This window comes from Vipera berus (assembly GCF_964194415.1).
Source record: "Vipera berus genome assembly, chromosome: Z".
NCBI classification, from domain to species: Eukaryota; Metazoa; Chordata; class Lepidosauria; order Squamata; family Viperidae; genus Vipera; species Vipera berus.
This window is the reverse complement of record NC_138205.1, coordinates 73,607,225-73,895,582: the sequence shown is the minus strand read 5'-3', so window position 1 is coordinate 73,895,582 and position 288,358 is coordinate 73,607,225. Positions and strand designations below refer to the sequence as shown.

The following is a 288,358-nucleotide window of genomic DNA, read 5'->3' as shown; positions in this document are numbered from 1 at the left end:
ATTGTCTGCCATTGATCACTGATTGCTTCTCAGTCCTTGTCCAAATGCCTGGGAGAATTTCCTGGTGGCTTCCCCAACTTTTCAACTCCCTCTGATTTTTTTGCTCAAGGAAAATACTTCTAATGCAAAAATAATGGCCATGTATTTAGAGTCTATTGTAGACAAAGTAAGTGTGTGCAAGAGACGTATTCTGACTCAGTGTTGCTATTAAGCCAAGTGTACCCAGTGTTATTGTCATTTTTTACTGTGGGCAGAATGGCACACATTAAAAATGAAATTTAGTAGCTTGCTCTCAAAGTGTACACATACATAACACACATTTAAATGTACTATAAATATATCTAAAATAGTTTTTTTAAAAATATAAATATACTATATATAACATATGTATAGACCTACACCTTATATATGTAACATATAAATATTAATATTAATCACTGTCTCTCTTGAATACATAATGGAAGGAGGAAGCTTTAGTGTTCACAAGGTTAATACTGTATGGAACTGCAACTGAATCGGAATGTTCTGCTTCAGATACCACGAAGGCTCCTCCCAGAAGGTAACAAGGAAAGCAGGTCGTGAAGAGGATGTGTAGTGTCCCAGATAATCTTACAGACCCTGTTCAAACAATGCTTCTGTGCTATGTCCTGGATGGAAGGGAGGGAACTGCCAATAATCTTTTCAGCCATCCTCATGACTCTCTGCACTGCCTTCCTTATCTTCTAAGAGCAGAATGCAAAATGAAAGAAAGGTGGTGGTTATTAAATCTCCCTGATAATATGTTCTAGAGCAGGGGTGTCAAACTCAATTTCACTGAGGGCCGCATCAGCATTGCGGTTGCCCTGAGTGGGCCAGGTGGGTATGGCCAGGGTGGGCATGGCCTACTGGGTGGGCGTGGCTAGAGTGCATATGGCCTACTGGGTGGGCGTGGCCAGCTCTACATCATTTGCATCAAGGGGGCCTAAGGGGGCCTGGGCAGGAGTGGGACAGATCTGAGGGTCTCTGGCAGAAGGAGGGTCTCTGGGCCAGGGCCAAGGCAGCGGGGGCCGTTCCCTCACTGTTTCCAGGATGGCTTCGCGGGCCACATGAAACCACTTCGCGGGCTGGATCTAGCCCCCGGGCCTTGTGTTTGACATGTCTGTTCTAGAGACACATGGCAGGCTTAGGGGTTTCCAGATTCACCTTCCATTACGTGGATAAGGCAAGGGATCTAATACATTGGACAAATATGGCAGGTAAATTCTTTCTGTTGTTTCATAATCTCACAAGTCTTATTTCTAAGGCAGGGAATACTATTTTGAACTGTACCTGGAAACAAACAATATATTATCAGTATTAGACAACTATGGTAAAGTCCCATTATCATACAAGTTTTTGCATCATTTTAAACTTCTAAGTAACCCAAAGCCATCCCCAAGTAATCTAGTTTGAAATAATAAGAACGTGAGTGATTATTGTTAAGGTCTCCTCCTCTAGAAATGGCCAGAAAGGTGAAAAAGCTACTTGATCCCTCCAGTCATAGCTTTTATATATGGCTACTTACTAGAAGAACCACCAATCCAGGAGGATTCTCAAGTCGTGGGTTTATTCCTTCTTGGTTCAAACAAGCTAATCCAAAAATAGAGCATGGGCCACTGAGGTCACAGAAGCATCTGAACAAGGAGCCACTCAATCTTAATGAAGCTTGATTTCTTTCCATGTTAGAATATCCAGAATGTCTACTACGATATTTCCTCTTTTAGGGCAATCCGATCTGGCACTCCTGTCATTATTGATTTTCAGAAATCAATGATCATGCAGAGTTGCTTGCTGTAGTTTTGGGATGCTGAATGAAAATTGAGATGGTCCATTTTAATTGGTCCCCAATCCTTGTGGAAAATGGCAGTAACAACCAGCTATGGGTTGACCTGGAAGTGATATGATTAAGATCAGGGATTAAAGCTTCATCTGCATATGTGTAGGATCTAAGTAGCGCACAAAACCACGTCTCCACCAATCCGTGGAAATTTTTCTCCACAGAATTGTTCCCTGGGGCCCACATGGAGGCATGTGGATATGAGAACATGACATCTGTCTGAAACTTATTAAAATGCATCTTTTCTTGCTACTGCATAATTTGGGAAAATATGTAATTAAGAGTTCTGAAGTTTCTTTTTGGTGTTCAGTCAGAATTTGCACAACTCTGCTGTTTGAAAGAAAGCCGCTACTTCTGCAATATTAATGATCAATATTATGAATGATTTGGTTTCTTCCTCCCAACTGGAAAAACAAAGCAACTTATAAACATTACTGCTACTAACAAGAATGGAGAGCGGAGGTGTGAAATATATGAAATCTAGCCTTCTACTATGTTTTTGTTACTTCCAAAACAGCAATCAGTCTTGTTCATCTTGGAGGCTTTCGCTATGTTAGGCTTTCAGTATGCTTGGTTACTGTAGGTGTTTGACACTTTAATCATTAGATCACGAAATTTGGAAAGCAAGTTAGTGAATTAGTCTTCCCGCTTTCTCTATTTAAGAGCTGAACAGCTTTTTAAAATGTTCTTTAGCCTCCTCAAGGAATATTTGCACTATTGTCTTTCCAGGGAGTGTGTTGCATATCGTTTAGGAATGCAACACTTTTTCTGCAAGGGAAGGGTGTTTATTTTTATATTGCAGGACCTCCCAGGAAATATATACAGTGAAATATCAAACAGAAACATCCAACTTTAGAAACTTCATTTGACTTTCCCAAGCTGCTGTTTTCCAGTTTGTTACATGGGATGTCTTTTCTCTAAGCAGTTCCAAGTTATCTTCTGATATTATGGTCTGTTCTAAACTGGAGTTATAAGATGAATATATGTGAAATTGTAGAAAATATGGAAAGGCTGGTGGCATACTGCAGATATTTGAAAAGCAGGATGATGATGCTGGTGATGATGATGATATTATCTGTTCAACTGAGTCTGACTCTTGGTGATTTTATTGGCCATTTCTCCCCATGTATTCCGATCTTGCACTATTTCTTTTGAGTTTTTCTAAGTTCCAGCTGGTGTCAACTTCAATGGCATTCAGCCATCATGTTCTTTGACAACCTGGTTTCCTTTTCCTTCCAAACATAATTGGAAGTGAATTACTCTGCCAAAATAAGTGAGATGCAATTTTGTGATTTTGCCTTCTAGTGACATAACTCTAAATACCTTAAATTAGGAAAGGGCAAATTACCAAGGCAATAAGTGTGAATCTTTTTTTATTCATAGACAAATAGTATCGTAAGGCTACATGACACAATATTACATATCACTGTTTCAGGAGAATTGACTAATATATTAATTGACTAATTCTGATTTGGCTTTAGAAAAATGATTTTTTATTATATGTTTAGTGAAGCAAGTAATATATCCTGAAGTACTTAATAGGAAAATGAGCTCGAGATGGGTAATTATTATTATTATTATTTTAAAAAGGTACTCAAAGTGCATTTGAAAACAATTGTAATAAAGAAAGGAGAAGGAAAGCAGAAATAAATTGCTTAAGTTTTAATTTCCAAAGGGAGTGACAAAAAATTGTAGATCATCTGGCCAAATTTTTATATAATATGTTGAAAAACAGTTGGAACAGTCAAATTTGATGACATCACAGAATTGGGATTAGTTATTACTCCAGAAGATCAAATCAGAATTCAGAAGGATCATAATGGGTTAAAGAATTGGCTGAATAGCAATAGCACTTAGATATATATATACTGTTCCGTATTACTATTCACCACTCTTTAAATGGTTTACAGAGTCAGCAAATTGCCCCTAACCATCTGAGTTCTCATTTTACCAGCCTCGGAAGGATGGAAGGCTGAATTAACTTTGAGCCCATCAGGATCGAACTCCATGCTGTGGGCCAAAGTTTGCCTGCAATACTGCAGTCTAACCACTGCATCCCCAGGGATCTTCCAAACAATAGAATAAAATTTAAGGAAAATAAATGCAAAGTTCTTACAGAAGTAACATACTGATATACAATATAATTTCTGGGTTGGCAACAGTACTTTTGAAGAAGGTCTTGGAATAATAATTACACCATGAATAATGTAACAAATATGTTGCCCCAGTGAACTACCACACAGAGGGCAAAGAGAAACTTTGCTAATAAATAATATCAAATATACGTTTACTTTTAATCTCTAATGTTAATACAATGTTATTCATTTTCTCTCTCACACAATATAAAGAATAGGCAAAAAAGAGAGGAAAAATATGCATATAAAACTCTATGTTTTCAGGATATATGAATAACCAGTCATGTACATGTTTAAGATTGCATTCCTCAACATACTTACAAGGGAGTAAGACTCAATGAAGATCCTAGTATTTACTTTCAAGAAGACATTTACAGATTTGTGTTGAAGGTTCCCCCCATCCATATATCTTTGTTTCATTTTTGGATGGTCATTTTTATTAGTAGTATTATTTTTGTTTAAAATGCCTTACCCTACTTTGTTTCGAAAGAAATGTAAAATAGCAATTATAAACAAAGCTGAAAGAAACTACCCTTAGTTAACAAAATAAGGTAAACCATACAGAGGTATGGCCAATTTTAAAAAGTGCTTCATGTTTCCATGCAGAAAAGGCTATAGATTCTTTCAGAATTTACATTACAAATCTTTCTGTTGTAAAGCACCCAAAATAGCTTTCTAAAAATTAGTATCAGGTGGAAAAACCAATTAAATTGTGAACTATTTTATTTTTATATTGTATTTTATACTGTGAAATAATTTCAAGTTACAATGGAGAAGATTAATGAAAACAGCATGAAAGAACTATACTGCTTTTTAGATAAACATACACAGCCATAGTGGCAAGCATACAGTTATTCTTAAATAAAAATGTGTAAGTAAAAGTACAGATAATAAATCTCATCGTTTTGTTTTTGCATTTCTGATAGCTACCTTGTAATATCCCTCTGGAAAAACTATTTTAGAAGAATTTTGATTTGTTGAACAGTCTCCTGAATAGATTAATTAAGCGCAGATGTTCCTAAGACATTTCCTGTTGCTTCTTCCATCTTTTCTGTGTTTGTAATTGTTTCTTGAAGTACACATTTTGCACTTTATTTAGTATAATATATCAACATTATTTTATATTATAGTTAAGTGGAGTCTGTATGTCTTTCTCTGTGTATATGAAAAACAATTTGGCTTCTGTGGAAGACTGAAGAATTATTCTCATGGGAAATAGTTTGGAAAAAGCAAGGTTCACATGACTTTAGAATGAATGGAGAAAGTATTTAACTATAAACTGTTGGTTTCAATGGGGCTAAATTATAAAAAAGCACTTCATTCGCTCCCAGTTACACTTCATGACTGGGATGTTATTTTTTTTATTGTGTTAATTTAAAACATGTTTACTTGATTTCCCAACTGAAAATATTCCAGAGCAATTTAGGTAAAATTAAATTTTGTTTTTCCTAGATCATATGTACTTTTTAAAGATTTTATTAAGTTTTATTGTAAGATAAAAAAAGAAAAGTGAAAAAAGTGAAAAAAGTGTAAAGAAAGAAAAAAGTAGTGACTTCCAAATATTCAGTGCAATAAAATACTAAAAAAATACAACCTCAATATTTTGCTTTACAATTCACAGCATTTCAGGCCTTTTCAATAATAACAAAATCATTCTATTTATCTAGTTGTCAAAATTTATCAAAGTTTCATTTTTTCAGTTTTGAACAAAAAGTAGAAACAAAACTAGAGACATTATTTTCTTTAATTAAAACAGTCAATTTCACCATCACTGCTGACTCATCTCTTTACCATCCATTTTTCAATTGTGGGAATTATTGTGTCTGGTCCATTATTTTGTTTCTTAATCACATGTCCATCAGAGATGATAAAAAGTACCTGTCTTGCAGTTGCATTTCCAAGTACAAAACATTTATTTTTTCTACTGTTCAGCTAAAAAGGTTCACAGTATAATTTGCAAAAAAATGTTTTTTTAAAAAAAGTGTCATTTGTCTATAGATTTATAATCTCAAAACATGATAGAAAGTAAAATGAAGAAGTTAAAAAACAAAGGCATAAATTATTAAACGTATATACTAATTCAGAAAGATTCAGGAACCATTGGAAATATTTATATGTGAGGATATGCACAGATACCACATGCTTCCCCCCCCCTCCAATTTTTGTAATTTGAGTTGTTTTCCTTTCATCTCTATTTATCATATAGTCTGCTCAACCTTTTAGTCCTCTAAACTTTGCATGAAATTCTCTCAGTTTAGAGTGAAAACTATTTCTGCTACAGATTGTCAGGTCTGTTTGTCTTTAATATTGAATCCTGGATGACACATAACTGTGTGTCCTGAATATAGATGTGACTCATCATATCTGTTTTCATTTCTATATTTATCAGATATTGAATACATAGAAATTATAACAATGATGACATTTAAAGCACTCTAGGATTTGAGATCTCAGAAGTTGAAGCAGTTGAATTACTTTACCTATGGAATAAGTAATTATTACCTAAGTAATAAGGTATATCATGCTAGAAGGTATAATAATTTGTGGAATTTTGCTTGCTTATTTAGGGCTTCTTTAAAAAAAAGATGCCTTGCTCTTCCCTAATTGTGATATATTCAAAGAGCACAAGTTAGAAATATGTTTAATAAATGAATAAGATAATAAGATAATAAAGAAACAAGACTTCGTTATTTCAGAGTTTACGGTCAAATCATTTAATAAATAGGGAAGTTGATAGGACTGCAACAGACTTGGAGCTTCATTACTGACTAAGCAAAGATGCAAAGACTTTTAGTAAGTTTGTTGATCACCAACATCATAAATGATGTCAGTGGCATTCATTAAAACAAACCAAAGGTTTTATATACTTAGTTATTTTCTTTCATTCACCCATAACATGATAGTAACAAACTGGCAAATTCTCATCTTACACACCAAAGACCTCAAATGTAATAGTTAAATATAGTAAGCATAAAAAGTGTAAAAGCAACAATTCCATAGGAGTGGCAAATTGTTCGGAGCTAAGGAAATTTCACTCTCTGATGTGCAATTTTGCCCTTATCAGTGTTAAATCTCTAGAAGTTATTCAGTGTAGATTTATGAGATTTGTTCTGCATGCTCATTTCCAAATTTATTCCTAATGAGTTAATGAGAGTTGACTTAGGATTCATTCTGTTATTGATTGCCTTCAAACTGGTTATCTGAGAAACATATTATTATTGAATTCCTTTGTCCAATGTAACAAATTCATTTCTACTTATTCAGGAAATCTCTTGTCTCCTCTCAGCACAAGCAGTAATATTAATGCATCTGGAATAAGTCATTTTCAAACTGAATCAACGGGTTTTAGATTTTGATTTACAAATTGACAGATAAAAAGTACAACATTAAGTGTATTGCTAGATAGAGACAGAAGGAAATAGAGCCCCAACTGATTAGATAATAGCATTATTGGGTGCTTGATATCCTGGCTTTCATTGACTGTGAAAATCTTCATGAGGGGAGGTTGAGAAAGGCAGGACTAGCACAATGAGAAACTCACTGGTGCCAGTGATCATTGGGGTTAGAGACTCAGTTTGCTTCTTGAGCTGAAGTCAACCTACATTTTATAATTCCTGGAGGTCCTAAAAATAGTGCACAATAGTATTTCATATTTGAATATTAACAATTTTTTCTCTGTCAGAGAAAGGAAAATGCAAGTGTACATTAAAGCATTTAGCTAAAAATGTTCAACTTTCAAGGCCACTGGAAATATCCATAATTTTTTGTTAGATTTATCACATATCTATATTTATATTTGAGATGAAGTTTAAGATGACTAATAGGTGATTCTCCTTTCATATTATCTTAACAGCTCTGTGAAATGGGTTGGACTGAGTAAAGGATCCAAAGGATCAATAAGTTTCCACAGTAACCTCAACCTGAATTTCCTTCATCTGACTTTGTAACTGCAACACTGCACATGTAAAACACATGAAATGTATTTCAGTCAGAAAAATGTGTCAGTGGAAAAATAGTGCAAAATCTAAAGCTTAGCTATTTAAACACTGGAATGGCATTTATTTTTATTTTACATATTGAGTAGTTGCATATTTTGTATTAAAACTCAGGCTCATTGTTATCATGTAAGCAAGGACAAGTGAGAGTTATTAAAACACCTTTAAAGGAAGACTGAGATGCTAAATAGTTTTTTGGGGGGAGGAGGAGGAGGTGGTATACATATGTGCACGTGTGTATGTATGTACAACCCACATTAATCCACAGTAGGATAAAGATCTCTTCATTGAAAAGTATGGAGTCCTCACCAATTTCTCAGCTGAAATTGGTGAGAAAACTAATGGAAGATTGGTGCTTGCTTCTGCAGAAGTCTTCTTGATCTAGAGCCTCCACCCTCCCCTTTTGGAGGAGGTCTTCAAAAAGGGGTTCTACCTTACAACCTCCCCCTAAGAAGGCAACTTCCCTTTGGTGGTAGCTGGACAGACCCATTATGAAGTAAAGTGTATTCTTGATTCTAGTCTTTTCTATTCTTTTCAAGGGAAAGTTACAGTAGTTAGTGCAGTGGAAAGGATACCCATTATCTGAAGCCACTTGGGTAAAATCTAGTGATGTAAAAGCTGACAGGCTTATTAGTAAATTCTACGATAAGTACCCTAATAAACCGAGAGGCAACCCCTAACCTATGATTTTGTTTGAATTGCAGGATTTATCCTTTTTGTAAAGGTGGGGCGGATGTCAATGCTGTAAATATTGGATGTTCCCACCTGTGGGCAGGCAGGTGTCTTGCTTGGCTGTGGCTTGGGGGGCACTCTTTTCAGTGCCATTGTAGCTTTAAACAGTCACTAAACGAACTGTTGTAAGTCAAGGACTACCTATACTTAATCAATTTTCCTTTTTTTTGGTCATCAAGTTCTTGACAACTTGCTAGGCGACTGGTGGTACTTGGATGTTGCCATATCCTGAAAGTGGTACAATGGGTGAAAAAATTGAAAAGCCCTGATCTAGGTACTTTGGTCCCAACTTCTTACTAGGCAACTTGAGCAATAAATATTTTGTGGATAAGTAAACTTTTTCCCCAACCTGGAAGACCTTTGGGGAGCCCTCTTTTTATCCCCTTGGGTTTTTTTGTATGTATCGGAAGCCTTCTTCAGAGCAAGTTTCGTTTTCCCCCAAACCTCCTCCCACCCCTTCACCCACTGGTGAAGCAGAGGGCCCTTGAGGATATTGGGGTATTGGGTTGAATTCTTTTCCTGTGACAATTTTAAAGGGCATAAACCTGGTGCTGCTGTGAACAGAGTTATTGTAAGCCACTTCTGCGAAAGGGAGGAGGTCAGTCCAGTTCATTTGTTGATAATCCACATAGCATCTAAGGTATTGCTCCACTATTGAGTTTGCTTTTTCAGCCACACCATTTGTAGACGGGTGAAAAGCTGATGACAGTCCCTGCAAAGAGCCAATTAACTTGAGGAAACCCCTCCAAAACCTGGCCATAAATTGCATCCCTCTGTCTGAGATTATCTGTTTTGATGCACTGTGCAATCTGTAAATGTGCTCAAGAAACATCTTAGTCTCTGGGCTGATGGGAGTCTTTTGCAGGCAATGAAATGAGCCTGCTTCAAAAAAAGAACAATCACAGTCCAAATTACAGTATTTCCTCTGCTTTCAGGTAACTCGACTATAAAATCCATAGCAATTTCTTCCCATGGCTGGGAAGGGCCCGCAACTGGTTGTAGCAGTCCAGGGGACTTTCCCAGAATTCTCTTCATGGTGGCACACACAACACAGCTTTTGATGTAGTTCTCTATGTCCCGTTTCAAACCTGGCCACCAAAATTGTTGACGAACCAGATGCATTGTTTTCAAATAGCCAAAGTGTCCAGCTTGTTTCACATCATGACCATGCTGGAGAGCATTGAGGTGGAGGGTTTCAGGCAAATACAACTTTCCCCCTTTGTAAGCCAGTCTGTCCCTGCACATCAAGGGGTTTTTGACAAGGATGAGCAGAGCAACTCTTGAGCGAAAGAGAGCTTGCACAAAAAAGAGGATACTGAGAGTAGTTAAGTTTACACAGCAACCACACAGATACACTGAGGTGTGTACAAATGTTTTACTTGAGGGATAAGACAATAGCACAGTCCAGGAAAAAACAGTCCAGGTCATACATGAGTAATGAAAAAGATAGCAGATAACAACAGTCCAAGGATTATCCAATAGAGAGTCTTCTTACCAGTCCGTAAGTCAAACACAGTTCTACAGGTTTAGCAAAAACACTAGCAAACCCACAAACCACGATAAACAGCAAGTAACAGCAAGCGAGAGTGAACGTAACAGAGAGAGAGAAGCTATGTCTCTAGCTCCCTCTTATGGCCGTAGGAAACAGCGCTGGCCAATCATTAGAAGGTATGATGCAATGCATTACATAGTTAAAGTGATACATTACAGTTCTATAACTGATACAATTGTAGTTCATATATATTGCCAACCCAACCAGTTAGGCCACAGACATATACCTAACAGGTTTGATGGTCCTTGAACCATCGATCGTTGAGGAGTTCCTGTTTTAATTTTCTCATCCCAGGATTGTCAGGGTTTGGGACTCTCGAAGATGGGGCTCTTTGTGGCGTTAGTTGAGACGCAGCTTGTGATGTAGATATGATTGCTTCATTAACCTCTTCACGCTGGCTTTTGTACTGAGGCAATCTGGATAGAGCGTCAGCTAAAAAGTTTTTCCCCTCCAGTATGTATTTCAGGGTGAAGTTAAATCAGTTAAAATACCGTGCCCACCGTACTTGCTTCAGGGACAGCTTGTGAGGAGTTTTCCGTGCCTCTAAGTTCTTGTAATCAGTCCATACTTCAAAAGCCACCTTGCTCCCTAGATAGTGCCGCCAGTTTAACAGAGCCCATTGAATTGCTAAGGTGAACTTTTTTGAGGTATAGGCATAGGGCTGCAGGACCCCCTCATGGTTCTTTTGCAATAGTACAGCTCCAACGGCCATGTCGCTGGCATTGGCTTGAATCACAAAGGGCTTCCCTGGGCAGGGTTGCTTTGGGACTGGCTTGACCACAAACAGTCTTTTCAGATTCTCAAAAGTTTGACAGTTCATAGTCCATGTCACCAGCTGGCCTGGTTGCGGCCTCCTTCCATCTTTGCCAGTTTTTAATAAATCTGTGAGAGGTAAAGCAATTTCAGTAAATGAGTGGATGAATTGTCGGTAAAAGTTGGTGAACCCAAGAAAGCTTTGAAGCTGTTTGCAAATCTTTGGGGGTTGCCATTTGATTACAGCTTTCACTTTGTCCGGATCCAATTCAATGCCCTTACTGGAAATTCTATAGCCTAGAATAATCCAGTCAGGTTTGATGGAACTCACATTTTGACAATTTAACATATAGTTTGGCATTCAACAGTTTCTTTAACACTTCTCGCACCAGCTTCACATGGTCATCCATATTCTTGCTGTATATCAGGATGTCATCAAGATAAACCAAAACTCCCTTGTACAAATGATTGTGTAGCACCTGGTTGATCAGCTTCATGAAGACAGCTGGAGCTCCCTGTAGTCCAAATGGCATAACTTTGAACTGATAGCTCCCCATGCGACAGTTACAAGCGATCTTCCATTCATCTCCTTTTTTTATTCTTAACTCGGTAATATGCCTCTCTTAGGTCCAATTTAGTGAAGATGCTCCCCTTTGCTAGATGGCTTAGTAGGTCCTTCAGGAGGGGGAGGGGGTACTTGTTCTCTATGCTCACAGCATTTAACCCTTTATAGTCCATGCAGAGACGAAGCAACCCATCTTTTTTCTCTTTAAATAACACCAGAGCCCCCACTTGAGATTTGGCCAGCTCAATGAATCCTCTTGCTAGGTTTTTATTCACATATTGCTGCAGTTCATCCATTTCGAGGGAGGTCATGGTGTACATTCTTGGCCTAGGGAGTTTAGCTTCCTGTAACAGTTCTATGGCACAATCGTTAGGCTGATGGGGTGGCAGGATGTCACACTCTTTCTCTGCTAGATCCCAGTATTTGCTGGGGATGAGTGGTTTGCCTGGCTGAGGCATGGTAGCTATCTTTGCTAACTCAGTAGATGGCTTAGGCCCTCCAGTAATGACTGAATCAAGAGGGGGTTTGGGCCCTATAGGTAATCTCACAGTCCTCATTCCCTTTTCCCACCAAATAAAAGGTTTTCATTTGTCTAACCAGGCTAGACCTAAAATCACAGCCTCAGTCATCTTCGGAGGCACCATGAAATGAATGAACTCCCAATGTTCACCTATTTCAAAGCATATAGGCTCTATCAGTTGTGTAACTAAAGTCCCTCCCAAGCCATCTGCTTGTTCAAATCTCATGAGCTTGGAGAGCAATCCTGCCAATAAACCCATCTTAAGGGCAAGTGGCAAGCTGATAACACACCGGGAACATCCCGAGTCCACTAGCACTCTCAAATCCACTTGTACACCCATCTTAGGGACTATGAGTTTGGCAGCGAGAGAAAAAGGTGGAATGGATCGATTCACCATTGGGTCACTCTCCCCTTCATCATTGCTGTCGTAGAAGGGCAGAGCGTTGGTGGGTCCAGCTTGGGCCTCGACACTGTCCTGTGAGAGCGATGTGACCTGGGTAACGGGCTCTTGTGTGATCCAGTTTGATTTTTCTTTCACCGGCTGTTGGGCTAGTTTCTTCCTCACCGGTGGCCCCAATCTGCTTCCCCGTTGGGGATATGGGATTGGTCAATTCGCCGCTTGGTGCCCCTGTTGTCCACATCTGAAGGATTTGATTGGTGGACCAGCAGGTGGTTTGGGGGATTCCATGGCCGCAATGGCTGGGAATCTTCGGGGAGGCAGCCGCCTGGTCTGCTCTGGTTTTGGCTTGGCCTCCAGAAGTGGTGGCTTCTTGTAATGAGGAAGCTCAACATCTAATTTTACTGCCACCTGATACCACTCCTGCAACTGATCAGGGACAGCCCAATAGACGCAGGCCTGGGAAAGGTGATCATCTAGCCCCTCTTTGAAGTGATGCACCAGGAATTGCTCAGGCCACCTTTCTATCTTACCTGCCACCTTGCAAAACTCTCGTATGTATTCCAATGCAGGTCTAACATCTTGCTTTATCTTGTGAATTTGTTTCTCTGCTTTGAGGGCTATGGATGGGTCCTCGAACCTGGCCCTTAATCCAAGGAGGAAGAGGTGGAGATCTCCCAGTTCAGGCGCTTGCTCATTGTACAGATTGTTTAGCCACTCAGATGCTTCCCCTTCCAGATTGGCCATGACAATATTGACCATAACAGCAGCAGTTGGGTAGAAATTGGCATTGTGATTCATGTGGGAACATACTTGATTGAGGAAGATCAGCTTCTCTGGATTGCTCTAAGGGGTGGTATCATCATGGACTGCTGCCCCCCCTTGCAGCTGCACTCCCAATGGCTGTTGGCCTCCCTGCTGTGGCTGCTGCGCTCCCAACGATTGCTGACCTCCTGGTGGCAGCAGCTGTGGCATCCCCAGTTGCTGTAGTCCTCCCATTGGCTGTTCTGCATTTATGGGGTGCTGCCCCCCCATTACTGCTGCATTCTGAATGATTGTGGGCCTCCCGGTGGTGGCTGCAGCATCCACAATTGCTGCAGGCCCTGCAAAGGCTGTGGTGCCCTGACCTGTTGCTGCTTGGCCAACAGGTCACACAGCTGTTGAATTAAATCTCATTGAATGCTCATATTCTCCCTGTGTAGGCCTTGGGCTCGGGTGGTGCAGATAGTGATGCACAAGGCTGTGTGACCAATAGTAGCGATGGTCAGGGCTCTCATGATACCTGTGACGATCCAGACTTCGGCTGTCCTGGTGGTAGCTCAGGCTTTGGTAGTGGGGACGTCCGTCAGCACTGTCATTGTAATTCCTCCACCTGGAACCATCATGCTGGCAGTGCCAGTTGAGGGATCGTGATGATCAATGCCAACCAGGGCTTCTCTGCTGGCTGAGGCTCTTGTGTCATGAGCAGTGCTCTGGAGTCCTGGAGGAGTGTCGTCGTCTCAGACTGCCCTGTTGTGACTGGGACTTTCCTTTCTCACGGGGCTGCAGGTTAATGCTGGTGGGTTTGAAGATGGGGAAGCTGGCTGTGTTCCATTAGTGGGGCTAGGGCTTCTCTTAGGCACAGATTGGCGTCAGCCCCACCAGTCATCGTGTTCACTTGCATACAAAGAGTGAGAAAGTTGCTCTCCGCTCCTCACCTTTAGCCCCTTGAATCTCTCCACCAGCTTCTCCACTGATTGGCTACAGACTGCAGATACATACTTCTATTCTCCAGAGTCCTCAGTGGCCACCAATCTTTTGGCTCCCCAACTGTTCATGGAATGTGATTCTCGAGAGGCTCCTGCTTGCAAGTTGGCTCCCAATGCTTTCGAAGAACTTGCCTTTGGCAAAGTTGCTTCAAGGTGCTTGGAGTCTCCACTGGTCTGGTCCAATGACCAGATCATCTCTTGTGTCTTTGGTCTTGCCCCCAGCTGTAAGGCCTCAAAACTTTCCTTCTCTGCTGGTGTGCTGGCTTGCGCTCCCTCCACTGAGGCAGCAGCCATGGCCAGGGTGCTGGTTACAGGTGCTTCTTCCTTCTCCATTTGAGGTCTTCCCTTTGTCAGCCTACCCCTCAACTTAGCGAAAGTGACTGGAGCTCAGGACCCCAGGGCAGTCAGGATAGAAGGCAGTTTTGGGTTAATGTCATGGTTCCGATAGATGAAACCCATCAAAGCAAGAATTCTTCCTTAAAGAACATTTTATTCAGGAAAAAAGTATTGGCACTACATAGTTGAATCCAAAACTAAATTCCCTTCCCCTGGATACAAAGTAACAAATTGCAGTTCCCACCCCCAGTAAGTAGTAATAAATCACATTCTCCAATTAGCCTGAAACACAGGCTTTCTCTCCAGCTCCTCAGCCCGCCAAACCATTATCAGTTCATCCTTGAGTTCCCACAGAGCAGTGTTATTATTATGGCTAGCTGAGCTCAAGCATTCATCCCAACCCCCTTCTGCACCTAATTTCTAAAAGAAGAAAAAAGCATGTTAAAAGTGAAGTGGAAATGGCTGCAATTTTCATTAGTTGTCAGAGTGGGAACATCCAATATTTACAGTGTTGCCACTGGTGTGTAATGCCCAAGGCTTGGCCTTCTTTCTGCCATCACTTCCTCCTTTATTATATCTCTACAAGAAACTTCTGGGAGAGGAATGAGTTAAGATCAATAGCCTGGTAGTACCGAGTTATATATATATCTACTCAAGGTAAGCAAGAGTGTTAAACTGTTTAGACTGTTATAGTATCAGATTCAGGATAATACTTCCGTTCTTTTTGTGCCTTCATTAATCAGTCAATGATTGCATCATTAACCGAGAATTTGATTTATGATATTTGCTAGTATAGTTCTAAATTTCTATGCTCTTTCATAGTGAGCATAACCAGGTGGAATTCCAAATCATTTGTGCATGGAATATATATAGAGAGATTAAGCCTTGTTTGCCAGAATTTTATACTAAAATCAGTGGAACCACTTCCATGAGCAAAGCTAATATATGTGCAAAGCAGACAATTATTGGTCTGTTTTCTGAGAGACATTAAGGCATGTGCTTTGCATTCTTAACTCCATTCCAAATATTCTTAATGAGTCCCTTCTGGTGTAGACTGGGAGAATTTATTTCTAGCCTTATTTCCAAAGTATGCATGGTATGAATTTGAAAGCCAAGTATAAGCTGCACGAAAGCTCCACTGTCTGCAGATACTGCTTCAGTATTTACAGAAGAACCATAATTTCAAGTTCCTGAAGGAAAACAGTCATGGCAGTTCATGGAACAGTACACAGCTAGGAGTTAATTCAAGACCAGCCCAATGATTCGGCAATGCTTTGATTCATCAAAGCCTAGATGATCAGTGAGGCTGGCTCCTCATCCAGCATCTCATTGACTTTATTCCTGTTTCACACTTTTAAGGATGCTGACGGGCCAACCTCAGATGAATAGTTGGCTGGTTCATATAAGGCTGAAGCAAAATTATCATCTTCCCCACCCCCTATTTCTGGGTGATAAAAGTTTGTGTGAGAGTTATTTCAACTCTTTCAAGACAGAGTTAGAAAAACAAAACATCAAGTCACTCCTCTTGGCCTTCTAAAATTCAGCATAATGTCCTTAGAGTAGTATACCCCTCTAATGTTCCAGGAGGCTTCAGGAAAAGAAGTTATGGCTATTGGGGAAAATTGCTTTTTTCTACTCAGAATGCCTTTCCAACGAATGCTACATTATAATGTTATGTCCTCCCATGGACAAAATGAAGAATTAAACATAATAGCCAACAGATAGTGACAGCGAGTAAGAAAAGAATATCATATCCAACACTGTTTGCTTATACTGCTAAAAGAAAACATTTTTTGTCACTTCAAACCGGTATTGATCCCTAGAAACTATCTAGATAACTCCCTGCAATTTTCCTGGCAACATTTTTCAGACGTGGTTTGCCATTGCCACCTTCTTCCTAGGAGAAGAAAGAAAAAAGAGAGAAAAAAGACTTTTGCTGAGAGTCACTGAGCTGCTTTTACCCTGAGGCAGGAGTAGAACTGATAATCTCCCAGTTGCTAATCTGATGCATTTAAGTCCTATGCCGAGCCAGCTTTCACATGGCAAACTATTACCTTATCGCATAGCCCCTTGAATTTGGATCATGAGTACACAGTATTTTGTGCTCACACCTCCAGACTTTCACTCAAAAATTGTTTCATTAGTGGAAATGAATAACAGGAGAACTTATTCTGAAAACAGGTAGTAATTGCTTTGGGGAAACAGTATTTATCAGAGTTTGATGGTGATATTATTCAAACCAAAGGGAAGGGTGCAGAGAAGCATCTTAGATATGATTAGCTTGAGGTGTAGTAGTTTTCTCTAGGCATCCAGTATCTTCATGAATGTGATTTCTTACACAAGCATATTTATTTCTGTTGGGTTTTGTATGTGTACTAGCAAAAAAGCAAATATTACAAAAAGAGAGCACTCTCCACAACTCTCTCATCCAAAGAATAAAGGTCTAAAGCCTTTACACCACTAGTCTGTGATGGCTATGAATAACACATCGGCCAGATTGTCCTTAACAGTGCAATGTTCACATTTTCCAGGAACCTGCTTTTATTTCTCAGTCTCATTCTGTCTTGCTACCCCTCCCCGCCCAAGAAAAAAATGGTTTTGGAGAAGGTTTCGTCAACATTGAACTGCTGGCACATTTTCTTTTAGCAAACAACTGGATTATAGGGGCAGTTTGCAGGAAGGAGTTTCAAGCAGATGGGAATGCTGGATAGCTAACTTCTGATTACAAGATTTCAAATACTTACTGGGGCCCAGGAGCATAAGCCTGGTTTTCTGCCATGTCAGGATGGATAGATGCTGAGACACAAATATACTGTAATGGCTATTCCACATGACCCTTTTTTATTCTGTCTTTTGGCTCTCTATAGCCTGCGTGGGCAGCTAAAACAGAACTATGTGAACTTTTGTTGCATAATGGTCTTATAGCAGCAAGTTAAATCTAGTACCACAGTATACTTGTATTGGTTAATACAGCTCTGAGATGCTCATTTCATGAAAATGCTGCTGTTAGCTTCTTACACAGAAAATCAATCAATCAATTTATTATTACAGCCAAAGGCCAACACATAAATTAAACATTCAAATAAAACAAAACTAAACAGAACCAACACAAGAAGATATAGCAATATATTACAATTAATGATGTAATCAATGGGTGACCAAGGTCTGCCTAGTTTTACAGACAGTATAACAAAAACTAGCTACCTTCAGAAAAACTGAATTATACTGACCTGACAATAAAAATACATTGTGTATAGTCTAATGCTGGATAAAAAACATGTAATAAAATTAATTATAAAAGATTATTAAAAAGATCTAAAATGTTTATGTTTCTGGTGAATCCCCAATGCTGCTGCACAGAATCTAGCCACCTGTGCTGTGATTACTGCCTGCTCATCCTTAAGCAGCCACTTGAGATAAATACTTTCCGAATGACCAGGATACTGTCAATTATGGGGAGGATATGGTTTTTCCGAATAGCTCTATAGAAGCAACATCGAAAGAGTATGTGTCCAATGGTCTCCACTTCTCCTGAGCCAATGGTGTCTTTTTATACTTGCTGTACAGGATGGCCAATGGAAACACATAGCACTGTGCAAGCAAGAATGCTTTCTGGTGGTTTACTGACTTCAACTGACTAAGATACCTGGCAGGTGTAACCACCTATCTAACAGAGTCTAGAGCCAGAAACAGTGGAGCTGTCCTCCCTTTGTGCAGAAAAATTTAAGAATGGTGTTCACTGATCATTGGCCAGAGGCAGCCGCATATTCTCCATGGCCTTTTTGTGAGCCAATGGCATGGATGACCACCCCTAAGTACTTAAAGGTGGTTACCTGCTCTATTTTGTGGCTATTTAAATACCATGAGTACCATTTTGGCCTTTTTGTAAAATCCTAGCCATCTGTTTCTGTTTTTCACATACAATTGCCCAAAGGTTGTCTCCTGCCATTAGAGGAGTGACCTGTTTATATGGGATGCTGCAAAAATATTATCCTTGCAAAAACTGATGAGCCAAACAATATCACACCCATGATAATATGTGTCTGCTGGACAGTTGCACAGCTTGTAAACCTATACCTTGGGTCTCACACTTGCCAGAAAACAAATGTGGGAGAACTATAATTCTAAATGTAGTAAAAATAAGTAGCAGTATCTGATGGATTAGTGAAGCAAATTGAGGACATTTCCAATAGCAATTGTGTTTCTCTGGCAGTGGGTCAGGCAACCTCCATCCCCAGAAGTCCATGCCATCTTTTGCTAAATTCAAATGACCCATTCTGATACCCTACTGGGCAGGCAGTTATGGTAGTGACTGGCGTGATTGGTTTCAATTTTCTGCACACTTCTGTCGCATATAGTAGATGATGGGAGGTGTAGTTAAATCAGATATCCCAGCAGCAGTCAAGAACTATATCTGCTTTTAATATTTGAAGGCAGCACGAGAGAAGGGAGTGCAGGACTAAATTGGCCTTTCTCATTGGAAAAAAAGTAATATTTTATACTGGGCTATCTGTGGAATTGTTTCTAATTTCTGGCCCTGTGAAGGGCTGAAGAAGATGGAAGGGAACTAGGCCATCAAAAGTTCCACCCAGATATAAATGTTTCCTTTGAGGATTTTTAGGATTTAAGGAGAGATGCTTAGAAGGACCCAATCATTTTTGATTGAATAGGCTCCAATGTAAGAATTCCTACAGTAGAAGTGAATATGAGCTGCCCACAAGGATATTCTCTTGTTCAGGTTTCATCGATCCACAGAGATTTTCCAAGTAGGATGTTGTGTACAAGAGGAATGGAAGAAACAGTGTCTGAACTCTTTGACACTGACTTGCAGTCTTTCAAGAAGTGGGATGGAGTGTAAATACAATTCTCTTAACATGTGTTTTTATAGCATAAGTGAAAAGTGGGGAGTCTACCATTAGTTTCATCAGAAGAGTATTAGGAGGAAAATGGTGAGGAAATGAGTGGGTTTTTTATTGTCTCCAGAACTATGGCTCCAGATTTAAATAGGATAATGAATGAAGCTTTTTGAGGTGGGTATTATGGTCACAAAATCCTGAAAAAATTATTTTATGTGGTTATAGAAAACATACAACTGCTCTGGAGTTTTCTTTTCAGCTTTTACATTTTTAACAAGATACTGTGAAAGATTTTGCAAAAGTAACTTGCAAAAGACAATATTTATTTACAAGTTGGGTAGAAAATTTGGACACTGAAAGTGCAGCTTTTAGTCCAACTCTTATGACAGGATGATCTGCATGTGCATTGAAGATTTGATAATACAAAGGAAAACAAAGTAGGAATACTCACAGCTTTGACCCAATAGCTAGATATTCTTCCTTCTCCAATAGTTTCTTTCCAGGGTGTTTTCTTCAAGTACGACATTTTGTACTTCTCTTGCCTCTGGAATTATCTGTAGACTGCATTTATTTCTTTATTACATTGCAGTTTTAATTACATAAAAAGTAAAACAGATTGCCAAATGTATGATGAGCTTATAATAATGTGGTGCTGTCCACATATATTGGTCTATATTTCCCATAATCACTGCACAACATACTGGGATTTAAAACCAACACTTTAGAGGGCAGGATGCTGAGGAATCATAGGTAAGGTAAAGGTTCCCCCGCACATGCGTGCTAGTCGTTTCCAACTCTAGGGGTCGGTGCTCATCTCCGTTTCACAGCCGAAGAGCCAGCGCTTGTCCGAGGACGTCTCCGTGGTCATGTGGCCGGCATGACTAGATGCCAAAGGCGCACGGAACGCTGTTACCTTCCCACCGCAGTGGTCCCTATTTTTCTACTTGCATTTTTACGTGCTTTCGAACTGCTAGGTTGGCAGAAGCTGGGACAAGTAACAGGTGCTCACTCTGTTACGCGGCACTCGGGATTTGACCCACCAAACTGCCGACCTTCTGATCGACAAGCTCAGCGTCCTAACCCACTGAGCCACTGCGTCCCTTGAAGAATCATAGTAAACTAAATTAAATTAAAATATGATAGTTCTTGTGAATGAACTATTTTGGATTAAAATTCAACACTTCAACACTGGAACATGATTCTCGATAATCTACCTTCCTTCACTGCTGTAATTTATTTTTTAGCCTCCTTGTCTTTTGCTCACATCTTCAGTATCCCCTTTATTTGCCAGTCTGTTCTTTACTTTTCAGTACTTTTCAGTAGAATATACAAGGAACATGCCAACGGATTCATCATACATTCACCAGAATTTTCACAGAGAAGTTAACATAGTTTCTGTTTTTCTTCCAGTGCTCATTCTTTCTTCACTTCTGCATTTTTCTTCATTGGCGAATTTATCAGTTCTCCACAGTGATTCAGTCGTCCGTAACATGAACCACTATCACCAACCTTTGGTAGCAGCGAAGTATTGGAACCCTCTCAATGAAATGATATAAGTGGAACTGTGCAAGGATAATATTTGAAATCTTAATGGATTGTTTTCTTAATGGATTTAGAAACTTATACTTCCTTCCTCTTCTCTTCTGCACAAACCAATGTGGGACTGAGTAGAGGTTCACTTGTTTCCTTATATCAGGTCATGTAGAGTTTAGATAACGATGATGACAATGACTATAGGTGTGCATGACTTTTATGGACCTGAAGGCACATTCAGGCTCCCTGTGACATATCAAGGGTCACACTTAAATGATAGCGGGGCCAGGTTTCAGTTGTTTGGGGTTCATTAAAGTAGTGAAATAGGCTTTTTTAAATTGTCTTAGTTTTGCTACTAATGATCTTAAACTCATCATAAATGCAAAATAGGGTATGCAAATGGGCTGACCTCCCTCTAATGGCTGGGGTTTTCTTGCTACGTGAGAAGAGATGTGAAGAATTATGAAGGGTAATTCTTTAAAGCAGAAGGATACAAACAGTGGTATCCTTCTGCAGAGAGAGGGGAAGAATGTGCTAATATTGCCCTGAGAGGCATAAAATAGTACTAAAACATCCTACACTGTAGCAATGCTTCACTCCAAAGCAATATTGGTACTGGTTAAATTTGTAACACAAAAAACAGCAATTTTTAAAGGAAAATAGTTTTTAGAATCCAATTAAAACCAATCAATGCTGAAGCAAACTTTGGGAGGAAACTCTTCAGAAATCGGGCCATGCAAGTCCAACAGAGAGCAGTTTGTACAAAGCAAGTACAGTTGAAGTTTGACTGCTCCTTAGGAAAGAATCCATCCTAGTCTTATAGCTAAATCAGGTCTGTATTGCAAGAAGAATCCGTTTAGGTGGGTTGTAGTCTCCCTTTCATCTCTACTACCAGTATGCACTATGTTTGAAAGGAAGAACAATGTTCTGGCTCTTGCCTGGCATTGGGTTTCACACACTAACGATCTCAGACCTTAGTCTGGTTAACACTCATTCACATGTAATTATCACAGGAGGATAATTTGCTATTGTGAGCAAAAAAGAGAAAAATAATATGTTTGCAATTCCTTTTAAATAATGTCCTGGTTGGATGTTGTGATATTTTTTATTGATTCTTAGTATAAGAAAAGGAGGTTCCTTTTATGTGAAAATAGAGAGAACTTCAGTTTGAGTTTCAGTATTAAATTATTGTGGCAGAATCACATTGTTTTAATAATAATTTTTATTAATGTTTACAAGATAAAAAAGTAATACAAACTAAGAAAAATATAACAAAATAAAAAGGGCGGAGGAAATAAAAGAAAAAAGAAACAAAACATAATAAAAGAGAAGATATGTATGTATGTATATTTGTTGTTGTTGTTGTTGTTAGCTGTGAACTCGTGTCCGACTCATTGCGACCCTATGGACAACGTTCCTCCAGGCCTTCTTGTCCTCTACCATCTTCTGGAGTCCATTTAAGCTCACGCCTACTGCTTCAGTGACTCCATCCAGCCACCTCATTCTCTATCGTCCCCTTCTTCCCTTGCCCTCAATCTTTCCCAGCATTAGGCTCTTCTCCAGTGAGTCCTTCCTTCTCATTAGGTGGCCAAAGTATTTGAGTTTTAGCTTCAGGATCTGGCCTTCTAAAGAGCAGTCAGGATTGATCTCCTCTAGGACTGACCGGCTTGATCGCCTTGCAGTCCAAGGGACTCGCAGGAGCAGTGGCGTAGTGTGGGTTGTCAGCACCCGGGGCAAGGCAAGTAATTTGCGCCCCCTAACCTGTGGATTTTAGCACTCGAGTCTCTTCCACTAGCTCAGGAATTCTGGGAGTTGAAGTCCATGAGTCATAAAAGAGCCAAGGTTGCCTACCCCTGAGTTAGGTTCAAGGCAAAAAAGGGTCTCTGGAGAAGAGGGAAAATGCTAGTTTAACACTGAAACAAGGCAACTTTAAGGTGCCTCAGCTGTGATTTAGGATGAGACAAAGAGAGGACATGGCGTTGAAAATGGTTAATGGGGCATGTTTGTTCCACTCTTAGTGGACGTCAGGATAAACCCCACGAGAGAGTGACCTTACAACAGATGTGAATAGGCTTGGACTACGTTTGTAGATTGAGTGCATACATCACATGGAGCGATGATGGGCTTCATCAAGATTTATGATCCCACAATTGGCTAGTTTTCTCCATCTTGTCCTAAACCCTGGATACCAACCACGGTTTATGGCTTAGCATGTGGCGTGGGGTTGACCCAACATGTTAGGCGACAAACAATGACTTCCAACTTACAATGCCTCAGCTTCCCAAGGTTATTCCAAAGCCGGAAAAGCCAACCAAACCACCCTGCAGCTTTGCCTGCTTAGGCTGAACCCCAGGAATTCATACTTGCTGCGGCGTCCGACCTATTTTCTGCCCAGACGCTGCTTATCCAAGCCAAGCCGCCTCCTTCTCTTTGGCACCTCACCCCAAAGATTCGCCGGCCTGGCTGGAAACTCTCGCTGCTGGCGACGTGTGTCGGGGGGGCGGTCCCGATCGCCGATGCACGGTTGGATCGGCAACCTGCCGACGCAGCTTTCGTTCCAGAGCAGGGACCCCCGGAGAGACGCTGCAGCGATCCTCCCCCCGCGGGAAATCCACCCTCTTTCAAGCCCCGCCGCGCCCCCCCGCCTTTGGCAACCCCGGGAGCGCCTTGGGAGAGCCTCCGCAGCGGAGCCCCGGGCTTGCAGGAGGGCCGCGCTCTGTGCACGGCAGGAGCCGCCTTCTCCTTTGCGGGGGGGGAGGAGGGAGAGAAGGCTTCCGTCCAGCGCCGGAGCGAAGGCGGAGCGGCCCGAAGGAGGAGTCACGCTGTGTGGTTGTGTGTTTGTGTGTGTGTGTGTGTGTGGCGCGCCGTGGGGCGTCAGGCCCTTCCCGGCTGGGGCTCCGGTGCCTCCGCCCTGCAGGATCCCGGCGCCGTCGAGCGCGCCCCCCCAGATGTTGCGCCCGGTGCGGCCGGCCCCCCCTGCACCCCCCACGCTACGCCACTGCGCAGGAGTCTTCTCCAGCACCATAGTTCAAAGGCCTCAATTCTTTGGCGCTCAGCCTTTCTTATGGTCCAACTTTCACTGCCATACATTGCAACTGGGAAGACCATAGCCTTGACTATACGCACTTTTGTTGACAGGGTGATGTCTCTGCTTTTTAGTGTGCTGTCTAGATTTGCCATGGCTTTCCTCCCCAGGAGCAAGCGTCTTTTAATTTCTTGGCTACAGTCCCCATCTGCGGTGATCTTGGAGCCCAGGAAAATAAACTCTGTCACTACCTCCATTTCTTCCTCATCTATTTGCCAGGAATTGAGAGGGCCAGATGCCATGATCTTGGTTTTCTTAATGTTAAGTTTCAACCCAACTTTTGCACTCTCCTTCTTCACCCACAACAAGAGGCTCTTTAGTTCTTCACTTTCTGCCATTAGAGTGGTATCATCATAGAGTGGTATCATTGTTGATATTTCTTCCAGCAATCTTAATTCCAACTTTTGATTCATCTAGCCCTGCCTTTCTCATGATGTGCTCTGCATATAAGTTAAATAGGCAGGGCAACAGTATACAGCTTTGCCGGACTCCTTTCCCAATTTTGAACCAATCAGTGGTTCCGTGTCCAGTTCTCACTGTTGCTTCTTGGCCCGCATATAGGTTTCTCAAGAGACAAATAAGATGGTCTGGTACGCCCATCTCTTTAAGAACTTGCCACAGTTTATGATCCACACAATCAAAGGCTTTAGCATAGTCAATGAAGCAGAAGTAGATGTTTTTCTGGAACTCTCTAGCTTTCTCCATGATCCAGCATATGTTGGCAATTTGATCTCTAGTTCCTCTGCCTCTTTGAAATCCTGCCTGTACTTCTGGTAGTTCTTGATCCAGATACTGCTGGAGTCTAGCTTGTAGGATTTTAAGCATAACTTTACTAGCATGAGAAATGAGTGCAATGGTGTGATAGTTTGAACATTCTTTGGCACTGCCTTTCTTTGGAATTGGAATGTAAACTGATCTTTTCCAATCCTGTGACCACTGTTGAGTTTTCCAAATTTGCTGGCAAACTGAGTGTAGCACTTTTACTGCATCGTCTTTTAAGATTTTGAATAGCTCAACTGGAATACTGTCACCTCCACTAGCTTTGTTGTTGCTCAGCTTTTCTAAGGCCCACTTCACTTCACATTCTAGGATGTCTGGCTCGAGGTCAGTGACCACCTCATTGTGATTGTCAGGAACGTTAAGCTCATTCTTGTATAGTTCTTCTGTGTAATTTTGCCACCTCTTCTTAATCTCTTCTGTCTCTGTTAGGTCCCTGCCATTTTGGTCCTTTATCATGCCCATTTTTGCATGAAACGTTCCCTTCATCTCTCCAATTTTCTTGAAAAGATCTCTGGTCTTCCCTATTCTATTGTTTTCTTCTATTTCTTTGCACTGTTCATTTAAGAAGGCATTCTTATCTCTTCTAGTTATTCTCTGGAATTCTGCATTCAATTGGGCGTATCTTTCTTTTCTCCCTTGCCTTTTGCTTCCCTCCTTTCCTCAGCTATTTGCAAAGCTTCCTCAGACAGCCATTTTGCTTTCTTGCATTTCTTTTTCTTTGGGATGGTTTTGGTTGCTACCTGTTGTACAGTGTTGCGAACCTCTGTCTATAGTTCTTCAGGCACTCTGTCTATCAGATCTAATTCCTTAAATCTATTTGTCACCTCTACTGTACGTATATTCAACAGGGATATGATTTAATTCATACCTGAGTGGCCTAGTGCTTTTCCCTACTTTCTTTAGTTTAAGCCTAAACTTTGCAATGAGAAGCTCATGGTCTGAGCCACAGTCAGCTCCTGGTCTTGTTTTTACTGACTGTATAGAGCTTCTCCAACTTTGGCTGCAGAGCACATAGTCAATCTGATTTCTGTGTTGACCGTCTGGTGATGTCCATGTGTAGAGCCGTCTCTTGGGTTGTTGGAAAAGAGTGTTTGCTATGACCATCGTATTCTCTTGACAAAATTTTATCTGCCTGTGCCCTGCTTCATTTTGTACTCCAAGGCCAAACTTGCCTATTATTCCGGTTATCTTTTGGCTTCCTAGTTTAGCATTCCAATCCCCCATGATGATAAGGACATCATTTTTTGGTGTTAGTTCTATAAGGTGCTGTAGGGCTTCATAGAACCGGTCAATTTCATCCTCTTCAGCACTGGTGGTTGGGGCATAGACTTGGACTACTGTGATATTGAATGGTTTGCCTTGGATTCGAACTGAGATCATTCTGTCATTTTGAGGATTGTATCCCAGTAATGCTTTTCCTACTCTTTTATTGACTATGAAGGCTACTCCATTTCTTCTGAGGGATTCTTGCCCGCAGTAGTATACCTGATGGTCATCTGAATTAAATTCACCCATTCCTGTCCATTTTAATTCGCTGATACCTAAGATGTCGATGTTCAGTCTTGTCATCTCTTGTTTGACCACGTCCAGCTTTCCTTGATTCATGGATCTTACATTCCAGGTTCCTATGGAGAAAAAATCTTTACAGCATCGGACTTTCCTTTCACCACCAGGCACATCCACAGCTGACCGTCCTTTCGGCTTTGGCCCAGTCACTTCATTCTTTCTGGCGCTACTAGTACTAGCCCTCTGCTCTTCCCCAGTAGCATATTGGATGCCTTCCAACCTGAGGGGCTCATCTTCCAGCGTCATATCGTTTTGCCTTTTGGTACTGTCCATAGGGTTTTCATGGCAAAGATACTGGAGTGGGTTGCCATTTCCTTCTCCAGTGGATCACGTTTTTTCAGAACTCTCTGCTATGACCTTTCCGTCTTGGGTGGCCCTGCACGGCATAGCTCATAGCTTCATTGAATTACACAAGCCCCTTTGCCACGACAAGGCAGTAATCCATGAAGGGGATGTATGTATATATGTATATGTGTATGTATATACATATTCTTTCTTTACACATTCTTTCTCCTAACTGTCTCTTGAGAACTGGACATTTTCTATAGTTTAATGTTAAAAAAGACCTACTGCTAAAGACAGGGCTCATATGCTTTGATGATATAGTAATATAGCATTAAAAGGGGATATGTTTCAAGCAGGAGGAGGCATTATAAATGATATCTCTACCTTCAGTGGGTTCTCCTTGCCAATGATTATGATTATATTTATCAGTTATCTTGACTAACGAAACCGTCTTCACCTGGGACCATAAACATCTAGTGTATCATCAGGTGAGATTCAAATGGCTCTGAAAAGCTACTGAAAAGAAAGAGGCTGCTTAGGAAAGGAGCAGACAGAGGACTGCTTCTCTCTCTTCCTACTATTTTGGATTTCTATATTATTATTTGAAGGCTTAGTTCCAAGTTTTGATCAAACAATCCATCCTACACATTTGATATCACTGCTCTAGCATGAAGTCTTAAGCCAGCAAAATGTTCAACTAAATGGAAGGTTAAGATCTTTTATATCCTCACACACACACACACACCATGCATGTGTGTGTATTAGTGCTTGGGAGACCCACAAAATTAGAGTGAAGATGCATTTTTCTTGATGAATAACCCACAAGTATTTGTCAATTTTTTAAAAAGAGAAACAGCTTGGTGTACCATGTTTCCCTGAAAATAAGACCCAGTCTTTTTTTCTCTCTCCAAATGATGTATTAAGGTTTATTTTTGAGGAAACACGGTATCAGGGTGATTAGCCTAGCTGGGCACCCCACCCCTTAGTGTGCACATAAGAAGTGGCAGCCTGCCAGCCCCTTGGCTGGCACACTCTGGGGCTGTGCAGCCTGGCTCGTGGGAGGCTCATGCAGTGGCACAAGCAGCAGGCGGAGGCAGAGGCATGGGGTGAGGTAGGTGGCCGCCTACTCCAGCATGGTTGCAGGCAAGCCAAGAGATGGTGGGACAGAGTTGGTGGCATGTCTGGATCGTCTTCTTTCCCCCTGTGCCTCTGCCTCCACCTGCTGCCAGTGCTGCCACACAAGCCTCCCACGAGCCAAGTGGCCAGGCAGCACATCCGGATCACCTGCCTCTCCCCTGTGCCTCTGCCTGCTGCTGATGCTGCTGCATGAGGATGACCTCCCATGGCCGGCCGCCCACCCCGTCCCACTGTCTCTCAACTTCCCAGTGGCCGCACCAGGGCAGGCAGCCATGCAGCGAATCAGGATCACCTGCTTCCTCCTCCTCTGCCTCTGCCTGCTGCTGGTGCCACAGCATGTCAGGATTGCCTGTCTCCCCCCTGCACCTCTGCTTGGAGGGCCAGCCTGGTGGTTGCAGCGTGCTTGCTGCTGCCAGACACTGTCTCTTCCCACATGCTCACACCTTCCTGTGTTGACCATGCCCACACACCCTGGGCTCATTTTTGAGGTAGGACTTATATTAGGCGCACACTAAAAATCAGGCTAGGGCTTATTTTCTGGGTGGGTCTTATTTTTGGGAAAACATTGTAATAGTCAGGCTAGAAGCTGGAAGACCAGGAATGTTAAGTTCTGCTTTATGTCAGCTGGGTGACCCTGAGTAGGTCAGTTTCTCTGAGCCCTAGAAAGGGCTTTTGAAAACCCTTATCAAGAAAACTACAGGGACCTTTGTAGTCTCTGAGAATTAAACACAATTGGCAGGAGGAAAAAAACATCTACAGGTAATACTCAACATGCAACCACAATTGGGACTGGAACTTTGGTTGCTCAGTGATATGTTCATTAAGTGAGTCAACGTGTGACTGAAACTGATTTTACTATCATTTTTGCCATGGTTGTTAAGTGGATCCGGGTTGCTCTGTTGACTTTGCTTATCACAAGCAGACTGGGAGCTGACAAATTGTGATTGGATGATCTCAGGATGTTGCAACTGTCATGAATGTGAGCCAGTTGCTGAACATCTCATGATCAATTTTGATCACATGACTGTGAAGGTGGTGTGACAGTCATAACTTTGAAGACTGATTGCAAAACGCTTTTTACAAGGACAGAGACATTTTCTTTCTTGAAATATTCTACTTGGAAATACATTTTGATAGAATCTCCAGTGTCTGTTTCTTGATATTTTGTCTTTTTAACACTAGAGGGAGCCAATGCCCTACATTTTCTTTGTTATAAAATCAGATGCCATTTTACTTTGTAAATGGTTCTTGAAACAATACTAAAAAGTGTTTAGCATGTTCACAAATGCCTAAAATCTATTATGTAACAATATCCTAGAATGCTACTTCTAATTTCAGGCAACATCGTAATGATGTGATCCACCCACTGTATTATCGAATGGAATAATTATTCCACATCAGCATTGTGCCTAGGAAGTTTGCAAAATGCGACGTGACTTTGTCCATTGGACTTTGTTTTACAAAATTCAAATCATTTCAATTTGAATTTGAACTTTGAAACAAACTTATCCTACTTTGCTGCAGGCCTGTGAGTTTAATGAATTCCTTTCTTAACATTGTATCGATCTGATGTAATTTTTCTCAACTGTTTGCTCTCCAGAGAACTTGAATTGCTACTGTTTCTTTCCAAGAAATCATAATTCTTCCCCCAGCTCTGTGCTCTCTCTCCCCTCCCCCCATGTGTTCAGATTTAAAATGATATGTGCACTCAGGAATTTAAAGCTCTTTCTCTGTTTTTTTACAGACTTCAAATGCATATCGTGAAAAGGGATAGGGCTTTTATTAACCAGTTGTACACATTTTCATGCTGTTGAGCTCTTTGTGGGTGTCCATTTTCTTCACCATAATGTTAGAATGGCAATAATACTAATACTAATAATAAATAATAAAAAGTTGGAAGGGACCTTGAAGGTCATCTAGTGCAACCCCCTACCCAGACAGGAAACACTATACCATTTCAGACAAATGGCTGTCCAATCTCTTCTTAAAGATTTCCAGTGTTGAAGCATTCACCGTTTCTGGTGGCAGGTTGTTCCACTGGTTAATTGTTCTAAATGCCAGGAAGTTTCTCCTTAGTTCTAGTTTGCTTCTCTCTTTGGTTAGTTTCCATCCATTGCTTCTTGTTTCCATGTATTGCTTCTTCAGGTGCTTTGGAGAATAGCTTGAGTCCCTCCTCTTTGTGGCAGCCCCTGAGCTATTGGAACACTGCTATCATGCCCCCCCCCCTAGTCCTTCTCTTCATTAAACTAGACATACCCAATTCTAGCAACCGTTCCTTGTATGTTTTAGCCTCCAGTCCCCTAAACATTATAATTATTATGACTGTGTTTCTTTCTTTTTTCCTAAGAAACCTCCCCTTTCAATTAGGTTTCAGGCCAGGTTATGGGAAAGAAACCATATTGGTTGCACTTGTAATAAGAGCAGGATGGAGGTATAGCATCCATTCTTCCTCTTCTTGAACTCTTGGTGGCTTTCAATTCCCCTGACCATGACTTTTGGGCCAACTGTGGGGTTTGGGGCCAGATAGTGCATTTTGTACTGCTTTGGCTCTTTTTTCCAAGGCCGGTCCCAAATGGTGTAGATAGAAAGTGAGAGGTCCAGCCCAGGACCACTCCCTTGTGGGATACCAGAGAGCTCAGTATTCTCTCTGCTCCTTTCTAACTTTTACATGAAACCATTGTGTGAGATCATTTGACATTGCAGGTTGAGGTATCATCCGAATGCAGATGACACACAGCTTTACATCTCTGTTACTAGCAATCCAAGGGATGCTGTGGCTGCCCTTTCTCAGTGCCTGGAGGCTGTAAGGGTCTGGATGGGGGACAACAGGCTTCAGCTGAACTGTAGCAAGATGGAATGGCAGGGGACCTCTGGATCCGGGTAGTCTGTCATCTTTAGTTCTGAATAGGGCTGCACTATCCCAAAAAAGACTCAGTACCGCAACCTGGATACATGACTTGAAGAGCAGGTAGCAATCATGGGTAGAGGCCCTTTGCACAATTTTGTGTTGTGTACCCATTATGTCTTTATCTTGATTGTGAGACCCTACATATGGTCACTCATCATCTCTCAGTTGAATTACTGCAATGTGCTCTGCCTAGGGCTACCCTTGAAGAGTATTGGAAAGTTACAGCTGGTGACACATATAACACCACAGTTGCACAAACTGCATTGGTTATCAGTTTGCTTCCTGGTCCAAGTCAAGGTTTTGGTGTTACCTTTGAAGTCCTTTATGGCACAGGTCCAGGTTATTTAAGGAGCCAGCTCACCCCAACAGAATTAGCCCATTCCAATTGTGCAAACAGAAGAGGCCTGCTATGGATCACATCTGCTAAGGAATTTCAGCAGGTAGGGCTAAAGAGGAGAGCCTTTTCCATTGTGGCCCCATCCATATGAAGCACTCCACCACTGGAGGTGAAAACTGCTTCCACCCTTGTGGCCTTCTGGAAGGGTATTAAAGCTTGGTTTTACTGGTTGGCTTAGGGCCACAAGGGGGGCACTCACTGATGGAGGTGATTGATGGGGTAAGAAGACCTCATATCTGTAACATCAGTCTCTTTGGTTCTGGTTTTTTGAATAATTTTAAAATTTGAAAGTCCATAGTCTTAAATTTTTAAGTGTTTTTCTATTTATCTTTTTATGTTCTGTAAGCCACCCAGTCACCCTTTTGGGGAGATGGGTAGCAAATAAATTTAATAATACATAAAATAAATAAAAAGAAAAATAATTATTCTTTATAGAATGTTTTTCAATTTTTGTTCTGTTCTTTTTTTAAAAAAATTGTTGAACATGCTTGCTACCTTCCTCAAATCTTCAGGCAAATGGACTTAAAGAGTCAATCTAAGGGATATCATATCTGTGGACTTCAAAGGAGTCTGTGGACTCAGGATATCACAAAACTCTTTTGCTGCCACCTAGTGCCAGCATACGTGCCATCACACTCACAACAGATTTAGTAGTCCTATTGAAATGATACTCTAACAAAGTATATTTGTTTTTATCAGAGTCCATTCCAAGTTTAATGCGGTTTGTTCATTGTAAGAGTTTGCAGAGTAATAGTTCTTAATTTCAACTTACATTTACTGCTGTCTTCCCTAGTCTTGGGATTTAGATGTGTTGGAGTATAACATTTAGACTTTGAAATGATTTTAAATTGCTGAAAATTATGGGTATCATTAACCAGCCTTTTGGCAGAATGTCATTGTGAAAAGCTGTTTTACTCACTGCTCTGCAGGCTCTGTCTTCATACCTGAAATCTTGATGGTGGGGCTGGTGGAAGGGGCTGGTGGAATAGGCAAAAATAGGCTTCAGTTCAGCTTTGGCAAAACTGTGCATCTCTAGATTTTAGATCCCCTCCCTCCAGTTCTAAACACTTTCTATCTCTAGCTTTCAAAGGGGTTGCATTACCCCAAACAGAACTGGTGTGTAATTTAGGGGTGAGTGTGTGTGTTTCCTCCAGATCTTTTTGCTCCTGTTTGAGGAACAGGTGGCAGCCATGATTAGGTGTTTGCCTTTGTTTGCCATGATTAGGTGTTTGCCTTTGTTATGCACAATAGGACCTTTTCATGAACCCCTTACAATCCCTCATGCTATTATCATCTCACGGTGACTTGCCTTTCACCAAACATGAAAAACGTGGCTCTGCCATTAAGCCTGGGGCCCTGATGTTTTCACTGAGCCCATTTCTTGATTATATTGATTGTGGGGTACTCTGGTTGTTCTCAACTGCTATTTTATGTTATTTCTGTTTTTTAATTCTTGGTTGTGTTTTTATGTTTTTTTATTTTTATTTTAATTGTTAGACGCTCGGATTCATTTATAGGAGATGGGCGGCCATAGAAATTTATTAAGTAAATAAATGACATTACCATGTACTGTCCATGGGGCTGTCTTTCAAGAACATCCCAAAATTGCATCTGGTTCCAGGTGCAGCAGCACAGGTAGTTATGGGCACCCCTTGGTGCCAGACATTATTACATCTCTGCATTGGTTATCAGTATTCTTCTGGGTGCCATGCAAGATGCTGGCAGTCACCTTCAAGGCATGGGGCTGTGTAATTTACAGAAGCCTGTTCCCTTGATTGTTTGATCTGATCCAGCAGAGGAGATAAGTATGGATCCTATCAATCAAGAAGCATCATCTGGCAGGACCCAGGGAACAAGCTTTTTCTGTCATGACACTTGCCCTTTGGGAACAAATATCCCCTGGAAATTAGAATGACTCTATTCCTGCTGGCCTTTTTGTGTTCCTGGGTATGGAAGTTGGCTTATCAGAGCCTATCAAATTAGTTTGATTAGTTTAATTGTCAGTGGATTGTTTTTTACTTGGCTGCAGGTTGTGTATTTTATTTTATTTTACTATTGTTTGTGTTTTTAACTGCTGTTAGCTGTCCAGAGTCATCCTACTGAGTGGGATGGCTATATCAATTTAATAAAACAAACATAAATATAGTATTCTTTTTATTATGAACAACTGAATGTAAAAGTTAATACCCTTAATTATTTCTGAGATCCCACATACTGTCAGATTATGTATTGGCTGAGTAGTTTAGACAAATAAAACAAGTAAGTGTCGCCACTACCAAGGTTCCAGTAACCATTCTGTTTATAAACCATTTATATAAGCAACATTAATGTCTATGAATGTAGGAATTCACAGGAGGAACTTGTTGTGATGGTTTTTTATACATTTTTAAAAATTGGACTCTGAGGGATGCCATTCACTCCTTTCTCTCTTGCAGGTCCTGTGTTACAGATATGTGTGAGTGCCCAGTTCATAAGAATTGCTATTGTGAGTCATTTCTAGCCTATGCCAGAGCTTGTCAGAGAGAAGGTCTGAAGGTCCATTGGAAACCTGAAGAAAATTGTGCTGGTAAGGAATTCACCATTTCATGCATTGCAGCATGGAGGAGGGTAAAGGAAGCTTGCAAAACCCTGCTTTTGCTCCGTTTCCCCTCTCTTTACTTCATATTGTATGCACACCGAGTCTGCCTAAGTCTGTTGAATGGAGTAGTGGTTAGTGGAAGGATTGCGATGTTGCAGGCTGGAATTATTCTGGCTAATTAATAACATTTCCTGTTCTGCTTCTCGCACATATGGAAATATAACTGTAATAAATCTGTCTTTATTGGAAGGAAAATAGGAAAGAAGAATAAATAAGTAAATCAACATTGCCTAATATAGTGATCCTGCTAATAATTTAGGTTCAAGTGGTTGTAATTATGCTGAGAGGTACAACATTGCTTTTAAAACCCTGGGTGGAGTGCAAAGAGCACTTACTTTATGCTTGCTCAAATGCCAAGGTTAATTGTAGCATATCCAGCATCCACAGAGAGGCTTAACTAACACAGCTATCTGTTCATAGCTCTGCTTCTGCCCTTGAACTTACTAAAATAATTCACATTCATATTTTTTAAAATTGTATTGAAAAAGCTCACCCTTTTAACTTCTGTTCTCAGCTAATATTAAAGCAAAGGAGTGAAAGCAATAAAACAGATGACTATGTAATATTTGAAGTGGGAAGTAAAAGACAGATATGCATATTGGGGGGGAGTGGTTTTGGATAAATTGCTAAATTCATCTTTTTTTATTGGCCACAGTCTTAAGAAACAAAGAATCAAAAGGTGAATTTTAAACAGGAATATAGGATCAGCAAAGTTCAGAAGAATTTCCCAAACATTTATAATCAAAAAGGAAGGTGGATGCAAAGGGCAACAGAGCGCCTGTGTTTATGATATCTAAGAATATTCTCCTTTGGAAGACCTTCTAATTGAGCAAAAGAAATACAAGACGAATGAAAAGAAAGTTCTGTGAGCCTAACATGGAAAGTAAACTTGATTTTTTAAGGGAATAAAAGGATAGCTATGTTATTAATTTGGTACAGCAAAAAGAAATCAGTCTTAAGACTTACAGTACTAGAAACATTTGTGGCCCAGATATAGATGAATACTTCCTGCATTCAGTTAGTAGGAATACTTGAATAGCCCCTAGGGGGAAAACAAATAAATTCAGATTAGATCAAGTATAAATATAACATTTATAATAAATAAGTACAACAGGACCAGTGTTGTAATAGGATAGGTGCTTTCGACATGTGTTCGACAAGTTCCCATCCTTTTCAGGCTGCACAATCAATGTCTGAGCTGCTAGGGATTTGGAAAAATACAGTCTTACATACTATGTTGTACCAAGCATTCCATCATTATTTAAATCAAAATCAGTTTGCATGAAGAAGAAAGACCTTGAGAAAGAGAAAACAAAACAGGTACAAAAAAGAGGAGTGTTTTGTTTGGCTATGTGCTCTTTCAGTCCATGCCAGCCTCTGCCTTCAAACCCTCAAAATGTCACATTGAGAATAAGTGTCACTGGGCTGAAAAAGATTCTCCAAGCAATTGTACTTAATTGGTGTTACATCCATAAAAGATAAATAGCAATTCAGCTGAGGTTCTACTTAGTGTTGAAGCTGTTTGTTTAACTCTAATTGTTACATTTTTAGAGACAGAAAAATATTTAGATAGAAACAAGAAAATAATGAATGATTTAAAGAGTCATGACATAAACAGATGTGGCCAGTGTTGCAACACAGAAGCTGTTATTCTGAATTCAAGAAGTTGATCCACCCAACCCCTGAGATCTCCCAAGTAAATTTGCTTAAGCTCCTTTGCAAGTTACTTTAAACAAACTCTGGTGTGGTTTCCAACAAAGAGGAGTGAGATTCAGACAGCAATTTCCCTCATCTTGTCCTTTGCAAACTCAAATAAAAATATCAGACCTTTTGTGAATGTTTACAATATTACAGACACACAACACTGTGTCATCCTATCATATAAAAATAACTCAACAGTGATAAGTCATTGAATTGGATGGGTATGTTGCTATGGAAGTTTGCTGGGAAATTACCAGTTCACACACACCTCTTTTGCTCACCACTAAATGACTGGATATTCTTCTCGATGCAGTACATTTCAAAGCTACAGTAACTGCTCAAACAATTTAAGTTTTCCCTTAAGCCTCTAATTAAAATGCCAGAAGGAATAGCTGAGCCTGGAAAAGTCTTTTGTGGGAATTTTTCTCACTCTCCATTTCTTCCTGCTCATCTGACCCCTCTTTCAACAACAGATACCTTAATCTCACTCATTCGCTTTCTTTATAAATTGTTATCTCCTGCAATTCAAACTTCTTGTTAGAGTCCCAGATTTTTAGCATCCAGCTATTAAGTTCCTTCCTTCCTTAAGTTTCTTCTGACAACTCTTACCAGTTTTCACTAAACTGGTATTCTAGAACAACCACTTCAATGGCATAGCAAGAATCAGATTTGTTTGATTGTGTGGGTTGGAGGAAATAAAAGAGAAGAATGGAATAATAAATGCTCAAAAATTTCAACAACTCGGTTTCTATGTCAATAGAGAGAGATGCATTTGGTGTGAAGAGATCTTTTCAACAATTGAGGAAAACTTTTTTTTCCATGCCATGGGGGAAAAGCACTATTATTCCCCCACACCACTTGGTTCATTGATTAAGGTACATGTAAATCTTTCTAGAGAAATGCATTGATTCTCTGCAAGTTTTAAAGAAACAACTGGGGATGATTCCACGGGAGCATAATTTAGAAATAGCAGCTTGTTCAATGTTGAGATCTACAGTAAGCGGTCTAGCAATGTTATGATTATATAACCTAAAGTTGTTTGGGTGAGTCAGGGTTTGGTCCCTAGTTGCAGTTTATTCCTTAGTTTCAGAAACTGCTCTTAAAATAAGGGTCATTGGTTCAATGTATCCTTCATGTCCAATTTTCTCTGCATGAAAGTATAATAATCAAACATCTGCATAAAAGTATACTCAACAAAATCTCCTATACATTTTGAACAGTGGGGTTTTTGGCACATGCATAGCTTATTATTCAGGTGTGTTGCATTGAGAATTAATCTGTAACAAGGAAAACATTATTCCCTTTCAGAGATCATGTCTGAGAGGCAAAAAGCAATATCTGTTTTACACACCCTATTAACCCTATTCCAATATAGGTTGTTGTAAAATAAAATAATAAAAAATCACTATTACTTATATGTTACATTATTGTCATTCTTACTGACAGTCTGTTTCTTGGGATTCTAGACTCAAGCTTCCAAAAGCTGCCATCTGGACTTAATATTCTGCAGACCACTCCTATTGGCAGAGCTGTAAAAGAAGCATTTTTATTAATTCTTCCTCCCTGTGTACAATTCCTTCCCCTCTCTGAAATGCAGAGGATTAGGAGATCCTCAAAGACAGCTTGAATGCTATGGATTGTGTGGGCTGTGTGAAGCTTCCGAGACTTCTCTCTTCCTAGGGGAGACAGAACTTGGATTCAACCCAGCATTTTGAGAATGCATTACTTGCTCTCCTTATTTATTCCAATGATAATTTTTAATTCTTTTGTGAAAAATATGCTGTAATGTTTCTAAAGAGAAAGTTGTGAGTTAATAGAAGATGCTGTAATAATATTTACTATGTGTTGTAATATAATCAGCACCGGGAAAATAAAGAAGGCACTTGATACTGAGACACATTGAAAACTAACATTAAGTTATCATCAAGGTAATGAGGTTCTCATATTCCACACAAAAAAATGCTTTCAGCTGGGATATTTTAAAAATGTCACCTCTTCTTTTATTATTCTACTAATAATTGTAATGACTAGCTATAGTATCCTGACTGTGATTTCCATGGATATAGTTTGAGGATGACTTAACTGTAGATCCAACCAAGTAGATACTGTGAAACTCATATCTTTGAAATGTCTTCCAGGAATCCAATGTAAACATGGTGCAGTTTATAACACGTGCGGTCCTGGTTGTGCGAAGACTTGTGCTAACTGGAATGAGATTGGTCCCTGTAATAAGCCCTGTGTTGCAGGATGCCACTGCCCTGCCAACTTAGTCCATCACCAAGGAAGATGCATCAAACCCACTCTCTGTCCACAGCGGTGACATTAGCTTTCACTCCAAGGACACTGAACTTGATATCTTGAGTCCCTTTTGAAGCTCATAGCCAGTAAGGACTGCAGAGTTTGTTGGCAGATCTTATAAAACTCTCTTCCAAAGAGAAAAGGAAATGTCTGTGCCTATGAATGTATATGTCTATCTGGAAATGTACACCGATACAAGCATATATGCAGTTGTATATATATACTGTGTGTATGTGAAAGAGAGAATACATATGTGCATGTGTGTACGTGCGCACATGCGAAAAGAGTACATCTAAAATTGCCATATCCCTTAGCATCAATGAACTAAAGGAAATCCATCCACATTGTGTGAAGGAACTTGTGCTGAAACTCAAAAGTCATTGTTCAATTTAGTTGGCATAGCATGATCTTACTATCTGGCTATTCTATGCCAGTTCAGCAAGAGGCTAGCCCTCATTTCTCTGATTTTTTGCATCATTTATATCAATATAGAAGGACAAATTATTATATGTATATATTTTTCCATTATGTTTTAGTGCTTATCTACTCCTAGGCTGTAGACCATGAGGATCTTTTGTATAACTCAATCAGACATTCAGTGGCAAAGAAAGTACCAGTTGGAGAACCTAATTGTTTTCAAGTCTATTCGTGTTCCAACCTAAGTTTTGGCTAAATTTTAGATTGATCCAGGACTTACTAATTTTTTCTTCTGCAGACGTTTTGGATAATAGTTGAAGTATCTTAATAAAGAAAACTTGACAACGCATACTATGCTTCATCACCTCATTTAAATGTTGCCCCAGGCATGCATGGTGTATGATCAGGATGGTAACATTTAAATTCTACAGTGCTGTCTAAAGCTGTTGGTCTGGTAAGATACTTATATAGGCACAGTGCTGTAAAAGTAAAAAAATGTCTTCCATTTAAGAGAGGTTTAAATTTCTCTAATTCTGTTTAATGAGATTTGGGAAGCTTAAGTGTTGAGATAATTTAAATGAAGATCTAGAATTACATACTTCCTTCTTGAATCCTGCAATTTTAGTTGTAATTTATTTCTGAACCATAGTTTGGCTTATTATTTCATTTAGTTAAAATATGTTCAGCAAGAACCAGGATTACAAATTACATATGAATCATCTCTGTGTTGAGATACAACTAAAGATTCCATGCTTTTATTTTCAGAATTTTGTTGCTGCCAGAATTATCTTGATAACTGATTTTAAGCACTATGAAAGCTCATTTACATGAGCACCAAAAAGTTTCAATAGTGCTTGAGCAGAGTGTCTATCAGCCACATTCATATTGCCTGCTGGAGGGAAAGAAAAAATGTTGGCGGGCCTGTCACCATCCTCCTGTTCCTAGTTATCATAGGTGGGAGACTACCAAAATATTCCAGGAATGTAGGCTAATCTGGGAACATTATGGAAAAGGGAAACGGTAAATCATTCCATTATAGGTGCCAAGAAAGTTACATGGATGTGTCCCTATAGGTATCAGTAGCTGAGCTTGATTTGGAATCATCTTTAACTTCATGTTGGCAGAAAGTAATAAAATCTCAACCTTAATCCCAATCTTCTTTGAAATCAGTTGATCTTTTGAACTTGAGACATTATACAGAGGAAAGCACACACACTGGATGGACTTATGTTGACAATAGTGTTCATGAGTATGTGTGTGTGGGGTGGTGGTGGTGATAATGGATATGCTTCCCTTTCGGCTGTGGAGATTCTCAGTCATCTAGCTCAAGGGGTAGGCAACTTTGGCTCTTTTATGACTTGTGCTAGCTCAGGAATTCTGGGAGTTGAAGTCCACGAGTCATAAAAGAGCCACAATTGGTTATGCTTGTCCCAAAGGTGTTTTTTTCAGGAGGCAACTGGACGTTCTTGCTTTTTTTTTTTTTTGAAGACGCTTCACTTCGCATCCAAGAACCTGGTCAGAGCGGAAGAAGCTTCTTGGATGAGAAGTGAAACGTCTTCAAAGAAAAGCAAGGAAGTCCAGTTGCCTCCTGAAAACGCACCTTTGACATTCTCCCCTTTCCTTTGCCTTTTTTAACTGACTGATTCCCATTTCTGCACACTGTTCTTTCCTGCACTGTGATTCCCATGAATTCATTTACTAGTGAACAGCTATTCATAAAAAAGAATGAATGGAGGATGACAGAGAAATGTGTTATAATTATACCACATCCACTGGAACTTCTGACATCACTGCATTGGCTAAGAAAGTCTGCTAAGGTGACTAAAAGTGGTTATAGGCATCCATGGGTTCAGAAGTAATGATTTTACAGTCATTCTTCATCAGTTAAGGGAGATGATAGATGTTTAGAAGCAGAGCTGGAGTAGTTTCCTTGCCTTTATTAAAAATGCCTGAAGAGATCCTGGCTTTTACACTACATTTTTTTGTGCTGATCTTTTACCAGAGAAGGGAGAATAAGCCTTGCACTTGAATACTTAACTTCCCATTAAAAAAAACAAAAAACAAATTATAGTCTTTTTATTTGCAGATTTAAATACATCTATCTGTATATGTTTAATATCCTTTGAAAATATTAAAAAATAGGAAAAATAATAACTGTTAAGTCAATTGGCTTAATTGTATTATTTTTCAGTGGCTATCTTCAGGTTAGAAAAAATATTATTTTATCCCTTTTGTATATTCGGTCACTGGGGAAAAAAGTGGGGGACATGGAAAACTACCAACTGTGTTACAGTTATAATATAAAAGGTATATACTATGGCTTTTAAAGGGAATGGATTGACTGAAAATTCTGGTATCTTAGCACATCAAGATAACACCAAATTGGGGAATTCAGCCTTTATAGATTAGGCTTGTAGGGTGTGTGTAGGGGGGAGGGAGTAGGAGGGACTAGTGATTTATTCTGAAGTTTCATTTAATAAGCTGTCTCTTATTAACAAGATGCTAATGAATACAATTTACTTTGAACCCTGAAAGGCACATTATTATTCAAACACTGATTCCCTTAGTGAAAGCAAACCCACTGTAAAGACTTTTCTTTCCAAATGTTATTCAGGTAAAAGTGAACTGCTTCCACACGGTATTCACTGGTTATAAAGGAGTCCTGGGTGGGGGGGAATATGGTAAAGGTCTGCTTACCCCTGTGAGCTGATTAATTAAAAAAAAGGTTTTTTTAAAAAAATTATTTAGTAGGAAGTATTATCCAAAGCTTGATGAGAGCTGCTTCTTTTGTTCCGTGAACTTTTCAAAATGGCTTTAATTCAAATATGTTTTCTGCTAAAGTTTTACTTTGCCAATATGACTGTTTTGAATTATTTTTCAAAAACCTAAACATAATCTAAGTGGATTTTTGGAAATGTCGATTACACCAATCAATCAAATAACTGATAACTGATCTACATCATCATTTATTGATTCAAATCTTGATTTCAGATGCTTGAACCACTGTTAAAAAACATTGCCCCCTTTAGATGATGGAATAAAAGTTCATGTCCATGGTCTGAATCCAGTCAAATATACAATATATGAATATATGCTGAGGCACAACTAATGGGACTTATTGATTTCTTTAAATTATTTTTAGTTATGTTATTAATGTATTCTTTATCACAGCTAATAAAATTTCCTTGTTATTCTTATATCCGAATATGTTCAAGGTAGTTAGTTTATAAGGTGGTTTTTATGCATTTGTTGCTGCACAGTGAGTATGACAGCAATATTTACCTTTCAGTTGAAAGATCATTTGGAATTTTATTCTTCTATCTTATTTTTCAGAATGAAAATCATTTATGTAAGAAAAAAACTAAATTTTTCATCCAATACACAACTGCACATAGAGTTTCCTTTCCTTTATTTTCAGTTTTTTGCTCTAATAAGCCAGGCTGTTTTATCTTTATATATTTTGTGGTCAGTCAGCAAAAGAAAATATTCCCCATTGTCTTGAGGGCAGAACAAGAAGCAATGGATACTAATCAAGGAGAGAAGCAATGTAGAACTAAGGAGAAATTTCCTGACTGTTAGAACAATTAATCAGTGGAATGAGTTGCCTTCAGATTTTTTTTTTAAATTCCATTTATATCCCGCCCTTCTCCGAAGACTCAGGGTGGCTTACAAGCTTAGCAATATTGTGAATGCTCCAACACTGAAAGCTTTTGAAAAGACATTGGACAACCATTTGTTTGAAATGGTGTAAGGCAGACATGTCAAACTCAAGGCCTGGGGGCCGGATTCGGCCTGTGAAGTGGTTTCATGTGGCCCACGAACCCACCCTGGAAACAGTGAGGGAACAGTTCCCGCTGCCTTGGCCCTGGCCCAGGCCAGCCGGGAGCCAATGTACAATTTCGTTGTGGCCATCTGTGCTGAAACACATTCAGTCTTAGCTCCACAAGCCCATCTGGAAACAGCGAGGGACCAGCCCCTGCTGCGTCAGCCCCGCCCACTGGGCACACGCTGGGGAGGTATAACCCTTTGTGAGGAATGAAGAAATGCACCATTGCCTGGAAGTGGCTAGCAAATGGCCCTCCCTACTTCAGGCAGGCCAGGGGATGGGCAGCATTGCGCTTCTCTTCAGATTCATGCCACCTGACTCAGCCTCTTGGCACTGTGTGGAGAGCACCCCGCTGCCTGCCAAAACCGGGCAGGCTGGGGGCTGGGCAGCATTGTTTAGGTAACATCAACTCTCATGATGCTCATGGCATTCTCCTCCCCCAGAGCCCACCAAGCTGGATATTAGAAGTAGGCAAAGGCCATGTGCTGGCCACTTCCAGGTGATGGTGCATTTCTTCATTCCTCACGAAGGATGACACTTCCCCAGCTGCGTTTCTTGCCTGTTTTTCTCCCTCCCTCATCTCAAATATTTTCCCACCACTGGAAGGAAGGAAGGAAGGAAGGAAGGAAGGAAGGAAGGAAGGAAGGAAGGAAGGAAGGAAGGAAGGAAGGAAGGAAGGAGAGGGAGGGTCTGAGGGAAGTCCTGCCTTAGTCCTTTCCTGCTGCCCTTTCACCATTCCCTTGCCCCCTCCTCCTGGCCTATCCTGGGGTGTCTCCCATCCTATTGCTAAGGAAACTTTGGATACAAAGCCAGGTCTCCTCACATGGAGAGGGAGTGGGCCTCCCTATTGACTTTGCCCTCATACACATCATGAGCAACCTGGCTAAGGAGAGCAAATACAGCAGCAGCAGCCTTGAGGAGGTAAGTGCAGCTGGGCACCCCCTTGGGAAAGGGGCTGGGCTTAATGCCACAGGTGCTTGAGGGCTGGGCTGGGCATTTGACCTCCATGCCACCATCCAGCCCCCCCCTCACATGGCCTGAGAGGAACAGTGAGGCTCCTCCAGTGGACCATGCCTTGGCACTTGCCCCAGTCCCATCTCCTTCTGCCAAAGACCCTCAGATCTGTCCCACTTCTGCCCAGGCCCCCATAGGTACCCTTGATGCAAATGATATAGAGCTGGCCATGCCCACCCAGTAGGCCACATGCACTCCAGCCACGCCCACCCAGTAGGCCATGTCCTCCCTGGCCACACCCACCCGGCCTTCTGAGGGCAACCGCAATGCTGATGCAGCCCTCAATGAAATTGAGTTTGACACCCCTGATGTAGGGTTTCCTGCCTGAGCAGGGGGTTGGACTGGAAGACTTCCAAGGTCCCTTCCAAACTGTTATTCTATTCTATTCTATTCTATTCTATTCTATTCTATTCTATTCTATTCTATTCTATTCTATTCTATTCTATTCTATTCTATTCTATTCTATTCTATTCTATTCTATTCTATTCTATTCTATTCCAAAAGCCAACCAGCACTTACAAAATAAGTGATGTTATTTTGTAAGAGTAGTGTAAAAGTGCTTGTTTATTTGTGTGCATACACACACACACACACACACACACAGAGAGAGAGAGAGACAAGCATACATACTGATAAATCATGCAGTCTAAATTATGTATATGTAAATAATAATAATTAATGAATGGTGACCAATTATTCAAATACAGGTGATTGCTTTTCAGCTGTACTCTCCTGAAATAAAGTGATTCATTTAGATTCCATCAAAAGTTATATGCTATTGAACAGATATATGGCCCAGCAAAAAAATTATAGCATAGAATTATGGAGATTTTTCCGTGTAGCACTATTGTAAGAAAGTTCTTACAAATGGTGTGCATCCTTCACATAACTGAAAATCTTGTTACTTCCAATTTGTAGCAGCAACATTGTGTTCATTTTTGTCAAAATGTAACTGTTTATTAGTAAACAAAAGAATCAGTATTGAATATAGCATACTGAGAGCATATTGTCTGAAGGAAGGCCAAGAGAGAACAATTTTTGAGCTATAATTTGTTCATCTTTTTGGATATAAAGACATACACAAGATATCACTCATTAATCACTAAGAGGAAGATAAAATACCTTTGAAATATATTTTAGGTACTTGTTAATATAAATTGAGTCCAGATTAAATTAGTCACACTGCCGACTTGAAATCAATAGAAAAACTCATCAACATCATCACTAATTTAGCTGCATTGGTTACAAGAGACTTAAATAATTGCCAAGCAGTTGAAATTAAATTCATAGACTTGGTCTATAAATTATAAATACACCATGTGGAATTTTTTAAAAAATGGGCTGACATATTAATTCATTGCATAAAAGTTCATTTGCTGCATTTCCCTATATTTATTATTTTGAAATTTGCTTTTACCCTTGATTCATTCCTGGTTTAAAGAATGATTGACATAGTTCACATTTCTTTTCCATTTTGTTCATGTAACAATGCTATTTTAAAGTTTAAAACATGCAACATCTTGACAAATTCTGCGTCTCTTACAATGTTTAAACAATTTTTAAAACATTTTATAAAAGCAACTACCTAGATTGAAATGATATATGGGCACCGGGCAGCCTGTGGGAAATCTTTTTTTTTCCCCTTTCACTGAGTGGCAGACAAACCTCAGACTCTGAAGACTATCTCTCAAGGAGAATGGATGAAAATGGTTTCATTTGAACTTCAGTGTTTGTCTGGACTATTTAAAACTTTTTCTATATATAATTGACATCCAGTTCTTTCATTCATGAGACAGATACTGTAAGGGAGGCTGTTCACAATATTTGTTCTTTTGTAATCCTTTCTTCACAAAAAAGAGGAGGAACAATAAGATTGGTTTCTTCTGTCTACAAACAATCTGAGCGTTGATGCTCTTCTGGATTTTTGCAAGATTGATGTTCTTAAGTTAAATGCTTCATTTTGTTCAGTGAAACTGGGTTGAGGAATAAAAAGGATAAGTAGTTATTCCAGGAAATAGATTGATTTCTAAGAAACATAAGTGTTGAAGCAAAGTTGACAATTCCAGGAAATAAGCTGAAGCCCGAGTTGATATTTCTGAAGTAATACGGGATGCAGATAATGGGCATGAGATAACATCTCTTGCAATCAAGAATCCCAGCTTGTCTTAATTACGCTTAGGGCAGTCCTAGCGGGAATGTTGTAAGGCAAAGGCACATTTTTTGTAGGCAGCATAAAGCAAGAGAATGGCACGCAGCATTTGTCGACACATGGCCATAGCCATGTGCACTTGTGGTTCACGGAGGCCATGGGGTCTGCGTTGCTGGGGACTTATCACTTGACAGAAGGCTGAACGCTCTGAAACTCTCAGTGAGCCAGTCCAGTGGGGAGGCTGTGCAGTCACTAGATGCCCAAAGACTGAGTCAAGCCCTATAAGTCTCACTGCCTGTGGTTTGTGCACAGCCCCATTGCATGCCCTAGGTTCTCCTGCCAATCGGGAGGCTACTGGTTGCTTCATCCCACTCTTAGCACTAGACTCCAGCACCAGACTTAGCCCTTGGAAGCAAAGTTGCACTTCCAAATCAGTGGCAGTAGCTGGGCTTTGCCCTCCCCGGAAGGGGTGTTTAGTGCTGCTTGGTCTGGGCACAGCACCCCGCAGCCATTGCAGAGATTCATCCAATGGGGACCAGGGTGCCCACAGCTGGTATCCGCTGGCCATGGTTAGCACTGCCTAGCTGCTGCTGACCTGTTTTGCCCAGGATCCTGTGGCATGTTTCCTTTGCCTTGTGCCCTTGGCAACCTATTATGAGTAAGTGAATACCTTAGAACATACATACTGAATCAGTGTTCCACTAGCTCCTCCTCCCTGTTCTAAAGAGTGGTGTGCTTTATTGAGTGTCTATAACCATTTCTTATGATCCTGATGTTATTTCTTAGAAATAAAGTCTTCATCCTGTAAAAATAGAGAGATCTTGCAGGTGGAATGGGGAAAATGGAACTTTCATTGCTTCTGCCATCCTCTGGCAATCTTCTCTTTGCTAATCTGCCTGGAGGAATTATGGAAGTATCCATAAGATAAAGTGCTAGAACTGCAAATGAAAAGTTAAACTGGTGAAAATGTTTCTGCTTCTGCATTTTGCATCTGCGGGAACATAGTAAAACCTTTTTCAGGGTTAGGAAAAAAAAGTAACATTTTTATAAGATTACCTTAATCTCCAAATAACAGCATATTCCTACTTCTGTGTGCATTTTAAGAAAAATAGAAATCTGCAAATTGAAGGCATTTTCACCATATCTGCTTAAGTCAGATAGTCTGACTTTGTGCATTCAGGCTCATTGCTTACATTCTTAAATTTTAATTATTTATTTGTCTTGTGTAAACTGATTCCTTTGGAAAACACTGTGGCCAGCAATTTCACTTGAGCTAGTTCATCTTAATCTTTACACCAATTCAGATTCAGTAAGGACATCCAGGAAGACCCTTACACCAGTGGAAATCTTCCTATGCCTTATCCTAGTGGAATAGAAAAAAGAAACTAGATTCACATTATATAAAACCATGGTTTGTTTAACCATGCTAAGTGAATAATGAGAACTGGCTTAGTTTATACATTGTTCATTGAACCCATAATATATAAAAAAGCAATTTCTGATAAAGACACAATATTTTTTTATTTAGAAAGAGTAATTGTTTAAATAAAAAACATGGTATTTTAACATATTTTTATAAAAATAAATATAGATGTTTAGTATTTGTGTTGCATGCCAATATTTTTTCTATTTAAACTTTTAAACTTTGAAAAGCTTGGCAACTTCTTAAAAACTTAATTTATTTGAAAAGTGTAAGCTTCCTTTTTTGTCAGATTAAAAGAAAGCAGATTACATAACTTGGGTCCAGATATTTTCTTCTGAAACAAATTAATGCATCTATAGAATTTGTTCTATTAAAAGATGATCTATCTACTGGCAATAATAATTCCTATTAGATTCTCTCATATATAGAACTTGAAAGAGCTTGGAAAAGGTACAAAAAATGAGGGTTAAGATATTAAGATAAACATTAAAGTAAGTAGCTAGTGCTGAATTTTAAAAGAAATACAGAGTGCAAATATTAGCAAATTAATTTCTTCTCCTGACAAGATGGTTTAAAAAAAGAACAATCAAATCAAATGGGAGAAAAGATGGAAAAAGAAATTATATAGTAGCTGGTAAAGGTGAAACTCAAAAAATTAGAATATTGTGCAAAAGTTCATTTATTTCAGTAATGCAACTTAAAAGGGGAAACTAATATATGAGATAAACTCATTACATGCAAAGCAAGATAGTTCAAGCCGTAATTTGTCATAATTGTGATGATTATGGCTTATAGCTCATGAAAACCCCAAATCCACAATCTCAGTAAATTAGAATATTGTGAAAAGGTGCAATATTCTAGGCTCAAAGTGTCCCACTCTAATCAGCTAATTAAGCCATAACACCTGCAAAGGGTTCCTGAGCCTTTAAATGGTCTCTCAGTCTGGTTCAGTAGGAATCACAATCATGGGGAAGACTGCTGACCTGACAGTTGTGCAGAAAACCATCATTGACACCCTCCATAAGGAGGGAAAGCCTCAAAAGGTAATTGCAAAAGAAATTGGATGTTCCCAAAGTGCTGTATCAAAGCACATTAATAGAAAGTTATGTGGAAGGGAAAAGTGTGGAAGAAAAAGGTGCACAAGCAGCAGGGATGACCGCAGCCTGGAGAGGATTGTCAGGAAAAGGTCATTCAAAAGTATTGGGGTCTTTCACAATGAGTGAACTGAGGCTGGAGTCAGTGCATCAAGAGCCACCACACACAGACGGATCCTGGATATGGGCTTCAAATGTCATATTCCTCTTGTCAAGCCGCTCCTGAACAACAAACAACGTCAGAAGTGTCTTACCTGGGCTAAAGAAAAACAGACCTGATCTGTTGCTCATTGGTCCAAAGTCCTCTTTTCTGATGAGAGCAACTTTTGCATCTCATTTGGAAACCAAGGACCCAGAGTTGGAGAGGCACACACTGCAAGATGCTTGAAGTCCAGTTTGAAGTTTCCACAGTCTGTGTTGATTGAGTCAGGTCCATGGCTGTCATGGAAGCCATGAACTCCCGAGCCAACTCAGACGCCTCACTCATGGAAGGCAGATTGAAATCCCCCAGAACTATAAGCCTGGGGAACTCAATCGCCAACCCGGACAAGATGTCGAGGAGCTTGGGCAGGGCCGATGACACGCAGCTGGGAGACAGGTACATAATCAATAGGCCCAACTGAACTCTAGGACCCAACTTCAAAATGGAGAGACTCATACCCGCCTATCTGAGGGACAGTGGCCACTCCCGGACAAAGACTCTCCCTAATAATAACTGCCACCCCCCACCCCTGCCCTGGGCCCACAGCTGGTGAAGCACCCAGAAGCCCGGTGGGCATAGTTCCGAGAGGGGAACACCCCCCTCTTGGCCCAACCAGGTCTCCGTGATGCAGGCCGGGTCCGTGTTCTCCTCCTTGATGAGATCATGTATGACGGGAGCCTTGTTCACCACGGACCTGGCACTGAAATAAACCAACCTGAGCCCAGGGTCCTGCAATCCTATGCCCCCGGGGGAGCAAGAAGAGCCACGAGGGCGGGAACAGGCAACCGTTTGAAGACAGCGGTGGCCCATTCCCCAGTTACAATAAAGTCCTCTGCTCCCACACTCTCTGCCCCTCCCAATCACCATTGGGATGGGAAGACCCTCTTCACTCGGAGCTGAGTCCCCCCAAACACCTACTCCCCCCCGCAACCATCTGATGGTCTGGACTGCTGTCTGGATTGAACTCCCCCAAGTTCATTCCGGATCCTTTGGGCCTCCCTCCTCCCAGATCCCCTTAACATTTTGTTTAAAAATCTCAATAAAAAACCCCTCAAACTCCTCTTTGCAGCATGCCATCTCTCAGGTTCCCATAACCCGTCATCAAGAAAGATCTTCTTTAAAACAGATGGACGCTTCTGCGAAAGGGGGGAATCTTGCAGTGAGTAAAGTTCTCCAGAGGTATACGCTGGCATATAAAGTGAAATGGTAATGGTGACATCGGGCAATGGAGGGTGGCAGTAGATGGAATTGATGAAAAGTTCAGTCGGCCAGTGGCAGGTCCCAAAGCCACAATCATGATGATAATAAAATAATCAATGGCGGTGACAGCAAAAGTCATAATGAAATAAAGATGACAAGTCCAGAAGGGGGGGCAGCCCGATCACAATGCCGATGGACCCAAGCCAACAGATTCAAGCATGATGACAGGGACAGCTGCGACCTCCGCGGTGGCAAGAAGGAACAGCAGCAGTGGCAGACCCCACAGCCACCATAGCACCACCAGGTCCACCACGCTCACAGAGCCAAACTCACCGAGTGGCAGAGGGGGGGAAACACAACATTGAAGCTCCCTTCCCCCCAGCCATAACCCGGGACTCAAAATAGAGCAAACAAGTATGAGCAGAGCCCAAATTCTGGCTCAAATTCACTCGGTCCAGCTCCGCTCCGCTCGGCACAACAAGGAAGCAGTCAGGTCAGTCCTGCCCAGCCACCAGCATCCTCTCACCGAAGTGTTAAATGGTCGGCTTCTCCTCCTCCGTCCATTGTCATTCTAAGCTGTATCCAGACGGGGGAGGGTGCCAATGCTCCACCAGAAATTCAGCCAACCGAAGAGGGCCAAAACGATAGCAGAAAGCCCCATGGCCACCCAGTAGAGCCAAAAACCATACCGTACGAAAAAGCTCAAAACCAGCAGAGATCCATCTTGGACATATTTTTTTATTGGGGCTGTATCCTGTTTCCTGCATTATCTCTCTCCCTAAACTCTATCTTTTAAACTGTCAATTGAGAACAAAGGAAGAGATAGGGATCTAACCTCAGTGCCTGGATTTTGTCTACACTTCCATAGAAAGGTGTGAACAAGCCACCGACTCTCACGTGAGCTTGAGACAGGCCGATATTATCTCCTTGGTTCCTACAATGGACTTAACACTTGGCGATTGGCTATCCCACATGGGGGTGTGTCGATCTATGGGGTGGGGTCCTGCTTGGTGACACTATAACCTACTGGGTTCCATGAGAAATCTCAGATCCTGTCTATTATGCCTGCTATCTCCTATTCTTAATAAAAGTTCCTGCTTGGAAGAAATTGTTTCCAAGAGTTCTACTTTCTTAAGATGTGGTCTTGAAGTAGGTCCGACAGATTGCTTCAGGCTTATGAATTACAAGACCAGCTACAAAGTTGAAAAGATCATGGGCTGTATTCAAACAGTCAAATATGAGCTGTGCCTAAATGATGACTCCTGGTGATAGGGTACATTTACTCATTTCTCTTCTCTCAAGCCTTTAATATTTTTGAAACTAGGTAAAACTTTTAATGTTTTGATATCCCATTGTAATAAAACTCAGATGTCTGGGAAGAAAAGATTACCATCAGGATACTTTTAAACCTTATCATTAAATAAAATGCTGTATCCTTTGGATAAGGACTAAATTATGAGGAATAATGCCTACAGGAGTGCTTATTATTTGTCTATAAAATGGATTTGTAGCTCTTAGGGATTCGCTTCAGTCTGAACAGTGTGATTATCTATGTTGCTTCAGTACATAATTTATGCTTCTATAGTGGTGAATACAAGGAGCTTTTGTGTGATAGTTGTACATCTTTACACAGCTGGAATTCAACAATTTAGCAGATCACTTTTGACCTCTATTCAACACTGTCATAGGGTGCTGAAGTCTGTAGAAATGTTAAGATTTCTTCTAGCGTAGATTCCGATTGCTACTTTTCACCTTGAAACCTATGTCTTTTGTTTAACGTATTTATAGAAAACATCCCCTCTTGTTTTCTTCCACTGCAGTGTGCTTTTCTCACATAGCAAAATAATCTGCAACAGCTTTTGCTCTTATAATTATTTTTCCTATGTGGAGGGAAGTAAAATTTTTCATAGTACTCTATTTTCCACCCTCTGATGGAATACTCAAATTGCAAATTATGTTCATAGCATGACCTTGTCCTGTCCATTCTTTGGATAGGACACATAGGCTTACATTCAACAATGTAAGTTGGCTTACATTCAACAATGTAAGTTGGCTTACATTCAACAATGTAAGTTGGCTTACATTCAACAATGGCTAGTTCAAGTTTCAGCCATCCAGTAGGATGCTCAAACATTTTAAGTTTGCGAGTACATATCTAAGATTAAGTAATGTTATGAACCCTTTGTAATTCTGTTTTTTGAATATCCAGATTGAGAAGATAGCAGTAAATAACAAATGCCATCTCTAGAAAGAAGCTGAAGAAACACTGGACCATCTAGTTAGCTGCTGCAAGAGAACTGCACTGATTTATTACAAGCAATAGTGTGACAAAGTAGCAACAAAGCTGTATTGTAATATCTGCAAGAAATACCACTTGCCTGCAAGCAAGGACTAGTGGGACCATAAAAGAGAGAAAATCATAGAAAATGAAGAAGCTAAAGTACTCTGGGACTTTAGAATTCATACAGACTGTGTTGCCACCACGTGGCTGTTTTTGGGAAATTGCCAATATGCTAATTGGGTCTGCCAGTACATTCCCCCTTTGTGATGTATTTCCTATCCTGCTCATGATGCTGTACTAGGATCCACCCCTTCTGGGTTGGACTTCCTCCTTCTCCTTGCTCCCTTGTGTTCCATCCTCCATTGTAACATCTGAACACAAGCCATGCGGACAGTAATCCTGTTACTGTCTTTTGACCTTAAAGCTCCGACCAGATTCAACTGACCACACCTTCTCTGCTGTAACCACCTTCTACATGCAAATAAAGGTATTTCAGATGAACCAGGTGCTTTATGAGTTCACTGTCTGGAAAGGGCCGTTAAATGTGACTAAATTCGCTTAAACAGACCAATAAGTGTCTCAACAAGGAATTAAATTTGCAATACAACGTGCCTGTACCAGCACAGTCAAAAGACAGTAACAGGATTACTGTCCGCATGGCTTGTGTTCAGATGTTACAATGGAGGATGGAACACAAGGGAGCAAGGAGAAGGAGGAAGTCCAACCCAGAAGGGGTGGATCCTAGTACAGCATCATGAGCAGGATAGGAAATACATCACAAAGGGGGAAGGTACTGGCAGACCCAATTAGCATATTGGTAATTTTCCAAGAACAGCCACGTGGTGGCAGCACACAGACTGTTACATATCACCCCAGACTTAACAATTGTTAGTAAGAAAGACAAAAGGTCTGGATATTGCATATGGCAGTACTTGGCGACAGCAGGAGGTGACAAAATAAAAAAACTAGCAAATAAAAATAGAACAACTGTATCAAAAGAAAACAAAGGTAGTACCAATAGTAACAGATCCCTTGGGTGCAATCCCAAAACAATTTGAGCCACACCTGAACACCATCAGCATTGACAAATTCACCATCAGTCAATTGCAAAAGGCAGCTTTGTTCAGAACACCATACATTCTGTGTGACGATATCTGTAACACCATCAAGCATCAGCATCTCAGGTCCTTGGGAAGGACTCGAAGGCAGACAAAAATGCTAAATCCAGTCTGAACATCTGGCTGACTGTGTGACAGACCAATAATACAATCTTCTCCTTCCCATTTTTGTTTTGGTTCCTATCACTGTTGGCTTCAATGCCACTAAATGTCAGACTGCAACACAAAAATATCATTAATGATTTATGTGTTAGGTGCACATTGGATACATGAGGTTGTAACTCATGCAATAATGATAGCTGGCAAAAGGAGTCTTAAGGCGTTCAGAGGTCTTAAACTGGACTTTTATTACCTCCTTTTGGCTTTTGCTCAGTGATCACATTATTATTTAAGTTTGAGAATAATCACATACTGGGATTGTATTTTTAGGAGAAATATACTTATTTTTAATGGAAAAAATAAAAGAAATAAAGAAATTAATATATGGTCTGCTTTTGCTTAATGCTATTTTATTTATGGAGAAAAAATTCAATTAACAATACTTTTGTATTTTCCATAATTTTCTTACTTATGTTCACCTAAATTATTAGTATGTATATTTATTTTATCTATGTAGCTGTGCCTTTAAAAGTGATGTATAAGAATCAGTGTTATAAGAAATGAAAAATGATTCTTATTGTTTAAATTATCATCTTTCAAAATATTGATCTAATTCCCTCCTCCAATGGCATAGAATCAATTAAATAATCCTGACACAATCACAATAGTGTTGAACCTATTTTTTAGAAGGAGTTCATCTGACAGCAAACTTGATAGAGCCACATAGACCCAGGATATGTATAGGTGGGATTTTTCAATCTCCAAGATATGGAAGATGACACAATACAATAAAAATTATTATTTATTTATTAGAATTAAAAATTCATTGAATAAAATATTTTAAAATTTAATGATGACCCAAAATTCACTGTTTAATTAGTACAATATAGTAAAGTGTATATTACATTTTGTTCATCAGATAGACACCATTGGGTAAACATATGCATGATTTTTTGAATATTGGCCAACTTGTATAACTGTTCTCAGAGCAGAGCATGGTTTTGTCCAATGCACTTCCTTTACACAAAGGTCCCGTGCAACAGGTTGTCTGGGAAAAAATCCCACTGAACCCAATTTTATTATTGAGTGCAATGGACTAAAATATCTTCAGGACTGATGGTAGATATATACTCAGATGGTCTATTAAATTAAAGATGACTTTGGTATTCTCTAGAGTTTCAAAATATTATGTAATTACAGAAACATATAATTTACTTCTTTTCTTACATTCTGCCCATATTAAAAATCAATATCCAAGTTTCCTATATCAGGTTAAAGCAAATGCTCATATAAGCTTTCAGGTTAAATAATAAAACCTTTCCCATTTTTTCATAAAATGGCTGAATAAAGATAGGTGAATTTTAGCTATTAGTAATGTAGACAGTTTTTATTGGCTTATGTCACAGTTACAAAGCCAAATCAGAGTGAGGGGTGGAAGCATTATTTGAAATTTATCTTACCATTATGATATAGCTAAAATTAATTTTATGTGTGGTGGTATCTGACACCAAATCATAGTGTGATGAATAGTTCTGATGTTAGCATTTATCAATAAAATTATAAAAAGTATTATATATCAGCAAGGACCAAATAATGCTTCCAGCCATCAGTCTGATATGGCTTTGTAACTGTGACATAAGTGTTATATACCAGCAAGGGCCAAATGCTGATAAAATTCTATTTTTCAACAAAAATATTTTATATATATTTAGCTGAGATTTCCTTCCTTCCTTCCTTCCTTCCTTCCTTCCTTCCTTCCTTCCTTCCTTCCTTCCTTCCTTCCTTCCTCCCTCCCTCCCTCCCTCCCTCCCTCCCTTCTTTCTTCCCCCTTCCTCCCCCCTCATAAACCTATACTTATTTAGCCTTATTGTAATTTGTGTTGCATCCAAACTTTGAAAACTTTTTTTTAAAAAAATATGTGTGCGGGTTATTTATTGGCTAGCTACTTTTCTCTGGTTGCAAGTGGGAAAATTAAATGATTTTCATGAAATACCATATATATTGAAGCAAGATAATAAACCTAATTCTCCTCCTTATAAAGATAGTTTCTATAACTTTTAGGAACCATCTTTTTGGAGAAACAAATTATCCAATATTTTGAAAGCTTAAATTGATGGAAATGATGGGTTCCGTTCAGGGTAGAAGGAAGAATATACATGAGCTATTGTCAAATGTTTATGCATCTCATTATATAATGATAAAACAAGTTCAGGTATCACCTAAAGTATCACCTTTCATTAAATAAAATGTAATTGCAGAATCACTAGAAATTCCTTTTTTTTTGCCTGTTAGATAATTTTGAATGGATGAATAGCTCCACCTCCTGGCAAGATAAAAAATGGAAGTGCAATTTCAACCCATCCAATGGTCCTCAGACTTGATATTTTGCAGGAAGAAGCATTATTAAAGATAGGTTGCTGAACAAAAAGAAGGAAAAACAAAGCATTTGATTCTATGAGCAGAATGTTCACAAAATAAATTATTGTATTCATAAAACAAACTGAAAAGTATAGGTGTTTGGAAGGAAGAAATAAACAGTATTTCAGTGCCTGAAGTTTACATTCAAGAAAGGGCAATTGAGACACACCCTGATTTGTGATGGTTAAGCTATCTACAGTTCAGAAATGAAATAAAAATTGAGAGCATCCTTAGAAGTAGGATTTTCACAGAGGTGGAGATTCTACTTAAAAGAAGAAATTAAGGAAGAGGCTATAAATCAGAATTGGAGGCCTCAAAAAGGAAGGATATCTTTCTCAAAGACTAGAGAGGCAAGAAATGAAGTATATTCATTATCACTGCTACTATTTGTCTTTGCACTGATCCTCTGTCAACAATACTGAACAAGTCAGGCCATGACTATCAAACATCAAAAACTTCCAAGCTGTCACACCTATTTTACACAGATGATCTGAAGGAGTATGTAGCACACCCTCTGCCTGTTTCTTCTTCAACCATCTAATGTACTTGCAACATTCCACCATCTATATTCCTTGGTAAATAGAGTCTGTCAATGTTGTTGTGAGGTTGAAGTGTCTAATTCATTGTCATTATTTTTCTGGTCTTCCTATCCATGGCTTTTAGTTCTGTTTGAGTCCAGTCCACTATTCCAGCTGTGTATCTAATGACTGGAGTTGCCCAGGAGTTGATTGCCTTAATAATATTTCCCACACTGAGTTGGATCTTTAAGATCTTCTTCACTTTAATGATATATTCCCTTCTAACCTTTTCCTTGACTTCAGTATTCTTGATGCCCAGATACTTGTAGTGATCATCTTCATGCAACCTCTTGGTATTATTTCCATAGTACATCTTGTTTTCATCAGATTTCAGTAGTTTCCCCTTATCATAGTGAGGGTGGCATATTTGTTCAGTTCAAATTCAATTGCAATAACTTATCTTGAATATGAGGCAAAAGAAAGATAGTACCAGTAGTAATAAGTTTCTAGAGTGCAATCCCAAAAGATCTGGACCACCACTTGAATACCATTAACATTGAAAAAATCACATCTGTCAATACCAAAAAGCGAATTTACTTGGATCAGGTTATACACTCAATAATACCTTTAACACCACCAAACATAATATCTGCCTATCTCAAATCATTGAACAGGACTCTATAGGTGGGTAAAAATGCCAAAACCAGTCTAAACATCAGCCTGCCAGTGCAACTAATCATACAGCAATAATATAAATAAGCTATGCAGTTGTGAACACAATAGAAAGTTGTGCCACAATAGGCAGAGAGAAACTTAACCTGATGGCACAGTTAGGAAGGAGAGGAAAATAAAAAGGAACAGACATTATTCCTCATAAGATACTACAAAGACAGTAATAAAAGATAAGCCAAATGAGTAGGATCAAAAATAAATTTATACACATAAGGGATGTGTTATCTCAAAAATTAAATATTCTGGCTAAAATATACTAGGACAGAATCTATCATATATCTGTCTGTCTATCTGTCTGTCTGTCCATCTATCCATCCATCCATCTATCCATCCATCCATCCATCCATCCATCCATCCATCCATCCATCCATCCATCCATCCATCCATCTATCTATCTATCTATCTATCTATCTATCTATCTATCTATCTATCTATCTATCTATCTATCTATCTATCTATCTATCTATCTATCTATCTATCTATCATTATTCTGTCTGTCTATCTATATAATTAGAAAGGAAAGAAAAAAGATCAAAGTTTAAATACTTTAGAATATCAACCCATTATTTATTTTTATAAAACTAACTATAGTTTTATACACCCCCCTCCTCCTCTGAGTCGTCCGACCCAACTGCCGAACCCACAGGCTGACCCTGAATCACAACAATATCAGAGTTAACAGAAAATGTTCACAACTGATGTTTTTCCATAAAGGTAAAGGTAAAGGTTCCCCCACACATGCATGCTAGTCGTTTCCAACTCTAGGGGCTGGTGCTCATCTCCGTTTCAAAGCCGAAGAGCCAGCACTTGTCCGAGGACATCTCCGTGGTCATGACTAGACGCCAAAGGCACTCACTCTGCTACGCGGCACTCGGGATTTGACCCGCCAAACTGCCGACCTTCTGATCGACAAGCTCAGTGTCCTAACCCACTGAGCCACCTCTCCTAAAATATAAATAGAGGTAGTTACTGTTTTAAATATCCTGGTGGAAAGCAAATCTTTAAAATGTCCAGCAGCACCTTTAGACATATTATTTTCTGTTAACGAATGCAATAAATCAGGACTCTGAGGCTTGATGTTTCCTCAAAGTATTGGAAGCTCCAACAAGACAACTATAAAATAAACAAATAAACAGTATATATTTATATCTCCTATATAATAATCTATCTCCTATGTTATACATATATATATGTCCACCATGACAAAACTGGTTTCATGGAAAAGCTGAATTCCATCTACCCTGAAGTCCAGTTCACAGCAGAGGAAGAAGTGAATGACACCCTACCCTTCCTAGACATACTGATCTGTCATGAGCATAACAGCATGCTTACCACCAGCGTTTATCGCAAAGCCACACATACTAACAGAAACTTCCACAATGACAGCAACCACCCCACTGCCCACAAAATCAGCTGCATCAGCACGCTCTTCAACAGAATCAACACACATTGCAGCACCTAGCAATGGAAAAATCTAAGGAGCAGGCATACCTTTACCAGGTGTGCACACAAAATGGATATCCCATTGATTTCATCCCACGCTGCCGGCAACAACGAGCTCCACGGGCTGCGGATGACAGAACAGCTACTATCACCTGGGCCGCACTCCCCTACATCCATAGTGTCTCGGAAACAGCAGCACAAATATTATCAGCACATAACATCAGAGTGGCATATAGACCCAATCAGACCCTTCGCACATGAATAATGCACCCCCAAAAACCCCTATCCATGGGCAAAATGTCATCAGTGGTCTACCAAATTAACTGTAATGATTGTTCATGCAACTATGTTGGGGAGACCACAAAACGCCTCCGGACATGAGCATGAACTGGCTGTCAAATGTAAAGAAAAACGATCTCAGGTATGGGCTCATACTATTTAGCACAACTACATTTTCAATTTCACAGAGGCCAGGGTCATCCCTCACGATGCAACCAAGGGCAGCCACTTGTTAAAAGAGGCTTGGTTATCCAATCAATATTCTGTTAATCGGCACATTGAGTTATTGCCAGATTATCAGATGCTGCACCAGTATGAATCATCAGGCAGGAAGACTGAAAGGATGAACCAACGATCACCCCCCCACACATGAACAGGGGAGTAGAGGATCGTAACCTCTTGCCAACTGACACATTGTTACAGCAAGTGACGATGATGAGGTAGACCAGACCCATGGACATTAGGAGAGGGTATCTGACCAATGCGGACAATGATGAGAGAAGCACAATCAGCAAAGACAACAGCATCACGTATAGAAGTGTCAGACGAGCAGCGAGAAGATTGTGTGTGGCAAGATGAATGCTCCCAGTGGCCAGGGTGAGTAGAGAGAAGCAGAGCGCCAAAATTTAAATAGACTTCAATGAGTCCGATGGAAATAGGAACGATGCAATTGATTACAGGAGGACGGGGGCCGAACAGGCCCATAACACGCTCATAAGCTAAATTGCTGGCTTTACAGAGACTATAAGAACGTCCCTCCCAATTCTGGCTTACACTCTGACGATGTCAGCAGGCGCTGACAAAAGCTCAGTTTTAATAAATTTTTAGCCTTGGTGATCTGTGTTTCTAGTTTTAAATATATATAAATGACTTTATAAAAAGGAGTAACACAAACAATATATTCACAAAAAACATATTTCATATTTGGAAGAAAAGGTATCTTGCTTTGATAGAAGGTATGACTCTTCTATCAATTTTTACTGATTTGCCAGGATTCTATAATCAGGGCAAGTTAACTTAATTGAAGTTTTGAAGAAATTTCAATTGCAATAGAGCAGATTTTTTTCAAACTTGGCAACTCTACGTTGTTGCACTGTCCTGCTCACTCACTCACTCACTCACTCACTCACTCAAACGCACACATGTAACAGTGGTTTAGTGGGTTTCCCCAGCAATTCCCTTCACCAAAAGCCCAGGACTGTCCCAATTAAGTCCAGCCAAAGTAGACCAATGCTCATCCACAGAGCAATAGCCAATGAGTCCACAAGGCACTTGAAAATTTCCCAAACAAGATAAACCCACCAGGCAAAATTAAACCCACAGCACAAGAGGATTCATAAGGCAAGAAAAGTCTAGAGTTTGCAAGGCACGATCCAAGTCAAGACACAGTCTAAGTCAATACACAATCTAAAGCAAGGCAGGAATCATGATGACCAGGAAACACATAGCTATGAAATGAACATGTTGTTTCCAGCATCATCTCCATTCTGTCTGATGTGCTAAAGAGCCAGCTTCTGGTGCAGCCCATCAAGAGGGGTGAGGCTGTCTCCTCTTGAGTAATCAGGCTGGCCTTCACTGCTCCTGCCTTTATTCTGCCCTATGTGTTGTTGAAGCAGGTGCAGAAGACAGTTCCTCTTCTTCATCACTGGCTCATTGCAGCTATGTGCTTTCTCCACTTAAAGCCTCAGGGCTGTCCTGCTGCAGCTGTACTTCAGCCAAATCCCTCTCAGATGGCTGCTTGGAGCCATTGACCAACTCCTCTCCTGACATGCCAGGGACTAGTTCATCCTTCTCCAAGCTGACATCTGGAGAGGTATCTGGGGAAGCATCCATGGGAGTCAACACAGTTGTGTTGATTTCAGCTTGAACCCTTTTTTCATATGTGATAGACTTGTGAAAAATTGTACCTTATTGGAAGAAATATTCAAAAAAGTATATTTGAGAGTGAGGAATGGCAAATAGCATATGTCCAAGTGAAAAAAAATACATGTACACTTATGACTACAGTTGAGCCCAAAGTTTTTGTTGCTAAGTTGTTATTAAGTTCTGTTGCTGAGTTGTTAACAATTGTTGTTGCTTTCCACCAGCATATCGAGTTATTAACAACTCATTGTTGTTAAGTGAGTTTTGCCCATTTTTCAATCTGTCTTGCCATAGTGGTTAAGTGAATCTGGCTTTCTCATTGACTTTGCTTGTCGGAAGGTCACAAAAGGTGATCAACAGAGCAGAATTTTGTGACCCCTATAACTCTAGGACACAGTCAGCAGCTAGCATATATTTATATGCTAGCTGCTAAGCTTTTGAATTTTGATCCTGTGACCCTGGGGATTCTGCAACTATCATAGGTGTGGAAAAACGGTCCTAAGTCACTTTTTTCCAGTGCTGTAGTAACTTCATTCACTAAACAAATGGTTGTAAGTAGAGGACTACCTGTAACAACTGCAGCAAGGTGCAGTGAAAGATTGGCACTTTTCCATGAAACCTCTAGATAAGGAGAGGATGACAGTTCACCCACTTGTGTTTTAAATGGAAGCTTCTTCTGAAGAGACCATTGGACAGCTGTTTCCAACAGGTTTGAGTGCTGGGAGACCAATGAAACCATTATGCTCTTAGTCATGGTGGAGTCTTTTTACCTCACTTTTGCTAACCTCACTTTCTAATCACTTTTGAAAATTATCTATTTAACTATATTAAAGGCAACAGAGATCTTCCAAATAACAAGTTTGAAAAGCTACTTGATGAACACAAGAACAAAATAAAAAGTAACTATAATCTTAATAACTAAGAAATAAAAACAAACAGCAAAAAGCTAAATAAGAATTTAATCTAAGAAAGGGGTCTTAAGGAGCAAAAAAAATTGTGGAACCTTATGACTTTGCATAAAACTTTGGGAGGAAAATGGAATTAATAAATAATACCTTAGTGAGAATACCATTTAATTTAGTATAGCAATTTAACAGCACAGATTAAACCTTTTATGATTTCATAAATTAGACACTAGACAGAACTAAAAACTCCAAGTAAGAAAAGAAAAATGTCTGCCATTTGTTAAGAAAATAAGCATTGGTTTGTACAAAAGGAATAATGCTGTGAAATTTGAGTCATTTCAAGATATGTTTGAAAAAAGGAGACATTGACTTGTAGTTTCAGTGGCAGAAATAATTTCTACTTATATGGATGTATTATTTACAGAAAAAGAAATACAAAATAGGGGCATCAGTGAAAGTGGAAGTACAAACAGTAAGCCAAGCTAGTGGACAACCATTTAAATATGAGCCAGCAGTGTGCAGCAGCTGCCAAAATATCCAATGCAGTCCTAAGCTGCACCAATAGAGGGATAGTATCAAGGTCATATGAAATGTTAGTATTGCTTTATACTGCTTTGGTAAGAGTATACTTGGAATATTGCATCCAGCTTTGATCACCATAATACAAAAAAGATCTTGAGATGTTGAGTACAGAGAAGAGCAACAAAGATGATTGGAGGCTGGAGGTTACAATATACAATGAACAGTTGCAGAAATTGGGTATATCTAGACTAACAAAGAGAAGTATTAGGGGTGACATGGTAGCAGTCTTCCATATTTGAGAACTCATCACAGAGAAGAGAGGATCAACTATTCTCCAAAACATGTGAGGACAGGACAGAAAATAACAGATGACAACATATCAAGGAGAGATTCAATCTAGAATTAGGGAGAAATTTCCTGATAGTGAGAACAATCAGCTTGCCTCCAGAAATTGTGGTGCTCCATTACTGGAAGAGATTGGACAGCCATATGTCTGGAATGGTAAAGGGTATTGAGCAGAGGGTTGGATTAGCAGAGGATTGGATTAGAAAACTTCTAACACCTCTTCCACACTGTTATTCTGTACTCTGTATTCTAATAACTTGGATGAAATGACCTGGATGAAACTTCTTGATGGATTTACAAAAGAGGATTGCTTAATTTTGGAGCAACTTCAGAGATAGGAGAAAGGAAGGAAGAGCAAAGTCTATCAACATTTGAATGGATTAAAGACTGAGATTGTTAGAAGCAAAAGCAAGGAATTTGAAGCTAAATTTGTTTGATCAAGATTAATACATGAAATAATCTGATAAAGTTCTGAAACCCTATTACAGACTTTATGCTGACAACTGAACTGATATGTTAGTCATTTATGGGTTTGCAAATAGATAAAGAATGGGCTATGGGAAGGACAGATCCATGCATGTAACCTTATACAATGGGAAAAATATTAAGCTTACCTGTACTTGTTATGGTGAAGCCGCCCTGAGTCTTCGGAGAAAGGCGGGATATAAATGGAATTTAAAAAAAAATAGAAATCATTTCTTTATTTCTCTTTTCTTTTTTCTTTAACCATTTTCTCTTTTTCTCTTTTCTTTCTTTCCATGCTTGAAACTGGATTTTTTAGGTAACTATCATTGGTGTGCTAAGGAATAGTCAGTTGCTCTTATGGAAAAAGTTACTGAAAAAATGGAATTACATTTTTATCAGTTCTAGAAAAAATATATACATTAAATTAACAATCATAATTTTTAATAACTAGCAATAATAACTCTTCTTTTGATAATTTTAGTAATACGTAAATTTTGATTGAATGTTGAAACATACTGTTCTGGGTTATTATCCTGTATTGTTATTTTTCCCCTTGCAGAATATTAAAACTGAACAATAAAATAAATATAAAAAACAACCAACAACCTCTCCCTCAATTTTTATTAAACCCTGCCAATATGCAGAGAATATTAGAGGGTCCTCTTTAGATAATAAAGGCTGTTGGCAAAACTATCCCCAGTCCTAAAAGATTGTTTTGCTGTGTGTCTATCTCTCTTCTTCTCTAATAGGAGAGTCCCAATTTGATATACTTTAATATGAGCAGATGTTCTAAAATCTGATATATCACTACAGTAATTATTAATTAAATGCCACAATGTGCCAGGGAGTTAAATGAGTGTTCTTGAGGGTACTTGAACACACAATATTACAATTCATTTATTCATTGTTACTTTAAACAAATTAATATTTGTTAAGCAAAGCAGCACTTTGCATTGCTCTTACCTGCTCATATCTTCCCCCTGGGCAAGGAGGGTGCTATTTGGATTACAGAAGGCTTTTCAATCAAATACTGAATTTGTAGTGAAAACTGTAAACTTGAATGCATTTGGGTCAATATAAAAGGGAGAAAAAATGACATTGCCATAGGTGTATACTATAGGCCACCCAACCAAACAGAGGAAATAGATGAACTTTTTGCTATTCACCTAACTAAGGAATGTAGGAAGCACATCACAATAGTAATGGGGGACTTTAATTACCCTGACATCAACTGGGAGACAAACTCTGCACCAAGTGAAAGATCAAACAGATTCCTGACAAACCTAGCAGACAACTTTGTCTCCCAAAAAGTAGAGAAGGGAACTAGGGCATTAGCCATTTTGGATCTAATTCTCACTAACAGAGATGAAATGATAGAAGGTGTTGAAGCCACAGGAACCTTGGGAGATAGTGATCATACAATATTGGAATTCAACATTATGGAAGCACAAGCAATAGAACAGAGTCAAACTAGACTTTTGGACTTCAAGAGAGCTAATTTCAATAAACTTAGATAAGGCTTGGGAAGGATTCCATGGATGAGAATTCTCAAGGGGAAAGCAACTCAAGAAGCTTGGGAAATTTTGAAAAGTGAGATAATAAAAGCCCAGTATAGCACAATACCAACAAAGATGAAAAATAACAGCTCTCAAAAGAAACCAGCATAGCTGCATAAAGAACTCTCTGATAAATTGAAAGATAAAAAGGACAAGTATAGAAAGTGGAAAGAGGGGCACATAACTAAGTCAGAATATCAGCAAATAGCCCGAGCCTGCAAAGATGAAGTGAGGAAAGCTAAGGCTCAAAACGAACTGAGGCTTGCGACCAAAGTCAAAAATAACCAAAAAAGCTTCTTTCAACATGTAAAAAACAAGAAAAAAGTTAAGGAAATGATTGGTCCATTACTGGGGGAAAGTGGCAAGAAGGTGACAAGCAACAGGGAGAAAGCAGAACTATTTAACTCGATTTTTGCATCTGTCTTTACACAAAGGGAAAAAAACCCAGACCAACCTATCAAAAATAGTGCCATAAAAAACAGAATAGAAAAACAAGTTAAGATATGCAAGAAAATGGTAAGTGAGCACCTGTCCAGCCTAGACAAGTTCAAATCACCAGGACCAGATGGATTACACCCCAAGGTTCTCAAGGAACTGGCAGATGTGATTCAGAACCACTGAACTATATTTTTCAAAGATCCTGGAGCCCTGGGGAACTACCAGAAGACTGGAAAAGAGCTGATGTAGTTCCCATCTTAAAAAAAGGAAAAAAATGGATCCAGGAAATTACAGACCTATCAACCTGACCTCAATACCTGGGAAGATTCTGGAAAAGATAACCAAGCAACAAATCAGTGAACACCTTAGAGGCATACAAAGTCATTACTGAAAGCCAACATGGGTTTGTCAAAAACAGATCATGCCAGACAAATCTTATTGCATTCTTTGACCAAGTTCAGTAAGCCATTTGATAAAGTAGATCACAACCTACTACTCAATAAGATAGAAAAATGTGGGTTAGATAGCATCACCACCAGATGGATTCATAGCTGGCTGACAGGCTGTATTCAGTGTGTGGTCCTCAATGGAACTGCATCTACATGAAGGGAAGTGTGAGTGGGGTGTCCCAGGGCTCTGTTCTGGGCCCACTGCTCTTCATCATCTTCATCAACGATTTGGACAAGGGGATAGATGGGGAACTCATCAAATTTGCAGATGACACCAAGCTGGCAGGAATACCCAACACTCCAGAAGATAGGCTTAAGTTACAGAAGGATCTTGACAGACTTGAACATTGGGAGCTATGGTATAGGTATAGGGCTTTCTGCCTGAGCAGGGGATTGGACTAGATGACCTCCAAGGTCCCTCCCAACTTCTTCCTCTTCTTCTTCTTCTTCTTCTTCTTCTTCTTCCTCTTCTTCTTCTTCTTCTTCTTCTTCTTCTTCTTCTTCTTCTTCTTCTTCTTCTTCTTCTTCTTCTTCTTCTTCTTCTTCTTCTTCTTCTTCTTCTTCTTCTTCTTTTTCCTCCTCCTCCTCCTCCTCCTCCTCCTCCTCCTCCTCCTCCTCCTCCTCCTCCTCCTCCTCCTCCTCCTTCCTGCTGCTGCTGTTGCTATTGTTATTGTTATTGTCAGGGCTTTTTTTCTCATAGAACACTCAGAACGGCATTCCGGTACCTTTTTTTGCACGCACACACACACACACACAAAACCTTTTTGCACAAGCTGTGCTACTCATTCTATTGGCTTTCAAAAGCCTATTGGCTTTCGAAAGCCAATAGGAATTGCTGCTTAGCGCGCCAAAAGACAAAGGCAAGTTGTCTGCAGCGAAGGCAAGTTGCAAGGAACTTTGCATCCCTCCCTCCTCCCCAACTTTCACCATCTGAACTAGGTGAGGACCAGGAGGCAGGGGTGTTGGTGCTGCTGCAGGCAGGGGTGTGGGGGGCGTCGGTGGTGGGCTGCCCCCTGGGGTTGGAGCGGCTGGTGCCTTGGGAGCCGTGGGGCCCACTCTACATGGAGCTGTGCGGGGTGAGCAGCATTGCTGGTGGGGCAACTGCAAGCATGGGTATGGGGGGGTGGCAGTGGGCTGCCCCCCAAGGCTAGAGTCAGTGCCGAAGCAGCTAGTGTGGCAGCCCTGGGGCCTGCTTTTCATGGTGGGGCGGGCATTGCTGCTGGGGCAGGTGGCGCTGCTGGGGTGGCTGCGGGCAGATGCATGGGGGGTGGCAGTGGTGGAGAAGCTAGTCTGGCAGCCATGGGGCCCGCTTTGCATGGCAGGGCAGGCAGCACTGGCGGGGCGGCTGCAGGCAGGGGCACAGAGGGGTAGCAGCGGTGGGCTGCCCCCCGAGGCTGGAGTTAATGCTGGAACAGATAGTGTGGAAGTCGTGGGGCCTGCTCTACATGGCAGAGTGGGCGGCACTGCCAGGGCCACTGCGGGTGCTGGGCACGGAGGTGATGCACGTGGGGCACGGCAGGTGGCTGACCTTCCATGGGCCAGGCCAGATGGTGGCCTACCCTGTGCTGGACGTCTGCCGCTTCCTCCGCTGCCCACCCCATGCAGCTGCTCCAATGCTGATATCCAGCCTCAGGGGGCAGCCCACCGCCACCAGCCCCCTGTCGCCAGCCGCCCCACCAGTGATGCCGCCCGCCCTATGCAGCCCCATGTAGAGCAGGCCCCGCAGCTCCCATAGTATCAGCCGCTCTGGCTCCGGCCCCAGGGGACTCCGCCAGCGACGCCCAGCCCAGCTGCATCAGCAGGTTCGTCAGACATCAGAAAGCAAGACAAAAAAGGGTTTCCTTGCAAGCAGAAGGGGAGGATATTCTAAATAATTCCACACATCATATTATTAGGCCATAGTTTCCTGAGTATGCTCCAAACTGACTTATTTAGGACATAAACTGTGTCATAAATGTTGCTTTGTAATGATTGGATCCACTTTAGCATATTTGCCGAATCCAGATTAGATGCATAATTTATGGTATATATAAAATAAGAATAAATATAGTATACCTAGACTGTGAGTCCATATGTATGAATCCTGCCAATGGTGATTTATTACAGCTAAACAATATAGCTCAGCATAATGTGTGAATCCATAAAAAAACAGCGTTATTTCAGACAAGGATTTGCCTGTTTTCAAAAATAATCTATAGTACTCAGTTCCAGAATACAATAATAATACAATAAAACTACCACAATACAAGCTTCCCCCCTTTTTTATTGAAAAGTTTTAGAGTACATTTTATCTTTAACAATCCCCCCCTCCCCCACCCCTACCTAACCCTCCCTATCCCTCCCCCCATTCCCCCTCCCCCCCCCGACTTCCCAGAGCTAAGTACAAGGTATAAAAACAAAAAACAATCATAAACATCCATATGCTAAAAACAATAAACTATTAATTCTATCGCCCTCTAGCTCATATAAAATGACTACAAGCAATACTAACGTTACATATTAAAAAAAAGGGAAAAAGAAAAGAAAACTTATTCAAATGCTAAGTGAAACTTTTTAGTCCCATATTTGTTCTGAATATAATCAATCCACTTTTTCCACTCCATAATATAACGTTCTTGCGAATGATCTTTCAAGTAAGCCGAGATCTTTGCCATTTCCGCCAGGTCAGAAACCTTTAGAGTCCATTCTTCTATAGACGGCAGTTCCTCCTTTTTCCAATATTGACCTATTAAGAGTCTTGCTGCTGTAATTAAATTCAACATCAACTTAATGTCCACAACAGTAGCATCTGTAATTATGCCTAGCAAAAACAATTGCGGACAAAACTTTATCCTTTGCTTAAAGATCTTTTGCATATTCCACCAAATTTTTATCCAAAAAGCCTTAACCCTTTTGCAGGTCCACCATATATGAAAATAGGTTGCATCTTCACCACCACATCTCCAACATTTAGGTTGATAATTTGGATACATACTTGCAAGCTTTTTAGGATCTAAATGCCATCTATAAAACATTTTATAAAAGTTCTCTCTTAGGTTTTGAGCTTGCGTGAATTTTACGTTCCTCACCCAGATCTTTTCCCAAGTGTCCATTGTAATAACTTCTTGAATATTCTGGGGCCATTTTATCATACAGTCTTTAACAAGTTCTGTTTCTGAGTCAATATCTATCAATGCAAGATAAATCCGTTTAATATGTGCTGGACCCTGATTTCTAATTTGCTTTATCAAATTTTCATCAGTCATTGAGAAACCAATTTTCTGGTCTTCTTTCCACCTGGCACGTAATTGAGTATATTGGAACCAAGTTTGAACGATCTTCTCATCTCGCAAGAAATTGTACGGCTTCAAACACCAGACGTTCCTTTCCAAACTTAAGATCTCCTTATACGTAGTCACATCATGTTTGAAGCCTACATTTATGTTTTCTATTGCATGTTTCGGGATTGCCCACAACGGCATCTTGCAATCTAACTTATGTCTATACTTATGTCTATACTTCTTCCAAACTCTCAACAATGCCTGTCTTAAAATATGCACTTTAAATACATTATCTACCTTCTTATCATACAACAAATATGCATGCCAGCTAAATAACAAGTCGTGGCCCTCAAGATTTAATAATCTCCCTTGTGTCAAATTAATCCAATCACTTATTCCTGACAACGCAGCAGCTTCATAATATAATTTAAGATTAGGCATTTTAAGACCACCTCTTTCACGAGTATCCTGCATAATCTTAAGTTTAACTCGTGGCCTTTTCCCTGCCCACACAAATTTATTGATACCCCGTTGCCATTCTTCCAAATTAGAGTCTTTTTTAAGAATCGGTATCATTTGGAATAAAAATAAAAATTTAGGCAGGACATTCATTTTCACTGCTGCAATTCTTCCCAGTAAAGACAATTGCAATTTTTCCCAACTCTCCAATTCTTTTTGAATTTTTCCCCATAACTTTTCATAATTATTTTTATATAATTTTGCATTTGAGGGTGACAAATACACCCCAAAATATTTGACCCTTTTAACAATCTCAAATCCAGTTAATCCTTCTAAAAGGGCCTTTTGCGGTGTTGTCAGAGATGGGGCCTAGAGAGCTGTTGGAGATCCAGCCGATCCGAATCCGACCGATCGCGACTAAGGTCCTTTACGAGGTCTTATCTCGTGGCGCTAAGGAGGGCAAGGTCTAATTACTTTGCTGCCCTTATCGCGTCCGCAGATAATCGCCCGACCGCCCTGTTTAGGGTAACCCGCTCCCTCCTTAATCTAGAGGTGAAGGAGGATCCCTTGCAGGGTTGTGCTGAGGAATTTAGCCAACATCTGCTGGACAAAATTGCTCGGATCCGGACCAGTCTGGATTCCAACTGGGCAGAGTCTGACGATGAGAACATGGACAGTCTTGTTGATGTTATCTGGGAAGAGTTCGATCCTGTGACTCTGGATGAGGTAGAAAGGATCATGAGGAAGCTAAGCTCCACTACATCCTTATTGGACCCGTGCCCCTCCTGGCTGGTTTATTCGGCTCGGGATGGGACACGAGGCTGGATCCATGCAGTGGTAACTGCTTCATTGAAAGAGGGCAGTTTCCCCGCAGCCTTGAAAGAAGCAGTGGTGAGACCCCTCCTCAAAAAGCCTTCCCTGGACCCAGCTGTTTTAAACAACTTTCGCCCGGTCTCCAACCTTCGCTTTCTTGCGAAGGTTGTTGAGAGCGTAGTGGCGCTTCCTCTGTTCCTAGAAGATACTGATTATCTAGACCCATACCAATCGGGTTTCAGGCCCGGACACAGCACGGAGACGGCATTGGTCGCTCTGATGAATGATCTCTGGTGGGCTCGGGACAGGGGTCATTCCTCTGTCCTGGTCCTATTAGACCTCTCTGCAGCTTTTGATACCATCGACCATGGTATCTTACTTCGGCGTCTCAGGAGATTGGGAGTGGGAGGCACTGTTCTTCAGTGGTTCTCCTCCTACCTTCTGGAACGTTCACAGTGGGTGTTGGCGGGTGACCAGAGATCGACCCCGAGGCCTCTCATTTATGGAGTTCCTCAGGGGTCGGTCCTCTCACCTCTCCTGTTTAACATCTATATGAAGCCGCTAGGTGAGATCATCCGTGGTTTTGGAGTGGGTTATCATCAGTATGCTGATGACACCCAGCTTTTCATCTCGACCCCAAACCACATCAGTGATGCCCTTGACGTGATGTCCCGTTGCCTGAAAGCGGTCCGGGAATGGATGGGGAGGAACAGGCTTCAACTCAACCCGGACAAGACTGAATGGCTGTACATACCGGCATGTCAGGATATTCAGAGTATTCCATCCCTTAATATTGGGGGCGAGTTACTGCCCCCCGTAGATAGGGCTCACAACCTGGGTGTCCTCCTAGATTCACAGCTCTCCTTAGAAGATCACATAGGAGCTGTGACTAGGGGGGCTTTCACTCAGGTTTGTCTGGTGCGCCAGCTACGACCCTATCTGGACCTGGATGCCTTACGTACAGTCACCCATGCACTTGTGACCTCTCGTCTTGACTACTGCAACGCTTTTTACATGGGGCTGCCCTTGAGAATCACTCGGAAGCTTCAGCTGGTACAGAGTGCAGCTGCACGGATGCTTTTGGGGGCTCCCCGATACTCCCATATTACACCTCTGCTTCGTGAGCTGCACTGGCTTCCAGTTGCCTTCCGGGTGAAATTCAAGGTGCTAGTGATGACATACAAAGCCCTACATGGCATGGGTCCGGATTACCTACGGGAGCACCTACTGCCAGCGTCAACACCCCTCCGTCCTGTGCGCTCCCACAGAGAGGGCCTCCTCAGGGTGCCACCGGTCAGAGAATGCCAGCTGGTGACCCCCAGGGGGAGAGCATTCTCGGTGGGTGCGCCAATCCTCTGGAACCGCTTACCAGCCGAAATCCGGATGGCCCCCAACCTTCGCACCTTTCGGCGAGATTTAAAAACCTATCTATTCCAGCAAGCCGGCCTGGCCTGATAGATTTGGGGTTTTATTTGTAGATCTGGGGTTTTATTTGTTTTATTGTTGGTTTATTGTATACTTACTTTGCTCTGTACACCGCCCTGAGTCCTCCGGGAGAAGGGCGGTATATAAAACGAATAAATAAATAAATAAATAAATAAATAAAATATTTTTGGCCAAAATTTTTGTTTTTTGTACATTAACCTTAAATCCAGAAACCTTCCCATATTGCATTATTATCTCCATCAGGTCCACAACAGAGTTTTCTGGCTGAGTAACCGTAACAACCAGATGGTCTGCAAACGCCCTCAGTCTATAATCCTGATCTCTAATTTGAATACCCTTAATTTTTTCCGAGTTCCGTATTTTTATCAATAATATCTCCAATGTTAAAACAAATAATAAAGGTGATAACGGACACCCTTGTCTTGTGCCCTTCTCAATATTGCATACTTCAGTCAGACTATTGTTAACTATTATTCGGGCAGTTTGTTTTTGATATAATGCCCTAATTGGTTGTAAAAATTTATCCCCAAAATTCATTTTATCTAAAACTTTCATCAAAAATTGCCAATTCAATTGATCAAAAGCTTTTTCAGCATCTAAAAAAATTAGCGCCGCAGGGATCTGGTTGTTCCTTTCCAAAAACTCCACCACATCAACTATATGCCTCACATTATTTTTCATTTGTCTACCACTAATAAACCTGGTTTGATCCCCATGAATCACCTGTTGTAAAACCCTCATCAGTCTATTAGCTAACACCTTGGCAAATATCTTGTAGTCTATATTTAAAAGTGATATTGGTCTATAGTTTTTTACTTGAGTAGCATCTTGATTTTTTTGTAAATCTCTGTGTTTTATTCTTGCCCTGTACACCGCCCTGAGTCCTCCGGGAGAAGGGCGGTATAGAAATATTAATAAATTAAATTAAATTAAATTGATCTTCCTTCGGAATCAAAGAAATAAAAGCAGTTCTCCAAGATGGAGGCACCTTCCCCCCCCTCTGAATTGTCTGAAACAATTCCCTTAATGGTTTTATCAGCTCCAATTGTAAATGTTTGTAGTAGATCGCTGTCAGACCATCCGTACCTGGCGCTTTATTCAACTTCAATTCCTTAATTGCTATAAAGATTTCTTCTTCTGTTATCAATTGATTAATCTCCTCCTTTTTTTCTTGTGTGAGAACCGGGATGCTAGCATTCTTCAAATATACATCAATATCTGTTTCATTAATCTTCTCCTTAACATATAGTTTAGAATAAAAATCCACAAAGGCTTCCTTAATAAGATCCTGTTGAAACACAACCTTTCCTTTGTATTCAATTTTATCTATATTAGAAGCCCTTTGTTTTTTCCTTAGCCTGTAGGCTAGCCACCTACCTGGTTTATTGGCATTGCAAAAAGTATTATGCCTAGCAAACCGTAAGTTAGTTGCCACCTGATCAGCCATCAACTTATCAAATTGTCCTCTTAGCAGTTTAATGACCTCCTTAATCTTCGCATCCGATGGGTTCAAAATTAGGGCCTTTTCTTTTTCCCTAATTTCATTCTCCAGTTCTTTCCTTCTAACTTCCAAATTACGTCTATATTTATTGTTCATATATATTAACACCCCTCTCATATAAGCTTTGCTAGCATCCCAAACCATGTCCATAGAGGTATCCTTGTTCATATTAATTTCAAAAAAATCCTTCATCTGCTTTTTACATTCTTCCACATTTCTCTGGTTTCTAAACAAATTCTCATTTACGCGCCAGGAGCGCCTATCTCTATTGTCCTTGTTGATCTCCAACCAAACTGGACTATGGTCAGATATAGTTCTTGCACAGATCTTTACCTTCTTAGTCCTAGAAAAGAGGTCATTAGTCAGTAATATAAAATCAATCCTAGAAAAAGATTGATGTCTATCAGAAAAAAAGTATAATCCTTTTCATATACGTGTGTATCTCGCCAGATGTCTCGCAATTCCAGGTCATCCTTCATTTCAAAAAAAGATTTAGGCAGCTTAGCATGACTCGAGGCACGCTTAAAGAAACCAGATTTATCCAGCTGTACATCGAGGACACCATTCCAGTCTCCCATAAAAATAAAAGATTTATAATCCAACTGGGTAATCTTTGTATGTAGTAAACTAAAAAAATCAGTTTGTTGTTGATTAGGAGCATACAGTCCAACTAAAAGCGTTTTTTTGCCTTCTAACAGCAAATCTATCATAACATATCTTCCCTGTTTATCTACTTCAATTAGTTCCGCTGTCAGAGTACTCTTGACATAGATAACCACTCCATTTTTCTTATTAATTACAGAAGCAATAAATTGCGTGCCCAGCCTTGAGTTCAACAAATACTTTTGGTCCATAACCCTAATATGTGTTTCTTGCAAACAGATAACATCAGTCTTAAATTGTTTTAAATATTGAAAAACTTTCTTTCTCTTCTGTGGTGAATTTAATCCATTAACATTCCAGGTTAGGAACTTAGTCGCCATTCTTGGCGTCCCGAAGCTTCTGGAGCACGTCTGCCAGGACCCCTTTAACTTCCTTAGGCCGCGCCCCTCCCACAGCTTCACTGTAAGTACGCTTTGGAGGTTCCATAACTTTCTGCTGATCTTGTTCTTGCTCTTGTCTCACTCGTCTTGAAGCGGCACGCGTCATCCTCTGCTCTCCAGCAGCTGCCGATGAATCTGTAATTTGATCCCCTCCAGCACCATTCTCCTCTGTCTGTGTTCCGTCAACATCTTGAGGCTTTCCCTCACCATATCCCTTTACAACTTCCAAAAGTGATAGAGGGGTTGCTTTTAAAACTTTGCTGTAAAAATCACGTGCCTGAGTCACTGTAACCAGACGGTGTCTTTTACCTTCGTGCATCACCACCATGCCCACTGGGATCTCCCATCTAAACTTGATGTCACATTTCTTAAGTTCCTGTGCTAGGAAGGCAAAATCTTTCCTTCTCCTTAAAATCTTGGGAGGAATCTCTTTTAAGACCAGAACTTCTTGCTCAGCAACCACCAACTTAGTGTCATAAGCAACTTGAATAACTTCATCCCTAATTGCTCTCTTTGTAAAGTAAACCACCATGTCTCTAGGTAGCTTCCTCTGCCTTGCAATCCATGAGTTCACTCGAAAGATTTTATCTATACTTCCCTCAATTTCAGCTGCTGATTGGCCCAGTACCACTTCCAAAGCCTCGGAAATCAGCTGCTTTAAATCTTCTTTAGGGTTCTCTTTTAAGCCCCTGATTCTGATAGCAAACTCCATCTGATGGTACTGGACCAGACTCAGGTCTCCATCTATTTTATCCCTTATATTTTCATTCTCTAATACTTTTACTTCTAATATAGAGTTCTTTTGACTAAGATCCTCCACTTTTTCATCCAAACTTTGCACACATACAGCCACACTTTCAATTGTAGACAAGATGTCTGCCCTCATTGCTCTAAACTTCTCTTCCAACTTCTCTTCCATTTTCTTCTCCAATTTCTCCTCCAGCTTTTCCATCATATCTGACATTAATTGTGTTTGCTTTTCAAAGGCATCCTGTAAATCCTTAAGAGTCAGTGCCGGAGCAGGTGTGGGAGGGAGCAAAGCTTGCAACGAAGTCTGTTGCACCGGGGAAGCCCCCGCACTCCGAAGAACTTTAGAGGCTTTCGTCGCCATCTTCCCCCACTTTCACTTATTGCGCACTTTCACTTTTAATCCATAAAATCCGTTGAGCTAGAGAGTAAAGATAAAAGTCCACTTCACCTTGACCTCCTGTACCGCTCTGCCTGCATCTTAATACTCAAGAGTCCTTCCTTCTGGCAGGAGTGGTTGCTAACGCTTGGCTCTGCTCCATAAATCACGGAGCAGAGACGCTGCGCAGCCCGGAGCAAACCCAGGCTTCGGAGGGGGGCTCAATCCTTCAGCCGCCCAAACTTAAAGCTCAGGCGGCCCCGGAGAGCTCAACCCCTACCTGGGGCCTCACCCCCTCCTCTTCTCCCGGGGAGGGGGCTTCCGAATCACCTAAACAGCTGATCGACGCTGTTTTCAGTGATTCAACAAAGCTGCGGAGCGGACAGCCCGGAGATGGCTGTCTTCAGCGTCGCGTCGCCACTGGAAGTCCAACAAGCTTCCCCCTTTTGTACTGGTGTTGTGATGTAAGGGGTGGAATTTGTGTCATATTTTAATACATCCTGCTTCCCAGTGATTGTGCAGCTAAGGCTGAGTGACAAAAATCCAGATAATCAGTAAATATATAATTTTAATTATATAAATATATAAATAAAATTATATAAATAAAAGATTAACAAGATGAGAGTTCCGGCACCTGTTTTTTTTAGAGAAAAAGCACTGGTTATTGTTATTGTTATTCAGAATGCTGACAGTGACATCCTCTAAACTCTGCTGAAGATGTTACCTAGCCTGCTAATGAGACATTCAGAAACCAGCCCACAAGCTCAGAGAACACCCTCACCTTACACCCAAGATATTTGCAACTATTGCAAAGTTGGCAGTGGTATTAGATAAAAGTGCATCCAAATATCATTTCCTGGTCTGCTGACTCAGAACTTCCTTCCTTCCCTCCGTCCATCTCAATATTCTCTGGTGCTCAGATTTCAAGAATTTGGCAGGAGTTAAGCTTAAGGTGTTTTTTTTTAAGAAAAGGTTTGGAGGTTGGAAAAATGTATTGAAAATAATTTAACTGGTAAAACAAAACTTCACATTCTTTTATGCAAGTACCTACAATGATGGTAGTGATGCCTAATCACCTGAGACCATCTGGAATCTGTCCTCATCTAGCGACCAGCATTCCTTGTAGTGTTCTGTGACAAAGAAATTATCATGGCTATCCAGCAACTATCATGCATAGCTACCAAATCAATCACCTGAGAAGGGAAAAGGAATGGAAACAGGACTTGCGGTTTTGCACTGTAGTGACTGGTCATGGGCTTGCAGATTCTCCACACCCCCATGGCTAATTTCACCCTGCCTGGGGACCCTAAGATGAGACAACGAAGAAAGAATGGTGGTCCAGCGATTCTGGAATGGTGACGGCTGTTCTGTTCGACTTGGGGAAAACCTTCTAACCTGACAGGAGAAAAGCTGGCCATACTGCATCGACCAGCCCAAGCTACTAGCAACTGAAGTCCAAAAGCACTAACCAACACAACTGTGAACAACGTGCTTAAAACTGGGTGAGGAATTCAATCTTCTCTTTTCTATTCTACATTTAATTTCCTGGAAAAGATCCCCCAAAAGCAAAATACCTCAGAAAGGGAAGGAGGGGGATTTCCGTTCCACCCTCATACTAACAGAAGCAGTGAATTAATCTTCTTATGGAGGATCAAAATTTATGGAAGTGAAATAAATATAAAACCTGAAATTTAAAACTTAAATCTGGATATAAATCTAAAATTATTTGAATGGTTAAGACTCTAATTTTAAAAATAATTGTTTATTTTGGAAATTGAAAAACAAATAGTTGCTGACACCTAGTGGTGGATAAAGATTATGACAGCTGTGACTTTAATATAAGACTTGGCAAAATCTGGGAAAAGCTAGTCTATGTTTGTGACCTTCTAGGTTTTAATAACAAAGAACAGCTGTGACAAAAATATAAAGACAATAATCTGGGCTGTAGACAAAGAGAGAATTATAAATTTCAGAAAAAAATCTTTTTTGAACTATTTGGATTGCAAATAACTATTTTATTGGGACTATTAAAGCTATTTGCAGAGAAAAGAAAAGAAGAGAAAAACTCAAATTCTTGGCCATCATGGATCAGAGATATGTGGAAAGAACATATCAAGGAAACATAAATACTTCACAGGAGGAGATATATAGTATTCTGCAACTAATTCATTTTTAAATCACAAAGAAATCCAAACTAACTTTGAAAATATAAATCAATCTATTTCTAATTTAACTCTACAACAAAAAAATTCCCAGAAAACAACAACAGAGAAGGAGCAGATAAAACAGAGAAATGGATATAGAATTGAGAATAGAGACTTAAAGATAGAACTTAACAAAACAAGGAAACGTGATTTAATCCTAGTGGAAAAAAATTCACAAGAATTGGAAAAAAACAACTTATCCCTTAAGACTACAAAATAAATCAAGGACAAGAAAACAGATTGGATAAAATGGACTATAGCAGGGGTGTCAAACTCAATTTCATTGAGGGCCGCATCAGCATTGCGGTTACCCTCAGGGGGCCGGGTGGGTATGGCCAGGGTGGGCGTGGCCTACTGGGTGGGCGTGGCTAGAGTGCATATGGCCTACTGGGTGGGCATGGCCAGCTCTACATCGTTCGCATCAAGGGTGCCTATGGGGGCCTGGACAGGAGTGGGACAGATCTGAGGGTCTCTGGCAGAAGGAGGGTCTCTGGGCCAGGGCCAAGGCAGTGGGGGCCGTTCCCTCACTGTTTCCAGGATGGCTTCGCGAGCCACATGAAACCACTTCGCGGGCCAGATCCAGCCCCCGGGCCTTGTGTTTGACATGTCTGGACTATAGAGATGTCAGGAACATCAGAGAGAAAGGAAATGATAAGAGAAGTCATCATCATTGGCATCCTTCAGTCTCGAGAGACTATGGTATTAAGAGAAGCGAAGAGAAAGAAAAAGAAAAAGATTTTCAACAAATGTGGAAAGGCAAAAGCCCCGTACAAAGACACTTCAATTAATGTACTTTTAATATCTACAGCAACATTTACGAACATTTGAAAAAAGTTTTTGATTCAGCAAAATACATTTATTAAGAAAGATACTGAGCAAAGGAAAAAGACTAAAGTGGAAACCAAGAAAATAGATGATGGGACTTACCAGAGAGAATACTTATTATTATTTATTATTTATTAATTTTATTTATATACCGCCCTTCTCCTGAAGGACTCAGGGCGCTGTACAGGGCAATAAATATATTAAAAATACAAGATACAAAAGTTAAGAAAAATTAAATATTGTGCCCGATACAATAAAATTAATTAAAATCAATATTAAAAACCCCAAACCCATCAGACCAGGCCGGCTTGTTCAAATAAATAAGTTTTTACATCACGGCAGAAGGAGAAAAGGTCGGGAGCCATCCGGAGCTCAACCGGTAAGCGGTTCCAAAGGTCTGGCACACCCACAGAGAACGCCCTCCCCCTGGGGGTCGCCAGTCGACATTCTCTGACCAGCGGCACCCTGAGGAGGCCCTCTCTGTGGGAGCGCACTGGATGAAGGGAAGTTGACGCCATCAGCAGGTGCTCCCGTAAGTAATCCGGACCCATGCCATTTAGGGCTTTATAGGTCATCACCAGCACCTTGAATCTCACCCGGAGGGCAAGTGGAAGCCAATGCAGCTCACGGAGCAGAGGTGTTACATGGGAGTATCGGGAGACCCCCAACACAACTCGCGCGGCTGTCCTCAAGGGCAGCCCCATGTAGAGAGCATTGCAGTAGTCTAAACGAGAGGTCACGAGCGCATGAGTGACTGTATGCAAGGCATCCCGGTCCAGATAGGGCCGCAACTGACCCCCAACACAACTCACGTGGCTGTCCTCAAGGGCAGCCCCATGTAGAGAGCATTGCAGTAGTCTAAACGAGAGGTCACGAGCGCATGAGTGACTGTATGCAAGGCATCCCGGTCCAGATAGGGCCGCAACTGGTGCACCAGGCAAACCTGGGCAAAGGCCCCCCTAGTCACAGCTCCTATATGATCTTCTAAAGAGAGCTGTGAATCTAGGAGGACACCCAAGTTGCGAGCCCTATCTACGGGGGGTAATAATTCACCCCCCATAGTCAGAGGTGGAATAATCTGAATTTCCCGAGATGCCAGCACACACAGCCACTCAGTCTTGGCGGGGTTGAGCCGAAGCCTGTTCCTCCCCATCCAGACCCGGACCGCCTCCAGGCAACGGGACATCACATCGACATCACATCGAGGACATCACTGGGGTGGTTTGGGGTAGAAATGAAAAGCTGGGTATCATCAGCATACTGATGATACCCAACTCCAAAACCACGAATGATCTCACCCAGAGGCTTCATATAGATGTTGAACAGGAGAGGCGAGAGGACCAACCCCTGAGGAACTCCACAAACGAGAGGCCTCGAGGCCGACCTCTGCCCTCCTGCCAACACCGACTGCGAACATCTCAGGAGGTAGGAGGAGAACCACTGAAAAACAGTGCCTCCCACTCCCAACCCCCTGAGACGCCACAGCAAGATACCATGGTCAATGGTATCAAAAGCCGCTGAGAGGTCTAATAGGACTAGGACAGAGGAGCAACCCCTGTCCCGAGCCCGCCAGAGATCATTCACCAGAGCGACCAATGCCGTCTCCGTGCTGTACCCGGGCCTGAAACCCGATTGGTACGGGTCCAGATAATCAGCTTCTTCCAGGAACAAAGGGAGCTGATGCACCACCACGCTCTCAACAACCTTCGCAAGAAAGCGAAGGTTGGAGACCGGATGAAAGTTGTTTAATACAGCTGGGTCCAGGGCAGGCTTCTTAAGGAGGGGTCTCACCACCGCCTCCTTCAAGGTGGTGGGAAAACTACCCTCACTCAAGGAAGCAGTTATCACTGCCTGGAGCCAGCCTCGTGTCCCATCCCGAGCCGCATAAACCAGCCAGGAGGGGCACGGGTCCAATAAACACGTGGTGGAGCTCAGCTTCCCCAAGATCCTATCCACGTCTTCCAGAGTCACAGGATTGAACTCCTCCCAGATAACATCAACAAGTCTGCCCATGTCCTCATCGTCAGACTCTGCCCAGTCGGAGTCCAAACCAGTCTGGATCCAAGCAATTTCATCCGACAGATGTTGGCTAAACTCCTCGGCATGACCCTGCAAGGGCTCCTCCCTCACCTCCTGATTAAGGAGGGAGCGGGTCACCCTGAACAGGGCGGCTGGGCGATTATCTGCGGACGCGATGAGGGTAGCAAAGTAATTAGACCTTGCCGTCCTCATCACCGCGAGATAAGACCTCATAAAGGACCTTAGTCGCAATCGGTCGGATTCAGACCGGCTGGATCCCCAACAGCTCTCTAGGCCCCGTCTCCGACGCTTCATCTCCCGGAGCTCCACAGGAAACCATGGAGCCCACTGGGATCTGCACCGGGTCAGGGGCCGCATGGGTACAACTCGGTTGAGTGCCTCTGTGGCTGCCTTTTCCCAGGTTTCCACTAGGGCATCGGCCAAGCTGTGAGCGAAAAAGGCAGGTGGGGACCCAAGTGCCACCTGGAACTGCTCGGGGTCCATTAAGCGCCTAGGGTGGAACCATCTCGTTGGATCAATGACCCCACGATGGGGAGTGGCAAAACGGAAGACCAACCGCAGGAGATGATGATTGGTCCATGACAGGGGCATAACAGTTGGGAAACCCCCACCCAGATCATCTAACCACTGTCCAGATAGAAAAACCAAATCGAGCGTGTGACCCCCCCATGAGTCGGGCCCTGAATTACTTGCATCAGGTCCATGGCCATCATGGAAGCCATGAACTCCCGAGCTAACTCAGATGATCCCCCCAGAGATGGTAGATTGAAGTCACCCAAGATCATAAATTTGGGGAACTCAATCACCAACCCCGAGAGGATGTCGAGAAGCTCAGGCAGGGCTGCTATTACACGACTAGGCAAAAAGTACACCAGCAGCAAGCTCAACTGAGCCCTAGGGCCACATCTCAGGAGGAGAGACTCACACCCGGCTATTTGGCCTCCCGCGTACATAAGGTCTCCCTCACAACTACCACCACTTCCCCGCCCCTACCCTGGGCCCGAGGCCGGTGCAGCACCCGGAAACCTGGTGGGCAGAGATCGACCAGAGGGACACTGCCCTCTGGGCCCAACCAGGTCTCCGTAATGCAAGCCAGGTCCGTATGCTCCTCCTCAACCAGATAACGGTTGAGAGCAGCCTTATTGACTACAGACCTGGCATTAAGATACACAAGCCTGAGTTCAGGTGGCTGCTCATCCTCGTTCACGGAACCACGGGCCGAAACCAGAGGGTCGGAGCACATCACCGCCTGAATACAGCGGGGACGCACTCCCGGGTGTTGATGCGGCCCTCTGTTCGAACGCCTGCTGCCATTCCCTAACATCATGGGAATAGGTAATCCCACACCCCGCTCCGGGGCCCCGGAGGCAACCAGCCCAAGCTCCATCCTGCCGTGATCAGTCCCAGGCCTGGCCTGAATAGCGGTTGGTGGATATCCCCGTTTCCAACCAAACCTGTAATCCCTCCCCCCTCCCTAACCCCACAAAAAATTTAGATAAAAAACAAACCAGGGCCCTCTTATTAGATTTATACCGGAGGCTCCTATCCCTGCCCAACCATCTCTCAGGGTCCCAACAGTTGGGCCCGTCATCAAGAGGAGAAGTAAAGAAAAAGGCGGGTCGCACCCAGGAAGGGGGGACACCCCTGAGAGCGAATAAGTCTGTGCTAGTGTAACAAAGGCGAGCCATAATTGTCCATGCAGGTCCAGCAAAAGGCAGTCCCATGATTGAAAAGGAGGATCTAAAGTCAGAAGGTAGGTAGATATCCAGTCCGCCAAACCAGCTCCACTGCCACTCAAGCTGGGTAACCCCCGAAACAGGTCAACCACCGTCCTCTCATGACGGTCATAGGCCTGATCCGGGAAGCGGCATGGAATAGGCATACCCCCCATAGATCTCTCACCTCTGGGGGGTAGCAGATGGTACGTCTGAGCCACTCTCTCACAGTGACTCAATACCCGGGTCCTTCTGAGTCCTTAGGGGGCACGGAAGACAGAGGAATTAAGCAGCTATTGGCCAAAGGCATAAAAGCCTGCTGAATAACAAAATAGAAAGATGTCCCGGCTGCAAAAATTCTTCTCCATATCAGGAAAGGGTCAGGCGATAAGCGGGTCCAACATCGGCCGGTGGAATACCAACAACCTCGAGTCCAGCACGCCCCATCATACCAAAGGAGCCATAGAGCCATAGCTCCAAGATGTAGTTTGCAGGCCAAGGTTAGCCTAAACAGACTAGACAGGCTAAACAGGCCAACACTCAGCCCGCCAAACCATGCGTCCATGTTTGTATTAGGGCAGGTAGTGGGAAAAACTAAAATCCCCATAGATCTTCCGCTAGGTCACAAACTTGGTCTAGCTAGCCTCACAGAGCACGGGTGACGTGAAGATGATCTGTGCCGCCTGATGGTCAGTGGCACAAACCGCCAGCACTCCACCACTGGGCTGTGGGTCCCCACGTCGGAACGGCTGCGGCACTCCAGCTCACCTCCCCGCCAGCCGCTCCAGACGTTGCTGCCATTCTTCCGCCATTCCGCCATTCCAAGCGCCGTTCTAAGCCGCGGCTCCATCAGCTCCGAAAACCAGCTGGTCGGAGCCTTACAAGCCGCGGTTCTTCCGGGGTCTTCTGGGGTCTTCCGGGCTCAACCGAGGCCCTTCCAAAGGTCACCAGAACTCACGGAGCCGATTCCAGGTACGGAGGACTATGCCGCTACAAAAAAGCGGCAATGACAGCCATCTGTCCATCTGTCCTGGCCCCAACACAGAGGGCAAAAGCACCTCTGTAGGACTCCCAGGGTCGCCAAATAGCTGGAGCTCCTCCTGGAGCTCAGCCGAGCACGTCCGCCATCTTGGGCATGCGTAGATCAGTTTTTTTCAGTACTTAAAAAAGAAACATTTGTTTGAATATAATTAAAGAAATAGAAAAGTTTTGGAATATATATGTCATTCTAAGAGGAATGAATTCCTTAAATAATATATTATGCTTTTTTTCCTTTTTTGTTCTCTTTCTTAATTTGAGTAATAGAAAAAAATTGAAATGACTTAGATAAAGGAAATGTTTTATTTACTTAAATGTGATTGAATTTAAGAAAATTATAATGGATAAAAATGTTTTGAATAAGAGTCAAAGTACTAGATGACTAGATGTATTAAATGGAATGTTTAAAGATTAAACACATTTTTAATTATGGTTAAAAAGAATAAGAAATTTAGGAAATAAATATATATTTGCTTAGGAGGGATATATATTTTAAGTAGTATGTTATTTTTTATGTTACTTTACTCTTGCTGTCCTTTCTTTTTTTCATTGTTTTATGTAATCCTTAAGAAATATAAAAATGTGAGATGGTTCATATGGAAAAATAGAGTTAATTTTTTAAATGTAATTAATTTTTGAAAAAAATCTTAACTAGTAAGAATACTTAGAATTTGGTGGGAGAAACAAATTAAAATAAGGACTGTAACCGGATCTATGATAAGGCAACCAGAATGATTGGATAGAAAAGAAATATTATATTGATGTGATTATTATTTTTAGGAATATTGGGGAAAAATTATATATTTAATTGTTATCTATCAAAACAGTAAGAATTGTATTAACTCAATGTTTGCAAAAGAGGATATTTTGAAAAAAGAGGAAATCAACTAAAACCATTATGTGGTTTATGGATTATAGAAATCAATTGTTAATAATTGTTTTACAAATGTAACCCAGACAACACACTGTTCACCAATTATTGTGATTTATGTTTAAAAAATAATAATAAAATTTATTACAAAAAAAAGGAATGGAAAAAGGCCATAACTTGTAAAGGGGATGAAACGTTTAATGTTTCAGCAAACTCTTATTCTCTAAGGGGATAAATTGTCATCCCTCACTATTTATTTGCAACCTGAAACTGATTTGTAATCTCAGGGAGAGAAAGCATTATTACGTGAGAATTATGGCATCACTCCATCGGGAAAATGTGAAAGCTACAAGAGTTATCTTTCACTCTAAGCTGTGATATGGTCAATAACCCACAATAGGTAGGATTCACGAAACATTAAACAAAGTATGTAATAGCTTAGTGTGATGGGTGAACACAGAAAAAAAAACAATTCTAAAACCTTTTGTAATGAGAAACACCTAGGCACTTACAATATAGTGGGAATAAGAGGCAACCCATTATATTGATCTGACAGGCGACATTCAATATGACTTTAAAATTCAATAATGTATGAAGCTGATCAGCTTCTGCCATTCATTGGAATGGAATTGTTTACTGAATTTACTGTTTAGATAGTCCTCAACTTACCACCACAATTGATCCCAAAATTTATGTTGCTAAGTGGAATTATTAAATAGGTTTTGCCTCATTTCACAATCTTTCTTGCCACAGTTGTTAAATGAATCACTGCAGTCATTAAATTAATAACATGGTTGTTAAGTGAATCTGGCTTTCCCAATGATTTTGCTTTTCAGAAGTTGCAATAGGTGCCCAGGACAATGCAACCGTCACAAATATGAACCAATTGCCAAGTGTCTGAATTTTGATCATGTGACCATGGGGATGTTGCAATGGTCGTAAGTGTGAAAAATGGTCATAAGTCACTTTTTAAAATACTATTGTAACTTTGAATGGTTACTAAACAAACTTGCTGTAAGTCAAGGACTACCTGTATTACTTTTTTCTTATTTATAAGGACATTTCTATAATATATAAGAGGAAATCCACTTTTGTTAATTTTGATATGGTACTTTAAAGGTATTTTAGTATTTATCTGGTTTTGAAAGACCTTAAAAGGAATGCTTCACAACTTTTCTGGATGTGTGAATTGCAAAGCTATTGAACTAATTGTCTTATAAGTGAAATCTGCAACAAAAAATGACGTTGCCCCTATTATAAGCCATCTAACCAGTGCTTTTTTTGTAGAAAAAAAAGGTGCTGGAACTCACACATGCCACACAACCTGCCTTGCCTACCATACAAGTTTTACCTTTGACTTCCGGGTGGCAAGGCGTCGCCGGAGGCAGCCATTTCCAGGCTGTCAGCCCCACGGCTCCGTAGAACCGCCGAAAACAGCGCCGGTCAGCTGTTTCGGCGGTTCGGAAGCCCCCTCCTTGGGAGAAGAGGAGGGGGCAAGTACCCAGGTAGGGGTAGAGCTCTCCGGGGCTGCCAGAACTTAAAGTTTTGGCGGCTGAAGGATTGAGCCCCCCCGAAGCCTGGGTTTGCTCCGGGCTGTGCGGCGTTTCTGCTCCGGGCTTTTAGGAGCAGAACAGGGCGTTCGCAACCATCCCTGCCAGCAAGAAAGAACTTTGGAGAACGAGGATGCAGGCAGAGCGATACAGGAGATTCAGGTGAAAGTGGACTTTTGATCTTTAACTCAATGGCCTTTGTGGAGTTTGAAAGTGAAAGTGCGTAGCAGGCAATAGTGGGTGAAAATGGCGGCTAAATCTTCTAAAGTTCTTAGAAGCGCGGGGGCTTCCCCGGTGCAGCAGTCTTCATTGCAAGCCTTATTGCCCCCTGCACCTGCACCTACGCCAGCCCTTACAGTTAAAGATTTGCAGAATGTGATGCAAGAAGCTTTGGAAAAGCAATCACAACAATTAGCTGAGATTATAGATGAAAAGCTGGATGAGAAGTTAACAGAAAAACTAGCTGAGGTTATGGATGAAAAGCTGGATGAGAAGCTAACAGAAATAAGGGCAGACATTTTACTTGCATTTCAAGGCATGGCTATATGTATCGAGCGTTTGGATGAAAGAGTGGAAGATCTCAGCCAAAATAATATCAGATTAGATGCAAAAATGTCAGAGACTGAGAATGTGGTGGATAAAATTGACAGTGACTTGATCTTGGTGCAGTATCATGAGATGGAGTTTGCTTTGAGGATCAGAGGCTTAAAAGAAAATCCTAATTTTTTTTGAAGGAAATGGTCTCTGAGGCTCTGGAAGGGGTGCTGGGGCGGCCAGCAGATGTAATTGTGGAAGACGTAGATAAAATTTTCCGTGTCAATTCGTGGATTGCAAGACAAAGGAAACTACCCAGAGATGTGGTGGTTTATTTTACAAAGAGAGCAATTAGAAATGAGGTCATTCAAGCCTCTTACAATACTAAATTTGTAATTGCTGAGCAAGAAGTCCTGGTTTTAAAAGAGATCCCTCCAAGAATCTTGAGGAGAAGAAAGGAGTTTGCTTTTTTAGCACAAGAACTAAGGCGACGTGATATTAAGTTCAAATGGGAGATACCAGTGGGTATGGTGGTGATGCATGAAGGCACAAGACATCGTCTTACTACAGTGATGCAGGCACGTGATTTTTACAGTAATGTTTTAAAAGCAACCCCCATACCACTTTTGGAATCTACAAAGAAGAATGGCGAGGGAGAGCCTCAACTACGTAGTGAGAATCTACAAGGTGCTGAAGGAACAACGCAGACAGATGAGAAAGCTACAGGAGTGGATCAAATTTCAGTATCATCGGAAGAAGCTAGAGACCAGAGGATGACGCATGCTGCTTTGAGACGAATGAGACGAGAGCAAGAACAAGACCAGCAGAAAGTCATGGAACCTCCAAAGCGTACCTATAGCGAAGCTGTGGGAGGGGCGCGACCTAAGAATGTAAAGGGGATCCTGGAAGAAGCGCCCCAAAAGCTTCGGGTCGTGAAGGATGGCGACTAAGCTTCTAACTTGGAATGTTAATGGTTTAAATTCACCACAGAAGAGAAAGAAAATCTTTCAATATTTAAAACAATGTAAGGTTGATGTTATTTGCTTACAAGAAACACATATTAGAGTCACGGACCAAAAGTACTTATTAAACTCAAGACTGGGTACACAATTTATTGCCTCTGCAATGAATAAGAAGAATGGAGTGGTTGTTTATGTTAAGAATACCTTGACAGCGGAGTTAATTGAAGCAGATAAACAAGGAAGATACGTTATAATAGATTTGTTAATAGAAGGCAAAAAAACGCTTTTGGTTGGATTACAGTATATGCTCCTAATCAACAACAAGCAGACTTTTATAGTTTACTACACAGCAAGACTACTCAGTTGGATTATAAATCTTTTATTTTCATGGGAGACTGGAATGGTGTCTTGGATGTACAAATGGACAAGAGTGGTTCTTTTAGAAGTGCTCCAAGTCATGCTAAACTGCCTAAATCCTTTTTTGAGATGAAGGATGATTTGGAGCTGTGAGATATCTGGAGAGAAAGGAATTTGCAAGAAAAGGATTATACTTTTTTTTCTGATAGACATCAATCTTTTTCTAGGATTGACTTTATATTAATTACCAATGATTTCTTTTCTAGGATTAAGAAGATAAAGATCTGTCCAAGAACTATGTCTGATCATAGTCCAGTCTGGCTAGAGATTGATAAGGATAATAGAGATAGGCGCTCCTGGCGTCTAAATGAGAACCTGTTTAGAAATCAGGAAAATGTGGAAGAATGTAAAAAACAGATGAAGGGTTTTTTTGAAATTAATATGAATAAGGGTACTTCTATGGAAATGGTTGGGGATGCTAGTAAAGCTTACATGAGAGGTGTGTTAATATATTTGAATAACAAATATAGACGTAATCTGGAATTTAGGAGGAAAGAATTAGAGAATGAAATTAGGGAAAAAGAAAAGGCCTTAATTTTGAATCCATCGGATGTGAAAATTAAAGAGGTTATTAATTTATTAAGGGGACAGTTTGATAAGTTGATGGCTGATCAAGTGGCAACTAATCTACGGTTTGCTAGACATAATACTTTTTGAAATGCCAATAAACCAGGTAGATGGTTAGCTTATTTGTTAAGGAAGAAGCAAAGGGCTTCTAATATAGATAAAATAGAACACAAGGGTAAGGTAGTGTATCAACAGAATCTTATTAAGGAAACTTTTGTTGATTTTTATTCTAAGTTATATGCTAGAGATAAGATTAGCGAGGCAGATATTGATGTATATTTGAGGAATGCTAGTATTCCGGTTCTTACACAAGAACAAAAGGAAGAGATGAATCAATTGATAACTGAGGAAGAAATTCTTTTAGCAATTAAACAATTGAAAGTGGGCAAAGTGCCAGGGACGGATGGGTTGACTGCTGTGTATTATAAAAATTTACAGTTAGAGATGATAAAGCCATTAAGGGAATTGTTTCAGACAATTCAAATGGGAGGAGGGGTGCCTCCGTCTTGGAAAACTGCTTTTATTTTTTTGATTCCAAAGGAAGATCAGGATGTCACTCAAGCAAAAAATTATAGACCAATATCACTTTTGAATACGGACTACAAGATATTTGCTAAGGTTTTAGCTAACAGATTAATGAGGGTACTGCAACAGGTAATTCATGGTGACCAAACTGGGTTTATAAGTGGTAGACAAATGAAAAATAACGTGAGGCATATAGTTGACTTGTTGGAATTTCTGGAAAGAAACAATCAGATCCCTGCAGCGCTGATTTTTTTGGATGCTGAAAAAGCCTTTGATCAATTGGATTGGCAATTTTTGTTGAAAGTATTAGATAAAATGAATTTTGGGGATAAATTTTTACAACCAATTAGGGCATTATATCAAAAGCAAACAGCCCGTATAATAGTAAATAATAGTCTGACCAAAGTATGTAATATTGAAAAGGGCACAAGGCAGGGGTGTCCGTTGTCACCTCTATTATTTGTTTTAACATTGGAGATATTATTGATTAAAATATGGGATTCGGAAAAAATTAAGGGAATTCAAATAAGAGATCAGGATTATAGATTGAGGGCGTTTGCAGATGATCTGGTTGTTACGGTGACCCAGCCAGAAAATTCTGTTGTAGAATTGATGGAGATAATAATGCAATATGGGAAAGTTTCTGGATTCAAGATTAATATACAAAAAACTAAAATGTTGTCTAAGAATATGACAGTATCACAAAAGGCTGTTTTAGAAGGTTTTAGAACTGGATTTGAAATTGTCAAAAGGGTTAAATATTTGGGGGTATATTTGTCACCCTCAAATGCAAAGTTATATAAAAATAATTATGAAAAGTTATGGGGAAAAATTCAAAAAGAATTGGAGAGTTGGGAAAAATTGCAATTGTCTTTACTGGGAAGAATTGCAGCAGTGAAAATGAATGTCTTGCTGAAATTTCTATTTTTATTTCAAATGATACCTATTCTTAAAAAGGATTCAAACTTGGAGGAATGGCAAAAGGGTATTAATAAATTTGTCTGGGCAGGGAAAAGGCCACAAGTTAAATTTAAGATCATGCAGGATACGCGTGAGAGAGGTGGTCTCAAAATGCCTAACTTTAAATTATACTATGAAGCTGCTGCTTTGTCAGTGATAAGTGATTGGATTAATTTAACACAAGTGAGATTATTAAATCTTGAAGGTCATGATTTGTTATTCGGTTGGCATGCATACCTATTGTATGATAAGAAGGTGGATAATGTGTTCAAGGTGCATGTTATAAGACATGCTCTGTTGCAAGTTTGGAAAAAGTATAGACACAAGCTAAATTATAAGATACCCTTATGGGCAATACCGAAACACGCAATAGAAAATATAAATGTTGGGTTTAAACATGATGTGACTACATATAAGGAAATTTTAAGTTTGGAAAGGAATGTATGGCATTTGAAGCCGTATAATTTTCTACGAGGAGAAAAGATTGTTCAAACTTGGTTTCAGTATGGGCAATTACAGGCCAGGTGGAAAGAAGATCAGAAAATTGGTTTTTCAATGACTGATGAAAATTTGGTAAAGCAAATTAGAAATCAGGGTCAAGCACATATTAAACGGATATATCTTGCACTGATAGAAATTGATTCAGAGACAGAACTTGTTAAAGATTGTATGATAAAGTGGGCTCAGAATTTTCAAGAAGTTATTACAATGGATACTTGGGAAAAGATTTGGGTGAGAAATGTAAAATTTACACAAGCTCAAAATTTAAGAGAGAACTTTTATAAAATGTTTTATAGATGGCGTTTAGATCCTAAAAAATTAGCAAGTATGTATCCGAACTACCAGCCTAAATGTTGGAGGTGTGGTGGTGAAGATGCAACGTACTTTCATATATGGTGGACCTGTAACAAGGTTAAAGCATTTTGGATTAAAATTTGGTGGAATATGCAGAAGATATTTAAGAAAAGGATAAAGTTTTGTCCGCAATTGTTTTTACTGGGCATTATTATTGATACTACTGTTGTGGACACTAAGTTGATGTTGAATTTAATTACGGCAGCAAGACTTTTAGTAGGGCAATACTGGAAGAAGGAAGAACTGCCGACTATAGAAGAATGGACTTTAAAAGTTTCTAACCTGGCGGAAATGGCAAAGATCTCGGCGTATTTGAAAGACCATTCGCAACAGAGATATATTGTGGAGTGGAAAAAATGGATTGATTACATCCAGAATAAATATGGGACTAAAAAGTTTCATTTAGCATTTGAATAAGTATTGATGTGATATTTATATTGCTTGTAGTCATTTTATAAGAGTTAAAGTGCGATAGATTTAATAGCTTATTGTTGTTTGCATATGGTAGATTATGATTGTTTTTACTTTTATACCTTGTATTTAGCTCTGGGAAGTTGGGGAGGGGGGAAAGGGAGGGAGGGAGGTGTTGGGGGTGGGTTGGGAAGAGGGGGGGGGGTTGGGAGGGGTTTTGTTTTGTTAAAGATAAAATGTACTGAAAAACTTTTCAATAAAAAAATGTTTTACCTTTGTAGCTGAAAAAAAATATCCTTCAATTTTTAGTGTGTCTAAAAGACTAGGATTTTGTTCAAAATAAGTCAATACTATTAATGTTACCATGCACTATGTGGCTTTAAATTACAAGAAGGCATTTTATTAATCTTTTGGGACATTTACCACTGGCATATCCATTTAGTTTACTGAGTGGAAATATCAGCTTTCTATATGAAATAAAATTGGCCCAATAAAACAAAATTTGGTTGCTTGTAAAAGATGGATTTTTTTTTAAATTCCATTTATATCCCACCCTTCTCCGAAGACTCAGGGCGGCTTACAAGCTTAGCAGTAGCCTTCATTCTATGTATATGCCTGCTTGATAGGGCTTTCACACACACACCCCAAGCGGCATTATTACAAAGTCAGCTTAATTGCCCCCAACAATCTGGGTTCTCATTTTACCTACCTCGGAAGGATGGGAGTCAACCTTGAGCCTGGTGGGATGCGAACCTGCACTAATTGCAGGCAGCTGGTGTTACTTAAGGAGGCATTAGCCCACTGCTCCACCAAGGCTCTTATTTTGTTTAAGAAGTTTAAGAAGTTGTCAAACAAGGTGGAAAAATTTAAATTTGGAGTTTTAACATGGATATTGATTTGAAACAGATTAATAATCCTGTGAAAACTATTAAGTTTCCCTTGGGGAGGCTTAGGGCTGGCCACGCTCCTGCTAATTTTGGGGAAGTTGATTTTACTGCATTGCCAAGAAAACAGGGTTTTAGATACTTGCTAGTTTTTGTGGATGCTTTTTCTGGATGGATTGAGGCCTTTCCCTGCCATACTAACAGGCACATGAGGTGGTCAAGACCCTCATGAAGGAAATTATTCTATGTTTTTCCTTCTCATATCGTGGCATTGGCTCTGACAATGGACCCCACTTTATCTCTAACATTACCCAGCAGGTGGCTCAGGCCATAGGTATTGATTGGTAGCTTCATTTGGCCTACCAGCCCCAATCTTCAGCCCTTGTGGAGAAGGCCAATAGCATTCTTAAACGTCATCTTGCCAAGTGTGCCCAGGAAATGCACCTCAATTGGTTTCAGGTGCTACCCCTCACTCTTTTGCATATGAGAACCACCCCTAAGCAACCTCTTGGTCTTTGAGATCATGTATACTTGATCCTTTCTTTACCATTCTTCCTTATCCACTTCCCTCCATGTTTTTGGAGACCAGGCCCTCAGGGAATACATGCACTTTCTTGCTAATAATGTTTCTTCCATTTCACAAGCTGTTCAGGCCTTCCATCATTCGGGATTGGATCATCCATTCCATCCCTTCCTTCCTGGTGATTGGGTACTTGTCAAGTCCTGGACTGATTCTGGTCCTTTGACTGGATGCTGGAAAGGCCCCTTCGTTCTTCTCACTACTCACATTGCGGTCAAAGTTGCTGGGATTCGTACTTGAATTCATCATGCCCGCATTTGCTCTTGTTCCCCACCACCCAATGCTGAGAACCCCCAAATTGCTTGGATTGTAGCCCTTGGTGCTGAGGATGACTTTGGGCTGAAGCTTTTCTTTCAAGGACAACACTGACCTGTATGCTGGGACATTTTGGTCGCTACGATATCTGTGCCCTCCAGGCTTCTTTTCAATCAGTTTTCTCTCACCGACTCCCTACCTACTTTCTTTCTACCTTGGTTGCCATCTTGTTTTTTCTTTGGTTTGTTGATTTCTTCTTACTCTATGTTGTTTTTCTTTTCATACTCCATGTTTTTCTTCTGTGGAGGTTGATCTACTTTTACGGGGTGGGGGAATATGGAAAGGAGGATCAGGTTCTGGCCATTGTCAAGGTATGTGACATGACTCTAAGGACAGCATGTGCTGCTGTGGATTGGAATGGGTTAGTTTGTAATCATACACATAGCTGGGACCCTCCAAACATGAACTCCCCTGTTGCTTTGCCACAACTGGCACCTCCCACTATATCTTGGCAAGGATATAGTGGTCTCCTCTTACCCATGGTCAGGAGAGTCTGCATGCTGGCCAGGAAAACCCAAAAGCCCCTTCTCGAGTATCACAACTTGGAAAGATAGCTCTAGGATTTCAGTCAGGTGTTCCCCAAAACACTGATTCTGGATTTTAAAAGGGTACTTTGAATGATAACGCCAAATGTAATGCAGCATATGACATGCTGACACCAGGTGAAGACAGACAACAAGACGGGGTCATGACATTTTCAGTTAACAATATACAAGCAGAACAGGCGCCTCCTCACTCTGATTCTGGGGAACACAAGTTTGTGCCTGAAAAGCTTGAGGAGGTACAGACATCCTTCCCCATCTTTCCTAGTAAAATTGAAGAGTAAGGTAGTCCCCAATTCCCCAGCCTCTCTTTAGGAATTTGGGGCTCCAATACCCACATTCAGAATATGCAGGCTTGGTTTAAGCTCTTGAATGGACTTTTGTATTTGCACCCACATACCCTCAAATGGCTCAATGGTCATAGAGACCACATCTCTGGGAGCCTCTATGTTCAGCATGATCAATTAACAAGGGACTGGGCACTCCCTGTTTTTGGGGCAGGAAAGCTGTGGATTGCTAAATTAGGGGTGCATACACAGCACCTGGAAGCAGCTTTCCTTAGTTATTTCAATTCCTCTTCCAGATATAAGTTAGGAATCTATGCACCTTACAAAGTCACATGGAAGGTTAATCGTCATGTGGGATGGATGGTATAAATTCATAAGACTTTTGGTCTCAATCACTAAAACAACCCCTCTGCTCTTTGTAGTCTGTTTGCAGCAATGGGATTTAAGGCTTATATGTCTGGTGTCAGAGCTTATATGCCTCAAAGGTTAGAAGTCAAACAAGGCATTTATCTTGATAACTACCCAGACTGGTGGTTCCTTTGTGGCCAGTTTGCCTACAAGCCTTTGCCAGCTTACTAGTCAGGCACATGCACCATAGGAATTATCTTTCCCTCAGTCTGTATAATCCAATATAACAATTGGAACTTCCGCATCTGCAATCAATGGGATGAGGTCCACCTTGAGCATGAAGAACATATTGATCATCATCCTGTACCTCATGGTTTAGAAAATGCCATTGCACGAACAATAATCCTGGCTATGAGGGTGTTTGAATTATAAATCTATTATAGAAGTAGGTGTTTAACCACACCATACAGGCGTAAGGAACAAGCTAAAATAAGGGAAGTAGTTACAGAATCGCCAAGCATTATATATGGTACTGACAGCAAAAGGAGTGTGCTTTAGTCCACTCGCATTGCTACACTTTTATCACTGATTATCATTAATATTAATCACACCATCCATCTCATGGAAGAGGGAATCAGAAATCGCCCTAAGGATCTGGGGATTTCCACTGGAATCTTCAGTTGTATATTTTCATTCCTTGCCAGCTGGCTCCCAGGATGGGAATGGTTTAAGGAACTATTCATTGGTCTTCTCTTTGTGTTCTGTTGTATCATTCACTGCTTGCCCCTAATTATCTCTGCCTGTCCTAAACATTGTGGCCCATACTGCAGCTTATCCTGTGTCTGTCTGGTTTGAGGATCATACTTCTGTGTGCTGCTCTAAGTATGAAGAGGGGGTTATGTTAATCTGGAATCAGGGGAAACCGTAGAAAGCATAAATTGTGAATATGTGCAGATGGCCCCGCTATCTTTGGGTACTTTCAGAGTCATGGAAGGTCAGCAAGGAAAACACCCAATGTCCCAAGTCACCCAAGAACATGCAGTGTCTTTACGGAAACACCCCAAAGGAACATTTTTTTTTACTATTTCTGCTTTCTCCTTTCTTATCTATGGTGTGCCAGCCTTTCTGGGTGGTCTTTATCTTATGTGTGTCAGCTTTGTTGGGTGGATTGCTTATGTAACCAAAAAGTATAAATATAGGGATTTCAAGAAGAAATGTGCCGGGTAGTGCGGGCAGTGGCTTTGAGGCCTGGGGAGGTGTAACTGGAATGGTACAGAAGGGAGAATTGAGACCCTGTATTCCCACAAGAGATGCCCAACCTGAACAATCCGTCAGTTAGTAGGAGAGCAAGCCTAATCATTACTGCATATTAATTCTTTGCCAAAGCAAGTAACTAATTAATACACCTATGCATACAGTGAAGTGCTCATTCCCGTGTCTGTCAATACTTCCATGACATCCCTCCCAGATATCCATTTTCTCTTTCTCGAACCTTGAAGGTCTCCATGCATCTGTTAAAAGAATCTCAAGACTCTTTTTTCTTAATCTATTCCAAATGGATTGTAATGTGTGTGCGTGTGTGCGTGCCTGCGCACATGCATGCACGTATGTATATATGCATGTTTCCAACCTAAACGGTCATGAGATATTTAGCATATGTATTTGTGTGAATGTAGGCCTATGGGTATACATTTTCTTTTGAGAGCAGGCATCAGAATTTAATTTTTAATGTCTGCCAGTGTATTCACAGAGTGACAATAAAGGTTATCTTATTATCATTAGTTAGGTAGAGATAAACTTACTGAAGCATCCAAGTGTTGAACAACTAGTAACTTTACAAAATAATCACAATTTATTATGTCTTGGTCTTTCAGGCCTTCATTTTTAAGCGGAAGGTTCATGTTGACCCTTGATCAAGTAAATCTATCAGAAGATTGTTTTGGGGGGGATGGGGTTATTTATTAATTTGGTAGAGGGAAGATAATTTATAGTACAACACATCAAACAACATTAACTGCTCAGTCCATGATTGAAGCAAAAGAATTGCAGATACAGTTCAGGCTCTTCACTTGAACAGAATCAGCAATGTATGTTTGTGTGCATGTCTAACAATTGGCAAGATGGCAAACAATGTGTAGCAATATATCCTTCCCTATCTAGTAATCATTATCACACACCCATTCAGTGGCAGGTCTTTCTACCACCTCTCCATCTACTATACAGGTAATCCTCAACTTACAACAGTTCATTTAGTGACTGTTCAGTTACAACGGCACTGAAAAAAATTACTTATGACCATTTTTCACACTTACAATTGCAGCATCCCCATGGTCACATGATAAAAATTCAGATGCTTGGCAATTAGTTCGTATTTATGATGGCTGTAGTGTCCGAGGATCAGGTGATCAGTTTTAGTGACATTCTGACAAGCAATTCAATGGGGAATCCAGATTCATTTAACAATCATGTTATTAACTTAAAAAAATGTAATGATTCACTTAACTGTGGCAAGAAAAGTAAACTGGGGCAAAATTCATGTAACAAATGTTTCTCTTAGCAACATAAATTTTGGGCTCAATTATGGTCGTAATTCAAAGACTACCTGTAGTCAATTTTAACATTATGCAGCTTTGCAGACTAAAAGTAGCTTTCATAATTTAAAATTGTGAACATTAGTTTACCTTTGATAATAGGACAAATATTGCTAAAATATCCATCTTAGAACAATTCTATGCCAACTATTAGATGCTATAATATACAATGTAAATATTTGTATTATTAAAACATGCTATTATTTGAGAAAGTGTACACTGCACTATGATATTTCTCAGCAGTATGAAATTAAGTTATTTCTGTTATGACTGCCACATAAAGAAATTATAAGGCCAATCAATTTTACTTCAAAGAACATCTTTTATAGGACATTTTACCTAATGAAACATTTGTCACATTGACAGCAGAAATGAATTGAATTAGTTTAGGTTGCTTCAGTTCTGTGTTCACCTATTCTTTTGTATGCTTAACTGGTGTCATAAGCAGAGTGAGCTAACTCTATTGATAGGAATTTAGAACAGTACACAATCTGTAATATTTTCTTTACTTCCTTAGGTACAATGAGTGCATTTTTGTCTTTTAAAGTCATACTCTAATTAAAACATTCTAAAAGAGCTTTTCAACCTTTTGATTGATAATACCACTTTTAGGATATGGCAATATTCAAGTACCATCAGTTGCCTAGCAAGGTGTCAAAAACGTGACGACCAAAAACAAAAAAAAGAAGAAAAAAAAAGGAAAAGTGACAGTTGTAGTCCTTGACTTAAAACAGTTTGCTTAGTGACTGTTCAGTTACAAAGGGATTGGAAAAAAGTGACTTATGACTATTTTTCACACTGTTGGAGCATTTCCAGGGTCATGTGATTTACACTTGGATGCTTGGCAATTGATTCATATTTATGATGGTCACAGTGTCCCAGGGTCATGTGATCCCCTTTTGCAACTTTTTGACAAGCAGGCATGGCCAGCTCAATGTTGCTCACATAGGGTGGTGCCTGTGGGGAGGCAGGCAGGACTGTGGGGGATATCCAGAGGTCTCTAGTGGAGGGAGGTGGGACTGGGGTAAGTGCCAGGGCATGGCTAACAGAGGAGCCTCACCGTCCCTCTTGGGCTGTGCAGGGGACTCCCAGACGGTGGTGCAGGCTACCTGGAGCCCTGGGCAGTGGAAAGCAAGTCCAGCCCAGCCCTCAAGCTCCCAGGGCACCAAGACCCTGCAGCCCAACCCAGTCCAGCCCCACTTGCCCAAGGGGGTACCGGCTGCACTTACCTCCTCAAGGTTGCTGCTGCTGTGCTCATTCTCCTTGGGAAGGTTGCTCATGGTGGGTGCAGGAGGGCAAAGTGTGCAGATCAGAGGGAGGCCCACTCCCTCTCCATGTGAGGACACCCAGCTCTGTAAACAAAGCATCCTCAGCGATAGGATGGGAGACCACCAGGAGAGGCCAGGAGGGGGCAAGGGAATGGCGAAAGGGCAGCAGGGCTGCTGGTGGCCAAGTGCTAAGGCAGGACTTCCTAGATTCCCTCCCTTTCTACCTCATTCCAATCTCCTTCCCTGCCTCTCTTTCTCATTCCCATCTCCTCCCTGCTTCCTTCCCAACCTCCCTCTCATTCCCATCTCCTTCCTTCCTCTTTCCCTCCTTGCCTCACCTCCAGCTGATGGTGCCTTTCTTCATTCCTTGAGGAGGGTGACCCCTCCCCAGCTGCATTTCTGCCATTTTTCACTGCCACCTGTGTGCGTGCCTGGCATGGATGGTTCCACGAAGTTGTAGATCGGCTCCTGGTTGTCCTGTTTTATCTCTTCTCTCTCCCTCCCTCCTTCTCCTTTTCTTTTCGGTGCAGCTCCAGCTGACTCCTCCTTCCAAGGCTGCAGGTTTTTTCCCCTCCCTATTCCACCAAAACTGCCTCCTTTTATAGCCTCTCCTGTCTCTGCCGTCCTCCTCCTTTCTCTTCTGGGTGAGCCAAAAGTGCCGATCCTGGGTCATTCATCTTGCCGCAGCAGCCCTTCTAGCTCCTGAGGACTCTCTCACGGCAAGTCCTGTGCCGCACCGCTTTAGCTCATTCCCTGCCCCGCTACGCTTGGCTAGGGAGGGCCATGTACCACGTGCCAGGTGCCAATGTACCACTGGTTGAAAAGCCCTGTCCTAGAGTATACATTCATACAGTTAATTTTTTAGCAACGTCTCAAGGTAGAAAATCCATCAAGCCTGTTCAAAATGTTTGTTTTCTATTTACATATTCGCAGTAACTGCTGCCAATGGAGTAATTAAATATGATTCATAAATCAGCAATGTCAACTGTGTGTAGTTACCAGAATTTTCTCCTTTACCCTAATATGTAAGTACAATAAATTTTAGTGAGCAACGTCAGATAAAAATAGATTAAACTTGTTTTTCAATGATTTTCTGGAAAATAATATAATAATAATACCTGGTATTTGTGAAATGCTTTTTACGTAAACACAATTATGAACAAACTTTTATTTGAAAGTAAACATCAACAATTGGCATAAAATCCATAAAAATACAGTATTTTCTATTCAACAATATAATCTTAGTACAAAATAATGACTCCAATTTCCTGCCTTTTGAATGGATCTTAATTGATGATTCAGTCCTCAATAGGAAATAAAATTTCTTTACATTTTAAATTCACCTTTTTGTACTTTGCCAGGAGGAAAAAACAAAATTAACATTCTCAGTTAAACAATTTGTAAAACTTTTTAGCAGTTCTAAACAGAATGTATATAATCATGGTCTATGGTACCAGACAAAAAAGTAAACTGCAACCAGGTTTTGGAGCTGTGCATCATCAGTTAATCAGTAATGAATACAATATTTTTGAAATTTTAAAAAGTTTTATAAAAATAAGCTCGAGAATGCAGTTGTAACTTACCTAACATTTGCTGTACTATTGGAATTTATGTTGCACAAAATAACTCCAAGGTGTATAATGGAATAATACAAAAGCAAAATTGTTTTACACTGCATTCTTCCAAGTGGTCACAATTTATTTCTTAGATAATAAATGTTATTTCCTATCATGTTAAACTTTCTACAAGGATTAATAGCAATCCTTTATTCATTAAGACAAAATAGTACAATTTTCCTGGAAAATTTTTGTTCTTAAAATACATGCAACAACTTTATTTTGTTTATCATAGCATGTCAATAGTAGCAAAAATTCAGATAAATTTACATGAATTTCAGCAGTCCTATTTTAGTAACGTATAAAGAAGCATATATTCTTTCTATATACATTGGGGTGGTTTACTTCTCTACTATTTCTGCTATCAATGAAAGTGTTTAAAAATTTATTCAGAAAAGGATCCCTTGGAACATTGGGTTCCAGACAATAAGCAAGCCAAGAATAAATGTTGGATTCTAAGTTTGGCTTGTTAAAAAACAATAAACCAGGAATTCTGGTTTGGAAATAATATTCTACCCAAAAAAAAGGAATAGTAAAGATTGATCAACAGATACTATAATGCTTTCTCAGCTTTGATAAACAAGAATTTAGAAGCATTCTGTTTTGTTTTGTATCATCTGGGTCAATGTGAACTCTAAGTTACTCAGAATTTTAAACTAGAACAAATAAACAAGTTGTAATTAATTAATTAATAAGTGAACTTTTTCAGTTTTGATGAAGCAAACAGCAATTTATAATTACATAGAATCAATTGAAACCATCCTTCCCCACCCCCACCCCCCAAAAACTATGCTTATTCGGAAAGGAGAAGCATGAAAAGGAAATAGAAAGCAATACAATGATGTCTAGATATGAGAATTTTTTTTAGATTTTGTCAACTCTTATTCGTTCAGGGTTTAAAATTACAACACTTGCTAGAAATCATTGCCTGCAGTATTTCATTTATTTTGGCATTATTTTCTACAACTTTTTTTGCTCACTTTCTTAGGATCAGTATTTATTAAGTGTTGGAATGCAATAAATATTTACATAGCAAAGTTTAAACAATTGTCCCAGAAAAAGACAAATTTGGGCCAAAGTATATTTTTACTCTTTACATTTTAAAGAGTGGTATTCCATTTACTATCTTAAAACAACTGTAGTTCCAAACTAAAATTATTTTCATATTTTTTCAACTGGACATTATTTCTGAGTAAATACAATTGGACTCCTAAGGATCTCATCCAATGACATGGGTACATGGCTTCAATTGCTCCAAATGATAAAAACTTGAGTGTTGAATTCTCTGGAATGCAACTGAAATTTAATGGTTCCTGGAATTAAATCAATTCTTTTTATTTTTTAATGGACTTGGAATTCAAGCAGATTTTTGTTTATAAAAATTGCTGGTTTAAACCATATATGACCAAAAACGATACAGTACTGAAGAATCATTCTCTGGTAACTTCCAATACTTTGAATATATTATTGCTGAACACTGTCCTGAAGTATGGTCTGGAATCTTTACACATGAGATTGCATAAAGGAATTTTACCAGCATTGGCAAGATCTTCTATGTCCCAAATTTCTGGCATACTGCAACCAGGCCTAAAAATATTTATAAATATTATCAGCAAACAAAGACACATATCTTTCAATGAAAGAATTCTGTATCATTTTTATGCAGGTCAAGAGCCATCTCAGGTTTCACATCTCACTTGTTAGAATGGGGCTCAATTCATTCCCTTTTAGCCACTGCCCATACATTGTTTTATATATGTAGGCCCACACACATTTTAGACCTCTATATTACTTGTGTCCTAAATTACAAGGAGTTTATGTATAGAATATTCTTCCCACTTCAGACTTTCTCCTCTCAACATGTTGATACAATAAGAGAGATGCAATGAGAACGTAGAAGCCCGGAATATGGCTTCATTTCTGCCTTTTATCACATGAGTGAAATGAACCAATGGATTTTAACAAAAAGAAAGGAGACTGTAGTGAACATTGTGAATAGAGCACAAAAAATGTATTCAGAAGTGAGCAAGAAACTTTCCTGGGTTAGATCAAAGCCAAATACACTGGTTCCCACAGCAATTTCTCACTATGCCATAGGCTTCAAACAAAACCCTCCTGCATTATTTTCTAGAGGTCACTTTAGGTAGGGAAGGGGATGGATGGGAAGCTTTTCTTTCATACATTAAAATTCAAAAGGGTTAAGCTAATATAGAATTATTTTGCATTCCAGTCTTAAAACTGGAATACAACCAGCGTGACAGTTCTGCTGAATTACAAATAGATAATGATGCATAGAGGAATTGATTTATTATTTATTACTGAACTTCTATGGCGAAGCTTAACAGCAAGTTACAAATTTAAAATTGCTGCCAAGCCATTTCCACAAGGAAACACAGTAAAATTTTCTGAAATTTCATGGAAATTTGGAAATCTCATGATCAAATTTATCTTAATATCTAAAATAAAAGCAATACAGTAAAAGCATAAGATCATGTTTTATTTCCCACGGCTATAAAATTCTTTTAATTTACATCATTGTTTTGAAGAGTATTTTAAACTACTGGAATACGGTAATTTATCTAAATTTTAATGTATAACTAAGATAAAAATACACTATACAAATAGCATTCAAATGGCTGAAGGCACCAGTGTAGAAACAGGAGACCATGACTTAAACATGCCTAATCTTGCCTTAGGCATGAAAGCCCACAGGATGACTTTGAGCAAATTACTCTCATTCAGTCAACTCACCTCAAAGGGTTGTTTGGGGAGGAGGGGAGAAGGGAGGAGAAAAGAATGTTGGGTTTGTTCACCATCTTGAGTTATTTACAACAACAACAACAATAATAACAGGATATAAAATAAATAAACAAGGACCAGAATTTCCATCACTAAAGTGATACAACTGTAAAGAACATCATGCAACCACATCATTTTATGAAATGGGTGATGTTAAAAGGGATCTCAAAACTTTCCTAGTATGTGTTAGAAAGTAGTATTTTTTTCACTGATCATTTGTTGGAAACAATTTATTGTTTTATTACTGAATACTTACTTAGTTCGCCTCAGGCACCAAGCATCTTCTAAAATATAGTAATTTACTCCCATTTTTAAAAGTTCTCTTCTAACTTCTTTTGCAGGTTTTCGGCTATACATGGAATAAACAATTTTCGTTCTTGCCCTTTGCAGAAAAGCAAAAGAATTACAATTGAAGAGTTGATAGTAGATGTACCCTAGGTAATTTATTCTTGCATCCATTTTTACAGAATAAAATGCCTTCTTGTTAATGTAAAAGAAACCAAGCTATCTATTAAATTTATAATAAAGGAGATAAATAAAATTAATAATAGGGAAACTAAGAAATTAGGAAATATATTAATATAAAATCTTTTGCTAGAAAATCAGAAAATGGACACTGAACATAATTTAATAATCTGTAAATGAAATTCTGCAAGTGGTCATATATGAATTAACACATAAGAGTTATGGATCTACCAAAAATCTTGTGAATGGTGAACTATAATCATCACCTGCTGGGAGATATGCCTGAGGTCCCATGGTAAATGGGGCAGTTTCCATGATTTAATGGCAAAACGAAAGGCTTAGGTTGAAGCATTTCTGAAGCAATTAAGGGAATGACAGTAATCCTTGGGCAAAAGATCATACAAAGCTACAACGTGGATGCGAAATCTCCTTGAAGAATTTATTTTCAAGCAAATGTACATAGTTGCCTAATTCACAGTGACTCCAGGAGGATGCTGAAGTAAAACTCCCAATACAAAATCCTTTTCCTCCTGGCAACAATGATCAAACAAATCACAATGTGGGTGACCAGATTTGGTGACAAAACCGTATCTTCGGGCCTTTTGAAAAAGAATGGAGGACGCAATTTTATCTCTTTATGACTGATGTTCTGGGAGGGAGCTACCATAGAGAAGGCCCTTCTTCTTGGTCACACTAGATAGATCTCCTTAAGTGAAGGGATTGTAACATACCTGCCTCCAATTTGGTGGGCAGTGTAGACAAACTATATAATAATGTTTTTAAGATCAATGAAGTTTTGATATTTCCTGCTGAAAGCTGATTGTTACATAGTTGGGTTGTAGCTAGGAATGCAAAATCAGAATAGAATGGAAGGCCAATATATGTAAAGGGCTTCCATAAGGAATATGAGTCAGCTAATTAAGACCTCAGTAAGACTGTTTCCATGAACATCAATGGACAACTGAAGAAAAGCTAAGGACCAACAAAAATTAGAGTGAGATGATATTAAAAAAATAAAGTAGGATTAACTGCAATATGCATACAGTAAGAAACTTTAAGTGCAGAAGAGTGCTCTGAAGAATTAGGTCTCAAAGAAGGTCTGTTGCAAATCTTATGGATTGAATTCCATGTCAAAAAGGACCTGGTGGAAACTGGCCAGGAAAGGAGGAATAAGCAAAATATGGTTGGAAAAAACTTATGTGGCATTAGGGAGTTACTTCTTCATCTTTTTCCCCATTAAAATCAAATACAGCAGGCCCCTTAGAAGTCTTTATTAGGAAATTTCTTCAGTGTTGATGATGGCACATACAAAATTATATCTTATAGAAGGAGTGGATTCAAACAACTGCAGGGGCAAGCAAAAGAGTGCCTAGAAAGATTATGAGGGTGAATAGGAGCATTGGGACAAGATGACCTATAAATCTGTATCTCAAAATGGACTCAGAAAGACTGAGGTCTGGGAGGGGAAGTGGATGGTTTAATGCACAATCTAGATCCTGCACATGCACAAATGAAGCTTTGCTCGCATACCTGCCACTTATGTGGCCTAGTTCCTAATAGGCCACGGACTGATACCAGTCCACAGCCCAGGGATTGGGGATCCCTGTTTTAAAATAATTTACACGATTCTAGGCATCTTACAATAAAACAAATAAAAAACAAAATATACAATATAAAATCAGCTGAGCATGATCTGACAATTTATACAACCAGAATCTAATCCTCTAACTCTCATAGTTAGAAGAATATTTTTTAGAATATTTTATTCTCACTTTGTTGCTACAAACCAATTTTGAAATCTCAAATATGTTACCTTACTAATAATCTATAGGAGAAGATATTTACCCAGATTTGGTAATAAAACTTCTTCTATTCAAAACATAACAAGTTTATAAGAAAGTCTGGCCAATAATTTTTTATAACTTTTTTTAAAAATCAAAACATTTATAGCACACTTGACATTCTTTAGTAATCAAGTGGCACAGTGGTTAGAATGCAATATTGCAGACTAACTCTGCCCATGCCAGTTCGATCCTGACCGGCTCAAGGTTGACTCAGCCTTCCATCCTTCCAAGGCCAGTAAAATGAGGACGTAGATTGTTGGGAACAATATGCAGAGTCTGTAAACTGCTCAGAGAGCACTGTAAAGCAGTACAGAATGTTATATAAGTCTAAGTTATTGCTATTCTTTATAAAATATTGACTGGATGAATTCCTATATAAGATCAGTTGTACACAATCACATTCTTTTGGAATTTTTTTCTACCCAGACAGTAGTACTTATTACATTCAAATGTATCTATCTGCTGAGGTAAGTTAGATTTAGTTTCAAATGGAAGGGAAGCATATCTTTTATGTTAAAATTGGTTGTTTGGAAACAGCAATATAAAGCTGCTGCAGTAGAACCTAGGTAGAGATGAATACAACTTTTACAAAGTTTTCCATTGTCCTTCTTTTCTACCAATTTTCAAGTTAATTAGAGCAAACTTTTGAGCAAGTTGCTAATCATGGCAATCAAGATGAGGTAAAACTGTCTGGTTTAAACTAAGATTATTATCTTTGTGAAGGGCACAATTGCTAAATTTAATTTGAACTGAACTTTACATCTGTTATCTTATTTTTATTAAGATTTTTTAATTAAATACAAATATTTATTTTGCTAATAAGGTCTTAATTGGTTTTACATACGTAGAGTTTAAAGTTGTATGTTTTTTAGAGAAAAAAGAATAGAACTTTTCTTATTTAATTTGTTGCTCATATTGACCAGAAACATCACAATTAACAAGAAAAATAATAAGCAGCAAATAAAAATAAAAACTCAAATCCATGGCAATAAAGACCTGCTTCCTGTAAATCAAAACTGAGATTAAAATTTATTTAAAGGAGAAGAGTAAAGAAAAAAAATACTTTTTAGAAATTAGATTTTATTTGAGTTCCCCTTTAATGATGGATATTCTTTCTTGCAAACTCTGGTTATCCTAAATGAAACAAAATATTTATCAATTCACCCATTGCTTTCCATTATAACGCTTTTTCCTAAATCAGTCATTATTTATTTGTGACACAGGGCAACATTCATTATAAAATATAAAAACAATTAAAAAATTGAAATAATTAAAGCAGCACAAAATAATATATACAGCATCAAGCAAAACTGTTACTATGGATATAAATACATGCTCTTAACACATTTGAAATTCCAAACCTGGGTCCACGACCAAGTCTTCATGATTTCATGGAAGGACAACAGGTTGCGGTCATTCTACTATCTGGAGAATATTCCAGAAGACAGGGTCTACAGCAGAGATGGCATGTCGCCTCGTTCCCAAACCCAACATTGCTTGACTGCTAGAATCCACACAGCATGCCCAACATCCCTGACCAAATTGGACTAATGGAAACAACTGGAAGTAGATGGTCCCTTAGGTATCCTTAATATTTATGTTATGCTAATGTATGTTTATTCATCTATTTGAACAAATGAAAAACAATTCATACAGTATTCCTACTACAATGCTTTAGTAAAGTGATCAAATTTAATTATTTTTAAGTTTTGTATTGTATTGATGTTTTTAAATTCCTTGTAAACTGCCCTGAGTCCTACGGGAAAAGGGCGGTATATAAATTCAATAAACTTAAACTTAACTTAAACTGACTTAACACATTTATTTGAAATTGGCCAACTGAAATTACCCATTAATCTAATTTAATTTAATTATTTCATTTAAAATAATCAAAATTAAAATAAATAGCTAAGGGGAAGGTTGTTCATTCACACAATTGGTCTTATAGTAGTCCGAGTATTACTTCTCACAAAACACCAATTTCTAAAAGATAAAATAATGAAGTTGCTGCTTACAATGAATGTCAACTTCTACTTAGTATATTACCTCCCACCACATTTAAAGGAAAATATTAATTGTACCTGTTTTTTTAAAATTCTGCTGAAAATTAAAATATTAAAAAATATTAAAAACAGAGTGAGACAGGAGGCTGATAAGTAGCAAGACTTATACATGGGCATACTGGGTATCCTACAATTAATAGCAGTACCATTGTTTATTATGAATATTACTTTTCCCTCCTGTTTGTGTCAGATTCTTATACCTTCATATTAATAGTTACAACTAGAAAATTCCTACACACAACAATCACAACAAACCTTAAAGTATGTACTTAAGCCTTACCGTAAACCCGCATCCTCATAATGGGGATGATTCACTACAGGTCGTTGTGCAGATAATTTTACACTTGCCATTGTAGGCATTGCACCGGCAAAAACAGAATCTGAAATAAAAGAATATCTAAAAATCCAGGAATAACTGGAAAAAGAACTAGAAACTACCATACATTTTTAGGCTGTATCACTTTTAAAAATCAACTTCTCCCTACAAACTATAAAAAATTTATACAATTTTACATAATCTTGTAAAAGTTTCCTTTCTATTTAAAACATGCCTTTTCATTCAAAATGCATTTTATAATTCCACCTAATAATATTTATAAAGACAGTTCTTTCTTAAACTCCATCTCTTACACAGTAGTCACAATAAATCAAGACAGCAGGAATAACTGTTCAGTGTTAAACGTGTTAGCCTTCTAGTAGATTTTACGTTCAATATTGAAATAAGAAGAGTTTTCTAATCTTGTTTTACCTGGCTTAGTATTTGCTTTTATCCACAGCAGTAGTTCTTCCTGGGGCAAATTGCTAAATTCTCCCACAATACTCCATTCTTTTTGAAGATTTGCTATTCCTTCAAATGCCATCATTGCCAAAATTGCAAGAACAAGTGTTCCAGGTTTGATTTTGTAAAAAACCCATCCAAACAACTGTGAAAAGAAATGATTAGGCACTTAATCAAGGTGATTATTAATTTCAGTTTTAAAACATTACATCAAGCTATTTTAAAACACAGTTCATGCCGATTTAACCACTAAAGTTAATCACAGTAATTATAAATATTCACATCAGTATGACTACTTATTATATTGATTTAAAAAGATTTGAAAACTGTCTTTAATTCCAATAGAAGAGCATGTCTCAAAACTTTTTCCTTCAAGGAAAAACAAAGAAAGTCCAGTTGCCTTTGGAAAAAGGACTTTTGAGACAACCATGACCTGGATGACTGAGAATCTCCATAGACAAATAGAAGAGATTATAATAGGACTGAACTTTGGTTCTCTCTGAATTTGCATATTTGCTTGAAGACATTTCATTAGCCAATTAAGTAATATCCTGATGATATTATCTAGTCAGGTAATAAAACATCTGCAAGCAAGCAACCAAGCTCAGAGAACACCAAGGATTTCTTTCATTCAAGATGTGATAAATAAAACAACAGTATTAATAATGAAACATGGTAAACTTCAAGTCAAAATAACAAGGGGTAAAATAATAGTTTCAGGTCTATTTTCTTAAAAAGTACTATTTCTTTTCAAAATTCATGACTACCAATTTAAGTAGCTTTTAAAGTAGACTGAACAAAATCACACAGAAAAGGCCTAATTATGTCTATTAATTCTGATAGCTAAATATCCTTGAAAATCAAAAGTAGCATACCTTAAATATCATGGTTAAGGAGCAATAATGAAAAGGAATCATCTTATGGTTCCATTTATGAATTTCTTGATACATCTGGTTATCAGTTGTATGATAAAGTCACTTTCACATTTGATTCCTGGCAACTTAGACAAGTAATTTCTAGCTTGATTAATTGATGAGTTAGCAGGTCCTCATTCTTATTGACTTAAAAGGTATAACACTTTTTGTAAATTGTTAAAGATCTGATTCTTCCCTCAGGCATTGGGTTAAGCAATTCGGTAGGCCTATTTTGGTATTTTTAGTATTTTAACCGTTAGCTGCTTAGAGTCATGCTTGAATGGGCAGCCATACAAATTTAAACAATAAATTTACTGCTTAAAACTCTTAGTCTGTGAGCAGACAGATGTATATGCCACATAGATGGTAATTTCTTTTATTCTGGAAAGGAAAAAAATGTCGCTCCTTCTCTAAATGCTATCTCCCCCTCTCTTCCCCTTCAGCTATTGAAGCAACATACAATTGTTGTTGACCGGGAAAAATGCCTGGTTATAATACTGAAATCTGCCATCCTTTTACAATTTCAAATGGCAATGAATTTTTAAACAAAACAAAATTATAACGTAATGGCTTCAAAGCTATCCTTTAGATCAGGCATGTCAAACTCACGACGTCACGTGACGTTGCGTGATGTATCGCAACTTTTTCCCCATTGCCGGCCATGGGGAGGGCACGGTTTCATTGTGATGCATTCGGCCCGTAGGCCGGCAGTTTGACATGCCTGCTTTAGATCCTTCTGCAAATGTTCAAACAAATGCAGACAATGTATCTAAAAAACTGAGAGTGGGATAGGGAATACCAATTTTATTTTCTATTTTCATACATGAGATCAGGGGAGGGTTTGAAGGTTTTTTTGCTCCAGAAAACAGCTTAAGAAAATCTGATTGAATGAGGTATTTTCCCTGTCCTCCTGGTCCCCTGGAGGTAGGATACTGATTGGCATATGACATTCTCTGCCTGTGCTTTGCATTGTGAAAACTTTTCAAAATAGTTTGAAAAAAAACTGAAGAATGGAAATAGTACTGGATGGAAATTTATTTATTTAATTAATTAGTTTTATATACCGCCCTATTCCCGAAGGACTCAGGGCGGTTTACAGGGCAAAATTTAAAAGACAATATAAAAGTTGAAGTAAAAATAGAATTAAAATTAATTAAATTAATTAATAGCCCAACAAATTAAAACAAAGTTTAAAAACTTAAAACCCCTCAGTCCAGGCCAGATAAATCAAACAACCAGGTTTTCAGGTCCTGGCGAAACGAACGAAGTTCAGGGGCGGTCTGGAGTTCCACAGGCAGATCATTCCATAGGACAGGCGCGCCCATAGAGAATGCCCTCCCTCTGGGGATCACCCGCCGGCACTCCCTGACCGGCGGCACCCTAAGGAGGCCCTCCCTATGGGAGCGCACAGGACGATGGGAAGTTGATGCTGGCAGCAGGTGCTCCCTAAAATAATCTGGGCCCATCCCATTTAGGGCTTTATAGGTCATCACCAGCACCTTGAATCTCACCCGGAGGGCAACTGGAAGCCAATGCAGCTCGCGGAGAAGAGGCATTACATGGGAGTATTGGGAGACTCCCATCACAACTCGTGCGGCTGCATTCTGTACCAGCTGAAGCCTTCGAGTGGTCAAGGGCAGCCCCATGTAGAGAGCGTTGCAGTAGTCTAACCGTGAGGTCACGAGCGCATGAGTGACTGTGCGTAGGGCATCTCGGTCCAGATATGCCATGAGACAATGGACTACATTGCACACAGTGTAAGTTTTGAAGGAACGACTCAATTAGATGGAGATTTGTTGAATCTCCTCTTCCAATCAAATCAAATCAGATCAAGTGATTTCAAAATGCTGGAGAATTTTTGGTTTTTCTGGCAATCTTATTTACAAATTTAAAAGTTTAGCACATTTTTCCTTCCTAATATGGAAAAGGAGAGGAATGATTGCATAGCGTGATGGTTTCTCTGATATTATGTAATATGCTGGCCAATAAGTTTTATCTTATCCTTAATCTTTGGTGGAAAGAGTGATACATTATACATTATGCCCCATTCCTTTATTAGAATCTACTGAAACAGGAGATGAGGAAAGAAAATAAAGATGTATTCTACCGTTTTTTTAAAAAAATAAACTTTCCCTTTTCCAACTGTTCATCTTTTTCAGATTTATATCTATCCTGCAATACATTCACTATTCACTTTTTAATTCAAATTTACCCAAACCCCTTCATCACTTACAATCCTTGCAATCACTTCGTTTCATTCTCTTATTCCCTCCAAAATGACCCTGTTTTCCTTCTATTTCTGTCTTGTAATAAATGAGTTTTCTTTATTGCGTGAGTGAGTCTGAGATGTTTCTTGATAGTGTTTGCATGTGTAGGAGGACATATGCATATTAGATGAAATATATCACAATGTATATTAGATAGTGCCACACAAATAGAGTAAAAGACAGTAGTGTGTAACACTGGCCTGAGGGATACACCAGGCTTTGCATAACATTTAGTTACCCAAGCACTGAACTGGGTGGATTGAAAATAATTTATATGTTTCTTAAAATTGGAAAGAAACTTGTTACTATCATGCACAATGTAGGAAAAGTAGAACTGTAATATTAGTATTTCATATATTTCAAATATAACGTACTGCTATTATTCTGTCCATGATTCTGTACATTCATATACAGCAACTTCTCAAACAGCAGCTACTTCATTTGCAACAATTTACAAATACAGGTAATCCCCGAGTTACGAGCATTCACTTAACATTTCTTCGAAGTTATGTGACCAGTGCCCCCTAGTGCTTACGAGCAAGTCCCAAAATTACTAATATTGCACCATCACGGCAATCGTTCGCTCTTACGAATGACCACAGAGGCTCTGCAACATTCACTCTATTCCCTCCCATTCCCCAAAACTGCTTCCCCCTCCCTTCCTGTAGCACCGGACTCACTTACCTTACAAATCTGTCTCCTCTCTGCCACGGTTTCTTTCCCTTTGAGGGAAAGGAGAGTCCGCTTGAAATACTTTTCGCGCCAACAATGGAAGCTCCTGGGTGCTGTAATATCGCTTGAGTTCAAATACAAATTCTCTGCAGAAGAGACCATGGCGCAGAGCAGGATTGCTCTCAAGAAGATGCGGGTGTGAAAAGAAACGCTCCATTTCTGAAGCACCCCACTGGCATGAAACCAATTTCTCTCCATTTGGGTAAAAAGTGTTTGAATGCCTATGGGGCTGTATTCAAAACACAGGGATTCACTGCGTTTTGAAGCTCTGTGTGACAGTCCATTCAGTTTCTGAAGCGCCTCACTGGCAGGCCTTTTCTCAAGCCCTTTCCTGGCAAAAAGGGGCCCTTGGAGGGAGCGCACCTCGTTCTGTGGATCCTTTTTTACTGGAAAAGCCTTTTCTTAAGCCCGTGAGCTTCAGTTACATGGAGCTTCAAAATGCAGTGAATCCCTGCGTTTTGAATAGCCCCACAGGCGCTCAAACACTTTTTATCCAAACAGAGACCTGAGTCACACGGAGCTTTCCTTTTCGTTTCTGAAGTGCCCCACTGGCAGGTACACAGACCTTCCAATCTGCGTTTAGATAAAAAGTGTTTCCAGGTCTGCGTTTAGATAAAAAGTGTTTGCATGGCAACAGCTTGAGTTTCTCTGCTCCGAGTGGAAAGAAGCGGAGGCGCAAAGCAAGATTGCTCTCAGTAAGGCTGGCACCCGCGAGCGTGCAGCACACCTGCGTCTTCTTGAGAACAATCCTGCTCTGCGGCTCTGCTGTCTTCCTTTTGGACGAAGCAGAGAAACTGAAGCTGCTGCTGCCACTTGAGTTGGAAGGAGGACAAGGAGAAGAGTGGTCAGGATTTGTGTCACCAGCCAGTCAGGCAAGAAGAAGATTGGTCAGGTGGGACCCTGGCTGGGGAGGAAAGATCGTGATCACTCAGGTGGCTTTTGCCACCACTGCCAGCAGCTTGGATGCAGGTGCAAGGGGACTCGCCCCATGATGCCTCCCTGCTCAGTTGAAGGCTTTGTTCCTGCCTGCAAACCAAGGCCGGCACACGCAAGCGAGCAGCGCACCCAGGCCACACATGGCATTGATTCCTGCACCTGGTTGACTCCAATTCCATTCTTGTCCCACAGGCATGCAAACAAAGCAAATACTCCGCCCCTGAATGGAAGCTTCCAGGGGCCATGGTATTTTTTGCAGAGAATTTGTTTTTGAACCTGTGCGATATTACAGGGCCCAGGAGCTTCCATTATCAGCGCGAAAAGCATTTCCAAGCCGACTTTCCTCTCCCTGAAAGGGAAAGAAACCGTGGCAGAGAGGAGACAGATTTTGCAAGGTAAGTGAGTCTGGCGTGGCAGGAAAGGAGGAGGAAGCATGAGGTATCTTAGTGGGTCAGGTAGGCTTTGGGGGGCCTGTTCTATCATTAAGCCTCCCATGGCCTTCCCCACCCTGAGATACCTCATGTGCACTTACCGAGCCACGTGCATCTTAACGAGTAGAGTGATCTCGTTCGAGGTATGAGATTCACTTCCACGAGTTTTTGAGTGATGAATGGAATGTGCAGGCTCCATTATGCTCATAACTCAAAATTTAAAAACATTTTCTGATCAACATGCAAACTTAAAAACAAATTTTATGTGCCTGAAAACAATGTAAATTGGGGTGAAAATAAGGCTGGTATTGCGTCATGAGAGAATTTTCTTAAATGAGATGGTAGCAACCAGCAGTTTTTGCAGTCTTTCTCTCTCTGTGTCAAATTGTTCATTTAGCAAACATTTCACTTCTGATTCAGGGAATAAATTGTGTTTCCAAAGTAAGAGAGGATGTACTCTATTACAAAGACAATTTAAACTATTAAAAAATTGTATACATGTAGTTCATGATTTACATCTACAACTGAGCCCAAACCTAAGTCATGTCAATAGTTAAGTGGGTCACCACATGACCAACCTGGCTTTATGATTATTTTCATTAAATGAGCAAGTGAGAAGTAAACATCCATTTCTGGCAAAAGTGTAAATCATAATTACATGACCATGGATGTTGTAATGGTAATGGTTGTAAATATTTGCTGGTTGCTGAGTTCCTCAAACGCAATCACATTACTGGAAGCCTGCCCCTGGAATTTTAAATCAGTTGAAAAGTGCCATTTTAGGGTCTGTTGTAATGTCAAGGACTACCTGTATTATCACTTACTCCATAAAATATGTTATGTCACTATACTAATAGTATGACAATGAAGCAATAATTTACCTGTTTTGAGCATATCAAGGATGCCATAATGCACATATGTGGAGTCAGAAACAACTTTAGTCTCATTATTAAAATGGCAAGCATAGTAAAAAAAAGTAGTTGTAATGCATGGTATACGATCTGCAAATAAAGGAGAGCGTAAAAAAGCACAATTGTTTTAAAATGTGGTATATGGTACATAAGTATTAAGTAACATCTAATTTTTATTGAATCCTGTTCTGTTGGGCATTTTATAATTCTTAAAATGTAAACTTTTTGTAGTTGAAGTAAAAATTAGGTATTTTAGAAAAAAGCAGCAACAATATTAATGACAAAAATATGTCAAGAATATTAAGTCTTATAGAAACAATACACTCTTAATCCCATGGTATGCATCAAAGTAGCAATTTAGAATTATAAAAACTGCTCTGCAAACAACAGGATTACCTAACCTGTGTTTTCCTATTGTTTTAATTTGACATTAACTTTTTAAAAATGCATAAAATTCCACCTTATTTTAAATAAATATTTTTGAAATAAGACAAAGCTGTGCAGAATAAATCTAAGTGGTATTTTGGAAGAAAAGAGAGAATGAGATCCTTACCTCACCCTGATTAAAATAATACTCCTGTCTGAAATAAAAGAAACAAACTTAGTCAATTTGTCTATAAAATTATAAACAAAGCCCTAAACCATATGTTACCTTAAAAATTTAGTTATATCAGCCTTATAGACATTTATAACCATCAGATGATATTCTATGTTTCAATTATAGTTTGCAGATTGGTAATAAATATAAAAATGAACTTGATCTATAGGTATTGTCCTGTGAGATCTTCTCCTCTGTAGTACATTAGGTTGCAATTTGAAATTTTTAGGGTTTTTTTTTAAACACAGCTTTTTTATATTGGCTTTTCCTAGCATTAACTGTTATAATGTCTTTCTTTTTAAGGATTTTTAAAACTTTAAAAGGTAAAGGTAAAGGTTCCCCCGCACATGCATGCTAGTCGTTTCCAACTCTAGGGGCTGGTGCTCATCTCCGTTTCAAAGCCAAAGAGCCAGCGCTTGTCCAAGGACGTCTCCGTGGTCATGTGGCTGGCATGACTAGACGCCAAAGGCGCACGGAACACTGTTACCTTCCCACTGTAGTGGTCCCTATTTTTCTACTTGCATTTTTTACATGCTTTCGAACTGCTAGGTTGGCAGAAGCTGGGACGAGTAACAGGCGCTCACTCTGTTACGCGGCACTCGGGATTCGACCTGCCAAACTTCTTATTGATTTTAATTTTGGTATGTTTTAATTACACTAATTTTCTGAGCTACTTTAGGTCTGTTAATGAGAAGTTAAATATTTTTAATATATAACTAAATTTTGGAATACATCTCCTTACAAAGAAACAATTACAAAATTATAGATCTTTAAATAACTGAAATTATGAACTTTTTAAAGACGAATTGCATCAACATTGAATCAACATTAGTGGTACTGTGTTTATCAGGAACAGTCTATTCCCAGAAGATGCTGTTATAGAAGATTTGCAACTAAACTTATCTGAGAACAACATAAACATGAATTTGTCATTGAATATAGGTAAAGATTTCTCCTGTCCAGTTGTGTCTGATTCTAGGAAGTGGTGTTAATCTCCATTTCTTAACTAAGGGAGCCAGTGTTGTCCAAAGACATTTCCGTGCTCATGTGATCAGCATGGCTATACAGTAAGCACAGAGAAAGCTGTTACCTTCCCATTGAATTGGTACCTATTTACCTACTTGCATTTGCATGCTTTTGAATTGCTAGGTGGCAGGAGCTGGGCAAGTAATGGGAGCTCCCCCCTTCATGCAGCACTTAGGTCTTGAACCTGGGCTATCAGCTTTCTAGCTGATAAGCTCAGCATCTTTAACCGCTGAGCCATTTTAAGTACATGGAGCAAAAGAGCTGCCTGTTGAAACTCTATGCACAGAATGGAATTCCTGTGGTGGGCCAGAAGTAAGCTCAGACCACAAAGATCCAAGCTCTGTTTCTCCAGCCTTCCCCTCTCATCCATGCACAGAAGGAAAATCCTGCTCTAGGACAGAGAAAGAAGATTGTATTCCAAAGACTCAAGCTTCCTTTTTGTGATACAATGTGGCAGTTATCTTCCTCTTTGTGTACTAGCCTTTATAGCCTTCAGAAACATTGCATTCGCTAGCTTTCTAACAAATACATTTTTTTCTAAACAGTAAAGAGGCCGGAAAAGGCATCCTTTAGCTTTCTGATTGGAGTCTCTCTTCAAATGGTCATTAAGTGACTGGTTGCAAGTCGAAGACTACCTGTACTTAATTTATGTTAGGGTAGATGAATTTGTTCAGTAGATTTTTAACAAAAATACTACGAAGTATGGTACTTATATTTCATTTAATAATTGCCTTTCACAAACCTCTGAATATAGAACTTTTCCCATTGCTCTATAAACAATAAACTTTCAAGACTATGTAATACAGAACATCCACCTTAGTTTTCAGAATTGGAAACTTCATGCCTGCATAATATTTTTGTATTGTGAAGGAGGCTCCTATAAGCCCAGAGCCAAGAAAGGAAGTCCGTTTTACTGTGTGCAAGATATGGAACACTAATGACAAACTGATGTTAAAGGTTGAGAAATCCTTTATACCTTTAATGATACACATTACTAATAGTATTTCCCTAATTGGATCTTCAATAAAATATATTTACCTTTCAGAGGATTTCTTTTTAAGCATAACGTATTGAAAAGCCTATGAAACATTGATTAAAAAGTAAACAAGTTATTTTTTTTCTCCAAGGACATGTATGAATTACAAATGAAGAGATACTTATTGCTAGTCAATTACATGGTCATGCACTACATTACTTTAGACATTAACTTAGTCATTCATATCTGAATAAGCAAGACTTTGCTCTGTCACATTATTGCAAAAAGGCTAAATAAATCTATTAGGTACAACTGAAATGTGAATGGAAGGAAAATGTGTGCAAGTATTTTTTTTCCTTTCCCCTGCTCTCTTGATACATCCCTTTACATCACCTAAAAAACCTATCTACGGCATCACTCAAAAAGTCTAAAATGTGACTTTCTTAATTATAGTAGGAATTGGGATGGGATGGAGGGAAAATCATCTAAAAATTAGTAAAAAGTGTTTTACACATAATAGCTAATTTCAAATAATGCCTCCATTTTGCACATTTCCTAACCCCCTGCACAAGCACTCATTTAGCAACTGCCTTGAATAGTGACCATTTGCAAATGTAACAGTAACTAACAGTAATAAAAATAATTTTCCAACCAGTGTGTGCATTTACTACAACAAATATTTTCAATGTGAAATTGATTAGTTTGTTCAATTTCAGGCAGCAACTGCCAGTTAAGGATTCCAATCAACTGATTAATGCCACAGAGCTCAGCTTGTTAACTTGCACTTTTAGGGAAGTGCTGCACTGCAGAGAAAAACAGTTCAGGAAGAAATAGCTGAGAGGAGGCAAAAACAGGGAAAAAACAGATCAGAAAAAGGACACTGTGTGAGAAAATTTTATCTAAATGTGATGGCAGCAACAACAATCTTCACAGTTTCTCACTTTCTCTGATACATGGTGCACCTAGCGACTATTTCACTGAAATAAATTGCAATCACTAAATGAGACCTAGCAGTACTTCTATAAACCTCTGTATTAATTTTTGGGAGGCTTTTCAGGGCAGGAAAATGTATAAAGAGTCATTCTGATGTTTTGCCTAAGAGTATATGCTATTCAATACATTCAAAACTGTACCGTCCATCTGCATTTATGAATAACAAAAGTTGACAACAGAGGTTACAATCAACCTTTAAACTGCTTTTGTGTGGATGGCAGGATCCTGGGATTGTTCCACCAAAATTGGGTAGCTGAAAATTGGACCCTGTGTTTGATCTCCAAGAACTACTTTGTTTTAACATGTGACGCAATATGCTAAAGGTAAAATTAAAAAAGAGTGATGACATACCTTTACAACAATTACTGAAAAAAGAATAAGAACTACTGGAAGCAGGAGCGTCTTCATATATCTAACTGGAGTCTGAAATTAAATTAAGTTTTATGTAGAGAAATTTGATGATAAAACTGTAAAATAATCATTTTTAGGAAATAGTCACAATTACTCCTAATAAGTCAGTATTTTATTTTGTATTTTGTATCACATCTATGCATTTATTTTTTCTTTTATTCAAGTTTTATTGGTTTTTCAATATTTACATATACATGTATTGGTGTAGCAATATGGTGGTTGGGTAGTGAAAAGTAACAAATAACAAGTTGTTTGTAAATAGTTCAGGTTGCATCAATAAAGATTCCCTCTCTGATTCCCTTAGTTTTCACATAGTCAAAGTGATCAAGTTAATACATTTCTAGATATGACCTAGTCAATTAAGAATGTTTTCAATGTATTTAGACTAATACATATCAAAATCCTGTTTTTAAGTTTTACCTAATTGCAATAAAATACTCTAAAGTGGTCTATAATATACAGAAGAAAGCTTACTTTTTGGGTAACCTACAATTCCCTATTTCAGTAAAGAATAATTTTCTTGTCTACAAAACTTACATTGTTCATTACAAATCATTCTTATGATTTAACAGTAAATTCAAGTTTTCATCTTAACAAATCACCAATTGTTAGAAAAGATTTTTTGTCTTAACCATTCAACACTTATTAAAATACTATCTTATAAGATTCTAAATTCTATAGTATAATTCAAAGTTTTATTCTAAAAGCTTAATTTTGTTTTCCTTTAAAAATCTAAAACCTAAATATGAAATCAGTTTATTTTTTTTAAGATTCCCCTTGGTCCATCAAAAAAGATTTTTTAAGTTCTGTCCTCACAAATCCCCAAAAAAAGACAAGTCTAAATCTTTAAATCTAACTCTCGCCTTCCTTTTGTGTCAATCAGGCTTCCACCTTAGTGTCTTTAAATTCTCAAATGTGTCTCCCTTTCTTCCTCCACCTCTTATTTGCATCCATGGAGACCATCCAAATGACAGTTTTGCCAAGCTGGTGTCCCCTTTATAATCATTGAAATATTGCTTTAATAGCTCAGTTTTTGATGTTTGAGGTCATTCTTGTTCCATTTTCATCTGGGTTAGGTAGAACGTAGTAGCTAATGTTATTGTCATTTGATTAGCTGAATCCTCAACATACTGTATTTGAAGGCCTTTGATATCTTCGCTCTTAATGTTGCTTTCTTTGGGTGGTGGTGTTTTTTGAACTGTAGGTTTTGTAGTTAAAGTTGGAGTTTGGACTTCAAAGTTCTCTGTAGGCTGCGTTTCTTGCTCTTTGAAGTCTCCTATTTCAGTGTTAATTTACAGTTCTTCTATTTGTTTTTGGGTTGTCATTTAAGGTAAAAGTTTGATCTGGTGGCTTTGAGTTGTCAGGTTTATCATGCAATTTGGCTTTAATTTGTTCAGATTGTGTCCAATATCAATTTGTAGTTAAGTGGTGGGATATAGTCATCCATTTCATTAGTGTTTACAGCTAAGTCTTCCATGGAGGCTATCTTAATAAAGTAAAAGGTAAAGGTTCCCCCGCACATGCATGCTAGTCGTTTCCGACTCTAGGGGCCGGTGCTCATCTCCGTTTCAAAGCCAAAGAGCCAGTGCTTGTCCGAGGACATCTCCGTGGTCATGTGGCCGGCATGATTAGACGCCAAAGGTGCACGGAACACTGTAATTTTCCACCTCCAATGCTCCTAAAAGTTGTTTTCAGTGCCAGGTGTTCCCACACTAGTCTTTGAAGATAATATCAAGGACAACTCTGTTATTCAGTCAGCTGTCAGAATAAGCAAAAGGTTTACTTGCAATTCCATGTTTAGCCACAGGATGTCATCAGTAGCATATAGAATAAGTTGTAAAATTCTTTTTTTTTCAAATTAATGTAAAGCTTTTATATAATTAGTCCATTCTTTTTTTCTTAGTTAAACAGAAAATAGGGTAGTAGATCCCCACAAAAAATGAGCTTTTTAATAGGTAGGAATGAGATTACTTAGTTTCTTTGCTTAATCAGATGGTGTTTTTTCTCTTTCTTCGCTTTAATGTTATTCCCCCAAGTATACAAAAGCTGTTTTTTCACAAAAAAAAAGGGGGGGGGGGAGAAAATTTTCAGAAAAGCCCCACAGGCAAGCAGTTAGGGGGTAAGAAAGGAAAGGTCTCACCCAAGACCTCCAGATTGCTTTGTTGTGCTAGATGGTGCTTTTGGCTTTTGGCAGGGAACGGCTTAATGATCGGCCATGTTGATGGCTGGTCTCTTCTTCGGGCCAAAATGAGCTGCTCCGGATTCAAGCGGAGGGCTACTGCTCTTCCACAATCACAGGAGGGCCTCCTTGTGGTGGTCGCCCCTTCAGGGTGACTTTCGACCCTTTTCAGTGTCCTCCAATAAAGAAAGATCGCACAGCAGGGAGCCCTCTCTGTGCATCAGAAAGCGCCGCACACACAAACCGGAAGTCACATCTATGCATTTCTGACCCCCTTCTTTCTACTTAAAAAGTTCTGCCTCAACTAAGCTCATTTGCAAGTTTATTTTATAAAATCTCTTCATTTAAAATGAAACTTTTTAATTTATATTTTTTGCATTAGGAAAATCATTCTTGAAAGACATCATATAAACATATCATAAGATTTAGTATCCTCTATCTGCATAGAATCTTCTTGTCAGAACCCACCTCAACCCACTTCTTAAGAAAGTAGCACTCTTGGAGACAGGGTTTTCCAAGCAGGATCTTTTGCTAAGAAATAGGAGATAGCAGGCATAATAGACAGGATCTGATGGATTCCCTTACATCTCAATAATTTTAAAGTGCCCCCAAGCAAACTCCACCCCACAATTCATTCGGTCAGTTCCAGATCAGCCAATCTCCAGGTGATAAGTCCATTGTGGGAAAAGAAAGATAACGATCTGTTTGCAGCAGGATCATTTCCACAGCTCCTCACACTTCCTTCAGAGAAACAAACCAGATCCCAGAGGGTTGCATTTCTTCCCCCCACCCCCTTTTCTAGTTGCCTGGTAAGTTCAGAGAGAATGCCTATTATAGAAAGCAATTGGTTACATTGTAATGGATAGCAGACAGGCGGAATAAACAAAAGGTTACATTTAATGGAGGAAGTGAAAGCAATAAAGCCCCACTCCCGTTCCCTCTCCCCCTTGGGAATGGCAGAATCCAGGGGAAAATGAGATTTGGTTTTTGCACAGAGGAGATAGTTAGAAATGAAATATAAATGGATTCTGACACTTCTATTGGGTTCATGTGGATTATTTTGTATAGTTAAATGATTAGAAATAATTCTTATTTATGCCTATCACTTTAGCAATTACACATTTGGTTTGGACTGGGAAATCTTTGGACCGTAATAAATAAATACGTATTTGTTCTGAATTCATTTCAGTGATTATTTCTACTATGTTTGATGGGGCTTGTTTTGAAATAGAATTTAATTCACTGTTAAATAAGTGATCTTACTTAATATTCCTGCAAGTTTACATATTTTTGCAGTAAAAAAGTAAACCATTATGCTACTGAATAAAAAGTTTATGAATTATATGACCAATCATTTTGGTTCATTCTAGCTACAAAAAAATGATGCAGAAACCTAAACTAATATCATTAAAGTAGTAAGCACAGATAAACTGAAAAGATTTTTAACTTCAGCCTTAATCTATATCATATATAAATTTCCCATGTGTGAGAAATAAGCACTTCATCATTCATATGCAAATTATTCAGAATAGAGCTTAGACAGAGTATTTGAAGTGTCTCTGCTTTTGCATAAACACAAACACATATATATATATACACTCAATCTACCCAAAATGTCATTTTGGATGGAGATGAGTTGGCAAAGTAGAAAAAAGACAGATAAAATTTGTAAGTTTTAAAAAGATTTTTGGAATTAGTCCCTGATTTAGGACCAGTAACTTAGTAACCAGTAATCATTTGAAGTTATAACAGACCTATCTTGGGAATAGTTACAACCCATATTTGAAGTTCCAAAAGTTGTCCCTCCAGTCAAATGACTGAACTTTGTGACCTCAGCAACACGGCTACACTTCTAGCCATTTGCAGTGCCCTGTGATCATGCGGCTGCATGTTTTACTGAAAACCAGCACCTACTTCCAGCTTTTGCCCAAACCACACCCATAGTGACTCACTGATTTGTTTAACCACCAAAAAATAAGTCATAAAATTTGGTCTGACATATGGCCAATTTGTTTTACAACTATCACAACTTAGTACCGTGATGGCCCAAATAGTCATAAGTCAAATGCTACCTATATCAATAAATTTGTTAATCTTATTAATTGCAAAAGGATTGAAATGCATTAAATCAATGAATCAATGATACTTACCTCTTTTTCCATGAAATCAAACTCCACAGCACAAGTATACATTGATGTATCAAAATCTCTATAACCGGTAAGTTTTGCTTTTAACAGATTACTTATATGGACCTAATTGAAAAAAATGACAGTGAAATGTTTGTTAGACAAATTAGCTCATCTTTTTTTTTAAATTAAATTAATGTATTATGTATGTTTGTATGTGAGCTGTAATGTAAAATGGGTAAATAACCATTATTGGCTCATAACTATATTCAGGGTTTTTTTTAATCCCATTTATATCCCGCCCTTCTCTGAAGACTCAGGGCGGTTTACAATCTAAAGCACAAATCAATGTGCTTAGCAATAGCCTTTTGTTTTGTTCATGGTATCAGAATACACTGCAAGAAATGGACAGAATCCGAATTTTAAAAAGACCAGGAAATTGGTAGTTGCATATGCTTCATTGTATTTATTTCCATATTATTTACTTCTCCTTTCCATGCAACAGCAATTTGTGTCTAGATCACTCTGTAACTGGCTCTGGGGCAGCCACTGGAGATGATCTGAAAACTACAGCTAACACAATGTAACAAGATTGGTAGTGGAATGACTCTGCTGATTTAAAATAACATCTATTTTAAAGCTGGTGCATTGAGTACCAGTAGGCTTCCATGCATATTTAGAGTGCTATTACCTTTAAAGTCCTACACAATATTGTACTGGATTATGTGAAACAATACATTACTGAATAGAATCTGCCCATCTGATCTGGTTTCCCAGAGATGGCCTGCTAAGAACCTCTACTGTCTGTGAGATACATGGATGTTAACAAGCTAGCAGGTTTTCTTAATAATAATCTCTAGTTGAGACACTCTTCTCCCCTTGGAAGTCTTTTCCAACAAGTCTTGGCTTAAACTGATTGGAGGGCAACCAGACACTTCTGCAATTCACTGAGAGCAACAAAATGTGCAACCCACATAATTTCTAGCATCTCACCAGGATAAAAGAGTGAAGGAAGGACAGAAGAATACCCCTTCAAAAGTTTCAGTAGTATCTGGGTTTCAATGACAAAGGAAGGCTTAGTTTTTCATTCCAAAAATCAGGACATGTATTATTTGATATTTGCTTCAATCTCAAAGGAAGAGCGCTGTGAAACTCAACTGCACCAGAGAGTACACCTGATACAGCCATAGTGTAAGACATTTATAAACTGTCAAATTACTTACTACTGCACAATGACTGCTGTGTTCCATAATATTTTTCAGGTAGCACATCCAGTGGAAGATAAAGAGGTTCAAGGAGGGTAATTAATTAATAGATCTAAACTTAGTATCTATTTACTTTTAAAACTACACTACAATTCATGGGCATAATTCTCAAGTAATTTTTTACAACTTCGGGTAAAACTACGGCATCTAATATGAAAATGTCATATTATACATATTACCAGAAGAGAATACAAAATATACAAAGCTAACAAACATTATTTGGATAGCAAACATAAAAACTAACTTTTGACTTACATCATCAGATATTCCAAATATTAGACACATCAAGAATTTCAAGATAATTGTCCCAAACAGGCAAGAAAATCCTTCCAAAGCCTATAGAAATGATAAGAATATGTTGTTAGCATATGGATGTTTATGATTGTTCTTTGTTTTTATACCTTGTACTTAGCTCTGGGAAGTCGGGGGGGGGGAGGGGAGAATGGGGGGAGGGATAGGGAGGGTTAGGTAGGGTGGGTGGAGGGAGGGGGGGATTGTTAAAGATAAAATGTACTGTAAAACTTTTCAATAAAAAAAAAGAAATGATAATAGATAGAACAGGGACAATGTCCTCCAGATCAGATCAACTACATTTGATTGCAATTTCCCTAAACTGTGCTTACATTTATTCTGCTCCCAAACTACTAGAAAACCCAGTTTTAAAAATGGGAGAGGCAAAATCTGATTCATATACAGTTGCAAGAAAAAGTATGTGAACCCTTTGGGATTACGTGGAGTTTTGCATGAATTGGCCATAAAATGCGCTCTAAACGTCATGTAAGTCACAACAATAGAAAAACACAGTCTGCTTAAAATAATACTACACAAACATTAGCTGTTGTCATGTTTTAATTGAACATAAGATGGAAACATTCACAGTGCAGGGTGGAAAAAGTATGTGAACCCCTAGCCTAATGACTTCTCCAAGAGCTAATTGGAGCCAGGAGTGAGCCAACCTTGACTCCAACCAGTGTGATGATATTGGATGTGTTGCTGACAGCTGTCCTGCCCTTTAAAAACACACACCTGTTTTGGGTTTACTGGTCTCAAGAAGCACTGTCTGATGTGAACCATGCCTCGCAGAAACCTACGATCAAGAATTGTTGACTTGCATGAAGCTGGAAAGGGTTACAAAAGTATGTCCAAAAGCCTTGATGTTCATGGTCCACGGTAAGACAGACTGTCTACAAATGGAGAAAGTTTAGCACTGTTGCTACTCTCCCTAGGCGTGGTCGTCCTGTAAAAATGACTGCAAGAGCACAGCGCATAATGCTTGATGAGGTAAAGAAGAATCCTAGAGTGTCAGCTAAAGACCTACAGAAATCTCTGGCACATGCTAACATTTTTGTTGACACATCTACAATAAGGAAAACATTAAACAAGAATGGAGTACATGGGAGGACACCATGGAGGAAGCCATTGCTGTCCAAAAAAAAATATTGCAGCACATTTGAAGTTTGCAAGAGCACCTGGATGTTCCACAGCACTACTGGCAAAATATACTGTGGACAGATGAAACCAAAATTGAGTTGTTTGGGAAAAACACAGAACACTATGTGTGAAGAAAAAAAGGCACAGCACACCAACATCAAAACCTCATCCCCACTGTAAAACATGGCGGAGGGAGCATCGTGGTTTGGGGCTGCTTTGCTGCCTCAGGGCCTGGACGGATTGTTGTCATTGATGGGAAAATGAATTCCAGAGTTTATCAGGACATTTTGCAGGAAAACGTACGACCATCTGTCCGCCAACTGAAGCTCCGCAGAGGATGGGTGATGCAACAGGACAATGACCCAAAGCATACAAGTAATTGTTGTGACTCAGGGCCAGCCTGTGGGGCCGACAGCCGGCTCCGATGTATCGGATGACTCAGATGAGGGGGAGGAGGGAGACGAACCGGCTGATGATGGTTTGGAGGCTTTGCAGAGCCCTCAGCCGGGGCCCTCTTCTCAGCTGCGTGAGCCCGATAGTGCGGAGGATGATGACCCACAGCTGGCCCTGTTCAAGGACGCCCGACGCAGGAGGCAGTCGAGCAGGAACAAACAAAGAAAGGCTGTGGGACTCCTCGGGAGGAGGCACAGGGAGACCACGCCCTGAGCTCTCAATAAAGGGAGTGTTTGGGGAGGGGCTGGTTGCTGAAAGCAACTCTTCCGCTTGAGGAGTCAAGCTCTAGTGTTTTTGTTTCTTGTTATGTTAATTGTGTATTAAATCTTGGCAGACGCCTTTTAGCCTTGGACGCTCTCCAGTCTCTTCTATCTGAATAGGGGTTTGCCTTACTACAAGGCCAGAAGAGGGCTGGTTCAGAACAGTAATTCAACAAGTAATTCCTTAAGTAACAGCAGCTGCCTGCAATTAGTGCAGGTTCACATCCCACCAGGCTCAAGGTTGACTCAGCCTTCCATCCTTCCGAGGTAGGTAAAATGAGGACCCAGATTGTTGGGGGCAATAAGCTGACTTTGTAATAATGCTGCTTGGGGGGGGGCGAAAGCCCTAATAAGCAGGCATATACATAGAATGAAGGCTATTACTAAGCACATTGGTTAGTGCTTAAATTGTAAGCCGCCCTGAGTCTTCAGAAAGGGCGGGATATAAATGGGATTAAAAAACAACAACAATGGCTTTGACAGAACAGAATACACCTTCTGGAGTGGCCCAGTCAGAGTCCTGACCTCAACCCGATTGAAATGCTGTGGCATGACCTTAAGAGAACGATTCACAACAGACATCCCAAGAATATTGCTACACTGAAACAGTTTTGTGCAGAGGAGTGGTCCAAAATTACTCCAGATCGTTGTGCAGGTCTGATCTGCAACTACAGGAAACGTTTGGTTGAGGTTATTGCTGCCAAAGGAGGGTCAACCAGTTATTAAGTCCAAAGGTTCACATACTTTTTCCACCCTGCACTGTGAATGTTTCCATCTTATGTTCAATTAAAACATGACAACAGCTAATGTTTGTGTAGTATTATTTTAAGCAGTGTTTTTCTATTGTTGTGACTTACATGACGTTTAGAGCGCATTTTATGGCCAATTCATGCAAAACTCCACGTAATCCCAAAGGGTTCACATACTTTTTCGTGCAACTGTACATCTTGATTTTTCTTCAAATCCAACAATTTTTCTCATATTTTTACAGAAAATATTCAGTCATCACTGCTTAAAATATGGAGGAAATAATTGACCAGTACTAGTGAAAGTATATATTGGAAAGATTTCCATATAAGTACAACTATAATTATTGTAAGAAATAGCTACTTTAATTTTACATAATTGTTTGTTCTGAACCATATTCTAGGTTTAAATAAATCAAGAAGCTTTCATTCAAGATGTGCTACAAAGAACTGAATAAAGATTTTTGCTTATGTTTCTCTGATTGGTCCAATTTACTTTCTCAGCCATTCTTTTATTATTAAATCTAATTGTAAGCCATGATTTTACCAATTTAAAAACTAATAATAACTTGAGTCCTTTGCTGCAATAGCAACCTGTAGTTTACCCACAAATAGGGAGTAAGTTGAGAAAATATTTAGATAGAGGAAAAGGCAGCATGCAAGCAAAGTATTTTGCTCTGCCTGTGCTTGCAATACTGTGTTTATAGCATCAGGATTTCTTTATTTACAACACTGATCAGTAGCTGAAATAGAATATGTGAATGACCTTGGAGGATGAGGGAGAGATTCAAACCAGGAAAAGAAACAGACAAGAAAAGGAGCTGTTCCCAAGAGCTTAGTTGTAAAAGAAAGAAAATCAGGAAGAAACCACTCTAATAGATAAAATGTTAAAAATGGCAACTGAAGTTTGTACCTTCAGACTTGTAAGAGTCTATTAATATAGCTTTTACAGTAAAGTAGATATAGTTAATATAGTCATATTTCCTGTCTGATTTATCCAGGAGGCTGACAGTAGCTTACCGAACTCATAAAATATACCCTCTCCTTCTTTAATGACTGTATTGTGTTCCCACAATTTGGTTATTAAGTGAAATAGTTACTAAGTGAACATATGACAGAAAGGGAGTGAGGAGGAGAGGGAGAGCATGTAAAAATCATTGGTTGCTGCAGTCCTTATTCAAATAAAGTTCTTCATACTATGTCCTGTGCCTGATTTCCCTTCTTTTTTTATCCTCTCACATTGAGGAGATATTCCTTAAATAAGTTATCTTTTCCTGAATTGCTTTTCTTTGCAACACAGCACATCCCTAAAAAATCCTAACCATAAGTTAACTTGCTCACCTTGACTTTAATTAGTTTGGCTGGTTCCACTGCTGCCTGAAACTGACCAGACCAAAAGATGGCTTTTGTTGTCAGGGTACAAAACTTGGTCATAAATAAACACTTTGATCAGAAAATAATTTTTATTATTATGACAGAAATTTTATTACTGTCAAATTTGCAAAGGGTTATTAATCAAAGCAAATGCTAAACCAGGAGTGATCACACTAAAATAATTTTACAAATATCACAATGATGTAAATCAGAATTTAAACAATAAAAATGGGGATAATAAATAAATGTTGGACAAGTAGCAAACAAAAATAGAATCAAATTTACTATTAAACAGATAGAATAAAAATAACAAATTAAATAATAAAATTTACTTGAAAAGACCAATATAACATTAATATTTACATAATTTAAAAATCATGTTATTGATCAAACATCTGATAATATTCATGCCATAAAATATTAAACCTTACCCACGAAGGAATATTTTTGGCATACAATTTCAGATACTTGGGGCCCAGTTCCAGAATACTCTAAAATAAGAAAATTGTTGTATTAACACTTGCAGCTTAAGCATTAGTTCCAGAATATTTCTGCTAATGTGATTCAGAAGATGAAATAATAAGTAAAAACGGTATCAGATATACCTGAAGAAGTATTGTAAAACTATAAACATAACCTTGTTGTGAAACTGATTATTGCATAAACTGATAAGTATCACCACTGCTAATTCAACTTGTAGAGACTGAGTCACTCAACAAGGCTGGCATAATTCTATGGAATTTTAGTATAAATAATTTGCCTATCATGTAATCTGACAGTCAATATAAATCCCATTTTGTAATATATTAAAGCAATTAACTACAATTAAAATATTTTTAAAAAGCTGGTCTAAGAATATATTTTTTCAAGCATATGTAAAGCACATCCATATTCATTCATAGTGAAAAATGAGAACTTCAGGAAGCCCATAATATTTTGCTGTCATCTTAATTTAATTTGAAATACAACTTATAGTTTTCCCTAAGCCTATCAATGCCTTTCTTAATTAAACAAAAATTAAACATCTTTAATCTACTAAATATTAGCATTAGGCTAATGACTTTATCACTATTTTACAATACTATCAACATTTTCTGCAAAGGGTAGCTTTGCAGAGTGAGATGAACAGCATATCAATTTAACAAATAAATAAATAATTTTCTGCAACTGCATGACATTCAGAAGATATTAGAGTTGAAACTAAAAATAATTTTGTAGAGGCTGAAACATTTAAATATGTTTTATTAAATTAAATTTCAATGAGCTAATAAAGAAAAAAGGATCTAGGCATTATAATACAGATAAAGGGTATCTGGTAAAAGACTCGTTATACTTCACAAAGACTAGGGAGAATGTATTTGAAAGAAGACTGACAAACAATGTGAACCTCCCTAAATAAAATCCTCAGGGGGAAGAGATAGTGTGACATCAAGCGCAGGGAATAGTATTGCATAAAATATAGAGGATATAGAGGAATCAAAAAATGGACATATAAATAAAAGAGGGTGTAATTCAAGTTATATGATCCCCAAGATTCCAGTCTTGCTATACAAATTTACAGATTGTAGGGAACCAACAACCTGAAAAAACTAGCAGTTTTAATTAAAAATAGTCAATTTAACAGACTTTACTAAAACCTATTGGAGCAAAATTTAAAGGGCATAGGCCAGACAATAGTGTCAGGTTTGGAGAAGGGTCACTGGTGCCTTTATATGTGAAGAAAGATCCAGGAATCTGAACAGAGGGACCAGTCAAGAATCTTTCAGTATGAATGCAAGAAAAGGTAAGAACAAAAAATGTACACTCATATTAAGAAAGGAACAAGCATTATTCAATTTGCTGGAAATGAGATTATGGCAAAGAGCCACAAAGCTTATTATAGAAATAAAATGAGGGTTGAACAAAAATAGATAAGATATGCAGATATATCAGAACACTCTACAGTTGATATCAAATTAAAATCCAGAGAACATCTGGTACTAGAAGATTTACATTGCCAATGGCTTTGCAACTCACAGAAAGATTCCAAGAATAGGAAACTATACAATTCGAATATGATAAAACTATCTTGAAATGGAACTGTGTATAATCAATAAAAACCTTATCACTAAAATATAGGCTGTTAAAATTGGAAATGAAAGATGAATTAGTTGAATGATCTGGCAAAAAAAAATTCAATATAACATACCAATTGATCAATGGGAAAATAGGATAAAGGGACTGAAATTTATGTTATTTTTTTGTATTTGTATACTATCTTTATTATTTTTATAAATAATTCAAGAGGGTGAACATATCAAATACATGTTCCTTGCGTATTTTCTTCACAACAATCCTATGAGGTAGGTTGGGATGATTGAGAGTGACTGGACCCAAATCACCCACTGGCTTTCATGGCTAAAGTTGGATTTGAACTCAGCCTCCTACTTTCTAGCCTGAAAATTACTGAAGAAATTCATCTATAATTGAAAGTTGTTTATGGATGTTTTGCAGAAAATTGAGAAAAATCAAATTTTGCAATACAGATTTGATAAATGTTAAAATTTATAAAGGAAAAAATATAATTTTTTCTTTATCCTTTCTTTTACTGGGGAAAATGTACATTTTATTATAGTCTTAATTTAAGAATCCAATGAAAGTGTTCCTTATATCCTTGGAGGAAGAAGTTGGAAGGCATTCTTAGTATATATTTGTTTTCGTTTCTTTTTCTTTATAGCTTTTCACATTTCTATTCCTATTCTTTTTTTGCTCTTTATCTTTTTTGTTAGCTTATGCCATTTTTATGTGTATACTTTGCAAAACATTATGAAATTATCTGACAACATCCTGGGATGGCTGTAAAGACAGGAGTTATAGTTAAAGAATTTGCTGGACTCTGATTAAATATGGATTACAAATACATAACTTGGAATATAGATGGAAATAATGCTCACAAAAAAGAAATATTTTTCATGATTTGAGAACATTAGTTCACAAGGGGAGTTAAAATAAATAAAATGTCCAATTACATCAGTAGTAAAAGGACATATGGTAGGATAGTAACAAATAATTACTTTGCTTCTTTACAAATAGAAACTGTTTAAATACGCCCAAGCAGAGTAACCAATAATGGAGGAAGTATCAATCCAAGGTATGTAAAGAGATGGCTATAGATTGGCTTCCATTAAGCCGTAAATCTCAAGCACTACATATACATCTAAGATTCTTGAGAGAGTTTTCAGATATCAACTTGGGGTTATCTTCTGCAATCTGAAAAACCATAGAGAATAGGCATAATGCAAGAGGAATGGGACAAGATCGATTTTCTTATCTTCAAAGAGGGAAAAAAAGAGGATCCAGGTTACTGCATACTAATAGTCTGATATTGATACTGGGTGAAATTCTGGAACAGAATTTGTGAGCATTTAGGGAAAAAATGCTGTTTGAGAGCAGTCTGCATAAGTTTATCAAGAGTAGCCAGTTTGGTCCACTATATATAAAATTATATATAATAATAGCTATATCTTCTTAAATGACTTAGATGAGGGAACAGAAGAGGAACTCATCAAATTTGCAGATGACATTAAGCTAGCAGGAGTAGCCAACACCCCAGAAGACAAGTTCAGGATCCCAAAAAATCTTGACAGACTTGAACAATGAGCCTTATCCAACAACAAGAAATTCAATGTGGAGAAAAGCAAGGTTTTACATTTAGGCAGGAAAACCTGAAGATACAAGTACAGATTAGGTGAAATCTGCTCAAAAACAATAACTGTGAGAAGAACCTTGGAATCCTAGTGGATGATCACTTAAACATTAGTCAGCACTGTACAGCAGCAGCCAAAAAAGGTAATACAATCCTTGGTTGTATAAACACAGGCATAGAATCAAAATCACGTATTAATCAAAATCAAAATCAGTATCAGTGCTGCTTTATAAAGCCTTAGTAAGGCCACACTTGGAATATTGCATTCAATTTTGGTCACATTACAAAAAAGATGTTGAGACTTTGCAAAAAGTGCAAAGAAGAGCAACTAAGATGATTAAAGGCCTGGAAACTAAAACATATGAAGAATGCAGGATTTGGGTATGGCCAGCCTAGAGATAAGAAGGACTAGGGGGGACATAATACCAGTATTCCAGTATTTGAGAGGCTGGCCAAGAGGAAGCGGGCCAATTTATTTTCCAAGGACCAAAAGGCAAGACAAAGAAACAATGGATGGAAACTAATCAAGGAGAGAAGCAACGTGGAATTAAGGAGAAACTTCCTAACAGTGAGGACAACTAATCAGTGAAATAGCTTGCCTTCAGACATTGTGGGTGCTTCATCAGTCAAGGTTTTTAAGAAGTGACTGGACAAGCACTTGTCTGATTTGGTGTAGGGTCTCCTACTTGGGCAGAGGGCTGGACTAGAAGATCTCCAAGGTCCCTTCCAGTTCTATTCTGATTATTATAGTAGCTCCAGAATGGAATTTAACTGCTTTAATATTATTTAGAATAGAAATCTATTAGCAGAATGCACGTGTACAGTATTCCTCATGTGGCTGATCTGATTTAGAACAGTACACTATTTGATTAGGTATTGTTAATTATATAAATTATATAATATAATGAATATACAAATTCTTGATTCCCATGTGGCAAGAACGGAGCAACTTCCTCTGCTTCCTTAATGTGAATTCCAGACTGCTGCAGATCACAGCAGAGCTATCCAGAGGTTACATTAGGAAAGCAGACTGTAATGAGTAAGCTTCATTATGGTCGTGAGTCAAGGATTACTTGAAATTATATAGTAATTATTATATAATTAATCATATATTGCATTAACAAAGTCAGTTTGGAATAGTGGCTGTGGTATAGAAACTAGGAGTGTGAGTTCTAGTCCTAATTTAGGCATGAAAACTGGCTGGATAATCTTGTGCCAGTCACTCTCTCTAAACCCAGCTTATCTCATAGGGTTGTTGTTGTGGGGAAAATAGGAGGCAGAAGTCTTATATACTCCATCTTGTGTTACTTATACAAAGTAACAAAGGAAGGCTAAAAAAATAACTCAAATAGATTAACAAACAAACAAGCTATTATTTAATTATTATTACCGTTCCTTTAGATTTTTTTATCTTGTAATGTTTTGTCTTTGTTTATAACGAATAGCAATTTTCCTGCAACGCGCATAGATCTCAATCTAGATAAGATTTTTTTCAAAACTTACATTCTACTATTCTATGAGGTTCATGAGATGATAATCGGCTGTAACAGCATGGCAGATGAATTCACAGAATATTAAGCACTTTGTTCATGAACAGGAATGTTCATAAAAATAAGCTAAGTTTGTTAGGCAATGCTCCATATTTCTTAAGAAAGCTTATTTCTAAAATGGAAGCCATTTTTTTTTACAGTACAGGTAGTCCTTGACCTACAACAGTTCGTTTAGTGACCATTCGAAGTTAGAATGGCTTTGAAAAAAGTAATTTATGACCATTTTTCACACTTACAACTGTTGCAACATCTCTATGGTCATGTGATCAAATTTCAAATGCATAGCAACTGACTCATATTTCATGAATGAAGGCAAATATACATTGTCCCAGGATAAGGTTGCAGAAGCCAATCTGAGTCAGCTACCAGGACCTGAGGTTTGTTCTTCCAGTTTTCGGACTTGTGCTGGAGCTTATCCTCAGGGAACTTCTCAGTCTCCAGAATGTGTGCACTGGGCTGTTCTATGCATAATATTTACCTGATGCCTGGTTGTGTGTGGTTTTAGTTGTTGATTGGAGTATTGATGGCCAGCTATTAAGCCATTGATAGCTGTTTCCTCTTGCTGCTGCATCCTCAGCTCCTAAGTACCTGGTAAGCTAGTGATAAATTGGCACTTCTTTTGACTGACAAGGGGCCATTTCTCAGACTTCAATCATTTATCTGGCCATTTTTGTCCCTGCCTGGCCAACAATCTTAGTAACTGCGAAATTGAATGCATGACCTTGTTTACTGCAATGTGAGGCTACCAATGAGTTCAGGTCTCCTTATCTAACTGCTCGTGTTCTTGTACCCCAGTGATTCGCTTCCTTCCCATTTGTCCTGGTCACAGGGGTAATCTATGGAAGGAATCTGGTAAATTACATTAGAAATTTCTCCCACCTTCAAATGGTCTTTCTACTGCATGACCTGACCTTGTATGGTTAGAATTTGGGAGATGGGCAATGCTCACCTGCAGACCTCAGAAGCTATGTTCTATTGCTTCCGAAATGTTTTTGATATATGGCATGGTATGCCTTCTTTCTTCCTTTCCCTCCCCAGCATGTTGCTCAGGCATCTTGTGATAAATGCTTATGAGTACCCTTCTGCTTGAATAGTTCACATAGGTACCTGCTCTCCAGTTGTTTTGCTAATTGGGTACTACAATGGATTCTCAACCTGCCATATAGTGTTCTGATGCAACTCTTTTTATGTGACAGTCGATGGTTATTGTTGAAACACAGAATGCATGGGGTTTGGTAGCCTTGCAATATACTATGGCTTCTCGGCTTCCATCTTCCAGTATGACGACAAGCACATCTAAAAAATGGCAATAGTTTAGCCATTTTTTTTCCTCCACTGTGAATTGTTTATCCAAGAAAATGGAGTTCAGTAGGGTATGAAATTCTTTGAGAACATTTCTTTTGATAATGACAAAGGTATCATCCATGCCAAAGTTTAAGTGTGTAATTATGAAATGCACAGTGTTCTAGTTCTGATAAAACTGATTCTTCAATGACTTCTGATATTGGGGATCAATATTTGCTCATACATTTCTCCTTTAAATATTAAAAAGGTATTTTGGCAGTGCTGGTAATAGGCTACCATATGAAAATAAATCATGCAGAACAAAGACTATTTGGAGGTGGGAGAAACTTCTAATGTAATTTATGAGATTCCCCGCATGGATTGCCTGTGACTGACTATGTAGGACAGACAGGGAAGAAGCTAACCACCAGATTATAAGAACACAAGTGATTAGACAAGAAGACCCAAACTCATTGGTAGCCTCACACTGGATTAAATAAGGGCATGCATTCCAATTTGGAAGAACAAATCTCTGGTCCTGGTGACTGACTTAGACTCATATCCATGACAGTTGCAGTGCCCCCATGTCATGTGATCACCTTTTGTGGCCTTCTGATAACAAAGTCAATAGGGAAGCCAGATTCACTTAACAATTATGTTTTTAACTTAACGACTGCAGTGATTCACTTAAACAAATGTGGCAAGAAAGGTCATAAAATGGGGCAAAATTCACTTTAAAATGTCTCACTTTGAAATAGAATTTTTTGGCTCAATTGTGGTCTACCTGTATAAGCTACAGAAATATTCAGCTTAGATGATAAGACTACTGTAATTGTACACTAAGTAAATCATTATTAGCTATTTGTTTAAGACTTACCCAGCTGACTATCAAAAAGGCAGCATAATAGGATGTCATCAACATAGAATTTCCAAACATAAAGACAAAGCATACAGCAAGAGATACCTGATGTGACATAAATATGTTAATTAAGATTGCAGAGGCATGACAAATATGTAGAGTATCTACTTACAAGATTTTTTAAAAACAAATAGTGTATAAGATACTATCTTATACATTATTTAAATTATTTAAAATAATGTATTATTTGACAAAAGATACACAAATATAAACTACTCTTGTAAAAAATAGAATATTTGGTCTATATATCATGGTGACATTTCAAGTTTCAATTTATATACAAATTAACAATGTTTGTTCATTTAAAAAACAACAGCTGAACATGTTTTCAAATTGGATTGTAAGCACTTAAAAGAGGGTGATTGGGGAGAGAAAAAAATGGGCATTAATCCTCATTGAATCATTAATCCCTATTGAATCATTGAATCAACAGTAAGTCATTCAATGACTGTTCAAATTTTCAATGGCGTTTGAATGAGGGGGATCTAGGAGGGGTCCTCACAGTTGGTACCATTGCAACATTCAGTGATCATTAATTACAATTTGGGTGCTTGCAATCAGCATGCAATTACAATGTTGCAGTCTCCTGTGATCACCTGATCACCATTGGTGACCGTCACTGCTGCTTCTTACAAGTAAAGTCAAGAAGTTACATTCAGTGATCATGTGACTATGGAATATTGCAATCATGTGACAGCAACTAGGATGAACAATGGATTTACTTAATGGCTAATGCATTTACTTATTGTTGTTGCAAAAGATGTTGTAAATCTGGGCATGGTCACATGATGAACCGCTTCACAACTGTCATGACTTATTACTGGAATTGCAGGCTCAATTGTGATCATAGGTTAGGGATTACCTATACCACAGGTAGGCAACCTTGGCTCTTTTATGACTCATGGACTTCAATTCCCAGAATTCCTGAGTCTGCTGACTCAGGAATTCTGGGAGTTGAAGTCCATGAGTCATAAAAGAGCTGAGGTTGCCAACCCCTTACCTATACTAATAAAATGTTGCAAGTCTGAGTGACATTTATCTTCCCTTCCAGTTTTATTCCAATGAGTACGGGAGGAGCTTTCCTCTTTTGAATGCTATTTTTATAGGAATTAAAGAATCCTTTAGCCCTCTTTGATTATGTAACAATTCTTGTATATTTCTGTCAAGATCACCTCTCTTACACATTACACTGTTTGATTAAGAAGTGAGCTAAGATTTTATTATTAATAAAAAAACATTTAACATTCTTTACAGAATAATCATAAGTAGAAATATTCAGAAATTGGTTTTATCAAAGAATATTGTTGAAAATGTAAAGGAAATATTACCATATGTGCATAAAGTATCTTCTGTAGTTTAGCTGAATCAATAAATCCCAATATGTATATACCAAAAACAGATGCTACCTGCAATTGAAAAAAATGTAGTACATTTTACCTAAAATATTTTAAAGAAGTTTATCAAAGCTCCAAATTATTCATCTTGTGAAAATGAACTGAAAAAATGGAAAGAGAAAAGGAATTTTATAATATAAACTACAATGAACAGGTTAAATTTATAACTAGAGTATAACCGCTACAATTTAATTACCTAATTCCATAATTTACAATACAGTGTCAAATTTTTGAAATTTTCCAACAAGTGTACTCCTATTCCCAGAATTCCCAGCATATGTTGGGAAATTTTAGGATCTGAAGTGTCTGCTTCAGAGCAATATTTATAGATCTATATTCCATGTTAGACAACTCATAGTTTCATTCTGTATATTTATCTGTCATTAGGACATGATTATTGACATTTGATCATGCAAAGCAGAAAACTCTGAAATGTTTGGCTTTCTGCTCCATACTCTCTATAAATTTCCCAAAAGTAGTGAAATGAAAGACCATTTCTACAGAGCAACAAGGAATTTATTCTTTTCCTATATGATGTCAAGGCCACTGTATCTTTATTATGGGAGCAAGACCTCTTAACTACTAAAGATATTTAAGGAAGAGATATATCATCTGCATCCAAGAGAATTATAATGGTTCTATTAGGTGACAAGAGTGGGTGAAATTCCAGCCTTGACAGGGTTTACCCCCATACATTTAAAAAGTAGTTGAAAAAAATGGGGGCCAATATATACGCTTCAATTCATTCTATGTGGTTATAGCTACAATATTGGAAGAATGAAAACAAGGGATTCTAAAACTATATCAAAATTATGTAAATTTATTCTTACACTACTTCATGATAGTATACATTTTTAATAATATATTTTCATAGATTGAAGTATACCATTTATAAATGCTAGAGGATTCCACCTTGTTCCACTACTAAGATACTGTTTTGCATCAAGCAGTCAGCCAGTTTTAGACTTAAGTTTCACAGTGACTTTGTTTAAATGAGCAAATGAGCAAAAATTAGTATTATTTTGTTTTTTGGAGTCACCTTTTTTAAAGACTGGGAACACTAATGGTTTTAAACCAAACAGGTAGTATTTGAATTATGCCATTGATTTGTCTGTTAGTCTGCAAAATTTGATCTTTCACAGCAGCTTCTCTATTTTTAGTCGAGATATAAGTTTGCTGTTCTCAGATAAAATCACAAAATCCCATTTCTCTGTATCTTTGGGAGGTAGTAATACAATTGATGCCACCAAAATGGGCTTGAAAATGTTCAGGTCATGCTTTGAGAGAGATGTATCCTGAAAAAGCTGTTGATCCAGAGGAAATTCTTAGGAAAGGCAGATGAGACAAAGCACTAAATTACTAAGGAATCTGTGGTAATCTGGGCAAATTTTTCCAATTTCTCATTTATAGAGTTTTTTTCTTTTCAGAAGGACTCTATGTAATTTTTTCCTTTCAATAGCGATTCTACATGAATGGTGACCTTGTAGGCTTCTGATAACTTCAACCTGGCTATGGCTCATTCGTGGTCAAATCAGAAATTATTATTGTTCTTAGGTGTTAAATGTATAATTGTATTCTATTCTTCTTTCATCGATTATTTGAGACAACAAATATGCATAAAGGTAAAGGTGGTGCTCATCTCTGTTTCTTAGTCTAGGGAGCCAGCATTCTCTGAAGACATTTCCATGGTCATGTAGCCAACATGACTATATGCCAAGGCGCATGGAATGCTGTTACCTTACCACCAAAGTGGTACCCATTTTCAGGCTTTTGATCTGCTAGATGGGCAAGAGCTGGGGCAGATAACGGGAGCTCACCCTGTTGTGCAGTACTCAGGTCTCGAACCTGGGCTATCAATTTTCCAGCTGAAAGCTCTGTGGCTTTAACTGCTGAACCACTGCACCACTGATAAAGGAATATGTAAAATTCTAATAATGCTTATTGATATTATCTTACCTGTGTTAAAAGAACAAACTGAGCAAACTGCCATGGAAGCATGAAAAGAACATTAGAAACAGATAGTGCAATCAAGCTTCTTCTATTAACATTCTGCGTCCTTGGGGAAAAGAATAAGAGACCGATTAAGATGAACAATAATGGCTCTGTTTATGTCTCCAAATAACAATAGTGAAACAATTTTTTTCAACAGAATTGACCTCTGGTTAAGCTTCAAAATAATGTATAGAAAAATTCATAAAATAGATATCTAATACCATAAAATTAAACAGAAAAAAAGAACCTTCCATATACATAATTACATAATAATTGGATAAAAATGCCAAATCCAGTCTAAACATCTGGCTGACTTTGCAACAAACTATAATTATTATAAAAACTTTGGGTCAACACAAATTTGTTTTAAAATCCTGTAACTTTTCAAAACATGATTCTTTTAATGTTAGTTAGTTCTTTTTAGATTTAGATGTACAAAGATCATCCTAATCATTCCTCATTAAAGAGAAATGATAATACCGGTAGTTTTTAAGAAAAACATATAGGAAACTTGGTATTTAGCTACATGTAAACTTCCTTTTTCTCCCAGTAAAAAGAATAAGTTTTCTATGGACAAATTATAAATTGAGGTTTCTAGTCTTTCCCAATCTGGCAGTCCTCCAAAATTTTGAATTATGTCTTTCATCCTATCATCTTTGTTTGAGGATGATGGAAGAATACTATATTGGAGAGACTAGAAAAGACAACACATAATAATGAAGGTGCAGCTAAATATGAATTCAGAGCATCTTCCTGCTTTTGTATCAATAATTACATCTATGTACCATGAATTAAAACAAATTCTTTATATAGCAGTAATACCATTTTATAACTTATGAATACATACATCAATATCTTGTTTGATATTTAAGAATGGAAAAGAATGGAAATTACCTGAGAATGTATGTTAATAATAGCATCTGAACCACAAGGAAAGGATAAGAAAAGCTTTCACGGAGAGGAGGAGTCCACATCACACGAGTACTCTGGAAATAAGAATGCAGATAATTGGTTACATATTCTAAGGTTGTTTGTTTTCTTTCATTAATAATCTCTGGAAAATATATTTATCTGGGTTTTGAACTGTAGTGATAGAATTTTTTCTTTAAAAAAGGCTCCAAAAATAGTTCATAATGTAAGAAAATTTATCCATATTATAAGAAAAATCTACTGCAATTTTACTTTACAGGTAAATATTGTAGCTATTTTTCTTCCTGGAATTTTTATTCCATTTTCCCAATAAACTGAACTAGTCCCTATTCTGAACTGAGAACATGACTTCAAAAAGAAAAATAAGATTAATTATAGGTAATAATGGCCATGGCAATTAACATTATAAGTGTACTGATATTAAACAGATCAGCTTTGAAATAAACAATAGTATAAATTAGAACCGCAGATTCAGTGCTGTACATAATTTGATGTAAGTAATCAGATTTGCAGATTTCTTTACCAGTAAATGGTATTTTAAAAGTTTTTCAGTTTAATTCCTAATTATGTGGCCAATTTAATCTATTGACACTTACCAAACAAATATTTCTACAAATATTACCAATTACTGTTGAGTAGATTCAGGAATAATGTTAAATATTGGCATGACCAATAAGCAACACACTAAATAAAAATATAAATCTATTTTAAATAGTGATAGCTCCATTTAAGCTTCACTGACTAATGATAATGGAAGAATCAGATATGATTTTTTGGAATAATTCAGCAACATTCTTTGGGGGAAAATATTCTTTTATGTGACATAATTGGAAGGGGAAAAACAAAAGAATACAAAGTGACTGGGCCACTCAAGCATGCTTTGGCTTATTCAAAGCATGAGCAAGATTGGTGTCAATCCTGCGAGTATCTGTTTTGGAAAAAGCCTGTTTGTTTCAAATAACTAATATATGCAAGTCACTCATGAATACTTCTGGGAAAAGAATGCATGCAAATCTAAAACAATAATTGAATTGATTGTTTAAAATGAAAACAAAGAAAATTAGTAAAGATTTAAAGATGAAAAGAGTCTTGAATATGGGCAGACTATTGTTAAAATGTCAACAGTGAATCTTGCGGAAAGAATAAAGGTAATCCTCTACTTATAATCACAACTGAGCCCAAAATTTCTGTTGCTAAGCAAGATAGTTGTTAAACAAGTTTTGCCGAATTTATGACCTTTCTTGCCATAGTTAAGTGAATCACTGTAGGTGTTAAATTAGGAACATGGTTGTTAGATGAATCACGCTTCCCATTGACTTTGCTTGTCAGTGTCCCATAATGTGATCACAGTGCATAAATACATGCCAGTTGCCAAGCATCCAAATTTTGATCACATGACCATGGGGATGCCACAGTGGTCATTAATGTGAAAATTACTTTTTTCAGTACTGCTGTTACTTGGAACAGTCATTAAATGGATGGTTGTAAGTCGAGGACTACCTGTCGATATGAAAGTAAAGGAAAGAAGCGAAAAAAACTAGAGTGTAAGTGGAACTCGTTTTTCCAGACAAGCTAGAATAGAATAAACAAGCACATAATGATACAAAAAAACCTCTCATGAATTTTAGAAAAATTTAAGGGGTTATCATGAAAGTATTTCAACAACTAATCTATGTGTATGTGAATGTCTATACCTTATCTTATCTTGTCTTGTCTTATCCATCCATCCATCCATCCATCCATCCATCCATCCATCCAAGTAAGAGTTTTATTTGCACAGCAATCAATATTCAGATTCTTGGTTCTTCGCAGCCTATCTAATCTATATAAATTTAGGATTAGAAACATTTTCTTTTTGTGAGGGCTGAGGGATATTTCTTTTTCTTTGTTTTGATAAAAGGCCAAATCTAGCATTTGGCTATCTACTTTTGAACATGAGAGAATTAACTTCAGCAACTTGCAAGAAGAAAAACTATGTATACTATGCCATTAATGTTAGAAAATATTTAACTCTCATAACACAACTAATGGAAATATGATGGCAAGTGAAGCTGCTCTTACAGAGTAAGAAGTTACGTTACTGAGTATCTCCAAACTGTATATGATTAAACTAAATATATTTATGAAAAAAGATGCTTGGTAGAATGATGAAGTGAATGAGGCTGTAGAAGAAAAAAGTGTTACTACAAAAATAGGCTGATGAAAATGAGAATAGAGAAAGAAGAAATAATTTAAAACACAGTTACAGAGGCAGAGAAATGTAGTCATTTTGTTGAAAATAAAATATTTTAGAAATTAGTGAAAAGGTCTAAATCAGGGGTGTCAAGCTCACAACGTCACATGATGTTGTGACGTATGGCGACTTTTTTCCCATTGCCGGCAATGGGGTGGGCGTGGTTTCGCCATGACGCATCCAGCCCAGGGGCCGGCATTTTGATACCCCTGGTCTAAATAAAGAGCCATGAGGGTGAATGGAATTAAAGATAAGAGTGATGAAATACAGGTAGTCCATGGTGAATGACTGGTCACTTAGTGATTGTTCAGTTATAAGAGCCCCCCCCCCAAAACAACAACAAAAAAGCACTATTTACAATTTACAACTCCATTTCAAAGTTATGACACTGCAGCATGCCCATGGTTAATTGCAAGTATGCTGCAGCGGCTCCGCTTCTTTCTCATCCATTCCACTCTGCCAGATTGCTGCAGGCCTTGGGCCTACTCCTGAGGCACTGATCATCTACTACACACTTACTCTGTGAAGAATTCCAGAGCTCATGTTGCAGAAGAATAGAATAGAATAGAATAGAATAGAATAGAATAGAATAGAATAGAATAGAATAGAATAGAATAGAATAGAATAGAATAGAATAGAATAGATAACTTTATTGTCACTTTGAATGTACACTAATTGCCTGGGCCATGTGGCTGCCTCCTTGAAGAAGCCATCAATTTCATCTTGCACACGATGCCTTGTGCACACAATGATGCAGTGGCTATTTCAGAGAGGTATTCATAAAGTTCAGAGATTAACCACTCCATTTTGCCTCCCTAATGCAGTCTGGATAGTGCTGCAAAAAACTCCAGAGTTTTCTGTAGCACAACGCAGAGCACAATAGGGAAGCAGAGTGGTTTTCCCTGGGTCATTCAATGGCTTCCTGAAACTGGCTGCCATTTTCTGCATGCCCGTAATTCCATATACTTCTGCTAAAATAGTGTCCTCTTCCACAAGGCTGCAGAACTCCTGCTCAAGGAGCAGATGGCAGTTATGGCCAGGAAAGTCTCTGAGTGACTATGGGTAATTACTGTGAGTAATAAATCTGGGTTTTGGAAAGATATTAAGAGTGATAAATTCATGATTTAAAAACTGGATACTAAAGGGGATTAAAGATTTTACATAGAAGAAAAAAGGAAAGATTATAAAATGCAAAATGTTGTAATAATGAAAATACTGAACATGACTTCGAAGAAAGGTATAAAAATTAGTAGCTACAATATCAATAATGTCAGTAATGTTGTCTAGTTCTATGGATATATTAAGTCAAAAAGATATTACTGAAGAAATGACAGGTATACAATAAATTTTATCTTACAGGATAGAGATGGTGTTGGTGTAGAGAACAATTTAAAAAAGGATGTTTCACTGGATCAATAAAAGCAATTGACTGATTTTTTTAAAAATTCAGAAAGAATATGCAGATGATAAACCAAAAGAATGACTTGGACAATATTTTTTATTAGATTTACAAAAGCAGCTTCTTAAAGACTTAAAGAGCTCTGTGTGATGGCACAAAGAAGAAATCAAGAAAATCAAATCCATATTTGAATGAACTAAAGCTTAAGATTGTTAGGAGTAAAAACAAAGAATGTAAAGTTTGTTTGATCAATGTTAAAACAAGGTACAGTGTTACCTCGGTACCCAACTGTTTTAAAAGACATTGAATTTGGTATTTAATGCATTTTGATGAGAAAATTTTGTCCCAGTACTCATTGTTTGTAGGTACTTGATACACAAACCAGAACTTGTCAGTGTCAGGGCTTTTTCCCCCCTCATCGGTATGGGTAAACTGGGCTAAATACAAAATAGACTAACCAGTTATTAGAATGATATTGAGATTGTTTTGGTTATACAAGCAATGAATGAAACTCAAACTGCAAAACAAACACAAATAACAGCTGACTCTTCACTTAGCCAGCATTTGAAGTTAAAACCTACCTGAAAAAGTGTACATGATCTGGATCCATAGTTATGATAGTCACAACCCAAGCCTATGGTCAGTATCATTTGCAGCATCCTGTGGTTATGTGACCTCATTTTATGATAGCTTTGTCAAAAACCCGTTATTTCCAGTTTTAATCAAAATTGCACCCAGAGCAAACTAATTTCCAAATAAATATGAATAAAATTAGTTTTACAGATAAGAAGCATAGCAAGCAGAGCTCTGCAGGGCTTCAGATTTTATTTGTCTTTTTGGAAATGCAGGAACATGATTGCATGATTTAAAGCACATTGTTTAAAGCAGCAAAATGTACATCTGATTTAGAGTTCCAGCCAAATGCTACATTAGTGTTCTGCATACTCCAAAGCATCTTTCTGGAATAGATTCAAATTCATTTGATCAAATCAGAAAATATGAATATCTTAATTTATTTCCAATACCACATCCTTTAAAAATTAGTTTAACTATAAGGAATTTAGATCTTAAATGTTAATTCAATTTTTAAAATAACTAGTAATTTGCAGACATACCTCCCCATGGTTGAAAAAGAAGCATGCCACTGTAAGTAACCCTCCAAACCTGTTCCCACTGTGAAGGAAGAGAAGGGGGGGGAGAGAAATGTAATAAAAATTTCTTTTTCAGACAAGCTTCAGTGACAAAGTAAAAATACTTTCATTTTATGAATAGTAATATGCTCTAAAATGTCAGATAAGTGAATGAATTAAGCAGTGTCGTGACCCTCTCACAATGCTCACCTTTAGTTTTGGATGGGGTGACACTATCTCAAAGAGATCCAGTGCATAATCTGGGGATTCTCCTGGATTCACAATTCCTGCTCAAGGACCAGGTTTCCTGGACCAACAATCCTTGCTCGGTCATTCACGCCCTAGTCATCTCCTATCTTGACTATTGCAACACACTGCCTACATAGGACTGCCCTTGAAAAGCATCCGTAAGGTCCTATTGGTTTGAAATGCAGCAGTCCAATGGTTTTATGCAGATCCAGGAATTGCTTCCAATGCAATTCAAGGTGCTGGTTGTCACCTTTCAAGCATTTCATGGCTTGGGATCAGGTTCTCGTCTTTTCCCAGTTACAGCCACCCAATGTACTAGATGTGGAGACACGGAATGTTGTGATTCCTGTCTCCTAAAGAGGTATATCTGGCAGGACCCGGAAAAATGGCCTTTTTCGTGGTGACTCTCTATCTTTGGAACATTATCCCTGCAGAGATTAGACTGGCCCTCACTTGTGACACTTTTTCGCAAGTGCCTGAAGATCTGGTTCTGCCAACCAGCTCGGGAAACCCAGAGCAGGATGGAGCCCATCAAGTGGCTGATTGCCTGCTACTACCAGTGGGGTAGGAGGTTATTGGTTTTATTCTTTTTATATTGCGTTTTTATTGTTTTTAAGTTGCCCAGAGTGACTGAAAGTTAGTGGATGGCCATATAAACAGTGGTGGGATTCAGATGGTTCACATCAGTTCAGCAGAACCAATACCTAATTTTTTGTTAAGTTCAGCAAAGAAGTTATGATAAATTTGTGTTTTCTGGAATATGTCTGGTTTTTGTTACACTTCCTTCCTGGCTGCGGGCAGGGGGAAACCTCCCCAAAAGTCCAAGAGAGGAGTGACGAAAACCAAATGGAGATGCAGCGCCTTTGATCACGTCAACTGCCTGCTCGCCTCTTCCCTTTCACTCCCCTCCAGAGCCGGATTGCCATGCTACGGAGGATGGGCCTTACTCAGTCCCCCTCCACGGTTTCAGAGCCAGGAGGGAGTGACGGTGAAAGGCTCTGCCACTGCTACGCAACAGCTGTGTCTGCCACTGGAGAGGCTTTCTTTAGTCCCCGCCTCCTCCTCCACCAACTCTCCCATGGCTTGGCCGTGACTGGGGGGCACAGGTCTCGCCTGCCGCTTCCCTCTGCCATCCCTGGTAACCTTCCACCAGCCCTCCATCACCACCACCAATTTCTTGTCGCCCTACATCAGCCCGCATCTCCCTTCTCTGTTCTGGAAATGGCAGCCCCGTTTTCTGCCACTTTCCTCCCAGGAGAGGGGAAGAAAGGAAGCATGCTTCATACGGAAGGATACTATGGTAAGCTCTGGGAAAATTACAGCAACTGGAGGTGGGCGATGAACACTGGAGTCTGAGAAAGGCTCTGAGAAGCACCAAGACTCACAGTCAGATGAGGAGCCTGGCCCCCTCTACTCATGCTTGGTCAGAGACACAGCAGTTTTGGGAGCCTGAGTTGGGTGAAAAGGAACAGCTGGGGCCAATCCCAGATGCATGGATGTGCAGACAGGAGAGGCGAGCAAGACAGAGGAAGGCAGTGGGGCGGCTCCAGAGGCAAAAGAAAAGTAATTAAGAAGCCACACCCTGGCTGGACTATAAAAGGGGGAAGTGTGGGAGGTGCTGGTTGCCAAAGGCAACCATTCATGCTGCAGCTTTGTGTTTTGTTGATTGGGTTGTTTGTCTCCAAAGTCTTGGACACTGAGTCAGGTGTGTAAAAATAAAAAGTGGTTTGTTTTTCTTGTGGGTCCTGCCTGGTTCCATGAAGAGGGATTAGTAAAGCAGTTGAGCAAGTACTTGCATAGGCTGGGACAGAGCAATGGCCTAATCGCCACTGAGGGGCTGTGACTGCACAGATATAAATGGTGCCAGGTAAGTAGCACAGGTAACACCATTATTGTGTAAGCTACACTGATTACTGTTATGTCTCCAGCTTCAATTCAAGGTATCTGTCAAAAGTAAAAATCTGCCAACCATATGTCTTTTTGTTTTCATCTTGTCATTAGAGCAGACATGTCAAACTCACGACGTCATGTGACGTCGTGCAACATATCTGGACAGTTTTGCCACTGTCAGCAATCAGGTGGGCACAGCTTCCATGTAATGTGTCTGGCTCCCGGGCTGGCAGTTTGACACCCCTGGATTAGAGTAAGGGTGTGTGTGAGATGATGCTTCAAATAGGTTAGTTAGAGAAACAAAACATCTCCAGTTCTGCAGAGATTTGCTAAGAGAGGCTGTCTGGAAACTTTTCAAGGACATTCTAGCCACTGTGGAGAAGACAGCAGACAGTTCTCGTAACAACAATAATTTGTTTACCTGAGCTACGTGGGAATGTCACTGTTATATGCTATGGTTAGATGCCTTGGGATTTTAGTTTAGTTTAGTTTCCCTTCGCCTATATACCATACCAGGTATTCAATAAACCAGTAAGATTTTTCAGAAATGAAAGAAATCCCGAACTTTATTTGGATATTTAAGCTGGAGGTTGACATTATCACTTTTAAAGCCCTATATGGTTTGGGACCAGATTATCTGCCTTTTTCCAAGAATCTCAACCTATCCACTTGGGCATGCTGCAGATCCCAGCAGTCTGTAGTAGCTTCTTCTGTGGAATGTTCTCCCCTTGAAGATTAGAATGGCTCTAATCCTGTTGGCCTTCCATAAAGCTTTAAAAACCTGGCTCTGTGCCCAAGCCCGAAGCAATGAATGCATTAAGGATCCTATTTCCTGACTTTATTCTTAACTGACCAAATATCTCAGCTGCTATGCATATTTATTTTCAATGTTTTGTTGATTTAAAATGTTTTAATTGTAGCATATTTTTGAATTGAAAGCCAACCAGATCGAGATGAGCAGCTATAGAAATTGAATAAAGAAACAAACAAACAGGTAATTTATGAGGCTTATTTCACCATTAAATAAATAAACTGGACATGTAATAAATACATCAAAACTAGGCATACAAATAGCAGTTGAATATTTTGAGATTAAATTTGAATTTTACAAATATGATTATCTGTCACTATCTGTCAACATTGTATAGAAAATACAAATTTAATAATTTTTGTCTGAATGAGAAAGACTATGCTCTTTCTTTTTCAAATAGGAAGCTCTAAAATAGCAAGAAGAGTACAAAATTGTAAAACATTGATATCATTATAATTCTTAACTACAGGTATACATTGAACCATTTGAATATGTTTAGCAATTAAACGGTTCAAGTTTTCAAATATGTGAAAAATTTATAGTCAGTTATAAGCTACCCAAACAGAAGAGGAAAGGAACATGTATTTTAAAACTCTAAATGCACAGATCTGAAATATTTTTAGACATATACTTATAAGGTTGTATTGCCATTTACCACCTCCACCCAGAAAAAAAAATACTTACCGTATTTTCCGGCGTATAAGACAACTGGGCGTATAAGACGACCCCCTACATTTCCTGTTAAATTATAGGGTTTGGGCTATACTCGCTGTATAAGACTACCCCTCTTCCAACGCACACCAAATAAAAATTAAAAAACATCAGATTTGATTTTAATATGGTAATTTTAATTCAAATGCTTATGACATGCAGGTGCTTAGTAGGAAAACTGTCACTTATAAACATAAGGCTGTTTGTCATCAAACATGTAAACATAAAACAGTGCAAGTGGATTAAACTATATTATATTATTATTATTATTATTATTATTATTATTATTATTATTATTATTATTATTATTATTTATTATTATTATTAATAATCATAAGTTGGAGGGGACCTTGGAGGTCATCTAGTCCAACCCCCTGCTAAGGCAGGAAACCCTACACCATTTCAGACAAATGGCTGTCCAGTCTCTTCTTAAAAACGTCCAGTGTTGGAGCATTCACACCTTCTGGAGGCAGGTTGTTCCACTGGTTAATTGTTCTAACTGTCAGGAAGTTTCTCCTTAGTTCTAGGTTGCTTCTCTCCCTGACTAGTTTCCATCCATTGCTTCTTGTCCTGCTTTCAGGTGCTTTGGAGAATAGCTTGGCTCCCTCTGCTTTGTGGCAGCCCCTGAGATATTGGATCACTGCTATCATGTCACCCCTCACCCTTCTCCTTGTTAAACTACACACACCCAATTCCAGCAACCGTTCCCTATTCTCCTAATTCACTTTTTCACTTTTCCTAATTCACTCTAAAGCTTTCCCTGCGCAGAGCCTTAGGTAACACCAGCTGCCTGCAATTAGTGCAGGTTCGCATCCCACCAGGCTCAAAGTTGACTCAGCTTTCCATCCTTCCAAGGTAGGTAAAATGAGGACCCAGATTGTTGGGGGCAATAAGCTGACTTTGTAATAATGCTGCTTGGGGTGGTGGTGAAAGCCCTAATAAACAGGCATATACACAGAATGAAGGCTATTGCTAAGCACATTTATTTGTGCTTTAAATTGTAAACCACCCTGAGTCTTCGGAGAAGGGCAGGATATAAATGGGATTTTAAAAAAAAAAGACCAAATGGGAGATCCGCTCCAGGTTTTCCAGCCAGCCCGCCCAGTTCCTGAGTCAAATGTGTCCTTAGAGCTAAGCCGCTGCTCTGGCTGCTGCCTTCCCCACCTGCATTTCAAGTTGGGATATACTACAGCTGCTCTTCAACTTTAGAAGGAAAGACGCCCAGACCCCAGCCTGTAAAAAATCACAGACTGCAGCTTCTTCTCCAATTGGTCCTGCTTTCCCTGCACAGACTAAATGGGAGATCCGCTCCAGGTTTTCCAGCCAGCCCTGTCCCTAAAGTTTCAGCACCCAGCGTATAAGACGACCCCTGACTTTTGAGAAGATTTTCATAGGTTAAAAAGTAGTCTTATACGCCGGAAAATACGGTATATCAACTGCCTTTTCTGCATTAGAGCACAATGAAAAATGTAATTAGATACTATACAGCGGGCATTTAGAATTAAGAATCATTTTTAAGAAGACTTCCGGTGGCGACGCGGCGCCGAAGACAGCCGTCTCCGGGCTGTCCGCTCCGCAGCTGTGTTTATCCATCGTAAACAGCGCCGATCAGCTGTTTAGATGGATTTGAAGCCCCCTCCTCGGGAGAAGAGGAGGGGGTGAGGCCCCAGGTAGGGGTTGAGCTCTCCGGGGCCGCCTGAGCTGAAAGTTTGGGCGGCTGAAGGATTGAGCCCCCCCCGAAGCCTGGGTTGCTCCGAGCTGCGCAGTGTCTCTGCTCCGTGATTTTTGGAGCAGAGCCAGGCGTTAGCAACCACCCCTGCCAGAAGGAAATACCCTGGAGTATCAAGATGCAGGCAGAGCGGTACAGGAGGTCATGGTGATGTGGACTTTTATTTTTACTCTCTAGCTCAATGGATTTTATAGCTTTAAAGTGAAAGTGCGCAACAAGTGAAAGTGGGGAAAGATGGCGGCCAAAACTTCTAAAGCTCTTCGGAGTGCGGGGTCTTCCCCGGTGCAGCAGACCTTGTTGCAAGCTTTGCTTCTTCCTGCACCTCCTCCGGCATTGACGCTTAAGGATTTACAAGATGCCTTTGAAAAGCATTCACAATTAATGTCTGATATGATGGATGAAAAGTTGAAAAAGCTGGAGGAGAAATTGTAGAAAAAGATGGAAGAGAAGTTTAGAGCAGTGAGGGAAGACATGTTGTCTATAATTGAAAGTGTAGCTGTATGTGTGCAACAGTTGGAGGAAAAAGTGGAGGATCTCAGTCAAAAGAACTCTATATTAGAAGTAAAGGTATTAGAGATTGAAAATATAAGGGACAAAATGGACGGAGAATTGAGCCTTGTTCAGTACCATCAGATGCAGTATGCTATTAGAATTAGGGGCTTAAAAGAGAATCCTAAAGAAGATTTAAAGCAGCTGATCTCTGAGGCTTTGGAAGTGGTATTGGGCCAGCCAGCATCTGAAATTGAGGGAAGCATGGATAAAATTTTTCATGCAAATTCATGGATTGCAAGACAGAGGAAGTTACCCAGAGATGTGGTGGTCTATTTTACAAAGAGAGTAATTAGAGATGAAGTCATTCAAGCTGCTTATGATACTAAATTGGTAGTTGCTGAGCAAGAAGTCTTGGTTTTAAAAGAGATTCCTCCAAAGATTTTAAGGAGAAGGAAAGATTTTGCATTTCTTACACAGGAACTTAAGAAATGTGATATCAAGTTTAGATGGGAGATTCCAGTCGGACTGGTGGTGATGCACGAAGGTAAAAGACATTGTCTGGTTACTGTGGCCCAGGCACGTGATTTTTACAGCAACATGTTAAAAGCAACCCCCCTATCACTTCTGGAAGCTGCAAAGGGATTTGGCGAGGGAAAGCCTCAAGATGTTGCAGATAGACAGACAGAGGAGAATGGTGTTGGAGGGGATCAAGTTACAGTTTCATCGGTTGCTGCTGGAGAGCAGAGGATGTCGCGCGCCTCCCTAAGACGAGCGAGACGAGAGCAAGAGCAAGACCAGCAGAAAGTTATGGAACCTCCAAAGTGTACTTACAGTGAAGCTGTGGGAGGGGCGCGGTCCAAAGAAGTTATAGGGGCCATGTCAGACGTGCTCCAAAAGCTTTGGGGCGTCAAGATTGGTGACTAAATTTCTAATTTAGAATGTCAGTGGATTAAATTCATCATAGAGGAGAAAGAAAGTTTTTCAATATTCAAAACAATTTAAGACTGATGTTATTTGGTTGCAAGAAATGTATATTAGGGTTATGGATCAAAAGTATTTATTGAATTTAAGATTGGGTACGCAAGCTCCTAATTAACAACAAGTTGATTTTTCTTAACTTACTACATATAAAGGGTACTTAATTGGATTATAAAAATTTTTTAAATTTTTTATTTTTTTTCTCATTGGAGATTGGAATGGTGTTTTAGACGTATAGATGGAAAAAGCGGGGTTTTTTTTTTTTTAAGCGTGTCATGAGTCATGCTAGATTGCCTAAATTTCTTTTTTATTTGAACTTAAGGATGATTTGGAATTGTGAGACATTTGGTGTGATATATGCAAGAACTATTTTTGATCATAGTTCAGTTTGGCTGGAGATTAATAAGGTTAATAGAGATAGGCGCTTTTGGCACGTAATTGAGAATTTGTTCAGAAATTAGAGGTAAATACTAGATGAAAGGTTTTTTTTTTCTTTTTGAAATTAATATGAATAAGGATTGGGACTAAGAAATTTCATTTAGCATTTGAGTAAAGCTCCTTTTCTGTTTTTTTCTTTTTTTATCTGTAATATTAATATTGTTTGTAATCATTTTACATGAGCTAGAGGGTGATAGAATTAATAGTTTATTGTAGATAGCATATGGATGCTTATGTTTGTTTTTTGCTTCTATACCCTGTATTTAGCTCTGGGAAGTCGGGGGGGAGGGGGGAATGGGGGAGAGGGATAGGGAGGGTTTGATAGGGGTGGGGGAGGGGGGGATTGACAAAGTTAAAATGTACTGTAAAACTTTTTAAATAAAAATAAAAAAAAGAATCATTTTTAAGAAAACGATAGATATTTGGATTTTCTTTCTATAGTGTTAAATTTTAGTTTCACTTAATGCAACCATTTGAAGGAAAGTCTTTATTATGGCCACATATTAGAATCCTGACCTACAATTCAGAAGCAAAACAATAAATTTATGAATCTAGAAACCTAAACATTTTTCATTGTTGATTCTAATGCTTATCTTTGATAAAAAACATGTCCTCACAGTAATTTTATCCTGACTACCTCTGAGACTTTAGACATATAGACTCTTATCATAATATAAATATCAAATTACTGGTTATTTAGCACATTTCAGAACACATAAAAATACAATTATTTATAAAATATAAGGCATATTCTATTAATTTTTATGCAAATAAAACTAAATATACCCTTGACTTAGAATTGTGAGCCCACAATTACAGTTACGTTGTTGCAATTGTAAGTTGAGGCATCATGTGACCGGACCTAAATTTTTACATTTTTGTAGTGATTGTTAAGCAAACATGATGGTCATTAGGTGAATGCAGTGGTCATTAAATGAATAATTTTTCACACTAAGCATTTTTATTGGAAAACAGAAGTAAAAGCCAGAAACCTGCAAAACAGTGGCAAAATCAGTCATATGCTTTGGAACTTTGCAAATGACCATAAAACTGACCCAGTTGCCGAACATCCATAATGAGATAATGTGACTGCAGAAGGGGGACAGCCATCATAACTTCAAAAATGGATCACAAGTAGCTTTTTGAGGGAGGATCCATCATAATTTCAAACAGTCACTAGGGGACCTGTCACATGCTGAGGACTATCTATATATTGCATTACAATTTAATCTACGGTATATTAAAACATTTTACTGTACTTTCAAGCTTTAAACATTATATTTCAGCTCAAAACAGATTGTTCAGTTAGAATATAATAGAATGGTAGAGTTAGAAGGGACCCTGGAGGTCTAACCCCTGCTTAGGCAGTAAACCATATACCGTTACCTTAATGACGGGTCCTGGGACCCCGAGAGGTGGCATGGCGCCAAAAAGAGGCTCTTGGGTTTTCTTTTAAAATTTTTTGAAGGGTTAGGGAGGGGGGAGGGTCAGGCCCGGCAGAATGAGGGGAAGATCCTACCGGACCTGTCTCAGTTTAGGTTGGCCAATGGCCGCGGCAATATGAGGGCCGGGGAGAGTCTTGTGACCCAGGGGAATGGGATAGGGATACCGATCCCCACAGTAATTGGGAATGGCAGCAGATGGATGAGCAGAGGGCCATATCGTAATCTGAGATCGCGCCCCCGCTATCTTCAAGCTGTGGCGCGCTCTGACCCTCTGGCTCTCACCTGCTGTCCTGGGGAAGAGGGAGGGCAGACTCCTGAGCTCAGGCTGATCTATTTTAATGCCAGGTCTGTTGTGAATAAAGCTCCCCTCATCCATGACTTGATCGAGGAGGAAGACGCAGACCTGGCGTGCATCACGGAAACCTGGTTGGGCCCAGAGGGAGGGGTCCCTCTGACTGATTTATCCCCTCCAGGTTTCCGTGTGCTACATCAACCTCGAGCTCAGGGTAGGGGAGGTGGCGTGGCGGTCATTATCAGAGAAACCCTCCTTCCGCGGGAGGCCACTGCCCCTCAGATAGACGGATGTGAATCCTTCCTCTTAAGATGGGGTCCTGGTGGTCAGTTGGGCCTACTTCTGGTATATCTCTCTCCAAGCTGCACAGCAACGGTTCTACCCAAGCTACCTGACGCCATCTCAGGATTGGCGGTCGAATTTCCAAAACTTATGGTACTGGGAGACTTTAATCTACCGTCCCTGGGCAGTGCATCAGAAGTGGCCCGAGAGTTCATGGCCTCCATGACGGCCATGGACCTGACTCAAATTACTCAGGACCCAACTCACGAGGGAGGAAACATGCCCGATCTTATTTTTGTCTCTGGGCAGTGGCTAAATGGACTGGGTGGGGTTACTCCAACATCACAACCCCTTTCATGGACAGACCATTACCTCCTGCGGTTGGGCCTCCGTCACGTCACCCCCCGCTGTCAGGAGGCGGAACCGACCAGGTGGTTCCGCCCCAGGCGCCTGATGGACCCAGATAAATTCCAGATGGCGCTTGGACCGATTCCCACCTCCCTCTCCCACAACCCGGTCGAGTCCTTAGTTAATGCCTGGCAACAGGCTGCTTCGGAGGCTCTCGACCGCGTTGTCCCTTTGCGGCCTCTGACCCGGCGCAAGTCCCGAGTCGCTCCTTGGTTCTCCAAGGACCTGCGGGAGATGAAACGCCAGAGAAGGGGCCTAGAGAGCATTTGGAGAACCAGTCGGTCTGAGACTGACCGAACACAGTTAAGATCCTTTTCTAGATCTTATCTTGTGGCAATGAGGGTGGCGAAGCGCGCCTACTTCACCACCCTCATTGCGTCCGCAGATAACCGCCCGGCCGCTCTATTTAGAGTGGTCCGCTCCCTTTTAAGTCAAGAGACGGGAGAGGACCCCCTACATGGACGGGCTGAGGAATTTAGTAAATATCTAGTGGACAAAATTGCTCAGATTCGGGCTGGTCTGGACTCTGACTGGGCAGTATCTAACGAGAGGAAAACGATGAAGTTGGCCGAGTACATTTGGGAAGAGTTCGATCCTGTGACTCCGGATGAAGTGGACAAGATCATGGGGAAACTAAGTGCCGCCACATGTTTGTTGGACCCGTGTCCCTCCTGGCTAGTCTATGCATCCCGGGAGGTTACACGAGGCTGGCTCCTAGCAGTTATCAATGCCTCACTGAGTGAGGGGTACTTCCCTGCCGCCTTGAAAGAGGCGGTGGTAAGGCCCCTCCTCAAGAAACCGGCACTGGACCCAGCTGTTTTAAACAACTTCCGTCCTGTCTCCAACCTTCGCTTCCTTGCGGTCGTTGAGAGCGTGGTGGCACGACAGCTCCCTTTGAACCTGGAGGAAGCTGAATATCTAGATCCGTACCAATCGGGTTTCAGACCCGGGCACAGCACGGAGACGGCATTGGTCGCGCTGGTGAATGATCTCTGGCGGGCCCGAGATAGAGGTTATTCCTCTGTCCTGGTCCTATTAGATCTATCAGCGGCTTTTGATACCATCGACCATGGTATCTTACTGCGTCGTCTTGAGGGGCTGGGAGTGGGAGGCACCATTCTGCGGTGGTTCTCCTCCTACCTCTCGGACCGTTCGCAGACGGTGTTGGCAGGAGGGCAGAGGTCAAGCCCTAGGCCTCTTAATTGTGGAGGGTTCGGTGCTCTCGCCCCTCCTGTTCAACATCTATATGAAGCCGCTGGGAGAGATCATCCGTAGCTTCGGGGTGAAATATCATCAATATGCTGATGATACCCAGCTATTCATCTCCACCCCGAACCAACCCAGTGATGCCCTCGATGTGATGTCCCGTTGCCTGGAAGCGGTACAGATTTGGATGGGAGAAAACAGGCTTCGACTCAACCCGGCCAAGACTGAGTGGCTGTACATACCGTCATCTCGTTTAGTCCAAGAGATTCCATCTCTGACTATAGGAGGAGAGATGTTACCTCCCATTGATAGAGCACGCAATCTGGGCGTCCTCCTAGACTCACGACTCAGTTTTGAAGATCATATTGGAGTCGTGGCTAGGGGGGCATTTGCACAGATTCGTCTTATATACCAATTGCGCCCCTTTTTGGACCGAGATGCCCTACGTACAGTCACCCACGCACTCGTCACCTCCCGTATTGATTACTGTAATGCTCTCTACATGGGGCTGCCCTTGAAGACCACCCGGAGGCTTCAGCTGGTGCAGAATGCAGCTGCACGGGTTGTGATGGGAGCACCCCGATACTCCCATATTACACCCCTCCTGCGTGAACTGCATTGGCTACCAGTTGCCCTCCGGGTGAGATTTAAGGTGCTGGTACTTACCTTTAAAGCCCTACATGGCTTAGGTCCGGGATACTTGCAGGACCATCTGCTGCCGGGAACGAATTCCCATCGTCCAGTACGCTCACACAGAGAAGGCCTCCTCATGGTACCGTCAGCTAGGCAATGTCGGCTGGCGACCCCCAGGGGGAGGGCCTTCTCTGTGGGAGCGCCAGCCCTATGGAATCAGCTCCCCGCTGAGCTTCGGATGGCCCAAAACCTCCAATCCTTTCGCCGCGGCCTCAAAACACTCCTGTTCCACCAGGCTGACCTGGACTGACAGGCATTTTAATTAATTTATATTTAGAATTTTTAATTTATTTTTAATTCTTTAATTTTAATTTATTGCACAGATGATTTCAATTTTATTTTTATCTTGATTTCTGTACTTATTATATGTTTTGTTGTTAGCCGCCCTGAGTCCTTCGGGAGATAGGGCGGGATATAAATCCCATCAATAAATAAATAAATAAATTTCAGACAAATGGTTGTCCAATCTCTTCTTAATCTCAGGAAGCCTCAGCAGTATAGTGCAAAGCCTCTGTATTCCAGCCCCAACACAGTGACACAAAACTACAGAGCCCTAGGAAACCTCAGTGATCCCAGTCCAATTTCAGCTGCATTTGCCCTTGTCACCCTGTGGCTCCTGCTGTCCAAAACTCCACCAACCCAACAGTTTTTTCACCATTTTCTTGCTCCCACTGTTGATAAAGTATGCACACCCTTTACAAGGCAGCTGCTAAGCATGTGAGGCCCTATTCCCCAGGTCTCACAAGGAAACCGCCTTGCGCAATATTGGGAAGAAAGCCTCATTAGTCAGCAACTGCCTTACAAAGGACAAGGCTGGGCATGCTTGGTCAGTAGTGGAAGCAAGAAGACAATGAAAATCAGCTAGGGCATCAGAAACAATGGAGAGTAATGGGTCAAAAGGGCCTAGAAATAGAAATAGTTGAGAGTTGCAGTCAAATATGCAGATGGGTCACCAAATGCTTAAATTCTGATCATGTGACTGTGGAGTCACTGCAACCATCATAACTTTGAGACCAACTCTAAGTACCTTCGTTCAGCAACACTGTTAACTCTGATGCTCTAACACTGTAAGTCAAGGGCTGTATTCCTGTATGTAAAATTGCTTTTATATACTTATTAAATACTAAGCAGTAAAAATGCAATTTGGCGTAAAGAAAAACATGCATTTTTAACCTGATTAAAAAAAGGACAGAAATTTGGGTTAAAATCTTAGAGCTTAATTATACTGACATTTAATGGAATAATTATGATGAAAACAGTAGTAATGTGAAACCTCTGAGTCAAACCAAATAATAAAAAGTAAAAAGCTAGTACGAAAATATTATTGTATCATGTTAAAAAGTATAAACATTTTGCTTTTTTACTAATTTTTTAGTTACATGCAGAATTATCATTCTACTATAGAAAGTATCTGCCACTGAATGAAATCTTCCTCTCACTTTCATCTGTATTGTACAACTATACTATGGGAAGTTGGCAACATTCCACAGAAAAAAATTGAAATATATGCCACTTATGTGTGATGAGAAAAAACAAAGGTGTTGCTACATCAGCAGAAGTGCATGCCGATCATTGTACAGCCCTAACCCCACAACCACAGTCTCCTATGTAACAGCCAATTTTAACAAAACAAAGGTATGCCTTTATGGGTGGAAGGTGCAAGGACTGTGGGGATAGGCGTAAAAGCAAATAACTCTGAAGACAGAAAAATACAGCTGAAGGAAGATATTACAATAAGAGTGTGAAGGGCCAGAGTATAAATTCTATGGCCTAGCTTTCTTATTCATTTTTCTGAATGGCTCTAGATCACGTCTCTCACTAGACTGGAATTGATATTATACATTTTCTTCTCATTGTAATCATTGGAAGTAAAAAGACAGATATAAAAATGTTAAAAGCAAGCATTCTGCCTTAGCCTGTCAGCTGGAGATTCCTGGATGAATCAATATGTATGTGAAAACATATTCCCTAGACCAGGGGTCAGCAACCTGAAACAGTGAAAGAGCCACTCAGAACCGGTTCCCTCACAAAAGGAAAAACTGGGAGCCGCAAAAAATGTGTGCACATGTGCGTACATGCGCACATGCGCAGAACAGGGTTTGACTGAAGAGTGGAGCCAAGGCGAGATATGCACCTACCCTGCATATTTGAATTGATTGGTTGAACTTTTTTAGTCCCACTTTTTATTTTTGGACTGCACATGGCAGAGGACTGGGAGCCGCAGGAGATGGCTGAAAGAGCCGCATGCGGCTCTGGAGCCGCAGGTTGCAGACCTGTGCCCTAGACCCACAATTCTCTGACATCAAACTGTCCCACACAAATTAAACTGAAGAATTATGGCATTCTGAAACAATGTATTTACATTTAGTGCATATTTAACAAAATGCAGAATAATTACAATTATCCATTTAGCAAACAAACCTTTTTTATGTTATCTTACCTTAGATACGTGCCATATAGGAAGAAAACTGACATCATCAATCCATTTAGAAGAAATATCATAGCCACATAAAAAGAAGCAGGATCTCCTAATCCTATCAAATAGCAATTCACATGCAGATAAAATACTTTGTTTTGATTTTTAAATTGTTCAACTGTGCAAAAATTCTGCATATATTAATATATTATATAACTAAATTCTGTTTATGCTTAAATTTGCATTATTTAACTTATCTATTTAATAGGTTTCAAGGCAACTTCATGAAACAACTTAACAAAGGTATGAAGTGAAAAATGTGCATTGTTCCATGCACAAAACATGTACAGCTTGTGGGCTCCACCAAATCTGAGTGCATTATTTATTTATTTATTTATTTATTTATTTATTCATTCATTTATTTATTTATTTAAATTCCATTTATATCCCGCCCTTCTTCGAAGACTCAGGGTGGCTTACAAGCTTAGCAGTAGCCTTCATTCTATGTATATGCCTGCTTATTAGGGCTTTCACACACACCCCAGCGGCATTATTACAAAGTCAGCTTAATTGCCCCCAACAATCTGGGTCCTCATTATGATCTCAACACACCAAAATCTTGAGCCTCTTAGTTTTCTAGATTTTGGCCAGATGAATTGTAGACTGAATTCATTGGGTAGAAGACTGTTTTTCATTGTCTCTTTCTTTCCACTTCTATCCTTCCTTTTGTTTTTGTCATTATGTTTAAATTAAAATGTAGCCTACTCATCCTTTATTCCAATTGTGTTAGTGCCTTTCTTCTCTTTCTTTTGCTGCCAATGCATTTTCCCCAGCATTTCTCTATCTTGGAACAGCTTTCTCATGTATGAAAGTATTCATTGTTAATTACAGATAATCCTCAACTTATGACCATAACTGAGACTACAATTTCTGTTGCTAAGCAAGGCAGTTGTTAAGTGGACCCAAGTGCTGCAATTTTCATAAATAAAAGTTGATTGCCAAATTTCCAAATCTGACCAAATTTGGGAGGGTTGTGACACCTATATGTCACAAGGAGAATTGTAAGTCATTTTTTTAAATGCCATTGTAACTTCAGTCACTAAATGAATGGCTGTAAGTCAAGAACTATGAGTAATTCTATATAATGATGACAGAAAATAAGGAAAAACAAATGTCTCTCTTTTTAGAGGAAGATGATGTTCGAAAAGCAAGTAAGGGAGGAAATGTCACTTCAACTAGAACATGAGGGATTAGTTAATTGGTAGGACAGATTCTTCTATAGTAAAATATAAATAAATAAGAACAATGAAAATATATTTGGCTATTTCAGCACCTCATAAAAAACTGTAGAAAATTTGAAGAGATAATTAAGAAAAAAAACCTATGAACTAGGGCTGGGATAAAAGAGATATATCATCCTCTAAAAAGTGTCTAAGTTAAGCATGGAGTTTCCAGGAACCTACAAAAAGACTAAATAACTACTTTTCCTTCAGAAAAAACTTATTTTTATGGGGATAAGTAAAAGTTTAGCTAGGAAACTGCATTAGATTACGGTATTGATTTTGTTTGTGTGTTGTTGTTTTTTAATCAACCTTTTCTAATTCTTGTTCTCATTCTGTAAAATCCTAGACTTTTTTCATTTCAGGCTACATCCACATTTTTTTTCTTTATTAACTTTTTGTGATCTATAAAATAATTTGGAAGCCATCTCAAGTTTATTGTTAGCAGACCAGCACCATCTTGTGGTCTGCCTGGAACATTGTAAGTGCTTTTGTAAGCTTCTAAAGCAGTGGTCTTCAAACTTGGCCCTTTTATGACTTGTGGACTTCAACTCCCAGAATTCTGGGAGTTTAAGTCCACAAGTCCTAAAAGGTCCAAGTTTGAAGACCCCTGTTCTAAAGTAAAATAGATGGGATGTGCTTTATTAGAGGATGGGAGATCATGATCACAGTGGTAACTACCACACCATTAACAAATGTGGTCAAGTTGTGAAGATGCTGACAGTTTTGGGGATAGGACAGACATGTCAAACTCGCAATGTCACATGACATTGCGAGATGTATTGGGACTGTTTTGCCATTGCCGGCAATGGGGTGGGCGTGACTTCCGGATGACACATCCAGCCCGCGGGCCAGCAGTTTGACACCCCTGGGATAGGAGGTTTCATACCTCCAGCTGTACACTTTATGGGTTTCGGCACAATGCTAAACCACTTTCATCTGTAAAGAGGAGGAACATGTTTGAGGATCTTAAATTCTTCATGAATTTAGACTCCACTATTTATGGAAAGGAATAATTGCACTAACCTCCTTCCAGAGCTCCATTTCAAAATGCATTTATAAGGTAATGTTCAGTGACAAGCACATACTCTGCTTCTTAAAGGTGGCTTAGGTCATATTAAAATAACTACAGCCCTGTCCATAATATCAGTATTGCGTTATCTATTTGAGCCCTCTTCCTACCTTCCCAGGTATCTAAAATAGTTACTTTTCCCAATAAAAATATGATGTAGCCTATAAACAAAACAGTTGTGGGTTTATTAGTTTATTTTTTTGCACTGTCACTTCTTAACATAGGTCTCTATATCTATAGGTACTCATTGACTTATGGCCACAATTGGGGTGGAATTTCGGTTGCTAAGTAATCTGGCCAGAAAGCAAGTCATATTTCTGGACAGGATTTAACTACCATTTTTACCATGGTTGTTAAGCAAATCACTATGTCCATTAAGCAAATCACCATGGTTATTAAATGACAAACAAAGTCAATTCCCCAATTCACTTTGCTTGTCAGAAGCTAAGTGGAAAGATGTAAATCACGATTATGTGATCAAAAGGCACTGCAACAATTGTAAGTACTAGAAAGTTGTCAAGCACCTAAATTGCAATTACCGGTACATGAAAGAAGAACTTGGATTACAATGCCGTATCTATCATTTTACCTCCAGGATGCTGCTGGATATAATCTACTGTCAGTTTATAGGCAGCCTTTTTTTGAGCTGAATTTATGCTGATTTAATGGATATGTACATTATTCTTGACAATACGGAAATGGTTTCCCCTTGCTGTTTTCTGATTTTATCGTTAATTTTCTAATCTAGTCCTCAGCTCTGAGTTTTTCTGATTACCTCCCACAGAAGTACTTACATTTTCTAAGATGACTATCCATTATTTCTATTTGCAATGAAAACTTATGTAGAACCAAGACATTCTTATAAACAAAAATAATGTTGAATGACTAGCATTTTGCTTCCATTTGATTTTATTTAAAATTAGAATACTATACTTTTTTTAAAAATGAAAGGTCAAATAGGAAACAGCCTAGCTAGACCTAAGGAGGACTGCCCATTGACCCAAGTATTAGGGTGATGCTGCTTGGAATCAAATATATTTATTTCACTTTTTGGTCACACATGTTGCATTTTTACAATTTCAGGTTTCTAAATTATTTATATACCTACATCTGTCAATTTCTTTATTTTCTTTTAACAAGCTACTATTAAGTATTATCCTTTCTGAAAATAAGATTCCCATATTAAGATTTCTGCAATATGCACAAATTATTCAAATAATTGATTAAATATTTAATTAGACCATGGATAACCACAAATTCTTAGTAACCTTTCAAAAAGGAATTTTAATATTATTTCACACTCCATTTTGTGCAATGTTCATAATGAATAAATAAGGAACACTTGCCTTCACAGCTTTCAACAGGACTCAGACCTTCCCCTCTATTCACAGTCCAACACTTTTGTGTCTGAATGCCGAAAGAATTCATTATCCCTGTATATATGCGGTACCAGCTGGCTAATACAACCTGTGCAGAAAATAGGATTATAATTTCAAAAGAACATTGTTTATCTCAGCAGTTAAAAGAAATTTATCTATGGCTATATCTGACTGTTTTAAGATCCTTTTTCTTTCTCTCTGAAACTTCATTTTAAGTTTTAGTGTATTTTTTATAAAATGGAAACTGACATTATACAAGCATGCTATTAAAAATATAAATACACACTTGCAAACTTTCAAGGTGTTTAACAATAAACTAGATGAAGACAATAAAGTAATTCTACAAGGAAGCATGAATTTATACCAAGACTGAAATTTTATTAATAGATATTTTTCACAGAATTTTTTTTCTTTTCTGCACATTCATCATGTGAAGCTGAGATTTTATATTTATAATATACGTAGTCTTAGACTTGTGACCAAAATAAAATTGATCAAATTAACATTTTTAAGATAAGAATTATGTTGGTAAACAAGGCAATTGTTAGTAAGTTACATGCAATTTTATAACTTTTTTGCCATGTTTGTTAAGTGAACTATGCTGTTGTTAAACAGGTCCAGCTTCTCCCATAGACTCTGGTTGTCTGAACCCATGGGGGAAGATCACAAATGGCACATCACATGACCCTGGGACACTGCAATCATCATAAATACATGCTAGTTGCCGAGTGCCCAAATTTTGATCACATTCTTGTGGGAATGTTGCAATAGTCAGAAGTCTTTTTTTTGCAGTGCCATCATAACTTTGAACAGTCACTAAACAAATGGTTGTACATTGGGGATTATCTGCATATTCACTTCCAATTTAAAAGTCCAAGATACTGACAAAATATACTTTTTAAAAACTACCTGTAATTCTATGTTGAAATTATGGTTGTTTTATTGCTATTATTATTATGGTTAATCTTTAATTCAATTCACAGTCTGGGAGTGCTAAAAACAATTCAAGTCCTAACCAAGGACCCAAGAGCTGTTAAGGTAGCATCTGAGTATATAGGCAGTTCTATGCAGGATGGTTTTTTTTTTGCAAAGTCAGGATATTCAGGTCTAATAAGTTCAAAGTTTCCATGTATCTAGGCAGCCCTTTGGATATTGCTCCAAGGGCTCCTATTACTATTGGTACAACCATTGGTTTCTCCCTTTACAATCACTTAACTTCAATTTGTAAATCACAATATTTTGTTATTTTTTTCTAGCTGTTTCTCTTCAATTCCTGCATCACCTAGTATTACAATATCAATGAACCAGATTTTTTTCTTTTCCACAATAGTGATGTCAGGTGTGTTGTGGGCCAGAGGTCTGGCTGTTTGGATCCAAAAGTCCCACAGGATCTTGACTTGCTCATTTACAAGAACTTTGTCAATTTAGTGTTTGCAGTAATTTTTGCTGCATTTCTGACAAAGCTTCCAATCTATCATTTTGGCAACTCCATCATGACACTGCAAATAATAAGTCTGTGAAATATTGCTATAGCCACTGATAAGGTGATCCTCTGTTTCATCTTTCTCAGTGCATAAGCAACATTTGCTGTTGTTGGTGACATGTTGATATGCTGTTGTTTTTACTTTCATGGAATTGGTCTGCAAGGCTTGTTCTTGGGCAGCCAAATGAAGCCTTCAGTTTCTTTCGTCAGCACCCATATCTCAAACAGCTCCATGTCAGCTTCGTATCTACTTTTCTTTCAATGTCCTTCAGGTATTGACTGTACATAGGCTTCTTTTTCCAGTTAGAAACTCAATGCTCAATTGTTTACTTTCGATATTCTGCTTTCAATTTGTTTTCAAGAGGTTTCCCTTGTTTACCTACTTCAGCAGTGGCTTTTTTGCTTTTTTTATGTAGTCATTTAAGCTGTGTTTTCCTCTTCCACAGTTTGTTTCACCTGTAAGAGTCCTCTGCCACCCTGAGATCTTGGCAAATATAATAGATCAATATAACTTTTTGGGTACAGACATGGTTCACAGTCATTAATTTTCTTGTTTTTTGGTCCAAGTTATCAAGTTCTAGCTAAATCCAATCAATTATTCCAGCTGAGTATTGTACTACAGGCACTGCCCAGGTGTTAACTGCCTTTATGATATTTCCTCTACTCAGCTTTGATCTCAAGATTTTCTGGACTCGCTTTATGTATGTTGTTGAAATGGCTTCCTTGATTTGGTTGTGCAGCAGGTCAGAAGCTTCCAAAAGTTCTAAGTACTTATAACCTTCTTCTAATGTTATTGCTTTTATCAACTCTTCATTATCAAGATAGAATCCATTATCTTCAACATTTTTTCCTGCCTTAACAATTGTTGCATATTTGTCAATGCCAACTTGCATGCCAATGTTTCTGCTAAACTCCTCAGTGCATTTCAGCAGTAAGCACAATTCAGTTGTTGTTGTTATTATTATTATTGATTTAATCTTCAATTCGATTGACAATGTAGAACTGATAAAAACTTAACAGTTCAAGTCCTAATCAAGGGCCTAAGAGCTATTAAGGCAGCATCTGAGTATATAGGCAGTTACAAGTATGGTGGGTTTTTGCAAAGTCAGGATATTCAGGTCTAATAAGTTCAACATTTCCATGCATCTAGGAGCCCTTTGGCTATTGCTCCAAGGGCTCCTGTTACTATTGGTACAACCATTGATTTCTTCCTCCATAATCACTCAACTTCAATTTGTAAATCATAATATCTTATTTTTTTCTAATAACTTGTCTTCAATTTGTGCATCACCTGGTATTGCAATATCAGTGAACCAGACTTTTTTCTTTTCCACAATAGTGATGTCATGCATGTTGTGGGTCAGATGTGTCTGTTTAAATCCAAAAGTCCCACAGGATCCTGACTTGCTCATTGACTTGAAACAAAAATCAAAAATAATAATAAAAAGTTCCTTCCAACATATTAACAACAAGAAAAAAGTCAAGGAAACTGTAGGTCCACTAAAGAGAGAGGATGGCAAGGAAATAACAGGCAACAGGGAAAAAGCAAAGCTGCTTAACGCATTCTTTGCATCATTCTTCACACAAAAAGAAACTACACCCCAACATACCCCCAAAAAAACCACTGCAAAAGACAAACTAGAAACAAAAATTAAAATAAGCAGGAAAATAGTAAGAGAACACCTATCCGACCTTGACAAATATAAATCACCAGGACCAGGAGCACCAGGGAAATACCTGAGGATTGGAAAAGGGCTGATGTGGTTCCCCTCTACAAGAAAGGGGGGGGGAAACGGACCCAGGAAACTACAAATCAATCAATTTAACGTCAATACCTGGAAAGATCCTAGAAAAGATATTTAAAAAACAGATCTGCGAACAACTAGGAGCAAACAAAGTTATAACTAGTAGCCAGCACGGGTTTCTTAAAAATAGATCATGCCAAACCAATCTTAATTCATTCTTTGATAAAGTGACTATAGTAAACCAGCAAAATGCTATGGATGTAGTATACTTAGATTTCAGTAAGCCATTTGATAAAGTAGACCACAATCTATTGCTTGGTAAGCTAGAAAAAGATGGAATAGACAACATCACACCAGATGGATCTCTAGCTGGCTGGCAAACCATACTCAACGAATAGTCCTCAATAGCACCACATCCACATGGAGAGAAGTAAGCAGTGGGGTACCACAAGGTTCTGTCTTAGGCCCAGTACTCTTCAATATCTTCATCAATGACTTAGATGAGGGAATTGAAGGGGAACTCATCAAATTTGCAGATGACACTAAACTGGCAGGAGTATCCAACACCCCAGAAGACAAACTCAGGATTCAAAAAGATCTTAACAAACTTGAACAATGGGTCCTATCCAACAAAATGAGTTTCAATGTGGAGAAAAGCAAAGTTATACATTTAGACAGGAAAAATCAAAACTGAGCCGTGGTGGAGCAGTGGGCTAATGCCTCCTTAAGTAACACCAGCTGCCTGCAATTAGTGCAGGTTCGCATCTGACTCAGCCTTCCATCCTTCCGAGGTAGGTAAAATGAGGACCCAGATTGTTGGGGGCAATTAAGCTGACTTTGTAATAATGCCGCTGGGTGTGTGTGTGAAAGCCCTAATAAGCAGGCATATACATAGAATGAAGGCTACTGCTAAGCTTGTAAGCCACCCTGAGTCTTCGGAGAAGGGCGGGATATAAATGGAATTAAAATAAAATAAATAAAAATAAAATAAAACTACAAGTACAGATTAGGCGAGACCTGGCTTAAAAACAGCAACTGTGAGAGGGACTTTGGAGTCGTAGTGGACGATCACTTGACTATGAACCAGCAGTGTACAGCAGCAGCCAAAAAAAGCTAATACAATCCTGTGTTGTATAAAGAGAGGCATAGAATCAAGATCACACAAAGTATTAGTAGCACTTTATAAAACCCTAGTAAGACCACTGGAATATTGTAGCCAATTTTGGTCACCATATCACAAAAAAGATGTTGAGAGATTGGAAAAAATTCAGAGAAGAGCAATTAAGATGATCAAAGGCCTGGAGACAAAACATACGAAGAATGGCTACAGGACTTGGGTTTGGCTAGTCTAAAGAAAAGAAGAAATAGGGGAGACATGATAGCAGAGTTCCAGTATTTGAGGGGTTGCCACAAAGAAGAGGGGATCATGTTATTTTCCAAAGCGCCAGAGAGCACGACAAGAAACAATGATTGGAAACTGATCAGAGAAACAACCTGGAATTAAGGAGAAACTTCCTGACAGTGAGGACAATTAGCCAGTGGAACAGCTTGCCTCCAGAAATTGTGGGAGCTCCATCACTGGAGATTTTTAAGAAGAGCCTAGACAGTCAATTGTCTGAGATGGTATAGTTTCTCCTGCTTGAGCAGGGGGCTGGACTAGAAGACCTCCAAAGTCCCTTCCAGCTCTATTCTATTCTATTTTCAAGAGCCTTGGTAAAGCAGTGGGCTTCAACTCAACCCGGACAAGACTGAATGGCTGTACATACCGGCATGCCAGGATACTCAGAACGTTCCATCCCTTAACATCGGGGATGAGTTATTACCCCCTGTTGATAGGGCCCACAACCTGGGTGTCCTCCTGGACTCACAGCTATCCTTGGAAGATCACATAGGAGCTGTGGCCAAAGGGGCCTTCACTCGGGTTCGACTGGTGCGCCAACTACAACCGTATCTGGACCTGGATGCCTTACGTACAGTCACCCATGCACTTGTGACTTCCCGCCTTGATTACTGTAACGCTCTCTACATGGGGCTGCCCTTGAGAGTCACTCGGAAGCTTCAACTGGTGCAGAGTGCAGCTGCACGAACACTTTTGGGGGCCTCTCGATACTCCCATATCACACCTCTCCTCTGTGAGCTGCACTGGCTTCCGGTTGCCTTCCGAGTGAAATTCAAGGTGCTAACAATGACATACAAAGCCCTACATAGCATGGGTCCGGATTACCTACGGGAGCACCTTCTGCCAACGTCAACACCCCTCCGTCCTGTGCGCTCCCACAGAGGGCCTCCTCAGGGTGCCACCGCTCAAAGAATGCCGGCTGGTGGCCCCCAGGGGGAGGGCATTCTCAGTGGGTGCGCCAACCCTCTGGAACTGCTTGCCTACCGAAATCCGGATGGCCCCCGACCTGCGCACCTTCCGGCGCGACTTAAAAACTTACCTGTTCCAGCAGTCCGGCCTGGCCTGATAGCTCTTGGGATTTCATTTGTTTTTTACTATTGTCTTTTATTATTGTTTAACTGTATACCTACCTTACTCTGTACACCGCCCCGAGTCCCTCGGGAGAAGGGCGGTATATAAAAACAAATAAATAAATAAAATAAAATAATGCCTCCTTAAGTAACACCAGCTGCCTGCAATTAGTGCAGGTTCAAGTCCCACCAGGCTCAAGGTTGACTCAGCCTTCCATCCTTCCGAGGTAGGTAAAATGAGGACCCAGATTGTTGGGGGCAATAAGCTGACTTTGTAATAATGCCGCTTGGGGGGGGCGAAAGCCCTAATAAGCAGGCATATACATAGGCTATTGCTAAGTACATTGATTTGTGCTTTAGATTGTAAGCCGCCCTGAGTCTTCGGAGAAGGGCGGGATATAAATGGGATTAAAAAAAAAGTTTGTCAATTTGGTGTTCCCACTAATTTTTGCTGCATTTGAACCTAAACCTCTGATTTTGGCAACTCGATCATGATGTTGTAGATAATCAGTCTGAGAAATTTTGCTACAGCCACTGATAAGATGATCCAAAGTTTCATCTTTTTCACTGCATCATCATCATCATCATCATCATCATCATTTGGCTTACCTCTGGATAGAGATTAAATCTTTTCAATGTGTTTATTACAAGAGGATATTCAGTTAGATTATCATTCATAATCATCCAAACTCCACTGTAAAATGATGGTGCTTCAATTATAGTCTTGAAGTAGGAATAGTATAGACCCTAAAGTGAATATATTTAGATAACAATATTTAAATATTTATATTTAATATTTAAATGTATAATTTGCTTCATATTTGTATATTTGAATTTATATAATTTGCTATAGCAATAAATACAGTAATATCAATGAAATTAACTTTCTATTTCTAGATCAAAATTAGAATAAAACAAGATTAAAACAAATATTGCAAGTTATCTGTAACATATCAACACTTGCTTAATTAAGGTGTTGAACTAGGTCTGGCAAAATCCAAGTACAAGTATATACTCAGTCACTGACACCAGTCATCAGGTATTGCTATAGAATATAGCAAAATTTGCTTTAGTGGTTAAGGCAACAGAAGACTGTTTATTCTAGTCCATCCTTAGGTATGAAAGTCAGTTGGGAGACTTTGATGTTATTTTGGATAAAATAGGAGGAAGAAGGAGTATTAGATATTTTCACAACTTACATTATTTATAAACATGGGATATAAATAAGTAAGAAAAAGTGCTACATAAACTACAGATAGTACCCAACTTACAATAATTCATTTGGTGACCATATATGAAGTTACAATGGCTCTGAAAAAAGTGACTTATGACCATTTTTCACACTTACAACCACTACAGCATCCCATTGTCACAGGATCAAAATTAAGAGGCTTGGCAACTGACTCTATTTATGATGGTTGCAGTGTCCCATGGTCATGAGATCAGATTTTGTGACCTTCTGATAAGCAAAATCAATGGGGAAGCTATATTCACTTAACAACCTGTTACTAACTGAACACAACTGTGTCATTTAGCAATAGAAAATTTGGGCTCAATTGTGGTCATAAGTTGAGGACTACCTGTACTTGAAATCATAGAAGAAAGGCAGGATATAAATCTAAAGAATCAATCAATCAATATATTCCTAGCTGGCTTGTACTACTATTATAAGGTTCTAAATTCTTCTTAATCTCCCAAGCAGTCCAAATCATTAACATAGAATAAATTAAAAATAACTGAATCCATATTTATCCATTACTAATTTAAATTCCATACATTTTATTCCAAGCATAACTAAAATTATTTAAAATATATTTTATTGAAAAGATAAATATATCTCATAGTAGGGGTCCCCAACTAGGGCATACAAGCGTGAATGAGCGAACGAAGCTTCATCTGTGCATGCCAGGGTCTAGGTTGCATGTGAAACCATCCCCTATCCCCAGTTCATAGAAAGATTGCATTTCCAAGAAACAGTCCCTGGTGCCAGAAAAACTGGAGATCTCTGTCTTATAGCTATATTTTTCTTCTATCCAATTATGACTAATTCTCAGAGACTGCCTTGATAAATCCCTGCACTTTTCTTGGCAATTTTTTTCAGTAGTGGTTTCATATTGCCTCCTTCTTACGGCAGAGAAAATGACTGGTCTAAGATCACCAAACTGGCTTTGTGCCTAAGACAGTACTAGAATTCACGGGCTCCTGCTTGGTAGCCTGATACCTTAAACAATACATCATATTTACTGAAACAATTTACTTATGTAATTTATAGGCTGCCCAACTCTAATGACTCTAGAGGGCAAATTAGTTTAGTAACGAGATAATCTAAAGAAGCTGCATGTATCTGAAAATTTTCCAACATCAGTAAAATAAATTGTGACAAGTAATTGGTGAAACTGCAAATACCACATAAATATTAAACTATTAAGAACAAAAATATTTCTAAATCATCTAAACAACTACAGTACCTTTTTGATTCAAGAATACATGGTAGTTTGCATTTAAAAATTAAAAAATAATGTATTATTTGATATCCTTATTTTAGAATATGTTTAAAAGTAATATCACTTAAAATTATGTTCTAACCATTTCAGTTCGAAATGCCATTTCCCGTTCCAGAGTTGAAAGATGAGAAAAGTGACGATCATTTTCAAAAAGAGTTGTTAAGTGATACCTGTTAAAATTATACATATTTGCCAATAAATCAGAAGAGTAAATTCATTACAGTATCCTTGTAAATAAACCTGCAAAGTTTACCAGTCTGCAAAAAAAATACTAGCCTGAGTTTTATTCTTGAGAATTGTCACATCTCTCTTCCACATGATCCTAAATTGAGTTGTTGGAAGATGTTCCATCTCTCCTCCAGGAATCACTTGGGTAAAGAGATTCCTGGATAAAACCTAATCACAAAAATGCCGAATCCTGCCATGGAGAGGTAGAGCATTCTACTTCTTTCTAGTGAGTCTACTCACCTTCATTATAATCATTTGCACATATTTTTACAACTTAGGTGTACTATAATGCCTCATACGCTCTACATAAACCAGTCCCTTCTAAGAAAATAAACATGAAATGTACTTGATATTCAAAGCCATATAAGGAATGAATTCATTACTTCTATACTGTTTGTAGATGTACTTCAAATGTTTAACACATGAAAAAAGTTCTAATCAACATGGAGATTGCTGTATTAAATGAAATATATTTGACTTTAGAAAGTATCTCTGAGTAGAGCCTTCTAAATTAAAATATAATTGAGCATTATGTTAGTTATTAAAATAGCAACAACAAAGACATAAGTTAAATTAGAAAGCCTTCATCTCACCATGAAATAGTTTACTTCTTCAAATATAGATATGCAGAAAGTTAACAGCCTTTTGACTAGAGAACCTCATATTCTTAAATTTGCATGTTTAACAATCCATTTGAAAACTAAATGTCTTCCTTCTAATATCTTCCGGAAAATAGCACTAATACAACAATGGATTAATGTTATACTAAGGAGACCAAACCATATTTATTATTGTTTATTATGGCTGAACTACTATTTTTTAAAAAAGAGTATAGAGAAATTATACAGTAAAATGGACTGAAAGTCCTGCTAGTCTTTGTTTAAAAAAGGATTTGTTCCTCATTTCCACAGCAACTAGAATTTTTGGCTAATTAGAAGAACATGTATACTTTATACTTCTAATGAAGCAATGGAGTTCATAAATAATATAAGAGGAAGTATTGAAAAGACATCACAGATAGGATCTGTGATAGATTCCTGCCTATAAATTTATTAGGGAACAGTCTGGCTCCCTGGGCTTCATAAAAAGTGAATCCTAAGAGAGAAAATGTGAATGCAATTTAAAAAATAAGAAGTAAAGACAGGAAGCCTATTATACAAATTAGTTCAAAAATACAGAGAAAAACTAAGAACATACCAACTCTGGCCTAAATCACTCACAGGCTACTTGAAGGCTGAGTACAACCTTTGGTCACATGCAGCATAGAGCCAGTAGTGACCTCCCCAAAAAGTTGGACATAATTGTTCTCTCTGTGGAGTGGCACTAGTTTTTCCCAGTGACAACTCAGTAAGATCTAAATTCATTAGGAAGGATATTTTGCCCTGTCCTTGCACACTATGAGAAAGAGAAAACTAAGTAAATATGATTGGTGAGGGGGAGAATGAACTTATGACCAGTCCTATAAGTTTCTGATGTTGTAGCTCATCATATAACCACTATCTAGATGCTCAGTGCCCAGTTCACAATTATAACATCACAGTGAGCTGGGTTATATGAATGCCACTGGCAGCTTTCCACAAACAAAGTCATTGGGAAAGATGGTAGGGAAGGTTACAAATTGTCCCAGTAAGAAAACTCCTGCTTTTTCTCCCAAGGAGTCCACTATCTCCTATTTCATAGTAGCCCCTTGCCCATCTGCATTCTAACATGTCTGCGGCCTTTGCAGACCAACTCATACTCCCTAGTGCTCACCCATAGCACCCACATGCCCCCCCATGCCCTTATCTGGCACTCCCACCCGTTCCTATTTAATGACCTGCACATCCTGGTGTTGTGATGGCAACTGGGACTGCTGTCACTAAGCAATGTGGTCATGCTTTATGATCGCATCACTTAGAAACAGCAATTCTAATCCCAATTGGCATCTAACCCAAGGACAGGCTGAAGGAAAAGGAGGGGAAGGCACCATCCATCACTGCTTTATAACCTCTGGCCTACCACTGTGTGCCAACCTAAGAGACTTAAGACATAACTTATAGAGATAATGCTACTGTAATTAGACATTGATAAAGCATTTTTGTTTGCAGAACATAAACTTACCAATGAAGGATTCCTGCAACAGCAGCTGTTAAGAAAAATAAAACAAAACATACCACCTTAATTGTTTTTAAATTAATTTTTAAAATGTAACCCCAATCCTTAAGGGCTATATATGTAATACCTCTAAAAGCTTACTCAAAATTTCTCTGCACAAAACATTCTATGTTTTCTGTAGAATATTCAAACAAGCATTCTTACACTGTTTTAATTTCAGATATATAACTTTGCAAGTTAGAATGAAACACATAAAATAAATATCTGCATTATTTCTTTCATATATCATCTGTTTAAAAGTATTACAGATATTTAGGGCATATCTAACAAATTTCTAACTTCTCATGAAGCCAATTTTATATATTTTAAAAAAAGACACACAAGAGTATTCATGCAGTTTCTACTATGTCATAGGAGCAAAAAAAAAAAAAAGAGAAGGCAGGATAGACTCAAATATATATATAAAGTCCATGAGAATACTGCAGACATACTCTTGTAGTTTGGATATATCTTTGTAATACAACTATAGAAAATTTCAAAGATATAATTTCTGGATCTATAACTAAAAAATTTAAAGTTAACACCAATCACCATCACCCTTAAGCTATTGCCTTTAATATAAATGAAAATATATAGTTTATTAATGAAATATGTATTTTATATCACTTGAAAAACTGTTCATTTTGTCGTATATTACACTCCTTAACAAGAATAAAATGTCATAAAACGCATACTTTTCTGCAAGAGTCCGATTCAGCTACCATGTGAAAATATTATTTTACAATTTTTATAAGAAGTATCCTTAATTTTATATATTCAAGTAATCTACTTGCATTACATCTGTGGAACCAACACGATATCAACATCAGAATCTCATCTTGTATCCTTATATTGTCTTACTTGGGAGTAAATTTAGTCATTTGTATTGAATTTTGCAAGACCCTGTAAGAAAATAAGAACTATAAAATTCTCACCCATTATAAGTGTAAGCCATATTTTGCTATCTGTTCTTGCAATAAAGAATCCCGTTTCTCTCAGAGCATCTATATAAAAAGAAAATAAGTATCATTAATGTAATGTCTATAGAATTTATAAAATATATTTTAAAAAATTGTCCTTGCAAAAACAATTATATTTAGAAACTTTTCTAAACTTTTTGCTTCCTTATGCTGAGTCTAGTTCTTTTCTCAGTAATACTAAAACAGAGTTATATGTAGTGTTCAAATTTTGTTAACACTAATAACATTCTTTTTTCAGTAGGATGAAATATACTTACTGCAAAAAGTTAGGGAGATTTAGCTTACATTTAAATAGAATACAAAAGAAGACCTTTTGGAGTTTTCCTCCCATTAAAATTCTTCCAGCTTTCCATTCTTCCTCAGGCAACACTGAAAATTGAGAAGTCTCTCCTAAGTGGGATAGGCTATGTGGTATGGGAGGATATTAGGCAACAATATGCCATTAATGATAACTTTTATTGTCATTTTTTTACTGTGGGCACAACGGCCCATATCAAAAATGAAATTTAGTTGCCCGCTCTCAAAGTGGAACATACATGACAGACACCTAACCATACTATATACACATATGTATAGACCAGGGGTATGCAACCTTGGCTCCTTTATGACTTGTGGACTTCAACTTCCAGAATTCCTGAGCCTACTGCTATAGACCCACACCCTGGTATAGACCCACACCCCTACATATACATAACAAATAAATATTAAATACTATCCATCTTGAATATATAACGGAAGGAGGAAGCTTGAGAGTTCACAAGGTTAATGCTATATGGAATGAAACTATGGCGAATCTGGATGTTCTGCTGCGGATACCACAAAGCCTCCTCCCAGAAGGTAACAAGGAAAACAGGTCGTGAAGAGGATGAGTAGTGTCCCAGACAATCTTACGGACCCTTCTTCTCAAGCAACACTTCTATGCTATGTCCTGGATGGAGGGGAGAAAACTGCCAATGATCTTTTCGGCCATCCTCACCATTCTCTGCACCGCCTTCCTGTCTGAAGCAGTGATGCTTCCAAACCAGACTGTGATGCTGTATGACAGGAAGCTCTCGATCATCCCCCTGTAGAAAGTGGTCAGGTCAGGGGAAGGAAGATGTGCTTTTCTCATGCAACGCAGAAAATGCAGGTGCTGCTGTGCCCACTTCACCAGTTTCTCACTGTTGAGCGACCAAGCCATTCTACTTATTAGCTGCACACCCAAGAATTTGATGCTGGTAACTATCTCCACAGGTGAATCATTTATGCACAGAGAAGTGTGGCTGTGCCTGCCTTTTCTGAAATCAACAATGATCTCTTTGGTTTTTCCGGTATTTAAAACTAGGCTGTTTTCCTTACACCAGTTCACCAACCCCTCAACCTCCATGTGGCAAGCCTCCACCTTGTCATCATGAATAAGGCCCACTACTGTTGTATCATCTGCAAACTTCACAATATGATTGGTGGCAAACCTAGCACAAGTCATGGGTCAACAGGGTGAACAGCAGAAGACTTACGACGCAGCCCTGAGGAGAACCTGTGCTCAGGAAAATGGTATTAGAGGTATTTGTTCCAACTCGCACATATTGGGGCCTATTGGTAAGAAAATCAAGAATCCAGATGCAGAAAAAAGTGTTTAAGCCTAAAAGGCCGTTTGTCTACTAGATGCTGGGGAATGATTGTATTAAACACTGAAGTCGACAAACAACAAATGCATGTATTTCTTTCCTCTAAGTACTTCAAGCTCAGATGGAGAACAGAGCGGGTCAAATGCTGGTGAGAGGCTGGATACGATAATGTCTTTTATCAGCTTCTCAAAGCATTTCTGCTGCCGGCGTCAACTTCCCTCTGTCCAGTGCGCTCCCACAGAAAGGGCCTCCTTAGGGTACCACCGGTCAGAGAATGTCGACTGGTGACCCCCAGGGGGAGGGCATTCTCGGTGGGCGTGCCAGTCCTTTGGAACTGCTTACCGGCTGAACTCCGGATGGCCCCCGACCTTCGCTCCTTCCGGCGTGATCTAAAAATTTATCTATTCGAACAAGCCGGCCTGGTCTGATGGGTTTGGGATTTTAACATTGTTTTTAACTAATTTATTGCATCAGGCACAATCATTTAATTTTAAATCTTGTATCCTGTATTCTTATTTTTATTGCCCTGAACACCGCCCTGAGTCCTTCGGGAGAAGGGCGGTATATAAATCAAATAAATAAATAAATAAATAAAATTTCATAATGGTGGCTATCAGTGCAACCCGACGGTAATCACTGAGGCCTGTAATTGTGGACTTTTTGGCACTGGCAAGATGATGGCCATCTTAAAGTACAATGAGACCACTGCCTGCTACAATGAGAGATTGAAAATATCTGTGAGCACACAAGCCAGCTCATTTGCGCATTCCCTAAGGACACGTCCAGGGATGTTATCTGGGCCTGCTGCTTTCTGAATGTTAACTTTCTGCAGTGTCTTCTGGACAGAGGTGACATCAAAGCGTGCTCGTCAGGATGGGGCACAGCTTTCCTAGCAGGAGTGCTATTTGATACCTCAAATCTTCCAAAAAAATGTATTCAGTTTGTTTAGGAAGTCTGTGTCATCCTTGCATCTTGATGGAATCACCTTGTAATCCGTTATGGCCTGGATCGCTTGCCACATTTGCCTGGTGTTTGTTGGGTCCTGAAAAAAGTTCTGAATTTTCTGGCAATGGGCTTGCTTTGCACCTTTTATGGCACTTTTCAGATTTGCTCTGGCTGTTCTAAGTGCCAGCATGTCACCAGATTTAAAAGCCACATTCCGTGCTTTAAACATCTTGTGGACCTCCTCCTATTTCCCTATCCAATCACAACAAAACTACTCCTGGAATATAAACTGAAGAAAGTAGGGAAAAGCACTAGGCCACTCAGGTATGAATTAAATCATATCCCTGTTGAATATACAGTAGAGGTGACAAATAGATTTAAGGAATTAGATCTGATAGACAGAGTGCCTGAAGAACTATGGACAGAGGTTCGCGACATTGTACAACAGGTAGCAACCAAAACCATCCCAAAGAAAAAGAAATGCAAGAAAGCAAAATGGCTGTCTGAGGAAGCTTTGCAAATAGCTGAGGAAAGGAGGGAAGCGAAAGGCAAGGGAGAAAAAGAAAGATACACCCAATTGAATGCAGAATTCCAGAGAATAGCTAGAAGAGATAAGAATGCCTTCTTAAATGAACAGTGCAAAGAAATAGAAGAAAATAATAGAATAGGGAGGACCAGAGATCTTTTCAAGAAAATTGGAGAAATGAAGGGAACGTTTAATGCAAAAATGGGCATGATAAAGGACCAAAATGGCAGGGACCTAACAGAGGCAGAAGAGATTAAGAAGAGGTGGCAAAATTACACAGAAGAACTATACAAGAATGAGCTTAACGTCCCTGATAATCACAATGAGGTGGTCACTGACCTCGAGCCAGACATCCTAGAATGTGAAGTGAAGTGGGCCTTAGAAAAGCTGAGCAACAACAAAGCTAGTGGAAGTGACAGTATTCCAGCTGAGCTATTCAAAATCTTAAAAGACAATGCAGTAAAAGTGCTACACTCAATTTGCCAGCAAATTTGGAAAACTCAACAATGGCCACAGGATTGGAAAAGATCAGTTTACATTCCAATTCCAAAGAAAGGCAGTGCCAAAGAATGTTCAAACTATCGCACCATTGCACTCATTTCTCATGCTAGTAAAGTCATGCTTAAAATCCTACAAGCTAGACTTCAGCAGTATGTGGATCGAGAACTACCAGAAGTGCAGGCAGGATTTCGAAGAGGCAGAGGAACTAGAGATCAAATTGCCAACATACGCTGGATCATGGAGAAAGCTAGGGAGTTCCAGAAAAACATCTACTTCTGCTTCATTGACTATGCTAAAGCCTTTGATTGTGTGGATCATAACAAACTGTGGCAAGTTCTTAAAGAGATGGGAGTACCAGACCATCTTATTTGTCTCTTGAGAAACCTATATGCGGGTCAAGAAGCAACAGTGAGAACTGGACACGGAACCACTGATTGGTTCAAAATTGGGAAAGGAGTCCGGCAAGGCTGTATACTGTCGCCCTGCCTATTTAACTTATATGCAGAGCACATCATGAGAAAGGCAGGGCTAGATGAATCAAAAGTTGGAATTAAGATTGCCGGAAGAAATATCAACAACCTAAGATACGCAGATGATACCACTCTAATGGCAGAAAGTGAAGAAGAACTAAAGAGCCTCTTGTTGCAGGTGAAGAAGGAGAGTGCAAAACTTGGGTTGAAACTTAACATTAAGAAAACCAAGATCATGGCATCTGGCCCTCTCAATTCCTGGCAAATAGATGGGGAAGAAATGGAGGTAGTGACAGATTTTATTTTCCTGGGCTCCAAGATCACTGCAGATGGGGACTGTAGCCAAGAAATTAAAAGACGCTTGCTCCTGGGGAGGAAAGCCATGGCAAATCTAGACAGCACACTAAAAAGCAGAGACATCACCCTGTCAACAAAAGTGCGTATAGTCAAGGCTATGGTCTTCCCAGTTGCAACGTATGGCAGTGAAAGTTGGACCATAAGAAAGGCTGAGCGCCAAAGAATTGAGGCCTTTGAACTGTGGTGCTGGAGAAGACTCCTGCGAGTCCCTTGGACCGCAAGGCGATCAAACCGGTCAGTCCTAGAGGAGATCAATCCTGACTGCTCTTTAGAAGGCCAGATCCTGAAGCTAAAACTCAAATACTTTGGCCACCTAATGAGAAGGAAGGACTCACTGGAGAAGAGCCTAATGCTGGGAAAGATCGAGGGCAATAGAAGAAGGGGACGACAGAGAATGAGGTGGCTGGATGGAGTCACTGAAGCAGTAGGCGTGAGCTTAAATGGACTCCAGAAGATGGTAGAGGACAGGAAGGCCTGGAGGAATGTTGTCCATAGGGTCGCGATGGGTCGGACACGACTTCGCAGCTAACAACAACAAATGCCTGAAGAAATAACTCTTGGTGTTCATTTGGCTTCCTGCCTGGAACTGATTTTTTAAATTTATTTCTTTAAAACAAAATATATTAATTAAAAGAGGGAGAATGTAAAGGAATTAAATATCCTTGGTGAAGGAATGGATATGGTTTTAACGTTTTATTGGTTTTAGTTGGTGCTAGGTATAGTTTAATTTCTTCTTAATATTTGTATCTTATTTGTATTTTATTGTTGTTAGCCGCCCTGAGTCCTTCGGGAGATAGGGCGGCATATAAGTCCCATTAAATAAATAAATAAATAAATAAGCTGTAACAGGAGAACAAATAGAAACTTGGTGCTGAGAAAGTGGAAACTGTAAGAAAGAAATTCAAAATATCCATACCTTGATACTATTTGGTATAAGCTGGAATAGATCTAAATTCTCATACACTTTCAAGATTCAAAATGCTTAAATTGTATTCTACAAAAATAAATCAGTGCTGCTATAATCTTTGCAGTGTCTGGCCTACAGTACCTCAAATGGCTGACACAGAGAGAAGCTGGTATGTTACAAAGTGCCAGCCTCTAATAATCTGTATTATTTATATCCACATGATCTTCAACAGTTTTCCTTGGAAATAAAAATGATAGGCTGCTACAATCCTACGTTTTATTTGAAAATATGTTAAACTACCCAGAAAGAAAAATAAGATAGAGTATGATAATCCTGTAGAAAAGGAATTTAGGGATATAGATAAGTAGTAGTTGTTGTTGCTGATATAATATACAAGTAATATTATTGATTAAATTTAAATATAGTTAAGAAGCTTGTGATGTATTTTAGACATGTATATTTATGGCTATATATCTTTTTTTATTAAAAAGTTTTGAAGTACATTTTTAAACATAAACCCGATCCCTCCCTACCCCTACCCTAACCCACCCAATACCCCTGCCTCCCCCAGCCCCCCCCCCCAACTTCCCAAAGCAGAATACAGGGTATTATTTTCACAATCTTAATCTAAAATATACTAATTAACTATAATTACACTTTAAATCCAGTTGCGCTTTAACTCTCCTTAAACATCATAACATATCTCCATTACAAATATTCTTCACATATTCTAAATTCTACCATTTCTAATTCAAAACTTTCAAAATCCATTCTTCTATAATAAACAAATCAGCCTTCTTCCAATATAACAGTACCAAAAATTCTACTATAGTTATTAATTATAAATTGTTAACTTTTAAAATTGTAACCTTTTTACAATTCAACCATACATAATACATTGCATCATCACAACCACATCTTCAACATTTAGACTAACAATTTAAATACATACATACTAATTTTTAAGATCTACTGTAAATACCATCCCCAAATATCCACCATTATTAGATCTTGATTATCCTACAATCTTTAACAAGTTCCATTTCTAAATCTTATTTCTATCAAAGTCCTCCATTAATCTCTATAATGGAGATTGCACAACTTCCGAAACTATTTCTTGTAACTGTCGCTCTCCTTCTTCCTTTCCTTTTTTGACTTCTGAGGATGACGGTAAGCCTGCTTTCAATACATTAGAATAAAAATCACGTGCCTTCCCTACTGTATTAAGACAGTATCTTTCTCCAGAATAATTCACCACAATCCCCGATGGTATCTCCCACCTGAACCGAAGCTGTTGTTTCTTTAATTCATCTGTCAGAAAGAAAAAAATCTTTCTTTTTCTCAAAATTCTTGGAGGAATCTCTTTCAGAATCAAAACCTCCTGATTGGCCACTTTAAGTCTCTTATTATAAGAGATTTAAATGATCTCATTTCTAATCTTTCTCTTTGTAAAATACACAACCACATCCCTTGGCAGTTTCCTTTGTTTAGCAATCCAAGAATTAACACAAAATACTTTATCTATCTTCCCAAAAAAATCCTCAAGTTGAAACCCCAAAATAGGCGCCAGGGCATCCACCAACGTCTCTTCCAGATTCTCCTGTGGATTTTTTCAAGCCTCTGATCCTCAAGGCGAATTCCATATCTCTATATTGCATCATCATCATTTCATCTTCAAGTTTTTTCCATTTTATTCTCCACTTCACCCATTTTAGCCTCCAGCATCAGATTCTTTTGTTTCATTTCTTCCACACATTCATCCAGATTCTCAATACAGCCTGAAAACACTTGAAGTGCCATCAAAGTATCCTCCCTTATTTTCTTGCTCTTCTTTCCAATAAATTCTGCCACCTTCTCAAATATTTCTTCAGACTGAATTTTTAAGGCATCGCTTAGAGAATATTGTAAATCTTTTAAAGTCAATACAGATGCAGCAGCTTCGGGGGGTAACTTCAAAGACTGCGTTCCAGATTGCTGAACAAACAATGCCTCCGCACTTTTAAAAACGGGTCTATGCGGTTTGGGAGCCATTTTTGCAACTAATGACTTTCAATACACACTTTCACTTTCTAGTACTTTGTAGTTAAACTGTGAAATAACCAAATTTTGAAAATAACTTTTTAGCACCTCCAAATTATAAATAGCTCTTTTAAGTTTTAAAAGTCCATTTACATATTCCTACTCAGTTCAAACAGTCACTTTACTTTGAAGAAAAACACTTTCGTTTTTTGTTAAAAAAAAATCAGCCAGGCGCCATCTTCCCCTTCTTTCAAAATGATCGTTGGAGCAGGAAGAAAGTTTGAGTTTCAGAGTTAAAGCTTTGTACTTGATATTTATACTGCTCCTGCATCAGCTCTGCTGCTACCATCATTCAAGATGTCAATCAGATCTGGCAGGAGTGGATTCAGTGTCTTGTTCTGCTAAAGCAGAAGAATCCTTCGTCCGTAGCATTTCCAGGCTTCGGGGGGGCTCTCACCCTTCATGCCCCAGAACAAATGTTCTGGGGCTCTAGGGGAGCTCTACCCCTACCTGGAAGCTCCCCCTCCCCTCTTTGCCCGAGAAGGGTTTTCGAGCGACGGAACAGCTGATCATCAGCTATTCCGCCGCTTCAACAGGATCGAAGGGCCGGTGGTCGAATCCGACCGTCCTCGCCAATGAAGCGCCACCTGGAAATCCCTTATGGCTATATATCTTATGTATTTCAACTAAATATCTTTGAATCTCAGGAAGTCAAAACCAAGCTTAGATATGATTATATCAGCATTGTAGAGATAAGTTTGAAATAATATAATTAAGCCATGGTGGCACAGTGCTTAGAGAGGACCCAGATTGTTGGCGGTAATATACTGACTCTGTAAATCGCTTAGAGAGGGCTGTAAGGCACTGTGAAGCAGTATATAAGTCTAAGCACTATTGTTATTGCTAAGCTATTGTTTATTTTATTGGGATAAAACTATGGGAAATGCCCTAAGACTTACATTAGTGGATGGTAAACCAACCAATGAAAGATAGCTTTTTATTTAAAATTTTTTAAAAAATGTGCAAATGCTGGAAGATTTTGATTATGTACTAGTAAGTCAGTGATGACCCTTAGCAACCATATAGTATTCCTAACTTGGACCTTATTGTCACTGAGTTCATCCATTCTTCTCTTTTCTTCCACTTTTTCCAGTGCTATACCTACTCTAGGAAGCTAAGTCTTTGCATATGTTGACGGCAAAATAATATGAGCATGATGATTTGTGTCTCCATTGAGAACGCTGGATGGATTTGATGACCATTTGCTCATTTTTTTGGCTGCTCACAATAATCTCAATATTCCCACACCAAAGCCCAAAAACATCAATAATCTTCCTATCCTGCATATTTATCTTTTTTTAGTAATTTTTACTGAAAATTTTAACAGTGATAAGGACTAATACAAACTAAAATAGAGCAGAAAAAACAAAAATGAAACAAAAATGAAATAAAAGAAAAAGCAATAGGGGAATAAGAAAAAAAGTAAAAGAAAGTAGGAAAAATAAAGATATAAAGATACAAAGAAGTGGCTTCCAATATTCTTCACAGCGGTTAAGTAAAATTAATCACCTTGATTCTTTTTTCCTTTTTCTCTTTCCTACCACTTTTACTAGAATTATACCATCTCCAGGGAACTAAGTCTTTGCATACTGTGTCCAAACTAAAATAGAACAGAAATGTTGGATGTGGCTTTCAATATTCTTCACTGCAGTTAAATAAATCAACATTTTAATGTTTATTTTTTTAAAGTTGCATCATGCCTCTTTCTACAACTTATCTTGACTAATAATCAAAACCATAAATGAAAAGTTTTTTCCATTTTCATGAAAAATCCTTAAAGTGTTTCCAGTCACCAATAAAGGTTGATAGTGTCTTCATTAATCAAACAAGTCAGTTTATCCATTTCAGCAAGTTCTGTCAATTTCATCAAGGTCCATCCTTTCCTGCTTCTTCAAAGTTCAAATTTTGCTGCTGCAGAGGATTGCAAGAAACGTATTTCTTATCGTTGTAGGTATAGGCATATCATGGCATCTAAATACCATTTCCAAAGACTTCATGGCTACTCTTCCACATGCTAGTCGATAACAAATTGTTCTTTTGGTATTGATGATTGATTCCCAAAAGGCATAAGCTATCTATCACTTTGATACTTTTACTATTAATTCTTGCTGTACCTGTTGTCATTAGTTTGGTTTTCTTTGTAGTTAACTTAAATCACATTTTTAACATTATTATGTCTAGCAAGTGAATTCCATTTTCAGCTATCAGAATGTCATCAGCATAGATTGTACTTTCTTCCTTTAACTTTAAATCCTCACTCATCTTCCAATCCGTCTTTCCTTAATATATATTAAGCATGTAGGCTGAATAAATAAAGGGTGTACAGCCTGGTCTAAATCATTTGCTAAGCTGGAGCCATTCTGCTTCATCATGTTCTGTTCATACTGTGGCTTCTTGACTTGGGTATAATTTCATATGAGCACAATCAAATATTCTGGGATTCCCATTTATCTAAGTATATCAATAGTATCTAAGGCCTTTCTATAGCAACTTCTTTTTGTATTTGCTGGTGGAAGGAGCAAAGGAAATAATATGGGTTATGTTTGCCAAAAGTGAAAGTGTTTGCATTAATATTAGGGTTCTGTCCACTTTGTTATATGAGAGTGAAACTTCGGTAGGTAAGAACAAGTATGAAAGTACAAGGAATGCAGTGGGAATTGCTTATTAAAGAAGTGAGCATTGTAAACAAAAGGTGAATTAAATATGAATTGAATACAAAATGTGCAAGGTCGTTTACCAAAATAATGACATATAATCAATAGCAAAACAAATATGAAATATATAGGGTTTCCTGCCTGAGCAGGGGGTTGTACTACAAGACCTGCAAGGTCTCTTCCAACTCAATTATTATTATTGTTATTATTAAATATATGAAAGAAGAATGAATGACTGGAACAGAAAACACGAAAAGTATGGCTGGATAGAACTGATGAGATGTTGAAAGAGAGAGAAAAGGCAATATATGAATCAGGGTACAAATGAGGTAGAAACAAAGACAGAAGATAATGGAAAGGTTTCATGAATGCTATTGGTCAAAACCAGACTGTTAGATATAGTAGCCCCTTGTTTTATCTTTTGCCCTTAATCTTTTATTCATTTATCCAAAAGTGAATACTGTGTAATACGTATGCCCTCATATAAAATAAAATTAATCTCATTTTTCCTCTTAAAGTTTATGTACAACAGCATTCTTTCCCCACTATCCTTTCTATTCTTGAAGTTTGATTCCAAGACCAAAGTAAAGTTTGCTAACGGCAATCATTAACTTAGAGCGGCGCAACTTGACCCTCACATCCACACAATGACTCGGATGACTCGGAAGGAAGCGCCACTGGTCCTACAGTATACCCTCATGTGGGAAGAAGTTCCACCAAACTCAACTCCTCTCGCCTATTCCAAGAAGGCAGGCGGGCTGCAGGAAGTACATTTGGCTAAGCCCGCAGCAGTCAGCCCTTCCCTCCGTTCTTGCTTTTCCACTCCAAACCCTTCGATCCCCCACCCGCGGGTCTCTCACCGCGCAGCCAGTCTTGCCATTCGCCGAATTCGTGGGCCAAGAGGTCCCGCTTCGCTTGCTTCTGAGAGTCGCTTTGCGTCCCTTTCCTGCCTGGTCCTCCCCTCTTCATTGCGTGAGGAGAGGCCCCACCGGGAAGCTGCCTCCCCAGCGACTGTTGCAGCCCGCGGAGCAAGAAGACAGGGGCGGTTGGTTCGCTCACGGCGTCTTGGCTGGCGCCGCGGTCGGGCTCAGTGCCTTCGCTCCGGCCCTGATGCTTCTCTTCCTGAGGTAGCAGGCGCGTAGGAGAAGGAGGAGCTCGCCTGCCGCGGCTGTTGCCTCTGCCACTGGCGAGATTGAGAGGCGGCGACTCTTTGCCTCCTCCTCGCCTAGGCCGGCCCGTTCTTCTCATTGCCCCGAAGTAGGAAGACGGGCAGTCAGGCCCCAAAAGGGCAGACGGGCGGAAACGGAGGGGAAATACTCTACCGATGTTGGGCTTCGAACTCGGTTGAATGGGGTGGGTCGCTCCTCCCCCGCCGACAGCGCTAACAATTGTCGTTGACGCGGGAAGGTAACGGCCGAGAAAAGGCACGGCGCGCGCCGGCAACTGTCACCCGGAGCACGCGCCCAAACCTCTCCCGCGCATCTCTTTTGTTCCTTTTCAGCTACAGTCGCGTCCCAAGCTATTGCTTGCTTTGCAAAACGAGAGCCTCGCTATCGATTCTGGTGCACGAAAGCTCTCTTTGCTGTGTGGACTAAAGAGCACCCTTCCCAATTGTGGGGTAAGAGTGTTTTCCTCACAAAGATTTTCCGTCCTTTGGGGTCTCTTGGGGTCATTTAGTATTTTCAGAACAAAATGGCTGCTTGGGCAGGATACCTATTCACAAAACAATTGTTTATAAAAAGCACTCATGTACTAGAAAGCCTCTCCTCTTCAGCCTTCCTAACGTTGACTTCCTCCCTTCTCCTACTTTGGCTGCTCTGAATTCTTTAGTATGTCAGCTTTCCTCTTTTTTATTTTAAAGGAAAAGTAAATGAAAACGGTTGGTTAGTCAGGGAACTTGTTTGGCATCAAGAGATTGCAGATTTCCACTCTGCAGATACCATCTGGACTCCAGATTCTGGAGACACCTATTTTTAAAAAAGGCATTTTGAATACAGTTAGTCTTTGACTTAGTAATAATGATACTGAAAAAAGTGACTCATGAGGATTGCAGTGTCCCAGGGTCATTTTGTCACCTTTTATAACCTGATAAGCAATGGGGAAATCAGATTCACTTAACAACCGTGTTATTAACAACTATAGTGATTCACTTAACTGTGGTAAGAAAGGTTGCAAAATGGGGCAAAACTCTCTTTACAAATATTTCACTTAGTAATAGAAATTTTGGACTTAATTGTATTCATAAGTCAAGGACTACCTGTATTGATCTACTTATCAGTGTGGAAAAGCAAAGTATCTGTGGTATAGCAAAATAAGTGGTTCTTCCTGTAGCTCTCTGGCTAAAATTCAAGGACAGGGGTGTCAAACTGCCGGCCCACAGGCCGGACACATCACGCAGAAGTTGCACCCACCCCATTGCTGGCAATGGCAAAACAGTCCTGATATGTCACGTGACATCACGAGTTTGACATATTCTGGGGAGTCTTTTTCCAGCCAAACTATCTGTAAACAAAACCAATTTAGATTAAGCAATAACTTGATATAATGTGTTTATGATTATATGATTAAATGTGCTAATGTCAAATTACTAGGAAGCAGTAACTGAAACACTTTTTAATTTTATATTATAAACATATTTGGTAGATTTTTTTTTACTGCTCTAGCACAGAGAGGATTCATTCTTAAAACATCTCATTTTGTCCTATTCAGTCTTTGGTGATATAATTAGACATATTGTTTGCTCTTCAGTTCTTTCATCAGTTTCTCAGTTCTTTGAGATGATATTACTTCTGCTTTGTGTATGGAAAGAGTTATTTTCCCTGCTCCGCCTTCTTTGTTTGAAATGGATACATGAGTCAGGGTGGTATTGGAACCTGGCATGTAGATCAGTACTGTTGCAGCTTAGCGATCAACAGACTTATCTAATCAAACAAACTGACAGAGACATAGACAAATTCAGATTAAACACAGACTCGACTTCAGACAGGCAGCTAGCCAATGTTGTAATTGTTATGTATGGGGATAATAAAATATAGCAGCAGTTCATTGTGACCATCAGGTGGCGCTGTACTGTAACTGGATTGGCTGGTAAGCGCTAGGCGGGAAAACCTACCATATTTTCCGGTGTATAAGACGACTTTTTAACCCATGAAAATCTTCTCAAAAGTCAGGGGTCGTCTTATACGCCCAGTTGTCTTATACGCCAAAAAATATGGTAGTCTTATACGGCGAGTATAGCCCAAACCCTATACCCAAAAGTAGGGGGGAAAACAAGGGTGCGTCTTATGGTCTGAAGCTGATCCGTATGGCCAGCCCCAACCTCCACAAGTGGAAAGCAAGGGAGATTGCCAGGAGCACGAATCGGCTCGTGCTGAGAAACGCCGATCTCACACTCCTGCAATCTCCCTCACTCGGTTTCAGCTTCCCTTGCTACAAGAGAAAGCAGGCTGAAACGGAGTGAGGGACATTGCCAGGAATGCGAATCGGCTGATCTCGCACTGCTGCAATCTCCCTCGTTTCAGCCTGCTTTCTCTTGTAACAAGGGAAGCTGAAACCGAGTGAGGGAGATTGCAGGAGCGTGAGATCGGCCGATTCGCGTTCCTGGCAATCTCCCTTGCTCCGTTTCGGCTTGCTTTCTGCAAGAGAAAGCCGGGCCACAGGGCCACCTTCGCAGGTACTGCTCTAACGTGGAGAGGGAAGGACAAAGAGGGAGGGAAGGAAGGAAGGAAGGAAAGAAGGAAGGGACAATGGGAGAGGGAGGGAGAGAAAAAGAGAGAGAGAAAGGGAGAGAGAAGGAGAAAGAAATAGGGAGAGAAGGAGAGAGAGAGAAGGAGAAAGAAAGGGAGAGAAAGAGGGAGAGGGAAAGGGAGAGAGAGAGAAAGAGGGAGAGACAAGGAGAAAAAGAGGGAGGGAAATGGAGAGAGAAGGAGAAATAGAGGGAAAGAAAAATAGAGGGAGAGAAAGGGAGAGAGAAGGAGAAAGAAAGGGAGGGAAATGGAGAGAGAAAGGGAGGGAAAGAGGGAGAGAGACGAGAAAGAAAGAGGGAGGGAAATAGAGGGGGAGAGAGAAAGGGAGAAATAGAGGGAAAGAAAAAGGGAGATAAAGAGGGAGAGAGAGACGAGAAAGAAAGAGGGAGGGAAATAGAGGGAGAGAGAAAGGGAGAAATAGAGGGAAAGAAAACTAGGGAGAGGGGGAGGGAGAGAGGGAGAAAGAGAGGAGAAAGAAACAGGGAGGGGGGAGAGGGAGAGAAAGAAAAGAAGAGAGAGAAATTAAATTAGTAACATGATTGTTAAGTGAATCTGGTTTCCCCACTAACTTTGCTTGTCAGAAGGTTGCAAAAGGAGATCACATGACCCTGGAACAATGTGACCATCATAAATAAGAATCGATTGCCAAGCATCTGAATGTAAATCACATCACTCTGGGGATGCTGCAATGGTCATAAGTGTGAAAAATGGTCATAAGTCACTTTTTCAGTGCCGTTGTAACTTTGAACGGTCACTAAGTGAATCATTGTAAGCCGACGACTACCTGTACTTTATCATTTTTTTCCTTTTTTGGGGGGGTGTCAAGTTTTTGACACCTTGCTGGGCGACTGATGGTGCTCGGACATTGCCTTGTCCTAAAAGTGGTACAATGGATGAAAAGGTTGAAAAGCCCTGTTTTAGTATACCGGTACTATTTGGTTCAGAATATTTTTTTTCTTGATTTCCTGCTCTTAAAAACTGGGTGCGTCTTATGGTCAGGTGCGTCTTATGGTCCGAAAAATACGGTAATTTAACAGGAAAAGTAGGGGGTCGTCTTATATGCCCAGTCGTCTTATACGCCGGAAAATACGGTAAATAGGGGATTGGCTGCCGGTGCACCCGGCCAAGTATATAAGGGGGTACAGGTAACCCCTTTGTTCACTTCAGTACTACCACCAATAAAGAGCTGCCATGCAATTTTTCTAATTTAGAAGAAAGGTTGCGGGATCGATTGGTGTGCGGGCTCCGAGACAAGCGACTGCAGCATCGCTTATATGCCCGGCCGACGATCACATTACAAGATGCTCAGGATGAGATCTTGGCCAGCGAAGCCACTGGGGGAGCAGTAAACGTGACCCATCAAACTCGACCCAGCAGCCCAGGCGGTTCCATTCATCATGGAGAGGCTGTGGACGGCGGGTTCAGAGAAGCGGCGGAGGAGGCTGAGATTTATGCCGTGCATCAAAAGCAAGGATGACAGCAACCGAGGCACGACAACGATGGAAGCCAGCGGAAGACACCAACAACTAGCAAATGCACAAACTGCAACTGCAAAGAAACCACTCAAAAATGTGCTAGCTGCGGGGAAAACCATCCGAGGGCGACCTGCAAGTTCAGATCTGTTAAGTGCCGGTTCTGCGGTAAGACAGGACACATTGCGGCCGTCTGCAGAAATTGCACGTGGGACAACTCACACGAACTTCAATCAGTGGACGCGTGGCAAGGTACTGAGTCCCCTCATCTCAAATCTCCTCAGCCCTCCCCCACCAAATTCCTCGGGAACAGGGTGACCGTCTCACACACAGACATTCACCGGGTTCTCACACCAAAAATAACACTAGAGGTCCAATTGCAAGGGGTACCTTGCAAGATGGAACTTGACTGGATCCACAGTCTCCATCATTTCTAGTGATACATTTAGAGCAGTTTGCGGCCGGAGTAAACGGTGGGCTTCTTTGAAGCCCACCAACATTCAGTTAGCTGATTTCCAGCATGCACCCATTAAAGTTAAGGGGGTGGCCACCATGTTAGTGGGGTTCAACAACTTCCAGGGTCTGTTGGACGTCCTGGTAGCCGAGGGCCGGAGGACCAGTTTAGTGGGGCTTAATTGGTTTCAGGCTCTGGGAATAGGGATCTCAGGGATCCATAGCACCCAGACCAAAAGCCTTGAATCCGTCTGCAAAACATTTGCAGACGTATTCGATGGCAAGTTGGGTAAATACACAGGGCCCCCAATTAAGTTTAAATTGAACCCCAATATTCTCCCTGTAAGAATAAAGCCCCGTAGAGTCCCCTTCAGCCTCCAGCACAAGATTGAGAGCGAATTGGATAAATTAGTAAGTCAAAGGGTGTTAGAACCTGTGGACGGGGGAGAGTGGGAGACCCCGATAGTCACCCCACTCAAAGCCAACGGGGAAGTAAGAATTTGCACGGATTATAAGGCCACAGTGAATCGGGCCCTAAATCCGCACGCTTACCCGGTCCCGACGGTGAGACACGTCCTCTCTGCATTCCAGGGTGGTGCCATCTTTGCCAAGCTCGACTTGGCACAAGCGTATCAGCAGCTCCCCGTTACCAGGGAGACAGCTGATGCTCAGACTATTGTAACTCACAGAGGAGCCTTCAGAGTCAACCGATTGCAATTCGGAGTCTCTGTGGCTCCTGGCATCTTTCAGGAGGTGATGGAGAAGGCTCTGAAGGGCATACCCGGAGCATGCCCATACTTTGATGATGTCCTCATTGCTGGAGATTCTGAGGAGGTCCTGGCTGATAGGTTGCAGGCTGTGTTAAACAGATTCCGTTCTGCAGGGCTGAAACTTAAGAAGGAAAAATGCAGTATTGGAGTGGCATCAACTGAATTCCTGGGGTTCAGAATTGATGCCAAAGGAATTCACCCTACTGATTCAAAGGTAAGGGCAATTAAAATGGCTCCTACTCCAAAGAACAAAGCTGAATTGCAAGCTTTCTTGGGGTTGCTTAATTTCTATCATGCATTCTTACCCCACAAAGCAGCAATTGCTGAGCCATTACACAGGCTCTTAGATAAGAAAACACCTTGGAATTGGACCAAGGTCCACGAACACAGTTTTAGGAATTTAAAAGACCTATTGTCATGCAACTCAATGGTCACACATTTTATTGAAACCAAACCCATCTGCATTGCATGCGATGCATCCCCCTATGGAGTGGGTGCTGTTCTAAGTCACATAGAAGACAATGGGGAGCAGAGACCTATCGCTTATTACTCCCGGACACTGTCAAGGGCAGAAAGGAATTACGCCCAAATAGATAAAGAGGCCCTGGCAATAGTGTCAGGGGTCAAGAAATTTCATGATTATATGGTAGGGAATTCACTATTTTCACGGACCATAAGCCTCTGTTGGGGTTGTTCACAACGGACAGACAAACCCCGCAAAAGGATGATGAGGTGGTCCATATTCCTTTCTCCATACACGTGCAAACTGGTTCATAAACCAGGAAAGGACATGGGTCGTGCTGATGCATTAAGCGGATTACCAGTAGCAATTACAGAACCGGACCCAGCACCTGCTGAACAGATTATGGCAATCCAGGACCTGCCAGAATGCCCACTCCACGCTAAGGACATTGCTGCAGGTACCACAGCAGATAGGATCCTCAGCAGAGTACTGGTGTGGGTGGCCTCAGGTTGGCAAAAAAGAGTCCTGGGCCGGAATACCAGGCATTCTTCATGAGGAGACATGAACTGCCTTCTCATAAGGGATGCCTATTGTGGGGTAGCAGGGTCATCATTCCCGAGAAATTTAGAGACAAGATTTTACATGAGGGACACCCGGGCATAGTCAGGATGAAAGCATTGGCCAGGAGTTATTTGTGGTGGCTGGGCCTGGATAAAGCTATTGAGCAGGTAGCGGGATGTTACACATGCCAAAGATCTAGGCCAGATCAGCCACACGCACCTCCCACCACAAGTGGGAGGTGACACACAACCCCTGGTCCAGAATCCACATAGATTATGCTGGTCTGTTTCAAGGCCACACCTTCTTAGTGGTGGTGGACAGCTACTCCAAGTGGCTAGAGGTGGTACCAGTGACCAGTATGACCACAGCCAAAATGGTTAAGGTACTAAGGGCACTCTTTGCTACTCACGGCCTGCCTGATGTGATAGTTTCGGATAATGGCCTGCAATTCACATCTGCTGATTTCCAGGATTTCATGAGGGCCAACTTGATTAGACACGTTACCTTGGCGCCTTTTCACCCGTAGTCTAATGGGCAGGCAGAACATATGGTGAGGACGACTAAGGACGCTCTGAGACACATCACTGGGAACTGGCATCAGAGGTTGGCCCAATTCCTTCTGGCTCAACACACTACCCCGTGCACAACCACAGGTAAGAGCCCAGCTGAACTGCGTTGGGGCAGACGTCTCATCACAAAGTTGGATGGACTCCACCCTGACAGAGTGGCCCCAGAGACTGAACAACCCTTGCCCCCCCAGGGAACTTCACACGGGAAACCTGGTTTGGGCCAGGAACTATGGACCGGGACATGTGTGGGTTCCGGGGAAGGTAATTGACAGAACAGGGCCACTGTCTTACATTGTAGAGGTGGAGGGGGGTCTCCAGGTCAGGAGACACATCGACCAGATCAGGAAACGGGTTCCTGAAGGGTCACAGGGCAACCAATCCTCCCAACCACAAACTTGGGGGTTAGGGGAGGAAGAAGACCTTCCAGACTCTGTACTGTTGCCAGAGGGTTTTGGCAGGCCTGAACAGCAAGGGGTTGCAAGGCCCCAGGGCCAGGACTCAACGCATGATGCTACTGTCCAGAGAGGGGAGCAAACCCTGAGAAGGTCAACCAGGACTCATAGGCCACCAGCTTAAGGGATTGGCTGCCGGTGCACCTGGCCAAGTATATAAGGGGGTACAGGTAACCCCTTTGTTCGCTTCAGTACTACCACCAATAAAGAGCTGCCATGCTGAGTCCTTTGTCTGTTGCTTGACCATGCGGCCAAGAACCCACTACACAATAGTAATGGTGCTCAAAGCTATGCAAATTTATTCCTCAATCTTCATTCTTAATAATAAAGGCTGGTTGAAAAAAGCTGTAAAAATGGGCAGCCATTGCTCTTAAGTAGCCAATCAGTAAGAAAGGTATACTTCAAAATAAGTTTCCTGCCAGTACTTCCTCTTATTCTACATTTCCTAAATAAAAAGAGCAGAGTCCACACAAATGCATAGTCTACACTTTAAAAAAATGCACTTACTGTAATTGACTTCCCAGTCCAAAGCCAGTCTGCACATCCGCCTAGCAGATAACTAACATCATTAAATTGCTGGATTCAACCAAGATCTCACTTGTGTAACTTTGTTTGGTCCAAGCAACCACCAAATCTAAACTACCTAAAATTGCCAGAAAATTCCAGTAGCCTGGTAATGAACATCAGATTACTTTTTGGGCATCTATAGCCTAAGTCAACAAACTGTTCAAGATTCTCAAGGATTGTTTGTACTTCAACAGGAAGTCCAATTTTGGATGTATTGATTCATTAGCTTTGAAAAATAAGAAATTATATCAAATTTGCTCTTATTTGTCTTTTATAAATTTAGCAATTCCATCTACTTCTGGAAGTTTTATCCAGTTTCCTCTGTCCTTTGGTTAACAATGAAATATTCAGTGTCTTTTTTTGAAGCCCAAACTAGTCATTATTATGAATTTGAAGTGCACTCTGCAGCTTTTTTATTTTTATTTTTTAAGAAGTCCATTCTTAACCAGTCGGGCATCTACATAGTCCTACAAAAGTCAGTAAATAATCCTAGTACTTCTAGTTATCATCTGTCTCTAGATTTAACAGTCTCTGAGCTTTGTAATAAAGACATTTTGTAGATGATTTCATGGAGATGAATGGAAGCCTTCTCATTCTACTTCCCCTCTCCCGCCTTCTTTTTTTTTTAACTTATTGCTGCATATGTTCATTTTTTTCTTCAGAGTGAGGACCCTTCTCATTGAGGAAGAGATTGTCTTGTAATTGACTTTGAACAGTAAATTGGCTTTATAATCTGGAGTTTATAAAGTAAAACCTTGTATTTATTTATTATAATAATGATAATGATATAATGATGATGATGAAATAATAACAACAATAATAGAGTTGGAAGGGACCTTGGAGATCTTCTAGTCCAATCCCCTGATCAGGCAGGAAACACAATACTATTTCAGACAAATGGTTGTCCAGTCTCTCCTTAAAAACTTCCAGTATTGGAGCATTCACAGCTTCTGGAGGCAGGTTGTCCCACTGATTAATTGTTCTAACTGTCAGGAAATTTCTCCTTAGTTCTAAGTTGCTTTCTCTCTTTGATTACTTCCCACTCATTGCTTCTTGTCCTGCCTTCAGATGCTTTGGATAATAACTTGACTCTGTCTTGGTGGCAACCCCTGACATACTGAAACTGCTATCATATCACCCTTAGTCCTTCTCTTCATTAAACTAGACAGACCCAATTTTAGCAGCTGTTATTTATATGTTTTAGCCTCCAGATCCCTAATCATCTTTGTTGCTCTTCTCTGTACTCTTTCTAGAGTCTCAACATCTTTTTTACATCGTGGTGACCAAACCTGGATTCCACGTTTGTCCTTACCAAGGCGTTATAAAATGGTATTAACACTTCATGTGATCTTGATTCTATCCCTCTGTTAATGCAGCTTCCGAGATCCCACTCACAGTTACTACTATTGAGCAAGGTACCACCTATACTGTACCTGTGCATTTGGTTTTTCTTGCCTAAATGTAGAACCTTACTTTTTTCACCACTAAATTTTATTTTGTTAGAGAGTGCCCAATGTTCAAGTCTTTCTAGCTCCTTCTGTATCTTAAGCCTATCTTCTGTAGTGTTGACTGTTCCTGCCAGCTTGGTGTCATTCACAAATTTGATGAGTTCCCCATATATACATTCATTCACGAAGATGTTGAAGAGCACTGGGCCCAAAACAGAGCCCCAGTGCACTCCACTACACCCTCCATGTAGATGCAGTTCCATTGAGGACCACATGCTGAGTACGACCAGTCAGCCAGCTACGAATCCAGTGGTGGGATTCAAATAATTTAATAACCAGTTCTCTGCCCAAAGAGCAACTTAAGAACACGTAAAGGCATGGGCTTCCCTGAAAAGTAAAGGGGCAGAGTAAGCCATATGAGGAAGAGGCAGAGGTGGAAAACTGCTGCAGGGACCACCACCCAGGAACAAAACTTCTTAAGTGGCTCTAAGGAGCCTTGGTCACCAGGATCGCACCCACTTGCATGAAGCAGCAGCCTATATGGGCTGTCTCCATCCCAGCCCAGAAAGTGAGAAAAGTGGTGGTGGTGGGACCGGGTAAGGCTCATCCTCCATAGCATGGCAGTCCGGCTCAAGAAGGGAGTGAAAGGGAAGAGGTGGGTGGGCAGCTCACATGTTTGAGGGCGCTGCGTCTCCGTTTGGTTTCTGTCGCTCCTCTCTTGGACTTGGGGAGGGTTTTTTTTCCTCACCTGGAAGGAAGTTGAACAAAAAACAGACATGTTCTGGAAAACACAGATTTATCATAACCGGTTCACTGAACTCAACAAAAAATTAGGTATCGGTTCTGCCAAACTGATGCAAACTAGCTGAATCCCACCATTGTATGAATCCATCTGATGGTGATGCTGTCTAACCCACATTTTTCTATCTTATCAAGTAGTAGGTTATGATCTACTTTATCAAATGCCTTACTAAAGTCCAAGTAAATTATATCCACAGTATTTCTCTGATCGACTAATTTTGTCACTTTGTCAATGCAATAAGATTTGTCTGGCATGATCTGTTTTTGAGAAACGCATGTTGGCTTTTGGTTATGACTTTGTTTACCTCTAGATGTTCGCTGATTCATTGCTTATCTTTTCCAGAATCTTCCCAGGTATTGAGGTCAGGCTGATAGGTCTGTAGTTTCCTGAATCCATTTTTTTTCTTTTTTTTCTTTTTTTCTTAATCAACTGGCTAAAATGTATACTGTAATTACTATGGTAAATTGAAATCCTTACAAAATCCATAATAATACTTTCCAAAAGTAAAAAGAATGTCAATTATATATGAAAATAGTAGCATTAGTAAAATTAACAGTATTAATCATCATGAATATCAACTTATTCTGCTTTTATACTGAATTTGTTCAAAAAACACAAATCTGTAACACCATGAAACTTCTCTAAAACACTTTGCTTAGAAAGTTATTTCTGACTAGATTGATCTCTTGGAATGGCATTGTTGAATCTTTGCATTATTTTCTAAATGTACAGTAGATCGTACTGTACATAGATCTATTAAATTATGTATTTAACAGGGAGCTGATTTTTTTTCAGTGGGATCTTGTGTTTAACAACAAAAAAAGCACAAATATGTCTAATGATTACTGTGGCAAACTTGATTTACAGTATTAAGATTATTTTTTTCTTCAATTTCCTGTGTGATTTTTAGATGATATAAATAAATATAAATTCCAGGAACTGAATATTATCAATTGTAATATAAAATATAATACAATGTTTCATTATGATTTTTAACAAATATTTTTATGGTGTAATCTTTCATAATGTTTCCTAGATTTTAATTGTAATGCATTGCTTTGGGCCTGTCTGTTTTACAGAAAGCTGGTAATAGAAAATAAATGGAGAAATTATAATTAAATGAACAAAAATACCACTTAATTCAATCTTCTTGAGAGAGAACTGAATTATTTATGGAAAAGCTATGCAGATTTGCTTGTGGCATTTAATACTAGAAACCCCACTTATAAAGCAAAAAGTTTTCAATCTTTTATGTGAATGATCAAAAAATGTTGGAGCTATTGTCACAAATAGTAGTACTTAACTAACTGTATAATGTAATTAATTGCCTTCAGTGTGTGTTATTAATTTATTTACTTCAATTTTTTTCAGACAACTTTTCAATAAAACTTCAGAAATCAGTACCAGCCTGTGCTCTAGAGATGCATAAGATGAATTTTATTTTTATCCATAGAACCCAGCTAGGCCCAGTTTATATTCAAATCAAATCTTTCTTTTGATGATGTGATTCCCTATACCAAATTCATCCCAATTCTACTTTGTTTTCAGTTACCCTACTGATGAGCCTTGGTGGAGCAGTGGGCTAATGCCTCCTTAAGTAACACCAGCTGCCTGTAATTAGTGCAGGTTTGCATCCCACCAGGCTCATAAGCAGGCATATACATAGAATGAAGGCTATTGCTAAGCACATTGGTTTGTGCTTAAATTGTAAGCCGCCCTGAGTCTTCGGAGAAGGGCGGGATATAAATGGGATTAAAATAATAAATAAATAAATAAATAAATAAATAAATAAATAAATAAATAAATAAATAAATAAATGTAGGTAGGTAGGTAGGTAGGTAGGCAGAGTCCAAAGCCCCTCTACAATATTCCATTGTATTGGAAAGAACAAAAAGGATCCCAAAAATGAAATATAAAATTTAATAAACAGCCATATGTTCTGAGTCTTTTTTTTCTTTTCCCTCTTTATTGATAGGCAAAGTTACAGCCTGGTGGTGGCTATAGGGTTCTGATCACTCCCATTTTGTGCTCCAGTGAGTGGTGAGAATCAAAATGTAAATACTTATCTGTGTGTGTATGTGGGGGGGCGGGTTTCTGTAAATTTCAATGTTAAGGTTTATATCTTAATGTGCACTGCAGAGTCCAGGAAAACCAGTCTCTTTATTAATATCTTCCGGTGAAGCCAGAATTTAATGTATCTGTCCACAGAAATTTGTTTGGTAAAGGCTTCCATTCCTGTGTTTTAATCTTGACCCAAGTATTATCCACATACCTATACCAGTGAGTGGGTGGAATTCCTATGAAGGAGTTTATGGCTTTGATTTCTACTTCTTCCATGTAGAGATTAGCCAGAATGGGGGACACAGGTGAACCCATGGTGCAATCATGTTTTTGTCTGTCTCCATTGTGTTTTAACCTTCAGAACCTGTGGCTATCCCAACTGGGCTTTCATCAAATTCAGAAAAGTCCCAGCAGGAGCTCCTCCATAAATAAGAAGTGAGCAACAAATGGAGCAATGTTGTCATTCCATACATTGCAGGAATATCTGAAAAGCTCAAGAGGATTTTCAACCAACACAACATACATGCACATTTGAAACCCAAGAATATTAAGGCAGAAGCTTGTCCACTCCAAAGATAAAACACTCAAATTGAGAAATATGACATATGCAGTACAATTCAGTGAGATGTGCAGATCTGTGCATTGAAGAAACAAAACAAGTACTTCACAAATGCATTGCACAACCTAGGAGAATAAATCCATCAGGACAAGGTTCAGCAGTCCATCTCCATTTGAAAGACAAAGATCACTCTTTTGAAGACAGCAAAGTCCACACTTTGTTTGAAACAGGTAAAGGAGGCTATTTATGTTAACATTCAGCAGCCATCTCTCAACAGGGGGAGGGATAAGACACCACCTATCTCCTGTCTACAATGCAGTCCTTTCAGCAGTTCCAAGAGGATTCCACACCCGTTTGCACTCATTTGTATCAGTGACCCTGAGGGCACAGATAAACCCCCAAGTGACCTCAAGAACTTTCAGGGAGAGTGCTAATTTATTTATTTATTTTATTTTATTAGATTTATATACCGCCCTTTCCCGAAGGACTCAGGGCGGCTTACAGGGTACTTAAAACAAGAAATACAAAAGTTAAAAACAATTTAAAAATTACATCAATTCCTGAAAAAAAGTAAAAACCCCAATTAAAATTAAAATTAAAATTCTCAGCCTGGGCCAGAGAGCTCGAAGAGCCAGGTTTTCAGGTCCCGGCGGAATGAACGGAGGTCGGGGGCAGTCCTGAGCTCCACGGGCAGCTGGTTCCAGAGGGCAGGCGCACCCACTGAGAAGGCTCTCCCCCTGGGTGTTATCCGCCGGCAATCTTTTACCGGCGGCACCCTGAGCAGACCCTCCCTGTGGGAGCGCACTGGACGAAGGGAACTTGATGCTGGCAGCAGGTGTTCCCTCAGATATCCCGGACCCAAGCCATTTAGGGCTTTATAGGTCATCACCAGCACCTTGAATCTCACCCGGAGGGCAACCGGGAGCCAATGCAGCTTGCGGAGTAGAGGTGTTATATGGGAGTATCGGGAAAACCCCATCACAACTCGCGCGGCCGCATTCTGCACCAGCAGAAGCCTCCGAGTGGTCCTCAAGGGCAGCCTCATGTAGAGAGCGTTGCAGTAGTCTAAACGGGAGGTCACGAGCGCATGAGTGACTGTGCGTAGGGCATCTTGGTCCAGGTAGGGTCGCAACTGGCGCACCAGGCGAACCTGGGCAAAAGCCCCCCTGGTCACGGCTCCTATATGGTCTTCAAAATTGAGCCAGGAGTCAAGGAGGACACCCAAGTTGCGAGCCCTATCAACGGGGGGTAACACTTCACCCCCCCATCGTTAAAGGTGGAATGGTCTGGTTAACCCGAGATGCCAATATGCACAGCCACTAAGTCTTGGCAGGATTGAGACGAAGCCTGTTTCTCCCCATCCAGACCTGGACCGCCTCCAGGCAACGGGACATCATGGCGAGGGCATCGCTGGGTTGGTTCGGGGTGGAAAGAAAAAGTTGGGTATCATTAGCGTACTGATGATACCCCACCCCGAAATCACGAATGATCTCACCCAGCGGCTTCATGTAGATGTTGAACAGGAGGGGCGAGAGAACCGACCCCTGAGGAACTCCACAAACGAGAGGCCTCGGGGTGGACCTCTGCCCTCCCGTCAACATCGACTGCGAGCGGCCCAGAAGATAGGAGGAGAACTGCCGTAAAACGGTGCCTCCCACTCCCAACCCCCTGAGACGCCGCAGTAGGATACCATGGTCGATGGTATCAAAAGCCGCTGAGAGATCTAATAGGACTAGGACAGAGGAACAACCCCTGTCCCGAGCCCGCCAGAGATCATTCACCAGCGCGACCAATGCCGTCTCCGTGCTGTGCCCAGGCCTGAAACCCGATTGGTATGGGTCCAGATAATCAGTTTCCTCCAGGAACAGAGGAAGCTGATGCGCCACCACACTCTCAACAACCTTTGCCAAAAAGCGAAGGTTGGAGACTGGACGATAATTATTTAAAACAGCCGGGTCCAGGACAGGCTTTTTGAGGAGGGGTCTCACCACTGCCTCCTTCAAGACGGCGGGGAAGACACCCTCCTTCAAAGAAGCAGTTATTACTGCCTGGAACCAGCCTCGTGTCTCCTCCCGGGCCGCGTAAAACAGCCAGGAGGGGCACGGATCCAACAAACAGGTGGTGGAGCTCAGCCTCCCCATGATACTGTCCACATCATCAGGGGAAACAGGATCGAACTCAGTCCAGATAACATGCTCAAGACCGTCCGATTCCTCCACGTCAGACTGCCCAGTCAGAGTCCAGACCGGCCCGGATCCGAGCGATTTTGTCCATCAGATGATGACTAAACTCCTCGGCCCGTCCCTGTAAGGGATCCTCCCTCACCTCCTGGTTAAGGAGGGAGCGAGTCACCCTAAACAGGGTGGCCAGGCGATTATCTGCGGACACGATGAGGGCAGCGAAGTAATTAGACTTCGCCGTCCTCATCGCCGCAAGATAAGACCTTATAAAGGTTCTTAACTGCAATTGGTCAGATTCGGATCAGCTGGACCTCCAACCGCTCTCTAGACCCCGTCTCCAACGCTTCAGCTCCCGGAGCTCTGCAGAAAACCATGGAGCCCAGCGGGATCTGCGCTGGGTCAGAGGTTGCAAGGGTACAACACAGTCAAGTGCCCTGGCGGCTGCCCTTTCCCAGGCATCCACCAAGGCATCGACTGGGCTGTGGGTGAGGGCGATGGGTATAGAACCAAGCACCATCTGGAACCGTTCCGGGTCCATTAGGCGCCTGGGGTGGAATCACCTGGTCGGTTCCGCAGCCCAGCGGTGGGGGGTGGCGTAACGGAAGACCAGCCGCAGGAGATGATGATCTAACCATAACGGGGACAATGGTTGGTGAACCCCCTCCCAGATCATCCAACCACTGTCCAGACAGGAACACCAGGTCGAGAGTGTGACCCCCCCCACGAGTCGGGCCCTGAATTACTTGGGTCAGGCCCATGGCCATCATGGAAGCCATGAAGTCCCGAGCTAACTCAGACGGCCCTCCCAGTGAGGTCAGGTTGAAGTCACCCAGAACTATAAGCCTGGAGAACTCCACCGCCAACCCTGAGAGGGTGTCGAGCAGCTCGGGCAGGGCTGTTGCCACACAGCTGGGCGCCAGGTATGTGAGCAACAAGCCCAACTGAGCCCGAGGGCCACATCTCAGGAGGAGGGACTCACTCCCGGCCATCTGGACAATGGTGGTCTCCCGCGGGCATAAAGTCTCCCGGACAACCACCGCCACCCCACCACCCCTGCCCTGAGCCCATGGCTGGTGTAGCACACGGAAACCTGGAGGGCATAACTCTGTCAGAAGAACCCCTCCCTCCGAGCCCAACCAAGTCTCCGTGATGCACGCCAGATCCACACAATCCTCGATCAAGTCCTGGATGAGGGGAGCCTTGTTAATGACGGATCTGGCGTTAAAATAAACCAGCCTAAGCTCAGGGGCCTGATCACCCTCATCCCCGGGCAAAAGGATGCTAACCGGAGGGTCGGAGCGCGCCACCGCTCTAAGACAGCGGGGACGCGATCCCAGATGTTGATGTGGCCCTCCGTGCAACCACCTGCTGCCATTCCCTATCGTCGTGGGGATTTGAAGCCCCACCCTGACATTCACAGAACCAGCAGCCTCCACCACCAGCCCTGTCCCGTCAGGACCTCTAACAGGCCCAGACTGAATGCCGGTTAATAATTCCCTCCCCACCCTATTATCCCTCCCCCTCCCTAACCTTTTAAAATAACTGGCTAAAAAATGTATCAGGGGCCTCTTAACACATCTCAACTCGAGGCCCCTATCTAAGCCCAGCCACCTCTCGGAGTCCCAACAATTGGGCCCGTCATTAAGGGGAGTGTGGAAACAGGCGGTTGGTCGTACTCAGGTCTTACCTAATGACCAGATGACTGCAAAGAAACATGATCCTTCCAATTCCCTCTCCCATCCTGTCAAAACTAATCCTTCCATTGCCCCCACCATCCTGCCAAAATGGAGGAAGCTTCTTGAATGAGAAGAAAAAACATCTACCAGCTGTGAATTTAGGAGAACCCCTAAGTTGTGAACTGGGCCTAATCAGATAGTGCAACTCTGTCTAGAACTAAAGATCCAGATCTTGAAGCTCCATGCACCCAAAGCCATTCAGCCTTGCTAGGATTCAGTCATAGCCTGAACCCTCTCTAGGCTCCTACGATCTTCAGGCACCATGAGAGGGAAGCAGTACCATTATTTGTGTCACCAGATACAGAAATGTAAAGCTTTCATCAGAACTTAACCCATGGTGATGGGTGATCTCACTCCGCAACTTCCTGTAGATGTTAAACAGGAGTGGAAAGAGTACCAAGTCCTTCAGCAATCACAAGAGATTGGCCAGGTGTTGGAGCCAATCCTGTGCAGAATTACACTGCCAAGCCCCAGCCCAAAGGATGTTATTTCAGCCAAAGGATAAGAATTAGTTGACAAAATGATGTAAATGGTAGTCCACTGTATCAAGAGGGCACTAAATTTAGAAAGCTGGAGAAAATTACTGTAATGATGCATATATAAATCATATTAGCAAAGTAATAGAAAAATATTACCATTCCTCTTGGGTTTTTTTATAAAGAGTGAAAATGTGGCAAAATCACATTTTATAGAACAGCCTTCTTCCAAAAATTCATTTTGGAAGACTAGGAAAAATTGTTTTGTTAAAAATGCTTTCTTCGTGCATTGGACTTTATGCAGAGCCTGAAATCCACCTATAAATTCCAGAAAGCTTGAATCATTGTGAATGGAGACTTTACAAAGCCATGTGAAATCCAGAAGAGAACAACAGGAGGGTTCTTTAACCCATATATTTATTTTCAGGTTGGAACTGTTAAATAGAGATATTAGACAGGATAACAGAGCAAAAGAATACAAATTAAATTGCATAATTACAAATTACATGCATTTGCTGAGAGTTTGGATTGTGCAAGACCTGTTAGAGAACATTGAACATGTTATGAGAAAATTAAAATGTTTGGAGAAATGGCGGATTTAAGAATAAACAAAGACAATAATACTGGCTAAGAATTTAAAGGTGGAAAATCAGAAGAAATTGGAATTTAAAACTAGTTTTAAAGTTTTTAAAAATGTACAATACTTGGGGTGACTCACTGAGGAAATTCTAAGCTTTCCAAAAATAATTGGTAAAATATGGATTTAAATAGATGACAAAAAATAGATTTGGCATTAATGAGAAGAATTTCAATAATTAAAATTAATGTACTACTTAGAATGTTATTTCTATTTTGGACTATTCAATATTGATTAGAGATTCCATTTTCAAAGAGTGGCAGAAAGATGTATCTAAATTTATTTGGCAAAATAAAAAAACAAGAATTAAATATAACCTGCTACAACATTCTAAAGATGGAGGAGGTCTGAGTTTGCCAGATCTTAGATTGTATTATGATGCTTGTTGTCTGGTTATGGTTAAAAGATTGGATAACTTTAAAAAATTCAAGGCTGTTAGACCTCGAAGATTTTATGATTTTGGAATGTAAATGATGACATAACGAGACTTTGATATTTGAAAAAAGGATTTAAGATAAAGAGAAGAGAAATAGTAAGTGAAGGATTTGCTTATGATTGGCTTAATTATTATAGAATTTTTGAAAAATTTAAATTTGATAAAAAGTTTTGTTTTCACAGGAACTAAATCTAATTGGACATTAATTTATGTTCTGGAAGTGACCACTTGATTTCTAAAATATATAAAATGTTACTTAAGATGAATATATTAAAGAGTGTATGATAAAATGTGCAAAAAAAATTGGGTATACTATAATGCTAGATAAATGGAAGAATGTATGGACGAATGGACTAAAATTCACATTAAATTATAGTTTGAAAAAAAGTTTTACAAAATGATGTATCGTTCATATTTGACCCCAGATTGACTTGCAAAAATGTTTAAAGGGATTTCTAATGTGCTGGAAAGGTAATCAAAATCCAGGTTCATTTTATCATAGTAGTTTTAATAATTTTGCAAATATATGAAAACATACTGGATAAACATAACAATGACAATGAAAAAAATATTTAAGGTACAAATATTAATGAAACCTGAAGCTTTTCTTTTAGGTACAATGATCAAGCCAATTGAAAAACAATTTGGGATGCTATTCCTTTATATGGTGACAGCTGTTTATTGGACTAAATAGCTTTATAAGAGACTGGAAACCATTTGTAGACTTTCCACGCACTAAATGTGGTTAACAGATAGTTAACATAGGATCTGAAGATTAGTGCAACATTTAGCTCAATCTGTTGATTGCTTTTTCTTTTTCTTTATATATATATAAATAACGAAGAACGAAGCTGAAGCCACCAGCCTGAGGATGACGGATGAGATTTCGTCGAAACGTTGCTCATATACCTTCAATTCTACGTGGGGGAAAAACCCGAATGACCAAAGATCTAAATAATTTTATATATATATAAAATATTTGTGTGTGTGTGTGTATGATATATATTGATGAAAGCTCAGCAATAAAAAAGATAGACCGATCTAGTACACCTTGGTTTTAAACTGCTATATTGCAGTTCTACTGTTATAATCACTTTTGCCTTGCAGCCCCAGCCTAGGAGCGTTAAGCAGGCTCAAGTCGCAACGGCAATCCACTACAAATTCTTTGCAGCAAAAAGAAATTTGTGTGTGTGTGTGTATGTGTGTGTGTGTGTATGTATGTATGTATACATACACATATACGTGTATGTGTATGTGTATTCTTTTAAAAATTGTAAGAGACTGTTAAAATGTTGATCTTTGGGATAAAATCTTTATTTTACTCTGAGCTTTGCTGACGTTTTCAAACTACAAGCCAGTGTCTGTAGGCACCTGTCTCTATGGCTCTCCAGATGTTAATGATCTGGCCGTTGGGCGCATGATAGATCTATCTATCCTCGCTCTCTGGTGATAGAATGTGTCAATCTTGATCCGGCTTCACTGGTCGGTGTCTGCTTTAGTTCCGCTGCTCTCTCTATTTGTTCTGTCTGCTGATCATTTCTGTCTCGCAAAGTACAGCTGTCACCAAAAACATCCAGACCAACATGAGTGAATGGTGGGTCAGTACTTAGCCTGTCGGCTGGCAAATCTAACATTTGCTGTTGCTGATGCTTTCCTCTTAGTTTGCGGCATTGAACACAGCTGTGCAGTATAGCTGTAATCTGTCTTTTTGCTCCTACAATCCAAAGGCCTGCCGCTCTTATGGCACCTTCTGTGAAATGTCTGCCTTGGTGCTTAACCTTTTCATGGTAGTGCTGTATGAGCAAAGTGGAGAGATGATGGCGACCAGGTATAATAAGAGGATTCTGCTCTTGCTCTCCTATTTTGGCCTTGTTTAAACGTCCACCAACCCTTAGCATGCCGTGACTGTCTATAAATGGGTTCAGGTTGGCAATTGGACTGTTTTTTGGAATGTTCTGCTTGTCATGGATACATTTGATTTATCTGACCATTGTATCAAGCTGTTCGAATCTCGCTCGTAAATATCTCCCTAAGATGTTTTGGGAGTTGTAACTTCAAATAACTGTCCACTTGAAAAGTACATTTGTATTTACTCAGCCATTTCAAGTTACCCACCTTACTAAGGATAGCTATATCAGTTTGTGCTTCTATATCCTTAATTCTTTGGGCAAGGATGTAGTTGTCTGTATTGGGGGAACCAAGTTGTTGTGGTTCTTCTCTTTGTAATAGATTTTTAAGAACAGAGATGGCTAGGTTCTGCAGGATAGAGGTGAATAAAGATACTACGTCAAATGAGATCATCATCGTTCACCCTTAATGTATGTAATTTTTTTAGAAAATCTTCAGAGGATTTTACAGACATTGTAGAATCATCATCCAAGTGTTGGAATTTTAGACGTAATCATTTTGCCAGGCCAGATGTGGGTGTAACCCTGAAGGACACAATGGGTCTTAAAGGGACTCCTATCTTATGGATTTTGGGGAGTCCATAAAAATGTGCCATTTCTGTATCTCTGGTCAAGTGGTTCTGTGGTCTTCATTTATTTTGTTTTGTTTCTTGAGTCTGTTTAAGCTTTTATTAAGGCAGTTGGTGAGTGATGTCATGGCATCTTTTTTGACGATGCGGTAAGAAGTTGTATCATTGAGTAAATCGTGGATTTTCTGATTGTAATCATGTTTATCCAAAATTACAGTAGATCTGCCTTTATCAGCAGGGAGGATGACAATGGAATCATCCTTTCTTAGGTCCTCTAAAGCTATAACCTCTGATTTTGGTAAGACATAGTGGGGTCTGTGGTTGATGAGTAGACCTGATACCCGTTGTCTGATGGAGTTTTTAATGTCTTCGTTGGCTTTAATGTGGTGGATGATTGGTTCAAAGGATGCCCCAAAATCAATTTGTTTGGCATCTTTTAAATTGGTACCGGCATCACGTTGTAACAGTGAAGTTTGTAAGTTGGTCAAAGTTTTGATGAAAAATTATGCACAAGTTTACCAAAACCTTCTTTGTTGTTTGAAGTTATTAAGTTCTCGGTCTTTCTTTGAAGTGCTTTAGTTTTGCGGTGGCGTGCTCTTTTGTGTGGTATGATATATTAGGAGGTTAAGGGTGTTAAAATGTTCTTTGTGAGAATAATTCGGCATTGTTCCCGATGGTAATGGATTCTGGTAGTTAGGGCATTAATGCGTCTGTATTGATCGTTCATCATGGCATGCATGATGCGACGTTGAAATTGCCAAACTGCCGCATGTCCCTCCAGTGAGTCGACTGGTGGTCTTCTGTGTAAAGATTTTGGTGGAAGGTTGTTGTGGATGCAACTGTGTATGAAAGCAAGTTGTTTATAATAGATGGCCTTCTGTTTGGGAAAAGTCTCCCAATATCTGGCCTGTTTTAATACTGCCCGTCCATAAGTATATTTAATAAATTTAAAAACTGGAATCCCAGGTGTAGACATTTGAAATCAATAAAAATAAACATCAACCAGAGACCGGCTTTTAAAGCAAAGCCGGAACCACTGTGGTTATACACAAGCGAGCTTGACACGAGTATGTCACACCCACATTCCACAATTTGATGGTTATAATGACCATATAAGAGTATGTACTGACTCCCTTATCATTCAGCCCTTGCTCTGATGATGTCAACAGCTTGTTGACGAAAGCTCAGCAATAAAGAATTTTTTCTTATATCCTGGGGTTCATTGTTTCTATTTTTACTGATTTCAAATACATACACACACACACACACACACACACACACACACACACACACACACACTGAATGTTCAATTTAATTGACCATTTCTTTTTTTGTGCACTATTCTTTTTTGTTGTTAGGGTTGAATGTATCCTTTTATTTTGTTTCATTTGTTTGTTTTATTGTTTGTATTTTATTCTCTATGATAAAACAATAAATATTAATAAAAAGTGCTTCCTTGCTTCATTATTATTGCCTTTTTTCCTTACCTTTGTTATATTTTATTATATATTTTCACCCTTTACGTGTTGTGAATGCCAAGAGTCAGCTTTGACTATAACGTATCATTGCAAACTAATGCTAACTTTCAGCTATATTAATGCTCAGCTCTGGCAAGCGGATATGACATTGTAACATTTGCATAATATTAGCCTGAAACTTATAGAAATTTTGTTATAGCTATGTCTTTGCATTATACAAAAAAAATTCAACTCTTAAATTAAAATGAATATCTTATCTTGCTTAATCAAAACTTTGGATAGAAAATTATGTCTAAGTTTAAAAAATCCACTGTTCCATCATCAAAAGAACAAGATGAGACAGGAAGAAAAATAATCTCTGATTATTGTTAAAATAAAAGTGGGAAAAAAGAGTTCTTTTAAGATATAGGAGTAAGATAGATAGATGATAGATAGACAGACAGACAGACAGACAGATAGATAGATAGATGATAGATAACCTTTATTGTCATTGTCATTTTTTACTTTGGACACAATGGCACACATTAAAAATGAAATTTAGTAGCTCTCAAAGTGTGCACATACATAACATACATTTAAACATACTATATACAACATGTACACCCTTACATATAAATGACATAAATATTGAGTACCCTGCTCAAACAACAAGTAAAGCACTGTATAGCCACCAGGTGGCACTGGGACTATACAGAAAGATTAGACTGGTACATAAAAATGCTTTTCCACTTGCACTATTCAAGTATATATAACTATATAAAATAATTCAATTACATCAAATTATATTTCAGAAAATAGCTAGTCTGCTCCACAGATTTATTAAATGACTGAAAATAATTTCAGTTTAATTTAATCATAATAGTAAAGTTGGAAGGGACTTGGAGGTCATCTAGTCGAATCCCCTGCTCAGGCAGGAAACCCTATACCATTTCAGACAAATGGCTGTCCAGTCTCCTCTTAAAAACTTCCAGTGTTGGAGCATTCACAGCTTCTGGAGGCAGGTTGTTCCACTGATTAATTGTTCTAACTGTCAGGACGTTTCTCCTTAGTTCTAGGTTGCTTCTCTCCTTGATTAGTTTTCATCCATTGTTCTTGTCCGGCCTTTGGAGAATAGCTTGACTCCCTCTTCTTTGTGGCAGCCCCTGAGGTATTGGAACACTGCTATCATGTCACCCCTAGTCCCCTTCATTAAACTAGACATAACCAATTCCAGCAGCCGTTCCTTATATGTTTTAGTCTCCAGTCCCCTAATCATCTTTGTTGCTCTTCTCTGTACACTTTCTAGAGTCTCAACATCTTTTTTACATCATGGTGACCAAAACTGGATGCAGTATTCCAAGTGTGGCCTTACCAATGCATTGTAAAGTGGTATCAATACTCACGTGATCTTGATTCTATCCCTTGGTTATTGCAGCCTAGCACTCTGTTGGCTTTTTTGGCAGCTGCAGCACACTGCTGGCTCATATTTAAGTGATTGTCCACTAGGACTCCGAGATCCCTCTCACAGTTACTACTATTGAGCAAGGCACCCCCTATACTATACCTGTACATTTGGTTTTTCTTGCCTAAATGTAGAACCTTACTTTTTTCACCATTGAATTTCATTTTGTTAGATAGCACCCAGTGTTCAAGTCTGTCCAGATCCTCCTGTATCTTAAGCCTGTCTTCTGGAGTGTTGGCTATTCCTGCCAGCTTGGTGTCATTCACAATTTTGATGAGTTCCCCATCTATCCCCTCGTCCAAATCGTTGATGAAGATGTTGAAGAGCACTGGGCCCAGAACAGAGCCCTGGGGCACCCCACTACACACTTCCCTCCATGTAGATGCGATTCCATTGTGGACCACAGGCTGAGTACGGCCGGTCAGCCAGCTACGAATCCATCTGGTGGTGATGCTGTCTAACCCACATTTTTCTATCTTATCAAGTAGTACTTTGTGATCTACTTTATCAAATGCCTTACTGAAGTCCAAGTAAATTATATCCACACCATTCCTCTGATCCACTAATTTTGCCACCTGGTCAAAGAATGCAATAAGATTTGTCTGGCATGATGTGTTTTTGACAAACCTGTGTTGGCTTTTAGTAATGATTTTGTTTGCCTCTAGGTGCTCGCTGATTCGTTGTTTGATTATCTTTTCCCGAATCTTCCCAGGTATTGAGGTCAGGCTGATAGGTCTGTAATTTCCTGGATCCATTTTTCTCCCCTTTTTTGAAGATGGGAACTACATCAGCTCTTTTCCAGTCCTCTGGTAGTTCCCCAGTGCTCCAGGATCTTTGAAATATATAGTTCAATGGTTCTGAGGTCACATCTGCCAGTTCCTTGAGAACTTTGGGGTGTAATCCATCTGGTCCTGGTGATTTGAACTTGTCTAGGCTGGACAGGTGCTCACCATTTTCTTGCCTATCTTAACTTGTGTTTCTATTCTGTTTTTTACGGTACTAGTTTTGATAGGTTGGTCTGTTTTTTCCCTTTGTGTAAAGACAGATGCAAAAAGTGAGTTAAATAGTTCTGCTTTCTCACTGTTGCTTGTCACCTTCTTGCCACTTTCACTCACTAATGGACCAATCATTTCCTTTACTTTTTTTGTTTTTTACATGTTGAAAGAAGCATTTTTGTTATTTTTGACTTTGGTCACAAGCCTTAGTTCATTTTGAGCCTTAGCTTTCCCTCACTTCGTCTTTGCAGGCTCAGGCTATTTGCTGATATTCTGACTTAGTTATGTGCCCCTCTTTCCACTTTCTATACTTGTCCTTTTTATCTTTCAATTTATCAGAGTTCTTTATGCAGCCATGCTGGTTTCTTTTGAGAGCTGTTTTCCCCCCTCTTGTGCTGGTATGAGCACAGCACAAGACATTGTGGGCTGTTCCCTGACACCACTGGATGACATCGCCAGGGCTCGTTGCCTTGGAAGAGTGAGGAAGATTCTCAGGGATGACTCATACCCTGGACGGTATCTCTTTACAGTCCTACCATCCGGTAGGAGATATAGGAATATAGCCAGCCGTACCAACAGGCTGAAAAATAGCTTTTATCCGTGGGCTATTAGGCTTTTAAATGGGACATAATCTTATGCAGAATTGACTTGGGAGGCCGGTGTGTGGTGTAGTTGTTTTACATGGTGTGGTAGGATGGAGGGTTTGTTGTCACTGTGTGTTGGGGGGAGAGAGCACGGGGGGAGGCTCAGCTAATCTCAATGTACACATGTTGTACTTTGACAATAAAGGTATTATTATTATTATTATTATTATTATTATTATTATTATTATTATTATTATTATTATTATTATTATTATTATTTATTGTGCTAAACTGGGCTTTTATTATCTCACTTTTCAAAATTTCCCAAGCTTCTTGAGTTGTTTTCCCCTTGAGGATTCTCATCCATGGAATCCTTCCCAAGCTCTCTAAGTTTATTGAAATTAGCTCTCTTAAATTCCAAGACTAGTTTGACTGTATTCTATTGCTTGTGCTTCCATAATGTTGAATTCCAATATTGCATGATCACTTCCTCCCAAGGGTCCTGTGGCTTCAACACCTTCTATTTAGGGATTTCTCATGGTTTAATATTTTTTTACAATATAAACTTACCAATAGAATAACTTTATATTAAGTTGCCGGTGAATTGGGACTCCTTGATGATGCTCTCTATTCAATTATGTCTGATTCTCAGCAATTCTGTGGACCAAGTCTACATTTTCCAATCTTCTACATCCTCTTTCAGTTGTTTTATGCTGTGACTTTTGTCAGTTTCAATGGTGTGTACCCACCATGTACTTTGGCAGTCTCATTAACCATGAGTATTTTTTCCCACTGCCTCTAAATCAGAGAACTTAAGGATAGGGCAAAACAATAGATTTCTTCAAAAGGAAAAGTGATATATCAACTAATCAGTGTTGTTTTTTTTAAAAAAAGTAGCCATTGGTTTGAACAGGGCCAAATGAAATAAATGAATCTGCATATTGGGAAATACCATATATATGCAAAAGCATAAAATATGGATACTTTTAAAACCATCAGACCTGTATTTATAAAAGCCCAAACATAGTTCTATTAGAAACCTAAGCTATAGAGAATGGATTGGTAAAACTCAGGAACCAGAAAGTAGGCAAGCTACAATTTTATGAAGCCTAATCAAGTCTAGTTGAAAGTTAAACATACCACTGTGGTGCAAGTGATGAAAAGGAAAACCTGGTAGTAGAATAAGAAATTTGGGGTTTCAAGGTCTGCGGAGGAGAGGGTATCAAAATAGCAATTGGAAAAGTAGGTTCTGAAAGCACTGCCCTTCCTTTCCCCCATTTCCAAAATTTTTCATTACTAATCTCTTGCCACTTGGAATTATTGTCTAATGATCAAGGATCTCTTTGCTGTGCACTCATGACTATTTTGGCTGCAGCTATAGGAAAGTCCCAAAAGCTGCTGTTGCAAAGATATCTGCCTGCATAATGACTGTCCTCATATTCCAAAGCACTTGTCAAGTCTCACAGGGGCCGCTTAATTAGACAGTTTAGCATTTTTTTAACAGCACCAGACCTCTCTTTAAAACAGATCTAGAGAGTTCTAGTCTGTGTTGAACTAAAGGTCAATTTTAAACTGGAGAAGAGAGCTAGGCTCTGCCTACCATATATTATTAATTCTGTCACTAGTGACTGTACCAGACCTTTAATACTTCTGCCAATATAGGTAATCCTTAATTTACAACTGTAATGGATTGTGCCCATTATGGTTGTAAGTCATCACAGTCATAAAACAGGTCACTCATGTGATTGATCTGATTTTACAACCTTTGTGCAGCAGTCACAAAGTAAACATTGCAGTCGTTAAGTGAAGTAATTGTTCATTATGGACCAGTTTTACCAAAACTCCAGAAGTAAATGGTTTTCAGCAAAAAGCATTGCTTTTAGGACACTTCAACCAGCCATAAATGCAAGCCAGTTGCCAAGCATCCAAAATATGGTCATATGTCTGCTGGGGAAAGCTGTCATACCCCTGAACGATTGCTAAGTGACTAGTTTTAGGTCAAGGAGGTTTGTTGTGACCATAATTTTCTTGCTTTCATTGGTGTGAAAATGGCATCATTCTGACTACTATATGAGCTACTTTCTGGAGAGACTGGCTATAACTACTAGCTGCCAGCACTGTCATTCTCTTGCAGCAATACTTGAGATTGGAATATGCTCAATATTAGATGCTGCTTCCCATTTCACCCTGAAACTCTTCCATACCTGTGATCTGTCAGCTAGGCTATTTTAGATATTTCAAAAGAGTAGTGGACATTTGTTCAGAAATAACTTGACCAAAAGTTCACAGACCTGGAGTTTTTTTCAGTTAAAAAAATTAATTCGGCTAAGCCAGTCATTCTAAGCACCTGCCCTCATATGCTAATCCTCACTTCGCAAATTAAAAATAGTAGTGATAGTCATTTTTCTTGATCACAAGAAATATTCAAGAAGGGGAAGAAGTAAAATCAGAGGAATCTACCAATAGCTTTCTGTAATTTGAGCCAATTTAAAATATTAAGGAAAGCACCACCTCTGACCTTATTAACGAAACAAAAAAGGAATCAGCAGTAAAAACAGCATACTTTATGCTAACATATTTTTGTGTTGTTTCTTGGACTGGACAATAACATTTTAATGCAACTATCAAATTACAGCCACTGGTGAAAAATAATGAATATTGCTTAAGGCTTATAGAAGCCTAGTTTTATTACACTTAAACTTATTTTCTTAGGTTCACTACTACATATGACATAGAATTCTGGATTAACAAAACTTTTGTTCTGATTTAAGATAGCCACTGTGTCAAGAGTAATTCGCTCTTTCATCTGCAGGCAATTTATTCCAACATTTGTGCAGATAGCCCAACCTATCACAAACTTGTTAAAAGCTGGGAGAGGAACAAACCCAGACCAAGCCAATGCTTGAGTTTGACTGCTGAATGTCAGGTGGATTTTGAGAAGCTAAAGAGACTCTTTGCTGCTGAACCAATATTGAGACACCCAAACCCAGGGGACCCATTTGTGATCCAGTCACACTAGTGATGTCGCAGTGGGAGCAGTTTTATTGCAGAGGAATGAAAGGGGAGAGCTGCAACCTTGCACCTATACATCTTGGAAACTATCTGACACTGAGAGGCAGTGGGCCTTCTGGGAGAAGGAGGCTTATGCTGTCCTCTGGGCCCTCCTCACCTGGAGGCAGTTCTTAAGAGAGCAATAAAATCCTATTAAAAACTTGGGCCAACCACAAAACCTAGTAGCACTGAAGGCCCCCAGTAAATTTTCCCCTGAGCAGGTCCGATGGGCTCAATACTTCAGTTCAAATTTGCTGGGGGGCGGGGGACTTCTTAGCAGATGTCCTCTCGTGCATGCCCTAATATGAGAGCACTAGAGAAGAGATAGTTAATTCTATCATCCCATCTAAGCAACTTGTGGCACGGGCGCATAGGAGACAGCCATAGAAAGACCCACCTGATCAGGAGGAGGTTCTCTGATCCAGCAACTAGGAGAAGCCCTGGGAGATGATGAATGGTTACAAAAGCACAAGAGAGAGACTTGATGCTGAAGCAAGGATTAGTGTGGAAGGGGAGTAAGGTCTACATCCCAGCCAGCCAGAGACCCATGATCCTACAAAGGAGTCACGACACAAAGCCAGTGGGTCACTTTGGGTTCATGAAGACCTTGCACCTTATAAAAAGACAAATTTGGTGGCCAAAGATGAAGAAAGGCATAGAATCCTATGTAGCAAGTTGCCCTTTATGTGCTACTATGAAGCACTTGTCAGGGAAGACTCCTGGACTGCCACAGCCAATAGCCAGCCCGACCCTGCCATCAGAGGAAATAGCCATGGACTTCATAGTTAAACTGCCAGATAGTAGTGGGAACACTGTAATATGGACCGTTGTTGACCTCTTCTTCAAGCAGGCAATTTTGTACCATGCCTAAGACTCCCTTTAGCCCAGGTGCTAACAAAAATGTTCATGCAGCACATTTACAGACTGCATGGGGTACCAAAGAGGATTATTTCAGACCAGGGGGTGCAATTCACTGCAAGGTTTTGGTAGGAGTTCATGGGCCTGATAGGCTCATCCCAAGGGCTCAGTTATGTTTTTCATCCCAGTACTAACAGGGCCGGAGAATGAGCTAACTCAATAGTGGAGCAATACCTAAGATGTTATGTAAACTATCAGCAAACTAACTGGGCTGAGCTGCTGCCATTAGCTGAGGTGGCCTACAATAACTCGGTGCATAGCAGCACAGGACTTACCCCTTTTAAAGTGGCTACTGGGGTGAAGCCATACCAGAGCTTTCCCAGGGAGCACCATCCTCCACAACACTGGCGGAGTGGATGGACTCTTAGAGGCACATGGGTTATGATGCACAAAGCACTAGGGAAAGCATGGGAGGCCCAGAAAAAGCAAGCTGCCTGGAAGAGGACCACTCAAAGGGAGTTAAGGGTGGGGGATAAAGTATATTTATCCATAAAGTATCTAAACCTAAGATAGGCCTGTAAGAAGCTAGGCCCAAGTATGTAGGTCTTTTCCCCTTTGTATGATTATAAACCTGGTGACAGTGACATTGCAGATGCTGAGAAGCCTTAGGTGGGTCTACCCAGTGTTCTATTGCAGTCTTAGTTTGAGAGACTCCAAACTAAGGCCACTAGGAGGGCCCCCTCTGGCTCCAGTCCTTGTAAATGGAGAAGAGCATTATGAGATTAAGGATGTCCTGGACTCTAGACACCACCAGGGAATGTTGCAGTACCATGTGCGGTGGAAGGGCTATCCCATAGAGGATACAGAATGGGTGGCAGCAAAGGATGTTAGAGCAGTTGACTAGTGAAGAGGTTTCATGCCAGGTACCCCGAATAACCAAATTAAACCAAGGCTTTGTAGTGGTGTGTTGTTTATGCTTTTGTGTGTTTATATTCATTTCAGATATATTATTTTCCTGAGGGGGGGTCAACATGTCAAGAGTGATTCACTCTTTCACCTAGTTTCTTTTTCACTCTCAACTTGACAACAATCAGGAGGGGGTGGGTTGTAATGTTTGGGGTGAGAATGGAATGCCAAGACTTTGAAGACTGTGAGACCCTGCTTCCCGCTCAAGGCCATGCAGCACAGGGCTTTGAATGATCCAGGCTGTTCCCATAACAAAAGGAGCGTAACTGATTGGACAACACAATGGACTGAGGGGATTAGCCAAAGGGGGATTCAGCTTTAACTGTGGATTTTGAGCAGGAAATCCAGAGCTGGTTTTGCTTCTTTTGTGCCAATGTAGTGTATTCAATACTTTTGGGAAGAACAATGTCCCAGTAGTTTCTTTCTTGGATTCGCTAGCTAGTCATATGACACATCGTATCTTTGCATTTTATTGAATATCTTTTCATTTTAATAAAGTCGCTTATATTAAGTGGCTGAAATCTATCCCCTCAAACTCAGCTACAAAATTTCAGTGAAATAGCAATGCCACCTTGTGGCTAATTTTAATAAAATCTGCTGATTGAAGAGCAACAATAAAGTAATTTGGTTTTTAAAAGCTAAATAAAGAAAACGCATGACTAAGACCACATTTCAATCAAGAGCTAAAAAAAAGAGAAAGCACTATTTTTGCTTGCCAGTATTTTTGAGTTTAGTTTTATTCATTCATTCATGTTTAAACATAGTCATTGGTTAGTATCATTTTTGATAGTTATGGTTTATGTATAAAACATTTTACTTGTCTCCCCAAAATAAATTATTGTCCCAAATGTTTACAAATCAAATATTTTTTAACTTTTTATGTGCATTTCCTGTTAACAAATCATATCTTGTTTTATGTTTTATTCTTTGGGGGAAAACATCTGCTCCATTTATGCTATGCATTTAAAGTCCATGTTTATGCTGTGAATTTAGCAGTCTATAGTTGTAACACCCAATACAGTAGTTTCTTCCTCAGTCTCTTGCTGCATTTACTCCATGCAGATTTAATGTGCATCTTCCCAAATGCCACCTTAAGTGTTTCAAAGACGTTTATTCCTTTTTGGATTCAGTTGTCAGAACCTCTGCTGTTTAAAAGTTAAAACCACTCCTTCCATCAGTTAAGCAAGGACCTCACATTACCATGACATCTGACTTCCTACTAGCTTCTCCATTGACTTTGCTTGTGGGAAGCCAACAGGGAACATTGGAATTCTGCACATCTTAATGTTGCTGAAGTTCAGAATATGTTGTAAGGAATGTTAATGAAATTGTGGAATTTACTGGATGATTTTACCCATTGACCTTCTTGAATTCTCTATTTAAATAGCTTTAAAAGAAAATTATAAATCTCAGTGAATCATGATACTAGGTCATGAAACAATTCTTATTTCCTTATTCCATTGGGTTTTTTTCATCCTATAGAATGTGGGCACTATAAAATGTGAAGTGAACCCCTCAATCATAGTCATAATCAGGGCTTTTTTTCTCATAGAACACTCAGAATGGTGTTCTGTCACCTATTTTTTTTGCAAAAAAAAAAAGCTCCCTCTTGGCTTTAGGAGTAGGCAATCTTGGCTCTTTTTTATGACTCGTGGACTTCAACTCCCAGAAATCGTGAGCCAGCCACGCTGAGGGGAAAGAGAGAGAGGTTTCCAAGCTGAGCCATGCTGGCTCAGGAATTCTGGGATTTGAAGTCCTTGAGTCATAAAAGAGCCAAGGTTGCCTACCCTGAACTAGAGGAGGATATTAAAATCATTTACAAGGTTACTTCTTTAGGAACTAAACTTTTAGAATCTAAAACAGCTAATTCAAAAAAGCCAACAGGAAAGAACCTCACATTTTTCATCTGCTTCTGTCTTTTGGAAGGTAAAATTAGATAACAAAATAATCTATTTCCTATGTTAATATCTCTGCAATGAAATCAATAAAGGTAACAGGAAAGAAATGAGAAACATTTTTCTCAATGTAATATGTCTAATTTAGCTGATGCTAGAAAAAAAATATTATCTTTTGTGCACTCTTGAAAACTATTTTGAATCTTTAACCATCTATTACAACTAAACCACTTTAAATTAAACAATTCTTAAGAATGAAATATTCTTAATTTGGACTTTACTTTTACTGTTTGGACTGTTGTGTGTTTTGAAAAATAGATTATTTAGAATCTCGTTATGTTGCACTTCAGTCTTTAAATAATTAACCTAGTATATACATAACAATATATAATGTTTTCCATGGTGAGCTTAACATCAATAACAACATTTATTAAAAAGGCTAAAATAATTTCTGGTGGTATTATCTGTACATTAAAATTTTGTTTAGTCACAATCTTTCACTTTTCACATTCTGGACAAGCAGTGGTCAAGTATTCTAGCAAAAGATGTTACATATGTGCATAAATGTAGTCAGTAGCATATGCCTTTTTAAAAATATCAAACATGCAAAGAAAAATAAGTCCAAAATATCTGTATTACATCCAGAAATGCCAACTTTGCAACCAATATTTCTTATTCATAACTATGGCACCCTAAGGATACCTGCATACATGCAAATGCTTCTCTGGGATCAGTAACACAGCAGGGATTGCTTTTTCCTTCCAGTAACAGATTGCTGGGAAATACAAAACATGGCCTTAAGAATTCCAATGTTTGTTAAAAAAATTTCTGGATGTGGTTGGAAAGAGGCTGTTTGATGCCAGAGACCACTGCGACAAGGAACACAGTTCTGGGTCGGGGTTCGGAACAGCTCTGGGTGGGGGCTGAACATGGGCCGCAGTGTGGCAACTGCGGGGAGGGGAATCCCCACGGCGGCTGTGAGGAGGGGAATCCCCGCAGCATGTGGCTCTGAGCCGCAGGGGTGGGGGATGCAAAGGACGGGTGGCGACGCTGTAGCAAGACACCGGCATCGCTCCCAGTGACAGCACTTCTGAGTTCCGGCACCTTTTTTTTTAGAAAAAAAAGCACTGGTCATAATTAAGACTGTCCTCAGAAAAAACATTGCACCTCAGACATCAAATGTTTATGAGTATATGGAAGATGAGAATGTTCAGGAATATGAAGAATAAGCTCACTAGATAAACAACCAAGTCAAAAACTGTATTTTTATTAGCCTGCAGGGCCCCAGATTGTAAAACAAATACTGTACAGTTCTTGGAAGTGTTTTTGAAGTTTTGGAGGGAAATTAAATAAAGTATATCTTTAAATCTGTTTGGGTTTAACTATTTTTTCTTATTTATAGCTTCTAGGGAAGCATTGGGAGGGAGTTACAGAGAAGTGGTACAAGTTTTGCATCTTGCAAATGATTTAAACCCCAAATATGAAGTGTAAAGTTTAAATAATATATATGTACAGTATTATATTTAAAAATCCCAATATTTTACTGAAAGAAAATGAATATTCACACATTTGCATATGTACAATATGATTATATAATTATTTTAAGCTGTTTATAAATTGTTTTAAGTGTTTACAAATCACTTTAGTACTTCAAATAACAGATAATGTTGAGATATTTGGGCAGAAATAAATATATTGCACTTAAAAATAAATGTTTTGTTGGGTGTTACTTTCTAATTTATGTTCTTGACTCCTTTTCATAAAACATCCGTCTTACCTCAATATACATATAGACATACATCATTATATGGTGAATGTGCTCACACAATTAATTAAAACAATTTAACACAGCAATCAAGAGACTGGAAGTACATTCTGATAAGAGAGACTATCTCCAGTTTTCATACACTGAAAATCTTTCCTCATATTTCTGGTGCTATAAAAGAAACTAGGTGCTAATTTAAAATATGTCAGAGATAAAATACAGCAACCTGTATTTTGTGTCTAAATTCCTTTAGAAGTTATGAATTTATTGATTTAAATCATTGCTTAGTATAAAAAAGTCAAACCCTGACACTTTTAACCAAACCTGAAAATAATTTTATTACTATCAAAATACATATTTTCCCCATTAAGGGGAAAATACCAAAATTATATTTCTGCTACAAATTAGTAACAAAAATCAAAGAATCTGACTTCACTATAAAAGCAAGCTGCAATAATTTAAAGAAAACTATTTTTAAACACATTAATCTTAATTCAACATTTCCAGTGTTTTCTATATAGATATCTATACAGATCCTGGTTCAGCAGTGGATTCTAACAGATTAAATTGGGGAAATATTCAGCACACAGAATGTGAGGAAAACATACATCATTATATGGTGAATGTGCTCACACAATTAAAACAATTTAGAGTATTATGTAACAAAAAGGCAATTCATCTCTACATTCCAAAACTGCAAAATTGCCTAAAATAAATTTGAACAATATTTAATTTTTATCTAGCCTAAAATTAGCATAAATTAAGTACAATACAGTTATTTCATTTTGAAGAGATTCACCAATATGGCTTTCTGTTGTCTTCAGTCATTGAATACCTGTTACCATTTCCATGGATTTCCAAACAACTCAAACAGCAATGTTCAATCCACAGCAAAACCATTTAATTCATCATCTTTTATAGCAGCCAGAGAGCAACAATGGAACTGGACAAAAACTTTGTAAGAATAGAGTCAGTCTATGAGATACTAATCTTATTCGGTCAAAACTCAAATCTTTTAAAAATTATTTATTCTGTCAAAGATAAGGGGAAAACATTTTTAAAATTATGAATAGTGTAATTAGAATTAAAACTTATTCCAAAGCCAGTAACTCCTCATGGACAAGATGGCTAAAAGTCATAAGGTGCATAATACATCACTGAAGAGATAGAGAAAAATTTTGGACCTCTTTTGTTATTTTGAAGAGCATAATTAAATAAGGAAGAATTAAGTCTAATATAATTACCTATATTTCAATTTTCATCACCAAACAATTGTGCTGGCATTAATAGGTGTTTTGCTCCTGAATTTCAGAGACATTATCTTTGTACTCTCAAAACGGAGCTTGGAAGTATGCGTTGCCTATTCTTCCTATACTAAATATTTCAGAAAAAAATGTAGTAGAAGTGTGAGTTAGGAATTCCATTCCTATGAGACTGAGTTCCCACCCCAACTGCATTTTGGGCTAGAATATTTGACATACAAATGGAGCATCAAATGCCTAATGAAAAGAAAACTTTCATTTAAGAAGCTATATTAGCCTTTGATACTCTTCAATTAAAAAAATAAAATTCAAATGTAAAGAATATAAAGGAAAACTAACATAGTGACCTTAACTTCCAGCTTTCTATAAAACTATTGTCTAGAAATATCTAGCAATGAGAAAGAGATCTTCTATTCTATTAAACTGGCAATAATGGGTCTAAATTGGAGATCATCTTTTGTGAGTATTAATCTTTGTTTTTCTCTTTGGTAGGGCTCTTTTTCATTCTTGCCTTAATAAACCCTGTTTGCATTTTAAAAAGGCCCAGAATTGCAGTTGGGTGCTAGCAATCTTTTTTTCAGAGTATAATCTCAAAATGAGCAGGTAACTTCTCACTTAAAATTAGAGCTGGCCTCAAAGGGCGTTTCTGTCTAAATTTGTGGGCAAGGAAATTGGGTAGGCAATTTCCTCAAAGCAGAAGGAGAAATGTTTGAACCACTTTCTCCAATCATTATCATCCCTAACATGTAGATTTGTCACATCTCCGACTTGATGAGTTAGATAGCTGACACCAAAATAGAATAAACATATTCTCTGATTTTCCCTGCCCCTTCCACAGGATTAGTTTACATTCTGTTTGTTGAGAGAGGCATGATGGTAAGTCAGGATTCCAGCCAAAATCAAAGAATAGGAGAGAAGAATGTAATAGAAGAGAATCCTTCACTTGAAAGTTTGAAATTTGGAACTGCTTGTTATGAGTTGCTTCCAATGACATCATGTGCAGGCTATTTTGCACCAGAAACAGAATAGCCCCCATGTGTAACAGCCCTCAGGAGCACTTCTGCTGCAAAAGCCTAGTGGGAAGAAATTCCTCCTGATGTCTTCCTTTATGCTTTAATTGAAGACTGAGAAGTGAGGAAGACTACAGACAATCAAAAAGTTTATAAATATGAGGTTAACATTCATATATTTTCCATTAATTGTTTATAACTAAGAGAAATTCCATACTGCAACTTAAGTTGCTTGTATCCCATAGATTGCAATGAATTGTCAATAGGGCCTAGTTAGCATTCACTCTGGACTATGATTACCACACAAATCTGATATTTGTTTCCCTGCCTTCCATCAATGAAGGGACAGCAAGTTTTCAGAGACTAGGCTATGAATATCTGCTTTTTGTCCCCTCTTTACTAATCTTTGTGCCATTATTTTCCTCTCCAGATTTTTATACACATGAATTCCTTCATTTCCACTTCCCACATCATCTCTTTTGATATTGAATTTTCTCTTTTTTCCCCTTTTCTCTTGTGGTACTATTTTAGTCTGATGTACAATAATTAAGGCAATAGGAATAAGATTTTCTTTTGTTCATATATTCCTCTGTAGGTCAATGGAAACTTTGCAGCAAGGAAGAACTAAGTGTTTATTTTAGAAAAAAAATCTTATATTGCAACTTTAAGATGTTAAAAAATAAGGAAAGGGAAGCTTTGCAAAGATTGTAAAGCAAGGAAAACAGAAATCAAAAGGGCACCTACTAGATAACGTAAGGGTTGGATGGACAATGCCTATTTAAGATTCAGAATGGGTCATTGCTGTATCAGGCGATTATTGGATCAACTACAAGATTTTTTTAAAAAAAGTAGAGAACATAACAGCCTAGCAGAAAATGGCTGCCTAGGTAAGTGATTAGATGCTGAAGAGGAAGGGGCATGCCAGGCACTGCACCCAGTTGAAGTTGGTTCTGCCATTAGAATGGAATGCAGTACTTCTGAAGAGTTTTAAGTCAAAATGCAAAACAGTAGTTTGAATCAAAGCTGGAAAATTTTGGTGCAGAATATATTTGTAAGAGGTTGGAAGTAGAAATGCTATCCATTCCTGCACTCAGAAAGCAATGATTTCCCATACTGGTGTTGACAAGTAATTATAAGAACAGCTTGTGAGAATTTCAATGTATTTTTATTCTTTGAAAGAAACTTCAGGGAGTTCATTGAATTGAATGAGTGCAGTATGGGTTAAAAAAAGAGAAGCTACTGTAAGATTAATCTGGTCTATACCAGTTAATCTATTCAGTTAGAAGTCTTGCTTCTAGATTTGTCTGCCCTGCTTTACAATCCCTTTGCACTGCTATAATTTTCTGATAGAAATTTAACAGTATGTAATGTTTTGAAAAGATTCAGGGTAAAATATGAAGTTATTTTATGTTCAGATTCCATTCCAGGAAGCCAATGTTTAAATTGCTTCAATCCAAGATTTTCCAAGAAATGTTTCTCAGCTAAGTATCATTTTATGTACTTATGTACAGTATTTATGTCGATGCACTTTAGCCATGCTGAGTTTGAACTAAAATAACTTTGAACTTTGTTGGGAATTTTTGTTTGTTTTAGGTTTGTCACTGAATAAGTATATTCAATGTCTGGAGCATTGATTGGGCATAATGCACTGGAGAAAAATTATGTACAAATATTTTAATTCTAAAAAGATTAATACATGCATACATGCTCTATTTTCACAAAAGTGCATGCTGCACTTGCACAACTTTCATTCACTGCACCAAACTGTCAGGAATAGCCAACACTCCAGAAGACAAACTCAGGATCCAAAGAGATCTTAACAAACTTGAACAATGGGCCCTATCCAACAAAATGAGTTTCAATGTGGAGAAAAGCAAAGTCCTACACTCAGGCAGGAAAAACCAAAGGCACAAATACAGATTGGATGAGAGCTGGCTTAAAAACAGTGACTGTGAGAGGGACCTTGGAGTCCTAGTGGACGATTATTTGACTATGTGCAGCAGCAACCAAAAAAGCTAATACAATCCTGGTTTGTATAAAGAGAGGCATAGAATCAAGATCACGCAAAGTACTAGTACCGCTTTACAAAGCCCTAGTAAGACCACATCTGGAATACTGCAGCCAATTCTGGTCACAATATCACAAAAAATATGTTGCAAATTTGGAAAAAATTCAGAGAAGAGCAACTAGGATGTCAAATGCCTGAAGGCTAAAACGTACAAAGAACGGCTGCGGGACTTGGGTTTGGCTAGTCTAAAGAAAAAAAGAAATAGGGGAGACCTGATAGCAGTGTTTCAGTATCTGAGGGGCTACCACAAGGCAGCAAGGGTCAGGTTGTTCACCAGAGCACCAGAGGGAAGGACAAGAAACAATGGTTGGAAACTGATCAAGGAGAGAAGCAACCTGGATCTAAGGAGAAAGTTCCTAACAGTGAGGACAATCAACAGCCTACCCCCAGAAATTGTGGGCGTCCCATCACTGGAGATCTTTAAGAAGAGACTGGACAATCACCTGTCTGAGATAGTGTAGGTTCTCCTGCTTATGCGGCAGGCTGGACTAGAAGACCTCCAAGGTCCCTTCCAGCTCTATTCTATTCTGTAGAAGGAATTCCAGTGATTTGTCGCCTCCATCTAATTAGGAATTGATATTTAAGGAATTAAAAAGAAGGGAGAGGATAATGCTGATTAACATTTCCTTCTGTTTCTTCTAGAGAGAACTGCAATGACTAAATATGCTCATTTCCCCACCCTCCTTAAATTACTACACCAATATTGCCTCTTTTGCCTTTGTTGAGAAGGAAATCTAGAAACAGCATAGCTATATGTCCATGGAGATTCTCAGTCATCCAGGTCATGGTTGTCCCAAAGGTGCTTTTTCAGGAGGCAACTGGACTTCCTTGTTTTTCTTTGAAGATGTTTTACTTCTCATCCAAGAAGCTTCTTCAGCTCTGATTGGATGGTGGGTAATGGAAAGATTTATACTCCTTGCAGACAGCAGGTCATTTCCATTCTTTTAGAGAGTTGTTAAAGCTACCTGGAGACTTACCTGTGTCTTCAGGGTTATCTGAGTGGCATAAATGGGTGTGGAATCTTCTTCGAACTGTTGAAAGGACTGTGTTGTAGCCTGGAGAGAGATGATGTCAGATCCCTCCCTCTCTTTTTGTTCAGTTTTGACATAAATGGCCTCTTTGAACCCTCTTTCAAACCAGCGGTCCTCTCTGTCCAAAATGTGGACTTTGCTATCTTCAAAAGAGTGGCCTTTGTCTTTTAAATGCAGATGGATTGCAAAATCCACATTTTGGACAGAGAGGACCACTGGTTTGAAAGAGGGATCAAAAAGTCCATTTATGTCAAAATTGAACAGCCCTGTCTCAACAAAGGAGGAGGGATACGACATCATTTATCTCCAGTCTACAACACAGTCCTTTCAACAGTTCCAAGAAGGCTCTATACTCATTTGCATTATTCAGGTGACAACACAGATAAACCTCCAGGTGGCTTCAATGGCTCTCTAAAAGAAAGCAAATGACCAGCTGTCTGCAAGGAGTATAAATCCTTCCATTCTCCACCATCCAGTCAGAGTTGAAGAAAGTTCTTGGATGAGAAATGAAATGTCTTCAAAAAACAAAACAAAACAGAGTCCAGTTACCTTGTGAAAAAGCATCTTTGGGACAGCAAAGCTTTATACTATTGCATTAACACAGGTTTTTATCTAGTGGCTCTGATGCACTTTCACATAATATGGCAATTAGTTGGAAACCTTGTTACATTCAGAATCCATTTGGCAACATTAGGTTTAGACTTCCCAACCACTCTGATTAGCACATTTTTCATGTAACTTTAATTCCTTCATCATGTCACACGCAGGCTGGTTTTCTCTTGAATTCTTACAATGTTTCTTCTCAGATCTTTGCAATACTGTATGTCCATCATTCTTATTGGCCTAATATTGCCTCTCTTTGGCTTGGGGTCAGTTATACAAAAGGTGTCATCACTGTAGAAGAATGGCGTAGTCCCTGAATTGCTGCATAAGGCCCTTGCTGAAAATAATGGTGGTATCTGGGCATATGAAAAGATGGGAATGTGGGGCCACTTCCTTGCATTGAGCTAGCAATGGCAGAAGGTGTCAAAGGCATTCCAAGACGGCTAAATGGAGGCAGTGATCCTTGAATTGGGTGAGGAATTGGAGTGGCTATTGAGGCACTGCTAGAACCAAGAGTAGTCAAGGACTGTGGATGTTGAAATCCAGGAAAACTGGAAGAGGATGAGACCCAGGAACTGAGGGACAAATTATCAGATGTGGTAAAAGCTGATCCTGCAAACAAGGAGAAGCAATATAAACCTTTAGGGGATTCAAAGAAGTTGTGTCATGTTTATAACACAGCTATCACAGCAACTCTAAGTAAACTTTGAGAGCAAAAGAAAAACATTGCCAGATGCCAGCATACAGCATTTTCCTGAAGTAGCAACTGCATATCAGGCAGTTCACAGAAGATAACTGCAGTATAAAAGCATAATGAATCACCCCAGGAGATTAATCCACAGGTCTATTCTTAACTATACAGAATCAAAGCCAGTGCAACTAATCTAGACAGCATTCATTTGAACAGGAACCAAAGAATCTGTTGGATGTTACCAATAGTCACATTTAAAAGCATTTGGAAGTATAAATTATCTGATTTGGGGGGGAAAGTGTCATTTGAGAATTCTAGGTACTATTGTGTCCTTGTGCATCCTTATATACAGTAACAGTACCCAAAGATTTATCTGCAACACATACATCCCAGAAGATTACAGTATGTGTAGAAAATGGAAAATATCAGACCCATGCTACTATATTAGAAGTTTTAACCATGAGCAATGCATATGGCATTTTAGAACCCATATTGCCCCAGGCAATTCTAGAGACATATAGGTCATTTTTCCCAGAATGTTTTCCAGCATAACAGAAAATAAGGCTTGATTATGCTGGGGAAATCAGGGTTATGAGCATATGGAAATCCAAATAGGAAAGCAAACAGACCTGTGGATAAGTTCAGACAAAGCGATCTATGTTTTCTCTGTATATAGAAATCGAATATATTTTCATAGATCTCCATCCTTTTCTGACAACCTCCAATGAAGCTAGCACATATTCTGGCTTTCTAATAACTATTTTGAACTTGCTTACCAGGCAAATATGTTCACTGACAATGTAATGGATTAACCAAAAAACAAATTAGAAGGAAGGAAGGAAGGAAGGAAGGAAAGAAGGAAGGAAGGAAGGAAGGAAGGAAGGAAGGGTTAAAAAAACAACACTCACAACTTATTGCTAACTTTAGTCAATATTAAGATGGGCGGTTAAAGTTATCAAGGGAAAAATCAGCTATTCTACAAGCTACTTCAGAAAAGTTAAGCACCTCAAACATTGTTGCTGATTCATAGTCGGAGAGAAATATGGGCAGAAATTTATTTAGTCATCCATGGAAATTTTTTAAGGAGAGAAACTATTAACCAGCTACATGATTCTCTGCAAAACCAGAGAGAACAGATTCTCCTAGAATAAGGAATCTTTCTGAATCTACCATTGGTCTGTTGATGGTAGAATGCAATAGATATAGTATTATAAAGCATAGATTCTGCAATTTTGTAAGTACAATCAGATGGGAAAATATCTTTATTGCTGAAGCTTATAGTCCACCTCCTGATAGAAAATTAAGGTTAAACCCTACTTTTTGGACAAAATTATAAATTTTAATTATTAAAAATAGTAATCTGTGTCTCTAGGTTGGGATAAGACCATTTGAACAGCTTCCTTTAAAATACATATTTAAGAATGTTAAATGTATAAAAATCAATGCCCAAGATTAATTAAACATAGTGCTTTCCAGACCACTGTAAGCTGTTTACAGAGTCAGCATATTGTCCCCAACAATCTGGATCCTCATTTTACCAACCGTTGAAGGATAGAAGGCTGAGTCAATCTTGAAACAGTCAGGATCAAACTCCTGGAGTGAGCAGTGAGTTAGCCTGCAGTGCTGCATTCTAACCATTACGCCACCACGGCTCTTAAATTCTCTTAACTGAACAAAGACAGTTAACTTATATGCTCCTTGCAATTTGGGGAAGCATAAGATGAAAAACCCCTTTATGGAGTACTGCCTTGTTGCAGCGAAGGAGCTTGTGTAACTCAACAAAGCTATGAGCTATGCCATGCAGGACCCCCCAGGATGGACAGGTCATAGCAGAGAGTTCTGACAAAATGTGATCCACTGGAAAAGGAAATGGCAACCCACTCCAATAACTTTGCCATGAAACCCCATGGACAGTACCAAAAGGCAAAAAGATATGATGCTGGAAGATGAACCCCTCAGGTCGGAAGGTGTCCAATATGCTACTAGGGAAGAGCAGAGGACTAGTACTAGTAGCACCACAAAGAATGAAGTGACTGGGCCAAAGCCAAAAGGACGCTCAGCTGTGGATGCATCTGGTGGTGAAAGGAAAGTCTGATGCTGTAAAGATTTACTCTCCATAGGAACCTGGAATATAAGATCCATGAATCAAGGCAAGCTGGACATGGTCAAACAAGAGATGACAAGACTGAACATAGACATCTTAGGAATCAGCAAACTAAGATGGACAAGAATGGGTGAATTTAATTCAGATGACCATCAGGTATACTACTGAGGGCAAGAATCCCTCAAAAGAAATGGAGTAGCCTTCATAGTCAATAAAAGAGTAGGAAAAGCAATACTGGGATACAATCCTCAAAATGACAGAATTATCTTACTTTGAATCTAAGGCAAACCATTCAATTAGTCCAAGTCTATGCCCCAACCACTGGTGCTGAAGAGGATGAAATTGACCGGTTCCATGAAGCCCTACAGCACCTTATAGAACTAACACCAAAAAATGATGTCCTTATCATCATGGGGGATTGGAATGCTAAACTACTAAGCCAAAAGATAACTGGAATAACAGGCAAGTTTGGCTTTGGAATACAAAATGAAGCAGGGTACAGGCTGACAGAATTTTGTCAAGAGAATACGATGGTCATAGCAAACACTCTTTTCCAACAATCCATAGACAACTCTACACATGGACATCACCAGATGGTCAACACAGAAATCAGATTGACTATGTGCTCTGCAGCCAAAAATGGAGAAGTTCTATACAGACAGTAAAAACAAGACCAGGAGCTGACTATGGCTCAGATCATGAGCTTCTTGTTGCAAAATTTAGGCTTAAATTGAAGAAAATAGGGGAAAGCACTAGGCCTCTCAGGTATGAACTAAATCATATCCCTGATGAATATACAGTAGAGGTGACAAATAGATTTAAGGAATTAGATCTGATAGACAGAGTGCCTGAAGAACTATGGACAGAGGTTTGCAACATTGTACAACAGGTAGCAACCAAAACCATCCCAAAGAAAAAGAAATGCAAGAATGCAAAATGGCTGTCTGAGGAAGCTTTGCAAATAGCTGAGGAAAGAAGGGGAGTGAAAGGCAAGGGAGAAAAGAAAGATACACCCAATTGAATGCAAAATTCCAGAGAATAGCTAAAAGAGATAAGAATGCCTTCTTAAATCAACAATGCAAATAAATAGAAGAAAACAATAGAATAGGGAGGACCAGAGATCTCTTCAAGAAAATTGGAGAGATGAAGGGAACGTTTCATGCAAAGGTGGACATGATAAAGGACCAAAATGGCAAGGACCTAACAGAGGCAGAAGAGATTAAGAAGAGGTGGCAAAACTACACAGAAGAACTATACAAGAATGAGCTTAACATCCCAGATAACCCGATTGGGTGGTCACTGACCCCGAGCCAGACATCCTAGAATGTGAAGTGAAATGGGCCTTAGGAAATCTGAGCAACAACAGTGGAGGTGACAGTATTCCAGCTGAGCTATTCAAAATCTTAAAAGACAATGCAGTAAAAGTGCTACACTCAATTTGCCAGCAAATTTGGAAAACTCAACAGTGGCCACAGGATTGGAAAAGGTCAGTTTCAAACTATCGCACCATTGCTTTCATTTCACATGCTAGTAAAGTTATGCTTAAAATCTACAAGCTAAACTTCAGCAGTATGTGGATCGAGAACTTCCAGAAGTACAGGCAGGATTTCGAAGAGGCAGAAGAACTAGAGATCAAATTGCCAACATACGCTGGATCATGGAGAAAGCTAGAGAGTTTCAGATAAACATCTAGTTCTGCTTCATTGACTATGCTAAAGCCTTTGATTGTGTGGATCACAACAAATTGTGGCAAGTTCTTAAAGAGATGGGAGTACCAGACCATCTTATTTGTCTTTTGAGAAACCTATACGCGTGTCAAGAAGCAACAGTGAGAACTGGACACAGAACCACTGATTGGTTCAACATTGGGAAAGGAGTCCAGCAAGGCTGTATACTGTTGCCCTGCCTATTTAACTTATATGCAGAGCACATCATGAGAAAGGCAGGGCTAGATGAATCAAAAGTTGGAATTAGGATCGCCGGGAGAAATATCATATATGCAGATGATACCACTCTAATGGCAGAAAGTGAAGAGGAACTAAAGAGCCTCTTGATGCGGGTGAAGAAAGAGAGTGCAAAAGTGGGCTCAAAAGTCAACATTAAGAAAACCAAGATCATGACATCTGGCCCCCTCAATTCCTGGCAAATAGATGGAGAAAAAATGGAGGTAGTGACAGATTTTATTTTCCTGGGCTCCAACATCACCACAGATGGGGACTGCAGCCATGAAATTAAAAGACGCTCCTGGGGAGGAAAGCTATGGCAAATCTAGACAGCATACTAAAAAGCAGAGACATCACCCTGTCAACAAAAGTGCGTATAGTCAAGGCTATGGTCTTCCCAGTTTCAATGTATGGCTGTGAAAGTTGGACCATAAGAAAGGCTGAGCACCGAAGAATTGAGGCCTTTGAACTATGGTGCTGGAGAAGACTCCTGCGAGTCCCTTGGACTGCAAGGCGATCAAACCAGTCAGGCCTAGAGGAGATCAACCCTGACTGCTCTTTAGAAGGCCAGATCCTGAAACTCAAATACTTTGGCCACCTAATGAGAAGGAAGGACTCACTGGAGAAGAGCCTAATGCTGGGAAAGATTGAGGGCAATAGAAGAAAGGGACGACAGAGAATGAGGTGGCTGGATGGAGTCACTGAAGCAGTAGGCGTGAGCCTAAATGGACTCCAGAAGATGGTAGAGGACAGAAAGGCCTGGAGGAACGTTGTCCATGGGGTTGCGATGGGTCGGACGTGACTTTGTAACTAACAACAACAAAGATGAAAAAGGAAATATGCTCCCTTGGACTTGTTGATATTTAAAACACATCACCTATTGATATTTGAAACACAACATTGATGTGTTTAGCTGCACATATCTATGAATCAATCTTTTTTTACTTTTGAGCAAACATAAATATGAAGTATTCATTTTATTAAAATTAAGATGCAGTAACAAGAACTTACAAAAGACCCTCTTCATCTTCTAAACTGTGTCATCTACCTATATGACTGAATGAATGTGTAATTGCCAATATGAGGCTTGCTATGCATTATTTGATAGCTTACAGGTATAATATTTGACTCTGTCTAAATAGTCTGCTATTGAATTGATATAAAAAGTAGATAGTGGTAGGACATGAATTCAAATAAATGACTAAGTGATATTACATTCAAAGAGATGCAACATTGCTGAAGCGGGGTGGAGGTGGGATATGCCTCTATTTTCCAAATGCAGTTTCTTTGAGGATTACTTCAGGCTTACTTCCTCTTACCTCGGCTTTGTGTTGTTTGGTTATCATCTCCCAGAATTTCATCTTCTCCTCCATAGGTTCTGATGGGGGATCGAGCATAGGAATGCTTTTGTATAAGACTCTCTACACTTTCTCTGTAAAAAAAAAACCCAGCATGCTAAGTATTATACCAACTAAAAATTTACCTTTGCACAATCAGTTACTGCTCAAATGGTCATGTTATTGGAATTCAACTGTGTACTGCATGTATGTAATTAACATGACATAAAATAAATAATGTTATTCCATATTCCTATTAAGGGCACTTTCAAAAATATCTTTCTGAATTTCCTACTTTGTAATTTCATATTACACCAACCTATACTAAAATGTTCATAATGACTGTTCTTCTGATGTAGGAAAACAATGCATTAAGTTTGTACATGTGATCAGTGTCTCAAACCAAAGATTATAGTTTGCTGAAGTTGTCTGTGCCTGCTACTTTCTTTTAACTATTTTAACTATTTTTAAAATATTAGTCATTGTGGTTGCAAAATAAAAATACTGTATAGTGCATTGTGGAACAAACAGCAGTCTTTTAGCTGGAACTAACAGTCTGTGGGAGTGGTACTGTGCTGAATTGGAAGAAGAACTAGCTTCCAAGGAATCTTTTCCATTCATGTTCTCCTAATGCTCAGCTATTACAATTTAATAGCTGTGGTAATGGCCATGAAACATAGTTAGAAATCTGAACTTCAAATTTAACTACTGCCATGAACTCACTAAACAGCCATTGGCAATTCTTCTTTGTCTCTGTCTCTATATGTCTCTCTCATTCTCTTTACCTCAGTCATTCTATCTGTTTAATACAGGATTATAATGATGACATACAGTATCCTCTGATTTATTATGTGAAGGTCTCTGAATACCTGACAGTTCTAGTACAACTGCAAAACATTGTTATTGCTTTGTTTCTCTGCTTTGTTAAGATGAGAACATCAACTATGCTGTTGGTTTATAAATTTTGCATTCATTATATTTTTTATATTGAGTATCCATTCATCAAAAAGCTTTTTTTAAAAAAAATGATTATTTTTAAAAAGTCTTTATTAAAATGTGTTGATGCTTTATTTAAACTAAATGTGTATATCAGTGATTGCATGATCTGTTTAGATGCCATATGCTAAATAAAAATAGAGAAATCTAATAGCTCAGAAAACAGCATCATAAGAATCAATAACTTGATGTTCTAGGTTATGCATTAATATCACATTAACACGTGATATCAAATCTTCCTGAAAGAGCTACAGGTACTGGGTGAAATAAATCCAGACAACTACTAGACGACAGCAAGAAATACAATATGAAGATTTACATCATCAAGTACTTTGAAAAGTTCACATCTAAAGTTTCATCAGGGAATGGCAGCAAAATATTAGTTATCTCAGACATTATTAGTATTAATTTATGGAGAGAAATAGTAAAGGGATTTTAGTGTTTAATTACTTAATTTATAAAACACATTTCTAGGGCCAACTGACTCCAAAATAAATATGAGTGGCCTACAGTGGGACATAAATGCATCTAAAAAGACTAGAGGAAATTAGTGGGAACAACAAAAAACATCTTTTCCATACTATGTCTAATCTAAAAGCTCCAGCAATTATCCTGGCCCAGCACCTGGGAAGAGCACCAGATTTTTAAGGCTCATTTATGGCAAGGTTAGAACAGTTCAAATCTCCACAGAGATAATGTTCTAGAGTGCTGCAGTAGAGAAGAAACACTTCCAAGGCCTCAGTAGATGACATGTTCAATTGAGATCCACAGTATAGCAATTTTGTCAGATTGTGCAGGCTGGACAAAAACCAATGGAGATGGACAATTGCAGGTACAACTAGACTATATGCCCCCCAGGTCTTTATAAGTAATAATCAGCACTTTGAATTGGAAACCTCATGATGATCACAGCAGCTTATAGAGAAGAGAGGTATTACATAACAAGCATAAGGAGACCTGCTCATAATTACATGTGCCACAGTTTTGTCCTTGGTGCCTATTGGTTTATTGGACTTAGACAACTGCAAACTGAACTGGACCTAAAAGCATTGCATTTTGCTTTGTCTCAGATACAAAAACTGTCATAATTTAGTTTTAACTAAGTACTGATGAACACAAATACCACATAATATTGCAGCCTTGTGGCCTAAGGCAGGCCATAAGATGCATATTTATTTAAGAGTAAGAACTACTGTGTGAGGAAGAACCTGCTTCAGATAAATATGGGACAGTTAACTTCTGAATAAATATGCATAAAGAAGCCCTATTTGTATATCAATCATGAGGTGAGTTTTTGCTGAACTGCAGTGCCTTTCATCTTCACATTTGCAGACTGCTGAGATTTCAGGTGCAGCAGCAGCTGAAAGATCACATATTTCTGTCCATTTTGAATTAGATTGAAATGGTGCTTCCTCTTATTTGGCACTACATTTTATTAAAACCTGATTATTTTCTGTAGCATTTTTAATTTTAAAAAATCAGATACCATCTTAGAAGAGAGACGTTTTTATGACAAACATTTATGCCTAAGCTACAAAACCTAACAAGTTGAAATTATATAGAGATAGATAGATAGATAGATAGATAGATAGATAGATAGATAGATAGATAGATAGATAGATAGATATAGATAAATGGATGGATAAATAGATACACTTCCTGCAATGTTAAGCTCTCATGAATTTAAATATTCTTTTGACTTAAGGTAAGTACAGTATTATGTACTGCTTAAGGTGGCTTTTTTGTTCGCCGTATAATTCATATTATCAAACAAGCTCTAATGGGCAAAAGTATTCCTGAAACTATTAATAACTGAGAGTGAAGGAAATGAATCCAACAGGATAATGAATTAAGACCAGGTGGAAAATGGTAGTTATAATGACAACTTTTAAGAAGCAGGAATTATTTACTGAGTTGATCTTTTTATGAACAAAACTATTTTAGCTAGCAAGATTCCCCAAAGACAATCTGAGCTGATGCACAATGGTCTATTTGTGCCATCCTAGATAATCCAGTTAACCAATGCTATTTAAATCTGGTGTTCAGCAGATATCTTCATTGCTCATGCCCATTGATGTCAGTATGGCACAAAAAAATAGTGCATTTAGTGTGGTGTTCAGCATAAAAAAGGGGTACAATATATAATTACAATGAACCCCCCCTCCTCTGTTCCTAACTAAAGCACAGAATTGTTTTGTCCTTGTAATATTGCTAATATTTTATATGCAGTCTCTGTAGAACAAATGTGAGTAAAGAATGGACAGAGAATCTTATCGAAGTAATTTACTTGCAGGGACTGGAAATGAACACAAAGGCAATGGCAATTGCTACTCAGAGGATACTATAATTGAATTATTGCCTTTTTAAGTGATTAAAGACTAGCTATTTTGGAGTTATCTCCAGAAGATCTTATTGTAGAAAGAAAAAGAGAAAAACTGCATTGGTTACATCATGGATATGAATTATTGTTTCTATTGTTTCTAGTAAAACGAGACAAGCAAAAGGAACAAGAGAAGAAGCAGCTTTAGAAAATGAATTATTAAACTTATGTTGGCCAAAGAATTTAGAGTTCATCAATTTTAGCACTTTAGTCCTTACATCAGGTACATTGGCTGCTTTCATGCAACAGAGTTATTACCTTTTATTATTATTATTACGACATAGTTATTACCTTTTCCACCAACTAAGCAACTGAACTAGATTCACATCCTCTTCCAACCCATGAAGTACTAAACAAAGGTTAATACTAACCAAGCATATTGAGCAACTGTTACTGCTAAGACTTTGCATAACCTGGTTACACATGTCATGTGAACATTACGCCTGTCACTAGGTCAAATATCCAGCTATTGAATCATACCAAATATCTTCTCAGCAATTTACAACCCACCTCCTTGAGTAAGGTGGCCTGAGCAATGAATATGCTTTGGAATAATGGGATTAAAAACATGAATTTACATGCATAATGAATTAATACACATTATATATTTGTAGAAATATACACACTTTGTTTTAATTATACTATTTAAATAATATATTTAAATTCAGTACCTCAGTACTCAATTTTAATATCAATTATTTGCAAATGGGAACCAAATCCCTCCAATTTCTATAGTCTCCTCCAAATATTTAATCATGAAATCATCATTGATCCGCCATCAGTTTTCATGAAACAAGGACTATACAGGACTTGAATTACACGATCCTGCTGTAACAGGTAGCTACTACACTGGTATCTTTTATAAATAAATATATAAATATAAATTGCCAACATGTAAATATATTTGCTGTTATAATTCTATGTCCTAAAAATATGTCAACGGCACATTCTTTAATCTCAGAAAATCATTAAGCTTGTTTATAATCAGAATCCCGTGCCTTTAACATTTAATTCCATTTTTATCAAAAGATACATTATGGCAATACCACCAATTTAAAGCAATACTTTAAAGCAATAGACCTTTCCTCCACTGACTGATAGACTTTGTAGTTTTTACTGCACGATTCTGTATATCTTCTGCAATATAGTATACACAGAGTTCCAGCACACAGACTATGCCATGGTTGCTCCACAGTGGACACACACAGTGAGATGTTTCCCCTTGTTGAGATTTATGCCCAAAGAAAATCAGTTCAGAGGAATGATCCTTTTCTTCATTTCATTTCCAGCTCCCCCCCCCCCACTTTGTTTTGATATAAGCTTCATGGCCAGATTAGAAAGCGGTGAGCAATTTTTAAAGCTGCTCTGAGCTTTCCATGTTTCATTGCAACAAAAAAATTAATTCAAACTTAGTTTTATAATCACAGATATGGATATGGAAAATGGGAAATACACCTTTGTTTCAGATTAACAATAATGAAGTGACAAAAGATAATTTTGCCAAGGCTGGGGAACAATCTTTATTCTGGAAATCATAAATTGGTGAGTTATACTGTTCTATTCCTGGCCTAATGGACCTCTTTAATTCATTTCTGACTATCAATGTAAGAGAGATAAATATAGAAAATTATTATACTGACCAAATGTCCCAAAGGTGCTTTTCAAAAGTCATCTGGACTTTCTTTGTTTTTTCCTTGAAAACATTTTGGTTCTCATCCAAGAAGCTTCTTCAATCCTGACTTCAAAGATACTTTTGAAAAGCATCTTTGGGACAACCAGGTCCTGGATGGTTGAGAATTTCCACAGACATACTTACCAAATGTTTTTCTACCTGCTATGTATATTGTCACACTAATTTGGATGTTTTGAACATAATTCTCCAACTTGGAAGAACTATGTCTCTATAGTTTATATATCTATAAGTGCTTCCATTTGGTAAACTGTATTTATCTGAAAGATGTGTTAAAGGCATATCAATTCAATCTAATTTTTAATGTATCTATGATTATGGGGATAAATAATTTGAATTCCTATCCCTATACAGGAGTAAAACCAGGCCATCCTATAAGGTCCTTTATCATTTATTCTGACTATGGAACTTTGGGTGCAGATCATGGACTCAATGAAAGAACAAGGAGGGGCAGGTTCTTGATTCAAGTTAAAGAAACTTGCTTGAATTTGTATTGTGAATAATATGCTTATCTACTATCAAATCCATTGAAAGAATCCTGAAAATATTAATTATTGGAATTTGGTGAGATAGCAATATTAAAGTATATTTTGCTAAATCTGGATTTGTGATTTATAAGCTCCCCTTCAAAATCAGCAGTTCTTCAAAGCACCATGAATATTCATCTTTAGATATTCCAATAGCAAACAATTACACAAGTCTATTTCAGACAAATCGATTCTTCTGTGGTTTGGTTTGCAATTCTTAAAAATATAGCTTGATGGGGGAAAATTAGATCTAATTCAAAAAAGGTAACTATGATAAAAATTGTATTACTTTTCTATGTGTTATTCTATTGAATAGGTGAAAAACAACTCTTTAGAAGGCAAAGAAAAATGGAAAAAATTCTACTTCAGAAAGTTTATTTATTCCCATATGTTGATAGGGTATAGAGGATTCCAAACCTGAAGTTTTTTCATGAAACATATCTGTTATAATGTTTTAATTTAATTAAATAAAGAAGAAATACTGTATATATGGATGCAAATAGAGAATTATAAATAATTAATTTGAATATATTATTTTTACTGAGAATGGAATATACAATGTTACAGAATATTAAAAAAAATAGAAATAATAAAAATGTTTCTCAACCTTTGATTCTCTTTTCTTTGCTTGTTGTTATTTGCCACTGTGAGTTTGGGATCAAATTAATAAATTAAATAATTTCTTTAAAGAACATAAAATTTGCAATCATTATCATAAATCCTAAGTACTCTTTAAGCATTCTTATGAAGTAATTCTGCCAAAAACCCCAATGAGACAAGCACCACCTGCTTTGCCTAGCATTTGCTAGGCAAAATGCTACCTAGCACTGAACAGAAATCAGTGTTTTATCCAACTTTACAGGTAAAACCAAAAATCTGTTTTGTATATTGTGAGCAGATCCTCTCTATGGGAGCTTATCTTAATCTGTTAAATATACTGTATTCACTAATAAAGAGGAAGGTTTCTGGAGATATTGATGAGTACTTTCTTTCTTTTCATCATTATTTGAAGTAGTCCATAATTAAGCCCTGATATTGACAATATGTTTCAAAAATTCCAAAGTGGAGCCTTACTTTAAATTAAGGTCTGACTGAGACTGTAAATTTGAAATGACACAGTTGAAATTGTTAGAGTCATGTATTTATAAAACCATATTCAATTAAGCTAGAAAAGTGCAATGTCTGTCATCATGTCATAAAAAGATGTGTTTTTCTCTCAGATTTGTTGTATGGAAACCCAGCCTATATTGCTGCAGATGGAAGCTGTTTTCAATCAGTTACAAGGAGCAATCCAATTACTAGATGGTTTAGTGCAGTAACTGACTCCAGCCTAATTTAATTTCTTTGGGTCTCTAAAGATCAATTGATCTGATTTGCTTCCCTCCCTAAAGGCTAGTTGGGGGGGGGGGGGAGAAGCAGACTTAAATATCTGGAAATTAAATATGAAGCTTTGTCCCACATTCACACTATTTAGGTCAACCCAAAGTCTCACTGCTTATGATTAATAAGAGTTCTGCAGGATGTTTTGCATAGCAAAGAAAACAAGCTAATGTTCCAAACAATTGATAACAAAGAGTTTTTGCCTTAGGAAACTTATTCATAAGATTGATTTTTCTGATTACAGGGGCAACTTAAACATCTAGTTTCCAAGGTGGGGAGTCAATCTGCTAACAATCTTTGCTAAGTCATTTAAGTGAAATTGATAATATTGCTTGTTTGTAAATGTAGCATTGGAGACCTTATTAACTCTGCAGATTGTCCTCAAGGGCCATCATTCAAGGAATGTATTGAAGTTGTAATCCATTGCTTTTACTGCATATAATATATGCACAGAAAAGATCTTTCCTACTGTGTCCTATGTCAAGTTTCCCACGGATGAGCTCTTCAAAGAACTCTGAGGCATTGTTTACCTTAAAAGTCTTTTATTAGAGCCCTATAACATCGGCAATGCTTGTGAGAAGCTGGAATCTGAATTCCACTCCCCTTAGTACAATAATATTAAACACAATTCTCTTCTTTTCGTTGCTGTCATTAATCACATTCTCCAATTAGTTTGAAGGGTTAGTTCTCCATCCTTAGTGTAACCCCCCCAGTTCTTACTTATTGTCTCTTGTTACATTCAACCTTGAAACTATTCCGCTACTATTGTTTATGTCTAACTAATTTCTCATCCCCCTCCCTTCTCCAACTAACTTTAACTCTAAAAGTGATACACAAGTAGAAATATGAAATAGGTGCTTCTTCATTTTTTGTCAAAGCAAGAACATCCGATGTTAGCAGCATTGACATCCTATTTGTTAGATTTATGGATTGTTTTTCAGTAAGATCTATTTTAGCTGAATTTTAAAATTAAGTATGATAAATTCCACTCATCACAGGGAGATTGAAGTATTAAATAATCAATACATGGGTGTTTTGAAGCCAATAGCTTTTTTTTAATTTATAGCTTTAGCTTATAGAAACATTTAATATTTTCAGGGAAAAGTTTTTATAAGATTTCTTCCTTTTACATATCTACTGTACATGTATTAATGGTAAGCAGTATTTTAAATTCCGTGACGTAGTCTTGGACCGTAAATAAATAAATTAAATAATCTATGTTAGATTTATTTCAGAGTAATTATTGGGAATTTATTTGTAGTCTGCATTTAAAAACAATTTCTATGATATTGCCTCTAAAATTATATACTCATTGAAGATTTTGGGAAAAATAGCAGAGGCTTCTAGCTAGTTGCTTATCTTCATTAGAAGCTGAAGGACGTAGGTGAAAGCAATTCTATTTATGTAGTCACTGAAATAAAGATCTTGACTGGTCTATTTCTGTAAAGCAGAAACAATTGTTTGAAACAATCTGAAACTACTATTCAACGATCCAAAAATATGGTTCAAAAAAAGATTATATTTTAAGTATATTATAGATTTTAAAGAATGCTCATATAAGATTTTGTGATAACTTTGGCTGCAACTGAAAACATTACCTTATAAGATTTGGTTTTGTTCTACTATTGTCATGTTTAAAATCTACACAATAAAAGGAACAATCACTGCTTCTTAGCTAATTCCTAGATTCAAATAAGATATCAAGAAAATATGAACTTTTTATGAATGTGCATGATGCAGAAGGATTCAACAATATTTAAGAAAAGTATCTAAGCTCAGATTCAAAACTGTTGCATGAATTCACCCCTTTTATTTTTAATGAAAGCTATTATGTTACTTCTCCTCAAAATAGCTTCTGGAACTGTGTTAAATTTAAATTTAGTATTAAATTTAGAAGTGACTGCCTGTGAAAGATTGGGACTGAAAGGCAGAAGCGGAAGCAGTATGCTCCGTCCCATAGTTGGGTAGACCAGGTTTCTCTGATAGACCGGTTTCACTGAAAAACACAGCTTCTGGAAGTTCAGTAGCTCAATGTTTTGGGGTAGGTGCTATGCATATAAAACATCTTCTTTCAATGCCTCTAGTTTGTTATCCAAAACAGTTTTTACATGAGTACAACACATGAGTGGAAAACTGGAAGCCTCTTGCAGCTTTTGAAGTGGCTAGAACAGTGATGGCGAACCTTTTAGAGACCAAGTGCCCATTGGGTGGGCGTGGCCCATTGGGTGGGCATGGCTGCAGTGGTAATGGCAGAGTGGGTGGGACTAAAAAGTTCAATCAATCAATTCCAACTTTGCGAGATCTTTTTTTTCCCCACAAGAAGTTGAAATTGATTGATTGATTGAACTTTTTTTTGCACACAGTGTTGGAGGCCTAAAGCGAAAAGGTTTTATAAAACCCAGCTGAAGGCCTAGAACTGGGGCGATGGCGTGCATGCCCACAGAGAGGGCTCTGCGTGCCACCTGTGGCACGCATGCCATAGGTTCACCACCACAGGGCTAGAAGATATAAAATAGCAAACTGATTTAATGACTTCTTACTTCAGTCAGGAAAACTGTTTTCTCAATGACATCAAACACTTTATTTATTTATTTAATTTATTTATTTAAATTTATATGCCACCCTTCTCCCTGAGGACTCAGGGTGGCTCACAACAATAAAAATTAAAAAAAACATAAGAAACTTTTTTTTAAAAAAAATATACAATAATTACGTGACAATTTAAAAACCCGATAAAACCTAATTAAAAAACCGTAGTCAGTCCAGACCCGCTTGTTGGAACAACCAAGTCTTCAGGTCATGGAGAAAGGACCAAAGGTCAGGAGTCATCCACAACTCCGGGGGTAATTCGTTCCAGAGGGTCGGCGTGCCCACAGAGAAGGCTCTCCCCCTGGGGGTCACCAGCCAGCATTGTCTGGCTGATGGTACCCTGAGGAGGCCGACTCTGTGGGAGCAAACTGGGTGATGGGATGTTGACAATGGCAGCAGGTGATCTCGCAAGTACCCCAGGCCTAAGCCATGCAGGGCTTTAAAGGTTATTACCAGCACCTTGAATCGCACCCGGAGGGCAACCGGAAGCCAATGCAGCTCGCGCAGGAGTGGTGTAACATGGGAGTACCGAGATACTTTGCACCAGTTGAAGCCTCCGGGTGCTCTTCAAGGGCAGTCCCATGTAAAGAGCATTGCAGTAGTCCAGGCAAGAGGTGACGAGGGCATGAGTAACCATGCATAGGGCATCTTGGTCCAAAAAGGGGCGCAACTGGCACACTAGGTGAACCTGTGCGAAGGCCCGCCCGGTCACGGCCGTTAAATGATCTTCCAAATTAAGCTGTGAATCCAGGAGGACTTTGTTGAATCAAAGCCAAGCAATCTTTCATAGTACCACTAATCGGCAATCATATCATTTAAAATATGTGATTAGCTTTTATTATCACATATATTATCTTTTATTCACACATACAGATAAACACATTAAGTAAAAACAGTCAAGATGCATCAGTGAACACATTCTTTTTATATAACCACAGAGGACCCCATTACAGAGAACACATACTGTCTATGCTGCTTAGAAGCAACTTTTTATCACAATTTGCATGATATGTTACTTCTTTGAAAATGTTCCCTGAGAAAACCTGGAAGATTTATATTTACAGCCAAGGCCAGAAATGATACATGGGGACAAGTTAGCATTCCCTTTAGAATCTATCCATATATACAACAGATCCTCGTTACCTCTCAATATCTGTGAGTCTGGAAGAATCCCTGAATCCTTTAGCAAAAGGGTTGCTGTCAATTTTCAGCTTGGTTATCTAAAAACAGAAAGAGATGAGAAAGTCTTACAGCATATAGCAATGTTACTTAAACAAACCCATCTCTGGTTGAATTGTGGCATATTTCATCTCAGAAACTGATTAACAAATTATGTCTTTGTGCTGGAATTGTAAGGAAACTTGCTCATTTGATTCACCATCCTGTAGCTAGTTGCTAATTAGAGATACAGTACAGATAGTCCTCCTTACAACCACAATTGAGCCCAGAATTTATGTTGCTAATTGAAAAATTTGTTTAGTGACTTTTGGCCTTACAACTTTTCTTGCCTCATTTGCAGTGAATCACCGCAGTTGTTAAATTAGTAACATGGTTTTTTAAGTGAGCACATTGACTTTGCTTGCCAGAAGCACATTGACAAAGGCTTCCCCGTTGATTTTGCTTGTCAGAAGGTTGCAAAAGATGGCCAGATGACCCTCAGGCTATTACAACCATCATAAATATTGTCAAGCATCTGAATGTAAATCACGTGACCCTGGGGCCATGCAGCAACATCATAAGTGTGAAAAGTGGTTATAAATCACTTTTTTCAGTGCTGTGCTAACTTCAGACGGTCACTAAATGAACTGTTGTAAGTCAAGGATTACCTGTACATTCTTATTTAACCTTGTATAGAGTTAACCCCTTGTAACAATTAATCATCCTGATTAAAGCAATCTGTATTTCAGTAAATCTAAATCATTCAGGAAAACAATGCAAACTGCTTTGTTCTTTAAGCCTTTGGAAAATAGCAGGCTGTTGCCTTTATAGCACAGGTGTCAAACTCACCATGTCACATTACGTGTTGTGATGTATCACGATTCTTTTTGCATTGTCAGCAATGGGGTGGGCAAGGCTTCAGTATGATGAAACTGGCCTGCAGGCTGGTAGTTTGACACCCTTGCTTTATAGGGATGATGATTGGAAATTCATTATTTTCTGCTGACTCTTTTCTTTTGATTTTACTGGTTTTTGCAGGAATCAGGGTTTCATTGTTTTGTAATTTTGTTCTGTTTTATAAGATTTTATGATTCTTAACCACCTGGAATCTTATGGAATAGGGCAATATTTGGAATATACAGTAAATGCAATTTTAAAGCACATTTTGAAACAAATATTACAGATGCATTCCAAATATAAGGAAATGTAGAGGCTGTGCATAATTTGACAATTAACTGAAAGATGTGCTCTGGATCTTCCATGAGTGCAACTCCTCACTGTTGTTATTAAAACTCTTAATACAATTCCTAAAACACTGTGTTATCTCTGCACATATTTGAAGTATTTTTTTAAAATTATTTTTAAAACATGTACTAGCATTATGAAAAGTATTTTAGTGAAATGTTACATGTGTTTAAACTATCCAAAATACTTTTGCTCAAAGCAAACCTAAAAGGCAGCTTTTGTTTAGGAAAAACATTCAAGCTAGTTTACAGGAACCTAGAAGTTTCATCAAATTTCAGTAAGGAATTGTGAAAAAGCTTAGTATATTTTTGCACCACTATAAATCAGTGTAATATAACTGAAACTCAGAGCAGTTATTCACTACCAGAATGTACCACAAAACAGATCAGGTTAATTGAACCAACCAACTGTTCTCTTCCACATAGAGAATGTCAGCAAAGCAGTGGATTGAGATATCTTATTAAACAAAAACAAAATGGAATTGCCTGGAATATAATGCACTTTAAGGCCACTATACAGAGAAGTAATTTCTCGGCTCCTTGGAGGTAAAGAGGTAATTTTCCTAACATAGTATTTAGCCATATAAATGCAAATAATTGGTCAAGCTGTGTGTTCGAAAAACCAACCAGAGGTGGGGATAATATGATAAATGGTTTTGTATTATCAGTACTTAGTTATTTATTAGTTAGTTATTCATTATTTGACAACTGCTATACAAATTAAGAAATTTCTATAAAAGAGATGCTAAAGCTATTGTTGAATAAGAAATTCCTATTCACTTACTGTGGAAAATTAACAGTTTTAACTTATAGTAAAATTCAGTTTGCCTTTAGAAAAGGAAGCAGTTTGGTTAATGCTGTTAGATAATATACAGATATTTTTATGAAGCCACACTTAAAAGGGAAAGGGGAAAAATCAGTTTGTATATGATTGAAGAAAGCATTTTCAAGAAAGCTTGTCAAAATGAAAGTTGACCTACAATTCAACTCTCTTGCAGTGGCTTGACTGTTTAAACAAATGTCTGACCTTTAAATCTTAAATGTGAGATAGTTTGTTGAAAGTGTAATGTATTTAGCTCTTATCTAATAACCTGAAGAAATGTAATCATCCCCTTTAAAACCAGCACAGAAAGAAATGGTAAAAAATAAGAGAGGTTCCATCTTCATTAGTCATAGATACTATGACAGAATCAATCTCCAGTATTTTCAGAGAAGTTCCACTGGGAAATTCAACAGGATTTACGTTATGTGCTTCAGAAACAAAACAGCACTTTTAAACACTGCTATATCAATGTACATGCCCACTGTTTTGCAGAACCTGTACATGCACCAGTCAGCAATGGCTGACTAAATTGTTTTTAACTGAAGTAGTGCTTATGTATATGTATAAAATATTTGGTATCTTGGAAAATTTTACATAATATTCATTAAAAATATATTTAACCTAGCCCACCAAAATAATCCAGATGTGGAAATTGGATTAATTTACATTGCCCAGAGTCATCTTCAGTGAGATTAATGACCGTATAAATCTGAGTAAATAAATAAATAATAAATAGACTTCAATACTGAATTAGACTTCAAAATGCTATCAATATATTCAAAATCTTCTATTCAACAATCAACCCACTGTATGCAGATTTTCAGAACTACCTTTTTCATCCTTCCACTTCTCAGGCATATTAATATTATAATTCCCAAAATTTCAAGCCATAGCATGACCAGTAGAACTCTGGGACTTATACTCATATCACATCTTAAGGACAGCATTTTGCCAAAAAGTTCCATTCTAAACTTTAATTAGGAAAGTACAGCATACATTAGAAAACTATCATAAGGAATGTACAGCATACATTAGAAAACTATCATTAGGAAAGGATAGCGTACAACAGGAAAGAATATATTTTTTCGGTATTTAATGCATTATCATTGTGAGTTGCCTAAGAGGAAGAATAAATGGATTTTACTGTTTCTTTTTTCTGTGGTAATAAAAAGATATTGTCTGGCTTTGGATCTCTAAACTGGAGGCAAGAGCATTATATTTTGCTTTGCCTTAAATATGAACATTTATCTTAATCTTAACATAGCTAGATATCTGAACTCAAACACTTGCATAATGGTGTAGCCTTGTAACGTAAGGCAGAGCATAAAGTACATATTTACTCAAGAGTAAGAACTATTGTATCAAGCAGAACCTCTTCCCACTTAAATATGAGACAAATTACTCCTAAGTACGGTATACATGTATAATGAAGCCCTATTTGTATATTGATCAGGAGGCGAGTCCAGACTTTGCTGGATTGCAGTGCCTCTCATCCTTGAATTTCCCAGGCTGCTGAGATTTTGGGTGTAGTGACAGTTGAAGAAACATGGTTTTCCATCTGCCCTGAGTTAGATTAAAGTGGTGCTGCCTATTATTTTGGCAGTATCTTTATTTAAAATCTGTGAATTTTCTATAGCACTTGTTTTTTTTAAAGAAACAATAACTCAGGTACCATCTTAGAAAAGGCATCTTTAATCGCTAACATTTATACTTAGGCTACAAAACCCAACAAGTTGAATAGTGTGTCTGCATCATGGAAGCCTGGATGAAACTCAGTAAAGTAATAAATACCGGTGACAAAGCTCTGTTCCCCAAGTCTGATTTCTATCCGCTGGGGGGTCCAACAGGACCGAAAGTCACCCCGTAGAGGCAACTGCCAAAGGGTAAAATTTTGTAGATTGCAGGCCAGCAGTAGCTGACCCACTCAATCCAAAGAAGTACTCGGGATCAGCAGGAAGAAAGCTGACCACACCCATGCGCTGATCATTGGAGATAACGAACACAAACAAGCGGAAAGCAAAACAGCTGATCTGGGTGAGACTACTTTCCTTACCTCTCTACAAGTGAAAAAATGCTGGTTCTGGAAAAAGCTCGCAAAATCAAGAAATCCCCAAGCTTTAGGGAGGGGGGTATTTTTTCTTTCTCTACCCCTCCCTCCTGAACTATAAGTGTGGTTTAAGCTTTAGAGGAAATTAAAATTGACTTATAATAACATTGTGAAGACAATTGAGGGATAGAAGGGGGATATTTTGGGAAACTTTTGCATTTATAAATCTTTTTTTTATTTCTTGTTTGGAAACCATTGGATTTTAACTTTCTAAACTTTTAAAAGTTTGGTGGGAATGGACATCTAATGATATCTAGTGGCAAAACTAAGAACTGCATTTAACCTTACATTTTTAATCTTATCAAGCTGTTTTGACTGGAGCCCTAGAACTTGGCTAGATGCCCAGACACAGCTTATAGTTTAAACTTTTTGATGTCCTTGGAATTTATAGTTCTGGAGATTGTGGCTGGAAAAGAGAAGAATCTTTTTGGATTGCCCTTTTCTACAGGATGGATTACAATTATAAATAAAAGTTGTTTTGAAATCATCTGACTTCCCTGGATTACAAATACAGCTTGACCTGGAATTTTTAGAAATTGTTTTGACAGAGTGAATAACAAGAAACTTCTACTAGCAGAACACTTTGGATTACAAATTTTGGTATATTTTTCCCTTTTTTTCTTTTTTATTATCTATTATTTTTTTACTATTTACCTCTCCTATTTGTTAGGAGCGTACTTGATTACAAATTTTGATTTACTTGGGGGATTATAAAGTATGATTAAAAGATAAAGATGAGCATCCCAAAGCTATCTAAAGTCAGAAAACAAGTAACTTCTGCTCCCTTCTCTGCTTCTGCAAGTCCAGTTTATCAGAGATCAATTGATACAATGCTTCAACAAGAAAAGGCTAATAACTTCCAAAAAGAAGCTCAAGTAACACTACAAGCAATTCAAGAGGCAATTGCTTCTCACATGGCAGCTACAACAAGAAACCATGAGGATATGAAAAGTGATCTTGATAAAATGAACCAAAAAATTAATAACATGGACTCTCAATTTGAAAATGTTAAACAGATGGTTACAAACAACCAACAAAGAATTCAAAAAATAGAAGATAAATCAACTGAAGTTGATCAGAAATTAGAAGTCTTAAAAGATGAAAATCAGAAATTGATGCAAATAAATGGAGAACTAGAAGACTCGATAGTTGTCATGGAAATGGAAAAGGCCTCGTACTTTTTAAGATTTCAAAATATAATAGAAGATAAGGAAGAGGACCTTCTAGACCTGTTAACGGAATTATTAACAGATGCATTAGGAATTGGAAAACAGGAAACGGAAGGAGAATTAGATCAGATCTATCGAGTCAACTCAAACTACGCTAGAAGAAATAAAATTCCCAGAGATGTACACATTAGATTTCTTAAAAGATCTATAAGAGATGAAATTTTGAGAAGAGTAAGAGATGAACCTCTGAAATACAAAGAAAAAGGGAGAATCCCAAAGAGAATACCAATTTCTAACTAGAAAATTAATTGGAAAAGGAGTGAATTTCAGATGGCTGATTCCGGAAGGGATTTTAATCTATTGGGATATGAAAAGATATAGACTGGATATGCCACATAAAGCAATGGAATTCTATGACAACTATAGAGCGTTTCTGGAAGGAGGTGATTTTGAACCTTGTACAATGAAAGAAACAAAGAAACAGGAAGAGATGGCAGTAGAAGGAGCAATTAAACCAAGAGAGAAGGAAGAAATTAAAAATACATACATAGAAGAAGGAGCAGGACCAAGAGAACAGAAATTAGATAATATTGATTAGAAGATTAAGACCTAGATATAAGTAAAAGAGATGGAGAGGGAAAGTGGGATTTTGTCAATGAAAATAAATGGACTAAATTCTCCCTCAAAAAGGAAAAACATTTTTTACATGACTACAAAAAAATGATATAATTTGCCTCCAAGAAACACATATTAAGAGACAACAGTATAAATTGTTAGAACAACCAAAAATTGGTAAACTTCACTTCAAAAGGAAAGAGGAATAGCTCTATACATTAAAGAAACAATGAACCGTAAACAAATTTATGTGGATGAAGAGGGAAGAATATTAATGATGAAAATAATGATGAATTAAAAACAGATATTGATGGTATCTGCACCAAATGATAAACAAGAACAGTTATACCAAAAATTATATTAAAAAATATTAGAATTGGATTATCAAAATCTTTGTATAATGGGAGACTTCAATTATTATTATTTATTATTTATTGAATTTTTATACCGCCCTTCTCCCAAAGGACTCAGGGCGGTGTACAGGGAATTAAATACAACGTACAAAAGTTAAAAGTAAAATTAAATTAATTTAGCCCTAACAATGCAATAACAGATGAAACTTTGGACTATAAAAAAACCAAACAAGGCAGGAAAGGAAGAAATATATTACCTAAAGCATTTTTAAAAATGGCAGAAGAATATATGGAGAGAAAAAAATTCAAAGAAACTACAATATACAGTTTACTCAAATAGACATAAATCACGGTCTAGAATTGATATGATATGGACATCCTCGGAACTTAGCATGATGATACAAGAAATTGAGATAGAAACTAATATCTGGGCAGATCATAACCCAATAAAGATGACCTGGAGCAGAGCCAAGAAAAAATTAAGATGGTCCTTGAACAAATCTATATTGAAAGAAAAAAATTTATGCAACTAGCAACAAAGAAAATGGACTTTTTTTCAAAATAAACAAATAAGAAGAGACTTTACTTCAAAATGTGTGGGACACAGCTAAATCATATTTCAGAGGGTTGGCTATAACTTATACTGTTAAAAAGATAAAGAAAAGAAACAACAATAGTTAAAGTTGAAGGAAGAATTCAGAAAATTAGAATCAGAATTACAAATAGACCCACAAATGAAAATGGAGATAATAAAACATAAACTAAACCTAGCTGAGACAGAAATAATGGCTCAAAAGATTAAAAGGGCTAAACAGAACTTTTTTGAAAATGCCAGTAAGCTGGGGAGATGGTTAGCACATAGATTGAAAAAAGAAAAAGAGAAAAAACTGATAAACAAGTTGCAAGACTCAAAAGATGAATTAGTTTCACAATGATACAATTAAAAAAATTATCAAAGACTATTACGAGATACTTTACAATGCAGAGGAAATCTCAAAAGAAAAAATACAGCAATATTTTTTTTTAAAAAGCAGACTTACCAAATGGAAAAATATCAATGATGGAGATTACAGAGGCTATAAAAAGGCAAAAAAAAAAATGATAAGAGTTTGGGTCCAGATGGATTAACCACAGAGCTTTATAAATCATTATAAGATATACTAAGCCCAATATTGCTATATATTAAGCCCAATATTGCTATATACTAAGCCCAATACTGTTAAGCTTGTAAGCCGCCCTGACTCTTCGAAGAAGGGCGGGATATAAATGGAATTAAAATAAAAATAAAAATATTGAAAGAAGTGTGCAATGAAATACTTTTGGAAGTTAAAATGCCAAATACATGGACTGAAGCCAATATTATCCTAATCCCCAAAGAAGATTCTGATCTAACACAAATAAAAAAATATAGACCAATATCATTATTAAATGTACATTATAAAATTTTTGCCTCAATAATAGCAAAAAGATTAAAGAAATTTTTGACCGAATTTATACATACAGACCAAAATAGCTTTCTACCTAAAAGACCTATAAAAATAATTTAAAAATGATTTTAGATGTTCTAGAGTACTATGAAATTCATCCAGGAAAACAGATGGCTTTAATATTTCTTGGTGCATAGAAAGCCTTCGACAATGTAAACTGGCAATTTATGTTTCAGCAACTAGAGAAAATGGATTTTGGAGAAAACTTTATAAATGTACTCAGAACAATTTATTATAAACAAAAAGCCAAAATAATTGTAAATGGAGATTTTACAGAAAACTTTGACATTAAAAAAGGCACAAGACAGGGATGTCCACTATCTCCATTATTATTTATACTAACACTGGAAGTATTGAATAGAAACATCAGACAAGATATAGAAATTAAAGGATTGGAGATAAATGATGAAAAATATAAATTACAAGCATTTGCAGATGACTTGGTTTTTACATCGGAAGAACTGCTTGAAACAAGCACTAAACTTATGGAGAAAATAGAAAAATTTGGAGAAGTGGCAGGGCTGAAAAAAACAGAGAAAATACTAAAGTGCTAACTAAAAATCTAAGAGAAAAACCAAAAAACCAACTAATCTTCAAATAGTTAGAAAAGTTAAATATTTGGGAATTTATCTAACAGCAAGATGTGAAACAATAAAAGAAGACAATTATGCAAGACTGTTGGATTTGGAAAAGTGGAAAAATTTACAACTTTCAATGCTGGGGAGGATAGCAACAATGAAAATGAATATCTTACCGAAAATACTCTTTTTATTCCAAACGATACCTGTAAGACTGGGAAAAGCCTTTTTGATGAATTAAATACAACAATACTGAAATTTATCTGGCAAGGAAAAAAAGCTAGAATCAGACTGAAAATGTTACAAGAAGCAAAAGAAAGTGGAGGATTTGGACTGCCAGACTGGACGCTACCAAGCAACTATATTAACATGGCTAAAAGAGTGGATAATGCTTAGAGGTAAAAGACTATTATACCTAGACAGGCATGACCTACAACTTGGTTGGCATGACTTATGGGAAGAATGGGAAGAATAAAATTATGGGAAGAATAAAATTCATAGATACTTTCAAAATCATTTTATAAGAAATGCACTTCTTTTAGAATGGGAAAAATAAAAGTGAAAATTTATATCAAGATACCTAGATGGAAGCATTTGCTTACCCAAATTTAATTAATTATGACAAAGTTGTGACCTATAAAGATATCTTGGACAATGAAGGGAAATTGAAAGACAGACAAGATTTACAAGAACAAGGTATTGATCTATCATGGGGGCCATATTTGCAAATCCAAACGAGATATGAAAAAGATGCTAAAACAATGGGATTTTATAAAGAACAGACAGAATTTGACCAGATACTGCTAAAACTGGCAAACATTATAGGAAAGAAATGCTAAATTAACGAAAGCAGTGGCATATAAAGAAAACTTATGGCATTTAACACCAGTGAGATTAGCAAAAATGTTTAAAAATACTTCAAACAAGTGTTGGAAATGCAAACAAAAGCCAGGTACTTATTATAATATCTGGTGGACATGCCCTAAAGCTAAAAGATTTTGGTCAAATATGCACTTATGGTTTGAGAAAATGACTAAAAAACAAATAGATTTATTTTTGTTAGGAATAATAGGACCAAATTATGAGAAAGACTGTATATATTTAATTTTACATGCACTAACGGCAGCAAGAATTGTATTAACCCTAACCCCGACCCTACCCTATTCCTAATCCTATAAAAATTAATAAAATATATACAAAAAATAAATAAATACCTCAATCCAACTGTTAAAGCAAGAAAAATGCAAAAGAAAGTTAATGCCATGAGGAAAAAATAATAATTTTGTAGGTGTTCCTAAAGGCCACAAAAGACGACATGAATCTTGCAAGTCTAAAAGTCTTCAGCAGCCACTTGGTCTGTGGGGGTGGGGATGGGGGGTGTCTTTTCTGTTTGTTCTCTGCCATTAGGCAACTGTGGGCCCCCTCCTTTGTTGTTCAATTGTTTCCTATTGCTTCCCTCAGTACCTGTTCCTGGAAATAAAACTAGTGCTACAAGCTGGTGTGTTGCTTCACTATATGCTAACTTCTTTTATGTTATTTAAATGATAATATATTTAAATATAATTAAAATACAATGGTGGGAGAGAGGATAGAATTGCCTAAGGACAAATAATACAATCAGATTGCCATACCTACCTTAGAAATCAGAGATGCTCAGTTGCCTATAGATTTAATCATTAAGATTTGGGTTTTAATTCCACGAGCATCCTTATGCTCTTCTTTGCACAAGTTTCTCTAAAACCTTTTTAAAAGTATGGATATCAAGATGAGTTCTGGCCAATGGAGAAAAGAGAGGGACTATTGCTTTCAGTGATTTGGAAACAGTCTCTCTACTGATATAGTAAACGTTACATATGCATTTGTAATAGTCATTGATAACTTATGTTAGTTTGTAGAATCAACTACAGTTTCAGGAACACGATGTAGTGAAATCAATGGCTAAAAGGAAGGACGCCTTGGTGGGGGGAGTTAAGATACATTCCAGGTTGGACTCTATTAGGTGGGACGATGTGTACGAAGTCAAACACTTAAGTCTATATTTGGCTTTATAAGGAGAAAGCAGGCAGGCTTGCAAGATTCTTGTGTACGGTCGAGTCAACAATAAAGAAACCTTTTCATCTAAGCCTCTGAGCCACTTTGGTTGTTTGCACCTGACAATATTCACACGCAGTATTTCCAAATCTTGTATTTCCATCCTATATTTGGGCATCTGATTTCTTTTCCCTAAGAATCTAGGCATTTCGGGGTGCCTCCGTCTTGGAGAACTGCTTTTATTTCCTTGATTCCGAAGGAAGATCAGGATGTCACTCAAGTAAGAAACTACAGACCAATATCACTTTTAAATACAGACTACAAGATATTTGCTAAGGTTTTAGCTAATAGATTGATGAGGGTTTTGCAACAGATGATCCATGGGGATCAAACTGGGTTTATTAGTGGTAGACAAATGAAAAATAATGTGAGGCATATAGTTGATGTGGTGGAGTTTTTGGAAAGGAACAACCAGATCCCTGCGGCGTTAATTTTTCTAGATGCTGAAAAAGCTTTTGATCAATTGGATTGGCAATTTCTGATGAAAGTTCTAGATAAAATGAATTTTGGGGATAAATTTTTACAACCAATTAGGGCATTATATCAAAAACAAACTGCCCGAATAATAGTAAATAATAGCCTGACTGAAGTATGCAATATTGAGAAGGGCACAAGACAAGGGTGTCCGTTATCACCTCTATTATTTGTTTTAACATTGGAGATATTATTGATAAAAATACGGAACTCGGAAAAAATTAAGGGTATTCAAATTAGAGATCAGGATTATAGATTGAGGGCGTTTGCAGACGATCTGGTTGTTACGGTGACCCAGCCAGAAAACTCTGTTGTGGACCTGATGGAGATAATAATGCAATATGGGAAGGTTTCTGGATTTAAGGTTAATGTACAAAAAACAAAAATTTTAGCCAAAAACATGACAGCATCGCAAAAGGCCCTTTTAGAAGGATTAACTGGATTTGAGATTGTTAAAAGGGTTAAATATTTGGGGGTGTATTTGTCACCCTCAAATGCAAAGTTATATAAAAATAATTGTGAAAAGTTATGGGGAAAAATTCAAAAAGAATTGGAGAGCTGGGAAAAATTGCAATTGTCTTTACTGGGAAGAATTGCAGCAGTGAAAATGAATGTCCTGCCTAAATTTTTATTTTTATTCCAAATGATACTGATTCTTAAAAAAGATTCTAATCTGGAAGAATGGCAACGGGGTATCAATAAATTTGTGTGGGCAGGGAAAAGGCCACGAGTTAAACTTAAGATTATGCAGGATACTCGTGAAAGAGGTGGTCTTAAAATGCCTAATCTTAAACTATATTATGAAGCTGCTGCGTTGTCAGGAATAAGTGACTGGATTAATTTGACACAAGGGAGATTATTAAATCTTGAGGGCCATGACTTGTTATTTGGCTGGCATGCATATTTGTTGTATGATAAGAAGGTAGATAATGTGTTTAAAGTGCATATTTTAAGATAGGCATTGTTGAGAGTATGGAAGAAGTATAGACATAAGTTAGACTACAAGATGCCGTTGTGGGCAATCCCGAAACATGCAATAGAAAATATAAATGTTGGCTTCAAACATGATGTGACTACGTACAAGGAGACCTTAAGCTTGGAGAGGAACGTCTGGTGTTTGAAGCCGTACAATCTCTTGCGAGATGAGAAGATCGTTCAAACTTGGTTTCAATATGGTCAATTACGTGCCAGGTGGAAAGAAGATCAGAAAATTGGTTTCTCAATGATTGATCAAAATTTGATAAAGCAAATTAGAAATCAGGGTCCAGCACAAGCAGGCATATACATAGAATGAAGGCTATGCTAAGCTTGTAAGCCGCCCTGAGTCTTCGGAGAAGGGCGGGATATAAATGGAATTAAAATAAATAAAATATTAAATGGATTTATCTTGCATTGATAGATATTGACTCAGAAACAGAACTTGTTAAAGACTGTATGATAAAATGGGCTCAGAATATTCAAGAAGTTATTACAATGGACATGTGGGAAAAGATCTGGGTGAGGAACGTAAAATTTACGCAAGCCCAAAATCTAAGAGAGAATTTTTATAAAATGTTTTATAGATGGCATTTAGATCCTAAAGAGCTTGCAAGTATGTATCCGAACTATCAACCTAAATGTTGGAGATGTGGTGGTGAAGATGCAACCTATTTTCATATATGGTGGACCTGCAAAAAGGTTAAGGCTTTTTGGATAAAAATTTGGTGGAATATGCAGAAGATCTTCAAGCAAAGGATAAAGTTTTGTCCGCAATTGTTTCTATTGGGTATAATTACAGATGCTACTGTTGTGGACATTAAGTTGATGTTGAATTTAATCACAGCAGCAAGACTCTTAATAGGTCAATATTGGAAGAAGGAGGAACTGCCGACTATAGAAGAATGGACTCTAAAGGTTTCTGACCTGGTGGAAATGGCAAAGATTTCGGCTTACTTGAAAGATCATTCGCAAGAACGTTATATTATGGAGTGGAAAAAGTGGATTGATTATATCCAGAACAAATATGGGACTAAAAAGTTTCACTTAGCATTTGAATAAGCTTTTTTCTCTTTTTTTTCTTTCCTTTTATATGTAATATTAGTATTGCTTGTAGTCATCTCATATGAGCTAGAGTGCGATAGACTTAATAGTTTATTGTTGTTAGCATATGGATGTTTATGATTGTTCTTTGTTTTTATACCTTGTACTTAGCTCTGGGAAGTCGGGGGGGGAGGGGGGAATGGGGGGGGAGGGATAGGGAGGGTTAGGTAGGGGTGGGTGGAGGGAGGGGGGGATTGTTAAAGATAAAATGTATTGTAAAACTTTTCAATAAAAAAAAGAATCTAGGCATTTCGCTCAGATCTGGAAAATTTGATAGGCATTCCTTCTGAGTTATTAATGGAAATATTAATGATTGCCAGATCCAGAATAAAGAAAGGATACAGAACAGCTTCCCACTTCCTCTAAGGCAGGCATGTCAAACTGCCAGCCCGTGGGCCAGGTGCATCATACTGAAACTGCACCCACCCCATTTCTGGCAATGGGGAAAAAGTCACGATACGTCGTGCAACTTCATGTGATGTCGTGAGTTTGACATGCCTGCTCTAAGATCTTATTAATGCTAGTTACCTGAACCAGTAAGCCAGGCTTTAGTCTGGAGTAATACAGGGTACCACTTCATCTGGATTGTTCATGCTGCCTCTCTTTGTAATCAACAAGCTCAGACTTGCCTATATTAACAAGGTGTTGGTAAAGCCTGCCTCTTTCAGATATAAGCAGTGGTCTTGTAATTCTCCAATAACACCTCCCCAAATGACTAGGATGCAAGTGCACCCAGGATCAGAGAAGGGTTATTCTGACATAGTTTACGAAGTATGTTGGAAAACTATTTTGAGAGTCTGACAATTAGGAGGGAGATGGAGAAAAACATCCTTGATTCCAAACCTGCCTCTGGAGTGTTTCAATTAAATTCGCTCAAGAGAAGGCATTCATCATATCCATTGATAAAGTGTTTCTTGGGCCATTCTAGAAAATTGTTTGAATATTAAAGAAGACAAAAAGAATTCTAAATAGGCTTTGAAAAATGGTATTTATCAAAATGAAGAATTCAGCAATTCTACAATCTCCAATCTAGTGAAAGCCCATAGATTTTAATTTTATTAGGCTCATCATATAATAATAATATCTTGGGCCATCTCCCTTTCAGTTTCACAATAAGCTCTATGGCATTGATAGGCTAGATGGATAGCATTTGTGCTGGTTTAGAAACAACTACAGTCAATGCAAATATAGTATAAGGTAGTTTTGAAAGCTGAATTGATTTTTCTTGCTGCAATGCAGCTTTTTGAAGCCAAAGTAAAACTGTTGATTTCTTTGCAGTTCCCTACATTTGTTGAGCTTTGGGTGATCTATTTTCCCATTGAAGAGTGTTTTTGATTCATGAACTCAAATCAGCCTCCTTCTCTATGTAGGAAAACACAATTCAGCTGCTGCAGATTCATAGTAAACTATGCAAATCTAGCAGAGGGATAAATTAGTTTTTAGCTTTCTACCAAATAAACCACCAATTTCACAAACAAAAAGGCATGAATAGGGAACAGCAATAGCAAAATGTATCTTATTCTGTTTAAATAGGAGAATAGGAGTTACAGCTACTGGATGGCAATGATTTGGCACTAGATACTGATCACAATTTTTTATATTGAACACATGGAAGGAACACTTCAATGTTCTCAGTGACTATCAATCAGCTTCATTATGGGGGAGGGAGAGAGATGAAAATTGCAGTGTGGAAGCACCCTCAGAAATGGTGAGTTACATCAAATGAACTTGGTGGCTGCCCAGCAATTCTTTAAAATTTTATCCTTTGTGCCGTTAGGCCGGTCTTCTGAGGAGCATAATGAAATATGTGAGAGTTTGGGCTGGTAGTTGAGGTGCCAGGTTAAAGTTCAGGAGACAATGAGTTTTACTTCCATCCTAGGGACAAAGCCACATGGGTGACCTTGGGTCAGTCACTTTTTCTCAGTCCTATGGTAGGAAGAAAGCAAATCATTCCTGAAAAATCTTGCCAAGAATCTGCTGAGCCTTGTCTAGGCAGTCGCCAAGAGTCAAAAACTGGTTTGAAGGTGAATAAAAATGCCAAATGCAGTCTAAACATCAGACTGATTGTGCAATAATCCTCTACACACACGTGCACACACACAGAGACACGGCGTTTTTTCTCATAGAACGCTCAGAACAGCGTTCTGTCACCTTTTTTTTGCAAAAAAAGAGCTCCCTCTATTGGCTTAAGGAGTAGGCAATCTTGGCTCTTTTTTATGACTCGTGGACTTCAACTCCCAGAAATCCTGAGCCAGCCACGCTGAGGGGAAAGAGAGAGGTTTCCAAGCTGAGCCATGCTGGCTCAGGAATTCTGGGAGTTGAAGTCCTTGAGTCGTAAAAGAGCCAAGGTTGCCTACCCTGCACTAGAGGAGGACATTAAAATTATTTACAAGGTTACTTCTTTAGGAACTAAACTTTTAGAATCTAAAACAGCTAATTCAAAAAAGCCAACAGGAAAGAACCTCACATTTTTCATCTGCTTCTGTCTTTTGGAAGGTAAAATTAGATAACAAAATAATCTATTTCCTATGTTAATATCTCTGCAATGAAATCAATAAAGGTAACAGGAAACAAATGAGAAACATTTTTCTCAATGTAATATGTCTAATTTAGCTGATGCTAGAAAAAATATTATCTTTTGTACACTCTTGAAAACTATTTTGAATCTATAACCATCTATTACAACTAAACCACTTTAAATTAAACAATTCTTAAGAATGAAATATTCTTAATTTGGACTTTACTTTTACTGTTTGGACTGTTGTGTGTTTTGAAAAATAGATTATTTAGAATCTACTTATGTTGCACTTCAGTCTTTAAATAATTAACCTAGTATATACATAACAATATATGATGTTTTCCATGGTGAGCTTAACATCAATAACAACATTTATTAAAAAGGCTAAAATAATTCCTGGTGGTATTATCTGTACATTAAAATTTTGTTTAGTCACACTCTTTCACTTTTCACACTCTAGACAAGCAGTGGTCATGTATCCTAGCAAAAGATGTTACATATGTTGTTAGGCATATGGTTATAGCCTACCTGGTTAGGTTGGAAATATATAAACCATGATGTTATAACCTTAAGGTGCTAATTGGCCAATGGGTGTGTAAGTTGTTCCAACGGCCATAAGAGGGAGCTAGGAACGTGGCTTCTCTCTCTTTGCTCTCATTGTTTTTGCTTTTTGGCTTACTACTGTGTTAAACCTTAGGAACTGTGTACTTGACCTTCAGATCGGTAAGAAGACATTGTATTTTGGATACAAGCTGGCCTGGTCTGATGGGTTTGGGTTTTAATTATTGTTTTTAAGTAATTTATTTATTGTATTTGGGCACCATGGTTTAATCTGTTTTTAATTTTTGTATTTTTGTATTTTGGTATTTATTGCCCTGTTCACCGCCCTGAGTCCTTTGGGAGAAGGGCGGTATACAAATTAAATTAAATTAAATAAATAAATACTCCCTGAACTGTTGCTGTTGCTTATCTGTTGTTATTTGTGTATGACCTGGACTGTTTATTCGGATTGTGTTTTTGTTTTTACACCTAATAGTAAAGTATTTTTCTGTTTATCACAACTCAGTGTATCTGTGTGGTTACTGTGTGACTCTTACTATTCTCAGTACGCTTTTTGCCTTTGTAGGTTCCTGATAACTCAAGAAGCACTTTGCTATCATTGGTTATAGGCCCAGATACGTACTGAGAGTTAGTACACACAGTATCATAGCTGAGTTTGTGTTGGGGATGGGGATATGTTAACCCATTTGAACTTCATGAAGACAACTCTGCAAGAGCTACACGAGAAAGAACTGATTTTTTCAGAGCTGCATCAGGTTTATATCATCCTGTCCTCCTTAGTCGACAGTTATGATGAATACCTAACTTCTTTGGAAGTCCTGTCCAAAGATGAGATGACACTGCCAGGGATAACCGGAAGATTGCTGGAGGAGTCCAGAAGGAGGCAAGACAGAGACCAGCAGAGAGAGCCATCTCCACAAGAGGAACATCAGTATACTACTGCTTATACTGTTAAGAAATGCTATTCTTGTGGGGCTAAAGGGCATATAGCTAGGTTCTGTAGGAAGGGTAGAAAACAATGCAAATAGCAGTAGGAAGACAAAGAAGGACATTGGTTTGGCTGTTTCTGGTGAACCAACAACCATATACAACGATCTGTGGGTGGTTGATAGTGGGGCTTCTCAATGTATCACCAAAGTCAAAGAGGGTTTTGTCCATATGAAACGCAGCAATCAACATGTTTCACTGGCCAATGGTTGGAGGATGAAGGCCTCTGGTGAAGGTAATGCATACTGTCCATATATTGATGAACGTTTACCAATGCTGTATGTGCCGAAACTATGATTTAACCTCTTATCTGTAAAGACATTGGTTAAGGCTGGGTTTGTGGTGATGTTCAAGGGGGAGAAATGTATTATGGAGAGGAATGGAACCTGTGTTACTGCCAACCTAAAAAATGGTTGGTTTGTTCTCACTGGCAACCCAGTTAAAACAACTAATGCTAACTCTATATGTGAGAACAAGAAGCTGCATGATGAGTGCATACATTTGCTTCATAGACGGTTAGGGCGTGTGAACTTTACCGCACTACATAGGACTATTGAATTAGTGAAAGGAATAAGACTGAAGCCATGTAAGAGATACCTGAATTGTAATGCATGTAATCAGGAAAAGAGCAAGGCAACTCCTGCAAACAGGTTAAACAGTTTCAAGACCACTGTCCAAAGGAAGTTGTATTTGCAGATCTTATCGGCCCCATGAAGCCTAGTTTAGGGGGATCATATTTTGTCCTGAGCATCATGGATCATTACTCTTGTTATGGGTTTTGTTACCTACTTAAATCAAAGGCAGACGTTCCAACATTTTTCAAACTGGCTCAAGTTCGTAGACAGAAAAACAAAGAGAAAAGTTCAGTGTATAATAACTGATAACGGCACTGAATTCACTAACAGGCGTTTTGTAGATATGCTACAATCAGCCGGCATTGAGCACAAGCATTCAGCCCCTTACAGGCCTCAATACAATGCATTTGTTGAGAGACGTGGGCAAACGTTACAAGCTATGATAAGGACTATGTTAACAGATTGTGGCTTAACAGTTAGACTATGGGGGGAGGTGGTAAAATGTGCAAACCATGTCCTAAATGTCGTGGTGAACTCTTCTACCGGTAAAATACCATACACATTATGGCATGGCAGAAAACCAGACCTGGGTTACCTGCACACGTTTGGCACCCCAGCATGGGTTCACATTCCTGCACAACTCAGGAGTAAAGGCCAGCATAGGGCAAGGCAATTGTTTTTTGTGGTATATGAATCCAACCATAAATCTTATCATTTTTGGGAACAAGGCACCACTAATATACATTGTAGTGCAAGTGCCAAATTCCTTGAGCACGTTGGTTGGGATAGGCTGGAGCAAGAAAACGTTAATACTGATCCTCTTGTATTTAAAAACTCCCCTGATAACATAACTAGAAATGATAATACATCTTCTGTACCTGTAAAATATGAAGATTCGATAGGAGAGATAAAGGAGGAAGAAAAGGAGACATCAGTACAAAGCCCTGTACAACTTAGGCGTTCAACGCGCAACAGATATCCACCTGATTGCTATGAGGCTAGTGTGATATGCCAAATTGACTTAGAGCCTTCTAATTATGATGAAATTAGGATGTATCCTGAAAAGGAACAGAAAGCATGGAAGGCTGCAATGGATAGTCTTTGCAAGATTTAAAGGTCTACAAAAAAGCAAAACTGCCACCTGGTGAGCATGCAATAGGTTACAAATGGATATACAAGGTAAAGAAGGGTGTAGATGGGACTGTTACCCATAAGGCACGATTAGTAGCACAAGGTTTTGCTCAAACCACCGAGGACTATGATGAGGTGTTTGCACCTAGTCTGAGGGCAACTACTTTGAGAGCAGCTTTAGTGTGGGCGGCTAAAAACCGATATACAGCAAATCATGTAGACGTGGAAACTGCATACTTACATGCTCCACTACAACACACCATTTATTTAAGAACACCACCAGGAGTGACCAAGGATATAGAAAACGATTGTTGGAAATTAAAGAAAAGCCTCTATGGCTTAAAACAATCGGGTTTTGAGTGGAATAAGTGTGTAGTCAATGAGTTGGATGCGATAGGTTTCATAGCCAGTAATGCTGATCCATGTTTGTTTAGGAGAAAATATAACGGAGTATTGTCTTTACTTCTGCTGTTTACCGATGATATTGCAATAATAAAAATTGAGCAAGAAGCACAAAACATCATTTCAAGTTTGCAAAAGAAATTTACAATTAGAAACCTAGGGGAAATAAGCCACCATTTGGGGCTAGATATTGTAAAGACAAATAGAGGTTTCAAGGTTTCACAAGCCAGTAAAATAACTCAGTTGTTAAAAACATGGAGCTTTGTAAACCAACAAAGACTCCGATGGCTCTGGATTTTAAGGACACTAATTTTGAAAGTCCTGTTTTTGATAAAACTATATACCAATCCTTAATAGGTAGTCTTATGTATCTGAGTAATTGGACAAGACCAGACATTTCTTACAGTGTCAACCAATTAGCAAGATACAGTAATGAACCGACTGTCAGACACTGGCAAACGGCTAAACAGGTATTGAGATATTTGAAGCAGTCTATTCACTACTCGTTATATTTAGAGCCAAATCGTGAGTTAATTCTCACAGCCTATGCAGACACAAGTTTTGCCTCTGATACAAGCACTCGTAAATCAACTTCAGGGTTGGCTATAATGTTGGGTGATTCTATAATTGGATGGAAATCCATCAAACAGAAGCACATAAGCCTGTCTATGATGGAAGCCAAATTTTCATGTTTATCAGTTTTATGTACAGAATTGCTGGTGTACAAACAGTTATTGTTGGACATGGGCTTAACTGTAAAGGATCCATTTATTGTATATGAGGACAACCAAGCTGCGATAAAGATGGCAATTAACGCTGCCGTCAGAACAAGATCCAAACATACAGATCTTCGTTACTTAAATGTCAGACAATGTGTCAAGGACAAACTAATACAACTATAATATTGTTCAACTGATATGAATATCGCAGACCATTTCACTAAGGTCCAAAGTGCTGTTAAACACAAGGCTAGTTGTGAAAAGATTGGCCTAAGATTATAAGAAATTATATATTATCCTACCCAAATGGGGGGAATGTTAGGCATATGGTTATAGCCTACCTGGTTGGGTTGGAAATATATAAACCATGAAGTTATAACCTTAAGGTGCTAATTGGCCAATGGGTGTGTAGGTTTTTCCAATGGCCATAAGAGGGAGCTAGGAACATGGCTTCTCTCTCTCTCTCTTTGCTCTCATTGTTTTTGCTTTTTGGCTTACTACTGTGTTAAACCTTAGGAACTGTGTACTTGACCTTCAGACCGGTAAGAAGACATTGTATTTTGGATACTCCCTGAACTGTTGCTGTTGCTTATCTGTTGTTATTTGTGTATGACCTGGACTGTTTATTTGGATTGTGTTTTTGTTTTTACACCTAATAGTAAAATATTTTTCTGTTTATCACAACTCCTGATAACTCAAGAAGCACTTTGCTAACATATGTGCATAAGTGTAGTCAGTAGCATATGACTTTTTTAAAATATCAAACATGCAAAGAAACAAAAATAAGTCCAAAATATCTGTATTACATCCAGAAATGCCAACTTTGCAACCAATATTTCTCATCCATAACTATGGCACCCTAAGGATACCTGCATACATGCAAATGCTTCTCTGGAATCAGTAACGCAGCAGGGATTGCTTTTTCCTTCCAGTAACAGATTGCTGGGAAATACCAAACATGGCCTTGAGAATTCCAATGTTTGTTACAAATTTTTCTGGATGTGGTTGGAAAGAGGCTGTTTGGTACTGGAGACCACTGCCATGAGGAACACAGCTCTGGGTCAGGGTTCAGAGCAGCTTTGGGTGGGGGTTCAGCACAGGCCGCGGCATGGCAACTACGCGGAGGGGAATCCCCGTGGCATGTGGCTCCAAGCCGCAGGGGTGGGGGTGCAAAGGACAGGCGGCAACGCCGTAGCAAGACACTGGCATCGCTCCCAGTGACAGCACCTCTGAGTTCCAGCACCTTTTTTTTAATAATATATTACTATAAGGCAGCTCTGATTTTTATCCTTACTGTAAACTTACTTGAAACAAAACTATATATTACATGCATTTCACCATTGTGTTCTGCAGTATCAATTAACAACTGGGCAATATCTAAATGTGTAAAGAATGTGTAAAGAATTGTAACTTTTCAATTTCCCTACCAGCTAGTTAAGAGTCCTGAAAGTTGCAGATCCAACATCCCATTGAGAAAATGTATGTCTCTGAGGAAGTGATATATTTTTAAAAATGTGTACTTTAGATTGCAATTGGTGGCACATTCTTCAATCTAGTACTAAAAAACATGGCAATTGAGAGCCAAGGTAAGTGTTGATAAGAATTACATTACAACAAAATTAAGAGGACTCCAAATTTCCATCTCTCTGTTAATTATGTTAAAACTTTCTTTAGTAGATTTTATCTACTATAATGTGTTTCACAATAGTTACTAATCTGATATGTCTCATTATTTATTTAATTTAGTGTATAGCATCTACAGAAATCATGCAATCACTGACATACAAAATATAATTTAAATAAAGCATCAGCAAATATATACCAACATAGTGTGTGTGTGTGTGTGTGTGTGTGTGTGTGAGAGAGAGAGAGAGAGAGAGAGAGAGAGAGGTGGACAATAGAGGTAATAAATTAAGATAAAATCATAATAAAATCACCATAATATGGAGCCATAGAATTGCAATGGGATGGGATAGATGTTATGTGACTAGTGTGACTGTAGTGAGATTATCCCATGTGCCTTGAAATTCCCTGAGTAGACCTTTTAGAGCTATATATTTTATCGTTTGTTCCGGTGCATCATAGTCACATTGCAGGCTCTTGGCCATTTCCCACTTAAAGAGCTTTGCCCTAGTTCTGGCATGGCCTGTCCTGATTCTATTCAGTGGCTCCACATTTTTCAGGGAGCTGCATTCCTAGAAGTGATTTTGGTGGATCTGTGTGATCTGTTTGGTTGTGGTTATTAAAAGTCACCCATTTTAATCGCCATTCTTCATCTAGATTGTAAGACTGTGATATGTTATTCAAAACTGGTTTCCTAAATTTAAGCCTGGTGAGAGATACTCTAATATTTTATATACTGGAAGATCTCTAAGAGTTGATGGGTTGTTTATCTTATTCCACTCTCGAACTGTTTGTTGTTTGTCATCTGAGATCAGGAGAGGCAATATTAAAAAAAACATGGACCCATGAAAGTGGTGTGGATTTAAGGGTTCCAGATATTATTCTCCTTGCATCATTAAAGCAAATATCAATTTATATGACAACTTCTTCCCCACAGAGTTGTGCAGTATTCAGCAATAGAATATACTAATGATTGTATAGTGGTAATGTTTTGGCTTGTGCTCCCCCATTCTGTTCCTGCAATTTTCTTAATAAAGTTGTTCTTAGTTTTCAATTTTAGTTGAGTTAATTGAGTAATCATATATGTCTCCTGATTGGAAGAGAATAATTCAAAAGAGACCCAGGAATATTACAGCAGGAATCTTTGAAAGTAAATAATTATGTCATATAATCAGAAGCAATTTTTCCAGTCAACTCGGTAACATGCTGGTTTTTATAAACGAGTCCTTTTCCTTGTATCCTAGAATTGGCAGAAATGGTGTGGTTAGCATGAGCACATGTGTATGCATACATGCTTCAGACCAAAATGGTTAGGAACTCTGAGGGCTGAAACAAATAACCTTCTGAGGATGAGCGTCTATTCTTTTTCTCAACTGGCTTTGTTATGATCAATATTTTGTGTTAACATGCATAATCACCTTATGTTAGTTAACTGCAATAGCAGACTGAAGAAGAATCTCAAATTTAATTCTGAAGAAAAAAATACCCAGATTATCCAAATCTGACACATGTTACAAATTTGTGTAAGAGATCTATATCAGTTGTGTAGACAAAGATCTGTCCCCAAATATTACTGAAAAAAAGAGGAGAGGGGAGTTATTTTTTACATAGGAAATTGATATATGTTCTGATTGAACTAAGTAACAGATTCTGAGGTAAGGCCATGGCAATAATAATTTTTTTGAAAAATGTTAATACTGCCAGTTCTGACCCTCAGAACTGAAACTCTGCACTGGCCAAGTATTTTTATGTGTTATTTTTGTCACGTATAACATTCAGGACCAAGAAGAGAAGGAGCTAAGCTAGACTCTACTCAGGTCTTTTTAAAATTAAATTGTATCCCAGTCAGATGTTTTGCTTATATGTAGTTAAAGGAAAATAGATCATTTTGTCTTTTCTGCCCCACTCTGAGAATGTTTGTATCGTTCAGCTCCTCTTTGTATTTCAGTCAGGTAGAATTTACAAAAGAACAACATTGACAATAATTAGTGAATTGGGCGAAAAGACTTACCAGTTGGTTTTGATAGGCAGTGACAGCTGTAAACACTGTCTCTGGAAATATAAATGTCCTGAATTCTTCAGATTTCAAGTTAAGCAAGGAGGCTGTATGATCCTTCTTTTTGATGATATGCACTCTAGGTTGATACTTGTGCATTGAATTCAATATTATCTAGTGGGGAAAAGGAGAGAAAGCACAATCAGAATCATTTTCAACCAGCAAATTATATTGTCTCATCCATAAAAACTGCTATACCAGAAGAGGACAAAGAAGACATGCTAGATTCCTGGCTAGTATCAGAAAATACCATGGATCAGTTGGGTTCTGGTTTTTGTCCTAGGCTCACTTCTATCATATGCCAGTTGCCACAAATTAATTCCACTCCATGAGATTCAGTAAGAGGAAGGATGTTAATGGTTTTAAAATGGGGACAGATGATTAACCGTTGACTGTTACAGATGGTCTAAAATGGCTTTCAGAGCAGAATAAATACTAAAATATTTTCTGTGGTTTAAGATCCTGTTACATGCCCCATCCTCTTCTATCAGTCCATGAAATTTCACAACTTTTAAAGTTTACTTAATAATTATAGGAACAACTATTGTGGTGGTTTTGGCATTTCCAACAGTATGGCAGAAGGAGCCTGAGGTGTAGCATTGTTTTCCATTCTCACAGGACCAAGTACTCACATGACCGTGCTGATCCAGCTCATTGTTGGTGAGTTTCACTTTTTCAAAGGATACCATCTGCTTCAGCAATTGTTCTCCAGTAAATGGAGAATCTGGATGCACATACAGCCTGGGAAGCCAAATAACAAAGCTCATCAAGGCCCAGCAAGCAGATAGAGCACAGAAAGATAGACGGATGCTTTTCATAAAACATCAGCACTTAAACTAGTAGCCAACATCCTCAAAACTTTAATTCAGTTTCCCTAACTATATTTAGAACAGATATAAATCTGAAGTTAAGATGTTAGAAGTAGAGGAACAGGTTTAGTCACAGGATTTTACAAGATATTTGCTCCAAACAAATGAACTAAATAAAAAAGAACTTATTTTTATTATTATTATAAGTTTAGTTTTCTGAAAATTGACTCTTTGGGTTTTTCCATTCTGAATATTATTATTTTTTATTCTTTTCCATTGTGACTCATCTTTCAATCCTTTAACAATTTCAAGTGTTGATTTCTCTAAACTGGATAGGAAATACTAGTTTCTTACTTGGAATTGCAAGGGGGGAGAGGGTAGATGGAAACTTAAAAAAATAAATCTTCAAGAACAGTATGCTGATATTATAACTTAGAAAGAGGGGAAGTTACCTGTGTTCGATGAAATCAAAGACATTTCCCTCCAACATACGTATTTCCAACAATGATTACAACCATCTCTCAGTGTTAAAGCACATTCTTGTTATGCTCAAGATGCCAAAGATGACTTCAGGAAACTCAGAGTAAAACTCCAGGAAAGATTCCTGTTATAAATCTGGAAATCTAGCAGTATACAGAAATCTAGCACTAAGCTAGAGGAACCAGTTATCTGACTGTGTTATAATTCTACTTTTTTCCATTAATTTGATTATTAAGACATAAATTCTCTGGCCTTTCATGCATCAATCTCATAAAATGGTAATAGAATAATTTCATATTAGATGATCCAAGAAGGCTTCTTTTACCAACAATCCGAACAGTGATTGATACATCAGATTCACAATGGACTCCTGGCACTTTGCATTTCAAAAAATATTGATTTAAAGCCTACATAAAGTAAAACATCTATAGTAAAATATCAATGCATTATTATTCATAAAAATATTATGAAACCAAATACCACTGCTTCTTATCATCCTGATTGAAAGATGGCTTTTCTGGCATGAAGTGCAATTTTTTTCAGCCAGAAAAAATAATGTAAATTGCAACAGGGTTCATGAAGCAAAAGAATATAATGTATTCTACTTTCATAGTTTTGATCCTCTCAAGGTATAGAAAAGACTTCATTTCATATTTTTGCTCTGGAAAAATTCTAGATCCATATCCCTGTATGAATAAGGACACAGCGTGGCTTACTTACAAGCACACTGTGGATAAAAACAAGCTGCAGAGCAGCAACCTCTAGTGAATTCCACTGAAATCAACAGGAAATTCTAAATAAATATGACCAACATAAAACAGACCCACCAAGTATTGGTCATCTACTGGTCTCATCACAAATAAATGTTTCTATTTAAGGCTGTTATTTAGAAAGGCTCAGACATATTTTTATCTCTTTGTGAATGCTTAATGTTTCCGTATATGAAGTGTGCTCTCTGCTATCTTTTTGTCCAAATAGACTACACTGTTTCTCTTTCCCTGAAGCTATTCTGACCGAGCTTGAAATAACAACACATAGGTCACATAAGCATTTTCCACTGAGATGCAGGAATTAAAGTGGCCTTCTCCAGATGCCTTCCAATTATGAACTATAGTCACCCTTGGAAAAATAGGTTGAAGCACTGAAAAAAGACAAAATTCAGCCCATAACATTTACTTTTGCTCCAGCCCATATAGGTTTTTATGAAGATCAAATTGGGGGTAACCATGAATGTGGTCTTGCGTTCATTGGAAGAAAAGCTGGATATAAATGGCAGGGTGGATACTGAGCTAGCAAGAACCACAGGCGGTGCAGATAGTCCTCAACTTACAAGTATTCATTTAATGAACATTCAAAGTTACAACAGCCCTGAAAAAGTGACTCATGACCACTTTTCACATTTATGACTATTGCAGCATTCCCACAGTCATGTTACCAAACTTTGGGTGCTTGGCAACCAGCATGTATTTATCACATTGCAGCATCCCAAGGTCCAAGGGCTATCATCTGCAATATTCTTAGGGAGCTTCTGATAAGCAAAGTCAATGGGGGAAGCCACATTTGCTTAATAACCACATGATTCATTTAACTTCAATTATTCACTTAATAATTATGGCAAAAAAGTTGTAAGATGGAGGACAATTTACTTAAAAACTGTCTTGCTTAGCAAAGGAAATTTTGGGCTCAGTTATGGTTGTAAGTCAAGGACTACCTGTATAGTCAGTGCATAAACAGCAAGAAGAGTAAGGTATAGTGATTGTCTACCCCCTTCCTCCCACTGAGTAATGTTTGTTTGTTAGAGCAGTAGTTCGATTTGTATAGCATTCTTATCATGGATTGTCAAGAGCAAAGGATTGTTTCTTTCCTTCAAGAAAAAAGTAAACATTCTGAACTTGCATTCAAGTTACAACACAAAACCTCAAAAAAGATAGAAGAGATACCAGCAAGTTAGTATCCTAAAGATGGTGCATCTTTCAGACTTTTGGCTGGGTTAATAAGGCTATTTAAGCAATGACTCACAATAGATTTGTTTTCCCTGAAGGAATTTTAACCTCATGCCTGCACAGCATACTGTACACAGAGACAAAGTTGTTTCACATGTTGACAGCAGGAAAAGAAGGATTTCATGGTCATCTGTGATGAAGCGTTATGAATGGGAATGCTTTCTAATGATGCTGGATAATCCTTATTCATTACAGAGTTGGCAGTTGTAGTGCTGAAAGTTATTTCTCTATAGATGATGCAGAGAATGCTCGAGGGTATGAATGTCACCAAAGCTTACCTACATGGGTGACTTTTTCTTTCTTTCTGAGCGCCCCTTATAGAAGAAATGAATGTACAGGTCCTTCTGAGATCAACAAATGAATTTAATTTCACCAACTTGCAAACCACAATCACCACTATTTCAAAAAATACATTTGGGAGTAAGAGCTTTAGAATCAAAGTTTCAGAACACAAATTCAAAACTGCCAAGGCTTAACTTATTTTTTCAATTTAAACCACTGAGATTTTCAGTTTAATCTGCAATAAACTCAAGTAGGAAAAGGGACAAACCCATCACACTAAAAACAGTCAAAGCTAGTGCAATCAGAGAACAATCCAAAAACACTATTTCTAAGATTTTTCCCCCGAAGCATGCATACAAAAACAATCTTATCTCTATAATGGTTATGATGGAACCTGTCACAGATGCAGCTCCAAAGACTGGAAGCAAATGTAAACAGTTTCTTAAGATTTCAATATTTATGAAATACATTTTGTTCCTTGCAACTTTCTTCGCAATGGATCCTGCCTTTTTCAATAAAGGTTATTCCATAGTAAAGGGACATAAGTAACAGCTTTTCAGTTGTGCTTCTCAGTTGAGATAGAAAAATAACAGAAATAAAAGAATAACCAAAACGTGTGATCTGAAAGATACCTAGAAAAAAACAGCATTTATTATTTTTCCTCCTGAAAAATAAGTCACTTATTACAATATAACAAAAATATTAAGAAAAGGACTGAATAGTTGAGCAATAGGTTACATCAGTCTCATATTAGACATAGGACTTTTGTTAGTTTAACTTATGCCTAGAGATTTTAAGCATTTCAATGAATGAAGAGTGACAGAAAAGTATATACTGTACTACTTCTGTGACAGTAGAAACACATTTTGTATCCATAAACATTTTTTCCTGTTTGTTCATCTCTGGCTGTAATTTTTCTAAAACCAAAGAAAATATTAATAGCAGAGGTGTGTATGTGTATACAAGTGTCTGCATGCATATACATTATTTTCAGGTGAACTAACCTTGCAGGCAGAGGGGGGTCTGCTTTGCCAGCAACCAGCCAGGAAGATCTATGGTAGGCATATCTGTATCTCTTATTGTCCACTGGAACTATATCCATGAGCACAATGAACTTGGCCTCTGGATCCACGCCAGAAAAGGAGACCCTAATGGTTGGAAACATCCTTCTGAAACAGAAAAAACACAATGAAAAAAAGAATAAGAGAATCCTCTCACAACTGATTTAAGAAAAATACAGCCTTGCAGCATGGCCATCAGAGAGAGGGGGGAAGAGGGGGGAGGAGAGGGAGGGAGGGAATCTTTGTGTTTGTGGATTTTTAAAATAAGCCATATCGCCCTACAGTATACACTGCCTTAAAGCACCCCATTCTTGTAAACATTTGGAACTCATATAAAGAGAATGGGCTCAGACTGTGTTATAATTGACACATATGTCTGCCTTTGTCTCTTCCTGCCCTGCTAAAGGAAACTGTACAAAACGAAAAGAAGGATGGTGGGTAAACATCTCAGAAGACAATGACAGCCTTTTTCAAAAGAGGAATAATAAAATAATCAACTGAATATACAGAGAGTGATTTTGTTGAGAGACAACTTGTGGGCTTAGAACCTAACACTGAGATCAGATGCATTTCACTACACATCTAATTTTACAATACAAAAATAGTTATAACTCTGGATCTTGGATAAATTGCAGAAGCATTAGCCATTTGAGCTTCCATGACATCTGAAGCAAATAATTATTTTCTCTGTACTGCACACATATGAGAAACAATCTTGTGCCAGTAATCCATTATCTTGATTTCCTCTTCACAAATAAAAGGGAAACTTTTGCACTAAACGTTTTTCAAAAAAGGAGAAAAAAGGTGGGAGATAACAGCATTTTATATAGCCAGGCTGGCCACATTACCATGGAAAATGTCTTCAGATAATGCTGGCCAAGAAATGGAGATGAGCACCAGGCCCCAGTCTGGACTGGACAGGGAAACCTTTATCTCCACCTTAGTAAGGTAACTACCAATGTCTGCAGTTTCAACTTCATGTCATTAAATACAATTCTCTGTTCCACACTCTGCATCATTCAACGCATTGATGAAGTGCAATCCAAACTATTAAAGTTGATGTCATAGCAAATAAAGTCCAATGCTGTTAATGATTAGGGTGACAATTCAACGCACCCCATTTCTTTATCTTCCTTTTTCATTAATTAACTTTTAGGCTTCCTTGAGTTCTTATGTCTATTATGAGTTATGCCTTTAAAGTTGGCAGTGCCAACACGCCTTGTGACTCTTGCAGACCAAAAGAATGTCTGGCAGACATTTCTGTGAAAAACATTCATAATTATCTAAAAATTGGTGTATTTGTCTCAAACAACTTGTGACCAAGGTTAGGTTTGGATGTGATGCCAGTATATTTTACAAGAATCTTTCAAGCAATGTCCTCCCAATGTTTTTTTTTCAAAACAAGTAAATCTTTTCCATCTGCATCTAATTTACACCTTTAATTTAGTGTGGTTTAATGACTACTATAAATGTTTTTTTAAAACAATTTTCCCCTACCAGTATTAAACATCAGGAAACTGACTGCAAGAGACTCATTGTGAGAATAAAATGACAAGGAAATAATTAGTCATTATTTTGAGCCCATGGAAGAAAATAATAGGGTATTAATAAGATAAGATAAAGTAAAGTACTTAGATTGCCTTTCTTTAGCCAGTCCCATTGATTTGCAAGCATGACTGTACCATAAAGCAGCATGAAAATAACAGAGCCAAGAACCAGAATGACTCTATTCTCCCATAATTTAGACTGGATTGTTTGGTTGTTTTTTCTCGAAGGCCACGATAATGAAAGTAATCCTTATAGTTTTACCATTATATTTAAGAACTAGGGCAATATTTAGTTACTCAGCAGGGTTATAGATTAATCTGATCCAGACGATCTAGTGAGAAATAAACAAGTATATTAAGTTGTCCTGCAAATTTCTTTTTTTTTAAAAAAAAAGTTTTTATTGATTTTTTAATATAATTCAAAAGTACTTATTCAACAAACATGTTGTCTGAGTATATCATTCACTAGTACAAACTGAATCCCTAATCCCTTATTCTTTTCTCTAGCCATTTATAAAATAAGTCCCCAAATTTGAAAATATTCTGTTTCTTTTTCTTTCAACCTCAAAGTAAGTCTGTCCACTACTGCAACGCTCTCTACATGGGGCTGCCCTTGAGGACCACTCGGAGGCTTCAACTGGTGCAGAATGCGGCCGCGCGAGTTGTGATGGGGGTCTCCCGATACTCCCATGTAACACCTCTACTCCGCGAGCTGCATTTCACCTCCGGGTGAAATTCAAGGTGCTGGTCATTACCTATAAAGCCCTACATGGCTTGGGTCCGGGGTATTTGAGGGAACACCTGCTGCCGGCATCAAGTTCCCTTCGTCCAGTGCACTCCCACAGGGAGGGTCTTCTCAGGGTCCCACCGGTAAGAGATTGCCGGCGGGTAACACCCAGGGATAGGGCCTTCTCAGTGGGGGCGCCTGCCCTCTGGAACCAGCTGCCAGTGGAGCTGAGGACTGCCCCCGACCTCCGTTCATTCCGCCGGGGCCTGAAGACCTGGCTCTTCGAGCTCTCTGGCCCAGGCTGAGGATTAATTTATTTTAATTGGGGTTTTATTTGTACAGGGATAAATTTAATCTTTTTTAAACTGGTTTTTAACTTTTGTATTTTTGGTTTTAATTCCCTGTAAACCGCCCTGAGTCCTCCGGGAAAGGGCGGTATATAAATGTAATAAAATAAAATAAATAAAATAAAATTTCTGCACAACCTAGTATTTTTAAATTATTTCTTCCTCTGCTGGTATTTCTTCATTTTTCCAATATTGTGCAAATATGATTCTTGCCACTGTTATCATATATAAAATCAAGTATATACTTTGTTTGTCAAGCTTTTCTGGCATTGTACCTAATAAAAAAAAGTTCAGGTTTAAAATCTACATGTTTTCCCAACACCTTTTCTAGCCAAGTATGTATTTTTGTCCAATATCTCTTTGCTTTAACACATGTCCACCATACATGATAACAAGTACCAGACTTGTGATTACATTTCCAACATCTATCTGAAATTTTTAAATATTTTTGCTAGTCTTGCTGGAGGCAAGTGCCATCTATAAAACATTTTATATAAGTTTTCTTTGTAAGAGATTGACATTGTCAATTTATAATTTCTTTCCCATACGTTTTGCCATTTCTCTAAATCTATATTGTATCCAAAATTCTTTGCCCACATTATCATTGTTTCTTTACTTGTTCATTTTCCATTTTCAAATTCAATAAAAAAGTTATATATTTTCTTAATTAATTTCTCATCAGAGGTTAATAATATCTGATCAAACAAGTTTGCTCCTTATAAAATCTGTATTGTTTGACATCTTTGTCACATCTCACTTGCATTTGTAAATATGCCCACCATGATAAATCAATACCCTGATTTTCCATCTCTTGTTTAGATTTTAAGTTCCTTTCAGAGTTTAGAATATCTTAATATATCCATATTTTTCTTAAGACTGACTAAATTTGGATGTACAAATGCTTCCATTTTTGAGAGCCATCCTGGAATTTTCAAGTATATTTTACATTTTATTTTTTCCCATGTAAAAATAATGCATTTCTAATATAGTGGTTTTGAAAATATCTATGAATTTCATTTTTCTCATACCATAAGAAAGCATGAGTTGTAAATCATGTTCCTCCAAATACAACAACCTTTTATTTCTAAGAGGTATCCATTCTTTTACCCATGTTAGTACTGATGCTTGATAAAATAAAACCCACTCTGGCAAGCCAAAACTTCCATTCCAATTTAATTCTAGCTTTCTTTCCTTGCCAAATAAAATTTAAAATTAGAGAATTTAAGTCTTCAAAGAATTTTTCTCTAGTTTTATAAGTATCATTTGAAGTAGAAACAATATTTTTGGTAATATATTCTTTCTCACCATAGCAATTCTTTCTAACATCGATAGTTACAATTTTTTCATTTTTCCAAGTCAAGTTTTATTTGGTTCAGTAGTTTTATATAGTTATCTTCCTTTATTGTTGAACATCTTGCTATAAAGTATATTCCCAAATATTTAACTTTTTTGAGTATTTATAATTCTATTTTTTCTGACACTTGTTTTTTGGGTGGGTTATCTGTAAGATTTCTATCATTTTAGTTTTTTCTCTGCTTCTCTTCAGTCCTGCTATCTCTCCAAACTTTTCTATCTTTTCCAATCATTTAGGAATTATCTCTAAAGGCTCCTCTAGGATGAATACCAAGTCATCTGCAAATGCTTGCAATTTATAAGTTTCACCTTTTATTTCTAGTTCTTTAATTTCTGGGTCTTATATAGTATTACTATTTAGAACTTCCAAAGTTAAATAACAATGGAAAGCCGCCCTGAGTCTTCGGAGAAGGGCGGGATATAAATGGAATTTTTTTTTAAAAGGACATCCTTGTATTGTGCCTTTTCTTATGTTGAAATTTTATGTATAATCTCCATTTACAATCACTTTTGCTGTTTGTGATATACAGGGAATGGTTGCTGGAAATGGGTATGTGTAGTTTAATGAAGAGAAGGTTGAGGGGTGACATGATAGCAGTGATCCAATATCTCAGGGGCTGCCACAAAGAAGAGGGAGCCAAGCTATTCTCCAAAGCACCTGAAAGCAGGACGAGAAGCAATGGATGGAAACTAGTCAAGGAGAGAAGCAACCTAGAACTAAGGAGAAACTTCCTGACAGTTAGAACAACTAACCAGTGGAACAACCTGCCTCCAGAAGTGGTGACTGCTCCAACACTGGAAGTTTTTAAGAAGAGACTGGCCAGCCATTTGTCTGAAATGGTATAGTGTTTCCTGCCTGAGCAGGGGGTTGGACTAGATGACCTCCAACTTGGACTAGATGGTCCCTTCCAACAACTTCTTCTTCTTCTTCTTCTTCTTCTTCTTCTTCTTCTTCTTCTTCTTCTTCTTCTTCTTCTTCTTCTTCTTCTTCTTCTTCTTCTTCTTCATCATCATCATCATCATCATTATTATATTGTAATCATATTTATAAAATTTTGTCCAAAGTCCATTATTTTTAGTTATTGAGTCATAAATTGCCAGGAAACATTATCAAATGCCTTTTGAGCATTTAGAAATACTAATGCCAATTGTTTTCCTGGATGCTTTTCATACTATTCCAATATGTCCATTATAATTATTAAATTATTTTTATTTGTCTCTTTGATAGAAATCCATTTTGGTTGTTTTTTCTTGAAGGCCATGATAATGAAAGTAATCCTTATATTTTTTACCATCATATTTAAGACCTAGGGTAATATTCAGCTACTCAGCAGGGTCACAGATTGAGCTGATGCAGACAATCTAGTGAAAAATAAACAAGTATATTAAGTTGTCCTGCAAATTTCTTTTAGCTCTGAATGGGACTCCTATAAGAAGCAGATGCTAATAGCAGAAACAAGAAATCAGTCTAACAAAACTAGTTATTATTCCTTTTATAATGTTATACATTTGGCCTAAACAATGTCAAAACTGTTCAATTTATGTGCAGATTGGAGGGGGGGATGATAAAAATATTGGCACAGTAGCAGTGTAGCAGAGTCTCTGGTATGCACCAATATTTAATTAACATTTTGGATATGATTCTATGCAGAGTAGAGAGGCTTCTAGACTCTGATGAATTAATTTTTCCAAAGTGAAATATTGGCTTTACTTTCCTAGTTGTAAATACAGTATGTATTGAACCATAATTCCTATCATCCACAGATAACATATTCATTTAATCTAAAAGCAACAGGTTGTTATTACCAACTCTCCAGTTGGGGCTGAGAGGATTAATAGGTTAACCTGTCTAAGGTCTGGGATGGCTGTTTTGGTCTTCAAAAATGTCTCAATTCTCTATGATTGCAAGACATTAAAAGTAGCTTCTTCTCTGCAAGTGGTTTCTGTAAAATTCTCTATATATATCACTTTCCTCATTTTACAAGGGTTCAATTTAATTAATAAATTAGATTTGTTCCATTAAAATTATGGCTTATTTTACAAAGATTTTTATTTTAGTCACTCTAATACTTTCATTGAAATTTGCTTTTCTACTTCCAATCTCTTATTAATTTTTATTTTACCCCAAATAAAAATTCAAGTGCAGATTTGCAGTACATATTAATATACCAATGTAGTATATCTCCTCAAATTGAAACATAAAGTAGTGTGAGACAGTTTCTGATGACTTGCAATATACATTAATGAGAGACAGTAACTTTTCAGAGACTGCTATGGGTTATAAGGGCAAATGTCCAATGTATATTTATCACTGTGAGACTTTGACATCAACTGACTATTAGTGCTTGTGTGAAACAGCCATCATAGATCAAAAACAGACCAAAAAAATCATGTTATCTGACAACACTTCAAATGCAACACTTTTCTGTGGGTGGCAATTCATTCATTCAGCTGTGTGTCACTCAGTGCTGTGGTGTAATAAAGCAATGACACAGTGAACAAATCAGCACCACTTTATTGTCTGACAAGATTTCTAGCACAGACTGGATGTTTAAATAATGGGAAGGATACATATCTGACTTCCCTTCCAGGCTTGTTCATAGACAATTTACCCATTTTAAACTAACTCAGCAAATGTTTTCTTCCATAAAGTCAAGTGAATCCAATTTTCATTAAAATTCAACTCAAAGCTGACTTCCTCTAGCAATGTGCCTGATACATATCTGAGTGTGCTGCTCCTGGGAACTAGATAGCAATGCTTTTTTTAATGTATTTATTCCTATATTTTTACTGCTTCAAATACATGACTCCATGCAGTGTACAGATCAAGGTCATTATTAAAACAACTGAGCTGCTTGATATTATCAGAGGCCCAGTTACCAAAACAAAAAACAAAAAAAGCAGTGCTCTTCTGAATGCTTGGAGTGAGAGGCTTAAACATACCTCTGCAGCAGCATGTTCCATGGTGTCAGGGCAAACAGAGAAATAAACAGAACACACTGCTTATTGTATATTAGCCTGACCTAGTTGAAGCTGTGCTAAAACTACAAATTTTAGAAATCCTAGCAATTGTCACTTTTGCTAAATAATTCTAGAAAATTATTCACACATCCGAATGGCATCAGCTGTGGTTAAGATGCCCCAAACCCTGCCAAGCAATATTCCAGTCTTACCTTCCTGATTTTGTGATTATCATCTCAGTCCCTAGTTCATGGAATTTGTCCCAAAGCTCTTTGGTTTCCAAACTGCAGGAGATCTTAGCCATCTCTTCACTAGGGATAACTGGGGTGGTGGGGATTAGTGGCTCTGTGCAGAGAGAGGAAGGGCTGCTACTGCTGCTGAAATCCCCATGGGTGTCCAAGTTTGGCAAATCATTCAGAGGCTGAGAACAAGATGATTTCTCCACAAATTGCTCTGAAAAGAGGATGAAAAGAAAAGCAAGATGCTGGTGAGAAGATCAGCCATGGTTTTGTGTGTGGAATGGTTGCAAGTAGCAGATCTGGCTGGGTGCACATAAAGCTGCAATCCCAGAGCTGTAGGCTAGACTGTGAAATTGACCAAAACTACTATAAGAAACCAATGGCAATATATTCCCATGGAACCTGCCCACCCATGGAGTCCCCTTGAGTCAGGCTCCATGGAAGAAGGGAAGTTCACCTCCTTAACTGAATAAAGCCAAAGCAAATAGTCCCAAATGTGGCTGGATTAATCAGAAGATGCTGGTGAGAAGATCAGCCATGGTTTTGTGTGTGGAATGGTTGCAAGTAGCAGATCTGGCTGGGTGCACATAAAGCTGCAATCCCAGAGCTGTAGGCTAGACTGTGAAATTGACCAAAACTACTATAAGAAACCAATGGCAATATATTCCCATGGAACCTGCCCACCCATGGAGTCCCCTTGAGTCAGGCTCCATGGAAGAAGGGAAGTTCACCTCCTTAATTGAATAAAGCCAAAGCAAATAGTCCCAAATGTGGCTGGATTAATCAGAAATGAAGCTGACTGATTCCAATAGCAAGCCCAAAACTAGACATGAAACTCACAAGCTTTGGGAAAAGACTTTCAAAGCCCAGAAATGAAATTGAAAAATTCTAAAATGAATTGCTTTTGATGGAGAAATGATGCTTCAACTTTGGATATAGTTCATCATCCCCTCTCCTTTTCTCCCTTAAGAAAAAAAGAAAAAAGAAAAGCTAAGCGCTGGAACTCCAGAAGAAATTCAGTGCTCCCGAATTTTAGGTTAGAATCTCCACAACTAAAAGAAATGGATTTGTGTAACTTTCTGCAGAAAATGAAACAAAAGGACCCAGACCAGTCATTTTTAGGCAATAAATCCACTCTAATGTCTGATAATCACAGTAGCCTTTGTGAACTTGGCTTTTAATAAAATTTGTTAGTTGGAAAAGGTACTTCCAGACTACTGATATTTTTTCCCTAACACACCTTTCTTCTTACAATGGGAATCAACAGTACTGGAAAGGGGCGGGAAAGGGAGAAAAAAAAAGAAGAGAAAGATGTCAGGGGGGGAGGAGGTTCTGCTTTTCATTTTCAATCTTGTTGATTTTGCAAAATTTTAATTCAGAAGAAAAAGAGCTATTCTCCAAATATATTTGCATTTATAATCAGTTATAAATTAAAAAATGCCACCGGTTTTTTCAGAACAGGGCAATTTACAGTATTCCCCTGAATGGCAAAGTGCCAATAACAGTGAATAGAAGGATTTGTGATTATCTCCATCCCCAGCCTCCAGTTGAAAAGTTCAAAAGGCAAAATCTGGCAGAAAATCCAGGAACTAACTGTTTAGGTAGAAGCATTCACAGGTATAAGCAATTCCTGGTTGATTTTTACCCTTGCATAGAGAAAACTAGACTGTCAGAGTAGCTACTATATCCAGTTTTCTACTTATAGAGGTACCGGTTAATTAAACAGAGGAGCATTTACTTGGGTCAGCATTCAGTAACAAAATTCTAGAGCAATCTGAGCACCTCACAAAATGTTGGGAGGTCAGAATCATTCCAACAGGTAAGGTGGCTGTTGTACGTGTCCTTAATTTCAATTCTTTTGAAGGAGGAAAAAAATTTCTTACATGAATTGCTCAGAAGAATTTTAGATCACACATAGCCAGTTGCAGTGTGTAGCCACCTCTCTTGTGGGAAACAACTGAAAAGTGAAAATAAGCCATCACTGATCTATTATTGATGGAGAATGGGAGTGCTGCTGATGTTAAATAATATTTTGGGAATTCCCAGAATCTTGGTCAGAAATCCCAATGATTTCATTGGGATTTGTCTTTAGGAAACCTTTGGGAAATATGTTACAAGCCTGGTTTATTCTGCTGGTGGTTTTCCAGGCAGAGACATCCCTGTCACCAGCCAAACCTTAACTTCAGATTTCAGAGGTATATTTATGGTGTCATTTTAAACACATTTTCTAGAGGTCAGTGAACACAATGACATTTAATTCCAATGTGTGGTGCAGATTGCAGTGTTAAATGTGTGGCCACTTCCCTGCAAAAGTGGCTGCTTGTAGAAGAAGCTTACTCACCAACAACTTAACCTTTCTTGACTCACTTGATTCCAGTTTTCTGGAAACTCTGCTCAATCATAAACAAATCAAGGTGAGCAAGTTCATACAACCCACTAGCTGCTGATTTTGCATGAGTCTACTTGCAAGATTGTTAGAAGAAAAGCAGAATGGAAAATGCTGCCCAGTATTTTAAGTTGTTAAAGGAATATTCAGAATATAGATGAATGAGACTTGTGCAAAATAATTGCAGACACACAACCTTCCAGTCAAAATGAACTCATGAAACCCTTACTTAATTTTACTTTGATCCAATTTTCCCCTTATTAGGAAGAGGAGGCTGTATGAAATAGTGCTTAAAGTGCAGGATCAAGTCTGGAGAAATCCAGATTCAAATCCTGGGTTCTATCAAGAATTCCAAAAACTGACCCAGAAACTTTTAGCCCAATCTTTCGGAATTGTCCATATAAAAAGAAAACAGACATGACCTTGAGCTCCCTGGAGGAAGGGCAGGCTACGCATTCAATTAAAAAAAAACTAGGAAAAGAATTGGAGAGATAGTTTACTAAGTATGGTAGTGGAGTGGAGAGAGCCAAAAAACATGGTCACTCCAACAATTATCAAGATGCCTAGAAGGCAGTCCACCTAGCTCAAAGCTGCCAGAAACCATCTAGTCTGAATGTCACTTTAAAACTAGAAATCTCTCCCAGTCTTCCCAAGGACAGCAAGGATCTGAAAAGGGGATGTTGCAGGAGAAAAGTGGCGGGGGGGGGGAGTGGCTCCTGGACTAATGGGATCCATGCCATGTAAACACATTGGATGAGATGCCTTGGTTTCCAAGTCGTGGGAATCAGAGAAACTAATGAGTGAAATGTGCAAGACAATCTTCGGCATTTTCTCATGTGTGATTTACAACTTTAACTGGTCACAATAATTGGGTGATTCTATAAATCACAATCAGCTTTCAGCACTCTACAAATTTAGCTGAGGTGACTTTTTCCTGACTAGATGCACACCAGACAGCAATCTGGAAATGTCCAGTGCCTGCAAAATATTAGGCCCACTATGAAGGGCTTCTAGAGAGCTGTGACATCAATTTAACAGACCAATGACTAACGAAGACAGAGCTGATTTTCCTGGAGTCCCTAAGACTGAAGGAGCTCCTGGGGAATAAACAGTCCACAACAATTCCAGATGCGCCTTATTGGCCAAGTCCACGTAAAAGCTAAATTCGCCTAATCGCTGGACTCGGCAAAAGCAGGACAGTATTGGCAGGATGGCTTTAAAAGGAATGGGAGAAATTTTCCCTGGTCAACAGAACTTCTGTGCTATTGAGCAGATCGATTTGTGCAGGACTTTACTTTTGATGAAATTCCTCCATACGAAGAATCCACTTTTGACAGCCTGAAATCAGCATGCCTTAATCAGTCCAGCACGAAATTATATTCCTTTCATACTGCTATTTACCAGGAACAAAAAATGTCCCAGAAATAAATTAATGGTAATAAAGGAACTGAGCTCATTTTTCTGGAACTCTACCAAACCAATCTAGTGGACCTTAATTGTTGATCTTTCTTAATTGAGACTTCAGGTGGATTCTGGAAAAAGCAGAAATCCATTTCTAACCCAGAAGTTACACTAGAAAACTTCTTCACGTAATCCAAGCAATTGTTAAATTTAAATAAAATCTAGCATTGGGTCAGCATCTGCACGGGTGTGCTGCCCAGAAGATATTCAGCAGTCAGAAATCCTTATAGTAATGGAAGGAACTGGATCGGGCCACTAAACCACTTAACCCAGATCTGAAGGACAGAAAACATTGGTGCCCCTTAGAGAAATGTGGCAAATAGCTTTCTCTATGCTCATCAAATAAATATGGCAAAGCGTGGAATGTCTATTTGGCTTAACAGGATAAGAGAAGCTTGGATGGATCCAAGCGAGATTTGGAAACAGGCCAAGCACAATAGTGTGGAACCTCATTCTTCCAGTGAGCGGGGTAGCTCGGTAGCTTGTAGCTAAAAAAAAAAAAAAAAGGATTTCGTACACAGAAATCAACAGGGACGGGATACAGACAAAAGTCCGTCCCATCGACTTCAATACTTGGGCTTCTTCCCAAATAAAGCAGAATATCCCCCATCTCTCATTTCCCAGCTCATTTCCCAGTCGCCCTGTGTGAAGTCTAGTAGTGGATATTAAAGCAGCTCTGTGTAAGGCTCTTATGAGGATTTTGCGACTCAATTCTGAAGTTTCTTTAATTTTCCGTTTGAAATCTGCGATGAAAGGAAGAAAATCACATTTCTAGGAGCCGAGCTGGGAGAAAACAGATGTGCAATTTTATAGCTTAAAAAATTATTTTCTGTCTACCCTGCACTAATCAGAGCTCAAACTTCATTAAAAAAAACTTTCCCAAAACTTCATCTCCAAGATTTTTTTTAAAAGGCAGTGTAGGGCATTTTTTAATTCTCTAAAGTTCATTAAAAGGAATGTTTTTACCCATAAGTTTAATTTATTTGACATAAGACTGAGAGAAAGTGTTATTTCTATTTCTCTTTGAAAAATGTTTTTAATTTTTTCTAAAATGCACTATTTTCTTTAATGGTTAGGAAGGTCAGCAATGTTTGCTCAGCAATGTTTGTGAACAACTCTAAAGAAAGTATTCAGGCTGCTATGTCAGAAAATTGGCTTTATTTATTTTTTTGCAAGCTTTCAAAACAGAAAATTGTGAAAATAATGTTTAAGGGAAATAACTGGAGGAAATTTTGCTTTTCTTTAGGAAATCCATGGGGCAGGGATCTATTAAACTTTGTGACTGTGTTATGAAAGGATCGGCAACTGATTCAGCTCCAGCCATACTTTAAAAGTTCGTATCCTAAATTTTGTACACCGTTTCAAGACTGACAGCAATTTCTTTTAAAAATCATAGGGACATTTCCAAATGAAAACCTTAAGGACATGGCAATTAACTGGCGAATTTAAAACTCCAATCGAAAATTGTTTATTAGGTAAGAAATCCCCTTGAATCCAGCCAGGACTGATTGCAGTTCGGAGTCAATCCGATTATTTTAGCATCACTGTCTGAACATTAGTAAATGCACCGATTCATTCTATCGAGTTCCAGGAATTATCTGAAAATCGATTCTACTAAAACCAAGGATGCTTGTTGCCACTGATTGGGGGCAGAACTTGTTTATTCAAATTATGGTCTGATCCTGTGCTTTCATATTTGGAAACAAGACCAATCTAAATGGGACTTTCGGTGTCATTCTATATTCCCACATCACCAGTTGCGGGCACATCAAAATGTATTCCAGAAAAGTATGGGTGCCATTATATCATGTTTACGGGGTGGGGTGGGGGGTGGGAATGTGCCAGTGACCTCCCTTACTGCAGCCTTGTACATTTCTATCGAATACCTAACAATTATATCTAGGAGGTTGTGTGGATCAGTAGGTCTCTCCTTCCACTGAAAAAGCAGTCAAGTCTCAATGGGGCAGAACTTTACTTAATTTTGTAAAGCAGGAACTTCAAATAAAATGGACAAAGAAAATAGATTTTCATGCTATTTTCTTCGGCGGTTGAACCGTGGTGATTTTGCGAGCTTGGAGTCCTTCACGCAGGGTAATTAAAGCTTATTTCCCCACCAATTCGACTCTTGGGAAGAGAACCCGCCAGGGCTTCCCTTCTCCGTTTTGGAATTCGGTTGGGTTTTGAAAGATAAAAACGTTGTTTCGATTTAATAAGCTCAAACAAACAACAGCTTTGAATGTTTCATTCGAACATGAAATGTTTTTACCTGTACCTAGCACAATTTGAAACCAAGGGCAGATGAATTCCTTAACAAGTTCACTCAAAAGGGCAATTTCCCCCAGGTACAGATTTTCCGTATCTCTTGGATGTTACTAAGGAAAGCTTGTGCTATGACCGATACTCCTTAAAATTCTAAGCTTGTTGGTGGGGATCTGAAATCTTAAATTAGGGGATGAAACCAAAGCAGTCCACCCATCATTCCCAGTCATTAGGTCTAATAGGAGCGAATCCAATGTCGTCTTTGAGGGTCACAGGTTCCCTAATTCCGCAAACAGCACTAGGATAAGAATGAGTTCTGACCACCCCTCTTTAAAAGTTAAGCTACCAACCAGATCCAGTTGACGTCCGTCTGCTCAGTCAAAGCCGCGAGCTCTGCAGCTGCAAAAACCCCACAGAAACCCCCCGCACGTTACTTCCTCCTGGAACACCGGGCTATCCCGAAGCTGGACTTACCCAGAGGCTTAAGGGTGTTCTCGGGGTTTTCTTTCTCTTTGGGGTTTCCGCTTGACATGAGCGCCGCGATGGAGAAGGCGTTCGCACGGGAGGAGAGCTGAGGTTTGGGTGACACGGTGTACTCCATGTCTCCGAGGCCGCGGTGCCCAGAATCGCAAAATCTAGCCAAACCCACCCTGAGTGCTCCTCCTTTTTCCTCCGACGGTGCGTCGTCGGCCCAGGCAAAAGGGAGGAGAGCGAAGCCAGCCCGCAGAAAAAGCGGCACTGGAAGCGGCAAACCTCGAGAGCCGGGCAGGAGATGGGCGGGCAGGTTATGCGGTGCTCATCTTTTCCCTGAACCCGGAGCGTGGGTTCGAGTTGGCGGCAATGAGCGCCAGAGACAACTCAGCGGAGCAGCCAATGCAAACAGCCCCCCTAGCTCCTCCGGCTTAATTTGTTGGCCGCCTAGATCCTATCGGCTGCCAGCCAATCAGCGCCTGGCCACGTCAGGACTCCCTGATCCCAGCAGAGGAAAGCGAAAGGGGAAGGGAGGGGGGAGGGGAAGGAGCGGGGACAGGAGCGCCCTCAGCTCGGCTCTGGTTGCAAAGAAACTAGCTCGCGGAGCAAGAGGTTTGGACCCGAGTCCGGCAATTGAAGAAAAGAGGTGGATCTGCTTTTTCGGAGCAGCTTTGCAGGAAATCAAGTGCATTTAAGTGCCCCCCCCCCTCCCAGTGAGACTGCAATCTATTTCTTACTATCATCTATCTCTTGTGAAGCGTTTCGAAGTAAGCCCCCTTTGGATCGGTCAAACTGACTGAGGCATCAGCGACCAACTTATTCAAGCAAAGCAGCCCCACCGGCTTGCTCAGACCAAGCGCATTGAGACGGGGTTTTCAGTCAGCGCGAGCTTCTCAGTAGGTCTTGCTATATTGCCCCGATATTGTAAAGCAGGGATTTCGTAGGCAAGATTTAAAATACATCTTCCATCTCCCATGGAAATCAACGGTGCCCCAGTCACGTCTAAGGTTTCAGTCTGAGGACCTAATTTTTGGAGGGTTTCTTCTTACAGCGTCCTACCCTTTGCATCAAACACACATGCTAGTCGTGGAACTAACTAATGCACATATTAGGCCAACTAAACAACCATGGATAAGTTGTAAGAAGCTAGCAATGGAGGGGAATGGAGTCAGTCTTACCGAAATCCTGGTTATGTTCGTGTTCCTTAGTTAGCCACGGTTAAGTTAGTTGCAGCTTGTATAAATATAACTTGTCCCTATTCGAATCGGAATGAAAGCTTTTCCTGAAGTATTTTCAGAGCTTTGCTTCAAATGAGGAAAAAATGGATTCAATTGTCTCCTGCAGAAAGTTCTTTTTTGGGGGTGGGGGAGGGGTGGGGGAGGGGTGGGGGGAGGAAAGGGACCATTATATGATCTGCATGAGTCGGTAAATACTCGGGGCTTTCTGATGGATCCCCACCACCAACTGCTTGGCCATCATATCCCGCATACTTAGAAGTAATATTTAAGGTACAATGGCACTGTAGCTTTCACTTATTAGGGGGAAAAAATGCAACGAGTGACTGTTGGAAGACTGTTGTTCCTCATCTTTTAAATTATTTTTTAATAATCTCACAAAACAAAATAAGGCTTCTTGGATGATTAACACTCATGTTCTGTAAAGGAACTATAATAAATAAAATGCGATTTTTCTGCTACACTATCAGAAGTTTATGGATCTTCATTTCACAGAAAGTTCTTGTTCCTAAATCAATTTCTTGAAAATATTTGTGCGACTTCTAACACAGCTAAACGTTTTATATCTAGTAAAATAAGGGGAAAAAATTAAGCCACCTTGGTATCATTCTAACTTTCAAAGTTGTAGATAATTCCAGTCCTAGATTCCACATTGTTTAAACTGCAACCCTTTGCACATTTTGAATTAGCAGCCTAATGAACTCGGCAGACTTGCTTTCAAGGAGAGACCAGAAAAACGCGCTGTTTAAATTGTAGGGGAATCATATGTATGTGGTTTGGAAAGAATTCAGGATACCCTGAATCTCAAATTTTTTTTTTTTGCCCACGACGTGTTACAAAGGCTCGGTATATCTTACAAACGCAAAAAACTTAGTCGGGTAAACAGTTGAATTAATCATGAGTTATAGAGTCCAGTCAATGGATTCTCTTTCCATAAATTTTGCTGGGATCGGTCCTCTGCCTGTTTTAGAATTACGGCATTGCTTGAAAGTACAACGGGATAATTACCGGGATAATTACCGGGATAATTTCCCTGCCTGGGTTGTCCCTATGCTAACTATGAGTCTATTGCCAGCTGACTCCAATGCTTCTCTTTCTGTTAGTGAGCCTGGTGCCTTGCAGCGCAAGAAATGAAGGTGCCCTCTGTTTTCTTTCAACCACCCTTTTCCTGCGCCACCTTTAACGAATAGCAGCGCTCCTGCCTTTCCTGAACTGCATCTGGGAAAAGTAGACAACTTTCTTTTGCCCCGAAAACCGATGAGCTGCAACTCTCCGAGTCTCTTTGCTAAAGCGGTCCACGCAGCAATTAAGCTTAATGCTTTGGGTTCCAAAGGATTTAAAACTCTGCTTGCAACGGATACGCATCTGCCCTCCTCCTCCTCGTATTCCATTCTGACCCAAAGGTGGTTTTCAAAAGGCAACTGGACTTTCTTGTTGTTGTTTTTCCTTGAAAACATTTTGCTTTTCATCCACGAAGCTTCTTCAGTTCGCTTCTTTGGATGAAAAGCGAAACCTTTTCAAGGAAAACCCCAAGAAAGTCCAGTTGGCTTTTGAAAAGCACCTTTAGGACAACCATGACATGGATGATTGAGAATCTCCACAGACATTTTCCAGTTTGTCTTTTCAAGGCATGGATTAGCTAGTTAGTCTTGGGGCGGTAAATTATTACCAAGTACTTCAGCATTAAAGGATTATGAAGGCTGCTTCCTAAAACAGCGCTTTTTATGGGACTTCAGCCTCAAGCTGAGTGCTCGAAATCTCTCCGTCTTCCGTAATGTGTCTTTAGCCCTTGGAATACAGAAAATGTGGCAGTTCTTCTTTTCTCTTTGGAGAAATTTGAGGTTTCCAGCAATAAATATTTGTTGTTTTGACTTCCACAGGAATCACTTCTTCAAACCGGTACTTCCAGTGTGCTCAAGTAGTCGGGTTAAAAGACCTAGCAAGAAAACTTAGAGACTTTGGAAGCCACGCTCCCTCCTCAGTAAAAAAATCTGCCCTTGCAAACTATAAATGTTTTGGTGGTGCACTTCTATCTGAGTATTCCTAGGGACACTGGCTTCCATCTGAATGGATCTACTTCAGTTAAAGCAGTTTTTAAAAGTAATAGTCATTTAAATAGGAAGGGTGTGTTTTATGAGAAAGCCATTGACTGTGTTCACATATCAATGCATCCAATTATTTCTTTCAACCCTGATTTGTTTACTAAACATTTGTCTAGGATGAGATAAGATTAGCCCTAAAACTATAGCTGAGTAAAATATAATGGCTGAATTCAACCAGCAAAAACCTGCTGAGCCACATTATAGTGTTGCGACCCCACCAGTGATGGAATTTTATTATTATTATTATTATTGGCCAGTGTTAGGGCTAAAATCCTGCAAATCTCACCCACTGAAATGAGCGGGCCATATTTTTTATAGTACAATGCAGCTGCCTTATGTGCAATGAAAATAACATCTGTCAAACAAGAGGCAGATCTCACTTGTCAGAATAATGCCAGCCTTATTGGCTTTAGTAAACAGATCACCAAAAATTGTATTCTTGTATGAAGTAGGCTCTCCAGAACTCCCCTGTTCAGACATTACTGACTTTCCTTATATAGACAGGAAGGCCTCTGGAAAAGGAAAACAAGGATAAAGCCACCCTTGCCCCCCAAGGAAGAATTGCAGGCAGCTAGTCCCTTGCACTTCATCTGGAATCTGTTGAAGAGCTTGATGGTAGAAACTGAAAGTGTTAGTTGGAGATGTCAGTTCATCTGGGTGGAAAGAGTTCTTCAGGGTTACTTGGTATTCCCTGTTTTGTGGGTGACAATCATATTTTCCAGTGCACTTTAGTTCTGATCAATATTGTGACCCAAACGGAGATGTTTCTGGACTTGCATTTAATCCAGTTACATAGACAGAAATAGTGAGACATGCCACCTTTGCTATTCTAAAACATTACAGTTTGGGCAGTCTTTTAACAGGTGTGCAACAAATATCTTTCTTTCCCAAGCCTGCAATCTTCCCCATGTATTTGGACTACAGTTCCCAGGATACCTAGGCAGCAACTGGTCATATTGCAACTATCATCTAAACATCCAACATTTGGGGTACATTTTACCTCTGCTGAGCTTTCCACCTTCCCATCCACTGTCCTTGCATCTGGCTCTACACATTATGCAGAACTCTTAATTGTTTTGACCTTGTACATTTTCATTAACATTTTTATATGCCTGCAATCTTCAAGGCATTGTGCAATTTCTTATAACATACTGCAGAACAAATTGTCATGTTAACATAGGATGTTATGAGAACCTAGAACAGTCCCATGATTAGCTTCTGGTTCAGTGGGAACATAAAAGATCAGACTGCATAAACCAGATAAAAGTGCCAGATACTCATTTTTTAAAACATGGATAGCAAGGAAGAGATACACAAGCATACCAAAGTAAAGCAGAAATTGGGGATAATAATGATCCTCCTTTTAAATGTTTTTCCTGTTTTACTATTCTCAACTTCACAGAATCTGATTCTTTATTTGGTGTATTAACTGGATGCCTGCTCCATTTTTTTCATTATTGTTAACCATCCAGTTTGCCTCCTCTTAGTCAACATGACTGTTTTGTGTCTAATGATGTTATTTATCACAGAATGAAAGCAAAGAAACAGGATTAAGGAGAATCTGCTGAATGTGTCTGAAATTCTATTTTCTTGTCAAGATGTTAAATTTTGGGATTTGAAAAACTAAAAACAAAAGGTTAGAGAGACATATTTTTGTGACTTGCTTCAAATCATAACTACATCCTTTTTGGGATTTAAACAAATACATGAATGGATCAATCTTTGTTATGGTCATAGATCAGCAAAACAAATACATGAAAAATATCTTCCACTTTCCTCTCCTTCCAATACTAGCCAGGAAGTTTGGGAGCTGAAGTCCACCTCATCCAAGCTCTACTAGATGTAGCTGGGCAAGTTATATCAACCCCAATAGTTGGCAATACTGGTCAGGGGTCATGAAAATTGAGCTCTTTGTATCCTTTAAGTGAGTTTTTTTCCCCCCAAAATGACCCGTTCAAAGTAAATGTATTATGCTGACACCTTTCAGAGAGAAAAAAGTGAGTGTCAGGTCTGGCTGAAATTTCCTCCTACCAGAGTATCCTTCCTAGATAACCATCTTCAGGACAAAAAGCCGCACCTTTTCAAGCAGGATGCAAAGAGAGAAAGGCCAGTTTCCACCATTTGGAAACAAGTTGCATCTTTTAGGGTTTCCTAGCATTCTATCCTCCAAATCTGCTATCTGTACCAAGTCTCAACACCCTGGGGAAACAAGGGCGCCTGCCTTCTAGATTCCCTCCCTCCTTTTCACCTTGCTCCTGCCCTGAGCTTCTACTTTGAAAGGGAAAGAAGAGAAACAGCCCTTATATCTGCATACACTATCAGTTGCAAACAAACAAAGGTAACAAATTTACAGTATAGATGCAGGACTTTCATTTTGGGGGTTTTCTCTGGTTTTTTAAAAATTTGGCTAGCAGTTAAAAGGCTAATAAAATTATTATAAATGTTAATGAACTTGTTGCTTAACAATTAAATTAGCAATGCAAAAGAGAAAGGAAGGATTGCCATGCTCAGTTGCCAAAGAATCCTGAGAGATAGTTGGAAGATGATAATCACTGAGAAAGAGGATGAAAGTGTCTCGCTGGAGGAAGGCACGGTGAGACACACAGTAAAGGGGGACTCCTACAAGGAGGTGGAAGTATATGCCAATATTTTTTGCAGGTCTAATTATTATACTGCCTGTAGACCCCTAATCTAGGGCAAACATCTGGATATCAAACTATCAAAAGTTATGCATGTTGAACATTTGCTCACTCCCTGGGGAGACACCTATAATTTCTCCAACTGCAGTGCAGCAGTAATTTTCCAGCAAAGCCTTCATTGCTTTCAAATGGGATTTTCCAGAAGTGTTTCTATTGTCTGATATATTCTTGGAATCTCCAAGAGATTCGGACTTCAGCCTGTTCTGAAAGATTGCCATGGATTGAGGAGCCTATCCAGCTTCACCTTCAACCTATTTCAAATTTCACTTCCCTTTGCAGAGAAAAGAGAAGCATTGCTAAACTTATTAAGCATCTTTCAAATGTAAATCCTAGGACGGGAAGAGAAAAAGGCTTGATTAAGATTTGAAGGCTGATAATTAGATTGTGGCACAATTACGCGCTAAAAGCTTCTGTACAGAGTAATGCTGAATATATTTTGCTAATTCCTGGGGGCTGTTATCAGCCAGAAAGGCCAGCCAAGCAAGATGAAGGTGGGAACCCTGAGCAGTCTGTGGGGTTTTTTCAAATCCGCTTGCTTAGCTTGTTTTTGAAGGAAAAAAAAGTGTCGGGAGATTGCTTTTTGTGTGTTTTGCTTCCTCTGGTTTGAATTCCTATATTGTTTATATTTGGTTTTCCCCCAGACTTGGAACCTGTTCTGTTGGGATGAGGAATGTGTAGGGTATGCTTGCATAGGACCATTTTTTAAATTCCCTACTTATAGAAAAGGGTTCAGAAAGATTCCTT

The 288,358-nt window shown here is 38.9% G+C and overlaps 4 protein-coding genes and 1 long non-coding RNA gene across 5 annotated transcripts in view; 2 read left to right on the top strand and 3 right to left on the bottom strand.

The window, feature by feature from the left end:
* Positions 1–38,526, top strand: part of BMPER (BMP binding endothelial regulator) — a 192,222-nt gene extending 153,696 nt beyond the window's left edge. The window contains exons 14-15 of the mRNA XM_081343053.1: positions 33,571–33,701; positions 37,613–38,526. Of these exons, the coding sequence (XP_081199179.1) occupies positions 33,571–33,701; positions 37,613–37,794 (313 nt within the window). The 3' untranslated portion in view covers positions 37,795–38,526. The remainder of the gene's footprint in view (positions 1–33,570; positions 33,702–37,612) is intronic.
* Positions 38,527–45,215: 6,689 nt separating this feature from the next.
* LOC308677089 (FANCD2 opposite strand protein-like) lies at positions 45,216–45,773 on the bottom strand (the record flags this gene model as incomplete). Its single annotated transcript, XM_081343252.1, has 1 exon — positions 45,216–45,773. The coding sequence occupies exon 1, from the start codon at positions 45,744–45,746 to the stop codon at positions 45,216–45,218; it is 531 nt and encodes a 176-aa protein (XP_081199378.1). The 5' UTR covers positions 45,747–45,773.
* A 51,831-nt stretch (positions 45,774–97,604) lies between these two features.
* Positions 97,605–183,182, bottom strand: DPY19L1 (dpy-19 like C-mannosyltransferase 1; the record flags this gene model as incomplete). Its single annotated transcript, XM_081344144.1, has 23 exons — positions 97,605–99,668; positions 101,137–101,262; positions 105,533–105,632; positions 106,001–106,175; positions 112,192–112,311; positions 112,775–112,802; positions 114,884–114,924; positions 116,166–116,237; positions 120,555–120,656; positions 122,051–122,131; positions 126,491–126,550; positions 133,456–133,542; positions 134,826–134,903; positions 136,848–136,947; positions 137,778–137,869; positions 142,561–142,618; positions 156,640–156,733; positions 160,314–160,434; positions 166,653–166,790; positions 168,630–168,717; positions 170,876–170,900; positions 171,844–171,912; positions 182,795–183,182. 23 exons carry the CDS (start codon positions 183,180–183,182, stop codon positions 99,512–99,514), a joined length of 2,400 nt encoding a protein of 799 aa, XP_081200270.1. The 3' UTR covers positions 97,605–99,511.
* Positions 183,183–183,200: 18 nt separating this feature from the next.
* LOC308677600 lies at positions 183,201–202,364 on the top strand. Its single transcript, XR_014028529.1, has 5 exons — positions 183,201–183,341; positions 183,436–183,552; positions 195,213–195,291; positions 195,660–196,087; positions 202,167–202,364. It is a non-coding gene; the product is annotated as an uncharacterized lncRNA (long non-coding RNA).
* Positions 202,365–223,076: 20,712 nt separating this feature from the next.
* On the bottom strand, positions 223,077–281,708 carry TBX20 (T-box transcription factor 20; the record flags this gene model as incomplete). Its single annotated transcript, XM_081345452.1, has 8 exons — positions 223,077–223,417; positions 228,863–228,975; positions 239,586–239,662; positions 263,148–263,306; positions 263,825–263,933; positions 267,771–267,935; positions 274,975–275,215; positions 281,582–281,708. The coding sequence occupies 8 exons, from the start codon at positions 281,706–281,708 to the stop codon at positions 223,077–223,079; spliced, it is 1,332 nt and encodes a 443-aa protein (XP_081201578.1).
* Positions 281,709–288,358: the final 6,650 nt, after the last annotated feature.